General features: G+C 39.0%; 3 protein-coding genes across 7 annotated transcripts in view; 1 reads left to right on the plus strand and 2 right to left on the minus strand.

Annotated features, from left to right (window-relative positions):
• The window catches only part of NDUFAF4 (NADH:ubiquinone oxidoreductase complex assembly factor 4), a 5511-nt gene extending 4822 nt beyond the window's left edge, over positions 1 to 689 (minus strand). Inside the window, exon 1 of the mRNA XM_081140154.1 lies at positions 208 to 689. Within this exon, the coding sequence (XP_080996280.1) occupies positions 208 to 343 (136 nt within the window). The 5' untranslated portion in view covers positions 344 to 689. The remainder of the gene's footprint in view (positions 1 to 207) is intronic.
• Positions 690 to 21956: 21267 nt separating this feature from the next.
• Positions 21957 to 184478, plus strand: KLHL32 (kelch like family member 32). Of its 3 annotated transcripts, none has more exons than XM_081140543.1 (11): positions 21957 to 22403; positions 59517 to 59604; positions 67326 to 67506; positions 87701 to 87808; positions 107459 to 107557; positions 129894 to 130109; positions 154257 to 154983; positions 171114 to 171172; positions 174169 to 174361; positions 175984 to 176078; positions 182168 to 184478. In XM_081140543.1, exons 2-11 carry the CDS (start codon positions 59582 to 59584, stop codon positions 182327 to 182329), a joined length of 1863 nt encoding a protein of 620 aa, XP_080996669.1. In that variant the 5' UTR covers positions 21957 to 22403; positions 59517 to 59581; the 3' UTR covers positions 182330 to 184478. The 3 variants fall into 3 exon arrangements, with proteins under 3 accessions (XP_080996669.1, XP_080996671.1, XP_080996670.1); XM_081140545.1 differs by having other exon boundaries at positions 22081 to 22403; positions 129929 to 130109; positions 182168 to 183577; XM_081140544.1 differs by lacking the exon at positions 129894 to 130109 and having other exon boundaries at positions 22257 to 22403; positions 182168 to 183577.
• Positions 184479 to 189040: 4562 nt separating this feature from the next.
• Positions 189041 to 288332, minus strand: MMS22L (MMS22 like, DNA repair protein). Of its 3 annotated transcripts, none has more exons than XM_081140542.1 (25): positions 288241 to 288332; positions 287480 to 287664; positions 286274 to 286399; positions 284789 to 284838; positions 279055 to 279142; positions 278782 to 278959; positions 275833 to 275923; positions 273649 to 273779; positions 272072 to 272185; positions 264383 to 264559; positions 259126 to 259188; positions 257195 to 257314; positions 254745 to 254956; positions 252399 to 252902; positions 218947 to 219140; positions 214417 to 214567; positions 213625 to 213776; positions 212594 to 212736; positions 210016 to 210175; positions 205773 to 205870; positions 202944 to 203155; positions 199816 to 199979; positions 191365 to 191461; positions 189920 to 190087; positions 189041 to 189291 (listed from the first exon to the last, which is right to left on the minus strand). In XM_081140542.1, exons 2-25 carry the CDS (start codon positions 287647 to 287649, stop codon positions 189213 to 189215), a joined length of 3642 nt encoding a protein of 1213 aa, XP_080996668.1. In that variant the 5' UTR covers positions 287650 to 287664; positions 288241 to 288332; the 3' UTR covers positions 189041 to 189212. The 3 variants fall into 3 exon arrangements, 2 of the variants coding, with proteins under 2 accessions (XP_080996668.1, XP_080996667.1); XM_081140541.1 differs by having other exon boundaries at positions 205773 to 205942; XR_013999035.1 differs by lacking the exons at positions 189041 to 189291; positions 189920 to 190087 and having other exon boundaries at positions 191375 to 191461; positions 199816 to 199906; positions 205773 to 205942.
• Between the last annotated feature and the right edge of the window lie 26 nt (positions 288333 to 288358).

Raw genomic sequence — 288358 nt, forward strand, 5'->3', positions numbered from 1 at the left:
CACCTCGGGGACCGCGAAGCAAGCGCAGCCGCCGCCTCCACAGCGGCTCGGGGCCCGGCTCAATGTCACCCGCCCCGCGGCTCCGCCGCCCGCGCCCGGCCGACCGCAGCCCCCGCGCCGACTCCCGCCGCCCCGCCCCGGGACCGGCGTCCACCCGCGGCCGCCCCGGGAGCCCACGAGCCGCCGCCCGCGCCCCGCGCCACTCACTGCCTATCTGCTCCCGCAGCAGGCTCCGGGTGGAGGGGTGCCTGGGCGCGGGCGACGGCTTCCTCTTGCTGATCTCCCGGGCCGCCCGGTTCTCCAGGTTGAAGTTCCGGATCGCGCGAGCCACCGCGGCCCCCATCCCCTCACATGCCGGGGCCCTCGGCTTCACGCCGCACGTGGGGAAACGCCGGCGAGGGCGACCTCGGGGACGCACCGGGCATGCGCGAGGGCGGGGTCGACCCGGGCGGGCGCCGGAAAGCGGGCGCGGAAGGCCAGAGGTTTGCCCCCTAGCGTCCGGGAGGGCGCACGCCGCGCCGCCGCCCGGAGCCAGGCAACGGGCGGGGCGACCTCGGGGCTGGGCGGGAGGAGGGGCGGAGCCCACGGCCCGGCGCCCGCCGCCTGCGGGTCTCCCGGCGCCGGGGGACGCGCGGGAGCTTCCACGCGCTCCCCGGCCGCGCGGGCTTCAAGATTCGGTTCCTCGGAGTGAGGCCCCGCATTGGCTCGCGCTTCCCACGTGACCCCAGAGTCGCGGGCCGAGTCGCGAAAGTCGTGGGGAAGTTGACCTTGAAGTCCTTTCGCAGGTCGATGCCCCGAAAGAGGAGCCAATGGAAATGGAAGTAGCTGCACCCGGATAAAGTGGGGTTCGAAAAACGCCCTTTCCCGCTTTGGGGGCAGGAACGGAGTGAACGTGTGTTCATATGCGATGGCTGTTTGCTCTCTGTCACTCTTATTTAAATGCCCCTTTTTTCCTGTCTCCTTACCTGATGCTTTTCTGAGCCACAGTGCTCTCTTTTTCTTGATTTTTTACATCCCGCTGCTGTAACTCATTTGACTTAATTTTATCGATTTCACTTACGCAGCCTTTTCTCTTCTCTTTATTTTTGATACTAATTGGTCCATACTATTAAGGGCTGAGTCACCGCGCCATTCCCATTTCCCTTGCCTTACTCATTTCTTTGGAGCCAGGGAAACCTCCTTATAACTTAAAAGGAACAGTCAATAAGACATTAGAAAAAACCACAGTGTTGTTCACGTCTTTTCTCTCCCTCCCCTCACTCTGAATGAATTACTGTCGCTGATTTTATTTGGGTTTTTCAGAAATATTGTCATTAATCGTAATTAAAGAGCCTACCAGGAAGTATCAGGATTTTCAGAGCTACGGTATTTTTCAGACTGTGGCTGCAAAGATCTGTTTTTGGTGTTCCCAGATCTGCTCAGCAAAATGAAGGGGTTTTTTGCTTTTTTGATCAGTTAAAAGCAGGAAAAGAGGTCATGTAAAGATAATCAAATTGAAGTAATAATTTTTTAAAGGAATCAAAGTAAATAAAGGGCAGTTTTATTTAAAGAAAACTAATGCAATTATTAAATATATTTAATCATAGCAAAAGTACTACAAGGACCCTAGCTTCCACCATTGATTACCATGAAGAGTTTTTACCAGGATTGGTGTAAGAGTTAGTTGGCAAGTTGTCCTGAAGGTGGCAGGCTACTCCAAGATTTCCATCTTGGAGACTTGCATGCTTCTCAGTGCTTTTTAGCTCAGATATTCATATATCCACAGCTGCCAAGAAATTTTCATCTGCCCCATTAAGTCCATGAGCTTCAAAAATTATAGTAGCAATTCTACTCATTGCCTGCTAAAATATATTAAAAGTAAGAAACTATTTTCATGGGAATTTCACATTTCTGGCAGCATGAAAAGTAACGTTATATATAAGTTACAGGAAGTGTAGATTGCTGTGGGGATTGCCGCATGAAAGAATTCAAGGAATTCCTGCATTTAGGTAGAGTTTGGATTCAACATATATGGAACATCCAATCCGTGCCAGCTGCTTTGCCTGGACTTGGCCTGGTGCTGCTCAAGCCTACAAAGAACAGAAGAGAAGGCAGAAGTATTCCACCAGAAATGCACAATTGCCTGACACCCCTTAGGAATCATCATGGAATTAAAACTTGAACCACAAAAGCATAATTCCAGTTCTTCTTGTTAAAATATATAAATTAACAGGAAGTCTGAATTCAGAACTCCCCCTGGGCTTATGTTAAGCGTCAAAGTTAGGTCCCCAACTAGCATGCTGCTCAGAATTAAGCATCTCTCCGAGTGGAGTGTTATGATGGCTATGTATTGCTGAATACCTTAGGATACAAAGAAACCCAGAGTCTTGCTAACATGCTAGAATATAAATTCTATGAGAAAAGGAATTTTTGTTCTTTTTGTTTACTGCTGTATCTGTCACATTGAACAGTACTTGGTATACAATAGGAACTAAATAAATGTCAAGTAAACCTCATACGAACCCAAAGACAAAAAAGGCCCCTGAGCTGGAATCCAGATCCTAGACAGGTTCTCTGTGCAGGAACACCAGACCCTTGTCAAAAGTGAGTCCTTGTGAAAGTCATGAACTCTGGTTGAACCTACATTCCTCACCTTAAAATTGTGATGATGGTAATTCCTGGTGGGCTTTACACAGTTTAAAATTTTAAAGTGTCTAGTACGGTGCCCAGCTCAGGATATGATGTTCAATATTTGCAGTGCTCTTATTTTCCAGAGAAGCAGGTAGAAGTTTGACAAAGAACATATTCTGAAGCCCTGGTATATAGGTGAAGAAAAGGGGTAATATAACTAAATAGCTGAAAGTAAAGTAAGACCCATGTTCTTCAAGAATTTAATTTTTAAAATTGGCACACTAAATTTGATTTTTATTTACTGATTTGTGTGCTCGGCACATATGGTGGCATTGCATCGCTGGGCTCACTAAGGTTGGAATTTGGGTGGCAATCATTAGCTCAGGAGCACAAAATGCCACCTCTCTTTGCCGGCATTGGCAGCAGAAATAGTCTCTAGCTAGACCCCTCCTTGCTCCCCTCCCCACTCCTCAGTCTTTCTCTCTCTGCCTAGACTGTTACTTTTGTGCACCTCCTCCTTTGACTATAATTCAACAGCATTCTGTATTCTCTAAAGAATTGCAGTCACTAACCCAGGTGACTGGTGACTCAAGGAGTCCAAGACAACCTTCAGAGGTTTCACTGACCGAACTCAAACCGCTAGTGGGCAGCACAGCAGATCTGCAGAAGAATGACTCATCCTGGCAGAGAACCTCCCCAGGGCCTGGACTCTAACTCAGGCACCAGGGAATTAATGAGTCCAACCAAGGTCATTTACAAAGTTCCCAAGCTGCAGTTCCATAGTGATGTATAGGGATGCAGTGTTGTAGGTTATTAAGCCTTGAATATTTGAAGGGGAAAAAACAAAACCCCAAACAAAAACAAACTGGGTTTTGAGCAGATAGAGCACTCACACTGAGAAACACTGGGCATCACAGATTAGAATTACCAACCAGTTACACCCGACGCCTGCTCTGTGGCTACTGCACTCATGACTGTTGTCATTGCATGAGTTTCCTACCATTGCTAACAAACTACCACAAAATAGTACCTTACAACAGTAAAACATCATTATTTTATGTTTCTGAAGGTCAAAAGCCCAAAATGGGTCTTAGGAAGCAAAAATTAAAATGTGAGCAGAGTTGTCGTTCTCCTGGGAGTTCTCCTCAAGGAGAAAATTTCTTGTTTTTTTTGTTTTTGTTTTGTTTTGTTTTTTGGCTTCTGGAGACTTCCAACATTTCTTGACAGCCAGTCATTGCATAATTTTATTGTCATAGCTTCTTCCCTATGACTCTTCTGTCTCCCTCTTTCACTTATAATACTCTTGTGATTACATGGACCTAACAAGGATAAATCCAGAATAATCGCCCCATCTCAAGAGCCAGGAAGAAACAGGTATCTCAGTCTTAACAACCACAAGAGACTGAATTTTGCTAAGAACCACATGAGCCTGGAAGAGGCCCCTGAGCTCCAGAAATTAACACAACGCAGTCAAAACTGTACAATCATTTCCATTTATTCACTAAATATATTTGCTTAAATTCAGCACCCATTACTAATAATAAGTTTAACCAGCTAAGAATAGAATGAAACTTTATTTACTTAATAAAGAATACACATAAAAAATTCCAGAAAGTATCCCATTAAACGGTGATCTGTTAGAAGCAGCCCCAGGCAAGTTGATGTTCTCTACTGTTGGCCCTAGTCACGCTAACAAAGAACAAAGAAAGGGAATAAGAATGATGTGCTCTTTTGCAAAGTCATTATGTCTGTCTTCCTAGAAAACTCAAGAGAATCATTGAAAGATCTATTAAAGCTTATAAAAGAATTCAATGAGCTAGCTGTCCTACACATGAGTTAGAAAACATATGGCCAAAAATTCCCATTGATGATGACCACACAAATGATTATGCCTCTTGGAATAAACTTCCAAAGCTGTGCAAAACACAAATTAAGTAAACCACAAAACTTAGGAAAATACGAAAAAGAGTACATGGCTAGATACACCAGGTTTCTTTTCTTTTTAATATATATCTTTATTGGTTTCAGAGAGAGGAAGAGAGAGAGAGAAACATCAATGATGAGAGAATCACTGATCGGCTGCCTCTTGCACGCCCCCCACTGGGGATCGAGCCCGCAACCCAGGCATGTGCCCTGACCGGGAATCGAACCCGGATCTCCTGGATCCCAGGTCGATGCTCATCTGAGCCACATCCAGCAGGGCAGATATACCAGGTTTCTTGATGAAGGTCCAAAAAGTTTTAAAATGTCAGTTCTTCCACGAATTTGATATGCTTAAGATTGAAATTGTGAAGCGAAACATGAAAACTGGTACTAAATTTCATCTGGGAGAGAAAAATGTGAAAAAATAAGCAATTTTTTAAAAACAGCAATAATCGAGGACATAAGATCAGAACACAATATAAAATCTTACTGTGTAATATTGACAAAAGAACAGGTAAATAAGCCAGTAAATATAATAGTGACGAGACAGATTTAATTATGTATAAAGTGACATTTAAAATCAGTCTGTGCTATAGGGAGCTAACTGGACCCCGCCTAAACAGAGAGCCAGATTTCCAGCGACATTTACTTCTCTGTCTGCCACATCCCTTGCTTGCCAACCCCTCTGCCACTTGGTTCCTTGTCTCCTTTCTTCTCCCCACTTTCCCTGCATCACACAGCTTTCACAATGCATCTGCCCTTCCACACCCCACAGTCTTGCTTTATGTGGAAGTGAGGAACATTTTGTCACAGCTTTGATTTGATTCCAGTGAGGTCATTTTGTTCTGTCCATCGTAATTTAATCAGGACAATAATTCTTTATCTTGGCCCTAGCTGTGGAAGGCATTCCTGACAATTTTGCAAGAAAAACAATGTGAAAAGTCATAAAGAACGAGCAAATACTCAAGAACTAATTTTAATTTGAAAAATTATGAAAACAGGGAATAGGAAACAGAATTCCAGAAGGACTCCAGAAAAGCTGTGAAAAGCAAATTGTAACTAGAGCAGTAGACTTCAGCCGGTGAGCCCAGTTCATAACTCTGGGGATAATGTCCATGACTGTTCATTCCCTCTGTCTGTCCATCTCCAGGTCTGGCCCTTTCTCCCTGATTGTGAATTGTGTCCCTCTCATTCTTTCCTTAACAGCCATGATATCGCACAGTGACTACAAACCGGCTGGGCACCAGACAGACCTGCACTGAATCTAGTTCTAGCTTTCTGACTGCATGATTACGGGGCAAGCCCCTTAGATTTTCTGGTACTTCGTTTCCTAATCTGTAAAAGGGAAATAACAATCTATCTACCTGGTGGGGTTGCTGTGAGACATAATCCATGTAAAGGCATAGGACTTGGCATATAGTGAAATACAAAACTGTTAGCCATTTTCTTATACATAACAACATATTAATATAATGTGAAATATTTTAATAGTAACAACTAGGTTTGGTTAACACTATATAGTTTAGAAATTAGTATTTTCCCGATGTGTTATTCATTAATACATCGTTACAGTACTCTTTAGTATTTTATTTATAGTATAGATATTTCAGAAGATTCATTTAGCAGCCTGGTATTGTTTTTAAAGTGGTGGATACTCTAGGAAGTATGTGAAATACCCTTGCCCATGGACTTTTGGGAGCAGTTTATTATTGTCAGTCTCTGCCCCTGCAGTCACAACTCTACCCTTTTATCCCAATAGTCTCTCCTTTTGCTAGCTCCTCCCTTTAGCTCTAGGAATTGCACTCCTCCCTCTATACTTTAGTGCACATAGCCCCTGCTGAGTGTCATTTCTGTTGGATGTGACAGCTCTTAGCCAAGTCAGGGAGGCAGGTGTGGTAGGCAGAATTCTGTGGCCCCTGTGGCCCTAAGCAGAGGACCCAGACACGCCTGCCTGGATTTCTGACATACAGAAATATGAAATAATAAATGAATATTTTTTGAAGCCTCTAAGTTTTCGGTGACTAGTTATGCAGCAGTAGAAAATGAATAGAGCAGGTAGTCTGAGAGTGAGGTTGGGGATGAAGTGGGTGGCAGGGGATCCAGGCAATCATAAAGCCCGAGGAAGGTGTGCCCCTGATCCCGTACCCACAAACCAAGGAGAGCCCAAGGGCTGCTCCTCCCTTTGCATCTCACCAAAAATATCAAGTGCATGACCACATGCCAAAGCACTGTATGAAGCACTAGGAACAAAGGCAAGGTCAAATCCTGGGGACCAGGAGGGACAATACTGTAATGCAGTGTTATCACATGGCACTATTAACAGAAAGAACATCCCAGGGACAAAAAACACAAGATGGTAGGGGCCAGCATAAATGAAGTTACACAAAGATTTTGCCACTAAAAGGAGAAAATCATGACTCGTAAATATAAAAACATGCCAGTGATTTTATTTAACTGAAAATGAATAAATGAGGGAACCAGTAGGATTTACAACCAGTTAAAAGGATAAAAAAAACGTGCTATCAGAAATTCTTGAGGAGGGAGGGAGAAGAGAAGGGGGAGAGGAGGGAACAGGAGGGGAGGGAGAGAGATGGTTAGGAAGGAAAAGGCAGGGAGAATGAGGTGAAGCTTTGTTGAAGTCATTGTAGGTCAGCTGGAGGAGGTCTTCAAATGATGAAATGTAGAGACAGAATTTGGTCTTTATTCTCTAGGTGTGAAGGTGTCTTCAATGAAAGTTAGAGAATCATAGGCTTGTTTTAGAAAATGATTGACATCCACATAAAGGATGGTTTGGAAGAGAAAGGGAGGCCAGGTAAGAGGCTGTTACTATTGTCCATATGGGAGGTAAGTTTTTCTGTCCAATTTTCTTAGGGATATCTATTGAGTAAGAGATCTCTGGAGGGACACTATTTACATATAGCTTCCACTTAAGCAGGATGAATAAATAACAACCCAGACAGTGGGATTTGGGATTCAGAGGCTGAAGCATGACGTGTAGTCGTCTATTTTAATATTCTCATGTGACTCAGTGTAGTTCATCTATTTTGGAGCTCTTTCAGTGTGATTATTTCACAGCTGTCTCAGTGTGATCCTGTGGCCTTGCCCGTTCCTAACCCATGGCCGCAGGCTCGGTAGCAATCATACTTCCAGAGAAAGCTAAAAATATCAATTTTGTCGGCAGATCTCAACAGTGTGAATTAGTAAACCTGTATATGAGGTTTCTATTTTTGTTAAAAAATAAATAATTCATGTACCTAGCTAGCTTTATTTTGATAAGGAGTTTGACTATGTTTTCTGTAACAAATTGTAAATGTTTATGCAAGTAAAAGAGAATGTGGTTTTGCGGTTTTGTGGTGTGTGCGTGTGTGTTTTAGTATTGCAGCTTTACTAGAAAACTAGTGATGGCCTTTTTAAAATAACTTTTGATTATGAAAATTTCAAACACATTTAAATGTTCAGAGTTTAGTATAATGAATCACCTAGTTCCCTTCACCTGGTATCAGGAATTATCAATTCATGGCCAATCTAATTACCTTCCCATTTTCCCACCTCCCAGTAAATCCCATACATCTTACTGTTCTAAGGGATCTTAGTAAAGACAAGACTGCTTTTTAAAATATAACCATAAAATAATGGTAGTCTTTTTTAAATAGCCATGAATGAGAAAAGTCACAGATTTTGGCTAGGTTTATATTTGGTAATTTGTTGTTATTTGTTTTCAGTGAACTTCAGCGATGAAGTCATAATATGGCAGTTAAACACTTCATGCACAAGGAGCTCTTGAAGTGGTGTCTCGTCCTCTCTGCACACTTCATTGCCCACAGGCTCCCCTTTCACCGGCTTTCCCTCTGAAAGGCTGGAGAGTTTTCTGTTCATCAGAAGAGTGACCCTGTAATCTCCAGATGCCAAAACTGAGCTCACCCAGCTCATTTCTGTATCAATTCCTGCTATAAGTTCATTTTTGTTTTTAACTGGTTGTTTGAGCCAGATGACAAGTGAAATATGATTCATGTGAATGATAACATCCCATTCCTGCTCCTTTGACAGCCCCCACCTCTACCCCCAAATCAGGGGTTTTGGTTAGTGCCCAAGATGTACAACTAATAGCTCTACTTTGCATGCAAGTGACTAAGTTTTCATCTTCCAACTCAGAATTGATAGAACAGAAAGATGATTTGTGTACTCATGAATAGTAGATCATGCAGCAAAATCCCTAAATTTAACACATAAGACAACTTAGATCTAGAGAAGTAGTAGGCTGAGTAATGGCTCCAAACACATCCAGGTCTGTGGAAGTATCTTATATGGCAAAAGAGACTTTGCAAGTGTGAATAAGTTAAGGCTCTTGAGACGAGAAGATTATCCTAGTGGCCCCTGATTGCAGCCACAAGTTTCCTTATGAGGGAGGCAGAGGAAGGTTTGACACAGAAAAAGGTGATGTGATCACTAAAGCAAGATTCTACCTTACTGGCTTTAAAGATGAGGAAGAGGCCATCAGTGAAGGAATGCGGGAAAAGTAAAAAAAAAACAGATTCTCCTCTAGAGACTCCAGATGGAACATGGCCCTGAAGACACCTTAATTTTGGCCCAGTTAACCTGATTTCAGACTTCTGGCCTCCAGATCTGTAAGAAAATAGATCTGTGTAGTTTTAAGCCACCAAGTTTGTTGTAATTTGGTACAACAACCATAGGAAACTAGTCCAGGAGGTAGTCACTGTCCTGCCCAAGACAGTGACCAAGTTGAGGTACAGCTGCACTAGATCCTATGTCTTTTGACTCCTACTTTAAAGAAAAAAGTTGTCACCCCACTATTCTAATGCTTTCTAGGCAGCCTCAAGCTTTGCTTGTGAAAAGCAAGGATGAGAGATATATAGTTTTCACAAAAGACACACAAATAAGGAAAGATAATAATTACACATTAATAAACAGGGCATCCACAACAGCCTAGTGTCTATGACCCAGAGTTTATGTTCAAACTTCTTCCCACTTCTCCCAGCTTCTAGGAACAGCTTGAGACTGGACAGTGTCTTTAATATCCTGGCTGTCAAGTTCCCAAGCATTTTTACTCATTAACCTTGTGAAGTTTCTTGATGCTCACAAATTGACCTTATAGATTCTTTTGCTAAACAGTAGCCTTTATAGAGCTAGGATGAAAGAAAATCATGAGGATCAGGCTAATCTCCCAAAGCTTCACTTTCCCTCTCAGACTGTCCTGGCCACTCCTTCCCCTGCCTCAGCCTGTACAACCTTCAAGTTTGAGCGCCCTGTGTGGTCTGTCACTGACACCTTGGCCAGGCATGCCACCTAGAAGTGTTACATGCTCTCCAGGTGCTAAAATCTTCCCAGGGCCTTGGTCCTCAGAGGCAGTCCTGGAGGTAATCATGTGATTATTCACCCTTAGCTGCTAGTGGTGAAAACTCTATCCCCAATGAACAGGAGACTTTGAATCAAGGGATACATTTCTCATAATGGAATTTCAGTGTGTAAGACAAACTAATGGGATATATCCTGGGCAAGGGGGCCTGATGTATATTCTCAAATGTCTGGGTGGAATGAATTCTGCCTACTTAAGGTTGAGCCTTGTCATGTGCCTTTAGAATTCACAGCTTCAAAGAGGGAAGGAGAGCCCTGCCTTATGTATTTGAACTCATTAATTCATTTAATAAATATGTATTGAGGGTCTTCTATGTGCCAGGCATTATATTAGCCAATGGAGATCCAGTACTGATAAATAAAAAAAAGATAAACATCCCTGCCCTCATGGAGCTTACATTCTGGTTGGTAAAGGTAATAATCAAATACACAAATATGTATAAAAATTGATAGATGGTAATAGTGCTTTATAGAAATATTAAACACCCTTGTGTTGATTTTGGTTCTGGCCTATGCTTTGCAAACCAGCTTATCTCTCAGTTTAAAAAGAACAAACCTATTGTTACACTGCTTACCCTGTTCTGGGCCACTCTTTAGCTAAGGCAGTCCCATCTCTTAGCTCCATAATGAACAAGCTGAGAAGAAACCAAATCAGGAGAGATGGTGACTTATTTGAGATCCTACTGACAGTTAGCGGCATGTTCAGGACTAGAATCCAAGTATCTGATTCCCCATCCAGTGTTCTTTCTTACTGCATGGAATCACTTTCAGTCTAGCTTTTGAGAGTTAACCAGAAAAGGAAAATAGAGATATTGCCAGGACATCTGCACATTCAGAAGACATTGAAAGTTCGGTGTCTTTTCTATGCAGGACTGTGATTATGCTTTGGACACATTAAAAGTTAGAAATAGAATGGCAACAGTGTTGTCCTGCTGGGATCTTATAATGAAGAAAATGGATGAGAATAGAAAGATTTAGAGGGCTTTGCCCTTTTCACTTTTCCATGCATGCGACAGGTGAAGGACAATCTGCAGGAGCAGGACTGGAGGTATGTACTGGGGAGAGGGAGGAGGTCAGAGACAAGGCGCCTGTAGCCAGTTTTGGAGGGGACCCAGGTTACCATTTACTGCATCTCTACTATGAGATGGCACTTCCCCTAGGCCCAGCGACAGCAGCCCTTCACTTTATGAGTGAGGAGCTTTACCAGGTTCCTGTATCCACAGCCCACCTCTCCACTATCCACAACACATCCCTTCTATAGAGTCTCCCTCCTTCGGAACCAGGGAGTGGCATCTGAGGAGTCCCAAACCTGGGACCTCCCTGTTTATAATAACTGGGGTCCCAGGGGGAAAGAAAAAGAAACATTCCAATAGAAATAATGCAAAAAGTAAACAAAACTGTCCTCTTTCCATGTCTAAGTCGGAAAAGTTACTCAAAGGATAATATACAAGACTGCATTTATACAGTAGCATGGAGACTGGCTCCCTGGTTTATGAGAGGAAATGTGAACGGCACTGTATTTAAGCAGCAGCACCTACAGCATTCGGTGTGACTGTGCTGACTCGTGTTGTTCAGTGTTTTGACTTTTGTCCTGGCTTCCCCAACTCTGTGGTAAGACCCCTGGGGCAGTCCTGCAGTCACTTGCCTCCATATACCTACAGTATTTCATATGGTGATTTGCAAACAGTTCATGCTTAAATGTTGTTGTTGACGATAGAATGCAAGTTTGTAATTTTTGTTTATTTAAAAAATCAATTTAATGGAAGTTACTGATTTATTCCTCAATCTTTGCTGCATTTCCACATGTAATCCCTTAAGCCTTTTAGGTAAATCCTTAATATTAATGGGCATATGATTTTAATCTGGATTACCACGCAGCAGTTAGATTTGGCACACAGTTTTTGATAAAATTGGAGACACAGAGCTAGAAGAGACTCAAACTTTGATTCTCAAGCAGGCGCTGTCCTGTATAAATAATTGCTTATTTTACTTAAAATACTATTTACTAAAATTACAGTTATTTATATGTTATATTTGATTAATTCTATGTGAGTATGTATTGTAAAGTGAATATAGTTAATTCTATAAATAGAAAATAAAACACAACTATATTTTAAATATATTCTTTAAACTGTATAGATAGTGCTTTGACACTCTGGATTAGTTTGCTAGGGCTGCTATAATGAAGTGCCACAAACTGGCTTAAAGAACAGAAATTTACTGTCTCACAGTTCTGGAGGCTGGAAGTCTGAGGTCAAAGTGCTGGCAGGGTTGTTTCCTTCTGAGGTTGGGAGAGAGCTGCTGTTCTAGGCCTCTCGCATAGTTTCTGGTGGTTTGCTGGCAATTTCCGGTATCCTTGGCTCTTAGAAGCACCCCATCTCTGCCTTCATCTTCACATGCCTTTCTCCCATGTGCAGGTCTATGTCCAAATTCCCCCTTCTGATAAGAATAGCAGTCATGTTGGATTAATTAATTACATCTGCAATAGCCTTATTTCCAAATAAGGTCACATTCTGAGGTACTGGGAGCTAGGAATTCAACATATGAATTTTTTTTGTGGGGGGCACAATTCAACCCATCATACATTATTATAGTTAAGAAGTTTTTGTGCATGTCTAACTAAATGATTTATTTGTTCAAATCAGGTCCTATTTCCTTTCTTATGGCAAAAGTGGGCCTGATTCTGCCCCTTATCTATGGTAGAAAAAAAAATGAACCTCTTTTCCCACCCCATTTTTAGCTCTCTCCCAAAGCAGGAACCAGTCACCCTGCATTGTAATTACCTATTCATTTGTCTGTTTTTTCTTTTCTCCACCACCTGCACACACACACACACACACACACACACACACGTGCGCCCGTGTGTGTGCACACATGCACACGCACGCACACACACACCTCCCACCAAGGTAGCTTGTGAGCCCTGTGGGAGCAGAAACCACACTGTCATTTCTACTGTGGTATCCTGTATTCTTAGCAAAAACTCAAAATTGTCTGTTGACCGAAAGAATATGGCTGTAACATGATGTCAGTGTGTTATTGCTACCTGCTTCTGCCAATTCTCCACTTCCCGGACCAGCTCTGAAGAGCTTGAGCCCTCATCAAGTGTGAATTTGTGGCTATCTATTATCTTGCTAAGATTAGGAAGTATTGTTAATGAAGTGTGGTCTTTCTGACATGCCTGCCCCATTCAGATACATCATAATTCCTATTAGCCTTGGCAATACCCCAGCAACTAATAAACTGAATCCTGAATATCCTAACTGTACAGCAGAGGCTAATTAGACTAAATTGGGATCCATTTGGTCTTGGCATTTGTCTTGACTAAGCTACTGCAGTCAGTCTGGGAGACTCAGACTAATTGCAGTAGCTTAGTCACTGTCTTTGAAATGTAATGTGGGTCCCAGTCTGACTGTTGCTAACGCTCACTTTTAAATTTACACAAACTCAGTGGTATAGCAAAGGTATAACACCTAGATCTCCCCGGTGTGGGGGGAGCCGGTAAGAGGGGGGAGACTCTAATTTTTAGCGTTTGCTCACTCCCATGGTGTAAATAGTTCTACAATGGCTGATGTAAACCTGATGTTGCAAACTTCCTGAAAATGTAGCAGTAACTTTTTGTAGGTGGTACAAGCTGGTTCCAGTACAGCACATTCTGGATGGGTGTGTACGGGCACTTATGTGAACTTTATATTCATGAATAATTGTTCGCCTTAAGGACATAAGAGTTAACTGTTCATGACTGGAAAAACGTTCTGAGAGAAAGCGGTGATTTTGTGAGTGGCCTGGCTGGATGATCTCTAGGCTTTCCCTTGGCGCCTGTGCACTTCAGCATCAGGGCTGTTACGCAGGCCCAACCCTGCCCCCTGGGGGAGGGTGTGGGAGGCCGCATAATGGCCCCTAAAGGTATCCATGTCCTAATCCCTGCAATATCGGTTACCTTAAGTGGCAAAGAGGAGTTAAGGGTGCAGATGGAATTAAGGGTGCCAATCAGCTGACTTAAAATAAGGAGAATATTCTGCATTATCAGGGCTTCTGGGGTGGGGGTTGGGGGGCTGGGAGGGCACTCAATGTAATCACAAGGGTTTTTAAAAGTAGAAGAGAGAGACAGAGAGCATGAGCCAGAGAGATGAAAAAGATGTGAACTAATGTTCCTAAACTTGAAGATAGTGGAAGGGCCTGTGAGCAAAAAATGCGGGCTGCGTTTAGAAGCCGGCAGAGAGGCAAGGAGACAGATTCTCTTCTAGTGCCTCTGGAAGGGAACTCAGCTCTGCTGGCATCTTTAGATTCAGCCAGTGAGACCCATGCTGGACTTCCAACCTACAGGGCTATAATATAATAAATGTGTGCTGCTTTAAGCTTCTATATTTGTGATAATTTTTTATGCAGCAATAAGAAACTAATACAAAGGGGTGTCACTATTAAGCACTACCAAGGTCCCTCTGTACTTGCTAAGGACCTGCTCCCCTTTGGCTCCCTATCCAGTGGGCTCCAAATCCTTGGCTCTGAAACCTTAACTGTGATTCTACCTCCGGCCCTTTGGTTTTGTACTTGGCTGTACTTGGTTTTGCTGGCATTTAAAATGTGGCTTTCCCACACAGACTGCTTTCACTAACTCCCTGCACCACTGCCTACTTAGCAGGGCCCCAGCCCGGTCACCCTGCATCACACCCCTGCTGAGGGAAAAGGAGATTGAACTGGTCATAGTCCCAGCACTGTCCCTCTCCTTTCCACTGCCTCAGCCCCCACCGTCTGCCATGTTCCTAGCACCTAAATCCTAGACAATTACAATAACTCTTCCTCCAAACCATTATGAATGAAGGTCACCTATGCCTCCTGAATAAGTACAGACACCTTGGGCTGGCATTCACAATTTTGCCAACTAAAGGTAATTCTGAAGGTAAATCTCAATATTACTCGACTGAAGTGTACGATTCCATCACAGTGGTGCCTAAAGCTGTTTTGCATTTCACTGCCTCTTAACTCATATCCATCCATTCATCTATCCATCCATCTATCCATCCATCAGCTAACAAATTTACAAAGTACTTTTCTAATACCAGTGCTCGGCCCGGTAAAAAGTACAAAAAAGTAAGACCAAAGGAGTGAAACAATGGCTGTTCTATTGAAGACCTCACAAACTAATGGAGGACATTATACACAAAAGTTCAGTAAAATATGACAATGGATGACAAGGATACATGCCAGGTACCCTGGGAGCTCAGTGGAAAGAGTAGCCTAGCCTATCTTCTTTGTGATTCTTTCCTCCACCTAGAAGAGGGAAAGGCACTGAGCCTGGGAGCTGGAGACCTGGGTTCCACACCCTAATTCTGCAATTAATTTTGTGGTGAATTAGGTGAATTTCTGATTCATTCATGAAGAAATAAAATGGGAAGGATAATACTCATAGAATTGTGAGTAGTAAAAACTAAGCATTAATAATGCTCTGTAATCTTAAAAGTACTGTGTATATATGATTCCAAGTTTACTTATAAAAGAGACCAAAACATGCCACCCAAAACATGCCACTATTGACATTTGGGACCAGATATTCCTTGTTGTGTGGCGGGCTGTCCTGTATATTACAAAATGTTCTGTTTGCATCCCTGGCTCTACCCTCTAGATGCCAGTAGCATCATCATCTCAGTCATGAAATACAATAAGATCTCTAGACATTGTGTCCCCTGGGGGGCAAGACTGCTTTGCCTTAGAACCATCAGTCTGGAAGAAAGGAGCTTTTTTTTTTTTTTTTTTTTTTTAAGGTAAGTAACAAGGAAAAGAGCTGATGTCCAAGGCACCAATGGAAGCAGTAATTACTGTGTCTTCAACCCAAGGACCATCTCCTGTATTCCAAGGATGTGCTGGGTGAGTCAACAAAGCTCCTTAGTAAAACACCTTTGAGACAACTTGAAGTAGGTAAAGGTGAAGAAATATTTTTGTTGTTTTTGACAGTTATTATGACCTATTTAACCTTTAGACTGATGTGACTTGGGTAACATTAGTTAAGTTTGAATGAAAAAATGATTTTAATGAATGAAGTGAACATTTTCTTTTCTTAATGGCATAGTTAAATTCATACATTACTGCTGTGGAATTAGAATTTTAGAAGCGTTAGGTATATTAATCTACATTATGCTGTTGTAAAATAGTGATGAACTTTCTATGAAAATTGATCCCACACAGAGTTCTAAGATTAGTAACTAAGATTCTGATGTATCATCAAGTGTTCCATTTGAATTCTGTGATAGGTGGCCTAAGCGTAAAAGAGAGAATTTTCTAAATGAGGTCCCTGAGATGTCATCTTTGTATTTAAGTGGGTAACTCATTGCTTTTTAAGAGAATTTTTATCGTTGCAAAGAACTTTCATTATTTGTTATAAAATAATTTTGATGCCACCAGAAATATGTTTTGAAGCAGTAAATAGGGCAGGAGGGGAGATAATAAATGGAAATAGTAATAAAATTCTTCAGTTAAATCTCCCTTCAAAAGATGGAGGTAATGAACAGCTATTGTTTTGGCCTATACCACATCTCTTGCCCCTTAATGAGGTAAGAGAATGTCACTGCTCCTTTTGGGAAATACTCCTTTCTCACTCCATCTCATTTGGTCCTGTTGTTCCCCCTCCTCTCCCCAACATAGTCATAAGCTCAGGACCTACACTGGGCCAGTTAGACACTCCAGGAAATTTGAATCTTGGATGGAGTGTTATTATTTGGGTTCCCAGTCCTTCTCAAAGCTTGGCTATTCAGGTTTTCCCTCGCAGTCTTTTGAGTCTCTGAACCACCAGTATCCTTCCAATAAGTTAAATTTTTGCTGAAGTGACCCAGAATCCACTTCTGCTGCTTAAGACCGAAGCCAAAGAACTGTGACTGATAAAGAAGACTCTGACCACAATATTGTAACTAGTCAGTCACTATGGCTAAAGAGACAGGGAGAGGATCAGGAAAGAGTATGGAATCAGAGCTGAAAGGTAGAAATCTCAGATCTATGTTGACCAAGTGTTGGAAGCATGGGACCCATTTACTTGTGTTTTCTTTTGTTTGATTTTTTCCCACCCACACCACGCTTACATGCAGGTACAGTTACAGTTGTATAGTTGCCAATGTGACCTGATTAATTTCAGGACTCCCAAAATGTTCAAATTTTTTCAGACTATGGGTCCTACTATTTTTCAGTAATGCAGTTAAAAGTATTATAATACCCATTTTATAGGTCAGTTCTAAAAAGTGATACTTTTTATTTACAAGTGCATTTTAATACTATAAATTTTATTCATATTCCTCATAAAAAAATTAGCAACAGTAAAGGTATAAAATGAATGATGAAAGATCCATATCACTCCCTTTCCCAAAGAGAATAAACATTTTTTATCTAGGATATGTTCAGATAGAATTGATACACTTTTACTTTCTGGTGTTTCTTAGTAGTTGGGTCTATTCACCACCATTCGACCAGGTAGGCATTTTATAAAGCTTACCTTAGAGGAGGGATAATGTTGGAGACGACTGCTTGGGAGACAAACAAACCAGATTTGCTTCTTAAGTTTATGAGTTTCAATGGGCTAGGCCTCAGAGGAAAAGCAGGGTCTTGTGTACCCAGCAAGTTTAGGGGAAGAACATGAGGAGTGAAGCTTCCTAGCTGGGGCGATTGGCTAGGCTTCCCTGAGTTGGGACGATGAGAACACAGTGAAGACTTGACAAGGGGACTGGTCAAGAAGAATCCTTAGGAGCAGAGCTGGCATCCAGAGGCACCATCCTTCACCACTGTGAGCACTGCCTGTCACCCAGACGTCATTCAACTGAGCCCACTGCAACTGTCACCTGTGCTAGAGTGTGCTAGTTTTCCTTTCCATTCGTGTCACACCACCGTCCAGAAAAGAGAGGATCTCATCTGTGTCCTAAGAGTGGCCTATCCTGACCCTATTGATGGCCTAGGACATGTGCCAACCCGCTGGATCAGAGGGGTCCATGGTCATGGTGTGACAGGGAAGGTACCAGCATCTGTGTGTATGTGGGACTGAATGAAGCCAGCTTGAGATTCACCCCTTTCCTTCTGAGCCAATAAAATGGAAAAACACACTGTTACACATACACCTCCCTCTTTCCCACCCTCTTTTCCTCTACTTTTATTCAAACTATATCATAGTACATATATTGATCTTCAACTTGCCTTTTTTCACTTAGTGGCATATCTTTGCCATTATTGTGTAAAGATCTATTTAATTTTTTAATGTCCACTTAGTATCCTAATAATTTGACTGGTCCGCAAATGATGCCCTCTAGCTCTCTACTTGTCTCCCCCTCCCCATCCTTCCTCCCATTACTCTTTCCCTCTCTTTCTTTTGGATATCACTCTTTTGCATGTTTGTTTGAGGTAACCCTAGGATACATTCTTAGACAGAGAATTGCTGTACCAAAACGCATGTGCATTTAAACAAAAACAAAAGTAAATTTTGACAAGTTGTCATCTAAAATGTTTGTATCCACTTGAATCTCATAAGTTATTTACTCATATTCTCTCTAACACTGGGTGTTATCATCCTTTTATATCTTTGCTTATCTGATAAGCAAAAAATAGAATTTATATGAAATATAAATAGAACTTACATGAAAAAATAGAATTTATTTTAAAATTTGTCTTATCCTCATGACTAAGAATCCCTTCTGTATTTTGTTTGTACCTTTTTAGTAGTGCAAGTAAAATATTCAGTCTTGAGGGTGGGGACTATTTTCTATTCAGTACAGTAAATATTTACTAAGTATCTATTATGTGTTTAGTTGATTAGACTGAAAAAGACTGAAAACAACACAAATAACAACAGAGTTCTATGCCATAGAGTGTGACAGAAAATATAAACATCAAAAATGTAAACAGGAAAAGATTTTCTCATGGCAGAGCTAGTTTTGAGTGGCAGTGGCTCCTGATGAATAGATTGAATTAGCTACAAGATGTACCTTGAGTAACTGAATAAATTGAGGTGTTAGCTAGAGTTATTTTGTATCTTGCACTTGAAAATTGGAGATTATCAGCCAAAAGTAATTTTAGTTTTGGCACAATTAATGATGATCTGTTCTCTCTAATTAATAATTAGAAATCTGCTCAGTGACTCCTTAATGTCACTAGTGGTTTGTGATAGAAAACCATGACTCTGGCATTAAGAATGGCACCGCCTCAACTGCTATGGGACAAGACAGCTATGACAAGTGTTTATTCTGGGGTCGAAGAAGGAGCTGATACAGCTCTCTTTTATGATGTAGTTTTAGGTAAAAATCCAATGTATCTAGAAACAATTTCAACTCTCTTTGTCACAAAGCTGTTAAAAATGCAAATTTTATTAAAGCTTTGATAACATTGGATTTACGCTATGCTTTCACATCTTGGTCCATGAAAGAGCTGATGACAAATGGGGAAACAAAATGCTACAAGTACTAGCATGTTCCAAAATGCTTCTCATATTGTTTTAGGAGGTAAGCTGAAAAAAAGTGTTTCATATTCAGCCAAACTCCAGGATAGTTGTTTCAGAAAGTGAAAAAAGTTTCTTAACTGCAAGATCTCAGGGTCTTTCATACAACAAGGTGACTGGGAGCCAGTTTTCAGTGTTTCCCAACCCCTTTGGTGAAAACACATTGTTTTCCTATGGTCAAAGTATGTTGCTTTCCAGCCATCCAGGATACACTTTTCTTTCTTAAATCTGGTGGGGTTCTGATCAGGCACCAGCTAAGAGGCCAGGTAGTGCTCCAAGTTAAGACAACTGAAATCTGGAATCTGAATTGGGAGTATTAAAGAGCAATAGTTGGGGTCCCCCCATTCCAGCATGGGAGACTTCCAATCATGGCATTTCTGCCCCTGCTGTCACTGCTGGAGTTGCTCTCACGCCTGCCAGCTTCCTAGCCTGCTTATCTCGGCAGGCTGCCCATCGATTCTCAGAGTTCCTGTTATTCTTCTATCAAGTTCCCTTTTGCTTAAATTGGATGGAGTTTTCTATTGCTTTGCAACCAAAGGACACACACATTTTCTTCCTTAGCTTACCTGTCAATAGCACTAGATCAAGACAGGGACAATGTCTATTTATTGACAACCGGAAGCCCTATACTTATAACACTGCCTAACACATCCTAAGAGCTCAGAAAAATTTTTGTTGAACAAATGACTAGTATTTCAAAGTGGAGCTTTTGGGGAGCATTGTCTTAGGCTGTGTCCTTAATAAGAAAAGACTATATATAACGATACTCAAAAGAGAAATAGTGCCTAAAATTTATTCGCTCCTTTAGTAACAGAGTATACCAGAAAACACACCTGTGTTGAGTTTTGATGGCTAGTTAACAAACTATGGAGTCAAGTACTACAGAGAAGTAAAAGTTTTTTCAATTAAAAAAACAACACCTGTACTTTAAATCAATCTTATGAAGTCATTTAGGACATAATTGCCCTCTCTGGACTAGGCATTTTTCTAGACATTTATCATACATTTTCTTCCTTAATCCTCAACATCTATGTGCCAGTCAGCAATATTTCTTGAGCCCCTAATGTGACAGGCATAGTGCTAACACGCAGAAAAACAATAATGAACCAACAGACTCAGCTTGGGCAGTAAGAGACCGTTCTACAGTCACACAGATGGTGAGTTGGTGGAATAAAGATTATTTTTCTGTGTAAATACAGTTACATCTTTGCTCTTTCTATTTAATTGTATGTAATAATGAATAGCTTCTATTTATTCTAAACAAATAGATAATCCAGTCAATAAAGATGGGTTTTAGATTTTAAGAACAGTCACCTTGGTGGCAAATACTTTATGAATCTTGAAGGAGTGTTTTATTGACACCAGTCATTGTGAATATTTTGGGTGCAAATATACTTTAACATTTGGTCTTCTGGTATAACACAGCAACCAATGAAAAGTATCTAGCTGCTTATGAAAAATTCTAGAGAATGGCCCTGTACCTAACGTTTGCTGTCAGTTTGTTATTCTTCCCTCTGCTCCTGTCTTGGTGCCCAGGACTGCCAGACAAAGTAGGTCCCCAGAATCCTAAAGTCCAAATATCGAGACCCTGTGAATGAAGCCCTGGAAGCCAGACAGGCCCAAGGGGTGAGCGTGGGGTGCAAACAGCCCCAGAAAGCCTGTAGATCTAAAAGTGGGAAAATTGCTGATCTGAAACTAATGAAAATGTTAAGGGCATCGCAAAATCGATCTGGGTTCCGTTCCTGGCCCAAATGTGGAGGGACATCAACCTCCAAGACAGAGGACTTAACATTCTGTGAAATTCCACCTTTGCAGTAATTTCAACACTGAACTTCTAGAAAATACTGTCTACTCTAGAGTTTTATCTATTGGCGGTTTAACTCCACGTAGGACCAAGGTTTTCATTTCAAAAGTGGAAGATGGTATATTTTTACCTATTAAAACGAAAACGATCCACTTTGCTTAAGGGTCAATTCTAAGCATATTTTACCCAGGAATGATCTACAAGACCCAAGAGCGGCCAAGAGTGGGCCAGGCCCCGGAACTTAATGGTGGTGTTTTGGGGTTCGTGCTTGTTTGCCGTTTTAACGCCGAATTAGCTGTAACCGCACCCCCCCATTCCTCAGGTTCAAGGCTTCCACCCCCTCTGGCGAGCCCGTCATTTCTTCGAGTTGCTGTGACGGGTTCTCCACGGTCCGTGAAGTCGACTACCCCAAGGAGGGCCGCTCTGCAGCTCCCGCAAGGCGGCCGGGGCATTCTGAACTTCACAAGCCAGCTGGGTGGGCAGCGGGACACGGGCGGGCGCTCCCAGGCACACCAAGGTGCGCCCACCCGTCCGTTCCCGCGGGCTGCCGGCCGCCCTGGGCAAGGGGTCTGCGAGCCGGCGGCGGGCTTCTCCGCGTCGGAGACGGCCCGAAGCTGCGGCGGCGCGCGAGGCCGAGTCCGCGGCAGGTGCGGGAGAGCCCGGCGCGCAGGGGCGGGGGACTTCCGGAGAGGGCGGCGCGCCCCGGCTCGCCGTCGCCGCCCGCTGGGGGTGCGCGGCGTGCGCGCCTCCCCGGATGCCGGCGCGGGCGCGGGGAGCGTGCGCGCGGGCTCGGCGGCTGGAGGCGCGGGGGTGCGTGCGTTCAAGCGGCCCGAGGCGAGGCGGGACGGGGCGGAGCCCGCCCGGGGTCGGCCTAGCAGCGTCTCTGAGCTGCGCTGCCTCCTACGGCGGAGCGAGCCGGCCGGGCCACCTGCGGCGCTGGCTGCGCCGCTGCTTCCCTAGGAAACCCAGTTTCCCCGCGGCAGGGGCGGGAGCGCGCGGGGAGGCGCGCACACTCGCCCATTGACACACACGCTTGCGCGCGCGCACACACAGCCGCGCAGCGCGCTCCGTCCTCACTACCGCATCCCCAAGCAGGCAGAGCGAAGCCGCGGCGACTCCCCTGAACCTCAGCCTCGGGGGCGAAGCGGAGCCTCTGCGCCTCGGGGAAGCCCGGAGCCTGCGCCGCCGCCTCGGGGGCAGAGCCCTGCGGAGCGCGCCCGGCCCCGTCGGGTAAGTCAGCCTCTCTCCTCGCAGCCCGCCCGGGTCGGCGCCTGCAGACCCGAGGGAGAGGGTGGGGGCCGCCGGTGCGGCAGCGGGGTGGCCGGTGGGGGAAACGGCGTGGATCGACATGTCGGGGGCAGGCTGTCTCTTCCAGCGTCGTTTAGCCGGAGCCGGTTCCACTCCCGGGGACTTATTCCGCCACCCCTGGAGTTGCTGCCCCCTTCTCCCCTGCCCCCAGCCCGAGGTGCACTCTGCTCCGTGGTTGCCAAGGAGACTTCCTTAAACATCAGCCTTGGGACGTCTGTTGAAATAACTGGTTTCTTCAATGGTGCTGTTATTTATTTTGATTTTTTTTTATGAAAAGTATGCACTGAGCACCATGTGGTAATTTGGCATTCGTTAATCTGTATTCAGGCGACGATTTCATTCAACTTTAAGAAAAGCGGTAATTGCACTATATGATATGCTTTAAAAATGATTCGTCAGATGAATTTTTCAACGGATGTGTCTTGAATCGTAAATTACTCCCATTTTGGTGATAAAGAAAGCTGATTCCAATTAAAATCCCTTCTTCCTCTCTGTTTCCACGTTGTATTTTGCAGTTCATTCAGACGTGATTATGTTAACATTGAAAAAGGAAGATGAGTTCATTGTGGTTCCTCACACAGAGATGATCTGTTGTAAACTGACCAGAACAGGAATACATACGTGAAATTCCTAATGTAAGGAGATAGCATTCATAACATACATCTTTGCTAACATTTCTGTATCCACTGCATTCTTATTGTAGTGCAGTTTTTGGCACCTCTTCCCATTTCTGAGATTGTTTTCTTTCCAGTCTCTTATTAATTGACATATATCTATATATGGATAGATATAGATATAAAATGTATGCCATGGCTTAATACTCCAGATTCTAAGTTTTTGGAGCTCACGTTAAAACATAGAGAGGAAGGATGCTCAGAGAAAGCTTTATAGATCCTGTTGGGTTTTATCTGATGGATTGGGTCCTTTACCAGAGCACTGAGAGAGGCCCAAGGAGGAATATCCCCTAATCGCTGGACTGTCAGTTTACCTTTAGGCCTCAGGTGCCTCAGCTGAACTTATGACACAGCATTTGAAAGGGTCAGCAATCTGGTAATTATACTTTGCACTAATTTCATACCTTCCTCACAAACAGAAATGACCTAGAAAAGATCCAGTGGCATTCAGCAATTCATTTTGTTTTCCTTTGAGATTTGTTTATCTTTTCTATCTTTTCTTAAATGATATAAGGAAATATATAAAATTCTTTTTATTTAGACTTTAAACTGTGCCATACGGAGTGTAATAATGTGAGGATCAAGGAAGCCAGTTATAACTGAGGTACGTAGAGGGTATTTATGCAGCTGAAAGGGGGCTGGGAAATGAAGAACTATGATCAACATTTGATATTACAGTTTACACAGTACTTTTTGTATACTTCCTTTTTAATCCCCATAACAACCTTGTGAGGTCAAGGAATTATCTTCATTTTAAAGCTGAAGGGCCTGGAACTCAGAGCCTGCCGAAGGGCCTGACACTCAGAGTCTGCTGAAGGACACAGAGCTAGTGAATGGGGGAGCCCTTTTTGGATCCAGGCTCTATGCCTTTAAAATTGTCCTGTATCTGCATTTCCATTGTGTGCAAGGGTCTAACAGGTGAGATGAAGGAGTGGAGCATCTTGGTGGCAGACACATGGGAGGGAGGGGGATGTGGAGTGTGGCTTCTGGAAATCGGAAACCACTATGAAGGGGGCAGCTTCTACTGTAGCTGATTGTTGCCACAATTCTAAAAATTCTTTTTCAAGGAAAACTGAAGTTTCCAGATTTCTTTTATGTGACATATCCTTAATTTTAAAAGCTGTAAGGACCACACATGTCCAGTGGCCTCCTAGTTTGCAATCCATAACTACTGAGGTCTCATTCATTTCTGAGCTGTTTTTCTCTAATAAAATATTGATGCGGCCCGGTCGGGCGTGGCTCAGTGGTTGAGCATCAGCCTAGGATCCAGGAGATCCCAGTTCGATTCCCGGTCAAGGCACATGCCCAGGTTGTGGGCTTGATCCCAGGTTGGGGGTGTGCAGGAGGCAGCCGATCAATGACAACTCTCTCATCATCGATGTTTCTATCTCTCTTTCTCTCTCTCTCTCTCTCTCTCCTCCTCTCTCTCTCTCTGAAATCAATAAAGATATACTTAAAAATATATATTGATGTAAATAAATATATCCATCATTATAAGAGTGATTAGGAGTTTTCTGATTTTGTTATTAAAATCTCTAAAAAATGTTCCAGGTCTTTTCTTCAGTAAACAGGTCCAAGTTTGTTTTTGAGGGGTTCCTAGGTCCTCTGTCTTATATTTCAGAGAAAATAAAAGAGCATGAGGTGATCCAAAATAGGAATTTTTGAATCTAGTGAAACAAAATCATTTATAGTTTAAAACTTCTTATGTCCCTGGCTTAATTTTTGTTCTGGGCATAGGACTAAAAAGAATAGAAAATGTTAGTTGAAGGAAGAAGTGGAATAAAAAGTTGGTCAGAAAAAGGAGCATCCTGAACCTCTGAATGAACGAAAAGTTCCTATTAAGGTTTTAGGTAGTTAAAAGACACCAAGAATACTACATCATTCCAAAGGAGCAAAAACATAAATGGGAACTCAAAGGGACATTCATTACATACCCTGGCAGAGAAAATTCTGTTTACTTCTTAAATAATCTTGCAACAAAGTGAATACCTTTTGAGAAGCTACCCCTTTCTCATATCTTTATTAAAGCTGTAGAGATATCAGTAGATTTCTCTGAAGCAAACCTAGTGATCTGAAAGGAGGGAGGGGACAGGAAGAGATTAACCAAAGAACATGTATGCATATATGCATAGTCCACGGACACAGACAATAGTGTGGGGAAGGCCTGGGGTGGGCTGGGGGGGAGGGGGGGAAAGGAGGGATAAATAGGGGACATCTGTAATACTGTCAACAATTAATTTTTAAAAAATTTTAAATAAGAAAGGAGTGTATTTTATTTATGTTGTTTCTCTTGTGGATCCAAAGAGGTGTCATTAAAAAAAAAGGAGGGGGGGGGAGTCAAGATTTGGACAGGGACTTCTAATAGTTCTCTTACTCTAAAATCACCCTCTAAAGGATGATTTAATAATAAATAAATGCATTTCAGTTTCCAGTTCATGAAATGTGTTGCACCACTAGTAAAGAGCTCTGCAGATGTTGGTCAATAATAATATAACAAAGTCCTGGCTGAGTGCTTAGAGGTAAAATCTCTGCCCTCAAGGATCAAGAGTTTACACACATATTGCTCCTGGCAGCTTCCACTTTTTTAGCCCCTTCGCCATGCAAGCTACTTTCCATATCACTTTCACAACATCTCTATCACTGGGCATCTTATTTCTATTTTACAGATGAAGAACCCAAGACTATGTGAAGTTAAACTAGATCAATGAGAGAACACTTTAAACCTTAGCAGCTCCCCTCACTTCACATCCATCCTTCTTGCCCATTACCTAGAGGAGGTTATAGGTGTGTAGAATTATGATTTCGAGGCAGGTGTCTGTTAAATGATACAATACAGATCCAATACTCCATAAAGCACAGTACAGGAAAAAAATTTTAAAAATATCCTGATTGTGGAGATCAGGTAAGTCCTGTGTGGGAGGAAGATTAGTGTTGGAATTGGATGGCTGAGTCTGATGATATTAAATGATCCCTTTGACTATGGGAGGAGGGGAAGCACTGCAGGACAATCAGCTGGAAATGTGAGTTGCGACGATACGATACGATGTCTGATATTGATGAGCTCATCATTGTAGCTGAAGGGATGACCAGGCTGGGAGAAGATAGGGTGCAGCAAGAGATGGAACTGGGGATGTGTGGAAGGGGTAGGAGAGAAGTTGGTGAAGGAGACTAGGAGGGGAGCTGTAGACACAGAGGAAAATCAGGAGAGTATAGTACCGATTCTTGTAAAAGACTGAAAATAAATGGCAAGGGACAAACCAAGCATTATGTTCTTTATACAGAGTCTGATATACAGTGAATACCCATGAACTATTATGGTGTGTCTGTATTTTTAACATCTAACATTTGGCATGTAATTTCCTCTTTTGATATCACTTTTCTGTGGAAAGGAAGCCTACATATATATTTTACATGAATTCAATTGGAGTGGACAAATATCTGGATTTTCAAAAATGGGGAAAGAGATTCTGCAAATTAGATGAAAAAGGAATGGCATATCAATGTAAACATTTTCTTTTGTAGGGCCCTAGACTTGGAGGTTAGGGAGGTTCTTTCACATAGAGATTTTAACGTTGGATACACTGTTGATGATGTCTCATATCTGTGGGACAAGTGAGGAGAAATGTAAGCTGTGTGTTAGCTATTTGAAAATCTATACTTACACCCAGAGGCAAGTCGTTGGTAACAGGTAAATGACTCTGTTCTTGATCCTGATTGGGCCAACATTTTTGTTACCTGAATGGAAATATGAAAAAGTGTGACAAGCAAATGGAAGTTAGACTTGTACTCAAGTACTAGATCTGCAAGGACTGGCTGGGAGAGCCACCTGTTAGGATGATGGGCACAAGTCACAGGATGAAATAAAGGAGACAACATGTCACAGCTAGCTAGAGTCTAGTGCTGAGGACATTTGGTATGACAGGAATTTGGTTTAAAGTTGGAGGGATCTTAATTCCCATTAGTACAATGCAGTAGTTCCCCCATTATCCATTGTTTCATTTTCCATGGTTTCAGTTACCCCCAGTCAACCACAGTTTGAAAATATTAAATTGATAATTCCATAAATAAATAATTCATAACTTTTACATTATGGGCCATTCTGAGTAGTGTGATAAAATTTTGCACTTAGCCACTCCATTCCGCCTGGGACGTGGAGCATCCTTTGTTCGGTGAATCCAGACTACATACACTACATACACTACTTGTCTATTAGTCACTTAGCAGCCGTTTCTGCTGTCGATTGGCTGTCAAGGTATCCTAGTGCTTGTGTTCAGGTAACCCTTATTTTACTTAATAATGATCCCAAAACATAAGAGTAGCGATGCTGGCGGGGACGTGCCAAAGAGGAGCTCTAAAGTGCTTCCTTTAAGTGAAAAGGTGAGTACGGTACAAGAAGGTATTTTGAGAGAGAGACCACATTCACATAATTTTTACTACAATATATTGTTGTAACTGTTCTATTTGATTATTAGTTGTTAATCTCTTACTGTTCCTAATTTAGAAATTAAACTTTATCATAGGTATGCTTGTATAGGAGAAAACATGGTACAGCGTATATATAGGGTTGGGTCCTACCCGGGGTTTCAGGCATCCCCTGGGGTCTTGGACATATCCTCTGTGGATAAAGGGGTACTACTGCGTAAGCCAGTGTGATGATTTGCTCTTCACAGGTATACTGGGCAGCTAATGGAAAACATTAGGAAAATCGCTGTAAGGAGCCCACCTTATTAAACAGGGCTATGTGGTGACAGTGGAGATGGACCTGGCGATGTCTCACGTCAGGCCGTGCCTTATTTCCCCTTTCTTGTCCTTATATCACTGGTTCATATTATTTCAGAATTTCTGCCAGCTTGGAGAGTAGAATTTGAGAATTTATCCTAGAACATCTTACTTTCCCTCTTACTGGGAATTAATAGATGGAATTCATTTTGTTTTCCCCGGCCCTGTAATTTTTAATGGAGTCCTTCATCCCTTACCTTTCTGGCCCAGATCTTTACTCTTAGAAGCAGAGGAGGCCCTCAGCTTTCTTCCTATCTCTTGTTCTTGCATTGTTTCATAGGCACATTGCAGTGCATTACTGCATTTAATTTAACTTGATTTAGACATATGACACTATACATTTTGGTGAGATTTTTAAAAGAACTATGTATAAAAAAAATAACAGTTTTGCAAACTTGACTTGGATTCAGATTAGTTCTGCATATGGCAGAAGCACTGCAAGCTGTAAATTTGTCTAAAATAGTTTTGCAGGATTGAAATTGCCAACCTGATAAGATGGTTTTTAAATGAAGAAGGAAAATCTTTGGCAGTTTTCATAGACTCTTGACTTTCTCCTACATGTTTATTTGAGGCATAATATATTCTACGTTTCATGCCAGATGAGCCAGTTCCAGTTTGAAGCAGGGCTTCCCTCCACCCTCCCACAGTACAACCGGTTTGGCATACAGGATATTGGTGGAATAAGTACTTTGATCCTGGCTGATGGTTTCAGTGGCAACACAGTCAATGCTAATGGAACACACACCAAGCCAGTGGAGGAGACATTTTGCAATTTATTATGACACATGTTCTGGGCCCTCATCTTAAATCATTACTTAGAAGCCTTGTTATTTGTGAATCTTAGTTCTCTGCTTGTATGTGCAAGGTAGTTTGGCACAGCCAAAGAACATGAGCCTTGGGACCCGGATTTGAATAGTAAATCTGACACTTTTTGGCTCTGTTATTTACAATCTAGTTACATATCCCCTCTAGGTCTCATTTTCCTCATCTGTAATATGGGAATTCTATTACCTAGATTATAGGGCTATTCTGAGATTTAATAAGATATACATAGAAAACATCTAGGACAATTGTCTGGTGCACAGTAAAATCTCAATATTGACTCCTTTTTGCCTCTCCTACATTCACCTTTCTCAAAATGAGTGTAGAAGTTACTTAAATTTTGCGTACCATATAAAATGTCTTAATCTGGCCTGTGAGCTTTAGAGAGGAGCTATCCTGTTCCTCTAATAGAGCTTGAGTGGGCAGTGGGCTGCTTGAGGGGGCTCTCCTGGGGAGAGGGATGCATAGATTGGGGCTATTGGTGTCACCGCTCTGGCAAGCCTTTCCTCCCTCTTATTTGCAGCTCCTGGAGCCCCAGCCTGGCCACAAGGAAAAGGGGGGAGGGTCAATTTCCTCCTGCCTAGGCAGCTCACTGGGGCTCTATTACAGGATCTCTTCGGGGGTCCCCATCTGTATGAAGCCCAGAGCTGCCCCTGTGTCCCTTGTGGATTAATAGAAGCAGCACCAAGTACATGGCAGCTACAGACATCCTAGCATTTCTATGAGGTCAGGTTCGAGTTGTCTACATCTTTCTTGATAATTAGGGGTCTCCCTTCACGCTGAATTATGTAGATTTTATGAAAAGGTCAAGAACTCATGATGCTCAAAGGAAAAACTCCTCAAATTCACTTTTAAGTCAGATAGGATTAAAGTCTTCCCGAAGAGAATACTTTTTTAGTGAAATCTAGTTTTTCGTCTTTCTCTGTACCACGGTCTTCCTCCACCCCTGCCAAGCAACCCCTTGCCCTCACAAGCAGCAGAGTGATTTGGGGGCTTTTTAAATACCATGTGGTTCTCTGATGATAAGGAGTACAGATAAAGTTAGTGTGTTTTGACTTTTTTCAAAGTCAGCCTCCCTTTTCTCAGGCTTGGGTTAATCCAGACAGCAGCGGGAACTGCTAGCAGCCCACCATACTAGTGACTTTGGTAGTGGTGATGACAAAGGATGTTTATAGGAAGGTAGCCTGAGCCATGAATTTTAGGAACCTGTGTACCAAACTAAGTTCTGTTTTTATGTAATTCATCATAAAAATTACAAAGCACACCCTTACAGGAAATACTACTACTTGTGTGCTAAATGTGCCGTGGTATGTATGTATTTATGTATATATAATATGTATGCATTTATGTATATGTATTTATTTCAATGTTTCTTTAAATGCATTGCAATTTAATAATTCAGATGCACTCGTTTTAGTAGTTAATGAGTGACATTAGTTTAGATATCTAAAATAAGAAAGGCTTAGGGAATTGATAATGCTAAATTTGTAATTCTGTGTCAGAGTCAGAATATCCTTTACCCTCTATGAATCCAGAAGAGAATATAGGAAAATGAGGAAAAAAAGATTCAGTATGCAGTGGATATTAATTCTAGTGAGGTGTGAGATGAAAAATATGATAGCTAGGGGGACATCAGTGCCATGTCTTGTGTTTGTATCCAGTTTACAGACCAGCAAAGTTACAAAATCATATGACTAAGGGAAAAAAGCCCACTTTAAATATGAGCATATTTTCAACCACTTAAGTGACAGCAGTGGTTATTATTTTAGAAATTTAGGTTCATAATTGAGGTAGGTATCTGAATAGATTTATTTTGGTAGAGTTTCTTTTTGACTTGCTTCCTCGTACATTCTGTTTGACATTTCCTGAAAGGAGATGATTTAAAAATGCTGTTTTTGTGATAGGCAGTAGTGTAGATAAAATCCAATAACCTTTGCTGCGAAGATTCACTAGTCTCTCCCAGACTGATGACCTTGAGTTGATATGGCTGACTTGTGTTTTGAGAACTCAAAGCCTAAAGAAATATGGAATGAAGTTTTGGATTTTTCTTCTGTGAAAACATTAATTACCTACAATCAGATTTAATTTGGGCACAGCTTATCTTCTTTAGCTTCGGGTCACAAGGCTATTTATCATTTTTAAAGGTCTTGAATATCACCTACAGGTAGGCCTTCCTAATTGGTCAAATGTCATTTGAGAAACTCATGCACAGCCTCAAAGCCTTTCTACACAGCACTTAACTTGCCTTTTTACTGAAATTCTAATTTGTGAATCTTAGTGTCTTCTGTCGGGTTTTATGATGAGCTTCCTTCTATGACCTTGTAATCTTTCACAAAGTTAACAGTTCTTTATTTCTGTATTTCATGTTGTTCTATCAATATTTATCACCAGAAGCCTGCAGTTAGTTTATTGCCATTACATTTTATTAATGTATGTAACATATTAATGTATATAACATTTTATTCATTGCTTTAAAACAGAGTACAAATATATTAGATGTCAACAGGTTTGAAGATGTGGCTGAAATTCTTTGACTAGCGTATTCTTTCCTTGTGGCTGAGTGTTTGGTGAGCATGGACTTGGGACAGCAGGGGTTAGTAACATGGCTTAACTATGTAGTAGCGTCAGCCCTACACATTGCCGTTTAAAATGAGGACATACTTTATCCCTGGACCCAGTCGGGCATGAAATTCTCAGATCCTCTAAGTATGTGCCTTAATTACTGTATTTTTCTTTATGGTCACATTATTCGTGGGATTCTTCTGCATCCTGCATATTGACCTCTTTTTGGAAAACGATATCCTGTGATTACTTCTGAATTTTGTTGCCGTCATTCTTTGCTCATGTGCAGACTTGCAATGCTTTAGTCAGCAGCTGTTGGTGCTCTGTTCTTTTCTTTGATGAGGAGACAGAGGCAAGGATGTAAGAGGATCTCTTGCATGTCAGCATTAAAAGGGCCCACTTAAGGGGTTGGACCAACTGTTGACCAAGATATTTAGGAAACCCAGGTCTCACTGACTCAAGAGCTTTTTTAGGATCAGGTGCCTCTCTTCTTGTTATCTGGAGTCTCATAGTTAACCTCATGGGTGGGAACATACTGAGAATTTCAGGACAGGACCTTTCTATGTGGTAGCACAGCACCCAACAGTATCTAATCCAGGAAAGGATCATCTCACAGGAGCCAGCTACTTTTCCTCCCTGGCCAACCTCCAGCTTCCTAAGAGCAGTGCCAGAGTTGATAAGGCCTTTTCTTAAGGCTGCTCCCACCTGTGGTTGCTTGGGTCACAGAGCAATGAGCGTCCTTGGTAGTATTTCTCTGGGGTAAGTTGAGACTGGGGACAGGCACAGCGAGGCCGTTTGGGAGAGCAGGAGCACTTGGAGTCAGATTTCTTGAGTTTTCAGCTCTGCCCTGCGGGTGGGGTGATGGTGCCTTGATTTCAGAACTCTGTGCTTAAGCCTCCTTCTCTATAAATTGGGATTACATTAAGAATCATGAGAACAGAATAAGACATATTTTTAAAATGCTCTTTATATTCAAAGTGTTCTGTTACTGCTTTTGTGTGGCCATTCTGCAACCTTGCTTTAGAAAATTGTGTATTCTGGGACCTTGCTTTAGAAAATCATGTATTATCACTCTTCTGCAAAGAAGCCCAGCCCCGAGGTTTGCAGCCAGGCTAACCCTCAGAATGCTCTGGAGTGGTTTTTAAAAATACAGATTCTCGAAGCCTCTATAATTACCGTGTTGGAATCTGCACCGATGCCGAGCCACTGTGCATTAAAAAACCTTCCCAAAGGGATTCTGATGATACTTCTAATTTGGGAGCCGCGGGTCCAGGGCACAGTGACCTGCTCACGCTCTGCTCCTTATTCCTGCTTCCCAAGGACAAGCTCTGCCACCTGAATCTGGGCCTCAGCTTTCTTGTCATGTACACTTAACAAAAAATAGCAATTCAATTCAGTTCTGAGGTCACACAGCTCTCTAGACACAAAGCGGACATTTAAACATTGCAGTTAGTTCTGTACTAACCAGGTGCCCTGTGTGGATAGAAGCTGTGATGTGTGATTAACACCTTCACTGTCGAGACAGAAGTTAGGATTTTCCACTCAAATTTTTGTACAACTGTCAGGTGGGTTGTTATAGAGAGCATCTTTATAAGTGTCCTCTCTTCATTGCGTTGTCCAACACTGAAGTATGTTGATTAAAAAATGTGCATTTCTGCCCAAGATAAAATCAGATGCTTTTTATTTTATACCTTTTTAGATTTAGGGCATTGTTGGTGATTGTATGGTGTTATATAAGCCAACTGGAGAATGCTGTTTCTACTGTGGGTGAAATGTTATGAGTCATTGGTTAACAGGTCGGTAGTGAACTGCCACAGAATAGTATAGATCTTTGTGGCAAGATTTGGGGAGCAGAGAAGGTACAGTTTTGAATTGTTGTTTTCTCTTTATTTTTGGGAGGGTTCACAATGGGCTTTGCAGGTTTTTAATAGACTTTTAAATTTCAAATTCTGTCCTTAGAGATGGGCCAAAACAGAGTGTGATGTGTCTGTGTGTGTGCGTGTGCGCGCACATCTCCTATATCTGAGGGGAATTTTATGAGCTTCTTAACTGTCATGATCTTAAAGCATCAAAACATTTGAATATCAGGCATTTTGAGGAGATATAAAAATGTTAAGCACCAATATATAGGTAAGGAGAAAAAGAAACCTTGCTTGTGAAATTATAAATTAATTTTAGACACGTATGAAGTCATCAGAGTTATGCATGGAAAGGATGTTGCCTAATGAAACTTTAAGAGAAGTCGTTTTGAGGTGTGTGTGAGAGAAGGGCAGACTTCATACTTACATTTATTTGTCCTTGGTAATTTAATCATTATTATGACTATTGTGATGGTTTCTCTGATAATGTGTCAGGTACAAACCAGCTTGATCTCTTGCAGGAAAGATCTGGCTGCTCGAGGACCTTTTGTTATTTTAATACTTAGGAATATTTTTGAGTTGAAAAAATCTTTTGACCTAAAGAATGACTGTTTCAGAACTGGAATTGTTTTATTGAGTTACCTTTTCCTCCTTAAAAATCAGGTGAAATGCTGTGGTTAGAACTTCGCTAAATCAGAGTTAGGGTGTACTCTCCTGCCTTTTATGTCAGGGACAGGAGAGAGAGAAATAGAGATGTAGAGAGAAAGATAGGAGGAGGGTGAAGATATTTATAAAACTGGATCAGTTGGTTTTGAGGCTGCAGCCTCAGTTAGATGGTGAGCACTTGGCCAGTCTGCCAAAATCATCTTTTTGGCCTTCTGTGCCAAATTTTAGGAAGTAATGGCCTTGGGTACAGCTGCTGAGTTTAATCTGTATTTCTAACGTGTCTATTAACGGTAATGATCACATAGAGAAGTCAGGTGGCCAAGTGTGCAGAACAGAGAACCAAACACACATGTATAAATTTAGAATTGTAAGAAAGAAAATCTGTATTTTTACATTGTGAAATGAGAGTAGGTATTATTTAAATCTCCAGATAGAAATTTAACCTTTTCTACCTTCATGTCCTTATAGTAGCTTTCTCCTAAGGAGTAATAATACACAAGAGAGATTGACCTTGAATTTTGGCACTGCTCTGTAATAATGCTTCATGCATTGACATTTCACATTGATATTGATATTTTTATAGGAGGTGGAGTTCATTAATGTATCCCAACATCCATTAATTGGACTGGATCTTTTCCCAGTTCAGTTGGTCCCTTTAAGGAGAACCACTCAGGGATGAATGACTGCCATTTGGTGTCACTGTACTTTTCATTGGACCACCAGCAGGAACTTTCCAGGCCGGTTAAGTCTAAAGTTGTAGAAGAATCATTAAGAAGTTACAAGAATATGAGGTATTGAATAGCCTCAATGATATAAAGGCCAAGAATTAGGATTTTTAAATAAACATTCTTACACTTTGCATGGTCAGTTCATTTCTAATGACTGTATTGGAAGGAAACGTACCTTTTAGTGAAGTTGACCTTTAAAAGAAAGTTACCAGCATTTTGAGAAGTGATTTTGGCATATGGAATACGGCTTAGTAGCAAGTCCCTGATACATCCCTTTCAATTTTTCCTTCTTCAAACCTACCTCATCCAGAGCTTCCCGATCTTAGTTGCTCAGGCCCCAAACCTTGGAGTCATCCAGGTTTCTTTTCTCTCACAGTTCACATCCAAGCAGCCAGGAGATTATGTACCTTCCAAGTATACTCAGAATGCGACCCTTCTCCCCACCTCTTGCTGCCACCACGGTCCCTGTCAGCATCCCCTCTTGTTTAAATTCATGCAGCAGGTCCCCACCTGGTCTCCTTTGCCTCCCATAGACCCTTCTCAATACAGCAGCCAGAACGATCCTTTTAAAACCTGAGTTAGAATGGCCGGGCATGGCTAAGTGGTCGAGCATTGACCTGGGATCCAAGGGATCATGGTTCGATTCCCGGCCAGGGCACGTGGCTGGGTTGCGGGCTCGATCCCCAGTTGGCGTGCAGGAGGCAGCCGATCAGTGACCCTCTCATCATTGATGTTTCTATCTCTCTCCCTCCTTCTCCCTTCTTCTCTCTGAAATCAATAAAGATATATTTTTAAAACAACAACAAAAAAACAAACAAACAAACCCCAGTTAGGTCATCTTATGCTTTTCTTCAAAACTGCAGTAGCTTCCATGCCAAGATCAACACTCCCGACACCATCTGTCCTCCCTCACACCTGTCCTCACCTTCTTCTGCTCGTTCCTTGTCCACACCTGTCTGGTCTCACTGGCCTCCTTTTCTGCTTGAGAACCTGTGCCCATAGTTCCTGGTTCCCTCGGCCTGGAATGCTCCTCCTCCTGGCTGTCCCCAGGCTCACTCCCTCACCTCCATCAGGTTTTTGCTTCAATGTCTCCTTCTCAGTGAGGCCCACTGTGATTAACCTAATTCAAAATTGCAGCCTACTCTCTCACTTCATCTCACCTCAGCCCTTCCCTCTCACTTCATCTTACCCTGTATTACTGTTTTACACACTTTTTCCTGGGGGGTATTGATATACCATAAACTTAACCCACTATATTGAAGTACAGTTTTAGTAATTTTGGTAAATGTATATAGAGTCGCATAGCCATCTCCACAATCCACTTTTAGAACACTTCTGTCACCCCTAAAAGTTCCCTTGTGCCCATTTTCAGTTATCCCCCACTCCCACTCCATCCTAGGTAGCCTCTGATCTGCCTCTGTATCAGTAAATTTGCCTTTTCTAGACAGTTGAATATTGGTCTTCTCTGACTTTGTACCACCAGTGTTTAACAGTGCTCGGCAAATGTGGGTTAAAGGAGCTGTATATTTGTATAAAGTTAAAATATTACCATATTTCATGTGCTTCTGACCTTATTTGCAGATAACTAGGATGTATCTCAGTATTCAGTCATCAGGGCCTCTCAGTTTCTCCTTCCCAATATCTTCCATGTCCTTGTCTCCCTTTCCCATCTCGTGGCGGCTCTTCTGACTTAGGTGCTCGGCACTGCAGACTCTCTACTGATCTCTGGGCCACTTTCTACTGTCATAGTAATATTGTTAGAAAGTTGGCCTCAATAATTTCACTCTCCTGTGTAAAAACTACCAGTGATTCCTGTAAGACCTGTGGCTTAATTAGTTTCAAAAAGCATTTCCCCACTTGCCTTCCTACTCTTCCCAGTGTGAGCCATCTCCCTGTCCCGGGCTCTGTAAATATGCCTTTAGGAGATACCAATTTACATATGATCTCTAGTGCTCTGTATGTCTGATTCGTATGTTTCTTTGTCAAGCAAAGAAACCATTTATTAAAAAACAAAAACAAAAGTCTTAAAGCCTCTAGGAGCTGGCTATTGAAAGGAATCCAGTAATGTATCTCTATTATATTTTCCCAAGTTGGATATTCTCAAAACAACATACTTCCAAATTTGCTTTATACCAAGGGCTTTTGTTTGTTTGTTATCAAGGGTTTCTCTGGCCACCAGGGTAGTGAAGGAAAGTTATGCGACTAATTCCATAGTGGAAATAAAACAACACATGTCTGGCTAAGGCCCTCCAGCATCAAGACCAGACCTCAGCTCTGTTCAGTTCACTGTTGTTCCCTGCCCAAGGTCCTGGGGTAGGGCTGGGTTCCCCAACAGAGATGTTGTCTTCCAGGATCCAGTCTCTCCTGTGCTTTGCATGTGCTACACATACCACATCCAACTTTCTCCCTGCTGCTGTTGCTGCTTCTGGCTGCTCTGGCCTCCCTGATGACCAGTGATGTTAAAGCTGTCTTTGGACTCCACCTTTCACCTGCCACTCACCTCCATAGCCAGGAGGCTTTGGCTGCTTATAGCTGCCTATCTTTCTTTGTGCAGCAGCAACAGTGGGGTCTATCAGTGGAATGGCTTGGAAGGCAGAACCCTGGTTCTTTCATTTACTAGTTCTTTGGTCTCAGGAAACTTATTCGTGTCTTTGAACCTAAGTATCCTCACTTGTACTCTGGGGACAGTTATAATCACTTTGCAGTAGAACCATGTGGATCAAGTAGAATAATGTACGTAAGTTTCCTCGTCCGTTGCAAAGTAGGCAGTCAGTAAATTTGTACTGTCCGCTGTTGTGAATATTAAGTGGAGGCAGGAGGGCCCTGGGAGCTACTCGTCGCTCCCCTATCACAGGGGAGAGCAAGTCTTTCTTCTCATTATCATCTCACCCTGGGTGTGGTGGTAATGAAAATGTAGACAGTGTCATTCTGACTACCACCTGTGTTTTCCAGCACTCAGTCCCTAGTGCTAATGAACAGCTGTGACTCACACGCCACACCTGGTCTGCTTGTGTGACCTCCCCTCAGGCTCTCATTTCAGAATGAAAGCCATGAGGTATTCTGTGCTGCTGTTGCTTCTTAAATATGCTGTGATGGGTGCTTTTGCTCAAAAAGCATTGCTGGTTTTCTCATTAATATTATTTTCTGTAAAGAATGCTTATTTGGCACAGTTACTGGGCGTCCGTTAATGTCAGGCACTGGGCCAGGTGCTGGTGGTCTGATGGTGAAGGAAACAGATCAGATCCTTGTCTTCTTGGAGCTGACGCTCTAGTAGAAGTGACAGGTATTCATCAAATGATCCCACAAGTAAGGGTAAAATGACAGTAGAAATAAATGCTGAGACAAAGAGGCTTGTGAGGTTACCAAAGTGTTAAAAAAATGGGTTTTGACCTGTCTGGGAGGGAGGGTGGAGTGGCATGTAGCCTTCCCTGAGAAAGTGGGGCTGGGAGACTGAAAGAGGTGACAACTTAATGAGGTGAAAACCAGAGGATGGAGAATGCTTCAAGGAAAGGAGAAAACCATGTGCAGAGGTCCAGTGCACTGTTATGAGGTGACAACAAGGTATATTTGGGTTCAGAGAGCCAGTAAGCGTGTGGGGGAGAGGATGCTGAAGGGTGGGTGGGACAGGATCACACCAGGGCCTACACAGATACTGGTCTTTTTCCTAAGAACAGTGAGAAGCCACTGGGGATAGATTTTAATCAAGAATATCAGGACCTGGAAGGCTAACAGTGGCTTCTGATTGGAAGAGAGCACTCATCAGTATAGGAGGGCACTGAGTCCATTGCTCTAGGTCAGGTCAGAGATGATGCTAGTAGCTTGGCCTAGGGCAGTGGGGATAGAGAAAGAGAGAAGACTATTTAAGGGAGGGTTAAGGGGTAAATTTTTCAGATCTTGTTGATGGATTGGGTACTGAGAGTGAGGGAAAGAAACCTAGCGACTCCTACATTTGTGTGGGTGGAAGTGCCATTTGCACTAATCCATACAACTGCTTGGTGGAGACATTCTTTGCAACTGTGTGTATGTTGGTACTTTTCTTGGAGAAAGGAATTCTGGAAGAGGAACAATTTGGGGGAGGGATGGGATGAGTGAAAGCAATTACCAGTGTGGTGATGGCAATATTAAATTTGAACTGTCTTTAAGATGTTCAAATGAAGATGTTAATAGGAGGTTATTGTATGTTTGGACATCATAGAAGACTCTGGGCCTGTGATACAATTTTTAAACATTTTTTATTTTATCTTTATTGTTGAAAGCATTACAGATGTCCCTCCCCCCGCCCCCTTGATACCCTCCAGCCCACATTTGCCCCACCCCCAGGCATGATGCAGTTTTGGGTTGGGGTTGGAGTTGCCTAGGGATAGATCATTAAATTGAATCTCATGGAGCACTTGATGATTAGATAGAGAGGGAAAAGCACAAAGGAGTAAAAAAAATGTGTAACCGGAGAGGAAAGAGGAAAACCAGAGTAAATGGAGTAACAGAAGCCAAGGAAATAACATGATTCAGGAAGGAGAGACCATGTATCGATGTTGAATGCAGCCAATATCTAATAAGTCATCACTGAAATGACAACTGGATTTAATGAGAGTCAATCTAAGGAATGCATGGATGACTTGGAGACCAGAGGCACTTAGCAACCCAGCCCTCATCACTTTGCCACGTTAATTCCAGAACCATGCCATAACCCTGCAAGAAGGCAGAACTTCCAACTGGTAGAATAGAGCTAGAGAAAACAGGGAGAGAAGCTTTTAATTTTCTTGCACACCAGAGTTGCAGTAAGGTTTTACCTACTTTCATTTATTCAGCATATTTTATTGTATAATTAATATGGAAGCTAGGTGAGAGGTGCTCCATGTCCTGAATACACTCATGGAGCAGCAGAGGTAAGATATAACTATAATACATTTATCACTGTCATCTGGGCCTAATGTAAGCATCCCGAACACAGGCATATATTGTTGGAATTTAAAGAAGTGAAGGCATAATAGATGCTGTGGAATGCACAATCACAAAGAGAAACATGAAATGCAGTCAGAAGTTGAGCATACCTGGGGTAGGAAGCCTTGTGGAAATCTGAGATAATTAACACCTTAGGATTTAGAGTGCCACTAATAGCTCATTAGTCTCTCTTAGGTGTCATTTCTTCCTTTGTACTTTTGCAAACAAAATTTTCAAGTCTTTTTCAAAGGTTTGCTTACCAGGTTGAAATTTCAAAAAATAAATTTCTTTGAAGATGCTGTTCAAGGTACAGCTTTTATAATTCACATGTTCCAATAACAAACTAAGTTTAACTGAAGTAGTTAAAAAGTCAGTACTTTGGGGGGAGGGGGAAGCCTGTTGGTATCCACATTAAGAATTAGCCATACTTGCCATGGTTGCTGTGGCTTGGTTGGGCATCATCCTGTGCACCAACAGGTCACAGGCTCGATTCCAGGTCAGGGCACTTACTCAGGTTGCTTGTGGGTTTGATTCCCATAAGGGTGCATACAGGAGGCAGCAAGGCAACCAGTCGATGTTGCTCTTCCATCAATGTTTCCCTCTCTCTCTCTCTCTCTCTTCCCCTCTCCCCCCTTCCTCTCTCTCTAAAAGTCAATAAAAACATATTTAAAATAAATAAAAGAATTAACCATACTTAATTTGCTTTAATTCCTTAAGTTAGTTTCTTGAATGACTTAGATACATTGTCATCGAATGAAACAAAAGCTCTGAGAAACACTGATTTTATTAAGCAGGAAAGGGTTGATATCAGGTGAGAATCGCAAAACAATTAGGTGAAGAAAATTAGGTGGTGTTGTAGCCAACTTTTTATAATCAATGAAGTCTCCTTTTACAAACACCTCCAGAGAAAGTGAACCCAGGAAAGTACCTTCTCAGTCTTCCCCTCTCGGCCTCTGCGGGGTTCACTGCTAGACAAGGATCACTTAGCTGCTCTTTCTCTTTTTACCTTTTATCAGTTTGCCCCACCTGCACAATGAGAAGACCCCAAGGAAAGTTTGCAACACTTTTTTCTACCAATTTCAGGTTTCCTGTGTTGGGGGGGTGTAAGGGTGGGGTGAGGCAAATGGTTGTCACACACTTCTTTGCAAATTTAATAAATGGTGTGCATCTTCTTTCCTGTGCAAAATGCATGTATGCTTATAGATGCAGAAAAAGTGTGGCATATTATGGCAGGGGCTTTGGGCACACTTGTAGCCTGTTCATGGGTCCCAGGTTAGAACCTTCTGCTGTAACCTTTCCTAGGCACCATGACCTGAAGGAGCATCCTGAGCCACATGTTATATTCCAGCATTCTCCTACTTTACAGCTGGTGGTGGCTGCATGGTTAAAAATTAAATTAAGTACCCAGTTCCAGAGACTTAGAGGAGGGACGCTAGGCTAAAAGGGAAAAGAGAGACATGAGATGGATTATCCATGCCCCCCTACACACACACACACACACACACACACACACACACACACACACACACACACACACACACACACAGCTACACATGCCCACTCACACACATTCTCATTCCCTCATTCTGGGGTAGGGACTATGATGGGCCCATTAACCTTTTTCTCAGAATAGATTCAGTTTATGGTAAATGCATAGTCCATATTCCTCCAGTTCTTAAAGGGCTGGGTCTCTTGCTCACACAGGATCCATGCAGTAGTGTGATTTTCACTTCTGTTTCAAAGGAGGAGAAAACCTTCATACTCTGCCAAGGAGATTTCCCACCTGCACACGGGCCGACACCTGCTTTACCTGTTTGTGCTGCTCTCCGCAAGGCTGTAAAGAACTGTACAAAAACTAGTGATTTAGCTGGATCTCTCTACTTCCCACATGAGAAAGCGGATGCCTAGAGAAGGAAAATGTTACCTAAGGGTGACTGGCAGAGCTGGACTGTCATGCAGGTCTCCCAAGGCCTCACCTTTGTTGGCTGGGCCTCTTTGGGTCCACAGCCCCTGTGCTGTCTTATACTGTCCACGTTTCATAAGCCTTTGCTTCTTTTTACAGTCAAGTTCTTTGAGCTTCCTGCTGTTTTTCCCTTGCCATATGTACAGACACTTACTCACCCCAGCCATCTGGGGAAGGGAAAAGGCGTATCTGTCAGAGAAATGAGTATGCAGATGCATTCTTTTTATAATTACTCAAAAAGAAGGTTGTGGAAGGTATGATTTATTTAGCCAGTTCTTCAGATCTAGATTCAAAAGCCATTCTCATGTTCGGAAAATATTTCATTTTGTATACAACTCTCAGGACGTCCGTTCTTCCTCAGCCTGTGGTCTCACTTTTCAGCATGTGTCTCTACTCCTGCGGCTTGCTGAACGCTTGTGTAGCACCAGCATTAATTTGACTCCCGGCTGTATTCTTTCCCTGTCAGTTCCTGTCCTCCAGGCTGTTGCTCACGGTTATATCAAAGGTGGGAGCAGCTGGAATCAGATGCCTGTGATTATTAAGACAGTAATTACGGTCATGCCAACACCAACAATATTAACTGGAACTTAAATAATTGAAAATGTTACCTAAGAGGCAAGCATAGATCAAGGTGGCGGAATAAAAGGCATATTCAGTGCATTCATTCTTATTTTATTCCACTGTTTTGGCTAAAAATGCTCTGTAGAAATAATCAACTTCCTCGATTTTAATCAGTTGTCTTTTTTTTTAGCTTCTTTATGAAATAGAATTGTGTAGTAGGATTTGGAGGAATGCTCTTTTGGTGGAACAAGTCAGTTTTCTTAGATTTCTCAGGTTATTAGGAGAGAAATACCCCATCTGCCACAGTAGTAGAACGAATTTGATGAAGCTGTGTACTTACGTTGCACCTCATGCTTTAGAAAGTACTTTCAGCCCGGCCGGGCGTGGCTCAGCGGTTAAGCATCGACCTAGGATCCAGGTGATCAGGGTTCGATTCCCGGTCAGGGCACATGCCCGGGTTGCGGGCTGCAGCGGATCAATGACTCTCTCATCATTGATGTTTCTAACTCTCTCTCTCCCTCTCCTTTCCTCTCTCTGAAATCAATAAAGATATATTAAAAAAAAAAAAAGTACTTTCAAACTTATCATTTCATTTAGCCTCAGCAGAAGTTTCACAGAAGAGGTAGCTTTTACCCCCATCTGATGTAGAAGTAAATGTTGGCTGAGAAAGGCTAAGTGATTTGCCCAAGTTACATGAATTATAAGTCATGAGGTTGGGTTATAACATAAGATTTGTTCATGATTTCGTAACCCTTTCCAAATCCGAGAGGTAGTAGAAAACTCTATATTGTACTCTTGCTATGCTTCCTATATTTTCCCCCAAATGTAAGACATTTTCTTTGGTGGGATCTTCTGGATCTACTCTTCATCAGAACAGTAAATAGTCACAGGAAAGAAAAAGTGCTTTTAATAGAGAATTTTCTTCATTGGAAGAATGAGCATCTTTGCTCTTAAAATTTTAATTCTAAGAAGATAACACCCCTTTGATAACATTTTCACATATAGGATATGACTTCTGCCCTATATTAGATAGTTCCAATATTTCTGTACTGGATTTGTAGATCTCTTGTTATGAACCACCCTAAATATTTTTATTTTTATTTGAAAAGCAGGCATTTCCTTGAGGAATTTGATATAGCTTCTCGACTTCATTTTAATTTGTTGCTGTTTTCAGTCGTCATCCCTTCATCCCAGCACATTTCTGGGCCAGCTCTTTGTGCTAGTTGTGGGCAGTGCATAGCCGGGCTAACTCCGACACTTTCCAGCATTCACCATGATACCATGCAACCCATAACTATGCTTTCCTTCCAAAGAGCTGGAAGCGCACATCCAACTCCTTTAGATCAGAAATCCCAGAATATTTCCTAAGATTGGGGCATGTCTGGAGGACTTGTGGGGCATGCCCTTCTGGAGATCACAGATCTTGTGGAGAGAATAAAAGTCTACTAGCTTAGTTTTAGCTCAAGGGGCCAGTGTCAGAGCTAAAGCTTGATTCCAAGTATAGCACAGTGATTATTAAGACAGATTCCACCCAGATTGTCCCATCTCCCAAGTCCACCTGGACTCAAGCCCAAGTTCTAGAAAGAGGGGGATTCTTTACAAAGAGCAAGGAAGATAAAAAAGCATTGTTTGACTGACACCCCTATGGCATCCTGAGTGTATGGTGGCATTGGTGAATGGGACAGCGCTGGCACTTAGAATTTTTGGTCACTGTGGGAAAGGGTACTTTTGAGCAGTGACTCCTTCCAATAATTGGCTTTGTGGCATCTGGGAATGTCCCAGGCTTTCCTGCCATTGTCAGTGATTTTGTCATGAACCTGTGCCCCTTTGGTACATATTTCAGTAGATTCAGCAGTGAGCATTGCTGCACAAAGTGGACAAGTATGAATATAGGGGCTAAAGGATGATTATGCTTTTGAGAGCCCAAGAGACAAACCCTGAAACTGATGAGCTTGTCTTCCCCGTGTAGTTAGAGTTTCCACAGTTATGGGTGTGGGTTCAAGGGCAGAAAAGGAATATTTTAGAACAGTTTCTCAGATCCCAGTTTTTATTGAAGTGGCTGGAAAAGATAGGGTGTAACATATTTTGATTTATGAAAAAAATATTCACTTTACCAAAGAAATATCAACAGAATTAGTAAACTTTCAGACATTTAAAAATGTAAGTTTATTTAAGACAAAAAATATTTTTAAAACTCTGTTGGTTACCATTCTAACCAATCTAATCATTCATAGTTATATATAATATTTATTTTCAGTTCCTGGTTAAAAAAATTATTATCTCTTACATGAATTCTTCACCCAGATCTCGTTTACCTTGCTCGACTTTTTCATAGCACTTATTTCCTCCTGGTGCACTATAAAATTTACTTGTTTGCCGTGTTAATTGTTATCTGTCTTCTCATGTAGACGGTAAACTCAAAGGCACAGACATTTTGTCTGTTCTGCTCACCAATGTATCCCAAGTCCTAGAAGAACTTCTGTAACGTGGTGGGCAGGCAGCAAATAGTTACTGGTTATTAAGTCAAGAATCTTTCATTTCACTGCCTATGAACTTGGAATTGTTATACCTGTTCTGTTCTGTCCTTTCCTGTCCTGTCCTGTCCTGTTTTGTGAAGAATAGACAGGGAACAATAGGGTCCTGGAGAATTCTTTTATGATATTGATCTTTGGGTGGATTTAAGTATGGGGGAGGGCATGGTAGTGGCAGCTACTTCCGAATTTGTGATTTTCATGTTATCTTTTTTGTCTTTCCTAGGCTTTTAGCTCAAAAGCAGATTCCACCCCTGCTCCCTCAGACCTGGAAGTAGGTCCTAATGAGGTTAGGTTTAACTTCAATGAGAAGTGGCTGACAAAGGAAAAAGAAAGGGAATGGCCGTAAAATGAGCCATGAACAATAATAGGAAAAGTGCATACTCTTAGGTTCTAGATATTCTCTGAGTAGGAACAGGCTTCATCCGAATTGTTCTCGGCAGTCGTGGTAAAATGTGAAGCTTGATTAGTCACTTGATATAAGGCATTTGTGAATGAAACAAAACCGATCGCTCAGGATCATCAATACAGTTCATCTCTTTCTATGAGGACCAGAAAGAAATCCCTCTTAAGATTCTCATTGAGAAGGACGTCAGGCAGTGAATGTAAGGAGCAGTGTCTCGCGGTGTGGTTACGGAGTGTCGCACCACCTTCTCTGCGGCTTTCGCTCAGCTAGTGCCTCGGGTATGAGGGTGCGGTGATTCAGGAGTGCAGGCGGGGAGGCGAGGAAGGGTTGAAGTCGGCCGGCTTTTTAGTCTAGCATAATAGTGCTGACAGCTAACACTGTGCGGATTTTATGTTCCTGACACCATTCTTTGCCCTCTACTTGTACTGACTCATTAAGCCCTTATGACTACGTTGTCCCGTGGGTAGTGTTATCAGCACCATTTATAGAATAAGGAAGCTGAGGCACAGAGGGGTTCAGTACTTGCCCAAGGTCATGCTGCTAGTGGGCTGGGAGTGTTACCAGGCAGTTTGACTACCATGCTTGCTCTCTTGTCCGCGTGTTTAATGCCTTTCTGGAACCTAAGGCTAGACTTTTGTGGGTCCACAAGAGAAATAGTTATCCTCTTTTCCAGAGAATTAACTGTTATAGCTGACATCTTGGAAATTACTGAGCAGTTATGAAAGAGATTTTACTTTCTGGAAAATCTCTGGTGTCCAACTATTGTTTGTTGCTAATGCTGGAGGCAACATAGTCTGTGGTGAGAGTGTGACCTAGTCAGACCTGCCTGGGTTCTAATCCCGGGTATTATCTCCGTGACCTTGGGAAAGTTACTTCACCTTGTTCCTCAGACTTAAGGTTGGGTTCATATCTTCTGCTTGGTAGATTACTGTAACTTTCATTCGTGGAAATTTCTCCAGAGGAACCAAAAGTATTTTTTAATGGTATGTGGATAAAAAATATTCAGCTAAGACATTAGATAGTTCCTCAAATATAAAGAAAAATTTTGTGACATAGGTGGGCAAGTCTATTTTTCTGTGATACACAATTATTGAAAGCATGGGATACAATTCTGGCATGCTTTCTTCATGAAATAAAGTAATTGTGCTCACTAATAGTGTATACCACTATATATTATATATCCTATCTAGATAAGATATCACCAAAGGGCAATAATATCTTCATTAGAAAATACAGTAAAAAAGAAACACCAACATTTGTGATTCTAGATTTTGTGCATTGGGAAAACTAGGATTGATAAAGGCAGGATTCTACGTCAGTCATTGTGAAACATGGAATATGATGGGTTTGACAGCCACTTTCCCCCTCAAGCTCCCCCACACTATTCTCTGAGATGCATCCTCCCACTCACTGAGCTCACCCAAGCCTGTTGACGGAGCCCAGAAAACAGACTCCATTCTCCTCCTCCTCTTCTTCTGACTCATGCCAAAAAGTCATGTAGCAATTCAAAACATGTCTCAAATCACAAAATACAATGCGGAAAACTTTCTTGTCTCTGACTTTGGAATATCCTTTAGTATTTTGATGTTCGTGTAAGCAAGTGATATATTTAGATTAACCTAATTCCCTGAGAGGCTTTACCGGACCACTCAAACTAAATGCCCACTGACTACATCATATCCCGTTATTCAGCGGAGCACTGTTTACTCTCCAGTGTTTTCCTGTTTGCCTATATTTTGTTTCTTTCCCCTTGAATAGTAAATTCTATGAGAATAGGGGCATCATCTGTCTTGTTTTAAACTGTGTGTCCTAGAGGATGGAGTGGCATGCTGAGTTAATGAATATTTTTGAATGGATGAGTATTCCTAAGGTCCTCACGCATTTCACTTCCTGTGAATTGGGTCTGCATGACTCCAGCTCTGATAATCTGGTTAATCAGTCTTCTCTTTCTGCCGTCCTTCACATCTGCCCACACTTGTAATCACTACTCAACCCAGATCCAGAGTCTCCAAGTCCATTTCTGTTGTTGCCACCATCATTTTGTAAAATGTTGACTCATTTCAAATTTGTTGACATTTGGTAATTTCATTTTTATTTTTTTTAAGTTATTAATATTTTCTACTTGACCGAATCATATGTAACAAGGTTGTACAACTGACTGACCTTTCTTATTTAATTTCATACGAAAATGTCTTACGAGTTCCCTAGTCAGGTTAATGATTTTACATAGTTTATAAATACAACTTTACAATGTAATTGGTACTGTGATTCAGAAAGTACATTTCTATCTTTATCTCCCCCTCAATTTGAATATTAGTTAAAATTAAGGAAAAGAAACTCAGTATGTGAATGGTTTGCCACCACTGACTCTTGGACTTTAAAAATTGCTGCTCAAATCAGTATTCTGTGTTTTCTTTGATAATTGTAAAATTATGACTTTCGTATATTGAGTGCTCATTGTATTTTCAGAGTGCCTCATCTTTATGCTTTGTTATTCTGTCTGTAGAGGAGGGGAAAAATATTTTTTCTCAACCATTCTAAGTTCTCAGCTCGGGTCCCTGTAACAAAAGACAGAATAACAAGAGAAACACATACAGGTTTATTTAATGTAAGTTTTATGTGACATGGGAGCCTTCATACAGAAGTGAAGACCCAAAGAAGTGGTCCCTGCCTCTGTAATTCACAGTTAAGATGTCAGAGAATGTGGAGCTCATCCCAGCTGAAGAAACTTAACCTCATGCCCATGCCCTTTCTTCTACCTTACATCTCTTGTTTTTTGTTGTTGTTTATTAAAGGAAATTATACTTTATGAAGTGATCCCTTTCATCACCTGTCATTGTTAAAAACACAGAAATTTTGCTTTACATAGTCATTTTAATCTTACTCCTTTATAGTCATTCCTGGGGTAGGGTAAATGCTATTTAAACGTTGAATGAGTGAGTGAGAAGATGGTTAGCGAATGGTTAGAGTAAATTCTTTGTTATGCCGCAAGGTCAGATCTCTGTTTTCATGGAAAACGAAATTTTTTTTTCTGAGAGAATTAGCATGTTTGTCCCTGGCTTTCCAAATGAGAAGTACAGCACCCTCAAAGAAATGGAGGGTTGCTATTAAAAAGGGTGGGTTATGGGTAGATTGCATAGGTTTTCACCCTGGCTCCTATACTGGTTGTGTGTCCTTCATGAAGCTACTTAAGTTTTCTAAACCTCAAGCTCCTAATCAGTAAAATAGGTATGAAAAAGGAACTCACCCAAAGGGCTTCCTGTTCAAAGATAGCTGATTGAACACTTATCTATATTGTATCTCCAGCTGGTACAGTTCTTTATTTTACAAAAGTGTAACTTGGAAGCTTCTGTATCTTTCAATGTGGAGAGCCTTTTCTTTCTCTCTGCATTCTTCAGTGCTTCTCCATGTAACTTCCCTCCACCATTCTCACTCACCTCCATCTCGCCTTTGGAAGTCAGGGTGGTGCAGGAGAATAACAGAGCTGGATCCCAGCATCAGCTTCACCAATGGCCAGTTTGTTTTCTTAGTACCGCAAGCATTTCAGCTTGTTGAGTCTGTTTTTTCTTCTGAAAAATGTTTATTTAGTTCTTATAATGCTAGGCTGTTGTAAGAATCAAATGTAATAGTACCTGTACTCCTAGCTTCCTTAAGTAGGTACTTTAATTATAGTGCTTCCCTAGTTCTAATGCTTCTTGCAGATGTAAGACACACAACAGCTTTTTGAGGGGGAAAAAGCACATTAGTGAATATATTAAATTAATGTACAACCTCAATTTTAGACATTTTAAAATGAGGAAAATATTGTGCATCTCTCAATAGAAGAAAATGCAGAATGTCTCGTATTATTAGTATAACTCAAATGTGGATGGTATGCCTTGCTTTGCAGATTATAAGCTGTTTGAAGGGCAGAGTTTGGATTATGTCTAGATCATAGGTCAGGGAACTGTAAACCATATTTTCTGTTTGTTAGAAGGCAACCATTTATCAGAGGGGAGTGTTCACTTGCTGTCTGATAAAGAACTTTTTAAATTAGAGTTTTCTAATTACCTAATTACATAAGTGAAGCTTATTGATGTTTTTGCCATATAATAATGTTATTTATCATATAAATAATTTGTATATTAGCAGAAGGGTCAAGATCTACATTGTGCCATCTATAAGGACACAGATGGAAGATTTAGTTTTCAGTGGTATGAGCTCTATAGGAAACTCTTTAAGAAAAAGGTTTTCGTGGCAGCATTTTTCAAAAGCACCTTATGATGTTATAATTGCAGGTTAGGTTATTTTGACAAGACTGTGTAACTGATCCAAGCATTTTATGCTTCTATTCATAGAGGAGTGATGGAGCTAAAAATTAAATTAAAGGAAGAGCTGAAAAGGGGTGTGCTAATGTGACTGGAAGAACTGACTTAAACATTATGTTTTAGTTTGGCTCCCAAGGTCTTCAGTCGTATTCATCCTTGTTCTTACTAGAGAAATTTTTGATATTCAGTGCAGCATGCAGCACTTTATTCTTTCAGGGCATGAATTTTGTAATATAAGCTAACACATTGTGATTCAATATATGCAAATAATCTAGCATTAAGATGTCACTCACTTCATTCTAAAATAGAGATATATTTTACTTTTACTTTTTCCGCTTTTGGAGATATGGTGAGCATAATTGTACTTCCAGCAGATTGAAGACAGTGAACAAAAAAATGTGGATCCTGCCTATATAGACAGGATGACCAAAAAATGTATCATACACACTGGGAAACAAAAGAGAACAAATGGGGATGCAATTAGTCATTACACCAGGATGCCAGGCAACACTGTGACTATCCTAAGATGCATATCACCCCACTTAAAGAGCTCACTGCCTGGGGGTGCAGTTATGGGTGGAAATGAGGTGGGTGCAATAGATTTTGGCCTCCCCTTTCCCCAAACAAGTAATCATACGGAGTGCTGATTATGCTGTTAGTGTGGATGTTTAGGTGTTACTGGAGCATGTAGAAGAAAGGGAAGAGTAATTAACTTAGACCTGGGGGTGGGGGGTGGGGGGCGCATTAAAGGAGGCTTCCCAGAGGAGGTGACATCTGAGACTTGCAGTATGACTAGGAGCTAACCAGGCAAAGAGAGGTACCAGTACCCTGAAGGGAGAGAACAGTTCAGCGTGAATGAGGAGGTTTGCATGACTGTAACCAGAAAACAAGTCAAGTGTCAGGATACAATGCTACAGATGTTAGCAGGGGTGCAATTTTAAGGAATTTGACTCTATCACAACATTTTTAAGAGCTGTGAGATAATCAGAGGCTAAGGGCTTTTGTCTATATTCATTTGACTGCCATGTACCTGGGTATCTTGGCTGGAGCTGGGTCTCCAGAGCATGTGGAGGTGGGCAGTGTCCCCCCTGTCCTTTGGGGGTGGATCCAGCAGCAGGACTGAACTGGAAAGGGTATACACATTTGTAGTCATGTGTGACAGAGTGGTGGGGTCACCGTGAAAGGCAGACTGGTAGAAGGCCCCTTAAGGAAAGTAAGCACCAGCGTTACAGAGAAGGCTTACAGGCACACAGAGCTTGGCCTCAGAGACAGTCCTGGGAGATGACAGGTGCCTCAGTTACGCGGCCATCTTCCACTCTCTGGACCCTCTTCCCTCTCTGCGGGAACCCACAGTACTTACGCAGCCTCGGAAGGAAATGGCTCCAGCAAAACAAACACACTGTGTGCCTAGGAGTCCAGGCAACTTCCCAGAGGGAACTTCCTTGAAGAGTGGTGGGTGTAGCACCCGGAGAAAGGTGAGCACTGACTGGAAATCGAAAGTGGAAGGCAGATGTTCCTAGGGATCGGTAGTCAAGAGGCAGCTATCAGGCCGGGGGTCCTCCGAGGCCGCCGGTTTCTCAGTCACCTGTGGCCCAGCTCTGAGCAGAGCACCGGCTGTCCGATCCCTAGAGGTATGGTGGTCAGGGGGCCTGGCACAGCCTTTCAGCTGAAGAAGGAAGAGACTGGCAGGCCAAGTCTGCAGTGGCTGGAGAAGGCTGATGTCACCTATAGAGCAGAGTGATGGCAAGAGGACAGCCAGGGGTAGGACCGCTAATAGTGGGCTGTGACGCCCCTTGGGGGCTGTATGAGTTTGCTAGGGCTGCCTTAATGAAGCTCCGCAGACTGGGTGGCTTAAACAGCAAAAATTGCTTTCTGTTGGTTCTGGAGGCTGCATGTCCAAGATAAAGGTTTCCACAGGGTTGGTTTCTCCTCAGGCCCATCTCCTTGGCTTATAGATGGCTGCCTTCTGCTGTGTCCTTACATGATGTTTCCTCTGTACTCATGTGTGTCTTAATCTCTTCTTATAGGGACACCAGTCACATTGGATTAGAGCTCACCCATATAACTCATTTTACTTTACTTCTTTTAAAGGCTCTATCTCCAAACACAGTCATATTCTAAGGGATTGGGGGTTAGCATTTGAACATGTGAATTTAGGGGGGACACAATTGAGTCCATAACAGGAAACTCCTTGGGAGACACCAGCCAGTGGTGGTTGTAGGTCCTAATCTCCTGCTCTTGGCTTCTATGGGTCAGGCAGACCTAGGGCCATCTGAGTTCCCTTCAGAACAACCTCGAATGTGTTATAGTCCCAATTGTACTTTCAGTGATGGAGATATTACCTTACATAGTAACTTACTCAGTCAGTGGTCATTTTATTATTGGAAACTTTTTCCGTTTTGAGTGAAAGTTGATGTTGTCTTAGCTCTCTGGCCGTGGTACTAGGTGCTCATGGCTACTGGTCCTGCCTCTTCAGTACTACATCCTGGAATACATTCCCTTTATTCGTGTTAGGTGTGTTGAAGAGTGTGGACTCTGGAGCAAGTCTGCTGGGTTGGAAGCCTAGTTTCACCACTTACCGGTTGTGTGGCTTTCAACAAATTACTTGATCTCTTTACACCTTAATATCCTGATTCATAAAGAGGGGATAATAAAATGCCTGGTGGATTAAATAAGGTAAGGAAACCAGTTCCTGTGCTGGACACTTACTAAGTGCTTAATAAAGGTTGGCACCTTCATCATCACCATCATTACCACTCCTTCCCTTTAATGGGACACTGAGAAACAACCACACTGCCACACGTGAGGACCTGTGCAGGTGGGGGAGGACTAGCATTTCCCCGCACTTCTCTTAATATCACCTGAGAGTCTATCAGTTTGTCTTTCTTTGCCCAGCCTCTTTATGGGGTTGTGTTTTATTGGACCTTCTGTCAGCTGGTAACAACAACCAATGTTCATCAAGTACTTTACAGTTGCAGTGTGCTTTTTGCCTTTAGTTTTATTCTCATACTGGCCCTGAGAGATATCATTTACTATTATACCAATTTTATATATGAAGAAAATGAGTCTTGGAATTAACTGACTTACCTAAAGTTATATGTCTAGTAACTACTGGGTTTGGGATACAAAACCTCCTTTTCTTGTTTACCCTTGTTTTTAATTATACACATGCCAAGCATATGTTTACTATAGAAACAGTAGAAAATACAGGTAGCCAAAATTTTAAAAAGCTTTCATATGGTGCTAATCATCATTGACATCTAAAATATATGTTCTTACAAAAGTGGTTTTACATAATACACTATGTATCGATTTATTACTTATTTTTCTCTTAAAGCATGTAAGTATTTTTTCATGTTAATAACTATATGTATGTACATCACCAATTTAAATTACTGTTTGGTTCTTCATTGAAGGAGATACAATATTTAACTCATCCCCTCACCTACAGATTCCTTGTATTTTTTGCTTGTATGAAAAACACTGCAGTGAATCTCCTTATACATTACCTTTGCACACTTATCTGACTAGTTCCATAGGGTGGATCTTTAGATGTGGCCTTTCTAGATCAAAAGGTTTGCCATTCTAAGGCCTTTGATAGATATTTACAAATTGCCCTCTGGAATGCCTGTGCCAATTTCGACCCCTGGCTGCGTGTATAAGAACATCATGTTCCTGACTCCCATTGGCATCGTCATTCTTCTCCAGTGTGATTGGAAGGAAGTGGTATCTTGTTGATTCATTTACATTTTTATTATTAACCAGAGGGAACATTTTAATATGTTTCCTGTTCCTTTATATGTCTATTTTGGTGATTTGCTTGTTTATGCTCTTTGTCCATTGTTTCCTATGGAGTGACTCATTTTCTTATTGATGTTTACATACTTTACATTGGCAATATTAATGAATTGTCTTCTATCTCATGCTCTTTTGATAACTATTTATAGTTGTACAAATTACTAGGTTTTTTAAAATTTCATGTGGCTGACAGCTACACCTCCTCTCTTTTGATAATTAATTTTTAAATGAAATACAGAAACATTTCTTGAGCCCTGTTAACCTCATCTCGTCAGGTTCTACCTGAGGTTGACTGTGACAGACAACATGTTCAGTTTCTCTCCCAGCTATGCTCTTATCTACACTTTCGCAGAGTATGCCCTCTATATTTTCATACAGGAGACAGGGAAGGAGAGTCAAACCAATGTTTATGGAGCACCACTGTGTACCAAGCATCTTACTTGGTGCTTTTGAATATGTAAAATGTTAAATAAAATAGTGTAGAAGACCTCGAAGCTTTGCTGCATGAGCTTTCATAGATGTCATGTGTATTGGCTCTCCTTTCCTAACTGTAAGAAATGTGGTTACGTATCACTTTTTCCAAAACAATTGATGATTTAGTGTGCTCCATACTTTAAAAAGTTTGCTCTCTCCCTATTACAAATATTTGTTTATCTGAGATTATTGTGCCAGGCCAGTTTACACTGCTTGTCTGTGTATCCTGGCAACCTTTAGTGAGATCCATATGCATAAAGATATTCCACCTTTTGATTTTTTTTCCCTCTTTCTCATAGCATTATAAGAAATATTCAGTATATCATTATATACATATTTGTGTCTTATACTATTAAGAACTCATTGGCAATGTTCTTCTATAATTTTCATATAATTTATATGTTTTGATTTTTAGATACAGTGGTCCCTTCTTATCTGCAGTTTCACTTTCTGTGGTCAACTGTGGTTGAAAATATCAAATGGAAAATTCCAGAATGAAACAATTCATAAGTTTTACAGTGTAAAACTGTTCTGAGTAGTGGGATAATATTTTTTACCATCCTCTCTGTCCTGCCAAGATGTGAATCATCCCTTTGTCCAGGTTATCCATACTGTATATGCAAACCACCCATTAGTCCCTTTGTAGCCAACTAGGTTATCAGATCCACTGTGTTGGTATAGCAATGCTTGTAGTCAAATTACCCATTTTTTACTTAATAAGGGCCCCAAAGCACAAGAGTAGTGATGCTGGCAATTTGGATATGCCAAAGAGAAGCCATAAAATGCTTCCTTTATGTGAAAAGGTATGTATGTGTAGGGAAAAAACAACAACACATTGTATATATAGGGTTCAGTACTATCCTGAAACTATTCAGTATCAGACTTCACTCAGGGTTGCCAGATCTTCAATTAGAATGAATTTTCTTGAAGTGAATATTGAAAATAGCATTTTCAGAGAGGGAAAAAAAATCTTAGTAAACCATAACAGTGTGAAAAAAAAAGAAAAAAGTGTAAATGTCTTATAAGTCTGACTTGATTAAGTGCAAAGAAAGACCAGATAGACTAATGTAGGGTAATATGATCAACAAACATAAAATAAAAAAAGCTATCTTTTTAAAAAATGAAATGAATCCCTTTCAGATAATTTAATACTGTATGTCTTTAAAAGTAGTAGTTTTATGATCTTTTAGTAAAATTTTGGATTAGATCAGGATAATTAAGAATAAAAACTTTGGAGTCAAACAGTAGGTTTCGATTCCCAGCACTACCAATTCCTAGTCCTGTGATTTTTTGTGAATTATTTAACCCTAAGCTCCTTACCAATAAAATGAGAATAATAATATCAGATAATTATGAGGATTAAATGAGATTATGCATGTAAAGTACTTCTTAGTATAAGAGCAGTTACAGAAAGCTTTTGACTCATGGTAGTGGGTGAAGTGGTAATTATTTCAATTTTTAATTAAAACTTATAATAGCCATTGTTTAATAGAAAGACTTTAAAGGTATGATCTCAGGAATATATTCCAAATGATTATCCTTTATTTTACATATTAAAAGGGTGTAGGGTTTTGTAAGAATGGGGCAATTTTGTTCTTTTGGTCTACATTCCTATTCGGGAGTAAACTGTGCTGTGGTCATACATTGGACTGTTCCTGTTAGAGCTAAGTCCTCTCATTTCTTTTTCATTTGGAAGGAGAGCTGAGGTGTGTTGTTCAGTGTCTGAAAGGGCAAGCAGCCTTGTTAATCTCCAGGAACGAATAGTCCATACTAGAAAGTATGCCAGTGGGGTACCCTTGACTGTTGGCCTTTCAGATTAAAGGGATATCTAATATTCCTTATTAGATGCCACATGATGATGACTGTTTTTAAAAATACACTGATTTACTGGTGTTAAAAAATATACCAGTTTTTTAAACAATTAGAATTAAAGGTAAATTAACACCATATGTAATACATAAATAAAATAATGACTGGGGCCATTGCTTGTGTCCTCATTCTTTTATGCTTAGAAGTAACATTTCTTTTCAAGACATATTAATTTGATGTAATTTGTTGATTGGGTCCAACAAGCCCTTGAGTACATTGAAGAATCATCTAATGTAACTAGTTTTTCATGGTCAAGACTTATACCTACAGTCCATATTTCTGTTATGTCCAGGCTTTGTTTCGATAAACCACCTCTTTCTCTCTTGCATTTTACTTCTACCTGCTTGAAATCTGGTGATACTTCCCTTTAATTTCTATAAATTGCTGAGATCAAGAATAACTAATATTTTTAAAAATCATCAAGTACTTTTAAAAAGGAGTGTAATACTAAAAATAAAACATTATTAAATAAATATATGATAATAGCAAGAATAAACCAGTTTCTTATATGTTGGTAGGATTGATGTGCATCCAATAATTAGGATTGCCCAAGGCCTGGAGAGTGGGGAGTGGATGCGGGGTGGAAGGGATCAATGGAGGGGAAAAAGGGGACATCTGTAATACTTTCAACAATAAAGATACATTTTTTGAAAAGATAGCTTTTTAGTATTTTATGTTTGTTGCTCATATTAACACACATTAATCTATCTGATCTTTCTTTGCACTTAATCAAGTCAGACTTATAAGACATTTGCATTTTTTCTTTTTTTTCCACACTGTTATGGTTTACTAAGATTTTTTTCCTCTCTGAAAATGCTATTTTCAATGTTCACTTCAAAAAAATTCATTCTCAGTGAAGCTCTAGCAACCCTGAAACATTTTAATGAAAATAAAAACTATAAAGATTAAATAAACCTCATCAATCCTATGTACTAAACAGATATTTGAAAAAAAGCTCACCAGTAAAAGAGGGGCTACACTAATGAACATTTCTTATGGGTGAGGCCAGTGATTGTCAGCTATGTGTAAGAATTGCTGTAGTTTTGAGAAATGCTTGCTGTATTTCCCAAGATGCACCCAAGCTTCCGCTGCAGAGCGTGCAGTAGGGGCCTGAAGCATCTCAAGCTGCAGAGAGGTCATGGGAACAGTCTTGGGAGGATTGCTGCATACATACTTTTGGCTTAAAAAAAAATTAGTACTTAGCACATGAACTGCATTGGCAAAAAGTAAAACAAAAGTAAAAATTCACCTACATACCTGTCACCCAAGTAAATGACTATATGATTCAATTTTGTGTGTATAATAAAGGAGACATATTGATGTGGGAGGCCCAGAGTGGGCCAGTTATCATCACCACAAGTTATAAGTGAACATGGCTCCGTTTTATAAATATCTATTTTACTTTGTGTTTGCAAGCTAAGTTTATTTGGTTGTGTTTTTAACCACAAAGACTGAAATTTGTGGTACAGTCTTTTGGTGGACGGTACATGTTATGTCAGTTCTACTGTTTGTGAGCCAAACTCTACACTGATAAATAAAAGCACTGCTCTTGCCTTGTTCGTTTATAGCAGTTACGCTGCAGAGGGAAATCCCCTTCTCCTCTCCCAAGTGCATTAAGCTAAGCTTGAAAGCCGATTAAAAGATACTTAAAATTTTCAAAACATACGTTTTCCTAACTATCTTTATAAATATATTTCTTGCCTTTAAATTATATTTAATGAAGTCAGTAAATTCTCCAAAATAATATTTGTACACCAAAATAATATTTTTATATATTCAGTGGTTGACCACTAAGGCATAGGCATAAACAGCGTTTGCCTTCTCATAGAATGAATTTGTGTGAAAAAGCAGTTAAAATGGTGTCTTCAGGAGCTTGGTCATTTAAAGAATGCAGAGGAAATGGCATTAAGTTTCACCAAAATATGTACATTACTTGTTTAAACCTATATATTCTGGGAAGTTCTTGGAATGCATTTTTCCCATAGGAGCAATATTTAAAACTTAAATGGTGGTTAATTTTTTTAGATAAACTCAAAAGAATGTATGTGTCTTGGTATTTTTAAAGCAACAGAGCCCCCCATTTTCCCCAAACAAAATCTTATGTAGCGCTCTACTTGATTTTCTTGGGGATCTTTTAATCCCATGTTGCGTTAGCCTAAATAAAACCTGGACTTTGTTATGAAGGTCTAGGTTATTTGTGTGCCCCAGAGGCAGGAATGCATGGAAAATCCAGCATGTCCTTTCCTTCCATCTCTTGCCTCTAAGTTTTTCTCTGTACGCCTGCTTCTTTTTTTCTGTTTCTTTCCCTGCAGAATTACTTTCTTGGTTTACTAATCTAAGTGACAGAAAACAGAGCTGAGACTAGACGGAGGTGAATGAGGTGCGAAAAACTCAGTGATGGAGAGAAGGAATATTTTCATGTAATATTTTAAAGTCGAGCACAATATCAAAGTTTTAAATAAAGTTAGGATTAGTATAAAAATAGTTCATTTAGTGAGTTGGTTTACAAACAATAAGGCAATTTAATTTATTATATGATTTTTAGTTATCATTTTTGGAATGTCTGAAAAATATCAAGTTCAGTGTGTCCTTTAATTTTGGATGGTTTTAACTTTTAGGGTACTTGTTCTCCATTTGCCTAGTTGTTGGGAGAGTTTAAAACTAGTTGGCTTTCAGAAAGGTTAAGGTTTTTTCGCCTCTCTGTAATAATAAATATTCTTTTGCCACTTTAAAGTTCAAGTGGCCCCCTCCGTCAGTGTCTGTGTTAGGCTACGGTAGCCTGGAGATGATAACCTAGATTCTAAAGGGAAATGGTAGCAGTGATAGGTTACTGAGAAAGTCTCTTAACTACTAAAATAATGTGCCTTGAATTATACCCAGCCTCTGTCCTGCTCAGTCATAATGGAGTCGTTGAAAGTGATGCTCATTTTTAGGTTTGTCAAAGCAAATTAGAAATCAATGAAAGTATAAATATCCTATTTTTAATAATTGAAGAAAGAAAACAAGAAATAAAAATATATAATTGTGTGAATATTCAAAACAACGTGATGTCCAATAGCAGTGGAATACTTAAGCAAGTTATGATATATCTCCATGAATTACTGTAGAATCATATCCAACTGAGGGTTTGTATACACTATAACAAATACTATGTTTTAGTTAGATTGGACGCCATAGCTCTCTCTTTTGTACAAATCAGCAGAAATAAGCACAGCTTAACACATTCCTTTCATAACTGTTTTTATCCTGTTATTGCTTTTCAAAACATAATTGAGGCAGAAGGGAGCCTGCTTAAGAATTTCCAGGTTGGGATTAATTTTGCCACTTGAGTGTATCAGAAAGTAGGCGTTAGACCCTCTAATGAGAGTCGTAAAGCCTAGTCATGGACCACATGCCAGACTATTCAAATAACTTAATTTTCTCTTTAGAGTTACACCAGTAGTTGAAAACAAAAGCTGTGAGCGGGACTAGAGGGTTGGGGGTGGGATTAAATGAATATATAGGCAAGGAGCAATTTCAAGCTTGCCAACTTCATTCTACTTATATTTCCAACTATGCTGCTAATCCTAAAGCTCTTCTGAGAGCCTGTTTTCCATTTTCTACTAATTTTCACTCTCTCTGTATGTTATTTTTTACCTAGTTTTCAGAAATCTGCTCCTTGAGTGGAAAATCATTTCTGTGGATGCTTAGCCAAGACATACTGGGTTTTATCTTAATTTCACTAATATTCCTGTTTGGAAGGAAAGTAAAATTGCTATAAAGGATAACTGAACTACTATTTGTAGTTTAGAACTTTGTAGCTTTATTTTATCAAATGTGAATTGTTCCCTTTGGCCATCCGATGTTTGAATTTTTAACTCTAACCCTTAATTTGGCTATTGTTGGTTCTCAAACACATTTTACTTCTTAGTCCCTGAAGTTCCAATAAAGTAAAAAACGTAAACAGTTAACAACTTTTTGAACTATTGTTTATTAAAAGAGCACACCATTGAAATGTTACATCTCAACTCTAAAGCAGCTTGGAAACCTAAAGGCCCAAAGTGTGCATTTTTGCATGTAGCTCACTGTGCTTTTCTGTCTTCTCTTTCCATTCAGCTGGAATGCTTGCCAGTTCTGCCGCAGGCTTCTGAGGCTGAGACCCTGAGGAACCCAGCTGGAGAATGCCGTCTGAACGCTGCCTCAGGTCAGCCCTGCAGGGTGTCCTGAGTGGTGTAGTCAGCCCCCCAGTTTTCACACTGCACTTTCCAGGACCGGTGCGGAGCAGGGCTCAACACATATTTGAAGGAATTAAGCAGCCAGTCAGAGCGTGTGTGAGTTTAGTGTGGTAGCTCTAGGGCTAACTGCTGTGATCTAGGTACTTGTCAGACCTAAATGTTTCATCATTCTTTGACTGATACTAGTTTTTATCTTTTTCTTACTTAGGATGTTCACCTCCGTCAAAAAAGGTATACTGCTATAAAGGTATATGATTTTAAAAAGAATCAGGCATTGGCTGGGTGGCTAAGTTGGTTAGAGCATTGTCCCAATACGCCAAGGTTGTGGGTTTGATCCCTGGTCAGGGCACATACAAGAATCAACCAATGAATGCATAAGTAAGTGGAACAACAAATCATTGTTTCTCTCTCTCTCTCTCTCAAATCAATGAATTTTAAAAAAACAGAAAGCTATACATATATATGAGTCATCCCTTTAAAGCAGTCGCTGGGGAGTGTGATACTTATTCTCAAAATATGCATAACATTTTCTTTTAATAATCTATTTATTTAACAGATAGTTATTGAGCCAAGCACTCTACTTGGTGCAGAGGATCGAACAGTGAATAAAATAGATAGGTTACTGCCCTTATAAAATGTGTATTCTATGAGCAAATCACACCAGTAATGATGTAAATGTCATTGTGAGAGGTGCTTTGAAGGAAGAGTACAGGAAATGCTCTGTGATCTGAGATCTGCAGGACAGGATGATTTGGGGAAATGCCTCAGGCAGGAAGGAGCTTGGCACAGTCCTCGAATACAGGGCATTCCTTTGAATATTCTCAGTGGAGTCAAGTCTTCATCACCATCTGAGAAAACAGTCAAAAGGATCTCCAGAGCAAAGAATAAGAGAGGTGGTAAACCTGGGACATACCTTCTTTATAAAAATATTAGGAACTGAGTATGTCTATGAAATAATGAGACTAGCTTTCTTCCACAACTCTGAAGCTATTAGAGGTGACTAGTTCCCAAAATGTGTTCAGAAACAGAGGCATTGCTGCAGCGGGCCTGGTGCCTCTGCACTCCCCAAGGCAGTCTGCTGCTCTAGATCAGTGATTGTCTGAGGGAGATGAATTTGCCTTCAGGATACATTGTGCAATATCTTGGCAACATTTTTGGTTGTCACTGGGGGTGGGGATGCTAAATATCTTAAAATGCATAAGACAACCTACCCCCCACTTCCTCCCCCATAGCTAAAAATCCCTATCTAACCCAGAATGTCGATTTCACTGACGTGGAGAAATCCTGCTCTAGAACTGACCTCCAGCCAAGAGAGCACATAAAGACCATGGTGTCCGTCTGCCACCACCTCAGCCAAGTGCTTTATTCTTACTTTTGGCTATCAGGATCCATGTGCATTCTTCTGAAAATGGTTTTTTACTTTAAATCTGCCATCTCTGTTTTTACTGATCAACTCCCACTGCCCCCTGTCCTCCGCAGCACTGTCATCTCTACAGTGGCCTTTCCTTCTTCTCTGTGATGCTGAACCCTCCCTCCCCTACCTTTGAAGCTTCCCCTGTGTCCTGTGGGACTGTTATCATCTTCCTCACCCTGAAGAGCTCTGCTCACCTCCTGACTTCATTGAGACCTGCCCTCCCAAGTCATCACTTCTGTTGTAGCCGTCTCCAGTGGTGGCATTATTATTTCCTCACATCTCATGTATTTTAGAGATGAGTAGAGAGATTGTTGTCACGCTGGGGCATTGTTTTGCTTTGAGATCATTATTCCTCAAAGTCGTTGTTTGAGAAAGCAACAACAAAAACAACAAAGACTTGTTTCTGAAGGTGGCGCTCTTCAACTCTCTCGCCCTCGCCTCCTCTCCACCGTTGTCTGGGTCATTTTCCCTCATTCACTGAGCATTTGGCACCTGGCTTTCAGTCGTCTTCCTCATCACAAATCCTTTACAACTTCCTACTGCCCTCAGTGTTGGCATGGAGGTCCATCCAACTTCGTGGCCTTGGATCTTCAACCTGCCTGTCTCCAAAGACAGTCTCCCTCCACAGAGCGACCTGCTCCCATGGTCACACCTTAGACCTTGCATCCCCAATAGTTGCTCTATTTCTGAAACTACTGCATCAGCCACGTTATTCTTACCAGGACCGCTTCTCCTTAGCTTGCCTTTAGCTACCTCCATCGTGGTTGTACTTTGACCTCATTGCAGGGTCTCATCTACTGGCCCTGCTACTTTCCTACCAATCATCGCCCCTGTCCCCCCTCATTTCCCTTCTTACCAGTTGAGATTCTACCACTCTTTTAAATCCTTAATTTCTCTTGCTCCCTGCATTTTCGATGGATTTGCCTGACAAAAATCCCAATTCAAATGAACCCAACTATCCACGTTTCCATGCCAACATGGTCTGGTGGAGATTGGTTCCACTAAATCTTTAGATTCAACAAGCCCAAAATGCCCAGAGTTTTAATATATTTCTGGTCCATTTATTCCCTCTCTCCTGCTATTCAGAGAGCAGTTCTTTCCCACAAATGAGCCCAGCCCTGCCTCTGTGTTTTGAATTTTGTCTTTCTTGTCTTCTCAGCAGCCTTTCACTATTGGTTGTCTCTCAACTGTGTTCTGGAGACACAGCTGTGCTTCTGTTACCCTCTCTTTGGAGATGAGCCATAGATTTACACCTCTAGCCAAGACCTCTTGCTGAGCTCCAGGTCCTATACCATGTCCTCCCTTGTCCACAGGATTCCAGCCATTAAATTCTGTGTGACAGCCATGCTCCCTCCTGCCACAGGATTATAGGACTTGCTGTTCCCCTACCTGGAAAACTCTTTTCTTCCCTGTTTGCTACAGCCCACAGCTCCAGCTGTACTTCTTCAGGGAGGCCAAGTTATTTGATTAATGTGTAACTGCCTTGCTAAACTGAATGTTCCACAGGGGGTGTTACCAGTTTAGTTTGTTCACCATTTTATCTCCAGAACCTAGCACAATACCTCTCCCAGAGGAATAAATGTTTCTTGAATGAATGAATGAATGAATAAAGGAATGAATGAATGAAACAAAACTATTAATTTATAATTAAGGTCTTTTCTTCATAATCTTATTTCTTAATCATTCTATAAGCATATTATGTTATGTCTTCTTTGCTTATTATTTCAACCATTGCTATAAATTGTTAGCATTTATTTTAAAGTATTTACAAATTATAAAGTGGTCTATAAAAAAATAAAATGAAGCTCCATTATGGGGTCTTTTAACAGCCTAACTACTTAAGTAAATAGGGTTATTTTAATATTAATGTATTTAATTAGTATATAAATATTTTGACTGTGGAATTGAAGTCATCAGGGTATTCACTTCATAGTTCATCAACAGACTGAACTGAGACAATCGTGAATAATTCTAGTACCAGCGGGTGTTTTGTCTAGTCTTTTCTTTCCTGTGCAGTCTACTTAAAAAATGAGGCTCCTTGTGCTACTTTACTGCTTTGATATATATGGATGTAATACCTTATTGGTGTCCTTACTTAAAGACTACTTGTACATTTTTATATATCTAAATGCTAGGTAAACATTCATATAGAAATTGACATGAATTTTAAAATTCAAAATGCAGGATGCTTAAAAACCAAACAGTTGCTTTGGAATTTAAATCTTAAAAACTGACTGAACTCAGATTTATTCTATGAAAATGGGACCCTGTGAGATTTCTGTGATCAAAAATGTTAACTCTACAAACTTGAAGCAGTGATTTGCACTAAGGTGGTGCTTCACTGCGGGGGGCGGGAGGTGTACCCTGTCACACATATCATGCTCTGCATTTGATTTTTTAGTTTTTTGCCATCAGTTTCACAATGAAAGTTAAAGACTTGAAGTCATGAATGGCCCTGTTCCCTAAGACATCATTTATTTATCTCCCTGTGACTGGATGCTGACATATGGCCAATCAAATGGTTGCTCCCTGGCATCACTAAAAAGCAATCTGCTGCTCAGGGAGTCTGGGGCTTGCCCTGCTGTCACCCAGAGTCTGGGCCGGGTGAGGCGCAGGAACAGCCTGCTCATCAGCAGCCCAATAGGGCTCCTGATGCTCCTGTAGTGTTCAGGTGGAATAAATGAGGCACACACCTTCCTGGGAGCCTGTACACTGTCCAATAGAACCATAGTGCAAAGCATATTTATAATTTAAAATTTTCAAGGAGTCACATTGTTTTAAAAGGCAAAAAGAAACAGATAAAATGAATTTTAACTCTATAGTTTATTTAACCTAGTATATCCCAAATATTATCATTCCAACATGTGATCAGTATAAACATATTAATGAGCTGTTTGGCAGTCTTTTTTTCATGCTACGTCTGGCATCTGATGTGCATTTTACACGTACAGCACATCTCAACCAAGTCTGCCTTCGCTGCAGCGGCTGTTGTATTGGACAGCGCTGTTCTCGGGGCTCCCCCCCAGGAAAGGCTGTTGGGGTTGCCTTCGGGGGGAAGCCAGTCACCCTCTGCACTCAGCTGTGAATTTTGAAGTGGCAGCATTGCTTACATGGAGGACTGTTCCCAGTTTTAGGATGACACTCAGATCTGTACACTCTTGGGAAATATGCCTCATGTTTTGTCCTTTCTCCGAAATTTAGGAAGTTTCGGGAACATGGTTTTCTGTCCTTTTTTGTTCCTCAAATAATAGAGGGACATTGCTGCAAGTTGGGAGGGTTAGTGTGCTAGTTCGGTGTAAGTTATAGGTGCCCAGGGAGCCATTTGCAAGCGTCTGCCTGCTCCGCACCCTAATGTAGACCTGGTGCGTTATAGGCTTGGGTCACCTCCTCCTGGTGTATATCGCTGACTTCAGATGGGCCTGCCGGCTCCCGGCTGTGTTCTGTGGCCACATAGGCCTTAACATTTAGACGGCTGAGGTCTTTCGCAGATTTACATCTGAGAGTGTGTGGGAAGTTACTTTCAGACTACAATAATGACTTGTTGATTAATAGACATTTGTTTCTTGCCAAATGTTGGAGTATTTGTTTCTGCTTTTAAGAATTCTTAGCATATTGGTTCCAAAATATTTGGAATCTTGAGCCAAGTTTTGCCTTAAATATTTAGCATGTTGTTTTCTTTTAGCTTGAATATTTCGAGCCCAGCTGAACGAGTCTGTGGAATTGTGCAGCCTCGCAATTGTTTCAGAGCTAAGCCCTTTATTCTTTGTCAGATTTCAGTTTACAGCTGTTCTTTCCCTGGCAAGATTTATTCACTGTCAATTGATATCTGAAATTCAAATACTGATTCAGTCTTAATAAAGGGACACAAATTGTGGCACTATATTTGGAAAATGAGTAAGGAAACATTTTAAGGCAATTATTTTAATATATTCTGTTCCACTACAAATGAAACTTCAAAATACATTTATTAAGCATTTAAGATGATATTAAAAGGGAGAAAAGTTATGAGAGTTTCAAGTAATTTTTAAGGTTATAAAAAAAATCTATTCTCTAGTTCAAATCTTAGTTAAAGTGCAAAGATAGATGTTTTGAATCATAAATTCAAACATTTCTCATCACTATCTCATAGAAATGTGTTCATGTATATTATTTTTAAAAGGCAACTTTGATTTTGAGATTAACTATGCATAATATAAATATAAAATTGTTATGGACTATGATTTTTTTCTTTGCAATCATAGATTCTTGATATATTTTTTATAGATTATCACATTTTTTTGTTTTTTTAAGCAGGGGGATGAATTTGCATTATTGTGTTCTTGGTGATAGGTTCTCAAAATGCCTGATCTTGGGCTTTCGGTTTTATCTGTAAAACAGAACTAATGATAGTACCTGTCTCATAGGGTTGTTGTGAATGTTAAGTGAATTAATAATCATAAGTCACTAAGACTAATTACTGGAACATAGTAAGAGCTTTATGTTTCTAAAATACATAAAAATGTTCTCTTATTTAGGAGAGATTTTAAAAAAAAATATTTTAAAGCTTTACTGAGCTGATACAATATTTCTGTTACTATTGTATTCCTTCATTTCTTCAATTGAGCCATGCTAATTAATCTCTATTTCAGGCTTTGCATAAAAATTTATGCTTCTGAATGCAGTTTTCAATTGCTGATAGCTAGAGCCGCTAGATGAATATTTGATGACAGTAACCATTTCATAACCTCCTGCTGCATAACACACAACTGAAAATAATCCTCCCACCTTCCCACCAGAACTTCCTATATCATCACCTTCTGTCAAGTTTTTTCTTTTTCTTTCAATAGGTCTGACATTTCTGAGGCTCCCCAGTCAGAAATGTCCAATACAGCTTACTGGCCACATTCTGGCATTTCACAGGAAGCACTGACTTCACTTTCAGGTGGGGTGATTTGTGCTGAATCGTAATCTGTCAGCCAGCTGATACCACAGGCTGGGCAGAGCCCTGTCAAATAAATTAACCATGCAGCCTAGGCCAGTGGTTACTCCCTAAATCTCCTGAGTGGCTCCTTCACACTCAGAGGGAGGGACTGGATGCTGGAGGTGTCAGGATAGGAGAGACGATGCTCAGTCAATTTACTCAGCTTGATGAAGAGTCCACAGGCCTGAAAACAGGGTTGACAGCCCTTGTTTCTGCTCTGGGCGTAATTTATGACAGGTGCAGCTCCCCCATCTTAGTCCAGTGCCAGTTCTGAGAGTTTAGAGCACTGGAGATGTTCATACATCTAAGCTGGAAATGTTCATAGCTGCCTACAAATGCAGTTTGCATTTTGTGTTTATGGCATTACTTTTACATTATTTTAGGAAGATCTGGGGCTTCATCTAGGAGTTTTGAAAGGACATGGGAAGAGTATTTTAGAATGGGTAGGGAATGAAGGGGTGAAGTTTCACAGTGGGTAAATTTGCTACTTTGAAAAACAGAACAGAAAATAAAATTGTATAGTCATTCATAAATCCAGTACAATGATCACATATAGACATCAATGGCTGAAATTATAGACATATTTTACTTTCAGCCTTAAGTTTTTTTCATGGCATTCCTTTTGATGTTCATAATTTACCAAGTTTAATAATCAGCAGCTGTGGTTTAATTAATTGCTTTTTATATGGAATGGTCACTGTTAGCCCTTTTTTCTCTAACTTACACGTGCTCGGTTTTGTTTTACTTATTGATGGAGTATTGTGTGCTGTGGGGACTTGGTGACTTCCCGGGCCTCTGGTGACTCAGGCAGGTCCCGTGGATTTCATGCTGGATCAGTGCATGGCCGTGATCTTGCTCTGAGCTTGCACCATCCCCACACAGGAGTCACAGAGCTGAGAAGGAAGCGGAGAGTTTGGGAGGGGGCACAGAGTGGACAGGGTCACAAGCAGACGTACACAGTTGAGATCCGCTTTCACTCAGAGGTGTACACAGCCTGAGGACAGAGGCTTAGGAGCAGCGGCTCACAGATGTACAGACACGGGTCAGTGCCCAGGCACAGACGGACTTGCACGCAAACACAAACTCAGAAAGAGAAGCACTGGTAGGAAAGAAAAAGAGCCCTCTGGGGCTGAGGAAAGAGAATTCTAGAAAAGAGCAAGAGCATGGTGGAGAGAAAGAAAATGGGGGAATACAAATCCCACTCCCACAGTGCCCTGGAACCCCCAGCCCCTAAGTGGGTGTAGAGGGAGTGAGGGACATGGGGGCAGCCAGGGCTGGCCAAGGAGGAATGCTGACTTGATTGCTTTTGTTCATAGTATTCAAGAAATGCTGACAGGCCAGAGGCTCTGCCACTCGGACTCTCACAATGACAGTGTCCTGGCAGCGCTGAATCAACAGAGAAGCGACGGCATCCTCTGCGATGTCACCCTGATTGCCGAGGAACAGAAATTCCACGCTCACAAGGCGGTCCTGGCAGCATGCAGCGACTACTTTCGGGTAAGTCAAGGTGGTTTGTTTCTCTTAAGAGGTCAATTAAACAGAGGACGGTAAAGTTCCCTGAGTGTCACACCACCAGCAGCCAATTAGATGATGGTTCCCAGAGTTGAGAACGTTGGGGGCCTTTCCTGGGCAGAATGAGATTGGGGCCCTATTGGGATCCTCCCTCGGCTGGATATCCGGATGCCCCTCCGGTGGGACCTCCAGACCTCTCCTTTGCGTCTGAGTTGAGGGGCATTTGACATGTGACCTTCGTAAGAAAGTGTGGCATTGTTGTGCTTCATAATGGGGGGTGGGCTCTGGGTAGAGTGTTTCTAGAATCGGGATCACAAGGAGACTCTGGAAACAATTTGTTGAAAGAAACAAAGTTCCTAAAGATAGGTGATGTTTCCGATCTTTTAATTTTCTATGCATGTTCTCGTCTTAGTGCTTTCCAACTATTTGCTCCAGGGAGAGAGATGCAATTGGCCTCATGGACCTTTCTGGTTGACTTGTGTGCATGTGGCTGCAGAAGACATGTTGTCTTGTTTAGCAGGACTTTGGAGTTTGATTTTTAGTGGCGAATGAAATGTGGTGGCATGTTTGTTGATTTTTTGAAGATGAATGTGTATTGTTATAACTAAATGCCATCAATTTAGTACTTCCTGTGATTCAGAGGGTGGAAAAAGGATTTTATATGCATATCTCATATAATCCTCATAATCACATACATGTACTATAAAAATTAACATTTTACATACATGAAAACTGAATCTTAGAAGTAATTTGTTATGAGTTAAGTAATTTGAGATAACTCATAGGTTAAGTAATAAGTCACACAGTTCCTTTTAAAATCCACTCTTAACATGCTGATTCTACCTCTTATATGGATATAAGAAAAAATCTTGATAATCATTAACCAGAATATTATGAAATATTAATTTCTGAGTATACATTATCTAATTCTTATTTAATTTTCTTTTCAATGGTATTTTGGTTAATAATCTAAAAACATAACAGCATACCATCTCTATATAAGTGAGAATATATATGTAAATTTTTATTTTTATTTTTTTAAATATATCTTTATTGATTTCAGAGAGAGGAGAGGAGAGAGGGAGAGAGGGATAGAAACATCAATGATGAGAGAGTCATTGATCGGCTGCCTCCTGCATGCCCTCGACGGGATCGAGCCCGTAGCCCAGGCATGTGCCCTGACCAGGAATCGAACCCTGATCGCCTGGATCCCAGGTCGACGCTCAACCACTGAGCCACACCCGGCCAGGCTATATGTAAATTTTTAAAACTCCCGTTCAGAAAGTCTCAGAAATGATACAGGAACCAATTTTGGCCCATGGGCAATTTGTTAATTTTATTTGTATATTTTCAAAAATCTTGTTTTTGATGATTAAGAGACAATATCAGCTGTACTCAATTGTGAACCTGCAGTTAAAGAGAATTTTCAAAGATGCTAAATCATAAAAGAAAGACTTTTAGAAAAATTGTTTTAAATGTGGTGAAACCTACTAATGTAGAAGATAAAGAGGTAATTACTTAAAATGTCTACCTAAAAATAAAAAGTAGGGATTTAATTCTAAACTGCAGAAATGAAGCAGATATCTGAAAGGAGTTCTTTAGTTGCATTAGCATAATGATACATTTTTTACATTTTCAAATTGTTGGGGATTAATCTTCCAGAAAGGTTACAGTAATTAGAGGGCCTTTCAAACAACATGCTTTACTTTAGGTTGTTATATATATCAGGTGCACATTATATAATATGAGTTTTGTCTTCCTGTATACCATAATATAACCCTCTTGTTGCTTTTCTTCTCTCCTCTGAAGTATCTCCTGATTGGGTTTTTTATTTAATTTTGGGAAATGGTTTGATTTTGTGCATGTGTGTATGTGAGCAGGTACATGCATATGAGTACAAGAGATCGTTTTCCTTGTTGGCATTTAATAGTATTTGCGGCTACTCCCAGTTCTTCTTCTCTTCTACCACAGTGCCCCTGTTGCTCTGGTAGGTTAGACACAGAGTGCCTCCTTTATAATACCTATGTTATAACGCCTGTGAAGAAAGCTTTATTATTCCCATTCTGCAGATAGGGGAGCTAACGTGCAATGTACATAAATAACCTGCCCTAGGATGGCCAGATATAGAGAAGAGCTGATTTTCACACACCAGAGCATCTGTCTCCTTGAGTTCCAAGTGTGCTTTCTTCACATGTCCTGCTGGGCCCATAGCACAGTTCCTTCAATTTCATCACCTGTTTGTGAGATGAAAATTAACTGACTTGTGTATTGATTGTTCTGATCAATAAACCAAGACAAAGTTGGAACAATTGGCACTTCTCTTTTCTAGGCACTGTGCTAAGTGCTGGAGTTAAATACTTAACCATAGACCGAGTCTTGTACCATGTATCTTTTGTTAGCTTTTGTTGCATAACAAACCACCCCAAAACTTAGAAGCTGGATAATTGCTCTGGGTTGCCAGCTCTGCTGATCTATGCCGGCTTCCTTCTCACCATCAGCAGTTAACTGGAGAGCTAGCTGGAGCCTGGATGATCTGCATTGGCCTTGTTCACGTGTCCGGTGGTTGGTAGGCTCTTGGCTAGGGTAGTGGGGGACACCGGGCACATATTTCTCATGAACAGATTAGCCTGGGCTTTTTCACATGACAAGAGCTCATGTAAAGAGGACACAGGCAGTGCACAGGTGCTTTTCAAGCTTCTGCTTGTATCCTGTTTACTAATGTCCCATTCGGCAAGGAGGTCACGTGGCCAAGTCCGGAGTCAGTGTAAGAGAGCTTCCCAAAGGGTACAGATGCCAAAGGAGGAAGAATTATGGCCATATTTGCAACCTACCACGGTCAAGAACTGTCAAGGATCTGTGGTTTACCCTCCACGCATGCCAGGGAGTCGGCCGGGCTCCTGGACTGTGCCTTCATGCTGTGTGGTTATCCTTAGCTTCCTCTTGGTGTCCCGTCCCGTCCCGTCCCCCCCCCCCCCCCGTTGGTTAGATGTTGCAGCCAGACCATTGTCTAAGCGCACCCTATTCCACCTGAGGGCCTTTCCACTCTTCAGCTTGCTAATGACTCTTTCTGCTACCTGTAACTGCCTACTCCTTTCTTTTTCTTTTTTACTTTTTTCTTTTTAAATTTATCTTTATTGTTGAAAGTATTACAGATATCCTCCTTTTTAGTCTACCCTGTGTATCTACCAACATGTATCACAACCAACAACAGGTGTGAAGTCCCTCACAAAGGCTTCACCCTCTGCCATCTCCCTAAATTCATATTCAAGGCCCTCCCTTCTCGGAAACATTAAAACTGTGGCTTGTCTCCCTCAAGGAATTAAAGATCAACAAAATAAATGCAACCTATGGGACGGGAGAAAATATTTGCCGATGCTATATTTGATAAGGTGTTAATATCCAAAACATATGAGCAATCCATACAACTCAATAGCAAAATCATCCAATTAAAAAATGAGCAAAGGAACAGAACAGACTTTTTTTTTCCAAAAAAGATGTACAGATGGCCACCGGGTACATGAAAAGGTTCTCAGCATCACTAATCATCAGGGAAATGCAAATCAAAACCACAATGACATATCACATCACATCTGTTAGAATGATTGTTATCAAAAAGACAGGTGCTAACAAGTGCTGATGAGAATACAAAGAAAGGGGGCCCTTTCACATGCTGGTGGGAATGCAGCTTGGGGCAACCACTGTGGAAGTAAAAGAGTATGGAGGCTCCTCAAAAATTAACATAGAGCTACCATATGTGATCCAGCAATCCCACTTGGAGCATGCATCTGAAAGAAATGATATCAGGAACTCAATGAGATTATCTGCACGCCCATGTTCACTGTAGCATTATTCATGGTAGCCAAGTCATGGGACAACCAAAGTGTCTATCCATGGGTGAATGGATAACGAAGACGTGGTTGTGTGTGCATGTGCTTTTATATATAATGGAATATTATTTATCCACAAGAAAGAAGGAAACCCTATTTGCAACACCATGGGTGAACCATGAGAGTATTATGCTAAGAGAAATATGCCAGAGAAAGACACATATTGTATGACCTCACTTACGGAGAACCAGAGAGTAGAACGGTGATTGCCAGGGGCTGGGAGTGGGTGAAGTGGAAAGATGTAGACACAGGGTACAAACTTCCAGTTATAAAATGAGTAGGTCCTGAAGAACGAATCTATCGTAGGGTGACTATAATTAACAAAACACTGTGACTTGAAAGTTCACACATGCACACAAGCAAAGTGAGGTGATGATGTGTTAACTAACCTTATTGTGGCAATCATTTTGCAACATATACGTGTATCAGATCGTCTCATTGCACACCTTAGACTTACACAATGTTATATGTTATTTATATCCCAGTAAAACTAGAAAAAATTTAAAAAGGAATGAAATATTATGTATCGTGTGTCAGAGCTCCTCTCACTAGTAACTTCTCTGAAAGGGACTGTGACTAGTTGATCAACGTACTGTTGAACAAAATTGAATGAGGACAGTTGAACCGGAGGCAGCAGGAGAAGTTAGGGGCCTTATGATCTAGAATGTGTGTGGGAGGCGGGGGCTAGTCAGCCTCTTACTGTCCTCCCCGTGGCAGCCCCTCTGACTGTGAGGACACCGGAGTTGTCCACCCCCAGCAGGCAGTTCCGGGCTGTGGGCCACCCTGGAGCCTGGAGGCTTTTGTTTAACATGTGCCGTCTCCGTCTTACATCTCCACGAACGCCTACACTTTCTGGCCGAGGAAGCAGATGTCTTCACTGTCTAACGTAGCTTCGCATATGTGATGGTAAAGTGATTCAAATATGACATTTTGGAAAGTTAAATATTTGAGCATCATGTTCCATTAGAGCCGGAGTGTGCTCTGCCTATGGAATTTTTAGTTTTGAGAGAAGACAATAAATAAAGCCTGCAATAAAAAAATGTTTTGTATATTTTTATAATCAAACTCTTCAGTCACTATTTGATTAAAACTGATTAAAAGGCTATTAAATGAGTATATAATGTATAATTAGAAGTACATTTTTGATAAGCATTGGTTACATACCTACTGTTTGCTAGACACAGAATGAATTCATAGCCTGGTAGAAGATACAGACAAGTGAACAAATCCCTACAGCATAGTGTCATTGGTATTAGGAGTTTGGGGTTGTGTTTTGGGGGCTTGAACGATGCTTTTATCCTGTGCCTTTCTCTGGCATTCTCAATCAATAATAACAATAATCATAACTACCATTACTTGAGTAGTTACTGTGCTACAGCCACTTATTCTAAGTGCTTTATGTGTATCAATTCATGTTGTTCTCTAAAGATACCTATAAGGTAGGTATTATTATTATCATATCCATTTTAAAAATAACGAAAAGGAAGCCCAAATTTAAATAATTCATATGAGGGGCATGAAGAACACTTAAGTGAGAGCTGATGAAGGCCTGACCTAAGCCAGGAGCAGACGGCTGGTGAGAATAGCGTGTTTGTGAGGCCTGGTTTGGGCAGGAGAATGGGTGGGACAGTCGGTAGAATCCACCAGACCTTGTGATGATGATGAGGGAGAGGAAGGCCTTAAGAATGAGTGAGGCTCCTAGCTTGAGGATCAGGGATAGGGGAGCAAGGGGCTGCTCACACTCACCATAGACCTGAGGACTGGAGGGCGTTGGGAAAAGAGCAGCTGTACCATTGCTGGAGCCAGCAGGGAAGGCTTGAGGACTTCGAGTTCCCCTTGAGGGGTAGAGCCAAAGACTTTTTTTCTGTTCTGATCATTGCATCCCCAGCACTACTACAGTGCTTGGCCTCACCAATCCCCTCCTCAGAATTTCCCCCCTAGGAACACCCATTGTATGTACTATCTGTTTAACACATTAGTTTGTCTCATTTCCTAAGAAAGTTTCCTGTAAAGACTTGTAGGTAATATCACTGCTGACATTAAAACGTAAATGAGGTTATTTTGAGTCCCTGCTGTCTCTTATTTAGTGGTTTTATAGATTCTTCATTAACATTTCTGATTCTCTGAAATCGTATGTGTGTAAGACATATTGTGTTTATCACATGAAAGATAAACAGCAATGTAACATTGACAGTTATTTTGCTTCTAGTAGCCAAGCCTGCAGCCTCCTGCCTTTCTTTCTGGCCTGCTGCTCTGCCTCCATCAATTCTGTGAGCCCCCAATATGCTTCCAGTAAAGCTGGAAAAAATAAAATTAAGAATGAAAATGAATATCTTTCTAAACCGTCAAATGCTATCTGAATATTAAAGGATGTTGAATAGTTTTTGTGTCTCATTCAGTCACCCTTGTCAAAGCTTTCTCCTGGGCACATTCTGAGCACTCACTGGGCTCGATGCTGTAATTAGGAGTCCCTCATTTGATCTCCAGGAATGTTGTCACAATCTGATTAGTACAGTCCTCAAAAAATTAAATTTTGCCTGGCTGGCATGGCTCAGTGGTTGAGTGTCGACCTATGAAGTAGGAGGTTACAGTTTGATTCCCGGTCAGGGCACATGCCCAGGTTGCAGGCTCAATCCCCAATAGGGGGCGTGCAGGAGGCAGCTGATCAAAGACTCTCATCATTGATGTTTCTCTCTCTCCCTCTCCCTTCCTCTCTGAAATAAACAAATTAATTAATTAATTAATTAAATTTTAGCTGGGAGTAACTTACAACTAACCTCCTTTTCAGAAAAAAAATATGAATAAAAACAATAGCAAAATCACCCCCAAGTTCTTAACACATATAGTAATTATTTTTAATTTATCTTTTTGGTGTTACTGTAAGTATGTAAATATCTACTACTCTCCTACATAGCAAGGCATTATTCAGCAGTCATTGGTGCATGAATATCACTAAAATTAAATCCCATAATGTTCAATATTTTTCATAGTTGAGCTTACACTGGCCTGTCCCGTGAATAATTACTTTGCTTGAGGCCAGGCAAGCACTACTGAGTTCTGTGGCTGTTGGGTGTTTGTGCTGAAACAGCAGCATTGCTAATCCTTGCCTACTTGCACACTGCTGTGTCCTTTCCTTTCCCTAACATCTGTGTGTCATGTGTCAGTCACAGAAGCATCACAGTATCATTCTTACAGTGCATTTGAGTTACGCATTATATGATAAATTGATCTCCATCAAATGAATACTTACTTTAACATTCAGTTTCATAAAATCGGTTTAAAGAAATAATTAAAAAGTAGAGCGATGTCTGTAGGAATTAAAGAGTATGTGTAGAGAATGAGTTTCTATCGGCTCTGAAGGTATTGTGAAGACCCCAGGGAGGGAGGCGAATAGAAGCTTACAGAAGTTTAAGGAGACTAACGGGCAGATAAAGAAGAATATTGGTAAGTGATTCAGATGTACTATGCTTTTGAAAGGTATATTTTCTTTTTTGTTTGAGTTTTGGTAGGGAAACCATCAAGGAAATAATTTATTTGCTGGTTGTAGTTATATGTTTTCACTGTATATGATTAAACTTTGAAACAGAACTGGGACAATAGGAAAAGTTAAAAATCTGATATTAAAGCCATTTATCCCTGCTAATTCTATTTCTCATGATAAATTAATTTTACTCTATGCAACTATAAAATAATTTACCTCTAACATTTTTATTTTAAATATTTTTAAATATTTCCATTTAAATTTTCTTAGATTTTATTAGTATTTAATATTTACTTTTATTTGCTATTTTCAATACATAGCTATTGCTATTTCATAAATCGGTGTGCCTCTTCATTACTTCTAATGTGGTAAGAACAAGTTAACTCTGTGGCTGATAATAGTGTCAAATGGTGTACATAGTTCACTACAGACATTTACTGAACATCCACCATGTGCAAAAAAGTTTGTGCTGGATGTTGCAAAGGGCACAAAAAAACATCATCCCCGCAGCTTGCCCCCTAGAGGAGACGGTTGAGACCTCGGGCATATACGAGATTGCACATCAGGAGGGCAAAGAGAGAGCAGGGGAAAAAAGGGTCTGTGGTTAGAGCCTAAGGATGCCTTTGCCCAGGTGGCAGAAAGGGAATGAAAAGATGGCCAAGGTGACAAAAAGGAGGAGGCAAAGATGTGTAATGATAACTAGGCATGTATGTTTTAATCGAAGCCAGAAAAGAAAAGGGTTTCAAGAGATTGACATGTTCTGTAGAAGATCCAGGAGAGTGCAGCAAAATTCACTGTTCTGTAGGAACCTGGCTTCAGTGGAGTGTGGGGAAGGAAGTCCAAGTCTAAGGGATGATAGATAGAGATCCCGATCCATGCTATGTGTGTCCCCTGGACCAGTGCCCACCTGCAAAATGCTTGTTAACTGTCCACACAGATGAGCTACCGATTGTAAATCAGCCATTTCATGAAGCATTGTTGGTTCAACTGGCATTTTTTTCACAGGAATTCTCCCTCAAGGGAGCAAGTAGTGAGTTCTTTTGTGTTCTGGCAGCGATTTCTTACCTTGTCTCGGATGCATAAGGAGCAGTTTGAAGACAGTCTACTCTGAGGAGAACTGATACAGAAAATAATTTATTTTATTTTATTTTATTTTATTATTTTATTTTATTTTATTTATTTTATTTTATTTTATTTTATTTTTTATCCAGCTTGAGATATAATTGTCATATAACATCGATGTGGAAATTAAATGAGATAAATGTCAGGTTTGTTAAAGCAAGGTTCTGAAACATACTAAGTACTAAATTGAAGGTCTGTAATACTGGTGGTGGTTTTTATTGTTCAAGAAGAGGAGAGCAGAGTTTTGGTTGTTTCAGTGAGGAAGCAACATTATTTTAGGCTACTCAGCAAGGACAGTTTTTGCTAATTTTGCCTGTATTCTAGATTTCAGTGTTTATTGTATGTTGAAACTATTTTTCCCAAGGCTGTACTTTAGAGAGATAAACCTTTAATCTTTTGGACATGCTACAAGGTCTCCAGGCACCCCAAATTCTCTTCACTGTTACTTTTTTAGAGTTTACTAGCCACACTACTGCTTCCCCTATAATTTACAATTCAGGATTATTGTCAACGTAACAACAGGCTGGAGACCCAGGAAGAGCCAATGTTTCAGTTTGTGTCCAGAGGCAAGAAAAAGCCAGTGTCCCAGTTTGAACACAGTCAGAGACTCTCTCACTCAGCCTTTTGTTCTATTCAGACCTTCAACTGATTACATGAGGCCCACCCACATTAGGGAAGTGCAGTCTCCTTTATCCAGTCTCTTGATTCAGATGCTACTCTCATACAGGAACACCTTCAACAGGTATGCACAGAATAATGTTTGACCCAGGACCCAGTCAAGTTGACAAAACTGACCATCACAGGTGATAACTTCCAAATTTATATCTTCAGACTGGACCCTCCCCTGAAATCCTGAGTTTGTATATCCAAAGTCCTGCTTATTATCTCTACTTGGATGTTTAAGAGGCATCACAACTCTTAATATATCCAAATGAAACTCACAGTGTCCTCCCATACACCTGCTCGTTGCACAGTGTTCTCCATTTCAGTGAACAGCAACTCTGTCGTCAGTGTAGGCCCCAAACCACTGAGTAACTTTGACATCAAAACTGCCAGCAACTCCCATGGCTCTACTTTCAAAATACATTCAGACTCCAGCCACTTTTACTACTACCGCCCTGGTGCAAGCTACTCCCATCTTTTGCCTGGAGTTTTAACATATTCTCCCTCTTCCTTTATCGTTCTACTTCAGTCCTTGATCTCTTCGAGCCTGTTTCAATACTGCAGCTCCAGTGATCTTATGGAAAGCAAAAGTCAGATTCTGTCACTCTGGCTCAACACCCTCTGATGACTTCCACTTTCACTCAGAGCCAAAGGCAGTGTCTTAGTCTACACGATTCTAACTCATCAGGCCCCCTCCCTGCACTCCAGTCATGCTGGCCTCCTTGCTGTTCCTCAGACAAGCTTGCATGCTCTTTCCTCAGGACCTTTGCACAGCTGTTTCCTCTACCTGCATTACTCTTCTCCTGCACAGCTACAAGACTTGATCCCTTGCCCCTTTCAGGTCTTTTCTTAAATCCTACTTCCTCACAAAGTAAGACTTTAATTTTTGTGTGACAATAACCTATTTTTTAAAGAAGACTATATTTATATGTTTTATAACTAAAAAAATAGTAAAGACAAAAAGCTACCATTTAGCTTTTGTATTTTGTAAATACAAAATTGGTCAGATTTACCCATTTCACAAGTAAAAGTGACTTCCTTTAAAACTAAATATTGTTTCTTTATCCATACAGATCTCTCTATGTAATAGATGGTGTGGGGGGTGGGAGCAAAGGATGGGAGAGTGAGTTAGACACCAGGAGAGTGATGATTGTACCAACTCCCCAACATAGAACTTCTTAGAGCCTTAATGCATGTGTACTGTTGGAAAGGAAATCCGAGTGCTCAATCCAAAAGACTTGTGACCCAGCAGACATCTGGCTGTTTTCTTGGATCCCGATGGCCTAGTCTTACATGGACAGTGTCACCTGAAGCCACTAGGGAATTCGGAGCCAGGGAAAACTGGACACCTGGCTACTCACAGATTTTGGAGTCCTTGACTCATTAGTTGGGGACCTAATGTGGTAGAGTATGGCCTCTTCCCCTCAGCTTGTAACTCGGAAAATACCAGAATCTGATGTAGGAGAGGAACCTAAAATGCTGCAATAGACGTTTCTTTTCTTAAGGCAGTTTCTGACTTAAAAAACAAACCAACCTACAAAGTAGAGTTCCAAGAAACTGTGGAAACTGATAAAAATGACCCACAGCTGAAAATGGGCTCAATTTCTCACCTAAGTCATAATCAACGGTTGTCTGTGAGTAGATGCTGGCATTCCACAACTTGTATCTGATGATTAGTTATTTAGTTAATATCTACCAAGAAGAGGCCTCATGAAATAGCTTTTAAATTTAGCCGGGAAAAAATAACACCATTAATGATGGCCTTGACATTCAGCAAAACCAAATTAAGCAGTCAATCTGACATGGTGTAGACAGTCTGTTACAGAGCCTCACACCGGTGGATGTTTGATAAGCATTACTTGCCTGGCTGACAATGACCCGCTATACATCTGCCTGTTATAGAAATTGCAGTGGTGGAATAAATAGGAGAAGGTTGATTTGAATGGTCTGTGGAATAGGACCTTGTGAGCACCAAAAGGGATGTGGGCTTTGTTTTTTAAAAAATTAATCAGGGCTCATAATTCCCTTTTAACTGGACACATTCATTAAAAATAGAATTCCCTTTGTCAATTCAAGGTGAAGTAGCAGTTAATAGTGGTAGTGGTCAAATGTTATTTCCTTTTAAGATGGAAAGCTGAGAGCCTCTAAAGAATCAATGTCACATTCCCTTTTTAAATTATTTGCATCAATGCCAGGGAAATCATTAACATTTCAGGTCAGATGACTGTTATTTTCATTAGTGTGCTGATAATGCACTGCATTCATTGTAGTGAATGGAGAATGGTGAACTCTGGTCTGCATTTTATTCTTTCATTTAAACTGATTCACTTTTACTGAATATAAGTACTATGAAGCTAGGAAAATATTTATAATGTAATAATAATAGCTGACTTTTTATCATTTACTCTGTGCAGTCATTGTGCTAAGCTCTTTATATATATTTGTTTCGAGTGTGTGCTGAAAGATTATTTCACATTTTCTGCCACATCTTTTTTATGCCTTTGAAACTTTTACACTGTTTTATTTAAAGTCACAATTTTACTCATGCTTATATAATTGCAGTGATACAGTCAACCTTAGCTTCCTCTGAAAGAGCAAGAACACATGTTTGAAGGATAATAAAACTGATGAAAATGTTAAACCGTTAGAAATGGAGCATTGAGCAAAAACAGATGTTTTAGAAAAGGGGCAAGATAGCTGGTCATGTGAATCTGATGAATTGGTGTAAAGAAGTATTGGGACCTATAGATATGCCTTATTTCTGTTTGTCATTTTTATAAAGACTGATCTGAAATGAATTGTCCACACTGCGGTATGATCCAGCTGCTTTTGAATCAGTTGCTTTTAATTAGCCCATCTGATGCTGATTGGATTTGGGGCTTGCTTGCCTGGATTCCCAAAAGATTGAATTACCAGTATTCTCATTTAGAGACATATGATTCTAAAGTGATGAGAGATTTTCATATCATTGTTCTTATCACAATAAAAATTATGTATGTATAAACACATTTTCATGGGATTAAAAGAAGCTCTTCATCTAGTTACTTTTGAAAGGTGTTTGAACTCTCATGGATTATTCTTAAACTCTTTATTTCCCCCATTTTGCACGATATGGAGACGTTTCATGTAGTCTGCATGGACAAATGCGTTTGCAAAAGGAGTAACATATGGGACAAACCGAACACTTCGTATTAAACTGGCCTGTTGTGCCCTGGATCAGGAAGGTTCCAGTGAAGTGGTTGCTTAGTAACTAATGGAGTTAGAAGAAACAGCGTTAGCCAGGGCTCTCGCCCTCATCTGTGTGTGTGCCTAATAATGGGAGAGTGGCTCCAGCGTGTGTTGCCCGGCTCGCAGCTGTTAAACCACAGTGATGTATAAAATGAAAGATTGAAGAGAAAGTTCACAGCTGGAGTGGGAGCCTGTATTTGTAGTCTTACACAACCTTATTTCATGTTACTATGTTGAAGAAAAAGATATTAAGAGAAGACATTAAAAATAAAGAGGAACTATTGAAATTTGGGGTTAAAATTTTAAGAGTGATTGTTAACTTACATTGGCCTGGCCAGTGTTGCTCAGTAGTTAGAGCATCAACCTGTGCACCCAACGGTCGTGGGTTTGATTCCCAGTCAAGGGCACATACCTGGGTTGCAGGTTCCATCCCTGGCCCCCGTTGGGGCACGTGCAGGAGGCAAGCAATCGATGTGTCTCTCTCACTTCAATGTTCTCTTTCTCTCTCCCTCCCTCTCTTCCATTCTCTCTGAAAAACAATGGAAAAAAATATCCTCACGTGAGGATTAACAACAACAACAAAAAGGTAGAACAATAAGTGGTAATTGAGATGACTTCACACTATTATCTTTATCATTCTTCTAAAAAGTCCTCTGCAGAAAAGGGATAACAGATTTTGTGTGATGACGCCATGGATTCCAGGACAGACACGGGGTGTCTTGTGCTTGTACGTATGCATACTGTCTGATGCGGGCTGGCACATCTGTCATTACACCCATGACTGACGCAATAACCAGATTCTGACCACTCTCGCTTGAGCCTGAATGTGGCCTCACACTCTCAACAGGGCTCCAGGAGACACTGCCAACATCAGATTGGGCAGGCAAGAAACTACCTTGTCATTCTTTGTGGCAAATTGGAAATCTTAAAAGCTTCTACTTTCTGAATTCCATAGGAATGGGTCTGAGGTAACCACACAAAATTCCTCTTCGGGAAAATATAAGGAGGTGGGCCAGGGAAGGTCAACCAAAATAATTGGGGAAAGGAAGGTGGTGTGATGGATTTGCCTGAAGGCTGCCACCACTGCCACCATCCAAGAGCATAGGATGATTTATTCCTTCCAAGGCCTTATTCTTGAATCCATGGGAGGCAGCCAATCAATGTTTCTCTCTCACATCGCTGTTTCTCTATCTCTCCCTTTCTCTCTCAAGTCAATAATGTTAAAAAAAAGGCTTATCAAATATAGTCAGTAAGGAAGAGTAGAAGTACCATCCCTAAACAAATGAACAATATTTAAAGATAAAAGAATGGGCTTCTTTACATGGTGGGTAATAAAGTATTGAAATCCCGTACCTGAGGGATACAACCATAGACCAGAAGGTAAGAGGAGCACCCGCGGAATGAGCAGAAGCCAAGGGATCAGAGAGGGGCCCAAGGCCAAGGCCAGGTGTGTGGATGCTATTTCCCAGAATATGTGTCAAGTAACAAGGATCAGTATCATCCGCGGATAACCTGAGCTCATGATGGGCAACAGATTCTGGCCTTCACGCTCCATCTTTAACTAAGAAAAACACCAACAGCTTGATTTGTGTTGGTTTCCATTCAGTTCTCCTTCAGAAGACTCCGGTAATTGAACTCTGGCCACATTCGGGAGGAGGAGAATTCTACAGGGAAATAGGAAAACCATAATCGTGCTGGCTTTGAAGGGCTCGTTATCACTGGGTAGTTAATTTAAGAAGCAACCATGCCAAGAGCAAAGCTGTGAAATATAACTAGATTTTTTTGAATAAACAAGTTGCATGTTTGAAGATGTTGGGAAAGCCAATATGTTTACAGTTTGTAGTATATAAGATGGTTTTTTTCTTTATGTGGTTAAGGTGAGGGGAAACTGGTACTTTAGCAGTATTAATTTTTGCTGCCTAATTATAATTATAGTAATATAATTTTACTGCTTTTGTTTGTTCTGATATTTGATTCTCTGAGAGGATTACTATACTCTTTGAGGCAGAATTAAAACGGCTATAAAATATATAAGGGAGAAAAAAAACCCTCCAACCAAACAGCCCCACTCTTTCAAGCCATTAAGCTCTCCAGATGGATTGGATTGCTTTTACATTTGGGAGATAAAGTAGACAAATAGTCCAGTTCAACTGTGGTCAGGACCCTTCTCAACTAAATGCCAGGGAAATGGGCTATTGTGGTTGATTGAACAGTTTCATTAACTGGGATTTACTACCAATTCTATATGTGATGTATAACCAAAATGCAATAAAGGATAATCATCATTATCACTAAATTGAGCAAAATGTGATCTTTGTTGATCCAGAAATTAGCTCAGATCTCTGCAGTGCCTCATGGCCACTGTAAACGTGGCTCATTGTGTAACGCTGGGCATATAAAGGAGGGCGCCAGGCTGGATCTGCTGCAGTCATTGCAAGTCGCTTTTTAAAATAACTTTCTTAAACATGCTTGTTTACTTTTATTTAACTCTCTCATAAAAGTTAAAGGTTGAACATGCCCCAAACGATCCATATATTTCACCTATAAAATCAATTGGATTCCTTGTAACCTGGGAATTCACAGTACAGCTTGCCCATGTCTAGTGTTAACTACAGGTAGTTTACCAAAAAGTTCATATTTCACCTACTTTAAGCGCTTAAAAAAGTCTTATCAGCTGCCATTCTACTTATCTTTGAAGATGTAGACTTTTCATCGGTCAGCTTTGTGGTATAAGGTACCAACCTAAAATTGGCCGTAGCTCATCTTGTGACTGCGTTGGCAACGAACGTGACCCAAGGGAACTTGATTCATGGGCTGTGATGTTAGGATTCAATTTGTGTCATTTCTGTGCGAAATACAGGAGGAATGACACACTATAAATCCATAAGTCTCTCTGACGTAGGCACTTAAAGTGGATTGTAGTCTCACAAACTGGGTTTTCAATTAGAAAGATTTGTGGAGGTGGCAGTCCCATTATCAGTCATGAGTGAGCTGTGACGAACCTGTGAATCTCAGCCCGGCCCAGGCGCTCCCAGAGACAATGCAGCGTGAACCAGCGTGTCAATGCTTTCATATTTGTAGGCACAATCTTATCCCATGCTTTGGCAGAATGTGGCTTAATAGAAGGCATTACTATGTGAATTTTTTCCAAATGTCTAGCTTTGAACTTATTTGTATTTAGCTTATGGTAGATACCCTTTCTCTTTAGCTTTAGCTGTTTTATCTCAGGGTCTAAAACATCTTACATCGTGAAAATTCTTTAATATGTCAAATTAATTACTCTTGTTTACAGCAGTGTAAAACAGCCGGACACCATCCGCAGCTGAGTTTTTGAAAAGCTTGTTCATTCGTTCATCTGTTCATTCACCGGTATTGCATGCACAGTTTATAAGGAAACGTGGCACCCGCTTTTGGGAAGCTTAGTTTACCTTTTCAAGGAGATCGATGCTAAGAGATAGCACTCTTGGTCTCATCACCTCTTTTGCTACCAAAAAGGCTTTTTGTCCTTTCCTGTGGGCTCAGGCAGGTCTCCAGACTGTGCACAAGCTCTCAGGCAGCCTAGGCCGCTGGTGTTTCACTCTGTCAGGCAGCCAGGTTCTTTCTTAGTTTGGTGGTACCCTGTGAGCCTTTTCCTAATTCGGGTGCCTTGTAAGTTTGTTAAACTCAAGACATTGACCTTGATTTAATATTTACCTTTTTTTTTAATGAACCAATTTTCTAATATTTAAAAGTTACGACACATTAAATTTGTAACATTAAACTTCTAAAACTAGATGATGTAATATATTTTGTGTTTATAGAAACAGCGGTGATGGTTTTTATGATGGGGTCTGTCCTTAAAGTAGGGTGTAGGAGTATGTCGTGAAAGTGAAGTCCTGGAGCCAATCATAGGAATTTTGAGTAGGATTGTCATTAGGAAAGTATTTGAAAGGAATGGATTCAGGCAGAGGGGAAGGGAAGGAGGGAGGTGTTTTTTAACTCTCAGTACAATTGGGATCAAAAGGAGGCATGGGAGGCCAGCCGGTGTGGCTCAGTGGTTGAGCATCGACCTAGGATCCAAGAGATCACCATTTGATTCCCGGTCGGGGCTCTTGCTCAGGTTACGGGCTCGACCCCCAGTCGGGGGCGCGCAGGAGGCAGCAGATCAATGATTCATCACTGATGTTTTTCTCTCCCTCTCCTTTCCTCTCTCTGAAATCAATAAGATACATTTAAATAAAAATAAAAAAAAGAGGTATGGGAGAGTAGAGTAGGACAATCGGTGTGGGCTAGAATAACAGTTTCTATTTATTAAGCATCTATGTGTGCCAAGTATTATGCTTGACCTTAAGCATAATTCTACCTAAACCTCAAGACAACCCTGTGAGGCTGGTATTATCCTCATTTTACAGATAAGGGGCCTGAGGTTTAGAGAAGTTAACGAGTTAGCCAAGGTCACATGTTCAAGGTATATTGCCCACATGTCCAGTAGGTTATAGAACTAGGATTTGAATCAGATGTGTCTTCCCGCACAGTCCTGAACATTAAAAATAACATTTTCAAAAGGTAGTTGTTAGAAATACACATATGTCCATTGTAATAATCCAAATAATACTACGTAAATGGAGTAAAATTAACAGTGTCTTCCTTCCCTCTACAGCCGTATCCTATAATATGTTCAAATATATTGTACCTTATTAAGGGGTTGTGTTCTCGCCCCACCTCTGCCAAGCCAGGCTTCAAGTTCAGTAGCTCACAGCCCTCTGGTTGAGGGTGCCTGTTCTATGCCAACTGCCCTGGTTGCTTTTGAAAGACACCTACGAAAGCAGATTCAAAAAACTCCCTTGGCAGCTTGTTCTGTTATTTAACTTTTGCTCTCAGGAACTTTTTTCCATTTCATTAACCCAGATAATTCTTCTGTAGTCTGAGTCATTTCTGTCTTGCTCTGCATATGGGGTTAATGGAGAACAGCTGGTCACCCTATCAGGTGCAATTTCAACTTGGAGGATCTGAAAAAACAAATTAGTGTGGGGAATATTAAAACCTGAAACACCTCCAGTATGATAAAAAACAGACATTTAAAACAAGTGAAATTTCTTTCATGTTTTTTAAAAGCAGCAATAAGAAGTCTGGCAGCAAATTCAGAATTACACAAATTGAAAGATTTTTTTTTTTATTGTGACCTGTGCTTTTTAATTTTAAAATTTCAGATCTTCTACAAATGCATAAGTAGAATCCATTTAACATTAAAGTCAATTTCCTGTTAGCATTTTTTATGTATAACCACACTTGATTTCCAAAAAGCCCCCAGAAATTGGTGCTTCTAATGTATCAGTTCTTTTACCTGGAGAATATATAAAAGAAATTTTATTCTATTTTATTATCACAAAATATAAATTTCACCAAGAGCTTGCCTGTTATCAGGCCATGTACTGAATACTTTACATATGTTCTGTCATATAAATCTTCAAACAAGTTCATTAGTTTCATTTTTCAGATAAAAAAACTGATTCACAGGTTACGTGATTATCCTAGCCACTTGCCGGTGACCAAACCAAACTTGTTTGTTTGCAGGTTTGCCTTAACCAGTGTGTTTCACCAGATCAAGGATTATGTTACTTCAAATAAAATGTTCTTAACCTCCCACATGGTACCTTAACTGCTGGTGACACCAGTGGGAAGCCAGATCAATTCACTAACTAACCAGGTTCCCAAATTTACTACATTGACCATTTGCCTTTAACAGATTCTAAGGATAGATTTAGAAGATCAGATTTTAAAGGTTAGATTTTATTTGTGATCAAGTAAATTTCTGAAAGTTAAATACATTCTTAACTTAAAATATATAGAATTATAAGGATCAAAAATAAATTTATCAAAATAAAAAATTGCTAAAAGGTGCATATTAATACATTAGCAAAACAAATATGACTTTTATTGTTGTTAACTCTCACCCAAGGATATTTTTTCTGTTGATTTTTAGAGAGAGTGGAAGGGAGGGAGGGAGAGGGAGAGAGAGAGAAAGAGAGAGAGAAAGATCTATGTGAGAGGGACACATCAATTGTTTGCCTGCCAGGTACTTGGCCTTGACTGGGAATTGAACCTGCAACCCGTCAGTGCACAGGCAGATACTCCAACCACTGAGCCACACCAGCCAGGGCCAAAATATGACATTTTTAAAATTAAAAAGATTTTGGGTGAGCTGAACTATTACCACACAGAACAATGAGGTAAATGTGTTGTGTTGTTTTTCCTATTTTTTATTTTTATTTTTTTACTTTGGTGAGGTAGCCAAACTGCAGAATCTAAAGGGACTTCTTTCATTCTGACACCAACTGCAAGTTTGAGGGGATTCCTAAAACTACTCTCATGTTCAATAATTTGCTAGACAGAGTCACAGAACTCACTGAAAGTTTTTATACTCATGGATTTGGCTTATTACAGGGAAAGGATGCAAATCAGAACCAGCCAAGGCAAGATACACATACGGCAGAGGGCAGAAGGGGGCCGACCACGGAGCTTCCGGCCACCTGCCGGCTGTGGAGTCAGCGTTGCCTCCTCTGGCCATGCTGTGTGACAGTGTGCACGGGGGACTGCGACCAGGGAAGCTCACCCAAGCTTGTGGTGTCAGAGTATTTGCTGGGGCTCAGTCACAAACTGCCTGTGTGTCTGACCTTTCGTCTCCATCCTCTCCTGGAGTTCAAGTTAATACGTTTAGTCTCCAGTTCTTCTGGAGATCAGAACTGATACAGTGTGGCCCAAAACCCCATCATAAATCATGTTCCCTAGACTGTCAGAGGTCAAAGCCACCAGACGGACAAAGACAGCCCTATTGGGCAGGATGTTCCAGGCGCCCAGAGATCACGTTCTGGAAGCCCAGGGCAAAGGCAGACCTCTCTTTGGGTGAGGTTAATCCTTCACTGCACAGACATATATAGTCTAAAGTGTATTCCATCATCAGTAAAACAAAGTTGAATATTCTCTTTATACCTGTTAAGTCAAACTTGTCAAAGGTTTTTGGGTGGCGGGCACAAACCCACACATTTGTTTAATTTGGCAAGTTTTAATTTTTTCAATTTTTAAGTTTTCACTTGACATATTGATCATTTAGTGGAAGAACAGATTTTGCAATAAGTTGGCCATTTGGAGAATTAGTTTGGGAGCAAACTGATTTTCCCTAAGTAATTTAGACAGTGGTTTTCAAAACCAAGTGAGCATCGTAGTCACCTAGATGGCCCATTACAACTCAGATCACTGGGCCCCACTCTGAGTTTCTGATTCAATCAGTCCTGGGACCCCAGCCCCAAGAATCAATAACGATTTCTTGGACTGTACTGATGTTGCCAGTCCAGGAGCCACATTTTGAGAACCACTGGAATAGAGTGTGTGATTATGTAGCAGAAGAGAGGAATGAGACAAGTCATCGAGGTGGGGCAGAGTAAAGGAAGAACAGTTGCAGACAAGATACTTTCCATGTCTTGTTGGCAAGAATGTTGGGAGTGCTACACGGTTCACAGTAGCGGTGAGACCCCAGGATCAAGAGAATGAGTTCAGTGGATCTAAACACAGTCGCCCAGAGAACGGCCGTGGGAGTAAAGGAGAGTGCGTGTGGGGTGTGCCTGTGTGTTCCTGTACCTGGTGAGGCAGCACAGAGATTTGCAGTGGCTTGTGTGAGTGAAGCTTTGACAGAGCATTTCAGAAACCCAAATCAGTCTTTAACTTGTAAACTTTTTTCTTTCCTAGACTCTCTAGGACTTTGTCTGTGCCCTTGCTTTTTAAGTCCCGTAACACTCTGCCTCTCCCTTTTTCCCCACCTCAGGCAATGTTCAGCCTCTGTATGGTGGAAAGTGGAGCTGACGAGGTCAATTTGCACGGTGTGACCAGCCTTGGCTTAAAGCAGGCCCTGGAGTTCGCGTACACAGGACAGGTACAGTACTAAGTGTCATTGAGGAGGCTGAACATTTAACAGAGGAGCGTCTCCTCGAGGCATGAGATTTCATTATTTTTCCTTGTTATACATTTTGATTGTTTAAGATAATTTCACATCTTCAATTTTATAACTAAAAGATAGAAAGGTAAGTAAAGCAATATGATTTTAAATAGGACCCAGGGAACATGGTATTTTAATCTTAGCTCAGTGGTTTGTTGGTGTAGTTTTAAAATATCCTAAAGAACTATTTTACAGGAGTTTGCAAGATAACTTGAGTTTTCATCGTTATCACCAAAGCTCAGTGACTCAGTCATGGCTTTATTGGCTTAAAAACAAGACCGAAAAAATGTAAAGCCCCCAACGGCCATGTCTATCATCTCGGCACCCTGTCCTCCACACATGCCTCAGAGTTGGGGTGTCAAGTAATAGATTAGAATTGATGGTTTGAAAGACAAGCTTGTTCATTACTAAAACTGTTGTGGTCTAACAGGCATCTCCAGAGAACATCAACCTCTCTCTCTCTCTCTCCGGAAAGAGTAATCAGAGCAAATGAAAACAAAGCTGCGTAAGACAATATGAATTCAGGTCTGAAGCTTCGTGGTTCGTAACTAGTTTTATGTTAGTGAAACACTTATTAGGACACACAAAACCTTTCCTTTATAAACTATTTTGAACTGAGATATAATCAACATATAACATCGTATTAGATTTAGGTGTACAACATGACTTAATATATGTATATATTGCAAAATGATTACTAGAATAAGTTTAGTTAACATCATCACCACACATAGTTACAATTCTTATTTTTTTGTGACGAGAACTTTTCATTCTACTCTCTTAGCATCCGTCAAATACACAATACAGTATCGTTAACTACAATCTCCATGCTGTGCATTACATCCCCAGACGTATTTATCTAATAACTGCAAGTTTGTGCCTTTGGCCCACTTCACCCATGTTGCTCCCCTCCCCTCATTTTTATTTCAGAATTACTCAACTCAGTCCACGCAGACACAGACTGGATGCTTATCGTCTTTTACAAAGTTCTGTTCCTTAATTCCACGTCACTCAACTTACGTTCAGTGTCTTCTATGCTAAAATCAGGGCCGCTTCTCCTGACAGGCTCACGTCCTGGCGGGAGAAAGAGGCATATACAGAATCGTATGTCCTTACCGTGATGGGAGGTAAAATAGAAGCAGAATACAAGGCACGGTGGGAACAAAACTGAGGGTGTGGCCGACTGGGGCGTCAGTGAAAACCTTCACCCAGAAGGTGGTATTGGGTGAAGAAAGACAGGCGTTCACTCTTCTACTAAATTTCCTTCTTTGGAGGCTTATTAAAGTGTATGATATTGTCCACTCTCTTTCCTAGAGCTAGTCAAGTTTGAGAAATGTTTCATAAAATAATTGAGGCAACTTTGGCAGCTGAAATCAAAATAGTAGGTAGAAAGGGAAAAATAAAAACCTTCAGTCAAGTAACAAGTGCAAAGGGGAGTAGAAAGAAGGCGATAAGTTTAGTGTCAGCCCAACCAGATTTCATGCCTCGGGAAATAAGGTGGCTGGCTATTGCTCACGGAGTTGCCAACCATATTATTAGTGAAGTGAGTAAATAATGTGTTTTATGCTTTTTGGTTTAGAGATGTAAAGAAAGATACCTGCTCTAAATTGTGTATATTTCCCTCCTCGCACCTGAATTGCAGTCACACCTAAATTCGCCCCTCTCTAAAGTATAATTGATAACCCATAGCTCACACGTCATGGGTCTGTAATGGGGATGAAATAGTGAATATTGGTTGTTTTATAAAGGTACCCAAGAAAATAGTTACTGTACTTAGCTTCATTAACCATGTGTTAAGCTCAGAGGCTATAGGCTACAAAGCACATTTAAAGCATTCATAAACCAAAGGGCACAAAAATTGCTGGGAAGGCTGAGGTCAAACACACCGGCAAATATTTAAGTGGCTGCCTCACTGTTTGCCTTGATTGCCTTGTGGCTTCTTTTACAACACGCGTAATCTTAGCCTGTGGCACAAAGGTCTATGAAACATGAACTGAAAATAGCGTAAGGGGAGCTGACATCCTGAGAGTAAACACCTGCTTAGTAAGAGGGACGAAGTTTGCAGAAGGGCAGCCATGTCCCATGGCCGAGGAGCCGTGTGCTCATAGTCCACTTTTATGCGGAGAAAAAGGCCAAGTGAAAAAAATATATAGTTAGGTGTCTGGTATTAGTGCTTAAAAAAATAAAAACAAGTCCTAGGGCCAGACCTGGAGTTGTATTTATTCTACCCAGTACCTCATTCTTGACGTGAGCATTGGCAGAAGGGTGACACGCCTACGGCACATATAATAACTCAGCTGTTCAGGTGGTGAACGGAGGGGACAGGCAGTGGGCTGGCATTTCATCGAGCACCTTCTGCAAGGGCCGGGCACCGCCCTGAGCACTCTTTGCGTGCTGTTTAAAGCCTCCTTCTCGACAGCTCCGAGGAATGCAGCGATCCCATCGTAAGGACGACAAGCCCAGGAAGGCACAGCGAGGGACTGAGCGCGGCCTCCCAGTGCGCATTGACCCATGAGTCAAACCCAGTCCTCTTCATTTCAAAGCCGTTGCTCTTTCTTAATGTGCTGTGTCATTAAGAAAATGTTGAGTCGTGTGTGTTATACTTTGGTGAAGGAGATAGGTGAAGTGTTTAGACTTTTTAGAGAGTGAGCTCTTTGGATGGTTCTCTCAAGCCGGGCACCTTTCCAGCACTCAGTTCCCAGGGGCTCTGCGCTGCTGCTCTTGTAGTCTGAATGCGATGATTCTTTGCTGCAGAGTGGAAGTTAATATAGTGTTTCTTGGACAATATCTATTGTAGTTTGGTTTCTTAAACACCAAAATGACTTTATACATAGTAGATCTGTGTTCCCTTTAAGACATGGACATAGATGGTGAAATTGTAGTATACTTAGGAAGTGCAAAAAGCTGCGTTCTCTTACTATGGAATTGAAATTAACGTTAATCAAAGAGTTTGGAATACTGAAGTGTGAATAAATTCATAGCTTTTCAGTTTCTTAACTGTTCTATACTATTGTGAATGTTATGCATTAGACTTGTAAAAATCTGGAATAACACTGAATGTATCTACCTATAGCTACTTGTGCTGACAGTTGATTATACCTTTAGTCAGTTGTAGTAAGCATAGTATAAAATGTAAGCCTTTTAAGTGGAAATTATTGCTGTCTTGGGAGAGAAATTGGCAGTAGAGAGTGGGTGTGATGAATGAATGTCGCTAAGTGTAACAAGATGTGTGCATGCTCCTCCCACACTCTGCTCTAAAGCCCAGCCTTCTTAAAATTGGTCACAGACCTCATCCAGGAAATTTTAAAGAAAAAGCAAACTTTTCCCCTGATGCTAATTCATCCCCTGAAAATGCATGCACTCTTCTTATCAAGGAGCTTACCCGGGGCTAAGCAAGCACGCGCTCTGCCTTCGCACTAACGAGAGACCTGCCCTTCCTGTGGGCACACTCTGCCTGGGACACAACTTGCGCAGAGCCCACGATGCATTGCAGCCCCCGCGAGGACCTTGCATAGCCGTACACAGCAGAACCAGCCATGGAAGGCTGAGGAGCAGGCTGCTCGGCAGGCCCTGTTCCAGGCTGGCACTGGGAACTTGGTCGAAAGCAAATGGTGTGATGTTAACTGTCACTGGGTAGATCTGCCTGAGGGAGAAAAGTGAACCTAAAACACCCACAGGCTCTCACTTGCTCTGGTGGGCAAGAGGACCCTATTATCCTGGCCTCCCTCAGCCTCCGTGCTTTCCAACCCTGGCCAAGAAGTAATTCATGTTTGACACCAATCCTGAGTAGAAGAGGCACAGGAAGAAGGGGGCAAAAGGGATCCTGGTGGAGATGTTGCCTGGGATGAGAAATCCCAGTCCAAACCGGACAAGAGGTCAGCCGCCCAGGAGCAAGCAGGTGTTGCTAAGAAAGCCCAAGCAGACCGAGAGGAGCAGGTAAACTGAGACCCTTTTATAAAGAAGAGCTCTGCTCTGAAAATGGGAGGACTTCCAGCCCCAGAGGTCTTGGAATAAGCCTCTAAGAATCTGAGTTACTGGACGAAAAATGGAAGCCAGTAGGACTGAGAACTGCTATGAAGTTCACTGCTTAGTTCTGTGGCCATGATGATGTCGAGGAGATAGAGTGTATGCCACGAACTGTGCTAAAGACCTTCCATGTAGCTCCTCTTACTTTCCAGATAACTGTCCTCCTATTCTGTCCCTTGTAGCCTGATAGAGAGATTCCATAAACCCAGTAAAGAGAGAAATTATGTACCAACTGATAGTGACACTTGTAGCCTTCTCTAAAATTTCCCACCTCCAGGGGCTGCTAACTTTGTCAGCCATGACCAGCTGTGTCATCTCTGGGCATCTGAAGGAAAATAATTCTTTGGTATCTCTGTTCCCTTGCTTTTCTCTTCATTATCTAATTACTACAGCCCTTGGCATCTCCACATCATGGAAGAACCAATCTCTGTGGGGACACCCATCCTAATTATCTTTCCCTGATCCAGAGAATGCTTTAGCACCATCTCCACAGGGATATTTTGTGGAATTATTAATATTACGGTTTTGAAGTCTTTGGAAATCTAGACAAGTTTGATACTCTGTTAAGTGAAAACAAATTATTTTAGCTATGCTTGTGATCATGTGAAAACACTCATGAAATCCAAAACTAAAGGAAACTGTCCCTTAATTTTCATGGTCTTACATAGTAATTTTTCTTCCGGATTCTCATTTGATTTCCTAATATGTTCACATGATTTTTTTAAATCTAGCCCTGAGAAGGCATATACTGTAGCATTACATTTCGATGATCATTGAAACTGTATTTATACTCCAGAGCAGAATACTTTTCTCTGGAGACCTGAGCATCAGGCCTGGCTGCAGAGTGACAGGGATCTTAATTAGAACTGTCACCATGTGGACCAGCCCTTCAGGGATCGATCTGTCACTTTGCACAGAAAAGGTCCCCATCAGATTTACTTAATAAACATAACCTGGTTGAAATAAATTGTTGACATGGAACAAATCTGGGAGAAATTTTTCTTAAATGCTTTTTTTTGGGAGCAGTGTTAAGACTGTTAAGAGGTTTGAATATTTTAGCTGCAGAAGCCTGGCAAAAAGCCCCCCGAGGCACTGCACTGTGCCCCAGGCTCTAGAGGGAACAGTCTAAAATCTACATTCTAAGGAAGAATATTTAGAATTGTGCAGAAAGTGATCATTTTTCTCTTCCCCTTATTCTTGTCAGAGATGCGCCAGAGTACGTAGCTGGATTGTTGACACAAAGTTTGGGAGGAGTGACATGAAGGGAGGAAGTTTGAATTCCACCAGTGACTTTTTGCTTTCTTGGACCTTTGAAACTCTACATTATTTGCCTTTGGAGAGATTTGCTGTCTTAGCAGTGGATTTTTGAAACAGACAAGCATGCAGTTGTGTGTGTCTGCTTACTGTTTTGGGGTGAAGATGTTATACATTCCCATGCATGGTTTCATAGAAAGTGTTGACCCATAACAAGAACCATATGCCAAATGGAATTTTTATGGCTCCCAAGATGTCTAGTATAATAAGCCTTTGGCATAGTTTGGTGGTCAAAAGTGGTAAGGACTGATTGGGGACCTAGCCATTTATTGTGAAAAAATGAGAAGTGAGATTTTAGAAGTCCAGGTCTAGACTGACCCCTCAGAAGCTTGCTTTTCTCAGAGGAGGACCCAAGAACAACTTCACTGGGCCCAAAGCCTGTCTGTCGCTCATGGAGGACAGTTGATTCAGACAAAGGGAGGTCATGTGGGAAGGGCTCCTACCTGGGGAGCAGGATTGGTTCTAACAGTCTCTACTTCATGCCAGCTTGTTCTTTCTTATTAAACCTGCATGTGCTGTCTGGTCAAAATATACTCAAGGTGTAGTTTATGCTGCAGGAATTATAAAGCTATTTGCTTAGCACTTCGATGTCTGAAATATCTCTGTGGGAGGAAGTGGAACTGTGGCCACACTTCTAACATCAGCTTTCCAATCTGTTAATAAATCTGATGTTTTCATTTAGAAAATGTTTTCCTGGATTTTTCCAAATAATCTGCAAGGCTCCCAAGCAGGTCCAGAATGGCTTAAGAGGGAACCTAGGAGTGACTGTCTTGGGCATTTATTATAGTTGAGGGTGGAGCTGAGGGTTCTCCACAAAGGCAGGGACTGCGTGGTTTGAACTTCCCACCAGCACTGAGGGAGAGTGCTCAGACTTACCTGTACTTTTCCCCAAGTATGGGGCAGTCGGGGAAGTGGGAGAAGCTGGGCTTGAAAGCGGTCAGCAGTCAAGCATCAAAAATGGAGTCAGACTCTATTCCATTAGTCTAGTATTCTACTTGAATAATAGTCACACTTTAGGTAATATTTTCCTCTGAGACATTGTGAAACTCAGTCACTTAATGAAAACAAAATGTATTTGAAACAGTATTACAGCATTTACAGTCTTTCTTGGCATTAATTTTTGGCCCAGGTGCTTGAGATCATGTGTATAGAACATGCACATGGATAACACTATGAGGGTCTCTGAATATCTGAGAAAATATTAGATGACAAGGATGAGTGTGGCCCCTATGTCTTTTAACCTTATCTTTATTATATAAAACTCCATTCAAATGGGATGGATTTGTCACCCTTCTTTCCTCCACTCTCCTTGCAACTCTGTCTACCTCCCAACCCTACCCTACTGCCAGTATAAGGAGTAGAAAGAGAAGCATTTCCTATATGCTCTTGATAATGGTTTTATTGTTATAAGTGGGACAATAAATAATCAGTCCTTTCCTAGCTGTCATCCTCCAAAGTAGAAACAGCCAATAACCAGCAACTCAAAGCAGACAGTCAACCCACTTTGGTAACTCAAGGTAGACTGTGCACTTGTTTCTCTTGAATGTCTCAGCAGAAAGTTCTGTTGCCAAGCATTTTATATTTCATGGTCTCCATATGGGATTTTTCCTTTGCTGTTAAATGAGCCATTTGCTCAGTAACTCCTGTTTTGGAATATTTCTGAGCAGAAATCATTACAATTGTGTTTTTCCTTGATCAATGGAATTTCTGAGTGTTGGCTGCACTCAGAATTATCCCCTAAGGAAGTTCTGACTCTTCCTTCAGGTGCTCCGTCAAATCCCCTCTGAGTGGAGGAAGATTAACAGTTTATTTAGTGGAGAATCTTGATTAGCTCCTTATTTTTGATAAGAAGATGTCAGCCTCTTGATGTCTATTTAAAGTACATGAACTTTTCCCTACTCAGGGAAACTTTTCCCATACACAAAAGGCAATGATTGCACTCCAGCCTCCACCTGTTTGCTGCAGAGCTCTCACTAAAAGTTAATTTGAGAGAAATTACATACATAATGGATTCCCAGGAGATAGGCAGTCTGTCCATCGGCTTGGTGGTTCTCAAGCTCATCTATTAGATCTTAATATAAAAAGGCCACCTTTACTATCCTGAAATGAAACTTTTAGATAATATAACCTACTCACACGAATTACTCTAACCATCAGTAAGAATGCTTAACCATATATAAAGAATAAACAGAAAGAAGTTACAATAAAAATAACTCATAGATTAGTAAGTATATGGTTGGGCAGAAACCTTTCAGAAGACAAGGGAAAATAGTCACCTGTCTACACCTCCAGATGAACTGTGATGCCTTGGACAGCTGCATACAGATGCAGACTGACACATGGATGCATTGCTGGAAACCGGGATACCACAAAAGCATGCCCTAGGTGACGTGGTTTTCTAAAATAGTGAACAATTCTTAGTAAAGTTACACACAAAACAAAACAATAGTCTTGGTTTTTATTGTGGTAGCAGTCCTGGAAATTTTAGTGTATCTTGACACAAAACAAAAAATTGTGTTTATGTATAAAACAGTTAGATTCTGGGCTTAGATTTCTATAAACAAGTTTTTTTACTTATGTGCATATCCAGCAGGTCATTCACATGTGCAGGATATAAGGCAATTGTTTGTGGTTGGTGGCTGTCCTACACATTGCATAACATCTAGCATCCCTGGCTGCTGCCCAGTAAATGCCAGTAGTGTCCCCCATCCTGAGACAACCAAAATAAAATACCTGCAAGTTTCCAAATTGCTCCCTAGAAGGTTGTGTTGCTGTCATTAAGAGCCACTGCTTAGCTATTCTAAATTCTACACCTAGATGAAGGTAGAAAATCAGAAAACAGAATGTCCGGGTTTTAAAGATCTCTTTATTAACTTTTACTTTTTTATGTAGTTCTCTATAAAATACACTTTTGATGGTATTGAAAGTGTAGTCACTCAGTGATACTCTTATTTTTTCTATTTTATTGAATTTATTGGGGTGACATTGTTTAATAAAATTATATAGGTTTCAGGTATATGATTCTACAGTACATCAACTGTATATTGTAATGATAGTCTTAATGTCAGCAGGAAAATTTCCATCAGATCTCAGGGCCTGGAAAAACTAGCTAGGGTTATTTTAGTATTTTTATTTTTTAAATCTTGTATTAGATTACATTCCCTTTTTAGTTTTGATGCTAGGGAGCTTAGAGCCACATTTATGGCCCACTTTCAATAGTTATGAGGATATATATATATATATGTATGTTCTGTTCTAACCTCATATAACTTTTTGTTTCCTGTTTTCTTTAGCTCAAGATAGTTATGTTCCTAATTTTTAAAGGCTTGTATTAATGCCTTAGATCCTTCTCAAAATTAGAGTATAAGTAAATCAATAAAGCGAAAATAAGATTTGGGATCCCTGACTGGAAGTTTTTGGTATCCCGGGGTACTTAAATGTTATTTGTAGGCATGAATAAAATGCTACACCCCATTAGTTCTGCCTACAAAAATAAAATGTCTCCAAATTCCTAAGTTGTTCCATAAATAAGCCATTCCACTTGCTTCCTAAAATTTTTCCATCCTTATTTTTAGCACTAAAAATAAAGGGCATGCAAATTCTATAAAAATAAATTACATTTTTCATCTTTGAAAATGAAAAAATCACTCATGTTCACACAAATATAAACAAGAATAAAAGTGAAAAACAATATTCACCCAAATTCTCACTTATTTACACATTCTATATTATCTGTCCCTTGTTGTTTTTTCTGACCTTTTCCCATGTGCCTAAGTAATTATATACAGATTTTTGTGATTATAATTTATTTCAATTACTTTTCTGGAATTAGGTAAATGTACATTTATTCATAAGTGCATAGTATATAAATAATACTGTTATTATAATCCAGTTTTTTCTTTTATTTGGATTATTTTAAATAAATTCATAGATCTGGAATTACTTGATCAAGAGAAGGAACTTTTTTTGTGTGAGAATTGCCTTCTGAGAGTTTTATAATAGCTGCTGTTTCTTATACTTCTTTCCCTAAAATAGAATTCTTGAGCCCCCTGCTGGAAGCATTTAGTGTTTGTCTGAAGTGGTAGTGCATGGGAGTTCTACAATTCTAAATAGAAGCTTTTTAAACCAATCGGTAGCAAAAATATATGGTCTTTGTGGTTAATTTCAAGATAAAAACATGACTAGTCAAACAGAGTTTTTGAGATTTATATTTTAAGTAGATATCCATTTGAGTAAAATCATGATGTAAACATTCAAATGAAGGGCCAATTCCAATGTATTGAATGTCGTAAATTAAGTTGTGAATATTTTCTTTGTGTACTTCAAAAAAACCATCCATTTATAGTTTACTCTCAGATTGAGATCCATTAATTCATCAAGTACCTAATGAGCACCTACTCTGTGTTAGGACTTACCAGAAGTTAAGGATGGATTGATGAAAAAACGGACAGGGAATGTTTTCTCAGAGTGAGTGGAATCGCCAGACCAACACACATGGCATTTATTGTGAATGGACTACCAAGGGCCTGAATTACTGGTGTATGGAGCATAGTGAAGGACCTGAGAATGGTCACTGCTCCAAAGTTACACGAGTTCAGATAAGAGAATGAGTAGAGTCTTGGTACTTCGTAGCGCACTACCCAAAAGATAGCAGGTTAATTTGCATTTTACTTTGCAGGGAGCAAAAACAGCCATTTGCTATATGGTAATGGACTAGGTATGGCTTCTGAAAAACTGGTCAGAGCCTTGCGTCCTTATACTAGCATGTGTATGTCAGGGTGGAAACAGTTTGGCATAGCCCAGAGAATACAGCCACTGATTTTAGGGGGAAACAAGCTTGCTTCTGGCCTGTGGCAACTTTGGAAAATTTATGGTTGAATCCCAGACTAAGTATCCGCTCTGCTGACTATTGCAGGAAAAGGTTACTATCTTCACTTCAAGTTCATTGTCCTTAGTCCTCGGATACTCATTCTTGCCCGGCAATGCTCATTTGTTTCCTTAGCAAATTTACTTTCCTCCTCTCCATGGTAAACGTCTCATGTCTCCTCCCTTCTCAAAACCTGCTCTCCCCTGTTATCCCACCTCCACCGCACACACCACAAAGAAAACTCACCTTTCACTGAGGAAACAGATGCAGACAGGATGATGAACTTTCACCATCAGAGCCCCAGCCCCCCCTTTTCTCTTCACTTTGTACCCCCACCTTTTATGGTGGGGAGGTTAAGCCCTGGGTGCCGCTCCCTCCTACCCTGTGAGCCGTCACTCCTGCCATCCTTGTTTCTGTCCCTTCCCTTGTCCGCTTCTCCCTCTCTCCTGGGCATCCCTGCCAGCGTGTCAACGTCCCTGTTGCTTACCTGTCACAGTCCTTTTCTCGCTCTTCTGTTCCTCGTCAGCTACCATTTATCTCTCTGCTTCCCTCCCCAGCAGAACTCACGAAAAGAGCTGCATAAGTGTTCTCGGTTTTCTTCGTTTTCCCACACACTTTTCCGCTCATCAAGCCTGGAGACTTCCATCTTTAGCGTTGCCCTGAAACTAGTTCTTGACTGTCCCAGATGTTGCTGAACCAGCTAAATAAGGCCATCGGGACCCCTCGGCGGCAGCCAGCCCCGCCGCCCTGCCTCTCCGCGGGGGTGGGCTCCGGTTCCGTGCCCCCCAGCTCCCTGCCCATCGCTCCCTCCCAGGTGCCTTGTCTTGCCCCCTCCACAGGCCCCGAATTCCCCTGGTGCCCGCACCCTCCTGTTCAGCCTGACGAGCTGCTGTGGCAGTGCCATCCAGACCCATGTCACTTGGCTCAGTCTTACGCTACTGACTCCCACCCCCTGCAGACCAGGGGCAGCAGCCTGTGTGTGCGGGGCCAGGTAATAGGTGATTTAGACCATATAAAGCTCCGCCACACCTACTCGGCCCTGCTGTTGCAACAGGAAACATCCAGACACAAAATGTGAGTGAGTGAGCATGGCTGTGTTCCAGGGAAACTTTATTCCTGGAAACTAAACTTTGAATTTCATTTTTTTCACATATCACAACGTATTTATTTATCTTTTGGGTTTTCCCCTAATACTTGAAAAAGTAAAATTCACACTTAGACATTGACGCCTAAAAAATGAATTACTTAGGAATAAGACCTAAGTGAGGAAAATCATTAAACTCCGGAGGAAGAAATCAAAGAAAAACTAAATAAATGGAGAAATATTTCGCATTCATGGGTGGGAAGACTCAATATTGTTAAGTTCTTTCCAATTTGGTTACTGTGGCCTCAGTCATAACCCCAGTAAGTTATTTTGTGGACATCAAGAAATTGATCCTAAAGTTTAAATGGAGAGGCAAGACCTAGAGTAGCCAACACAGTATTGAAGGAGAACAGCAAAGTCAAAGGACGGACATTTCTTGACTTCGAGACTTACTACAGAGCAGCAGTAATCAAGACAGCGAGGTATTGTTGAACGAGTAGACAGTACATCAGTGGAGCAGCACAGAGAGCTCAGAAATAGACCCACATAAATTTTGTCATCTGATCTTTGACAAAGGAATAAAGTCTACACAATGGAGCAAAGATAGTCGTTTCAACAAATGGTGCTGGAACAGCATCCTCATGCAAAAAAATAAATGAATGAATCTAGGCACAGACCTATGAGAGGCCCCATCCTTCACAAAAAAAATGTACTCACAGTGGCTCACAGGCCCGTTGTGAAATGCAATAACAGTAATCATAATAGCAGCTACATTTTTTTTTTTTTTTTTTTTACCCTATAAAACATGCCAGACTTACTCTAAGAATTCACCTGGGCTATCTCATTTTATTCTCATGTAGACTGTGGAAGAAGGTAGTAGACATCCATTTTACACCATGATGCTAAAAACAAGCATGTCAGTGACTTGCCCAAGTTCCCATAGTGGACTTTTACCTCCATTCCTTATAAAGCAAGTGCAAGGAATTCCCCAAATGAACATGGACTTGGATATTAATGGTATATTTCTCATATGAAGAATTATTTCACAGCTTCCTTCCATGAAATGAAGCATCCCCAGCTCCTACAGAATCCTGTGTGCACTGCTCTCAGCATGGCTTGTCCGGCGCTGGAATCATTCCGTTTGGCTCTTTGCTTCTGTCTCTGCTGTAACACTCATTAGTAGCACAGTAGTGGCCAACTATAAATGAACAGTGGCCTCAGCCCTCTTCATTCTTTCAGAGACCTTCCATCTTTGGCTGTTGGTATCTTAAAGTAATGTGTCCTTCTCCTTTGGTCATGCGAGCACTGTAAGCAGCTAGCTCTGGGTGGAGAAGCCCAGGCCTCATTAGTAAAGCTCTATGGGATGAAACTGCTCATGTTCCTCACACTTGAAAGAGCACTAGTTATAAAAGTAAGTCTTAATAATTAATTTGGCTTTTTTAAAAAAACCTGTAATGACCATCATGTTTCATTATATTTAATTGCTGGAACTGCTTCTTTTTCTTAAGAGTTAAATATCAAAAATTTGTTCTGTTTTCTCAAATGAGGCCATTTTTTAAGGTGATATAAGTATATATAATTTATCTTTACATTTTGCTAAATAATATATCTTGTTAATTTAAACATAATGAAGAAAACTATGTTGGAAATGACTAGCTGACAGAACTATTAACCTCAGAGCTTCAAAATGCCAAAATCATGTTAATGGGGAAGGAACCAAAAAAAGTAGGGCTTACTCGTACAGTGTGAAGGAACCCAGTTTTTTCATATGAAGAATTATTTTGTAACTTCAGTGAAATGAGGCATACCCAGACAAGTGCTCTGACAGCACCCCGTCGCGACTGCTATCTTAGCATTAATCATACCCCAGCTAATAATTTCATTTCACTTCTTTCTTCTCTCTCTACTCAAGCACTGAGCTAGAGTATTTCATCCATCATCCTTCCCCATGTCCTAAAATAGGAAAGGAAGGACTGGTTTCAACGGCAGTGTCTAGACTGGAAAATCCTCTAAATTGCATTAATGATAATAAACAAAATTTTTACAAGACAACTTGTAGTTTTCTTGGTAATGTAATGTTAGAGTCTCATCTATTCCAAGCCTTCTTCCTGGCATCTTAGAGAAGGCCGTGCTTCTGCAACCTGCCTGTAACCTTAGGAATCTCAGCTGAACCCAACGACCCTGTGTGTGAAAGAAAATAATAGAGTTGCAAAGTGATTCCTACACCTTCCTTTTTTTTTTTTTTTTACTAGGATATTTTAATTTTGTTTCACCTTTGTGGTTTTTAACATTCTTTAAGATATTCTGAAAATCAAATCTAGTTTTCTCTTTTTTTCATATTCTAATAAATGGAAAAGTTGATTGCTTTTTCATGAATTGAAAATAAATTAGTAATTTTAAATGTTTGCTATTGAGATCTTTTAGAAATTTGTACACGTACTTACTGTGTTTGGGAAGAAACCCACCTGACAAAATTTGTAACTTAAGGAATCAATTGAAATCACAAATTTATTATATACAACAGTGAGCCCAACGGTTGCCTTTATGTGGATATGTTATTACCACTGTTAGTTGAAATATCCGTTGTGTTCCTTTATTTAACACCTTCAGTTAGACAGTCCTTGATGAGGGTTACCATGTGACCAGGCTCCCCTATGAAGGCTTTTGACATCTTGCAACATTTCCCTCAGGGACTGTATTTTTCAAGCCTGTGAATTTTAGTAAATAATTCTAGAGATGCTCTTCCAGGGTGTTCAACAGCCATGAACATGAAATAGGATGGACCCTGCCATCAAGGTCTCATAGGTAAAACATGAGAAAGATACATGCATATAACTCATTCACTTTGCTGCATAAAAAAGAAACATAATACGTAACATTTATTGAAGATTTACCATAAACAGGAACTGTGCTAAGAGCCATGGTCTACGCTCTGATTGCCTACACAATATCCGTTTCTTCTTTTTTCTTAATACAGAACTCCAATTTGATTTGGGACAATAGCACATGGAGCCATAAAAACTCAATTTCCTAGGTTCTTCCATAGCTATGGTTAACCACATGACCTAGACCTGGCAAATGAAATGGAAATGGAAGTTTTTGTGGCCATGTTTGTAGGAAATCTATTGTTTTCTGACAAATAATGACAGAATTGGCTGCCCATGGTTTTTGTTTTATTGCCCTCTCTTTTCTTTCTGCTTTGAATGCAGATGCAATGTCTAGAGATGCGGCAGATATTTTGTTACCATGAAACCATAGGCTAAGATTAGCCAAGTAGGAAAATACGAGGAGACTGGTTTGTTTGCACTCCAAGCTGCCTAATCCAAGTTTTGTGGGGAAAATAAAACCCATGCTTGTTTAAGCCGTTTTGTTGACACACAGGCATATGCAGCTGTAGTGATGCATAGCATTTTCTCAGTGCTTAAAACAATCTTTTGAGAGAGGTATTATTTTTATTGTACAGATGAAGACACTGAGGCACATAGGATTTGATCATTTTCACAGTCTCATTTGGCCAGCAAGTAGAGGAGCCAGGATTTGAAGTCAGGCAGGGTGACCTAGAGCCCATGGGTCTAGTTCAGTGTTTGTGGTGGTTGGTAACCCCAGGAGATTGATTCCAGCTGGAGGTTGCAGAGAGGGAAGATCTTACAAAGTTTTGTGAAGGAAGTGGACTTAGAGTTGAATTTTGAAGAATGGGTAGGGTTTTGATGTATGGATATTGAAGAAGCGAGGTGAGGGCATTCAAGGTAGAGAAAAAGATATTGCCTGAGTGTTAAGAGCAGTGAGCTCTTGGCTTTAGCAAAGGGACCATAGGTGACAGGATTGGAATTAAGTTTTAAAAAGTAGGTTGGGGGGTCACATCGTGAGAGTTTCTGAATATGAGAGCAAAAAGTTTGAGCTACATTCAAATATTGGGACCTGATTTATGGAGAATTACTGAATTCTAATCAGTATTGCTCAAATCAAGCATTTCAACAGATATATTTATGAACATTTCTCAAGTGATAGAGAAATTTAGAAAGTAGATTTTATATGTTTTATTATCCTTACTTGATTTATTTTTCTTTCCTAAAAATAAAATAAAGGGGTCTGTTGTAGAGGTGCAGTCCATGAATAATACAGAAAATCCTTTTGCTTAACCTAGGCGCCACCTTGTGGATAAAAAAATCCTTAGTGTAATGGCTTTGAAACAAAAACTACATTGATGGCAGCTTCTCATAGCTAGATTTTATGGTTCACATTCTGTCTGTAGAAGTCTCCTGAAGAACTTTATGCAAAGGGTTTTATGTGTCTTGAATATGTGTTGATTTAACAGTTATTTAAACTGTTGTATTTAATTTACTTGGTGGTTTATAAATTCAAAACTTTGATAATTTGCTGTAAATTGTGAGGATGGTGAGCTTTTGTATTCCTTCCCAAACACACATTCTCTGGAGAAGATCAACAAAGCTGAATTGAAAAGACTCCAGCGCATATGGGGCTTGCGAATGCTGGTTCTGTTTCCATAAGTGAGACCTGGCTTTCCTGGTTTTTTTTTTTTGGGGGGGGGGGGTTCAAAGTGCACCCTTTGAAAGCACTTAGGGATTTTCTGTGCTAAAGCATCTTTTAGAAAAACTTGTGTTATAATGAGAAGAAAACACAAACTCCAGCACAGTGAAACAAGAAACAAAGACAGAAACCATCCAGGCATGGGATTTTCATGGCAGGGTTTCTCCAAGGGAGCCTGCTGGACGTGTTACATGTGCTGCGGAATATTCATCTTGTCTCCCTGTGATATCTGTCTTTGTGTTTGGCATTACGGAGCCTGGGAGGTTATCCTGAAAGCCAGTTGTGTGAGATAAGCGCAGCTGACAGGATTTAAAGGCTGAGACCAACCTTTCTAATCTCTCTATTCCCCATTCTGTGCCTTAGGCCATGCCTCTTCTGCAAGAATACACCACATTCTTGCACCTGTGATGGGAGCAGCACTCATTTCCTGAATGTCAGTCACAGCCTCTCTCCTTGAGGAGTTGGGGAAATGCAGGTTTTCCTTCTGACTAGAAGGAAAAGGAGCTATAGAGACTTTTCAGAATAAGAGGAGTGTGGGTATTTTTGCCACATGTGCTTAACTTTTTCACTTCTTTAAGTACTTCAGAAATATAATTTATAGTCCTTCTTTTCTCTTCTGTTAGATTAATCTAACCAGAAGATTAATTAAAAGTTAAATTAGCCGGGCTGGGCGTGGCTCAGCGGTTGAGCGTCGACCTAAGATCCAGGTGATTGGGGTTTGATTCTGGGTCAGGGCACATGCCCGGGTTGCAGGCTCGATCCCCAGTTGGGGGCTTGCAGGAGGCAGCCGATCAGTGACTCTCATCATTGATGTTTCCATCTCTCTCTCTCCCTCTCCCTTCCTCTCTCTGAAATCAATAAAGATATACATTTTTTAAATTTAAATTAAAAATTAATTCTGAATTTTAAAATATACTTAGAAATAAATTGATTTATCGATGATCTATTATAAAATAAATTCACCAAGACTAAGTGAAAGTTGAGTGTTAGGCATTGCTCTGAGCACTGGGGATACAAAATAGATTAACTCCGTGTTCTGGATCTTATATCCTTCGAGTGGAGAAAGATAAAATAATCAATAGACAAATATGTGCCATGTCGAGAGGTGGTAAGTGCTATGAGTAAGGACATAGGGAATGAGGAGTGCTGGCGCATGGGGCACTGTTTTACATAGGGTGGTCAGAGAGGGCCCCCAGGTAAGACGATATTTGAGCAGAGGACTGAAGGACAGGAGGGGGTGAGCCATGCTGGTGTCTTGAGAAAGAGTGATCCATGCAGAGAAAGCAGCTAGTTGGAAACACTAGGGTCCTCAGTGTATTCAAAGAACCTTTTATGTTACAGTGAAGAATTGGGGTTTTCTTCAATGAGATAAAAAGTCATTTGAGAGTTTTGAGTAAAGGAGTGACATGATTTTATTTGTGTTTTAAAGGACGAGTTTGACTGATGTTAAAAACAGTGTGCGGGGGCAAAAGAGAAACAGTTCAATAGTTAGGGGGCTATTATATTACGTCTAGGAAGACAGTGGATTGGACTAGAGTGATACGGATGGAAGTGGTACTGAGTGGCGGTTGGACTCTGGAACTGCTTTGAAGATAGAGTCAACAGGAGTGGCTGGTGGATCGGATATGAGATGTGAGGAAAACAAGAGGGGCTGAGAATCACTCTGGGGTTTTAGCCTAAATAACTGAGAGTTGCTCTTTGCTGAGATGGTAGGGTTGGGAGAGGAGCAGGTTTGATGGTCGGTGGAGAGGATCAGGGTTCAGAATGGGGCGCATTCAGTTTGAGCTGCCTGTTAGACTTTCTGGTGGCGATATGGCATAGGCAATGGACAGAATGGTGTGGAGTTCAAGGGTGAGGTGGGCCTGAAGAAACAAACTTGAGTATAATCAGCATATAGATAGTTTTAAAGCCGTGGGGTTACATGACTCATCCACAGTGAATGGAGAGAGGAAAGAAGAGATTTGGGAACTGAGCTCTGGGCATCTCCAAAGCTTATGGGTTGGGAAGGAGGAGAGGGAGCGGTTAGTGAAGTACAAGAAACCAGCAGACGGAGCGCTGTGCCAGAAGCAAGGGAAGAAATCATTCTAGGAGAGCGATCAACTTTGCTAACTGCTGCTGGCTCGAGTAAGACTAATTATTGAGCAGTGTCCATTGGATTTGCCCGTTGGATTTGGAGGTCACTGGTGACCTCGACCAAGAGCATTTTTAGAGGAACAGGTGAGCAAAACTCAGCAGGGGTGTGTTCGAGAGAGAACACAGTAGAACAAATAGCGGCAAATATAGGTGTTTTATACAGACACCCTTCCTGAGGGACTTGGTCATGAAGGGGAGCATGGAGGGAGCTATGGAATCAAGGGAAGGGGTTTTCATTTCTTAAGATAAAAGCTGTCACTGCCTATTTGTATGCTGATGGGGAATTACCACCAGTAGAAAGAACAGATGATGATGCAGGACCGAGAGGGGATAATTGCCAGCAGAAGGGTTTGGGATCTCGCGCACTAGCAGAGTGTTGAGGAAAGCAAGACGTGCTGATGCGGAGATGGGTAGGTGGCCGGTGGATTTGGCAGAGAGCCTTTGGAAGATCGCTAGGTTAGAGCAAGGAGAAGACGATGGGGGGGAGAAGTAGCAGCGTGGGAGTGAATGGACCACATCAGTGTTTCAGAACCACTGGGGGCTTGGTAAAACACCAGTTGCTGGGCCTCCCCCTAAAAGTTTCTGAGCAGTTCTCCCAAGCTCCCAGGTGATGCTGATGCTGCTGGTCCAGAGACTCCACTTTGGGAACGATCGGGCTGGGGAAATGGGAAATGAGTTAAGATTCCAGGAGCGGCACTAAGGCCTCCTTGGGTCTGTCAGTCATTCATGTAAAATGAATTTAGTGAACGTGACTGTGGGTTTTTCCTCCAGCCCTGTTCAGCAGCACAAAGTTGGAGTTAACCAGAAAAAAATGAAGAATTGATATCACCAGTATATTTGGGAAGTTTTACTTGTCTGTGATGCCTTCGTGTTGTGAAGATGCTATTTCTGCATCTTGCATTTGAAACAGAAAGGATTAGAGAATCTCAGATTGAGAAAGAGAAAAAAGAAAGTGTGTGGTTGAAATTTTCTATTGTTGGACTTAGAAGTAAAATGGAATAATATCCACCTCTAGTCTCATATTGCAAGGAGAAACATAAGCCCCTTTCCCTGAAATACCTATTAACTGTACTGATATAAAATTCTGAAATATACTTTGAAAAACTAAAATTTGTTTTTGAATGTTATGAGATTACATACATCACAAGTGAATTTTAAAACTATTATATTACTCTTTGCAAATGTTTATATCCTTCTACAAAAATATGTTGTTAGCCCGGCTGGTGTGGCTCAGTATTTGAGTGTTGACCTATGAACCAGGAGGTCATGGTTTGATTCCCTGTCAGGGTACATGCCCAGGTTTCGGGTTCAATCCCCAGTAGGCCGATTGATGATTCTCTCTCATTATTGATGTTTCTCTCTCTCTTCTCCTCTCCCTTCCTCTCTCTGAAATCAATAAAAACATACCTATATATAAATAAAAATAAGTTGTTAAATGCAGAGCCTTATACACAGGAAATGAGTATTAAAATGAGAACTCAGCTGTTAGTGAGGGCCACAGCTCATTAATCAGATATAGCATGTTAAGCGGCAATTTAAATATAGCAATATATTTTCATGTTAAGCAAGTATTAATTTTTAAGTAACTGATAGTTTCCTTTTTATTAAAAAACAGATTTTGTTGGAGCCAGGCGTGATCCAGGACGTGTTAGCAGCTGGCAGTCACCTGCAGCTGTTGGAGCTTCTCAATTTATGTTCGCACTATCTCATCCAGGTATGTGAGCTTGCATCCTGCTGATGAGCCCTTCACACTCCTGCAGTTACAAGCTGTACCCACCAACTGGAGCCCAGCGACAGGTAAAATGGAAGCCGGGTAGATGTGTCCTGTCCTTCTCCCAGACACGAGCTGAGAGGCTCCTAGAGGCCAGCTGCAGCTCTCATGTCCTAGCTCATGGCCCCTACCCTCCGTGTCCATTGCAGGACCCCACAACCCTTGGGCAATAGAGTAACTCAGCCACACACATTGCTGGGGCCTGAGAAAAGATGCTGGGATGAATCTTGATTTGAAGCAGTGTTGTCTGGTTTCCACAACAAAATAACCACAAAGCACAGAAAGTTGGGTAGTCCCTTTAAGATATCAGTAATAGGAGCTAATACATCACAAAGTCACATATAATTAATTAGCACATGAACTTCGCAGCCAGTAAATGCTGGGAAAATAATGAGTGATCTGTGCATTATTCCCCTGATTTGCTGGGGTGATCAGGATGGCTCTGTGAGGAGGAGGGAGAAAAAACTAGTGTGAGTTCACAGATGTTTCACCGTCTGTCCTCAACAACTTTGCACATTTTTATAGGCTAAAGATCAGAGACTTGAAATGTACCCAGGTTGCCCAGGGTGACATGGCTGGTGAGTGGTAGGCCTTTCTCATTCCAAAGACCATTTTTTCTTCTTGGATGAAAACCCTTTGGCTGAGGAGGAAGATAGGGGCCTTCTTAGGCAGATAGTATGGCCATGAGACTCTTTATTTTACAGAGAGTTAAGTACTAATTCCCTATACTGGGATCCTCCCATTTCTTCGACTTGTATGACTTTGGCTTCCACTTATTACAGAATTGTAACAACAGTGAAGATAAATTTTAAAATGATAAATCTACCCAATTTAATTCTACTGTCCTTGTGCATATGACATGAGATTAGTAAATAGAAAAAAATCTATTTGTTTCCTGCTCAATTATTTTATTTCCTTCCTAATTGTTTTCTTTAATTCTAAATATGGCCTTTATTGTTGACTTCTGTTACTCGCTAGGTAGTTTCCAAGTCTGTTTCTGCACATTCTCAGCAACCTTGGGAAATGGGAACCAGTGCTTCCCAGGGTCACAATGTGAGGAATGTCAGCCATGATCAACTAAGGAGCAGTTCAGATACAGTGTAGGACAGTTTCATCACCTTAGCACATTTAATCTAACAATAAATGTGTAGCTATTTTTATCTTATTTTCCTTTCTTTTCCCCTCCTTATCATTGGGTAGTATGGGAGAGCTGTTTGTAATCCCTTTCTGCAAGTAGCAAACGGGAACAGAAAGGTTACATGACTTCAGAAGCGTGTTTGACTTGTGAAATTGATATTACTTTTATTTGACATTTCTACATCAAATACTGTAACTCGAGCTTTCAGCATCATTACCTGACTCACTTTTTCCATGATAGGCATAATCAATGATACGTGTTGACAAAAATTTGGTTATTGCTACTTATCATGACGCATGTCTAAATAGTGGGCATATACAGGTGTGTGTGTTTACCTCTATAATTTTCTATAAATGAGAATTCCAGGTGAACATTAGAAGTTTATGAATATTTTCCCTACCCCATCAGATGAATTTGTTGAAATAAGTGACTTAGAATTTAAGTCTTGCAATTCATTATTTTGCTGAGGGAAACATGTAGCTTGCATACAGATATATTTTGTGGACACTGCATTTGTTATCACTCTGCTTGAGCAGTGGTTGAAATTTTCATGTTCTTTTCACCGGTATGTTTTCGTCTTGTTCTCGTGTGTAACTTAATTTTTCCATTTTATCTGTGATTATTGCAACGTGTCCAATGTGTGGAAAGAACTTTGTGAGAGAACTAAAACTATATGTATGTAGAAACCTTCATTATGCTAGTCTTTAAAAATATATATCTTGTCTTTTCTTGGGGATTATAAAATTACCAGACTGGGTCAGTCTGCTTTTATATTTTGACACAGGCTTATAACAATACTTATTTACATTTTTTGGTATTATTATTCAACTGATTTTTTATTTCATATAGAACCATTTTATTGAGTATAAAAATATTTTTGTTAAAATGAAAAATCTTCGGTGCTTAAAATGTACTTAGAAATTGTGTCTATCAATCAAGACATATATTCTCCATTCTTGCTTAGTATTTTATCCAACTAGGAGTTTGTGAAGCCATTCTCCTCACTAAAGTGTCTGGTGCTGTTTTGTTGTTACCCAATTGCCATCATTTCTTTGGTTTTCTTCCAGAGGTGTGAAGGGTAGACCCCTGCTCTGATACCTCCTGTTGTCCTCCAGGGTTCACTTAAAAAGCACGTCCAGCCCGGCCGGCGTGGCTCAGCAGCTGAGCGCTGACCTGCGATCCAAGAGATCGGGGTTCCATTCCGGGTCGAGGCACATGCCCGGGTTGTGGGCTCAATCCCCAGCCGGGGGCGTGCAGGAGGCAGCGGATCAGTGACTCTCTCATCATTGATGTTTCTATCTCTCTCTCTCTCCCTCTCCCTTCCTCTCTCTGAAATCAATAAAGATAGATTTAAAAAATAAAAATAAATAAAAAGCATGTGCAGGGACAACCCCTTGTTTGATACTTAGTGAACCATCCCTCGCCCCTGAGTCTCCCTGAGCCTCCCAGCTTCAGCAGTTGCCTTGGCCTGAAGCTGTTCTGCACATGCATGGATGCTGCTCCCCCCAGCAAAGGGAGGGGACACCTTGATGCCACTGTGGGCTCCTTTTTCAACCTCTGGAAGGTTACTGAGGGCAGGGACTCTGAGCTACAGAAGGAGATCCCCGCTGTGTCAGTGAAGACAGCCATTGAATTAGCCTCCCAGCTTGTAAGGCCTTCACCTTACTCATTTTTAGTCCCCAGGCCCTCTCCCAGGGTCTGTCATTGAGGACACACAGGTCCTCAGCGCATGCTTGTGGAATAAACGGGGAGACCAGCAGTGAAAATGATGCTGACTGATGAGGGTGGGAGTGAGGGTGAGCAGTGGCTACAATAGCCCATCACCCCAAGGTAAGGGATTTGTAAGCAACTCCTCAGGTTTGTGTCCTCTCCCACCCACTTTGCAGGGAAATTTCATAGGACAGTGCTATGGAGACTGTCCTGTTAGTACGTTAATAAGCATGACCTGTCCGACTTTTACCTGCTGTCTGAGATCCAGTCCCAGATGAAATGTGGGTGCTCCTTTCTCTGTTCCTCCTGCTGCTCCCCTTCCTTGTCCACTGTGCTCTTTCAAAAATTTCATCAGAAGGATGCACCAATTCATTAAACAGCAACTATTGTCTTTAAAATGGGCCCCGCAAAATGCATGGATTTCCTTGCTTTGCAGAGTACGGTTTCCACATATGCCACTCACTGTTTCAAATCTAATAATGGGACCTCTGCAGACATCTCAGGAGTGATGGCTATAGGTGTAGAGGTGTCAGTGTGTCCACTGGTCTACTGAATCCCTCAGGTGAACATTATGAACTTCTTGAGTCTGGATTGTTTCCCAAACTCTGTTTTTTCCTAGCCTTTTTTATTAGCTGCTGAACATCTCCACCTAAACATCATACAGGCGATTCAAAATTACTGTGAGAAAAGATGCCCTTTTCTCTGTTGATGGTCCCATCTATCCACTAGTTGTCTAGGAATTTGGACATAGTGTTAGGCTCCTCACTACTGTATCCGATAAGTTACTAAGTTGGGTTGATTCCACGTCCCAAATATCTCAGACCTGATCCTTCCCTCCATCGGTAATGTTCTTCCCTTTCTTTAGACTCTCACTGTCGTTGGTTCTAGGGTATGATAGTTCATGATCTCCTCCTAGGAGCCTGCTTGTTTCTAGCCTCTGTCCATGCCAAACACATTCCCCAGAGCCATTGTTATCTTTCCCAGGGAAGGGAACCAGCGTTCATGGAGGACCCTTTCATACTGCATGTTTTGCAGAAGGATCCCTGTTTGCCCTCTGCCAAGTAGTCCCTTAAGACAGTCAGTGTTGTTTTCCTTTTGCAGATGGAGAAACTGAAATTCAGAACTAGGATGTTGATCCAGTCTGGAAATCTCCACTAGCTCCCCTGATCACCATTTAAACTCATCATTTCACCTACAAAAACCTTTAGCCTAGTCTCCAAGTCCAGGCCTGTTTCTCTCCAGCCTAGTGCCTTTCCTACCCGGCTGTGTTCTGGACCCTGAGACCTTCCTTTCATGGTGATACCTGCCATCAGGGGAGAAGACTAGGTAGTGAGGATCCTCAGTGACAGGCAGAGGCTTTCAGTCACCTCCTCTAGATAGTTCAAGGGGCAGGAGTAGGGAAAACGTCACACACACACCTTCCTCTGCTGATGCACAGTGCAGTATGTCCAGGGGTACTGACCACTGGACTTGGTGACATATCCCCTAAAAGTGACGCAATAGAAGACACAGGATTTGCTCACACATTTGTAGTTAGCTTTTAAAAAAAGTTTGTACATTTTGTACCACCTCCCCCAAATAGCAAATAGTATATTCTATTGTTTGATTACCAAGTGGTTTTTTGTTCACCAAATATCAGCCTTTATTATGATATGCAACTTAAATATATTGATAAGAGGGGACCCATTGAGTCGACTTTCCAAACAAGATCACCAAAGTGATGAACAAACTGTTTGATAAAAATGTATTTTTAGTATCTACTCCTAGGCAGCAGGTGGCAGTGTGAATCCACCAAATTTCAGTAGTTAATTTAAAGCAAAAATCAGAAAAAATGAAATGAAAAATTATTTATTTTGCTACATATTAGTCTTCTGACCTAATCAGTAAAAAAGCCATTATTCACACCACACTGGGCAATATGCATTGTAATTTTTAACAAATAATAGGAAACTGTTAATGTGTTCACAGGAAATACAGTTTTGTCTCGGGCTGCTGTGGTCATTTATCACTGCACTTTGTGAAATCACTCATTTGTTCTAATTTGAATGTAAATGACTCTAAGGTTTTACAAATAAGGTGACAGACTCACATAAATGTAATTGCAGGGTTCATCTCCCTCTCTTTATATATCACTCATTAGGTTATGAATTAAATACATCGTATTAAACCAGGGGCATGTCCAATGATGATATTGTAATGGCAAATTACTCTATGCTATTAGAGGTGTATTTTTTATTCATGGACATTAATTTGTCATTAAGCAGCATTAGTTTAGCACTTTTATGTGAAAGACGTGACCTGAAAGAGGAGGCATGCTGCTGGGATGTGAGAGGAAGGGACCCAAGTGCTCTAGGTAGAGCATGTTATCACCAAAAGGAAAACAGAGAAGGGCTTCTTTCATTTTTCCCCCCATTTATTTTGTTCTCTGCTTTTACAAGCATTTAAGATCCTTCCCCCAGATTGAAGGCGTTGTTCTGTGTGCAGTGTGCACATTTGGCTCATCAAGTAAAGCAAAGCCAAAATTCTTACTATTAATCATCCAGGAGCTGAGAATGCGGAGGGAGCAGGAGGGAGGAAGCCCTTCCTGCCGTGAATCTCCCTCCTCTGTGACTGACGCTTATTAGTCATCCCTTGTTTTCATTTAGTTTTACACGAAATGGGCAACTGTGAGAATTAGTCATTTTCTCTCTTCAGCAGAGGTACAAAGATTTTTGTTGTTTTTAAAAAAATTAATGATTTGAGAGAGAGAGGAAGGAAGAGAGAGAGAGAAAAAAAGACATCAATTTGTTCCACTTATTGGTGTATTCATTGTTGATTTTTATATGTGCCCTGACCATGGATCGAACCCATAACCTTGACATACTGGGATGATGCTCTAACTGAGCTACCTGGCCAGGGCTGATATAAGGGCTTTAAGAATGTTATTCTCTCATGTGGGTAATAGGAAAAATTTTGGATATTTTAGTTTTGCTTTGTTTTTCCATAAATGGTGATTTTACTGATCTTTTACTAAGAAAATATTTTTTCCTCTTTGAACTCTGAGACGCACTGGATCCCTGAAGTAGCTTCACAGATGCTTAAAGTGTCTGAGTGCTATTTTTGCATTAATTTCCTCATGGGTTTAACGTGGTTGGAAAATGTCTTATGGAACCCAGTTTTATTGCTGGGACCTTGAAGGTGGGACCTCTTTATCTCTTACCCCCTCCCTCCTTTCCTTCACATTATTTGAGCTCAGCATTTGTTGGTCAGGTCAGGCTGCCACAGCCAAATACCACAGACAGGGTGATTTAAACCACAGACATTTATTTATTAAACACTTAGACAGTTCTGGAGGCTGGAAGTCCAAAATCAGGATGCCAGCCTAGTTGGGTTCTGGTGAGAGCTCTCTTCCTGGCTTGCAGACAGCCACCTTCTTGCTATGTTCTCACGTGGCAGAGAGTCAGTAAGCTCTCTGGTGTATCTCATAAGAACGCTAATCACCTCCTCAGGGCCCCACCCTCATGACCTCATCAAACCTGTCTACCAAAGATCACATCTTCAAATACTGTCACATTGTGGGTTAGGACTTTAACATATGCATTTTGGGAAACACAGTGCAGTTCATAGCAGTATGTAAAGAGAATTAATGGTATGTCCATTCAGTCAGATATTGAAATTTTGTATTATGAGAGGACAATTTACAAGGTGAGACAAAAGTAAGCTTACAGTTGTTCATATGGAAAATTATAAAATAATAAATAATAATACAAGAATAAATTCTGTGTTTCACATACTCACATTTGTAAACCTACTTTTGCCCCACCCTGTGTTAATAAGTGAGTCTTCCATTAGCTTTACCCATTGAATTCATTTTTTTATGATCAATTTAACAAATATTTATTGACTATTATGTATGTGACTGGCACTGTACTAACTTTTTGGAATACTAAGATGGATGAGACATTTTCTGCCCTTGAGCATTTTAAATTTTAGGGCAGAGGGAGAAAAATATGTAGGCAGATAATTTTAGTAAAGTGTACTAATGACAAAGAGATATAATGTGAGAGACAAAGATATCCCCACTCAGTCTGAGTGTCTGCACATTTGGGGAGGTCCAACTTGAGAAAGATTTCCTGGGGTAAGCACCTGAGCTGAACTTTGAACTTCATATTGGCCACTGATTCAGAGCATGAACACATCCAGGAGGTCACTATCCCAGTCCTGCAAGGTGTTCCCACATACCTGGTGCCATTCTGAGTTGTGAAAAGGCCATTCTACCATTATATTAGGCCATCTGCTTCAGGGTAATGGAGAACATGGTCATATCAGTGAATTTCACAGACAGGAGCCAAATGCCACACATTATTTTCTATAAGATTTGTTTCTTGGTCAGAAGCAATGTTATGAGGCCTCTCTGCTGATGAAGAAAGGTATTTTATAATTCAATGGATGCTGAGTTTAGCAAAATCATTGTGGTCAAGAATAGCAAACCTCTAACCTGTCTTTTCCACAGAGAAGTTTCCATCTTCCCCCAAATGGAAATATGATGAGCCTGCTATCATAGGGCAGCTGGTTCCCCTGGTTCTGGTGCTGTGCTAAGGACTCAGTGTTGATCTCTGCTGTTGGCAGTTTGGGCACCTGGTAGTGGCAGGAGCCACATCAGCCTTAGGAGTGGAAGTCCTTGTTGCTGAGCCTACGCCTGACCTCATTCTTGTCATAGCCACTCTGTTCAAGAGTCCATTTGGCAAGGCCATGGTGGCTGGAGGAAGAGGCTGCTTGACATTCACAAGGCTGATCTAGTTCCTATCTGATGAACCTGCCCTTTGGAAAGCATTTCCATGTAACACAAATATATTCACACTCTGTCTCCATTGGAGAGGTCTAGCCACACGTTTCCTCCCAAGACTTTCTTGTTATCAATTTTCCAATCGACTCCTTCCAGATCTTTGACCATCTAGCTAAACTGATAGCCAGGACTCATGCTTTGCTTGAAATTCTTCCTGCTGGGAGGATTTCCCTTGACTACCACCCTTCAGAACCATCCTGTGTGGGGCTGTACTGCTCCAGATGCCTGTTTTGGGGAGGTACCAGCATATTGTACACACCCATCTGTACACCAGGCACCAGCTTCTTCTTAAGTCAGCTGGTCGTAGGAGGCTCTTCCTGAGGCCATCGGGGTGGGTTGAGAGAGGCTGCCGTGTAGCAGAGTAGGAGCTACGAGAATCTGAGCCACTTACTGGTGTAACCTGTGCTCTCAGAATCTACTTCGGTCTAGCCTAACATTAGTCACTTCAGCTCAATGGTGGAGAGCTGCTCTGCAGGCCCAATTTTATGACTCCATGGGTCAAACAACATTCAATTCATGATGAAGAGTAAGAAGAGGAAAGAGGGGGGATGGGGCAAAGGTAGAATTAAAAAGCCCGAAGTGTTTTTTTAATGTATTTTAATCAGATATTTGAAGATTCTGTTGATAAATTAAAACCAACAAATGCTCATAAAATAAGCAATAAACCATGTTTCTTGCTTTTGAATCCTATAGATTTCACCTCAAAAAACTTTAAACCGTATCTCTTCCTTGCATTCCAGTATTTTTTTTACCTTTACCACAAATACTATAATCCAAAAAAATTTCTCTCTGTATCCATCTTTCAATCCTATAGACAAACTTCAGTTGGAAAATCTAAAATACAGATTTGGCCATGAAGCTTCCCCACATGAAATACTTCATTGGCTCCCAATGGATTCATTCATCAAATATTCACACTGAGCGCATGCCATGTGCCGCATGCTGTGCTAGGGCATGGGATGCAGTGATAAACAAGACAACCGAGGTCCCTGCTCTGGTGGAACTTATAATTTAGTGTCAGGTGGGCTGGGGCTCACCCCAAGAAATAAGTGGACAGATCACAATTCCCAGGGCCCATTTCAAACCAGGGAAGTAGCTCTGGGTACTCATGTCTAACCTCGGTGCACATTACAGTCACCTGGGGAGCTTTAAAGGTGCCCTAACCAAGCAAATCAAAGACTTTGGGGAGAGGGGCCCTCACACCTGCATCCCAATAATCCCTTTGTATTTTTTATATTATTTTTTACCCAATTTATTTAAAACAAAAATAGTTCACTCATTTCTCCTGTCCCCCACCCACTTCTGTGAGAGAAATATATATAGATATCTGTCTACATATATATACAGATATATATATATAGATTCCAAAAAATGTATACACACTTTAACAGCTGATAGCTCAATTTTGAAAATGAAATATATTTAATTAACATTGCCTTTATAATTATTCAAAGTGTGTGTATACATTTTTGGGGGACACCCTATATATATCACAATTTCTTTACCCATTTATCTATGAATGAATACTTAGGTTATTTCCATACTTTGGCTATTGTAAACAATGCTATAATAAACATGGAAGTGCACATATCTTTTTGAGTTAGTGTTTTCATTTTCTTCAGATTAATACCCAGAAGTGGAATTGTTGGAACATATGATAATTCTATTTTTAATTTTTGAGGAGCCTTCATATTGTTTTCCGTAGTAGTTACACCAATGTACATTCCCACCAACAGTGCACAGTTCTTTTTTTAAATTTAAAATATTTTCCATGGAGATTGCATTTGGCACTGAGGATCTTGCATATTTCACAGAATTATACTAGATTATCATCTTCTTAATTTTTATTTTTTTTGTTAATCCTCACCTGAGGATATTTTTTTTCATTGATTCTTTAGAGACAATGGAAGGAAGGGAAAAGGTGGGGGGAGAGAGAAACATTGATGTGAGAGAGACACATTAACTGATTGTTTCCTCCTTGAACCCCTACTGGAGATCGAACCTGCAACCCAGGTATGTGCCCTTGGCCGGGAATTAAATCCACAACCCTTCAGTGTCTGGGCCGATGCTCTAACCACTGAGCCAAACCAGCCAGGGCTAAATGGTCATTTTTAACTGAGTAATACTACAGTGACTTATAGGAGGTTATCTCTTCCAAACAATGTATTATTATAATTTTAATTTTTAAATTAACAGTATTTCCTAAATACATAATACATAGTGGGTGTTTCAAATGGAATAATTTATCATCAAGATTGAGAAGTTATAACTCATGCTCATTTTTCTCCAACACTGAGCTATTTTTTTCACTTTAGATAAGACAAATGATTGTACCAACATATATCTTTCATATAATTCTAATCAAATACACTAACCATGTGCTCTTCCATAGTTCACTATAGCTGATACTCACATTTAGAGAAAGTTACAGTACCAAATTTGGAAAATATATTGCAAATTGTTTAATCTTTTGGAAGATTTATTTAATCAGTGAAAATGATCAGAAATGTTTGGAATGTATCAGCCTTTCTAAATTATAGCCAACTGCTAATTATTTGTTCTAATCAAGAGTGTTTGCTATCTGGCACATGTAATCCAGAATATCTTATTTGCCAAATATCATTAATATTAATATTTGCCTGTGAAATGTATCATAAAATCTTTTAGTAGCCATTTTAGAATCCCAATTAATTTTCTCATATTACATTATGTTGGCTTTTATACCTTAAGCCCACACCAAAGGGGGTCAGTGAGTGGCAGCTCAGAGGCATGTTGCTGGCCAGGGCAATCATTTGGGCATTTTAATTTCTTACGTGGGTAATGTAGGGTAGACTATGTTTTCGTTTTAAAGAAAAGGAAGATTATCTTGAAGGAATTTTTAAATATTAGTCATTTCTATTCTAAGCTACCTGTTGTTAGCTGGGCAATTTTAAAATTACTCTCAGAATATTTTTCTCAAAAATAAAATGTTTCCAATTAATGTTTCTTTATTAATGCTAGAATTCAGTAAACAAAGCAAGCAAATATCACTCTCACCTAATTCCATTATTACTACTTGGAAATGAAGGGCATTATAAGACAACTTGTGTTTCATTTGAGATATTTACCCCCCACCCACCCTCTACCCACAAATATTTCTACCCACAGTGAAATGTCTGCCCTCTTCTCAAGGCTAAAACGCCTTTCTGCTCCTTACTCCATCCTGTACCTTCTTTATTTCCTGTGGTTTCCATGTCCCCTCCACTGGCACCTTTTCTTCAGTTTATAAGTAGGATCAGTAAGATGAAACTTTCCTTACTCTCATTACTGCAGCCCTCTCCTTCCATTCACTGCCAGACCGTGATCGGTGTGTGCACTTCATTGCCCTCTGTTCATTCTTCACTTCTGTTGAGCTCAGTTCCCTTCTCCTGAAAAGTCCTTCCAGCAGAGGTCACCATGCCTCCTAAGTGTCAAACACAGCAGGCCTCTTACGGCATCTGAATGTGACCACTCTACTGCATGGGGACACTGGGAGCTCCACTCTTTCCTGCACCTCTCTTTTCTCAAGACTCTCCCCTGATTCCCCTCCTCCCCCCTTTTAGTGCCTTTACAGACTCTTCCATCAACTCCTTGAACATCCCTGTGGGTATGGTGGCTTCCTGTGGCTCTCTTCCCACAGTCACTCTCTTTCCTTCATACGTGGAGGGTTACTTACCCCTGGCCCCTCTCCTGAGCTGCAGACCTCTACAGCCAGCCACGTTTCCACTTGACATTCTACACGCACCTCAAATTTGAATATCTGTGCCCCATCTCATGCACCCGATCGCCTTATTTTTGTTAAGGAACCATCATCTTTATAGAGACCCAACCAGTAACCTTGGCGTCTTTTACACTGCACCGTGATCTGATGAATTCCACTACGTTTTATTGGTCAAGGCTCTGAAATAGCTCTCAAATACACCTTCCTCTCTTCCTCTTCATCATCACTGGCATCATTTGGGAATAGGCCATCCCTCCTGGGCGTTCCTGCAGCAGCCCGGCCGTGCTCCCTACCTGTTGTCTAATTGTAATCAGACAAAAGAAACTTCCTGCTAACCCATGAACCTGCGTTCACCCTCGCCCACTCCAGGACCCTCTCAAAAAGTTTTGTTTGATTGATTTTTAAAAGTTTTTTCTAAATCAATGAAAAATTCTGTTTATTGATTTAAAAAAAAATAAAAAACTGATCACATCATGTTCTTGCTTTAGTCAGCCGTCAGTGGTTCACGATCGCCGTCAGGATCATTACTCTCCTTAATTGGGCACACAGGTCCCATCTTTATTATGAAACTTCTTTAGCCTTGTGTGTGTTTTTTAACAGTGTACCACGCACATGCTGTGCCACAGTGATTGTGAGCCTCCTGCATTTCCCTGGACCGAACTCTTTCTATGGGGCCTCCTGCTTCGTGGGCTGCTCTTCCCTCGCTTTGTCATCTGATGAATTCCTATTTAACCCTCAAGTCCTTTGCTCATCTCCCTTCCCAGAGCTGCCTGATCAGTCCGCCTAGTTGGAGTTAGATTTCCCTCCTTTCCATTAATTATAGGCAGTCTTCTGGGATGGTGATCACACCATATTGTTTGTGTTGATCTACTTAATCTGTCTCCTCCTGATATAAGTTCATGTCCCAGAGTTATGTGACTTAACCTTTTTGTCCCCACTCCTCATCTATAAAATTCAGATATGTTATCCTATATACAATCTTCCTCTTAGGGGCATTGGAGGATTCAGTGAGATAGTAATGTATATACGCAAAGTATCTTTCAGAATGGCATCCTCCCCGGGGTAGCTGCCCTGGAAACCCGAGCCCAGAGAACGGGATGCTGCTTTCGTGAATTCCTCTGTTGTTATCCGCAGTTATCTTCCTACCCGTTCTCCTCCCCCTGTTTTCTCTCATTCCTGTAAACCTCAGCAACCTTACTACCTACTTTCAATCAACAATATAATGGATAAGTCTGTTCCTGAAAATTTTGGAAATAATCACCCTTCTGTAAATGGTATTTTTTCTCTCTCAGCGCTTCTCTTTGATTTTTGTAGAAGTGCATATAAATTATTTCAAAACAAGTCACAAACAAATGAACCATCACTTTCTCTCTGCCTCTGAAATGTGAAAACATCATAATAAAATTATACTTTAATAAATAGTAAAATCAATGCTTTTTAAAGCAACACACTACATGGTATTGATGCTTTATAAATAGGAAGTTTTCCTTTATTATTCCCCCTGTCCTTCCTGCCAATAAAAACATTTTGCCCCATCCTCATATACAAAATCCAAGAAACAATTGGAAAAATCTTTCATTTCTAGCTCTAGTGCATAGTAGTTGCTTAGAAGCGCATGTTTGTTTGGGTTCCTTGTTCATGTGCTATGCGAGCTTCCTGTGATAGGAACGTTTTATAATATAGTTGCATGGTGTCCTAAGCTCCTTGACTAGGAGAAATAAAAGCGGTGCATTTGTTTAATTAAAGAAAAATATCAGTATTCCTCACTAGGAGACTGCTATCACGTGCACACCTCCCGCCAGCTGTCTTTCTTTCCCAGACTTCTCTTCCACCTGCTTTCTCACTCTCTAGATATCTACAGATATCCTTTAGAGCTGGCTGCAGACCTTTTCCCTGCTGCACAATGAGGGGGGCATGTGCTCAGGCCGTGGAAATGACTGCTTGTCTCTGTGTCATTAATTCAGCTCCAGGTACCCTGGTCTCTGCCCCATGCATTCAGTATCATGTTTGCCACTGCAGAGGTCAAGATGAGGGGCTGGGATCAAACATCACCTGAGTGGCTGGTTAAAACAGACTGGGGGGCCCTACCCCCAGAGTTTCTGATTCAGGAGGTCTGGGAAGAGGCCTGAGAATCTGCATTCTGACCAGTTCCCGATGATGCAGACAGTTTCCACACTGCTTCACATCAATTTAACCTGCCTGTTAAATCACTGATACTTAGATTTTGAAAGGGTCCTTCTGTTTAGATAGATTTGAACCTATCTTAGTTTATTCCTATAAAAGTGTTGATGCCATATCTATCCTTCATAGTATCAAAAATATAGAAAGCGCAAACTATATGGATTTGAAACAAATGAACAAAAAAACCCCTTCTGGTCCTCATTCTTGTGTGTAATTCTGATTAAGACAAATTGTCTGTATGGATAACTGAGAGATGTTGACAGTCTGTAGAATTGGTCTAATTTTCAGCACTCTGACTTTGTGTACCAGCACTAAGGAAATATATCATAATTACTTCTATACTCTACTATTATTTTTTAAAAATTTACCTATTTTGCCTCTCATAGTTCAAAAAAAGCTTGTAGTTATTGAAATTTTGGCTTTAAAGCCCTAGTTGCACAGATAGACTATTTTCAATTAAAGAAAGAAACGTGCACATTAATTTCCTCTACCTCATCCATAATTTAGTAGTAATTACCTGATGTGCTGAGGCAGCTTTCGTAAACTTTGCAATAGCATTTTGCAGCACATGGTGACTGGGGCCAGAATTATTAGTTGTTCACGATGGTTGTGTCTCTGTGCTTCCTTCCTCCTGGATTTTCAGCTTACTACAGACTTTCCCAAGGAACAATATAAAATTATTCATGAGCCTTGGATATTATGCATACAATTGATTATGAAAATGTACTAGTAACCTAATTGTAGAATTCCTCTGTTATACAGCACAAATATATTTAAATAGGCCTTCAAAGACCCAAGAATTAGAGCATACTGAGGTTTTTTTTTTCTTGTGTATTTTGAATTGCTGCTAATATTTTGTTTTAATTTAACCAAATTGTATCATGCATATTTATATCAAAATATGAATATACAGTTGCATATAGTTGTCCTGATATGTTTATATACAAATACACCTATATATCTCTAAATAAAATATCTGGTTTTACATTGTTTCATCACATCGCAAGTAGTCTGGCCTGCATTGTCAGTGATTGCTCATTTTTTTCTTCTATAAAAATTGGGCTTTATCTTATCACTCTAAGACAAGACATTATGGACAGAACTCACAGATCCCTTTATGTACATGGTATACGTGGTGATTTTTTTCCCTACATGATTTATTCCAAGTCTGTTCAAAGGTTTGGCTTTTGTTTATTTGTTTCAACATGTTCCAAAGTGGCAGCCCTTCCCCACACAGCTGCAGCAAAACCCTCTATTCCTGGAGTGCAGTCCTTTCCTGTTGCACCAGGTTGTGTAGTCACGTAATACCTTGATTTATAACTAGGTTGTAATCCAAATAGGAAACAGGTGGGATCACAACTGGGTATGGTGCCTTGGATATTAATAGCTTGGCTCAGCAGTGGAATTTCTAAAGCTGTATACACTTTTTTTAACTTAATTATGCATTCATTAAAAGCTTTTATACCCAACAGAATAAAGTAAATATTTTTTGATCTCCATAGCATGCTCCCAGACTGTAGATTTGCACAGCAGGGCCTTGATAATCTGAATAAATTGTATTTCTCCAAGGAGTTTATCTTTCAAATAAGGTCATAAAGAAATGCAGCTCCTCCATCCATAGATTTCTCCCTGTGCCTTTTCTGCTGTGTGTAATATAGAGCCTGGGAACCAGAGTGTATTACAGATTGGTGATGGTCCATATAATGTCTCCCCTGTTCTCCTTGTTTATCTCTGGTGACATGTTTTTTAAGTACAAAAGAATGAATGACTTTACATGACAACTATGATTTTTGCTAATATTTGTAGTAAAACAAAATCTGTATTAGGCATGCAATGTGTATTCCTCTTTACCAATCAGTGAATAACATTAATAGAAATGCAAAGCTGTAGTTTAAGCTCTGTTGATAGTGGTTTTAAAAGGGAATAATCATAATGAGAGCTACTGTATGTTGAGCATCTCCTACCTGAAAGGCACTTCACATATATTTTGGGGAATCCTTGCCACAAATCACTTTTTTCATTTTTTTTAAGACAAGAACATTAGACTTTGAGGTTAACCGTTTGCTGAGGCCATGCAGAAGGGTCAACTTCAAATTGTGTGCTTTTCCTCAACTCCAAACTAAAGATTCAGCCAGTTTCTTGTCCCCAAACTCATGACCTAGTGAAAGAGACAGAGAAAATGTAAAATTACAAACCCAAATAAAGATGCACAACCAGTTGCACTTATAACTTTTCTGAGCCATAAAGAAAAAGATGGCTATACACCCGATAGGGATGGCAGCCTGAAAGTAGCACACGATTGAGAAAAGTCCAGGCAGTGCTCCTCCCTTCCCACCCTGTGCACTGCCACAGTCATCTCCAGTGTGGCAGACACTCTAGGCATGTGCATGTAAATATTTTAATTACTTAAGTATTAAAACACTTAATAAAGTTATTTACTATTTAACAAATTATTTCAATATTAAGACATTTAAAAATATTTCAAAATATTCAAATATGTTTAGAGGAGCAGGAGAATCTATGTTTAATTGTAAACTAAGAAATAAAAGCAATAAAAATTGAACCTTTAAATGTCTGTTATTTTTCCTTACCTACCCACTATCAATCAAAACTGATTAAGTAGCCAATTTGGGAAGACAGGAAGATCTGAAGAAGTACCGATACAGTCTGTACTTTTCTACACAGCTGGGGAGAAAGGTCTGAAACCACTTGCCAGGGGTTAAAGAAAAAGGGTGAAATAAAAGATACAAGGAGCTCCTGCAAATAGACGTCAGAAGAGGGCGTGATTCTTCAGCTGGAGTGGCCTGGCTTTCTTAGGAAGTGGAATCTGATCTTCTCCTGATCCCCCACCAGGAGAAGAGCATTTATAATTTATAATATACTACTTCCCTTTTCTTAAAGCTCTTTAAAATCTGTTGAAGGAAACAGTCTTTAAATGCTTCACAAACCATAACCATCTGTGTCAGGGAGTCTTAGGGTTCTCCTCATGGTCTAAAGGTGCATTCAGTTAATTTCACTTGGCAAACAGCATGGACGATTATATACTTCTGGTTACCCTTGAGTACCAAGAGAGGTAAGGTTCTTTTTCAACATTCTAGGGAGGGAAAAAAAAAACCAACATGAAAAGTCAGAAGGCCCGGAGTCACTGTGGAAGCTCCTGGGCCTGAGGCTTCTGCCTCCGTGCGTGGCCCCGCCACCACACTCACCAGTCAGTCATATGGAAACCTGGTGAAGGAGCATCAAGAGAGAATTTCTTAAGCCCAGATCAGAGAACACCTTTCTCAGTTAAATGAAGGGATCTGTTCATTTTGCCCAATTGTAAAACCATACCTATAACCAAGGGTCATTTCCACTTTCCATTTGAAGTCATGGATGTGCTTTATTTAAAGCATTTTAAAAAGTGTTGCTTTTTAAAATTTATTATCCAACAAATAGTTTTCAATTACAGTCTCTGATAAAGGAGTTATGGTTGCCATTGTAAAAAAGAATGCAAAAAGTATAAGATAAAAACTTGATTTCACTAGTTTATTAGGAATATTTTTACTCAGAAGATGTATGCATGAATAGGTTAGTGACAGTTACTGGGTATGTGACAGGAGACTTGAAGTGGGAAGTGTTAGGATTCAGTCTGTGACAGAAGGCTTCATATTTACTATGTCCAACTTGGTACTTGGTTCCTAAAAGCAGTTAACAAAATGTTTTTATTTAGCTTTTAGTTAACATTGCTTAAAATAATAAAATCATACTGGTTTTATATGCAGAGGGGCTGTGTAAAGTTATTTGGAATAGATTCGGGAATAGTTTTTAAAAAAAGACTTCTTTACTTTCCTAACAAGGGTGACTTTTCATTTAGAGGAGTCCTCAGAATGTGATGTAGTGTCAACATTTTATAATAGAACTTCAAGTTTCGTGGGTGCTGTTCCTGCTGGGCATAGTACCCACTGTCTCCTGACCGTCTTTATCTGTAGGAAACTATTCACATGTGGTACTTATGGTGACATTTTGAAGGGCAGTATAAGTGAAAGACATCAATAATTGGAAATGAAAGATCATAATTATAATGGTGAAACACTGAGTATTATTAGCCAGAAAAATCTGAAATCCTGATTAATTTGGTCATCTTATGGGGGAAAATTCAGGAAATGAAAATGACATTACTTTTATTTTGACCTTGAGAGATCTTAAACACAAGTCACACTGATAGTACAGGTTGATGATGCTTATTTTTGTTTCACAAGTTAGTCATGTGCTCAGAATTAGGTGAGGCAACAAGAAAAATAGGTGTTCTTAAGGCCCTGTTTTGCAAGGGCATCCTTAGTATTAAATCAAAGCATCTTATCAAGGACTCCTAGATTTGAAGAAGAGTGTTTGTGGGGCAGATATTGGGGTAGTCTACAGTAGATGCAATCCCAAGACAGCAAATACTACCCGGCCGGTGTGGCTCAGTGGTTGTGTCGACCTATGAACCTTGGTCAGGGCATATGCCTGGGTTTGGGGCTCAATCTCCAGCAGGGGACATGCAGGAGGCAACCTATCAAACTTTCTCATCACTGATGTTTCTGTCTTTCTCTCCCTCTCCCTTCCTCTGAAATCAATAAAAACATATATATTTTTTAAAGTTTTGTAAAAAAAGGCAGCAAATACTTTCTGTGTTCTGTATAATTCCTGGGTCAGGGCTATGATTGGACTGCAGTGCTGGATGGACAAGGGGCACTAGCAGTCAGCCTAGGGGACGCATGGGTGTGCCTGAAGCAACGACAGACAACGTGTCTACCTTTGGCCTTGGCATACTCAGGCTAGGCTGTGGGCTATGAGCAGGCAGACCTCAGCCATAAGGCTACACAGTCTTGTTCTATTCAGCAAAGTGTTAGAATGAAAGTGAGTCTGGGTGATATTAGTTCAGGGATAGGCTTAAATCTGCTCTAAATTACAAAATAAAGTCTTATATGAACTTTGATCACTAAGTATTAGTACTTGCTTCATTGAGGTGTTGAGAGACACCTGCTAATACAGTGGTCAGTCACTGCTACAGAGGAGAACCCTACCAGGGGACGTACAGACCACACTGGTCATTGTCTTGCCGCCTCCCTGGTATGGGAGGAGTGGTGGAAGGGCCGCAGGGTTTACCCACAGCCCCTGACTGCCCTATTTCCTTGCACTCAAGTTCTTACCACCTGATAATTTGCCTCACAAATGTAATTACATTTGGATATAACCCAAAAGAAGACAGTATTTGCATTCCTTTCCCTACAGCACTCAGTAGTTAATCTGGGGAATAACTACTTTAATGATTTAATTAGGGGACTAGGTCACACAGAAGGACTGAATTTGGGGAATATATAAGATTTAAGAATTAATGCACTTGGAAAACTGGTGTTTATTCCATAGATAGTATAGTATTTGGGGACACATTTTATGTCTCTTCTTCTGTTATTTAACTTGTCATTCACACTATAAGAAACAAATAGAAGGGAGGAGAGAAGCCAAATAGCCTTAAACCAAAGGAAAATAGGTACTGTTTAAAAAGATTCCCCAAAGAACAACAATGCACGCACCATAATTCTGAACAGGAAGTCAATTTCGAGTGAGAATCATTGTGACAGAAATGAAGACTTTTAGGGAAAAAAAATTCTTTTTACTCAAGAGAGTTTCTTTTTGCTGAACTATAATTTTCATTCAAAACTATTGCCTCTACCCTTTTCTTGGCCTTTTAAGTCACAGAATGCGAGAGAACAGAGACAGTCTCATAATTAGGACAAAGTATCATTTGAAAAGGCACTTTGATCTGAATAACCAATTGATAGAGAAAATAATTCTCTCTTGGACTTAAAAAAAACTTGGATGGATTGAATTTTTTTTCACAGTAGAGCTGTTACATTGCAGTTGCCTGTTAACACTTTCAACCCTAGTCGCTATTACTGATTTTCCCACTTGGAAAACTGAATGGCCACTGGCTTTGCCTTTTTGTGTGTATGTCTGAAGGTCAGAAAGAGAAAGGGAAGCTAGGGAGGCCAATGAGGTGTGAATGGCCTGATTTGGCTGATGTTCAGAATGGGAGAGGCATGCTGGAAAGACAGGGCCTGTTCTGGTTTTGCTGAGTTGTAAGTAACAGAGAAAGCTCATGGTCATTCTTTCGTGAAACCCATAGGCTGTGCCTCCCCACCTCTTACTTTGCGGAGCTTGGCTGTTTCTGCCTCCACACATGCTCTTCTCTCAGTACGGTGCTGCCTCAGGGCTCTGAGCCATGTCTGGGGCATGTGCCTGGGTACCTGGAAGGCACTGACATAGAACCCACCCCCCACCCATCACATTCCAGGGGGACCTCAGAGTAATTTACTTGGATGCTGAAACCATATCCAGGGCCCTGAAGCAGTTAAACTTGCTTCATAGATGTACTGACGAGAAATAACTTCATCCAGAGGAGACGGTCCTAGAGTTTGCTATGGAAGCTCTGTATGCAAGGGTTACACCTACTTTCCTTCCAGAGTAGAATTTACCAATCCCAAAAAGTAAGATTTGCCCGACCAGGCGTGGCTCAGCGGTTGAGCATCGGCCTAGGGTCCAGGAGATCACGGTTCAATTTCCGGTCAGGGCACAGGCCCGGGTTGTGGGCTTGATCCCCAGTAGGGGGGCAGGAGGCTGCTGTTCAGTGATGACTCTCTCATCATTGATGTTTCTACCTTTCTCTCCCTCTCCCTTCTCTCTGAAATCAATAAAGACATATTAAAAAAAAAAAATAAGGAAGATTTGGAGAACAAGTTTAAACATCACTTGAAAAAGATGGTGCTGGAGTAAAAATCTTCAGTATTCCTTTGATAAAATCTGCAGAATGAAAAGCCATGATATTTTTATTAACAGTGAGCAGACCGTTAGATATTTGAGTTGCAGTGGATTTGGTGGTCACCTGTTAACCTTTATTTTAAAAAAGCATTTATTCCTTTTCAATTGTGTTGGCAAACAGAGCTATTAAGCACCAGTCTCTTATGGCTGATTCCTGACATCCAGCTTGACTCCTATTAGGAATATAATTAAAGTGTCATCTCCCACCAAAAGACACAGACTCTAAAGTAAAAAAAAAAATTAATGAGGTAGCTGTGGTGATGATGCAGCTGTACTTGGAGAGCTGTTTTTACAATGTCTCTATCATACATTTTATTTAAAACAGCATTGTCTACTAGAAGCATGATGGGAGCCACACACGTAATTTTAAATTTTCTAGTAGCTGCATTAAAAAAGTAAAAAGAAACAGGTAGAATTAATTATGATAACATATTTAACTCACTACATCCAGAATAATATTATTTCAAGCTATAATCAGTATAAAGATTATTAATGAGATATTTCGCATTCTATTTTTCTTCTTGCATTCGTTTGCTTTATGTTTAACAGGGCATATCTCAAATCAGATTAGCTACGTTTCAAGCACTCAGTAGCCACATGTCACTCATGGCTACCATGTTGGGCAGCACAGATTTAGAACATATTCCTTTAACCTTTCAAATATTGTAAAAACAAATACATTAGAATAAAATATTTTAGAGTTCATAATACTTTTAGACAACTAGAAAAAGGGGAAAGTTGTTGAAAATTACTAAAATAGGTGAGTGGAGTAAAATAGCTATCTGATGCATTGTACTATATTGTATTGTGTTGTGTTGTATTGTGTGGTGATGGTGTTCTGTTGTGTTGCATTGTAGTCCACATTTCTTACGTTATTGGAAAATATTGCTCACATATTAATAATTACAAGCTAAAATTTAGGGCAAACTAGGACACAGCCCTCTCTCACTCTACTTGTAATTGGTAAGTTTTCTATCAACAAACCTGTGTGCCCACCCTGGTTCCTGCAGTTACAAGTCAAAGCTTCGCAAAGAGTCATGGCTCTCTGGAGCATGATTTTAGAGCCCTGGTTATGATTTTGAGAACTTGTAGGGACAAGTAAAATCCCTCAAAATGAAGCATTGCTACAGAGACTCTTTGAAAAGGAGAGAAAGATTACCACTGGTTGTTAGAGGCTAATAAAAAAAAAAGAACAATCATAAATCATCCATTCCATCAATATAGAATTATTCAAAATGGGAATCTTTTCTGTGAGAGGTCTTCATTTCCTGAGACCTTACGTGTAAATATCTGGTGGTTTAATTTCATTAAGTCAGGATGGGTTTTTACTCAAAGATGTACTTAATTTGAAGTTATGGAAAAAGAGGAGAGTTGGTCTGTTTTCATATAGTTTGTATCATCTATTCATGACTCCCATTTTACCTGCCCCCACATTAACTTTAGTGGAAAAACTTATCACCTGAGAGCTATGAAGTATTTGGTAAAGCAGGAAAATTGTCCTCATTTGTAAATGTTTCTAAAAAGTTGCAAAGGATCATTTCAGTCAGTGAAACCAGAACCCCCTTTCAATCCCTTTGTTAAGATGTAATTAAATACTGTATATAGATTTGAAGAGGGGCAGAATGAGGGGAAATGGTGACTTCTAGAATAGCAGTTCTCTGCCCAGAGCCTTGCAATGGGGGGTTTGGGGTTGTACTTTTTTACATTCTCACCGGAGTGCGGCCCCGTTTGTCCCACTCCTGTCATGCACACCTTGGTGGGTCAATCTGAATTTCTTGCCTGCTCTTTCTTGGATTGATTTCTAAGAGATCTTTTTTCCCCCCGTTTTTATTCTTTTGGCACCCAGGAATTAAATATCTTTAATTACTTGGATCTGTACAGACTTGCTGACCTCTTTAACCTCACTGTGCTGGAGAAGGCAGTGGTGGATTTCTTAGTGAAACACCTCTCGGAGCTCCTGAAGAGCCGCCCGGAGGACGTGCTCACGCTGCCCTACTGCCTGCTGCAGGAGGTCCTCAAGAGCGACCGCCTCACCTCCCTGAGCGAGGAGCAGATCTGGCAGGTAGGGGCGCTCGCAGGGCTCAGGGCTCGGGCGGGGAGGGGCGGGAGATGGTCGAAAGGTAAAGGATGGAGGAACGAGGAGAACTGCTGGGGCCGGGTTGGTCCTCACTGGACGCGGCGTCCCTGATGTCATGCTCTCCCGATGGACAAGTCAACTGGAGAGCACCGGCCTGGCAGCCTGGAGGCCTCGGCCAGCTCAGCCCGCCTCCGGGGATCCTCGGGCCCTCCGTGACTTCCCAAAACCCTAAGCCAAAGGGTTTTTTTCTCCTGAGGAAAGTATTTCCTTAAACTGAATATGGGAAGAGTGGATTGTAAAGTGCTACTTATGCAGTTTTAAGACCAATGGAATCAGAATAAGTTCTGGGCTTTCCTATAAGCAATTCAGAAACATGCCTTTGCTGCAGCAGAGAGCAACTGAGACCTGAAATGAAACGAAGCTCTTCTTGCACTGCAGTGAAAGAGTCTCCCTCTTTAGTTATTTCTGCATTCATTGAATTTTCCTAAGCCCTGCCTTTTCGCCTGATGTGGCATTCCTTTTGAATATCCTTTGTCTAGGGGACAGGAGGATGTTTTGTGTTTTCTAGTTGATTATTCAATTTAAATCCTTCTTTGCTCTTCCCCAGTGACTATCCTTGAACAATCCACATGGTGTCTTTGGGAAATAGTCAGAGCCCATCTTCCCCCTTCGTCTTAGACTGTCTCCCTCTCTGAAACACTGGATGGCTGTATTATTACTTCTAGTCCAGCATACCTTCAAAATTTCATGATCATTTGAAAAATATTTACATACAGACTATATGGGAAAATATGAAGCCTTCTATTAGATAACAAGGCAGTGAATTTCTGGTATCTTACCAAATAGCATTCAGAGAGTACCATAATTTTGGCCCAAACAGTCAGAGGTAGCTGTTAATTATCCAGTATCTGACAGACTAATACTTTTTCTGATGTCTTTCCCCCTTATTTCTTTGCATTACTTTAATCAACAACTTCTTTCGACATTGTTGCTTCCACCGGTGAGGGTAATAAGAGCTGTGGTGCACTGAGGGCTTTCCAGACCCAGGCTCTTTTCAAACTCACTGACTTTTCATCACAACAGGCCTGAAGGATGGCTGTTGTCACCCCACCTAACAGATGAGCAATATGAGGCTTCAGTGCCTTGCTCAGGGTTACAGAGCAGAGCCAGCCTTCATGTCCAAGTCTGCTGACCTGTCCTCATTTCTGCAGTATTCCACAATGTCAGGAACCAAAAACAAGCTGTAGACTTTTATTTCTGTATCTTAGGTATTTCTCATAATGTTTGTTCAGGCAAAGGTCACAAGTGGTGAGGATGAGTTTTTGTTATGAATTTCAATGATCTGTTCTCCCTGTAAACACAAATCATCAGAATTTTCCGGTCAATTCAAAGTGGGAAATTGCCAAAAAAGATTTTCATTTCCCAAAGGGGAAAAGAAAGACTTGGAATGAATTCTGCATTTAATTATTTCTAAATGAATTGAGATCTGAGCCAGCCATCCTTGTGGCTTCTGTCTCTTTTTGTGGCATAGCTGAAGGCACTGCCAGAGATGGGCATGGTAATACGCACAAGTCAGAGTGTCCAAATAATTCCATACTGTCCACTTAAGAGTTATCACAATGGCCTCTCTAAAGGTTACTAGTATTATAATGTCGAATTTTAAAAACTGCTTTCAGCTGCAGGCAACATTTTTTTTATAACTGGTCCTCAAGAAAGAATTAAAAGACTCACATAAATATGGTCAACTTAGGCATTCAGCAGGCAATAAGAAACTGTTTTGTTTTATCTTAGTAAATAAGTAATTCCCTCATACTCAGCCCAATAGAGTAAAATCAAATCAGACCAGCTATATTGCCTCAAGTATAGTTAAGTTCATCATTTTTGCTGAGGTTATACTAGTAATGCAATATACCATGGAAGAATCTAATATTCAGCCCAGGGTGAAGATTGGGTATGCCAGAGGATTAGTGTCAGGGTGCTTTATAGAAGTGAAACTTGATGGACAGGCTGGAGACAGATCTACAGAATCTCATTAAATTGCAGAATTGTTCATTACGGAGTGTTCTCACTGTAATAAAGTGCTCATTGACTTTGACAAATCCCCATCCCTTGTCTTAAAGAACAGTGAGGCAAAGGGTGTTGGGGAAGAGAAAGGAAATTGGCACGAAGTCCGACAGGTAATAGAAAAGTGGATGGAGGGCGGTGCTCTTTGATTAATACGTGCAACTGGTACCTTATGGGAGAGCCCAATAAACACTCACACACACAGGTTTCTACATGTGGCTCTGCCACAGTCTACTGACAGTATAATCTGGGACACCCCCTTCATTTTGGTGAAAAGTCTAAATTTCATTCACGAGACCTCCTGCAGCCTCTCTCTGCAGATGTGTCATAAGAACCTTCCATCTGTCCTCACGGAGCAAACTCTTTTCTGTCTTTCCCTGCGACCCCTTACTCAGTCCCTTTCCTGATAAAATGTGCTGCAGGCCGTAATAGCCATCCCGTGGATCTGGAAACCTGTGAAACCCCCCAAGATTATGCCGTATATCTGCTCTTTTTTTTCCATCTGACCTTTTCAAACTTTATCTTAAGTCTCTTTTCTCACAGAGGGCTTTTTCAGCCCCCTGTGGACATTTTTTTTTTCTCCCTTCCATTGCCTGAAACTACTTGACCTGTTAACTTTCCTTTCTAGTCACGGGTAACGTAGAGACTGCACCATGTACACACTCCCACGTATAAGGACATAGCAGTCGTGTCAAAAAAATTCTGTACAAAAATTCAGTTCAGTTCAGCTCAACAATTTGGCCTTAGACTTTCAAGGCCAGCAATTTCCCAGGTTCCAGATGGAAAACACAATTGGTTATGGGGCTCAGGAAGGGGAGGCTGGAAATGAGCAAATCGGCCAGAGGGGAAGCATTGGGGCATGAGGTCGCTCGCATTCGTGATCTGGTGAATATCCACCAGTTTTACATTGCTTTTGGGGTTTAGACCTAACTAGGGACTTTATTTCAGTAGGACTCTGTTACATTTCTCCTGTTAGATTCAATGTATAGCTTCAGACTGTTGAGCTGGGGTCTTGCTCTAAAACTCAGAGTGGAACAGTGCAGCAGTCCCGTACCACTCCCGCATAGCGGGCCTGTTTCCGTTTTCATAGGAGCCCTGGCTAACCTGTTTTCTTCTGAGGAAAGGGGGATCTCTGCCTCTTCTACCTCAGATCCCCTTTCTCCAGAATGAGGGGGAGATTACTTTCCATGGGAGTACAGTTTATAGAAAAAGGCTCAATACAATGTAAATTCTTATATTTGCTAGCTTAGGGGAAAGGTGTGGCTCTCCATTCATCAGTACTTTTCAAGCACCTACTAAATGCCTGAAACCACTCTGGAGTGTGAGGAACGGTACAGGTTTGCTGACTCCATTTCCCTCTCTCAGGCCTCATCCCAACTGGGAGGGATCCTTATGATTTTAAATCATTAATTCAGCTGAGTCATTAATTAATTCTCTGGATTATGACTTCCTCTCTTAGGTGCCAGAAGCAATAACCCTATTTTTAAATGGATAAAGATAGTTTGTGGTAATAAAAATGAGTATTTTTGAGTGCCTGTATGTGCTATGCACAGCGTTAGAAGCCAGAGCCTGGGATTAAAAACTTTATAAACGTGTTTAATTATTGGGTTAGAGAGCTTTAGTTTCATTTCATCTCTAAATGTGCAGAAGTTATATTTTTCCTTTAACTATTTATTAACTGTTTCCTACTTTTAGTGAAAAGGGCTTATTATTAATTAGAACAGTCGAAATATCAATGTTTTCCTTCCTTTTTAACCTTGGATTGAAGGCACTTTCTCCTTATGTTTTGAGCCTAACTTTACCAGGACCAAACGTTTCAGTGGTCACATCACTGACATCAAACATGATCAGACCCTAGTCGGGAGGGTCTGCTTTATCCTGGTCATATCCCATTTAGTACGGCAAGAGGACCAAGCCACCTGGTTTGGGGTTGGGGCTGATCCTGTTTACAATGGTCTTTGATTCTGCATCCCAGAGGCAGGGGCTGTGCCTGTCGTGTTTGGGTTGAATGCTGCCATGTTTTACTCTTGCACTCTATAAATAATTAATAAAGACAATAATGTAGAGTTTTCATATTAAAATGTGTTGAATGGATAACAAGGCTTCCTATTATTCCTGCATGAGGATAGACTTATTCTAAGGACATTGGTATACAAAATGGATTTGGCCTTTTAAAACTGCTCTTTTTCTTGTATTTTTGTTAGAAATGTGCACCCATAAGTCATACTGTTAATATCACATTTATTGTATATCTCTAGAGATGTAAGTCACATATCATTTAGAGTAGTCAGCAACCTCAAAAGTAGTAGTTTTTTTATGAGTTCTTCCTGGGCTTTTATTTACACCGAAAGGTGGCCCGTATCACAGTTTGATTTAATCATGGTCCTCAAAAGAAGTTCCAGAAGGTGAACCCAAACAAAAAGCTACTGTTTCTTACTAGTTGGAAAATAGAGGACACTAGTATTGTACTCAGCTTTTATCTTTTATCTTGTAGATGGTAAGTTAACCCAAATACTCCTCTGGCAGGGGAGAAGTAGGAACTTCCAACAGTACTATATGTTCAACAATACTATCCTAATACTTTATATTTGAATATCACACCACAGTTTTGAGACTGTTTCTGCATTTATCATTGCTTTGCTTTCCTGTGGTACAAATGGGGAAACTGAGGTAACAGAAATCAAATTCATGTCTTCTAATTTTGGGGCCGTTTCCACTTTGGTCCACAGCTTCTACATTCATAATAGAAACTCAGAAATACTTGAGCGTGATGGACACAGAGGTGAACCAAATTAATCCTGTGACTTGAAAAGAAATTAGGAAGAGCTTGGCCATTCCTATTCTCAGGTGCAGTGCCCACAGATTAAAAGGGTAGTGAATGGCCTACTCTGCCTGTCTCCATGTCTTTGTCATGTTGCTAATTCTAACTGAGCTTTGTGACATGAGCTTCATTCATTCTTTCATTCATGTGAAATAGTTACTAAGTGCCCACTCTGCCCAGTCCCTGCTACGGTGGGTTCTGGGCAGGGCTGATGTGGCCCTGCTTTCGTGGATTTTGGAGTCCATTGTGGGGCTTTCCACTGCCAGATTCCTTCCCATTGAGGACTCACCTGTGCCAACTGGTTTCATGATTTCTGTGCTGACTTTGGGCGTGTTGAGACAATACTGGCACATTGGAAAATGAAATGCTTTTGTTTGGACGTTTCAGCACCAGCCAGTGCCCCTTTGCCTTTTCAGTGCTTCATTCATTGTCAGCTCTTGTTCATTGTACGTACCCTCGAAACAGCTTTGCAAACCGTTGTTGATCCACGTGGTGCAGCCCAAGCCTCAAGGAAATCAGACTGTGGGCGATCATTTAGTAAGAAACTTCCCTGAGTAGTGTTCTCATTTTTAACACTTAGACCTCGCTGACTAGATGTGGAATAAAATACTGTGGCCAGGGAACACTTATCCCCAAATAAAATGTAATCTTTCATCATATTCCTGCTCTTCCTCAATTCAGTTTCATACAGGGTGTCCCCAAAAAACTGTATACACACAATGTCTGTAGATTCTATTACATTTTGAAAATCAAATGTATTTTAATAAACATTGCCTTTATAATTATTCAAAGCGTGTATACATTTTGGGGGGACACCCTATACAGGCGTGTGTCATTCCTATTTTTTTCAGATAGGCACTTTCTGGGCATCTTCATGATGCCTCATTTTATTTTTTTACTTGCTGTTCCTTAAACTTATTAAATGTGTGCCATTTCTCGATTTTCTTCCTGAAAGTCCTGGTAGCTCCTCCCAGCTGCATACGGTGCTTTCTACGCCTGTGAGGAGGGGGTCTCCACTTCCTTCTTACTAGATGTTAAGGGAGAAGATAAACAGAGGCTCCTCACCCCCGGAGAGCGCTGTGCGGGAGCACGGCTCACCCCTGAGGCCCCCGGACTCCGAGCAGCGCTGCGGGCTCAGGGCTTGGCCCCTGAATGTGCTGAGTCATTCGCCTCGGCCCCGAGGAGCTCGACTGGCGGGCGGCCTTGCAGCTGTTTGTCTGGGCTGTGTGGCTGTGTGACACGCACGACACATTCATTTCAGAGGGACTTCGCTCCGGCTAATCCTCAGCTCTCCTCAGTGCCAGAGCCGCGCGTTGTCAAGTAGCCGTGAAGGGCCGCGCTGATCAGAAATTACAGGAGACCTAGCTTGTACTCACGGGCTGCCATCCCCATGAGTTAATAGTATCTTTTTCTTCTTTTTTTTTTTTTTTTTTTAAATGAGCACGACAGACGAACGAGGTGATTTATGAGATATGACATATTTATGTTCTCTGCTTCTAATTTTTATTGTGATTCATGTTGTTTCCAGACTGATATTCTGTGGTTGCCACTGTGAGAAAGACAAAGATGAGGAGACTATGACCTATGCATTGGCGGTGGCCTGCAGGACTACTGCTGCTCCCTGGGTTATCAGGGACTGAAAAAGAAAACCCAGCTATAAGCTGTGCGTGAGGCAGCCACCCCAAGCCAGGCACGGAAGTTCATCAGTGATCAGAACAGCAGCGCCCTGGCTGGGTGGCTCAGTTGGGCAGAGCATCCGCCCACACACCAGAAGGTAGAGGGTTTGATTCCCGGTCAGGGCACATACTTAGGTGCGGGTTTGATTCCCCTGTCGGAACGTATGCGGGAGGCAACTGATTGATCCGATTGATGTTTCTCTCTTACATTGATGTTTCTGTCTCTCTGTCTCTCTCTCTTTCTCTCTCTCGCCATTCCCCTCTCTCTAAAATCAATAAAAACATATCCTCAGGTGAGGATCAAAAAGGGAAAATCCTCCCCATTTAAAATAATAATAATAATATTAACAATAATAATTCTTCACAGTCTTAGTGAGCTTCGTATTTTTTACGCACATAATTTCATTCGAGTCTCTCACCAGCCTTTAAGGTTGATAAGGAAGTATTATCCAAATTTCAACAAGCGAGGAAACTGAAGCTCACGGAGGTTAAGTGATTAACTCACTTCACAGTACAGGTTTCAATGCAGGTCGCACTGTATTCCCTTGTAATTCACCAAGTCTCTAAGAAAACAGAACCTCAAAGTACCTGATACATCTTGTCATAAGTCAGAAAAGTCACACTAATCTATAATGAGTGAGCCAGCAGTATACCTTTCTTCATAAATTACCTATTTCTGTTTTCACCTGTTGTGCAGCTTTGTGGGAAATTGCAGAAATTACTCCAATAAAAGTAGTACAAGAAAGTGCTGCTGAGGGTTTTTCTTTATCAGGGCCCAGAAAATTGGCATTTTAGCTGTTTTGATGAGGAAGAATGGATAGAGAATTCTGACAGAGGCAGAGACCAGCTCCTCATTCCTTTAAGGTGCAAGATGATGAAATATAAAGCAGGCAGAGAAGGCCCATAAGGGAGGGTTGCTTTAAAATCTGATCAAGAGGTTTACATCAGTGTGAGAGAGAGCCAGGAGTGCCATTATGTTTTGCTGCATTGTGTGGACTGTGTGGTGGAAAGTCTGCAGGTGTTGTTAGAGATTAGATGGGACGAATGGAAATGATTAATCATTATATATTCATTTTATACCTAGTATACTAAAAATTTAGAAATTTACGCAGCAGAAATTGAAAGTTGCGTGATGGCCTAGTAAGGGGTTTATGAGAAAGGGAGTGTTGACATAAGAAATGTCCAAACCTGTAGAGAATTTTTGTAAGTTTATTTGCACCAAACTGATGACAATGCCAAGAAGCAGGCTCTGAAATGCTCTGGAGAATGATAGTTTTGCAGTTTCTCTTATATATTTAGAAATAAGAAGGGAACATACAGAAGATTACATGACAGTGGAAGAAAGCAAGGTACAGGATAGTTAACAAGCTTATGTGCTCCCTTGAGGGTGGTTACACCTCTGAGGGGCCTGAAAAAGAGGCAATCCAAAGGAGCGTTAACCTAGATGCACAGAAACAATGACCAGGGCTTGCTTAAGGCAAAGATAAACCTTTTATAGGCCTGGGGTGTGACTGCGCACCATGACCTGCCCAGTTAGGGATTTATGATTGGCTCACCCAGGGAAGTTTCTTTTGGTTACTGAACTTGTACATTCCCCCTTTTTCATCCTCAGGAGAAAAAAATATTAATTTATTGAAGTTGATCAATGTTAGTCTCTTTGCAATAGAAATGAGCCTGTGGCCCATATCCTGCATCACCAGATTATTTCCATGGGAATCCTGATGAGGCCAGTAAAGCGCCCAGTAACCATGTGTTGATACGAGTTGGTCATGTCAGACCACAGTAATTTCTTGTTCTGGGCATTCTAAGGGAGAGGATCTAAACTTAGCTGTGGAGTGGCCTAGAGGCTCTGGAATTATTTATATTCAAAAGAAGTATCTGGAGAAGCCTTGACATTTATTGTTGAATGCTGACATCCTTGCACCCTGCTTCTCCCACCCTTGTCTGCAGAGCCTTTGCTGCAAGCAAAAATAAAGAGCACCTCACTGACACACCTGGGAGAGAAAGGTGGTCATTCTAAGATGGTAAACATGGGCAGCATTCATAAGTTAAATAATTCTTAGACTTCTTTCATGCCCACAATACAGAGCAATGCGTTCTCTGTGGTGAGGTTCTACTCTTTGGCCTGACACCTCCTCATTATTTGGGGTGGCACATTGGAAGAATGAAAACAGATTTCAGTTGGTAGGCAGCATAACCAGGGAGAAAAATCTCTTAGGAAAAAAAAAAATCCTCGATGGGTTGTGGACATAGATATGCCAGATATTTTACATTGTTCCCCTTTGTCTATAGGAAGTGTTATAAGTCAGTTTCCATAAGGGGCACAGATCTTATGCTACAAGAACAGAAGCTAAAAAGAGCCCTGCAGCTGGAGGCTAAATGCACACATTTCTTTTCTTCTTCTAACACCATTTATCCCCCCTCTACCCCCTCCCACCTCCACCCATCTGCGCATATCTTTTTTGTGTGTGTTCTTGTTGAAGAAAAATGCCCACATGCCACCTCCTCCGGCCACACAAGGAAATCAGGTAATTGAAGGAGTGACGGATGGTGTGCTGAAGTTTAAATGTTTTAGGAGGACCTATCTTCTTTACACTTTAAAACAAGTGAGCAAAATATAATTAATTTTGATTCGTTTGCTCTTAATATAGCTTTTAATTTGTCATTCTATGTGAATTACAATGTAATTTGGCATTAATTATACTAAATTGACTATAAGTCAGCCAATCACAATAAGAAATTACTCACAGCTGAAAGTAAGACTGAAGCTCTCCATCCAGAAAAGACGAGGCTTAGTTAAGAGGCAGATACTGAGGCATCTCTCTCGCTGGCAGTGAGAACAGCATCAAACCTCCTGAGGACTAGAAACCATGGCTTATTCTGCCCACTGCTGGGAACAAACATATATAATGTACTCACTCTTTGGAGTGAAGTTCAATATAAAGGGTATAAGTACACTAAGGGGTGACTTACCAGGTTTGCCAGGTCCTCTGGAGAATCTTCCTTTCTCTTCTCATCTCATCTCATCTAAGATTTACGCCACGTAGAGGGGCCCTGTAGTGCTTAGAGTGGTGAATTTCACACCTCTTGTATTCTAGGGTTTAGAGCAGGCACTTAACCTAGGTTGGCCTGTTTTTCCTCCCATGCTCTGTGAACCAGCTAGGAAACCCTGTTTTAAATCCCACATGCTGTCACTATCCCGAAGCCAGTCTCGTTTGCCCTTCTGGGCAGAAGGAAGCTGTGCCTTGAAAAGCAAGCGATACCCCCCTGGGAGAACTCGCCCCTCAGGAGACGGTGGTGCACGTGTCGTGGGCAGAGCTTGCCAGAGGTGCTTGTGCACATGTGAGAAGGGAAGTGCCCACTGAAGAGTGCGGGCTCCTGAGAGAGTGGCAGGAGACAGGGATGGATTTGGAAAACACTGTGCTTGATGCATTTGCCAGGCATCTTCCTTTGAGAGTTGTCTACTAAAAAACAATCAAAATGAAACTTTGAGATGCTGCAGAATGTCATGTGACAGAATTAGCAGTATCCTGCTTGAAGGGTACTTACGGGTAGTTCAAACCAGGGGAATCGTACATTCTGGGTACATTCGTGGTGAGCAATTAGCCCATAAAATGAGGTCCAGTGATGAAGGAATAAATTTTGCTAAACTGTGAAGGGAAAATTCTGGGCCGTTTTTAATAACTCTTTTTTTTTTTTTACTTTGTTAATTATATACCCCTACCCCATCATTCCAACACACAATCCAGCAAATAAAATGGCCAAAGTTTTATGTAACCATTTTGAGTAGAGAGGTTAAAAACTACCCCGAATCCTGAGCCAACAGCTTATCTCTTGCACACATGCAGGTGGAGTTTACACCATGCACGGGCTTGCAGATAGACACACACACGTGCTTATTAATCTTTGCAGCTGAAAGAAGGGCCTTTGTTTCGCGGTAGTAACTGAATCATAATACTCTCACGACTGGCTGGCTGATCTCAGGATTAAAGGAGGAAAGAGAAGTTTGACGTTTATTTTTGCCTCTCCAAGGGTATATACCATTCATCGCTGAATTTCTTAAGGATGTTAGTGTTTGTCGTTTGTGGACAGTAGCTGCAGTACAAATGCAGCTTTATATTGTTTCCACTTTCTCCAAATCTCTTTAGGACAAACTTAGCGTGGCCTATTACAGAATTTTTTTATTTCTTTTCCCAAAGATTCTTTCTGATACATCAGCGTTAGAGTCGGTGGGTTCCAGCCCCTTTCTTACCTTTGTAGTTCCCCGTACGGATTCACGGTTCACCCACAACCACCCTTGTTTGACCCATGCCCTCTGATGGGCAGGTTCTTCGGAGCTCCTCATTGGTGTTCTTCGAGACCCGTGAGCGTCTGGGGCAGAGGAACTAGCACTGAAATAAACGGTGCAGTGGGCTTGAGAGAAAACAGTTACAGGGTATTTCTGCCCTGCGTTTTATCTTCTCATCATTTCACGTCCCGGCGGAATAAATGGGTCTGTTAATCAAACAGCACTGAGAGGTTAGGTCATTGGAAGCCTTTTAGTCATTTTGTGCTTTTCAAGAGTGAATTTGTTAGAATTATGCTGAATACCCACTTAAAGCCTCAGCTGATAACCCTACCTGTGTTTTATAACTCTGCACTGTCAGAACTCATAATAAGTCAAACATTCTTTCGGTGGTGCTCATACGGGAGGGGGGGGGGAAAGCCCGACAAATTTAAGAGTAATTTCAGATTGTAAATGAAAAGGAGAGGCACGACTGTTCATTTGCACCAATCATGCCTTCCTTTCATCTGCTCTGATTAGGCCTGGTGCGGTTTCATCAGACCCCTCCATCACCGAGCTGTCACTCCAGCCGTCTGTTGATTGAAAACAATCAAGGCTCTGAAGGCACAATTATTCTGACCCTTTAACTAGAGGCTGCTGTGATAATGAAAGGTTGATTATGATAGTTTGTGCCTCTTTCAGTTTGCCAAGAAGGTTAATTTGGGCATCAGACGGATGTTTAATGGGCGCTTGCTGGCTACACTGAGGTAAATGAGAACGTGCAGTCTTGGATATTGCACGGATATAGTTTGGCTGTCAATCATTGTCATTTGGAGTTTGTGCCTCACACTCCGGAAATCACATTTTATTTTTTCCTTGGGACTTAATTTATTCTGTGCCCTGAGGAAGTTCTTTCACTCGGTGACCTTCACAGCAGCTTTCTCTGCCTTTTTTTTTTCTTCATTTTTTTTTCAAATGGAGCTCAAAGGCACAACAGATCTAGAAGAGCATTTTTCTTTCATTTTCACTTAAAAATGGAAACTTTAAAAATGCATCCTTATCACTGCCTTCCAATAGAGCCAGTGTTTCCATTCCGGCTGTGCGGTGGGGAGGCGTGAAGAGAGGGATGCCTTAGCCAGTTTGCAGCTGCGAGCCAGCAAGCGCGGGACATTCCCAGTGGCACCCCCCGCACAGAGCGGCGGCTCCGCTGGCCGCACGGCCCCTCGCCGCCGGGTCCCAGGCAGCTCTGGGGTTCCCGCCCCGAGCGGCGTCCTACCCCTTCCCCTCCTTCTTGGGCAGCGTGGGCCGGGGTAGAGGCAGGGACACAGGTACAGAGGTTATTAAACGTTGCAGATTTCAATTTGTATCAATCCAGCACCTAATCTTGTTGCTATTGGAAGCACAGAGTAAAAAAGAGGAAGGCACCTAAGAATGCTGGTGTTTACAGTGTGTTTACAATGTGTTTACAGTGCAAGGCTCACTACAATCCTCTTTTAGGCACACCCTTTTAAAAAAGAAACGCGGAGGGAAAGAAAGAATAAAGGAGAACCTTCATTTCCATCTCCGGCTGCGCAGAGCGGCCTCGCAGATGAGGCCCGGTAAGCTGGCTCATGGCTCTGCTCCTTCACTCGCGTTGTCTTCATTTCCTTCCCCCCAGTGAACAGTCCGCAGCATATTTCCACCGACCTTGGACATTTTGTCTCCCAGTCAATTGTAAAACAATTAAGTCTCTAGGTGTTAAAGGGACAGCATCATAATGATTATAATTTTACATCAAGCGGTCTCTTTTCACATTATTTATTTGTTGCTTTTAAAAAAGCTACTTGTCTTGGAATGGTAAAGAGGTGTTCAGTCTCTCTTCACCATTCAGTGACTGATAATTCAGTCTCACCTGAAGAGGCTCCAAAAATGAATTAAGTCATTGAATCCAGTTACTGTTTTAACGCAGCCTTCTATAAGCCACAGTGCTGTTTAAAATGTGTGTTTAAAAATAAATGGGGATGGAAGGAGACTTGACTTTGGGTGGTAAACACATGCAGGATACAGATGAGGCACTGTAGGACTGTATACATGAAACCTATGTAATTTTATTAAATAATATCACCCCAATAAATTCAATAAGAATAAAAATAATAAAAATTTAAAAAAGAAATGAGAACAGGATTGTGCACATATATATGGTCTCACCAGATCCTTTACCACACCAGACCACGAATGTTTATTTTTGTTTAGCTGCATGAACGGCGTGGATGAAAATAGCCCTCGGGGATGCTTAGTAAAGTTATTGATTAGTTATGTCTTGTTTTGTTTAAGTACTGGGAATATAAAGGTGATTAGGAGAGATGTGTCAGTCAACTCGATCAATAGTTTTTTGGTATTTAGAAAGTAGTACGAATTTTCATTTTAATATTAACGTGTATTTTATGCGACCATGAGTGATTTTATTTTATAGATTCAGTGTGTTTGCAAGTTAATGGGACCCAAGCAAGGACTGTTTCTTCCTGAAGGAAGCATAACATTATTTCACATTGTTTTTAGTATAAGCCTGGGTTCCTACCTTCCCCTAGCCTGGCTTACCCTTTATATTAACTGGAAAACTGATGTCCAGAATGAAGGATGTTTTTTCCTCCAACCAAGCCCTCCACCTCACGCCCACCGCTGCGCTCTCACATCACTCCGTTCACCGGGGCTGTGTCCCTCAGCAGCGATGTCCCCCTCAGAAGGTCCCGCAGAGTAGCTCACACTTCACCTCGTGGCCTGTGCGGACATTTCTTCTGCTCCCAGGGCTGGAGCCGGGCGTTGGACCCAGTTTCTCTTTCCTTTTCAATCCTCCCATATACCCTTTCAAAGTTCCCCTTGCTCTTCAAACGCATTGTTCATCCTAACCTTATAAAGATGTCTCAGATCTGTGATTTCTCCAGACGGCAGTCTCATAATTCCCATTTTTCTGACATTCAGCAAAGATTTATTATGGATTTCCTCCTGGGTGCCAGACACGGGGGCTGAAACGTGATCCTTCTCTCAGTTTAGCCCTTGGAGTGGCTACTGCCTTTTACTCCTCCTGTATCCATCGCAGCCTCCTCTAACCTAACAGATTTTTTGAGATTGTCAAACCACTGGCTGTCCTGCACTGGGGCCTGTCTGTCCACATGTCCATCTCTTCTTTACATCGCTGTTATAGATCGGCTATCTAAGCCACTTCCCCCACCCCCTAAACAATGTATAATTGTGCTGAATACAGTGTGTCTTCTTTGATAAAAATATTACTTGTATATTATAAGGAAAAGTGTTGCAAGGTGCAGATAGAGGATTCGTTGTTTCCCGGTTATTTATACAATGAGGAAATGAAGTTAGAGAGTGCAGAGTGGAATATTCTATTTAGACATCAGTAGCCAGGCTGAAATTCAAATAGTAATGATGTGAATCGACATCATGTTTATGTGTATTCTCTGCAGCTTACTGAGAGCGCACGCCCTGGTTCCCAGCCCCAGCCCACCAGCTCCAACTGTTGATAGTAGACTCTGGCCCCTGTCGATGGTTAGTCATGTGCTTCAGTTTGCAGGTTCCCCACTCCAATCAGTGTATTCCACAGCTATAAATTAATGTTTAAAATGATCCTTCAGGGTTCTTTTCTTTTTATTTGGAGACTGCCAACATCAAATTCTTCAATGCGGCTTAGAAACTTCCTGGACATCCAAATTAATTATCATACCCCTTGTGTGAAGAGTTTGACTTTCTCTGTATCTGTGGCCTTGGGCAGCTGCTTGAGCCTGTGAGATCCTTTTGGTCACTAAAAGTTTAATTTCAGGTGGGGAGTTGTGTGCAGTGAATCTACTATTGGTTCATTATTATTGAATCAGTTCATAAAGAAATAGTCAAGAGCTTGATGCTCTCAGGATGCTCCAGGGCATGTTTACAAATTAAACAGCCTTTAAAAAAACCCCGTAACATTTATTAATGTACCAGCAATATTTAAAACACCTATGAGGGAATTGGTAACATAGAGAGATGGGTTTTGAGTGTGTCTGATAATCTGCCTACAAAAGGCTAAAACTTCCAAATTTGCAGGATTTTTCTTTCCCTAATTCCATAGTCCATTAAGGTATTTTATAGGGATACATTAAGACCATCGAGGTCAAGAGTAAGACTTGAGGGTTGTTGTTTTTTTAATATATATATTTTATTTATTTCAGGCAGAGGAAGGGAGAAGGGGAGAAAAATAGAAACATCGATGAGAGAGAAACATCAGTCTGTTGCCTCCTGCACGCCCCTGACTGGGGATTGAGCCCACAACCCTGGCATGTGCCCTGACCGGGAATCGAACCGGCAACCTCTTAGTGTGCAACCACTGAGCCACACCGGCCGGGCAAGCCTTGAGTTTTATGGTAGTAATAGAACTTGGAATTGAATGGCAAGTAAGAATATGTAAACTGATTAGAATCTTCTTTCTCATCAAGTAAGTTCTTGGCACATAATAGACACTCATTAAAAAACTGAGAAATAGATGAATGAAATAACTAAAATAAAAGATTCATGGTTATATCATTTTCCCCAGAGCAACAGAGCAAAAAGAAAAGTAATAAATTCAGACAATCAATCATTATTTTAGTTTTCTTAAGGCAGGAAGTTTAGTTTATATACACATTTTCCTTATCACTAAGTTAACTGGGTTAAGATTTGAGGTGCCTCATGGACATAAATTCAAGTATTTTTAATAGGAAACTCAAGCCAAGTAAAGAAAGTGAATATACACTGAGTGTTATGTAGAGACAAGTAGGTTTATGCCTATATCTCCTCATTCATTCATTCATTCATTCATTCATTCCTTTATTCATGTTCCTCTGACTTGGGCTTTAATAAAGCTACAGACCTTAAATTACTGGGTTAAAATTACTGAATTCATTTGTGTGAAAATAGGCTCATCATAAGGGCTAGTTTATAATCTGCAACAGATGATCTGCCATGCTTTTATTATTACTTTATTATCACTTTATAGCATGTGAAGTATTTAATACTATGTAGCAAGTTTCTATTAACTACGGTAATCTCTCAAAATCTGCATCAATATTATACAATATTATTGTGTTATATAAGAAGAGTCTTAATGTGCTGGCTTTATCGTGAATTGAAAGGGTAATTGAATTGAGGATTAGCTCCATCTCTTGGTAGTACATTGTCATTATATTAATTCTGTATATTGTCTAAATGTCATAGTTTACCAAGCACTAATATCATCCTTACTTTACAGATAATGTTGGCGTTTTTCATATATTTTTCATAACTGCTCAAATACATAAAGTTGTAGAAACAGATCTTTTGACTTCAAGCCCTGCCTTATTTTCATTGTGTCACATTCACCTCCATGGGCATGTGCCACTTAGTGGTAGAAAAAGGCATCAGGATGTCCCTGGCCATTTCAGCTGACTTCACCCTGATATTACATCTTCACTGCATGAAGTAGCTGGGAATTAATGCAAAATTATGTGACCCATGTGGGGTCAATTTAGTCCCTGTTGCCAATGGGATACAACAGGGTTTTCTTCTATTGACCAAGCTGGTTTTCTCTAATTTTCCAGTGTTGTTCTAATATAAGCTTAATATCTCACTGACCACATGTTAAGTCCCTTTTGCATCCAGAAGAACATCATATATAAATAGGATGTTTATATTTATGTAACTAACATTTTACTTAGAAGTCTCATGTCTCTAGTCCAGCATCAAGTCCTACTCTGATGCCATCAATGATTAGATGGATAAGTGTTATCTTTGGCTCAGAAACTATTATCAGACCATTGGAGGACATGTATAGGAAGTTATTTCTTTTTTTAGAAGATTTTTTATTGATTTTTAGAGAAAGGGGAGAGGGAGAGAAACATGGATGTGAGAGCGAGACATCGATCGGCTGCCTCCTGCATGCCCCCCATTAGAGATCCATCCCACAACCTGGGCATGTGCCCTGACCAGGAATTGAACCAGCAACCATCTGGTGCACAGGGTGATGCCCAACTGAGCCATATTGGCCAGGGTGGAAGTTATTTCTAATTGTTCTGTATTCTGCTTGAGTATGGGGAGAGCAGCAATGGGTTTCATTTTCTCTGCGTCGTCGCTGGCATAGGTGGTTAGTTGCCTTTATTGTCTTTTGGGGTAGGCTTCCCATCTAAAAAGCTTTGTGTGTACTAATATGGGGACCATCTATTTAAATAAAGGCAATTCTGAGGCAAAAATGTATATGAATAGTTTAAAAAATATTTGCATTTATATGTAAAATTTCATTCTGGGATTCTAAATAAGTAGTACCTTGAAGCAGTTGCCATACACATTTAAAATATGTTCTTTGACTGGGGTTATTTTACTTTTATAAGAAATGGTATCTACTAAGTGGGGTGATATGATCTGAACAGAGTTGTCCCTGGGGAGGAAAAGACTGGGATGTAGCCCAGTTCTATGCACTTTCATGTGCACACACACGTGCCTGCATTTCCGGTGAGTACAGAATTATAGACCAAAAGCATCACTTTGTTTTCTGATAAGAGATTTATAAAAACTGTGCTATGGAACCTGCAGCTTGGATACTAGACACATTGATTAATTTAGGTTGCTTCTCTCATTTATAGGAATTTTGGAGGATTCTACTTTAAAATATTACTTTTTGGTGGATCCATAGGTGACATATAGCCTATAGGTAGAAGGGTCTCTCTCATCAACTCACCCATTTTACAGACGAGGAACTAAAGCGACTGGCCCAGTGTCAGCCGTGTACTCACCTTGCCGCCTGTACTGACTTTTCAGAGGTCAGCTTAAATTGGTGGCCAGTTCTCACAGGTAGACAGGACATTACAGTACACTAACTTCATCTCTTTTCCTACCTTTATTTTTTTCTTCATCTTGATATACAACGTACCTTTTTAAAATCCTCTTTTATTATAAGACTAAGCCCAAGGACAACCCAGGTCACTTTTTATTTGTCCTCGTAAATGCCGGATCTGAGACGTGGCAGGCCTCGGGGCGGTTCTCACGGTGATTCCTCCAGTCCTATACTTTGTCTCCATCTGTGGGAAAGAGACACCCTGGGTCACAAGGGCTCTTGCTTTCCCTGCTCTACAGTATTTAAAAATATGTGTAAAGGTGATTATCAGACACAGTTTTTTGGTTCTTTCAATTTCTTAATTAAACATAATTTCAAACCAAAAATTTGCAATAATAAAAATAGTACAGAGAACACCCATGTGATTTGCTGATTTTTTAAACAAATCACCTCACTTGCTTTGTCATATGTCCTCTCTCTAGATATTTATTTACTTATCTATAGAGAGATATAATATAGATATACACAGTAGAAGAATAGAGAAAGAGAGAGAGAGAGAAGGCGAGGGGACTTTTTCTGAGCCATTTGAGAGTAAGTTGCACACATAGTGCTTTTTTTGTTTGTTTGCTTGTTTGTTCTGATCTCTGAAGAAACCACATAACTGTTCCTCTTCATGGAAGTCTGTAGGAAAACACGAAAGATTTATACAATCTGAGGAGAAACCAGAGTGTTATAAGGCACACGTTTTTATTCTAAAGATAAAAATAAGAGCATTTGTCAGTCTCCCAAATTTATAAAGTTTTAAATGAACAATGAAAGAAGATGTGTTATTATCATATTTGCTAAGCTGAACATTCTTTTAAAAATCTGTCAGGTCGTTTTTTCTGACAGAATATGAATCTGGAGCCTCATCAAATCTGACTCTATTGAAATGTGTGTCTTCAAGGAAAAAAGAGCCCCGGTGTCTTCTATAAGTCTGCAGTCAGCTATAATGGTTCATGTGCAACCTCCCGTGAAAAATCTGTTTTACAAGCAAAATGTTGACACAGTTTTAATTATGGCACTCAAGTGAGCACCGTTATAATTTTTAATATTCCTCCATGGTAACATTTTCATTGCTCTGGTAGAGGAAAAGTGCTTTGATCCCGAGTCCCTAGTTTCTGGTGCTTTTGGATTTTATAGGAATGCCCTCTTTTTTGAGAATGTTGTCTTTTTGAACAGAAAATTTTCACTTGGTCACAAAGAGAATATGACTATACATTTTGGTGCATTTATTTATTCAGATGCATTTTCCTCTCAGTGGCCGTCGTTATTACGGTTTAACATGCCACTGATTGGACCGTGCATGACTCACCTTAATGAGATGAGCTTCTGTGGAGGTGAACTCGGCATCTCTTGGGGCACCAGGGGAACGTCTCACGCTCATCATCTGAAGAAGCCGTGCGATAGTAAAATGGTATATTGCTAAAGTTTTATGTTTCTGTTTATTAGAATTTAAGGCATTATAAAAAAATAATATATAAAATAGTCCATGCACCTTCCCTTGGAGGGCATATATTAGAAGGTAGGGAGTGTGCTTGCTACTGTTTAGAAACAAAAAATTCAGCCTAAGCATTGTCGCCTGTTCTGGGGCCGCCGCTCCCCGTGGCCCGGGCTCTGGACCGTGCCCTGCTCTTTGGTGGAGGTTCCGCAATGTCGGCTCTTTGTTGGTTTCTCCTGGGCCCCTCCTTTACTCCTTTCTCAGCCTGTGGGAGTGGGGAACCTAAGCTGCCTTGGGGCACTGAGGGGAGACTGGTGCCCTGGTTGATCAGTGGCACAACAGGATTTCAGGGATATGGACCCTTGTGCCGTCATAGCGGGGCTCCTGCGCAGGGAGGCCCAGTGCACCCCCAGCAAAGCCGGCTGCTGCCCAGTTCACAGTGAATAGTCACAGCGCCCCTGGCCTCAGCTCTGGCTGAGGAGTCCTATGCAATGGTTGCTGCTTTCAGACAGTGTTGTGAGGGCTTCATCTGTCGTAGTGTTGGTTCAAAAGACCTGATCACTGCCCTGATGAGAACTGCTTTGCTAAAGAGCATTCCTATATACACAGTTGACCCGTGAACATTGCGGGGCTTAGAGGCGCCGGTCTCCCATGCAGTGGAAAAACCCACATGTAACTTTTCACTCCCCAAAACTTACCTACAGTCTTCCTGCAGTATCCATGGGGATTGGTTCCAGGGACCCCCGAGAATACCAAAATCCACAGATGCTCAAGTCTCTTCCATAAATGGGCCTAGAACAATGCATACAGTCGGCCCTCCACACCCATGGATTCCCAACCGTGGATCAAAAACACTGTGTTGAGAAGCTTGAACCAGATGTACTCTAAAGTTTCTTCTTGCCCGAGTGGTTTATTAATCTGAGGGCTTAAAAGACTGCAATGGTCATTGCATTGCCAAGAATCTCAAATAGAGGTGGCAGCACCAATTATCCGAGGGAGTGAAAGTAGGGCCTACGTAAGTAAGTCCCGCACACTGCAGGCTGCTTGTGGAGCTCGGAGAGCTTCTAGGGCTTTACATAGGGAAGCTACAAAGATGAGCTGATAAAGTAGGAAACTGAAGCCTGTGATAGATAAATAGAAACATATAAGAATTGATATTGTTTGTTCAAGAGAAATAGCCTAAGAATAGTTGTAAAGAATTTTCAATGTATGCAACAAATATTTATAGCCTACTATGTGCCAGCCACTGTTCTTATCAAGGACCTGAGGGTGAGATGAGGTGACGCTGGAGTAAGCTGTAGCAAATGCTTCTTTTAGGAAGTAACAGCGCTCTACTAGGGTAGGCGAACTAGATTGGGTCAGGTGGGGTGCTTGGGAGATGGCCTTGGAGATGACAGCCCCTGTGTTTCAGATGGTGGAGGAAACATCTTGCCTAATAGCCATGTTTCCTAAGGACTCTGTTGTGTCCCCCAGACTGAATCCTTGATTTCTTTTCCGCTCTTGCTGGCTTTGTCACCAAAAAGTAGGAGATAAGACTTTCACTGAATGATTCATTTCCCTCCCAATCAGCACATGCTCGAGTTCAGGCTGCTGGGGATGTCAGCATGCCCTGAGCTACGGTTTCTCAGTGTAGTGTCATTAAAAGCCACCAGTTCCCAATATAACCACTTTCAAACATAAGCATCAAAATACACTGCAAGCTAACTGTGGTCTTTGGGCTCTGTGACGCCCCAGTGATGCGTCAGCTGTTTTCAGTGGTCTCTAAATCCCGTAAGTGGGTTCCAGGACTCCCTCCACCGCCTGCCTGTGGCAGGGCATGGTAAGTGCTAAGGTGGGGTGCACAGTGGAGCAGTGATTTTCAGGTAGCCCATTGTTTTAATTTTCTTGTCAGTTCTTTCATTATTTGGATAAGTAAGAGTTATCCATAGTTCCAGGTTTTTTTCTCTTTTACACTTTCACGGAAGTAAAAACAGCACAATAACACTACTGCATTTATTTACATATTATTGCAAAAGCAAAACTGCGCAGTGTTTATGACTTACGTGTGCTGTCACATCCGCTGTTGATTTATGGACCCTATGGAACCAAGCTGTCAAAGTGTGCCGTCTTACCCCTCGTAAGATCTTACCGTGTCTTACTGCATAGGAAATAGGCTGTCTTATCCATACTGTTAAGCTACAGGTATCCTATATCTTTAATAAAGCATACTACGTAGACTTCATTTGACTTAAACCTTAAATTTGAAACAACATAATTTACTCTAATAAAGCAGCCATGTACTGTCTCACGAATGGGAGGGAAACTGTTGAAAACCTTCCTATTCAAAGTGTGGCCCGTGGCCAGCAGCGTACACATCACCTGGAGACGGTTAGAAATGCAGACTCCCAGTCCCCTCACCCAACGTATTGAACCAGAATCTGCATTTCCCCCATAGTCCCCAGGGAATTTGAGCACATTTGAGGTGTGAGAAGCACTGGGTTTAAGTTCTAAGTAACACTTCATCTAGGCGAGATGGGTTGGAAGTTGGTAGCAGAGTAGTTCATTGTAAATCATATTTACCTTTGATCTGGAGAAAAGATAAATCTAAGTATGAATGACTTGTGTAGTCTGAAACTATTTATAAATGATAAAGTGTGAAAATTACAGAAAATAGGTGAAAAGTTAGAAATATTGGCAAGAAGTAAGATAAAGATTGTTCCAGAAAATGCAAACTAAACGTATGTGCACAAAGTATTGTGTGATACGTAGTAGTTGGGGAGTTTGAGCGTGGAAAGCATAGTGACACACGTGCACATGTGACGTGGGGGCGGCAATAGGCAGAAAGCCAGAATGGAACCGGTGACGGATCACGGCGGTCACTTCGATTCCTGAGAGATTTTCCTAAAGGTAGAGAGCCTAGTTATGGCTGGTGTACTTCTCACACAGTAAGCGACAGTGTTTGCTACAAAGAGAAAGAGAAAGCGGGGAGTGTTAAGAGATGGGCTAGAAGACTGATTATGGTGTGGGGAGAACTGATCTATGAGGAAAGAGAAAAACAATTAGAGGGGCGGCACCATGCTGTAAAAAGGGACTATGGAGACACGGGTATTTGTCTAATATTTCTCCAGTGCTGTTTCCTGTAGTATCCATATGAGAGATGCAGAAACATTAGGCTGTAAGAAATTTGTTACAGAGCGAAGCAACATCAGCTGGAATTTGTCTATTAAATTAGGAGCAGTAGTAAAGGTTAAGTTTTAGAAAATTTTACCTGGTGCACGAGAAATTACCTTGAATGGGATGACTTTACCACTGACAGCTTTTCAAAGCTCTGTGGGCAAAGAATGAAAAGTCATTTATGAAGTTGCTGAATTATCTTCCCAGGGAAATAATTGGAGCCCCATCCCTTGAAACTTCTAAACTGATGGTGGAGAAAAACCAGGATGTTGCCTGTGGGAACCCTCCACTCTGGCAGAGACCTGGCGATTGATAAGTGACGGTTTTCTTCTGCAGTCCCTTTGATTATTGCTGATGTTACCACACACAGGTCTTTTTTTGTGAGGTTTCTATCTTATTTAAATTAAAAATACCAGTATCTAGACACACAGCTAGAGAGTGTCACTCACCTGCTCTCCATGATGTCTGCATCCTTGGCATTGGCAGGCTACCTGCACCCAATACATTTTGTCACTTCTCCAAATGACGTAATTCAGTAAAAGGTGCAATTTGATGCCAATTGGAAGTGACTTCGCTTCCTACATTCCCTTCATTCAGAAAGCTACAAAGATAAACCCTAAATATGCATTGCCTTTTGGAGCCATTTGTCAAATGGATACAGAGTCTGAAAGTCTGAAATCATCTAATGCTTCAGAGAGTTTAGGGGTCCCTGTCACCAGGACAGAAAGCAAGTAAAACAAAATAGAAATCTTCAGTCTTCTAATTCATTACTTTACTTTTTCATGCTGTTCCTTCAGATCCACATTTATATTGCTTGGGAGGTTGAGTCTAATATTGGTGCTACTGAGAAGAGTTCATATCAAACATGTTGACTGGAGATATGCTTCTTTATGCTGCTGTGTGGGCAAGTTTGCCAAACTTAAATATTAAGTCACATTAAGTAAATTATTTCAGGTGCTCCATAACATGCATTGTTTTTTTGTTGATGATACTTTCTAAACTGTTAACTTTTGTTATTTACGATTTAATGCACCTGTTTTAGTTTAAGAAATTTGGTTTATCTGTAGCCAAAATTTCTTACAACTTTTCTCCCTGAAAAAGATCTAGACCTAAGTGAAAAGATTAGGGTTACATTCTGCTACTTTGTTCATAGAAGATAACCTCCTCTATATCCTGTTTCTGGGGAAAAGGCTCTAACAAATTGCCAGTCTCTTACACGGGCACATAACAACTGTCTTAAAGATGAAAACTAATTGAGAAAAAAATTAAATTGATAGATTGCAATCTTCCTTCTTCTCTTGCTTCCTGACTGATGTACCAACCAAAGAGATGGGGGGGGGAGTCCTTTTCCTTTCTAAATCATTCTACTTGTGTCCTATTGATTTTCTCTCAAGTACACCCTGTGGTCTCGGATGATCACATATTTTCTTACAGTGCTTGTATTGATACAGTGGTTGTCGGGTTGACAAATATTGTTGAGCTGTGATGACAGCACTCACAGTTGCCATTTCCTGGGGGTGGGGTGTACCGGGCCTCTTATGCACGAAACGTAAGGGGCCAGGCTGTCTCACAACAGTATTTTTATTCTTTGAAAAGAGATTATTGTTTACTCCAAGGGAAAACTTAAGGTCCCCACCACTGCTGCTTAACATTATTTCTAATGCCTGCAATAATATCTCAGGTTCTTTTAAGTTCTGTATTTTTGCTGATGAAGGGGGTTGGGGCAGAATCCTCAACAGGTCTCAAAATACGATTTGTAAGAAAAGTGTGTTAGTAAGAGTGGGGAAGAATAGCCAGTGGCGCGCCCTTACTGCCTTGCCGAGGCTGTCCTTACCTCTGTGCTGTGCCTCCCTCCCCTCCCTGTTTCAGCTAGCCGTGAGGTGGTTGGAGCACAGCTGCCATTACCAGCACATGGATGAGCTCCTGCAGTATATCCGCTTCGGCCTGATGGATGCGGACACTCTCCATACAGTTGCCCTGTCCCACCCCCTCGTCCAGGCCAGCGAGACCGCCACAGCGCTGGTCAACGAGGCCCTGGAGTACCACCAGAGCATCTACGCGCAGCCGGTGTGGCAGACTCGCAGGACCAAGCCGCGCTTCCAGTCCGACACGCTGTATATCATCGGGGGGAAGAAGCGTGAGGTCTGCAAAGTCAAGGAGCTTCGCTACTTCAACCCTGTGGACCAGGAGAACGCGCTCATAGCTGCCATTGCCAACTGGAGCGAGCTGGCCCCCATGCCGGTGGGAAGGAGCCACCACTGCGTGGCGGTCATGGGGGACTTCCTGTTTGTGGCAGGAGGGGAGGTGGAGCACGCCAGTGGCCGGACGTGTGCCGTGAGGACCGCCTGTCGCTACGACCCCCGCAGTAACTCCTGGGCAGAGATAGCACCCATGAAGAACTGCCGAGAGCATTTTGTGCTGGGTGCCATGGATGAATACCTCTATGCGGTTGGGGGCAGAAATGAACTGCGCCAGGTGCTGCCTACAGTTGAGCGATATTGTCCCAAGAAGAACAAATGGACTTTCGTGCAGTCCTTTGACCGGTCCCTTTCATGTCATGCTGGTTATGTGGCGGATGGTCTTCTTTGGATATCAGGTAGAAAACGCCTCATATGTTGCATTTATCAAAAAACGCTTTCATTGTGGGAGAAATTGAAAAGTCAAGCTTTGGTAGCGTGGTCATATGTAATTGAATGAATGAGCCAAGGCTGCCATTTTAGCTCATTAACATTCATCGATTGAGAGCCTACTCTATAGAGCAATGTAATGGGAAGTAATTGACCCTTCTATGACTTTCTGAGTGATTAGTGGAGTAAAAAATTCAAGATGGAAATTAATGGCCCATCACACCTCTTTTTTAACCAAACCTTCTGTTGTTTAGATTGTCAGCTTTTGATATTCATGGATTGTATTGCACAGCAGTCATTTATCCAGGTCCTTTGCTTTTACCATGACCCTGGGCTAGGAGTCTTTCATCAAAGCCAGGGCAGGTGAAATAAAAGTCCGATAAGCCCTTTTTGATGGGTATAGCAGTGGGTATATATCCAGGTAAGAGGATGGCTGTGCATTAAGGGGAGAGATTGAAATTATAGGCTAAATTAATGTTTTATATTATCTGTGTAGTGACTCATGCCATCCCAATCCTTCATTCCTGTTTAGCCGTCCATTCTTTCTGATCATTTGGAGGGCATTGTTATTTAAGTTTCTTTTTTTCGTCATTTTTAAAAAAGCCTTTTGATTATGGAGAAAGTAGAGACTAGTATAACGAACTCCATGTACCCATAAGCCCAGTTCAGCAGTTAGTCACTCGCTGCCAGTCTTGTTCCATCCATACCCACATACTTCTTCAAACTCTCCATAGCTGCCTCTTCACTTGTACAGAAGGAGTCTGTGGAGCAAATATATTAACATCACATTATCAGCCTGTGTTTCCAGTTCTATTATCAAAAAGACCTAAAAGGTTCTCCTTTGGAAGGTTTGCCTGTTGGGGAAGAGCATTGTATCTTCTCTTAGTTGGAGGATACTCATTTTGTAACTCAAATAGAACCTGTGGAATTTCTTTTTTTTTCTTCTTTTTAATTTATCTTTATTGTTGAAAGTATTATGGATATCCCCCTGTTTTCCCCCCAATGATCCCCTCCACCCCTCATCCACACTCCACCCCCAGGCCTTCACCACACTTTTGTCTGTGTCCAAGGCTTATGCATATAAGCATGTAAGTTCTTTGATTAATCTCTCCCCACCACTCCCCCACCCCCCCTTCCCACTGAGATCCCTCAGTCTTTTCCATGCTTCTGTGTCCCTGGATCTGTTTTGTTCCTCAGTCTATTTTGTTTATTAGATTCCACATATGAGTGAGATCATGTAAAACTGAATCAGGAGGAATCAGAAAACCTGAATAGGCTACTAACAACGGATGAAATTGAAGCAGAAATGAAAAAACTGCCAGCAAACAAAAGCCCTGGTCCAGATGGCTTCCCAGGGGAGCTTTCTAATTCTTTAAGTTGTAGGGTTAGATGGTTCACTAAACATGTTTCTTGCTTTTTGAGGTAGGCCTGCAGTGTTATGAACTTCCCTCTTAGGACTGCTTTCACTGTGTCCCATAGATTTGGGGTTGTTGTGTGTTCATTTTCATTTGTTTCCAGGAAGTTTTTGATTTCTTTCTTGATCTTATTGGTAACCCATTCATTGTTTAATAATATGTTATTTAGCTTCCATGTAGTTGAATGTTTTTGAGTGTTTTTACTCTAGTTGATTTCAAATCTCATGCCATTGTGATCTGAGATGCTCGATATTATTTCAGTCTTCTTGAACTTGTAGAGACTTGTTTTTTGTCCTAACATGTGGTCTATCTTTGAGAATGACCCATGTGCAATTGAGAGGAATATATATTCTGCAGCTTTGGGGTGAAATGTTCTGTGAATGTCAATCAAATCCATTTGATCTAGTGTGCCATTTAGAGTCACTGTTTCTGTGTTGATTATTTTTGTCTGGAGGATCTATCCAGTGAAGTCAGTGGGGTGTTAAAGTCCTCAACGATGACTGTATTGCTGTTGATCTCTCCCTTGAAGTCCTTAAGGTTATTATTGATAGGTCCTTATTTATTGCCATTTTAATTCTTTATGCCTATGTTTCTCTATTTCTTCTTATTACAGCAGTCCCTTTAACATTTCTTGCAATGCTGGTTTGGTGGTGATAAATTCTTTTAGCCTTTTTTTTGCCTGGGAAGCTCTTTATTTCACCATCTGTTTTGAATGATAGCCTTGCTGGATAGAGTAGTCTTGGTTTCAGATCCTTGTTTTGCATTACCTTGAATACTTCACGCCATTCCCTTCTGGCCTGTAGAGTTTCTGATGAGAAGTCAGCTGACAGCCTTATGGGAGCTCCTTTGTAGGTAACAGATTGCTTTTCTCTTGCTGCCTTGAAGATTCTCTCTTTGTCTTAGATTCTTGGCATTTTAATTATGTTGTGTCTGGGCATGGGCTTCTTTGGATTCTTCTTGCTTGGGACTCTCTGTGCCTCCTGAACTTGTGTGGCTTTTTCCTTGACCAGGTTAAGGAAGTTTTCTGCCATTATTTCTTCCAACAAATTCTCTATCCCTTGCTTATTTTCTTCCCCTCCTGGCTTTCCTATAATACAAATATTGTTAGGTTTCATGTTGTCCCACTGCTCCCTTAAACTCTCCTCCTGTTTTTAGTTTTTTCTTTTTGGATCTCTGATTGAGTGATTTTTTTCTACCCTGTCTTCTAATTCACTGATCTGATCCTCAGCTTCCTCTAGTCTGCTGTTTATTTTTTCCAATGTGTTCTTTATTTCTGCTATGTCATTCTTCATTTCTGACTGGTCATTTTTCATAGTTTCCATATCTTTTTTCATGCTGTTGAGCATCCTTACAATCAGTATTCTAAACTCTATATCTGATAGATTGCTTATCTCCATTTCATTTAGCTCTTTTTCTGGAGACTTGTCTTGTTCTTTCATTTGGGGCTTTTTTTGGTCTCCCCATTTTGGCTGCCTATTTGGGTTTATTTCTATATATTAGGTGGATCTGCTAGGATTCTGTCTTTTTGGAGGGTCTATGATGCAGGCCAATGTCAAATGTTCTTTGTAACTGGCCTTGAGTACCCTGTTTAGAGCTATCAACAACCCACGGCTTGTGGTTCCCTCTGATGAGGCTAGGTGCATTTGGACAGGACCAAGATGCACACCAAATTCTGCTTTTCTAGAAGGAGATCAGGCAAAGACTCAAAGCTCTTAATGAGCCTCAGGCTATAGACCACAGCAAGGTATAAACTCCACAGGGTAGGGTGAGAGGTTTTCCAGTGCATTGCTTCCCCCCCAGGCAAAAGTTGCCTGGCTGGCAAAGGTCTGCCTGAGAAAGATGTCCTCTGCAGTATGGGGGCATGACTCAGCACGGGAGTCTAAATGGCTGCCCTCTGAACTCCATCTCCAGAGCCCGAAACCCTGGGTTTTTCTCACACCGCTCCAGTTCACTCTGCCCTCCCTTTCCTGGAGCCCAAGGTGAGTGGCTGCACACGAAACTTTGTGTGTTGGCCCTTTAAGAGGGTTCCTGCATTTCCAGCCATCTCTCCCTGGCAGACAGAAACCCTGCTGCTTTTCCAAGCCAGATGTTATGTGGGCACCTTTCTCAGTTCTGGTGCTCTGGGCTGGGGAACCCAGTTTGGGGTTTGGGCCCCAGAGTCCTCAGTGGGAACCCCCTCCCCCCCAGAGCTGAGGTATCCCTCTGGATCTTCAGCTGCTGCCTGTGGGAGCCAGCTAGCCCTCTCATATCTGCACTTCCTACCAGTCTCTATGGGGTCTCCACTTTAGGTCCTTAGTTATGAGGGTGCTTTCCAGCTAGTCTTCAGCTCGTTATTCAGGATGATTTTTCTCTATTTTAGTTGTAATTCCAGTTTTGGCCTGGGAGAGTGTCAGTGTAGCTTTCACTCAGTCCACTGACGTCTTGGATCTCAGTTTGGTTAATTGGAACTTGTTAAATTTCTATGTCAAGGACAAAGAGGAAAATCATATAAACACCATAAGTCTCGCTTTTCCTGGGTAGTGCCTCAGTTATTGGCTATTTATTGATTTTTGTTGAACAACCTGGCTCACGTCAGGGCTTACGTGCTTGGTAATTAATGGATGTAGCTCAGATTAGGACTAAAGAAGAGGATAGTGAGGTGGGACTAACAATTACTGGTCCTACATACCAAACAAACATTAAATCTAAGTGTATGTGTTAGTATATAGAGATATATTTAAATAAAAACCTCATCTGGTCATTTATTCCCTTCTCTTTAAGTCTATATTTCAGTAGTTAAGAAAATAACCACCAGTTCTATATCCCTTTAGTTTTCTGAAGAACTTTCAAACTTGGCTATAAATAAGTCTTTGCTAATAGAAGGAACAGATTTCTACCTGACTTGGATAACAGAACAATGATGGATTTATGAACTCATTGTCATTTATATTTTCTTCCAATTTACATTCTTTCCATGGACTTATTTAGTTTTCATATGTTGTTAATATACGGCCTTTCTACATTAACAGCATCTCCTGAATTTTGTATCAATTTATGACAAATATTTTTGTAAGTATTTCTTATGTCTTGGCTATAAAACTAGCTTTTTAAAAACTGCTGGAGTTTTCCTTACATAGTCTTAAGGATATGACTACTTAATACCTTCTTTAGTGAGGTCTTAAGCAAGCACAGAAGCTTACCTTAGACTGGCTAGAACTATCACCTGGTATCAAGCTGACTTCTCTTTCAATATGGGTACCTATATTCCCTTTTCCATTTTATTAAATGTATAGACTTGTTACAGATCTTATTGCTGTATCACTTTGTTTTCCCCCTACTGTGAAAGGAAATACATTTTCTTTGTTCTTTTTTTGCACTAATGTATGCCGCCTGTGTTAACCATACTTAATGAAAACAATCACAGTTTTCTCAGGCTTGTTTCTCCCTACTGTGTACTTGAGATGAAAAAGTCACTTCCCTGTGTACAGTACAGCATCTGTAATTGGAAAGGGGAGGAAATCACCGATGACATTTCTAATACCTTGAGCCCTCTGCCTCTTTCCTCATGCCCAGCTTATAGTAAATCAATTGTGAATCTAACCATGGGTAAGGAGGGGTGACTAGATTTGCTAATGGGCCCCTTAAAAAAAAACCACAGGTATATTTCACCCTGCCTATCACTGGTTTTGAAGTGTTACCCTGATTTATGGGAGCAGATGAAGCTATTTGAGGTTATCCCTTACCCTTTACCAAATAATCAATTATTCCCAGTTTAATTGATGGGGGATTGGGTCATTGGCATTCTTCTGGTATTTCACAAGCTTTACCTGAGGTGGAGGTAGTAAGGATCATAGAATGTGGATTTTAGGTCTTATTTTTGTGCCATAGAACATAAAATGAATGCTTCCTTAGAGACTCACAGTTTCCAGTGTGCCCCATCTCTCCTCAAACTCCCTTTCCGTCCTCTGTCCATTTTGGGGTCAGGACACCTTGAAAACCTTTCCATGGTTTTTAAAGTGAGACAAGCAGAGATGAATTCAGAAAATCAGGCTGTATGGATATGCCCGTTAGCATTTGATTTAGGATATTAGAGAGAGTCTTATTTTACAGGCTCCTGTAGTATTTGACATTGTGACCAGATTCACAAATGCTGCACATCATTTCTGCTCAAAATGCACAATACTGAAATAAAATGAGCATTAAATAGCTTCCCGTTGTGCTAATTTAAAAGGCCTGCTCTCCATTGTAAGGTGTTGTTTGTGAACTACTAAAAAGATCCTTTTTTGTGAGTGAAAGTTAATCCTGAGCTCCTCTTGCAGAACAACTTACCTTTTCATTTTTGTCAAAAATCAGCAGGATAATGAGAAGATAACGACAAAAGCAGTGCTTTAAAACTATAAAAATAAGCTTGGCCGGGAGTGGCTCTGTGGTTGAGCATCAACCTAGGATCCGGGAGATCGAGGTTCGATTCCTGGTCAGAGCTCATGCCCCAGTTGTGGGCTCGATCCCCAGTGGAGGGCGTGCAAGAGGCAGCCGATCAATGACGACTCTCTCATCATTGATGTTTCTCTCTCTCCCTGTCCCTTCCTCTCTCTGAAATCAGTAAAGATATATTTTTTTAAAACCCACAAAACTATAAAAATAAGACAAATGCTACTGCATTTCCCCAAAAGCAGTGCTTCGTGCTTTCTTGAGCCTTTGGTGAGTGCTGCATTCTTACGAAGTCTAGTGCTGGTTCGTAGGTAAATGAGATCAATTCAGCAAACACCCCTCCAGCCCTCTAGGATCTGACAGTCAAGGATTTTTGCAGATATTTCATTAATGAAAGAACAGTTGTTAAAGCTTCTTTAACTCCCTAGAAGGTATGTTTAGTTTTATTTTTATTAAATTTAGATGAAGCTACTAGCATTGCCCCATTTTAAATAACTTTAATTTATTCAAACCTACTAAAGGGATTTCACTTTTCTAGTATTCATTAAGATTAGAACAGTGTACATTTTCATTAACATTTTTTTAATGCCATCGCTTTAGCTTTACTCTATCTGTGCAAATGCTGTGCTTGCATCTAAAAAATTATATGCAAAATATTGGGAACTAACAGGGGGCACGGCAGAGGCCGGATGGTGGTGCACTGAGTTCACAGACTACGGTCACACTCACATAAAACTTGCTGCACTTACCAACCAGGAGATGCTGAGCAGGGTTCCTGAGCTCATTCAGTCTTATTCTGGGTTAGTGTTAGAGGGACAAAGTAGAGGAAGACAAAGGTCTCATGCTGGGGCTCTTGGTATAACAGAGGGAACAGACTTAAACAGATAATTATAGAATATCATGTGCTCTGTGTGATGATAGAAGTCGTTGGTAGGTACAGAAATAGTGCAAAACAGGGAGAAATAAGAGATTTTTTAAAAGTTTGCAGCCCCTTTAGCCTAACTTGGCTTCCTGTCCATTGGCTACTTCTTTCTTACCCATTAACCCTCCTGTCCTCATGCTTGGGCTTCATGGTCCAATCATTTCAATAATTCTCTTGCCCCCTGGCAAGCACACAGTGTTGGACAAACCCAGTGATCAACTCCGCCTGTGTCTGGGCTGGGCAGCTGCTCCCCGAGCCAGTGATCCACTCCGTCTGTGTCTGGGCCTGGGCAGCTACTCCCCGACCCAGTGATCCACTCCGCCTGTATCTGGGCCTGGGCAGCTGCTCCCCGACCCAGTGATCCACTCCGCCTGTGTCTGGGCTGGGCAGCTGCTCCCCGACCCAGTGATCCACTCCGCCTGTGTCTGGGCTGGGCAGCTGCTCCCTGACCCAGTGATCCACTCCGCCTGTGTCTGGGCTGGGCAGCTGCTCCCCGACCCAGTGATCCACTCCGCCTGTGTCTGGGCTGGGCAGCTGCTCCCCGACCCAGTGATCTACTCCGTCTGTATCTGGGCCTGGGCAGCTGCTCCCCGACCCAGTGATCCACTCCGTCTGTGTCTGGGCTGGGCAGCTGCTCCCCGACCCAGTGATCCACTCCGCCTGTGTCTGGGCTGGGCAGCTGCTCCCCGACCCAGTGATCCACTCCGCCTGTGTCTGGGCTGGGCAGCTGCTCCCCGACCCAGTGATCTACTCCGTCTGTATCTGGGCCTGGGCAGCTGCTCCCCGACCCAGTGATCCACTCCGTCTGTGTCTGGGCTGGGCAGCTGCTCCCCGACCCAGTGATCCACTCCGTCTGTGTCTGGGCTGGGCAGCTGCTCCCCGACCCAGTGATCCACTCCGCCTGTGTCTGGGCTGGGCAGCTGCTCCCCGACCCAGTGATCCACTCCGCCTGTGTCTGGGCTGGGCAGCTGCTCCCCGACCCAGTGATCTACTCCGTCTGTATCTGGGCCTGGGCAGCTGCTCCCCGACCCAGTGATCCACTCCATCTGTGTCTGGGCTGGGCAGCTGCTCCCCGACCCAGTGATCCACTCCGCCTGTGTCTGGGCTGGGCAGCTGCTCCCCGACCCAGTGATCCACTCCGCCTGTGTCTGGGCTGGGCAGCTGCTCCCCGACCCAGTGATCCACTCCGTCTGTGTCTGGGCTGGGCAGCTGCTCCCCGACCCAGTGATCCACTCCGCCTGTGTCTGGGCTGGGCAGCTGCTCCCCGACCCAGTGATCCACTCCGCCTGTGTCTGGGCTGGGCAGCTGCTCCCCGACCCAGTGATCTACTCCGTCTGTATCTGGGCCTGGGCAGCTGCTCCCCGACCCAGTGATCCACTCCATCTGTGTCTGGGCTGGGCAGCTGCTCCCCGACCCAGTGATCCACTCCGCCTGTGTCTGGGCTGGGCAGCTGCTCCCCGACCCAGTGATCCACTCCGTCTGTGTCTGGGCTGGGCAGCTGCTCCCCGACCCAGTGATCCACTCCGCCTGTGTCTGGGCTGGGCAGCTGCTCCCTGTGGGAGGAGGCCAGTGGACAGGAGGGCTGGGCTGGTACACACTCAGCTCCCCAAGACCTCTCTAACCCCCCACGAGTGGCCTCACTTCCCTCAACACTCCCTCCCCTCAGACTCAGGGAGAGGACCTTGCTCTGTTTCTCAGAGCAGATGTAAGCGAGGAGGTTGTCTCAGCAAAGCCAGGGAGATACAGTGAGGTGGCGGAGAGTGTGAGGGGACCGACGGGCAAGGGAGGGTCTGGAAAGGGACCAGGGCGGAAGGCGGGGAAACACGAGTGGAGAAGATGCAGAGGGGGAGCCAGGGAAGGTGGGGCCGGGGTGTGGGACGGGCCGGGTCCCAGGAGGAGTGCTGGAGAAGGCGGGCTGAGTGGGGTCCCACGCACAGGGACGCGCATTTCCTCCGCATTCTTCAATGAGGAACCACTTGGAGGTTCAGTGACAGCCATGTCGGGGTGGGGAAGGCGGCGGCTAGAATGCGGTGAGTGGCGGTGGCGGCGGAAAGTGGTAGCGAACCGCAGGTTAGGCTGCGTTTGCAAGAGGCCGGCCATCGGCTAAGCCTCTCCCGAGCCCGAGCTTACCGGGCGGCCTTCTGGCCCACGGGGAGAATGTGCTGGGTGTGGACAGTCCCACAGGTGAGGGGCAGGGTCCTGGGGACGTGCCTTCTCCACGGAGCCACGTGAGCGACAGGGCTGCCTGCCCGGGCTGTGCAGTGTCAGGACTGGGTAGAGCATCCGAAGTGGCCTTGGAAGAAGCCCCTGAGAGACAACAGAGGGAACCGACGTGTGAAAGAGAAGCGAAGGGTCAGAGCCCGTGCTACTGGTTGGGAACCACAAAAACGTGGGCTCAGTTTGCAAATATCGGTCCTATATTTTGGTCGTGCTCAGCAGAGAACTGGAGAAGGCAGGTCCTTGGCTTCAGTCACGATGGAAGGTTTCAGGCGGGCATGACCTCGAAGGATGCTCTCGGAAGGGGTTCAGCGTGCTGGGCTCCCACCGAGGGGCCTGCCGAGGGCGGAAGGTTTGGGGAGGCAGTGAGCGCAGAGGACAGGCTCTGTCTGCTGCCCTGGAGGCAGCTCCAGGAGGGGAAGCCTCCTGCTGGTGGAGGTTTGGAGCTTGAACACTTAGCACGTCCATTTAAAAGTTCCTAGCGAACTGGAATGGCCACTAAGGTTAAACTCTTCTTTGTTGCTTTATTGTAGCAACCAGCTGCCCTCGCAGTCAGTTTTTCTCCTGTTTTTTCACTTCTGCCCCAACCCTCACGACTCCCCATCTGAAAGAGATTAAAACAAAACCACCACCACAATATACAAATAATGTATCATAGAACTGTACGCTTGAAAGCAACATCATTTTATTAACCAATGTCACCCCAATACATTTAATTTAAAATAAATAAACAAACATTTAAAAAGTAAAACAAAACCACCACAGTATTGAATGATATGGAAGCCAGTCAGATCACCTACCTTCTCCAACATGATTAACGAAGCCTTCATCCTAACCAGCTTCCCTTTATGCTGGAGAAATAGCACTTTGTTTACCCTCAAATTGCTGCTCAGGGAATGAGGCTTAAAGAGGTTAAATGATTTCCCAGATCACACAGCTAGTATTTGACAAAGTCGGAATTTGATCTCTGTGTCTCTGGCTTCTGAGCACCATGCTTTTCCCGTGACACCACACAAACCAGCTGTTTATCACGACAACAGAGATCTCAAAAGACATGCCCACAGTGTAAGAACTTCCAAATACATAGGAGAATAGTTAAACCTGCAGATTTGTTTAGAATCAACAATCATTTCATTACCTTTTACTGTTTAACTGACTCTCTTTCTCAGGACACAGAGCTGAGCCACATAACGTCTTCCTTTTTGTGGTTCTGTAGTTCAGTTTCTAAAACCTAAATGGTAATATAAAGTTAAAAAGAAATTTAGTGATAATAAGGAGCTTCTCTAAAATGCGTTGGTTTGGATTAGGACATTGTTTTCTGCAAGGATTACATGTTATAAGGTAGAAAGTCCAGTGGCCTTTAAAATTGTTCGTTTATGTAGTTAATAAAGTAAGTCCACCCCGTTGACTCCAGGATTCTTCTCATGGAGAGAAAAGCCTTTGTTTAGATGATCCATTTGTGTCTGTCAGGGTGAACCTAGAAAAAGAAGGTAGGATAACGGGTGAGCTAAATCTCTACCTAAGAATGTAGGAAATGTGTCACTTTCTTCTTAAGAGGAGAGGAGGTTAAAACTACATCATGGAAACGGGGAATGGCCAAAGAATTCAGTTAAAGATCCAACAACAGCGTAGCCAAGCCAGGACAACAGAGACAAGCCGAGGTGACCTTGAGAGCTTAACCCTCCTAGGAACACGCAGAAATCTTTGGAGATGGGGTTTCAGCTTTCTACGGAATGAGAAATGGGAAAGGGAATTTTATTGAGATTTCGAAGGGCAGCTGACATCTGCATTGTGGTAGATTTTACCCTTGTTTATAATTTCACTTATTTAAAATAGCATATTGGACATACTTTACATACTTTGGGTCACAAGTTTACATCTGTTCACTGTAGGTGATGTAAAGACACTTTATGTTCAAGTGCATCAAGCCTGCCATTATAGATGTTTTGTAAATTTGATACTTTCTTTGCATATTTTGAGTATATTAATGAGCCATCCATTTGTGTGGTTTGCTCAAGTGTGACAGAAATAATATGGACACTAGTTTTAATTCAATGCATGGACTAAGTATACTTCTATTCAAGATGCTAATTCTTGAAGAGTGATTCAAGAGTGATTCTTGACTTTAATTGTTGATGTAGCATTATAAACACTCCAAAAATATGGACAGTCTAATGTGTAAAATAGATAACAAAAAAGCTTATTGTTGCATTTATTGCAAATATTCCCATGCTGTCCCTTTTATCAAGGACTAATAATGAGTTTGTATAAAAAAAAAATGACTGATATTAACTCACATCCAATGCCAGGTCATTCTTTTGGTAATTAGATTGTAAGTGTGAAGTTTTAGTCTTTTGAGAACTGGAGCAAGTTTACAGAGATGCTTAAACTCTTAAAGAAGGAAAAAGCCTTTGATATCCTTACAAGCCAATCAGTAATTCTGGTTATTAGAAGGAGTTATAAGAACTCTATTTCAGACTACAGAATTCCTTCATTATTAATTCAGTATTCCATACTTTGTTGTTTTTTCAATATCCCATACATACTCATTTGTGCCTTTTATGGAAATAGTAAGAAATTTGCATAAACAAACTAGTACAGTGTTGTAGTAAACTTCCCTTTGTGGATTGCCTCTATAGCATGCCTTATACTTCATCTAAAACCAATGAGAGAGATTCCATCATCTCCGTGTTGATCATAAGGAACCTAAGTTTGGCTGCGTTAAATGGTTCCCCCACAGATAGAGTCATAAAGGAGCTTATTGATGCCACAGCCCATCCAGAAACTCCCCCTCAACTAGCGTGAGCTGGGCACTGCAGGCCTCCAAGAGACTTGCAAAAATCTTGGGATGGTTTTCCACAATCCTGAACTGGCCAGAAGAATTCCAGCCTGGGGCATGTTCCCTAAGGACATGGGCACATTTGGTTCTTTGCACCTTGCTCGTCCTAGTAAGGGTACTAGTGCTGTACTAATGCAGGACTGTGTCAACAGAGGTATTTTCTGTCCTTGAAAAAAAATTAGCAGAGCTCCCAGACTTGACCTACCCTGATCAACATATACTGAAGGTTGCTTTTTCTAAACACACTATTTTATAGACACCATCAGCATTGACCAGTTGTTGCTCTTGAACAGAGTGAGTTTTTGGGAGTCTGAATTCTCAGTAGTGCAGACAAGGATTGCTTGTTTGGCAGTCACCTGTCATCCTCTCGCTGGTATGCATTCATCCATTTGTCACAACACTTTGTGGGGAGGTGAACAGGGAAGCTTAAGAAAAATGCTTTAGTCTTGTCTCAATGATAGAAAGCATTGCTCACTGCTGGTAGCATGGTGGTAACTTTTCATTCCTTCTGGCAGTTTTTAAAGACTTATTTGACTTTGGGGGAACCTGCCGTATATCTTTAAGTCACAGTGCAAGAGTATAAGACAGGGTTGTTCATTTTCAATTTTGGCTGAAAGTCTTAACTTTGACTGTGGCACTTCAAAGTTAGGGAAAACTTGGCTTTAAAAATGGATGCTGATACGAAATGGCATATTTAATGACAGATGTATCTATAGAAAGCTGTTAAGATGCAGATTATTCCCCCCTGGGGTGGGGGAGAGAGATCAAAACTGCCAATCTATAAAATATACTCGATGGCATGGAATCTATCTTTGCAAGGCTTTGATTGCAGGGGACAGTAGAGCAGCATGTGGCGTCGTAACCCAGAGCAGACAAATCAGCTTGATGACTTTCAAAGCCAGGAATACTGCTGCAGGCAAGGGTACTCCAGTCTGGGAGAAATTAAAACATATAGCGACTGTTATTAATTCCATATCTATTTTTGTATAGTCAAATCTGTATGCAAATCCTTAGCATCTCATTTCAGCAGATGAATCTCAAAGCGAGGAGTGTTATGTGAAGGGAATGTAATGACAGAGCTCTGCCAATGAGTAACACTTCCAGAGACATGTGGATGGAAAACTTGGATGCCTTTTTAAAAATTTATTTTTTTGTACTGAGAAGAAATTGTTTTTATTTATATGTTCATTTATAAATTATTTCAAAGGGGAAATGCAATAAAACCAATTTCTAAGGTTTTTCCCTTGCAATCCTGACTTGGCAAAGTTACAGCACTCATTTTTAGGCACCTCCTGTGGCTTAGCATTCTAGAAGTAATCAACCAAATAACTAACTAGGACTTCTGTTTTTACTCCCAACTTAGTAACCCAATATCCCCATTCTAAACATTGTCATGTGAGTGAAAATGTGTATGTGACGGTAAGGAATCTAATTACTGAGTGCAGATTCAGGAAAAAACCCACTGCATTTCAATGCAGCTGATGCAGCTGTGGGAGACAGTAAATAATAATTCTGAAGAGTGTAAAGATAAACTGTGTGCCCTGCTTGGGAGAGAGGGTGTAATAGCTACATTCTAATCCATTGGTGGTGCATTTAATCTATAATGGGCAGAGTCGGGTACATATAGTAGTGTAAATATTTTCAAATAGTGTCATAAACAGATAGTTTACTGCAGTCGATATTAATTCTGTCCCATATTTCTAAAACAAGTAGATAAACCATCAGAGTTTGGAAATAGTGGGTGGGAGCTTCACCTCTGTTCCCCCTCATTTGGAGAAATGATTATAGGTGAGCTGGACATTAATCTGGCGGTGATGGCCTGGATCAAAACTTGGCAATCATTTTAACACTGAAGACTTGTGAGATCTCCATAGGTTTGATTTTCTTGTGTAGAAAGAATTATTGGACATTCCATTTTTAATCAGGTAAGAAAAGGAAGGTTGGGAGGAAAAGGCAAACGTACCTCTGTATTTATTTTGAGATACATTTTGGCTCCGTGTAGGCATTTCAGCCTCAGCTTTCTCAGGTGTGTTTTCTTTTTCATTTTTAAAATGAGACATTCAGTGAGAAACACAGAGAAGATTTATTTTTGAGGGCAGGAAGCTCATTTCTTTCTGTTATTTGGATTTCCAACTTGGACAAATTTTTTGAGCTTAAAAAGTGGTTGCAAGCTTCAGAGAGAATTACAAAAATAAAAAGCCCCCCAGTTAATAATCACCAAGGTCAATTATAGGAAAGATATCTCTTTACTAGAGTTGAATGAGAGTGATGATTGCCATGGACAGGTTCTCTCTCCTCATGTATCCATTAGTATTGATTGGCGATTCTAGTTCAGTTGAGGATTATGCATGAATCCTGTAGATTCTGGTTGACTTGACTCCTGTCCATGGAGTTGATGGTGGCAACCTATTCAAAGTATCTGAACTGTCAAAGCAAAAATTACAGTGGACAAAGTAAAATAGACAAGGAAGCCTTCATTCAAGACTCTTGCACTGTTGGAGAGAGACCATAGTGCAGCCTGAAATCAACCCCTCTGAAAAACAAGAGAGGCAAGAGGGTTTTTAAGTACTGGGGTGAGCTAGTGGAAAAGTACTGAAGGACTTTTGGAGGGAGGTTGATCAGTGTGATGTGTTGAGCACATTCTTTGTCCCTGAGTTTGTAAATGTTTTTCCCTGTGATTAGGCCATGCGTGTTTGCTGAATGGCAGCCACCAAAGTTGGGCTCCTACTCTGCATACATGGGGCATTACCTTCCCTGATTATGACGTTTCAGTGGGATAGCTCCCAGAACTTTGAGGAAGATATTCCTAGTTCTAAAACTTGCAAGAAGCTTCTTAAATGATTCACATCTTAAAGAGGCAGGGAACGAATTTATAATTAGAAGTTTTCTAAGGTAAATGCTCTAAGAAAAGGGAAGCCAGGGGCCTAGCGGCAGGAGGAAGCCTGCCTAAGCTTAGTCAAGGTGAGAGGGATGTTAAGGCTGTCTTGGACAGTATTGTAACGGTACTAATTTTTTAAATTAAAAAATTTCAGTAGAAAACTTTTTAGTCTGGCTCAATTTTAGATATCTATGGCAAAAGTAGCTGCTGCTTTGTGATACTTATTAAAATAAGAATGTTATTCATTTTACACAAGTATCTAGTACTAGGTATGAGGCGATATTTCTAAAGATAGAATTTGAGGAGGGTCTTATGTTTCTGTTATTACCTAACATTTGATACCGTATTATTTTCTCTCTCTGCTGTTTTATGTATTGTTTTTTTTACTTTTTCCATTTAATGGTAAAAATTAAAGTAGAATACATTATTTCTGGGTTTTATAGGGCTCAGTGTATACCACAAACATGAAAAGTATGAGAAACTTAGCTAAATGTGTAATGATTTTTTAGTGGCTCTTGATTAAGCAGAAGGTCTCAAGTCTTTGGGATCTAAGTGGTTGTCAAGCGGGAGAGCTTCAAAGACGTTGAGGTCAGCAGCTCCTGGACTCTAGAACTATGCTGTCCAGTATGGTAGTCATTAGCTGCATGTAGCTCACTGACTGCTTGAAACATGGCTAACCTGGGCTGAGATACGCTGTGTCAGATACACACTGGATTTTGAAGACTTAGTATGAAAAAATATATATAAAATATCTCAATATTTTTTACATTAATTTCATATTGAAAAGATAATATTTTGGCTATTTTTGAGTGAAATGAAATTTATATTTGGTTTCATTTCACTGTTTGTTTTTACTTTTAATGTGACTACTAGAAAAATTAAAACTGCATATGTGACTCGCATTTGTGGTTCTTGTGTTCTATTGGATAGCACTGGCTCTAGATTTCTTTCAATAAGTAACATATTTTCTTAGATATGTTTTTTCGAAAGAGATCTCACACTGTGTTAGTATATGGAAAGTTAGAACTGTAAAATTGTTAATTTAGCGAAAGGCAAGAATTTTCCCTATAACCATGTTCCTGGCATAAATTGCAGAGGTCTGTCTGTGCTGAGTTCACTCCCACGCCCTCCCATCCATCTCCCCGCATTCTGGCCACGCAGAGCAGCCTTCCAGGATTGGGGGCCTCTTGCTGATCTCAGCATACTTGTTGCTTGCTCTCAACTGGATTGCTTCTGAAATGTTTCTTGAAAATGAAACTGCTTCAACAATAAGCTTCTTAATTATGTCATGGGTTCACCACAAGGGTATACAAACAGATACACAGCAGCAGCTAATTTTTCTTAAGTGTATCTCATTCTTAGGTTGGAATAGCCTGTTCTCACTCATGGAAGCTCTAACACATGTTAATCCATTACAGGTGGAGTAACTAACACGGCACAGTATCAGAACAGACTAATGGTATATGAACCTAACCAGGTAAGACTCCTATAAGAAGAGCTCATTACCTTAATTAAAATGAATTTCAGAAGATTTCCACAGTAATTAGTAGTTGCAATGCCAGGTCTATACGCACACACGTGCATCTTAAACCTGTACAGAAAAAAGGAAGCATCTGGATAAGCTGCATTTTGCTCGCTTTTTTTTCTCTCTCATAAAATTTCAGCTCTTTGAGTTTTATGCTATACAAAATGCTTAACTCTTTCAGAGTTTTGCACAATATAGAAAAAAAGAAGATATGCTGATAAGTTAAATACCTTCTACTTCCATCATATCAAGTAGCTGTTCATATTCAGAGGCATCCAAAGAAAGGATTTGAAGTGTCCTGTGGCTATGTCCTTTTAGAAGGCATGTCATTCGGGGGTGGGGCCATGCGTATGGTTTCATTATTCCAAAATAAAATAATAACTTTTATTTAACTCAGTATAGCCCAAATGTCCTAGAACAGTGTCTAGGACAAGTCCCAAGTAGAAGTATCTGAAGAGGTGGTTTCTCATCTAACAGCTGGGCCCTGAACTGGAAGCATTTCGATGGTGCCTGTCCCTCCCTCTGTCCACTTCTCATGCACACATAACGTCTTTTCTCCCCAAAAGAACTGTTTTTATTCTTTTTTCTTCTACCAAAATATCTGTGACTTTAGCAAATAGTTTGCTGAAATTTGCTATTTCTATGATTTAGGCAATGTAAGTGTTTTTCATGATTATGACAATATTCCAAATGATTTAATCTGGGGATTTAATGTCCATCAGCTGACGATAATGGAACATGAAACAACAGGTTGGCATTAGCTGTCTGGTTTGGGATTAGCCTTCGAATGCGTGTCCAAAGTGACCTCAGTCTATGTGGAATCTTTTTATTTTAACAATTACTTAATTCTGAATTTAATGAAGGGATTTCTGTCTCTGCAAGTGTGTTTCCTGATGTCATTAGAAGCTGTAGATTTCAGAGACCACATGTCCATGGGCCAGACGTCTCAGGAGGGATCATTAATTGCAGTGGCTTGAGTTCAGTGCACACATGGTTAAAGAGGAAGAAGGTGTTAACATTTCTCAAATGACTTCTGTTTCCTGTTTGTACACACATGCTCTTTTTAAAAATTCCGCTGGCATATTGTTTACGGTGGGTACTGGCAAACATCACATCTGCTTGCATCTTGCTCGGAATCTCAATAACTCTATCATTCAGCCCCGGTGCTTATTTCTCTTCTAGGCCTTTGTGGAGCGTCGATAATGCCTGCCATCTGCCACAGAGCACATTGCTACCTGCCAGCAGGCAGGCTGGGGTGACCTCTGCTTCCCCACCACTGATTAGTATTCACATGCTAGCTTATTAGGAATGACCCCACCAGGCCTCTCTGCTTCTTTGCCTTTGCTGCGGTTGTCGGCTCACCTGGCAGGCACGGCAGTGAAGGAAGCTGAGGCTATAATCAGGGGATGCAGGCAGGCTTTGCAAAGCAGATGGAGTCCATAGTCCTATGGCAGGGGAATGGGCTGCTCATGCAAACACTGATTCCTAATGCTGTCACGGGTTGCCTCAAAGGAGGCATCCTAAGGAAAGTATCATCAGAGTTTTGAGTTAAATCCACTCATGTGTAATGTATTAAAGATATTTCTTAGCGGAATACCTGAAAGAAAGGTTTGACTATTTTATTAAAGAAGACATTTAATTGGAAAGAGATTCTTATTATGACATGTTTAAAAAAGAGAAACAGATAAATGCAAGCCTTTTAAGTTGTACAAACCACTTTCTTTTTCTTTTTTTGCGTATCTTTAAAAGAGAAATTAGAAATGAGTTAATAGATATGCTTTCGTCAACGGATCAATATTTATACAAAACGTTTTTTCTTCTTCTTCCTTTACAGCTTTGTGAGCTGGTGAAATTCTATGTATTCAAAACATCGTATGATTTCTTTCTGGTCGAAATCCAAATTTTTCTTGGCAAAAAGGAATCTGGGTTGTTCCTGGATATTTTGTGTTTATTTAGAAAGAAAACTGTTAGGTTTACTTACCTGTTCCTTACTCAGTTGAGATTTAAAATTAACAACATATTTTATTTGTATCTAATTTTACATTAATTTTAAATAGGAGCCTTACTGTACGAGGGGCTGAGCATACCTTTCTCATTATTGAGAGTAACCCAGAACCAAATACTCCCTAAAGTTAGCATGTAAAACTTGGCCTCCTACCAAAGCAAATGTATGCCTCGAAAGAACTTTCCTCAGTTTGACAGAAAATGTGATTGTAAATATATTAAAGGAGGCTGATACAATGAAGGAGTTTGTTGCTGAACCTAATCTTAGCTCTTTCATTGATCTCAAGAGGCCAATCTTAGAAAGAACAGCCAGGCCATCCTCACCCCAGCTTATGTAGGGGCCTGGGGTAGCCAGTGATTATCACGATACTTTTTTAAAGTGTCTATTTATTGGACATTTATTATGTGTGAGACATTGTTCTAGATTATTTATGTGTATTAGCTCCTTTAACCTTCACAGCAGGCTTGTCAGGTGGGTATTATTATCCCCATTTTGCAGATGAGAAACAGGCACAGGGAGGTTACGTCGATTGCTCAAGGTTACACGCAGGTGAGAAACTCAGGCATTCTAGACCCAGAGCTGTTTCTCAGTCATCACACCACCGTCGACAGTATACCTCGCCCTGCACTTTTCAGGAATTTGCATGAGGAAGTTCTCTCAATTTCGATATTTTCATATGCTCCCCTTACAAATGCAAAATGCCGTATAAAATGTAACCCACACAGGAGGACATGCCTTATGTAAGTTGAAAAACAGAGTTGGAATATGTGGGTGATTCTGCCCTTGTTCTCAGGTAGGAAGCCCATACCTTTCAAAGTATATAAACAACGTTCAGACAGAAGGGGACGGACAAACATTAGGGTCCCCGCTGCGAACGAGGCACAGCTGCCTGCTGCCACGAAGGCCTCCTGTTGACAGACTTCACCTGGATTTCTTTCCCCAGAATAAGTGGATAAGCCGCAGCCCCATGCTGCAGAGGAGGGTCTACCACTCCATGGCTGCCGTCCGCAGGAAGCTCTACGTGCTGGGCGGCAACGACCTGGACTACAACAACGACCGCGTCCTGGTGCGGCACATAGACGCCTACAGCATGGACGCCGACCAGTGGACGCGCTGCAGCTTCACCCTGCTGACTGGCAAGTACCTTTCGTTAAGCAGATCGAAGCAGCAGAGATTCAGGCTGCCGCCTCTCTAAAGATAAGTGCACGGTGACAGAGCAACCGGTTTCTGTTAACTCGAAAGGTGCACATCATTTCTCATAAAACTTCGCTTGCTCGGGTGGCTGAGCACCTAGTGTCTCGGGGCCTGTCTGACCTTTGTGCGTGTCCTCGTGTGGCTGAGGCATGTCCAGTCCATCAGTCAGCGTGGGGGCTCTGATCCAAAGGGGGGGCCGGGTGCTGAAAGGGTTAATGACTCTTCGCAGAAGTGATTCCTTTTGTACTTCTCATTACTTTTAGTCATTTCTTGTGAACTCCGAATGGTCTTCGCTGTCATTGCTGCGTGTTGTTTCTGGCTGTTTTCTCCCAACAGTTCTGTGCCTAGGGGTTGGTGGCATTTCTGCCACAGGCACCCGTCCGGCCTTCCCCCAGGGCAGCACTGGGTATGGACCATCCTTAACCCAAAAGGAAGGAAAGGAAAGCAGTGGGCAGCTCACGCCTGTGTTTCTTGGTGGAGTTGGAAACGATTTCTCCCTTGTCAGCGTGCTAAGTTATTAATATCCACAGGTGACTAGGTCCCTTCCAGGCTGCTCGGCTAATAGGAAAATCACAGGCGCAAAATGGTGGGTGGGCTAGAGCCTGGCGACGGTTTAACGTCGAGGGGGCGCTCAGTCACCGCTGCAGCTGCTGGGAGGCGCCACCGAGGCCGTGACCAGTGGGGGAGGTTCAGGTGTTTTGTGTTGAGCTGTTTTTGCTGTTTTCTGCAAAAACGACTTTGGAGTCCTGCCTACACGTACTTAACTCTAAGTTGCTTTAGTGGTGCCTGAGCCCCTCGGTCCCTGGGTCTGTGCTTCTGTCTGCTCTAGGACCCAGCTTATTTATTACCCGAGTCAATCCTATGTCAGCCCATCAATAAAAAGAGACGATCTCACTCTTTGATGGCCTCCAGGGAAGAATATGTGGTAGTGAGTTATTCTGTCTTCTTTTTTAAATGGGGAAGGGACCTTTCATCATTTTGGCGTGTCAGTATCTAGGGACTTTCCAGGCTGGTCTCGGCTCAGGAACTTTAATATAGTCTTAAAACTGTTGTGTATGTAAAGAAAGGGAGGGTAGTAACTTTATCTTTTTTGTCATTTGTCTTCATTTGGGGCACGCTAGGGGCATGGCTCTGTTTTATTGGTTTCTTGGGGTTGCAGCTGTTACTTTATAAATGTAAGCACGTGCCTCAAAAGCATTTGTAGGACAAGAGGTGTTTTGCATTTCTAAAATATACCTTATTTCCACCGCTGTAAATTTATGGCATATAACAGTTATAAAACTTAGTTCTAAATGGCTTATTATTGTATTTCACGCTGTATTTACTAACTCCGTTAGCCAATAAGTGTTACGGCCTGGTTCTGATCCGACACAGATTCATTCTCTGAGAAGTGGTGCTTAATTCCTCCGGGTACTGGGAGGCGGAGATTAGTTGCTGCAGAAATCCTGTGGAGTATACAAGTCTGCCGCAGGGGAAACTGTATCCCTCAGTGGCAGAAGGGTTAATTAAAACATGCAAGGAAATGGATTTATCTTTTCTTTTCATTCAATTCTCTTTACTTTAGGCCAAAATGAATCTGGAGTTGCTGTCCATAATGACAGAATATATTTAGTCGGTGGATATTCGATTTGGACAAATGAGCCTCTGGCTTGTATCCAGGTGAGTGGTTGAAGCTCCCTTTGAAGTTTGCTCAAGCGGTTCAGTGAGGTTGCTTTTTGCAGGGCTGCTACTGAAGGAAGAGATATTTACACGTAGAAAGAGGCTGAGCTCCCGTTGTGCAGCTAGTTCAGCCACTAAACCTAATCCCGCATCCCAAAAATGATACTTAAGAAACAGCCCTATTAAAAATGGAGATAAACTTTGAAAATCTAGAAATCTTTAGAAATAGTACTGTAACACTACCCCCCCCAAACTTTACAAATTTCTTTCTATTCTATTTCCTTATTTTCTATATTGTAATTTGTTCATTTCTATAAATGTGACCTACAAAGGTTTGCTTCCTTCTTGGCAGAAGTGAGCAGTAGGGGTTATGACTGGCCTGATGGGGACAACCTCTGCCCCAAAGAATAGTGCTGACACATCAGCATGTGAGCAGCCCAGGCTGGGCAGGTTGCCAGCTGGGCCATTCTGAATAGCAATAGCTTTTGTTGATATACACATTCAAGGTATTATTATTATTTATTTTTTACAATTTGTATTATAATTGTTTTCCTATTTTACACAAGGCCCCATGAAGGACTTCACATGTTGGTTGTGATAAACCTTGGAAGATGGGCAGGGTACATAGATAGATTGTTTGGGGGTTTTGCAATTGAGTCGTAGGAATTCTTTATATGTTTTGGAAATTAACCCTTATCAGATATATGATTTGCAAATATTTTCTCCCATTTGGTAGGCTGCGTTTTCTTTTTTCTTTTTTTTGATGCTTTCCTTTGCTGTGCATAAGGTTTTTAGTTTGATAAACTAAACTAAGAAGTTTATTTCTGCTTTTGCTGTCTTTGCTTTTGGTGTCAGATGCAAAATAAATCACTGCCAAGACCAATGGCAAGGAGTTTACCTCTATGTTTTCTTCTGGTTTTATGGTTTCAGGTCATATGTTCAAGTCTTTAATCCATTTTGAGTTGATTGTTGTGTATGGTGTAAAATTGGGGTCCAGTTTTCCCAACACCGCTTATTGAAGAGACTAGCCTTTCCCCCTTTGTATGTTCTTGGCTCCTTTGTCAAAAATTGTTGACTATACGTGCAACGGTGTTTTTCTGGGCTCTCTATTCTGTTCCATTGATGTGTCTGTTTTAATGCCAAAACCATACTGCTTTGCTTATTATAGCTTTGTAATATAGTTTGAAATCAGAATGTGTCATGCCTCCAGCTGTTTTGCTTTCTCAAGATTGCTTTGGCTATTTGGGGGGGGGGGTGTTGTTCCAAATGAATTTTAGGATTTTTTTTCTGTGAAAAATGCCATTGGAATAGTTAGTGATTGCATTGCTTTTATTCCCCCCACCCCCACACCTTATGAAATTTCCAAAAGATTGTTCTTTTTTTTTCATTTTTATTGAATGTATTGGGGTGACACTGGTTAACAAAATTAACTAGGTTTCAGGTGCACAATTCTACAACACATCATCTGTTCACTGTTGTGTGTTCCCTACCCCAAGTCAAGTCTCCTTCCATCACCATTTATCTCCCCTATACCCTCCACCTCACCCTACCCACGCCCCCATCACAATGTTGTCCATGTCCATGATTTTTTTTTTCTCAGTCCCCTCACCACCCAGCCCCCCAACCCACCCCTGACAGCTGTCAGCCTGCTTTCTATTTATGAGTCTGTCTCTATTTTGCTTGTTCATTAGATTTCACTGCTTTTAGTAGCATTAATTCTTCTAATACATGAGCACAGAATATTCCATTTATTTGTAACTTTGTTTTCTTTCAATATCTTACAGTTTTCAGTATATAGTTCTTTCATTTCCTTGGTTAAATTCCTAGGTACATTATTGTTTTTAATGAACTTGTAAATGGGATTTTTCTCTTAATTTCTCTGATAGTTTGGTGTTAGTGTCCAGGAATGCAACAGATTTTTGTATATTGATTTTGTATCTTGCAGCTTTACTGAATTAACTCTAACAGTTTTTTGGTGGAGTCTTAGGATTTTCTATATATATTATGTCATCTGTAGATAGTTTTTACTTCTTTCTTTCTGATCTAATGCATTTTCTTTTTCTTGCCTAATTGCTCTGGCTATTTACAGTACTATCTTGAATTAAAGTGACAAGAGTGGTTATACTGGTCTTGTTCCTCATCTTAGAGGTATGATGTTAGCTGTGGACTTGTCACATATAGGTTTTATTATGTTGAGGTACGTACCCAGTTTGTTGAGAGTTTTTATCATGAATGGATGTTGAATTTGTCAAATACTTTTTCTGCATCAGTGATGATCATATGATTTTTAACCTTCATTTTGTTAATATGGTGTATCACATTGGTTGATTTACGTATGTTGAACCATCCCTTCATCCCTGGAATAAATCCCACTTGATCATGATGTATGATCTTTTAAATGTATTGTTGAATTTGGTATACTAATATTTTGTCAAATTTTTGCATCTATAGTCATCAGGGACATTGGTCTGTCACTTTCTTACTTTGTAGTGCCCTTGCCTGGTTTTGATATGAGTAATAGTGGCCTTGTAAAATGCATTTGGAAGTTTGTCCTACTCTTCAGTTCTTTGGAAGAGTTTGAGAAGGATTGGTATTAATTCTTTAAATATTTGATAGAATTCACCAGCACAGCCATCTGGTCCTGGACTCTTCTTTCTGGGAGAAGATTACTAATTCAGTCTCTTTACTAGTAATTTACTAGGTCTTTTCATATTTTCTGTTTCATAATGATTCAGTCTAGTTAGGTTGTATGTTTCTAGGAATTTATGGATTTCTTCTAGGTTCTCAAATTTGTTAGTGTGTAAATTGTAATGTCTCCTCTAATTTTTTTTTTAGTACTCTTGTCTTTTTCCTTGGTAAATCTAGTTACAGGTTTGTCTATTTGGTCTATCTTGTCAAAAAATCAGCCCTTAGTTTCATTAACATTTGCTATTATCTCTTTAGTCTCTAATTCATTTATTTCCACTCTGTTATTTTCTACCTTTCTCTAACTTTGATCTTAGTTTGTTCTTCTAGTTCCTTGAGTTGTAAAGATAGGACTTTGTTTTTGAGCTCTTTCTTTTTCTTTAGGCATTTATTACCATGATCTTCCCTCTGAGAATTTCTTTTGCTGCGTCCTGTAAGTTTTGATATGTTGTATTTCCATCTTCATTTGTCTCAAGATATTTTTTTATTTCTTCTTTGACCCGTTGGTTTTCTAAGTAGCATGTTGCTTGATCGCTACATATTTGTGAATTTTCCCATTTTCTTCTTGTAGCTGATTTTTAGCTTTATACCAATGTGGTTTGAAAAGATGCTTAATATGATTGCAACCTTCTAAAATTTAAGACTTATTTTGTGGCCTAACATATAATCTACCCTGGAGAAGTTCCAGGATATATTTTTCTTAAGCATACATGAAATATCCACAAAAACCTATCAAGGACTAGCATTAGGAAAACTTTAATATATTAATAAAAAGTATTATGTAAACTGTGATCTCTGTGGTACAGTGACATTAGAACTTAAAAAGTTAAATATACCCCTGTATATTTGGAAATAATAAAACACGGTGCTAAATAACTTATGGGTTAAAGAACTCATAGTGGAGGTTTAAAAAATACCACAAACTTAGTGATAATGGAAACAATACATAGCAAAGCTTGTGGGATAGCTTAAGTTAGAAAGTAAACCAAAAAATAAACTCAAAATAGGAGAGAGCGAATAAAAATAAGAAGCTAATAAACTATAAATCAGTAATAGAATAGAAAAAATCTCAAAGTCACAAGTTCTTTGAAAACATTAAAGTCTTTAGTTAGTTGAAGGCTGCTTTGTACCAGAGCTTGGTTATATAAAAACAAACAAGCAAACTGTTTTCCCATAGGGAGTACTTCTAGTCTCTCATCCAAACATCTATTTGTCAGTGTTCACTGTGTTTTGGATTTCTTCATTTTTACTTTTCAGAATATAAAACTCTGAACCAGAAACAGGTAGTGCTCTACAATGACTTTTGGCTGTTCCTAAACAAATCCTTTGTCCTCAGAAGATGGAGTACGTGTGTATACTTTAAACCACTAAGGATATTCTAGAGTAGCCTCAGAATTAAGCTGATTGTAAAAGAGGTGATTCACAAGTGTCTTAATATCTGTATTAATAGAATAAATTTCACCTCTTGTGATCAGATATTTGCTTTTATAAAAAGTCAGCGTTCTGACGAGATGTGTGTTCCATTAGCCATTTTGATATACAAAGTCATTCGTTTTACAAATGCAATGTTTATTCTCTTGGCTGGTACACCAGTCCTACAAAGCACAGGTAAATTTGATAATAGCTTTTGTGAGTCTTTACTGTTTATATATAATAAATGTTCATATAAGTATTCAGATTGTCACTTAGAGAGAGATGTTTGGAATGGAAGTCTTCATGGATAATAGACTCATCATATATCATTTTAGTCATTGACAACTGGTTACAGGGTATATAATCATTCATTCTGAACTATGGTTACACAATCTCAAATACTTATTCTATGGGTGACTATGGAACTGCTTATTTCTGTTCACTAACAGTAATGGATTGATGGTTGGAGAGACTAGCCACATGTTCAAAAGGAAGCCATTTCTTTACTACTTGCTGGAAGAATATCCAACAGAGAAGAAAGATAATGGAAAACTGGAATAGTGTTTCTGAGAAAATGGTGACTAGACATTAGAAATTCCTAGGTACAAGGTCAGCAGGTTGAAAAGTACAGGAAAGTGGTAGAGAAAATCTACATCTAAAAAACATCATCGTTCAAATTTTTCATAAATCACAAATCTACGTAACCCTTGGATTCTAAGAGCATGATGGCTAAGATTAATGAAGGTCACACTTAAATAGTTAGATCAGTCTGTAACATCTAGACCTGAAGTCGTGTGTGTGTGTTTTGCAATTGAAAATACCAGTCAATAAACTGTCTCATTAGATTGACCATTCTGTAATTAAAGCTTAAAATGTCATCTGTAGGATTCAGCCACACAGGGATGAAGCATGTCAGATGGTGAGAAAGCTACTATTTTATTTCCTTCTACTCCTTGACTTAGCATAGGGCAGCCCAAACAACAGAAAAGCTTGCTTTTAAATTAGTACTTTTTTCAAGATTGAGATTTGGACTTGTTAGTAATAAAGACTCATGGCAAATATTAAAAGGATTCCTGTGGGAAAGGAGGAGCCCTTGTGAATGCAGTGGGTGTGTGGGCAAACGCCTGGCACCCAGGTTGACTAACCTGGTGCGCCAGAGCTGAGCAGCACGCTGGGAGCAGCTGCCTGAGTGCACGCGTGATTAGTCTGTTTCCAGATCACCTCCACTGCTCTTCATTTACCATTACTTTTTTTTGGCTGGAGGATATGTTGTCAAGCTGGCACCTCCTCCCCAACGCTCTCTCTCTGCCAGTTTACAGGAGAGTGTTTTGGAGAAAACCCGCCAATGCTTCCTTTTCCCTTCTCACAGATTAAATACATTACATCTGCTTAACATATGCAGTCTCTGTTGTCCCGTGGAACCAGAAAAAATGCTGTCTGGAAGATGACCTCGACTGTTATTTTATCTTGAAGGGGAAATAATTGGAGGAAATTTCCAGAACCAGTGGAACTGATTATGAATTTGTTACTAAGCTGTCCTATATAATATTCTGTGTGGTAGACACTGAGCCAGATGTCACCAATTTTCAGGACAATGCTGGAAGTCCTGTGTTGTCTTCATTTTTCAACCCAACATTTGTAAGCCAACATATGACACCACCTACTAACTAGTTTGGACAAGTTATTTCATCAGTCTAAGGTAGTTTTATTACAGAAGGGTAATGCTACCTACCTCATGACTGTTCTGAAGACTGAATTATTGTAAATATATACCTGTGTATATATGTATACACACGTGTATAAACATACAGAGTAACGCTTAGCAGGGACTTAATACATGTATTTGGTATTATAATGTGAGAAAAATAACAAGGGCTAAGGTAGGGTCATGGTGGCATAACTGAATTTAACTGCAGGCTCCCTTTTATGTGTAGACAGCTCTATTTTAAGTAATCATCTCTGACATGCAGGCTTCTTCTCCTCCTTTGTAGGTACTGGATGTAAGTAGAGAAGGCAAGGAAGAAGTATTCTATGGGCCTACACTCCCCTTTGCTTCCAATGGAATAGCAGCATGCTTCCTTCCAGCTCCGTATTTCACATGCCCTAACCTTCAAACTCTGCAAGTGCCTCATCACAGGATCGGCACCGTCTGAACAGCCAGTGCTCTGTTAATAACCATCATGAACAGGAGGGAAAAAAAGCCTGACTTTTGGATAATGGGTATGAAAAGACTCAGTGCTCAACGCTTCTTTGTCCTGTTTTATAGGTCTTATATTCAGATAAACATTAAAAAACAAAAAACAATTTTCTAAAATACATAACTGAAAATTCCTGTTACCTTTTCAGTGTGTGTAACGTACAATACAGTAGCATATGTATGACTTTTACTGTGGTGTAGCTTAGAGCCAATGGTCCATTACTGTTCTGGGTCTTTAGAGCACTTTTTCTACACTTTTTCTAATCAGTGCTGTCTAGGACAACATGACAGCATTAGTAAGTCAATTTATTTCCAAGTACTGTCATCATTGATCTTTAAAAATCTTTAGTACTCAATCCCTTTGCTACTTAAACCTGGGTTTGTAATTTTTCTTTAAAAATTCAACATTATACAGCCCTATTCAGTAGAAACTCAGCATTATGACATCATAAAATTTTAAATGCCATATTTTATTTAAGTTAATATGAATAATAGAAGTCCACTGGAACAGCAATTGGAATATCCAGAGTTTTCACCTTGGTTATTACTCCGTGACCTTGGGCCAGGGGCTTATCTTTAGAGCTTCAGTTTTCCCACTTTAAGGAGGGTAACGACTGATTTCCATATCACTTCAGAAGAATGGTGTGAGGAGTAGGCAAATGCTCTGAAGTACTTCACCTAAGAAAAAAATGTTACTCAAATTCCAAAGTATTTTACTATCTTAAGAATCTTGTAACTAAACAGGGAGATTATTTTTGAATTTTAAAAATTACTAGGTAGAACTTCGAATACATGCTATGGAATAAATGATTCTAAGAAGCACGTGAAAGAGATAACCCTAATTAGGAAAAAGGGACTTTGCCAAACCCAAAGATTTCCTAAACTTGTACAAATCCTTGCCTCAAATAATAACTCTCAAACATTTAGTGAAAAATGACATTTTGTACTCAAAAAAATTAGTTGTACTAATTTTGGTACCATAAAGTGCTTTGACATAAGTTTGAACCTAGACTCAGTAGTTCTAACAGAAGTTTCTCCACTTTGTTAAAGGTTATGTCAATCTTGAGGGCTTGTGGGACTCCTCCCCACCACAAACATGTATTTTATTACTACCACTTTTAATAATGCATGTGGATTTTTTTAGGCTAGGTTTTTGGATGTGCATTGTCCATAACCAAAAATAAAACAACTCAATAATCAATTTGAAGATAAAGTCAACAACTATAATGTGAGTCTTTCCCTTTTCCTAATCTAAGTCACCTTTATTGAAAGACTTGACTTTTACCCTTGGCATAGTTTAATCAGTCAGCAATCCTTGATTTATAGGAAATTCTCATTTTATTCATGCCAACACTTTATGTAATCAAGTGAATAAAAAATATTTTTATTCTAAATACAGAATTCACCAATTTTATACATTATATGAGAACTAAAATGTTAATTTTTACATATATATAACCTCTGGTTATCCAGACTAAAGGGTGGGAGGAAAGAGAGTAGGAGTAAGGAAAAGCAGTGAAGTTTTAAAAGAACAAAGATTTAGTTTAGACAGACAAAAAAACCTGGAGAGTATTTGTACAGTTCTGAAAGTGACATTGCTCACTGATATTTAGAAGCATGACAGAGAATCTCTTCAAAAGGTGTAAACCATCTAAACTAAATTTAAAAAATGCCTTACCAAGTCAGGAAAATGGATTCCAGCTTTTCAGGAATCTTTTCAACAAGGACCTATGCAGGAAATATTTCAGATTCACTGGTTCTTCTCCTTGACATACAGATTTTCCCTGGAGCAGTTTTACCTTATGAAATCATTAAAATCTATTTGCAACCCCAGACCCTATATACAATGAATGAAGGAGAAATGGTCTAAAAATAAGTTTGCTTAATGGGAGTTGAAGGCAGCCTGAGAGTACTCTTGATCTTTTCGGTGTAGATTTCTAACTATTTATTTAAAACAAATCAGTGTATATTATCAAATGCTTCCGTGGTGAACACAGTATTCACAGAATTGAACTCAAAATTTTTTAAAGCTTTACATAATTTTCAGAAACATTATTTATATTTGTAGCCAAAAAACAGCCCAGAAACTACTACATCTTTCCCCTAAAAAGAAGAAAACTTGGAGAGCACTTATGATTAAATCCTTTCCTCAAATCATCAAGAGCTAATAATAAAAAATGATGTTGTCATATAAACCCGATTCCATTGAAACGATTTAAATATATATTTTCCATTTAAGTGTATATGCTATAGCAATTCATCTTCTATTTTCATTCGTTGAAATTAACAACCATATTGTACTTGTATTTAAATTATTAATTTGAATTTCCAAAGGAAGAGCATGAAACTTCCAACCACTTACAAGTCACTTCAGGATTTTACTTTTAAAAGGACAAAGCCGTACCACACAGATATCAGCAGAGTGTTCTTAGTGTGAGAGGAAAGCCAGCAAAGACACGAATCTCTAAAACATCATGCATGTAAAATGCAATAAAATCCCTTGGATCCTGAATATTGAACCCCAGGTAGGTTATCATTAGGGTATTTTACTTTTCCTCTTCATACTTTCCTCACAGTTTAACTATATATATATAGTATCCCCTTCAGACACGGCAATAGCTGGAAAACTAGTGTTTTACTAAAGAGTATAAAAGCAATAGTAACAAGACAGAAATTATTTGGGTTTTCAAATAGTCAACGTGTCATAAAAAGGGAAGTTGAATAATGATGGGTACAGACTAAGTTAAATAAATAATTTTTATTGTATATCCTTAATATATGCACAAAATAACTTATCAACATGTACAAAATAAGAATGCCCAGGATTTTCCTAAAAGTATACAATTCACAAATGTAAAAGTATACACCAAAAACTTTAATATTAGCAGAAATTGGTCAATTCCAATCATATGGTACTGATTTTGGTAACAATACCAATATAGTTATTACAGAATCAAAATACAAGTCTCATATGTTATTAAATATGTGAAAGAATGTGCTACTTTGCTAGCTGCCCAAGTCAATCAACTGTCTTAACCTAACAGCATGTTATTTACATTGGTATACTATCCACTTGACTGATACGGCAATATTTTTAACCCTAGGAGAAGCAGACAGATCAGTTTTTGGAAAATGTAGGGTTTATGTAAAGTCTATCATTCAAAAACAGTGGTAGTACTGATACTACAGCTTTTAGTGAAGTTTCTATGATCTCTATCTTTTATCTCTGAAACACAAGAGCTGTGTTAACATGTAGTATTTAGGGAAGGTATGTTTCATACAGGCTTTTCCCAGCTGCAGAGGCCTGTCAACTTCTTTTAAGTAACATAATCTTAACAAAGGGGTTGTAAAATTTGAAACTGTCAAAGCCTGTAAAAGTACATGAAAACAGATCCATGTAATTCTTTAAGAACAAAGTAGCTTTAAAGTGTTGTCATAAAGCATGAGAGGACAACAATGATAGGTAAAGAACACATATACATAGTCTGGTAACTCACAACTAATTATTTTTTTACATAGATGCCCAGGTAGAAAAAGTTACATTTAAGAAGAAAATATACTAGGAATAGGTAAAGATATAAAAGTTTTAAACTATGAAACTCTTCTAAGGCAAATGAACTCAATACTAAATGTTTTTTTGTATAGAGACAATACTCCATGTTTTTTTCCCCTTCGCCATGGAAATCTAATTAAATGTTCAATTAAGATTTAAATCATAACCAAATCCAAATGTCTAATAAAGTCACTTCATCACACTTGTGCTTCAATCATCTCTTTGCGATCCACCTGACAGTTCACAGAAACGGTGGCGGCCTATCAGCACAGAACGACCACGGCCTCCCGAGGGCCAGGGCAGTCCAGCCGCCTGCCCGAGGTAAGTGTGGACAGGAAAGGTGGAGCCAGAGGCAGAAAGCTGACTGCAGGGCTGACGGTCAGCTTGTTAACAAGAGGAAGTAATGCGAAGGCGCTGAGCAGGAAAGTAACTAGAGGAAAGTAGTATTTTAGGAACACTCATGTCAACTGTGAGAAGGACTGACTGCAGAAAAGGAGACTGAGAGGAGATAAGAGATTCTAGTGCCCAACAGAAAAACAGGGTGCACGGAGTGGCACAAAGTGGCAAAAAGCAAGAGCCTGTGCTGCTCATCAACTGAAAGTGGGGAACAAGGAACAACCCACGAGGCCTCTGAAGTTTCACAGAGAAGCAACATGAGAAAACTGCTGGGTCGAGAGTAAAGACAGGTGGCCTGGAACAGAGGGCGACAAGGGCAGCCTGACCTGTTGCCTCGAGATTTCAGAAGGAGCGAATTAGAGTGGTTCAGAGAGAAATTAGCCCAAGAAATAGATCTGAGAAAACTATGAGCTAGTGTTAACTGACTCCTAGGACCACCGAGAACAGGGGAAGGGCCCGATCTCACCGCTGGGGACAAGAAAGGACGTGCAGGTGCTCTCGGAGCAGCGTGTGGGGAGGAGCAGCCTCGCTGAGGAAAGGAGAAGACAAACGGAGGGCGCATGTCACAGAGGCCAGAGGATGTGAGAAATGAGGGCACACGCTCAGATTTCACCAAAAGAGGGTGACTTACAAAAGGTAGAGCCCGGCCGGGCGTGGCTCAGCAGTTGGGCATCGACCCAGGAGATCAGGATTCGATTCCCGGTCAGGGCACATGCCCGGGTTGCGGGCTCAGCCCCGTCACGGGTGAGCAGGAGGCAGCCGATCAATGACGACTTTCTCATCATTGATGTTTCTCTCTCTCTCTCTCTCAAATCAATAAAGATATATTAAAAAAACAAAACAAAAAAAAGGTAGAGCAGCAGCCTCAGAGACAATGCTATTTAGAGAAAAGTGGGTATTAAGGAAGCAGATAGAAGGTACTCTAAGTCTGGGAATGAACAAAGACCAGACTATAGTAAAGACTGAAGGGACAGTGAAGATTTTCAAGGAAAAAAACTAAGTCACAAATTTTTTCTTTAATTAAAAAACAAAATAAAAAATCAGCTTTAAAATTTTCCTAATAAAAAACATACATATACCTGTATTGTTAGACTTTTTGTTGCAACTGATTTTTAGGTATAAACTTTAGTTATTCTTAACAGCTCCAGTTATACACCCTAATGCACGATTCAGCAGCTTTTCTTATCCCTTAAAAGTTTCAGCCCCTAAGGAGCAAGATTCTCAAAGATACCTTTATCAGTCTCCCTTGGAAAATAAAAAATATATAAACTACACAATAACTCGTTTAAGAGCATCACCTTAAATAGATAAAATAGTGTAACAAATCACTATCATAATGATCATAATAATGAAAAGAAATTCATTGCTATGAAGTCTATTAAGTAAAGGTAAAGAGACTTTCATTCATTTCACTGAAGTGAGGACAGCTGATCTGGGGGGGCTAGACCACCTGTATACCATGAAAACAACAGACACTCCTTTAGACTTCAGGTTACAATTAGGAGTGGTCTATTAACTATACTTTGCTGATTGCAATACATTTCATTTTTAAAATACTTTTTGAGCCAGAAAAGGGCTGAAATGTATTCTTGAAGGAACAGAACCATGAAGACCAGAGTCCCAAGAAGCAAGAACTTCTCTGAAAGACAGTAAACGTGATGCATAAGAAAACACCACAAAAAGAGAAATAGGATCATTCATCCAGGACATTAAAGGAAGAGGGACAGAGTGGAGAGGCGTTTTTTTACCTTTGTGCATGAATAATTCAAAGTGTACATATTTGTACACATCCGAACAGAATACAGGTCACCAAATATTTCACATACATTTTCCTACTGAATCTTACCAGAAAGCTATAAAAGAGAAAACAGATTATTCTTTTTTTCTCCATGAAGAAACTGAGGCTCAGAAAGGTTAAGTAACTTGCTCAAGGTCACAAAGCAGAGCTAGGTTTGAGAAGCAGGTGGGTTCCAAACACTAGGACTAGAGCTCTTTTTACCACATAATGCTTACCACAAAAAGGAGTCAAGAGCCCAACAACTGGTAAAATAAACCTAGATGAGACTGTTAAAGAGATAAGAGGCAATACCTGCTTAAAGAAACTAAACTGGTTCCCTGTAAACACATAAGATGCTAAGTAATAAGAGGCTCTAACTGAAGAGCAAGGAGGTAAATCAGCTGACTTCTCAGGCCTCTTCTGCTAATTTGTAATACAAAGATTTTCCAGAATATTATTAATCCCCTTCTTACAGACTGTTGCTTACGCTCCTTGTCTATTAATGAGAACTCCGAAAGAAAGAATCAATAAGAAAAACATCCGGCAATTGTTGGAACCTAAACGAACACTGTTGGCTTAATTCTTAAAAAAAATTTATATATTATCTATATAATCATTTAGGCAGATTCAGTCTCATTCCTCACAGAGTTAAGCAGGTTTGATAAGGGTTTCATTTATTAACTTGCCTCTCACTTAATATATATGTAAAAGATTAACAAACAGTCCTAGTCCTAACCTCTTCCTACCATTCAAAAAAAACTAACTAGAACATAACTTGTAAAAAACACAACACAAACAAATTACGAGATACTAAGTCACATTATGGTAAAAAATCCAGGGGAATCAACCAGTACAAACCTGCTTAGCTGTACACAGATAACACTCCCGGTTACAAAAAGTTTCTTTAGTTTAACTAAAATAGAATGCAGTTTTGCCAAGTTCCAGAGATCCCGTAACTTAAACTTTATTTACTTATTTAGTATACTTACAGGTAAGTAAGGAAAAAAGTCCTAGAAAATAATTTTAACAGAACAGCAAACAATTAGGAGTCAGAATGATGCTAAGTGGCGTTAGATAGTTATAATAAATAGAAAAGATGAACCACAAAACACATTAGTTGTCATTTTCCAGTTTCTGTATCTCATCTTGTCCCACTTGTCCTAGGAGAGAGAGAAGTTTGCTGTAGGCTTCCCTGTGTAGGAGAAAAGAAGGCAGATATATTTATTCCCTTCCCCCTACTTTTTATTTAAGTATTTGCAAACTGAGCCTGCCTGGCTGTACACACACACACAATGTGATCAAAGTACTTTGATTCCTTAACAAACTTCAGGACACATGGTTTCTAGGACAAGTGCTACCCCTCAAGAACCACCTCTTCAGGAGCCACAGGCGCACCCACGGTGCTGCACTGTCCTCGGTTGGCTGTAAACCTTTAAGAAAAAAAGCCTTATCTATTTTTTACCAAAAACCTTACTATCTAATTGGGTTGCTCAACCTATTCACTGGGTACACGTGATGTAGTTGATTCAAAGGGCTGATTTGCCACCATGGATTTTATACAAAAACAAGACACGAGGCTCTAAGCCCACTTCCCAGTGAGGAACACTGTTTTGAGCAACAGCAGCACTGGTGAAACATACAGCTTTGTAGGGTGGTCACCCTGAGAAGGACAATGTGTGGACAGTGTGTCACTCACAGCACTAAAACACATTTCAACTCAATACGCCCCAAATTGTTGGCAATGGAAAAATAACCCATTTCTAGAAAACAAACCTAGATTTTTCATGCCCAAAAGAACTTAATCAAATTATCAAGCATACCTTTGTGCCATATTTCTGCCAATGCCATATTTCTGCTCTGAATCCTTCAGAGACTGAGTGAGGGCAGGAATCAAGTGAATGACAACCTGCTGGTCCAATGCTGCTACTGTTTCTAAAATGCTGTAAATCTGATTACTGTATCTCATTCCATAGTCCTGGATAAAATGCCTGAAAGTAAATCAAGTTACTCAGGATTACTTCTGGGGCAATTCCTTGGGCTGGTATCTATATGGTAATCAGTTATAACCATACATAAGATAATTTCATGTAAGATTACCTACAGAATTTAGAATTAAGAGTAAAAAGAATGTAACAGTAAAAAAATGAAGGTCAGAAATGGCTTATTTCCGTGTAAGCTAAGCCCGGGGATTTTTCTGCTATAGTCTAGTCTGTATGATGAAATCTGGGTGGTAAGGATGTGGAAGAGACTAAGAAGAAAACAAGTCTGGCTTCCTAGATTTTTTTTAGTTCTTTATATCTCTAGATAAATGAAACAATATGTCTATGGGGAAAGCTAGTTATTCATAATATATTTTTATATTCTGGAATCAAATGAGACTTTAGACCCACAGGAGGCCTTTATAAATAAGAATTATGGATTTTAACCCTAAAACTTCCACTCTCTCCCCCAAGAAAATAAAGATCATCTTAATAAATTGCACATAACAAACACGCATCCTTTATTCATATAAATCCTTTCTCCCCATTAGGGTTTTATAGTTTTACAAATCCATAATTTATTTCAAGTGCTCACAATGTAAATAAACCATAAACACCTGACAGGGGCCAAGTATGTGATGAGTAGAAAAAGTGAGGAACCAAAGACCCAGCAGAGATAGAGAAAATGCCTCCAAACTGCTTGTTACGGTCACGCTGGCACAGAGGGTGCACAGTAATGGAACTGGTGGCACATGGTGGAAACACTTAAAACCCGGCCTCACAGGAAACGCTGCCTGACAGAAAGCAGGGGACAGGGAAGAGTTCCTCCAGCTCGACAGTTCTTGTGAACGACAGATCTACTCCTACACAGTCGATGCTTCACAAATGAGGTGTCATGAGCCTTCTGGTCAGCAGAACCTAAAGCAAGTAAGGAACCCGTGACGTGCATGTCTACACTGGATCCTCAGTAAGTGTTTAGGAGCTCTGAAGGCCTGTGTGTCATCAGGACCCACATTTCCCACTTTTCCCTCTCAATACATGCAAGGATCTTCCCTACTAAATACACAAGTAATCTGAGGTCAGCTCACTTATCTTTCTCCCTGGCACCTTTATTTTTTAAATAAAACAACACAATGTAACAAAACCACTGCCAAAAATACAATGATTGAAATACTATGAACAAGTAGTAACACATTATGTTTTGGATAATTAGTTATTTAAAAAACATGTTGGCTGTCAAATGGCTGGCAACAGTCTCCTTGCCAGTTGGCACAATTTCCAGTTACCTAAACACTGAAGTCAGCTGGGCGGCAGGTTCTCCTTCTGACCCTGCTTGGCAGGCTTTTACCATGCACTGCAAGTTCTCAGTGGCCAGCCTTTTCACTAGGAGGAAAAATTACAGCATTATATATACACTGTGTCTGAATTGACCATCTGGACCCTCATTTTTATAAACACTCTTGACTTAGAAAAATATGTTGTTTTCTTAAAGTATGTATATGCTTTCCTGTTATTTCTCAAAATGAAATCGTTACGAGGTTTTGTTTTCTTCAAAAGTGTATCTCCCAATCTATCCTCCCTTTTGTTTCAAGAAAATGTAAAAAGCTCATCTATATTTTACAACCTTATACCGAAAAAATACATGTGAAGGTATGTCTTTCTCTTAGAAAAGAGCCCATATTCAAAAACACTGTAACATCCTAACCCTGCAAGCACTGTCACATGCTGACAAAAGACAACCTTTAATAATTCAGCTGATTTACAGACAAGCAGATTAATTATTTAAAATTCACAAGCGTATTCCTCCCACTCACTAACAAATATATACATAGCAAATTAGAATCCAACAACTTGCCTTCACTTAAAATTAGTCAAATACAAATACACACAGACACATACACACGTATCAACTATTTTTGATGCTATCTTCCTTTCAAACAACAAAGTCACAAAAAGGACATCTGTATTTTTAAAATATGTAACCAAATCTTTTTAAATTGTGCACCTGCACATAAAATCTTAAAAATCAAGAAACAATGTAGAAAATTCAACATGTTCCAGATGCTACTAAATTTTTGTTGTTTTTGGCACATTAAATATAAGTAGTTGGGGCAAAAGTGCTTTCTCTAAAACTAAAAAATAAATTTTAGAAAGTGTAACCCATTACAGCAGGAGCAGAAAACACAGGATGCACATGAACTTAAATTAATACTTAGTAGTAACATTTTCCATGGCCTCAGATAGTGGATACAGAAGATACAGCATACTTGTATTTATTGAGAAAATAACTTCTCATGTTAGATACAATACTAAGAACCAATATCACTGGTTCTTCTCAAAATTTGTTTTTTTGAAAAACAAACTCCAAAAATTCTGTGGAAAAAGTACCAGAACATGAAGAAGTGGCCTTCACAGCATATTAATAGTAAGCACTGTTTTTTTAAAATAACAATTTTATTTAGGTATAATTCACATATCAGAAACACCAACCTTTTAAAGTATATAATTAACTGGCTTTTAGTATATTCACAGAGTTACGAAGCCATCACTATTTAACTCACAACAATTTCATCACCTCCCTAAAAACCTTATACCCATTAGCAGGATTCTCTTCTCTTTCTCCCCTGGTGCAGGGCAATCCCTAATCTACTTTCTGCCCCTATGGATTTGACTCTTCTGAAAATTTTATATAAATAGAATTGTATGACATGTCATCTTCTGTGGCTGATTACGCTATAGAATGTATCAGTACTTCCTTTCTTTTGGCAGCCAAACAATATTCTAAAGTATGGGTATACCCTATATTGTTGATGGGCATTGGATTGTTTCCATTTTATCTAGTTTTATATAAAAAAATTGCCATCTTTGTTTATTTAATTGAACTGAGTTGGTTTTTTTTTTCTTTTTAAATAAAACTGGGTAATCTTTTTCATTTTTTAGATTTTTTTACAATTTTATTGCCATATAATTCACATACTGTACATTTCACTCATTTAACATGTCCAAGGGGTTTTAGGATATTCACAGAGTTATATAACCACCACCACAGTCAATTTCAGAATATTTTCTTTACCTTGAAAAGAAGCCCCACCCCCTTTAGCTATCACTCGCTATTCTCTGATACCAACAGTAATCTATTTTCTCTCTATAGATTTAACTATTCTGGGTATTTCATATAAGTGAAATCATATACTATGTGGTCTTTTGTAACTGGCTTCTTTCATTTAGAATGTTTTCAAGGTTCATCCATGTTGTGGCACGTACCAGTACTTCACTCCTTTTTATGGCCAAATAATACTCCATTGTATGAATATGTTACATTTTAAAAATCCATCAGGTGATGAGCAGTCTACCTTTTGGCATAATGAACAACACTGCTATAGACATTAATGTACAAGTTTCTGTGTGGACTATACTTTCATTAATCTTGGGTATATACCTAGAAGTGGCATTGCTAGGTCAAATGGTAACACCATTTGGGAAACTATCAGACTGTTTTCCCAAGTGGCTATACCATTTTACATTCCCAACAGCAGTAAATACAGGTTCTAATTTCTCCACTTTCAAGCCTTGCTCTTATCTGACTTCTTCATCATACCCAACCTAGTATGAAATTGTATCTCACTGTGGTTTTGATTTGCATTTCCCTGATGAATAATGATGTTGAACCATTTGTCTATATTCTTTGGAGAAATGTCTATTTAAATCCTTTGCCTATTTTTTAATTGTTATTTGTCTCTTTATTATTGAGTTATAACAGTTCTTTACATATTGTAGAAAAAAGTTCCTTATATAAATGATTTGCAAATATTTTCTCCCATTCTGTTGGATGTCTTTGCACTTTCTTGATAGCGTCCTTTGAAGCACAAATGGTTTCATTGTAATTAAGTCTAATTTATCTCTCTTGTGGTTCATGCTTTTAGTATCACAAATCCAAGGTCATGAAGATTTACTCCAATGCTTGCTTCTAAGAGTTTTATGGTTTGAGCTCTGATATTTAGGTCTAAATCCATTTTGAGTTAATTTTGGTATATAGTATGAATTGAAGGCACAAGTTTCCCCTTACTAAGTCACTCTGGCACCTTTGTTAAACAGAACCCACAGATACGTGGGTTTATTTCTGGACTCTCTATCCACTGATCTGTCTTTGTGGTACTCTCTTTATGCCAGTACCACGCTGTCATGATTACTGTTGATTTATACTAAGTTTAGAAACTGGAAAGTGTGAGTCTTCCAACTTTCTTCTTTTTCAAGATGGTTTTGGCTATTCTGGGACCTCTGCAATTATATATGAATCACAGAATCAGCTTGTCAATTTCTACAAAGAAGTCTGATGGGATTCTGGTAGGAGATGCACTGAATTTGCAGATCAATTTGGGGAAATAATCTGAACAAACAGAAAAACAACTCTCCCTAGATGCATCACAGAAATAAGGTCATAGAGCAAACTGCTTCCCCCCAAACTGAGCATAGAACAATATGTCAAATTCAGTTTAAACATTTCTACCAATATCAGTTCCAGCAGCAGGTTTCTGATCCTGGTAAGCTGTGATTCTCTTTATTTACCTCTCTCTTCAGTTTTAATTGATCTACTAGCTTTTTGTTCAAAATAATAACAAGTATTTGGTGATCATACCTTACGGATAAGTGAAATGAAGGACAGCAATGTTATAAAGGACAGGAAAATAGGATTGGGAATACTATGTTAAAGGGTACTTGCACTATCATGAAGGAATATAGTGTCATTTGAAAGTGGACTTAGGTTAGTTTAAATATACTACAAATTCTGGGGAAACCACTAAATATCAAAATTTTAAAGGGAGTATAATGTGTTAAGAGAGAAGAGAAAATGGAATCACATAAAGTGCACAATTAAAACCAACAGAGAAGGCAGAAAAAAAAAAAGAATATTAGAACAAGAGCAATGAATAGAAAAGTTACAGATATGGTAGATATTAATCCAACTATATCGATAATCACATTAAATGTCAATGGTCTAAATAAGGTAACTAAATGACTGACAATGGATGAAAAAATAAGGGCCAACTACATGCTGTCTGCAACTGTGTCTACTTTAAACATAAAAGACACAGATAGATTAAAGGGAAGGAGAAATATATACAATGCTAACACAATTAAAAACAAAACTGTAGTAGCTATATTAATTTCAGACAAAGCAGACTTCAGAACAAGTAGGATTATCAGGGATAAAGAAGTGGGTTACATAATAACAAACTGGGAAGGGGAGAACTGCTTCAGTCTGATGAAGGACACCTATGAATATCCTACAGTGGACCTCACTCTTAATGTGAAAGATTAGATTGTAATCATTCCATTACAATAGCATTAAAAACAAACAAATAAATTTAACAAAAGACAAACACAAACTTCTAATCTGAAAAGTACTAAACATTATTGAAAGAAATTAGAGAATATCTAAATAAATAAAAAAACATGCCACCCAGCCAGGCGTGGCTCGGTGGTTGAGCATTGACCTAGGATCCAGGAGATTGAGGTTCGATTCCCGGTCAGGGCACATGCCCAGGCTGTGGGCTTGATAACCCATCGGGGACGTGCAGGAGGCAGCCGATCAAGGACTCTCCTATCATTGATGCTTCTACCTCTCTCTCCCTCTCCCTTCCTCTCTCTGAAATCAGTAAAGATATATTTAAAAACAAACAAATAAAATGCCATTTTCTTGAATTGTAAGAGTTAATATTGCTAAGGTGGTAAAATTCCCCAAATTGATCTGCAAATTCAGTGCAACTCCCACCAGAACCCCAACAGATTTCTTTGTAGAAACTGAGAAGCTGAACTTACAATTCATATGTAATTGATAAGGACCCAGAATAGCCAAAACAATCTTGGGGGTGAAAAAAAAAGTTGGAAGACTCAAATTTCCAATTTCAAAACTTAGTACAAAGCAACAGTAATCATGACAGTGTAGTACTGGCATAAAGATAGATCAATAGAATAGAACTGAGAGTCCAGAAATAAACCCACGTGTACATGGGTTTTGTGGGGTTTTTTGTTTTGTTTTTGACAAAGGTAGCAAGATGATTCAATAAGGTGAGAGTGATGGCTTTCTAGCTCCTTACATGAAGTGAAAACCAAAAATATCCTTCAACTATGACTGTTGAACTATTTCTTCCTTCATGTCTCTCAATTTTTGCTTCCTGTATTTTGGTTCTCTGTTTGTTGCATATATACTTTGTTAAATTTTCCTCATGGACTGACCCTTTTATCATTATAAACAATGTCTTTATCTCTAGGAAGATTATTTGACTTAATGTTTATTTTGTCTGATATTAGTATAGCCACTCCTGCTTTATGTGGCTACAGTTTGCATGAAGTGTCCTTTCCACCTTTTACTTTCAATGTTTTAATCAAAAGTGTTTCCTACAGACAGAATTTAGTTAGATCTTTAAAAAAACTACCCATTCTTATAATCTCTGTCTTTTCATTGGATTGTTCAATCTTTTCACTTTTTGCTACTATCAATAATAGTTGGGTTTACATTAGTCATTTTACACTTTCTTTTCTAAATGTCTTGTTTTTTGTTCCTCTACTATTTTGAAGTCTTTGTCCATTAAATCCAGTGTTTTACTGCTGTCAATGGCAGCTTCCATTGCCCACTTTTTCCTGTTAATGGATCATATTTCTCTGATTCTTTGTAGGTCCTGTAATTTTTTTGTTGAAAACTGAACATTTTTTATTGAAATCTACTTCCTTCTCCCTGCTCCCCAGTGTGAAGCCTCCAAAACTGCTCCTCAGACACTGTAACCTTAGATATGCCCAGTCTCCCTGGAGGACAATGGTTTTGACAGTGCTCTCTCTGACTGTCCCTTCCCATGTTGACACCAGCTGTTAAGCTCCACTAATTGCTGACTGATTATGCTATTATTTTTTATAATGCCCTGGGGCATTAATGGCTTTATAGACTGATCTAATCAAGTTCAGGCACTTTTAAAAGGATGAAACGCTGAAATCAGCCTCTGAGATTTGTTCTGACCCAAGGGCTCTAACCAGCTGTCTCTTTCACCAATTCTCTCACCAAACTAGCTGGCCTACAGATGATCTGATAGCTCCAGTGATTCTATATTCTCCCTCTAGGGCCTGTTTTTGACAGTACCCTTAGGCTTGAACTTTTTCACACTGTGTGCAAATGAAATCAGCTCTTTTGGGAGGGATTCAAGAGTTGCAGGCAAAATCTCAGAAGCGTGGTTCTGGCTCTGGCTCTGGTGAAAGGGACAATGGGGCCCACCACTTTCTGAGCAACACTCCACTTTAGGAGCTCAGTGCTTGTGGAAGGAGGGCCACCTGCCCCAGATCCCCTCAGCTTGCTTCTGTTGGCATGGAACACCCCCATCTCTAAGCTGCGGCAGGAATGGCTGGCACCCCCGTATTCTCAAGAGTGTCACACTAAATGTACTGCAACAATCCCAAGAGTGGGAGTTAAGCAGAATGGAGTCCCCACTTATTAGCCACACTTGCCTGAAATGTAACATTAGCATCAGGTAGCTTGGGGCCACCATGAGAAATGTTGGTAGCCTGCCTACTACAGGATCCTACCAAAAGCTCGGGAGAGAGAGAGCCCTATATTGGATTTGCCAGACTGGAGTAGAGTTTCTGTCTTCCTGTGTTGGGAGAAAAGAAGGAAGTGGTCTTGGTATCACAGGTTCTTGCTATTTTTACCAAGTTTTAGTAGATTTTCTTAAATGTTTCTCCACTTGCTGTCTATCCTTATGGCTATTTCTAGAGACTTTAATGCTTTTATTAAAGTAATTTTCACTAGTTCTGCTGGAGAGCAGGTTGGCAGAGCTCCTTACACTGACATGCAAGAAGTGGAACTCGTTCAGCTCTGTAGAGGGTTGAGAGTGTACATGTGATTAAAATACTCGAGCATAGACCAGGGAGTGGACTTGCTGAGTTATTTGGTAATAGTTATTATTGTACAAATTGTCCTTTTAAACATTGAGACAACGAGGAGAGCTGGAATTTTCTTGGAGCCAAGTACTCAAATCTGGGTTTACTGTAGCTCCTTCAAGGTTACAGAGAGTAACGTGGAGCAGGAGAATTCTATACTCCATCTATGCTGAACATGGGAAGCACTCACTAGCCAGTGTAGACCCGAGAAGAAAGATTCATTTGATGTGAACCTCAAGAAGGAACTTAACTGCTCAGATGAACTTCCCAGGGTCAACCAAGGCCCAAATTTTATAGTAAGAGTCTAGCACCTATTTGCTGCCAGGGCTCCTCACATCCTCTGTGTACCAGGAAGAACCTCAGACTGAACCCTTGGCTTCCTGCACTGTGTCCTGCTTGTTTTATGCTGCTTGTGTCAACCACCTCAGAAAAACCTGGTTTCGTCTTTCTACCAATGAACAGAGACCGGTCCTGTCCGATCAGAACTGCGTAACTTGAAAACCTCATTTGCATAAAGTTGGGAGCCTGGGTGGGAACTTTATAAAATATGGCCTACACTTTGTCTTAGTGGAGCACAATTTAGGTTGATACTTGAATCTGTGCCTGCCAGACTATAGTTCCTTTTACTCATATAAATACTTTTTTAAAATTATGTATTACAAGTCTAAAATTAATTTTGGTTTACACTAGATATAAGAGACAAATTCACCTTCCAAACCCTGATCTCCTTCATAATACATATTACTATCATCAAAATAACAGTCTAGCTAAAATTTTATACTATTTACTTTGTCTCAAGAAATTTTGTATTACACAATACAAGCTTTCACTGAGATTACGGTATGCTTAAGTTTTCAATGAGGGCAAAATTTCTCAAGAAAAGTCTGAGGTCCACCTGAGTATTCTTCAGTGAAGGGATGTTACTATGAAGTAAGGGTACTCTAAATTAACAGAACAGAACATTTTCCCAAAACCAAGCTTGGGAGCAGAAAGAACATTTTAAGTTATTAAAATGAGGATTAAACCAACTTATGCATAAAATTTTTGAGATAAAACAGAGCATTTCAAAGGGGTGTCTTTTTAGCTACCACTTTGGGCACTGCCCAGATTCCTGAGGACACATACTATCCTCACTCAGCACAGCAGTTACAGAACTCAGGTAGAAGCACTGGAGAAGCCCTGCCCTGAACAATCGCATTATAATGATAAATACACACACACAGAGCATCCTATTTACATTTTTTAAATTCCTTGATGATAGAGCTCTGGCTACTTTTCTGCATATTCCTAATAAGCTTATTAAAGCATGCTACTCACAGTGGGAATCAAATAAATGATGTTTTAAATAAGAGATCACCTGGCAGTAGGGCTAAGGAGACTGAAAACAGAAGGAACAGGATCACAAGATCCTTACAGGTTTACCCAAGAAATCAGCTTAGATGTTCTAGCAGGAACCCGAGTAGAGGGAACTATGCTGACTTCTAACAACTTATTATTTAACAAGGTGCATTTAATACTGGAGTGGGATTGAACAAATAGTCTTTAAGAGCTTAAGAAGTCTAATCAGAGAAAGTAGCACTTAATTATTTGCCTTGGAAAAAACTAAACTAAACTAGACTGAAACATGTCAGTTTTTAACGATTTTATCATGTTCAACCTCAGCTATTGGCTAGAGTTTGTTCTTTAGCCATGATATATACAAACCAACATAAAATCAACAAATACTTTTGTAACTATCAATTTAACTGATAGAAAAGAGTACTTCTTAATCTGTGAACAGAAAAGTATAACAGACACAAACTGAAACTCACCTTGGGCTTCACTGACCAATACCAAACATTTTAAGACTCCAGGGAGGAGGAGTTCAACCTCAGAAGCATCTATGCTAGTTTCTTTGGTGAGCTGGATAATGAAAGCCAGAATGGGTGCTAAGCGTGGAGGGAAGAAGGACTGTTTACTCTCAAGGTAGGATTTCCTGAAAAGAAGCACAATTTTGTTTTTTCTTCTGTTCAAAGTTTCAAGTGAGCAGAATCAAATGATACACACTTTATAGATAATGGCAAATTTTAGTCCCCCCTCCCTCCTAAAATAATAAAGCACAATTTCTAAAACGTATGTATATTTTACCACGCTGTTTTCAAACAGAACATGAGAGACAACGAGTGCACATTTTTCTGGTGTTGGGAAAGGGCCAAAGCTGAATATAGACACGAGCTAAATTTAAAGCAACCTGGTCTTAAAATACACTAAATCAAAATCCAAATAAAAATTTAACTGTTAATATGTCTTTTCCTTTTTAATATAATAAGCCTGATCCATCAGCTCCTCAATGATGCAGCATTTTCTGTAATGTCAAATTTACATAAAGAAATCTCTCCTCACATTTATTTATTTAGGGATTTGGGAGGAGTACCCCGCCCAAATTCAATAAGAAGACTGTCCTAGGAATTAGCGTTACTCTAGCTTTACCTCTTTCGGTCCCTTTGGAAGTAAAAGAATTGGAGGGGTTATTTAAGATTTAATATATTCTCTCAAAGCAGGGCAAATTTTAGCATCAGAACTCATCCAAGATCATCAAGGTAATTTATCTGACTCATTTTTGTATCTCTCCTCTTAGAACAGGTTTTGGCTTATGACAGATGTCCAGTGAACATCTGTTAGGTGAATAAATGAAGGTGGGATCATTCAATTTCTAAAGAGTCTAGACAATATGGAAAATTGTCAAATGCCGCTAAATCTAAGCTAGTCATCCATATATATTTGCAAAGCAATAATAATTTGCCAAAGTGAGGCATAGAAATCGCCAAGAATTGTAAACTTAGTAAGGGCAAGAACTATGTCTTCATCATCATTTCTATTCCATACAGTGGCTTCCAACAACTATTACATATTAGAAGGTTCATTCATTCTCTGAGGACAAAGGCTTTGTCTTTTTTGTTCACTGCTAAATTCCTAGTGCCTAGAACAGACATTTATTGGGTACCTACCGTGTGCCAGGTACAAATCTGAGACAAAAATGTAAAGTTAAGTAAAATATGATATCTGAAAGCAAGGGGCTCAGTGTCCAGTGAAAAAGCTGGACAAGAAAAAAGACTATCATGATACAGTGTGATAGGTGCTTTGAATAATAAGCTCAGAGTTCTCAGGAATTCAGAGGAAGGAAACCTTAACTAAGACTGGGAACTGCAGGAGTAGAGAAGCATGAAATGGAGGAAAGCATAGGAGCCAATCTCTATTGCTTTCCTGAGTATTTTAAAAAGAAAAAGGAATTGTTACATTTTGGAGTCAACTAGAAATCATGAGAAAGCAGCCAGGATTTTCAACACTGGGCTTTAAAAACATTTTATGACCTTAAGGATTTAATTTCAGCATTTGTCACTGGGTTTGTACTAAAACTACTTATACAGTGTCTTACACACAGTGGTAAAGTACTACCATCTTGATAAGAATTCAGATACAAGTAAGGCACAGATATGACAATTTGGAGAACTGAAACATACAGAGCATATGACTTCAGAAGGAGAGCAGCATCATGCCACACTGACACGTTAGGTGCAGGTCTTACAATGTCTGGGTGGGATTTAGTCCAGATGAATCGCATTTTAATGGAGACAATGCTGTAATGTAGGGAATTATAAAGCACTTTGGAGGGGCGATAATAAACCAATCTCATAAGGTTTGAATAAGGTGCCATGGGAAAGTTAAGTGACAGATCATGGAGTTTATTCCAAAGGTAAAAAAAAAAAAAAAAAGAGCAAATGAAGGTCTGGGGGCAGGAAAGTGTCGTAATGGAACAGTAGTTCAGGAAAAGTAACCTAGAGGAATTATTTAGGCTGCACTGGAAGAAAAGACAAGATAGTGAAAGTAGTTAGGCGACTCTGGCAATCACCAAGGTATAAGGAAAAAATCATTTGCCAGAGGATGGCAAAAGGGAGGGAACAAACTATAAAGCTTCTAAACCTGAGTAACAGAACACTAGGAACACACACATACACATGCACACACACACAATGGTTGGAAGGCAGAACAGATTTTAGACATGGAATCTGTAAAAAGGTGATGGATAATATCAGGTCATTAGAACTATCAGGTCATTAAAAAGAGAAAAAAATACTGGACAAGCCTATAGCAGCACAGCATCTTAAAGTTTAAAAACTGATTTCATCTGAAGCTAAATACTCTATGGAGACAAAGAAAAGATAATTTCTATTATTGAATCTTCTAATGTTGCAGTTAGTTAAAAGGTATGGAGTTCAGCACAAAACCTCAGACATTTCATTTATTTGTCTGCCTAATAATAAAACTGAGTTGTTGCCCTGGCTGGTCTGACTCAGTGGTTAGAGCAACAGCCTGCAGATCGAAGGGTAACGGGTTAGATTCTCGGTCCAGGACACATACCCTGGTTGTAGGCTCTCCCCACCCCAGTCAGGGTGCGTGTGGGAGGCAACCAATCGATGTGTCTCTCTCACATCCATGTTTCTCTCTCTCTCTCCAGCCTCCTCCCTTCCTTCCACTTTCTCTAAAAAGCAATGAAGCCTGGCCTGTGTGGCTCAGTGGTTGATCAAACCAGGAGGTCACGGTTTGATTTCCAGTCAGGGCACATGCCTGGGTTGTGGGCTCCATCCCCAGTAGGGGGCGTGCAGGGGGCAGTCAATGAATGATTTTCTCTCATCATTGACGTTTCTCTCTCTCCCTCCCTCTGACATCCTCTCTCTGAAATCAATAAAAACATAATACATATATTTTTTAGAAATGTAAAAATAAGTAAATAAATAAAAAGCAATGAAAAAAATATTCTCTGCTGAGGATTAAAAATAAATAAAATTTTTTCTAAACTACCAGTATTTTAAGGGAAGCCAGTAGTTCTGAAATGCTTTGCTACTTTTTAAAAAAAATTAATAAATTGTAAATACCACTTATTTTTAATATTTAGAGATACCTTATGACTTGTACAATGCATTTCTTTAGAGATGACATCTGTGCAAGAGTGGCCGAGTTTCTCAATGCCAACAAAATAGGATGTTGTTCAAGATCTAAAACATGTGGTGAAGCTGGAAGAAACCGCCCAATATACTGCTCAATAACACTCCTCAGCAACTGATTCAAATAGGCATTTGGATTTTGAGACTGACAACACACGATACACATTCCCTACGGGAGGGAAAAAACAAAACAGATATATTAAAAGGCAAAGTTAAAAAAAATTTTGGGGAACTTACTAATTTAGTCACCAGCATTAATACTCATGTCACAATTTGTAACTTATCACAATTAAGAAGAACATTGGCCACTATCAACAGATAATGTTTATATGAAGTTCAGGGAGTTGCTAAGCTTGGTAACCCCCATGCTGTGGTATCTAACCACGTACTTGTCTTTGGGGCACAAAGGAAGCAGGAGAGAAGTGTAGGAAGACCAAGGAAGCTTCCTTCTTCCTCTCATCCTCAGAAAACTTGACCACCACCCTCATCAACTGCATATATATGTATTTACCAAGTTATAAGATGTATTTTAGGTCAGTTTTTTGCATGTAGGGCACTGATCATTTACAGTTATCTGAGTGAGACAAAACTTATGCTAAAAATCTTCCATTTCAAAGAAGGTGATAATTTTTTTAATTAACAAAAGGAGAGAAATGCAGAAGATTATGACTCAGAATAATGACAATTTATTTCGAAGGTTTGCATTTGTCAGTCACTGTATCACGTGGTTTACATTCATTATTTCATTTAAATTAATCAAAAACCATTGAGTTAGTATTACCGTAGCTCCAATTTTATAGCTGAGGAAGCTGAAGTTTAGGCGTTAAGAGCTTGATCAAGGTTACACAGCTCAATGTCATATTGCATGCCTGCTGATTTAATCCCTTCCCTTTTCATAGAAGTTAACAAAATACTTTCATATGGATTACAGTATTTGACACTTACAAACACAATTAAACCAATACCCTCATAAACAGAAATATTTTCTGCCAATATTATTAAATATTCTCTATTACTAAATATAATCACCAACACAACAACAAATTATGATACAAAAGTTCATTTATAATTTGGTACTTTGTGATTCACAATGTGTTTTCCCCAAGAAATAATTAAAATTATTTATGTTTACATTTTAGCTATAAATATTTACCCAATAAGAAATTTCGAAAGGTTAGTTGTAATGAAAAATAGCATAGAGCTGTTAAAAAAAACAGCAATTAAAAAAACATTTTTTAAACAATAATGGCCACCTCTCTACCCCATTTCTTCAATGCTTTGTTTAAGGAAAAGCAGATTAAGTCAGAAGATGAAGTGATAAATGGATATGTTTCGAAAAGTCTGAAGAGAGCTGGGCGCCTTTAAGAATTTAAAGATATAGCTCCAACAAGTCAATTCACCAAATGAATAATTCACCAAATTTTTCAACGTATAACTCTGGAAGTTTATAAGGATTATATTCAATGTACACGTTTGGTTGAAGGGGGCCACATGGCAACAGCACACTAGACTCTCCTGCAGCCCCTCCCGTCCCCTCTGGATTGGCAGTGCTTTATCTTGCCAGCAGACACGCCAAACTTTGCTTTAAATGCTATTATGAATACAAAATTAAAGAGTCAACTTAAAATGTCTTAGAAATCATAAAAATCTGTTTAAAAAATCCATCTGTGGAAGAGACTGCTTATTACCTAATCAAAATCCATTCTTCCCTCCCTGCTCAGCTTCCCTTGCTAGAGCCCAAATTAAGAAGCACTTACCTCTATTATCAGGCACTAATGAATAACAAAGTATACCTCCAGCCCAGTCCTTTCTTCCTAAGACAGATCAATACTTCCAAGTGCCTGCTGAACACCATTACCTAGATATTCCCAGCACCTCAAGCTGAAGCTGTTCAGAATTTCTTGCCTTCACTCTTTTATCTCCACAATATCCCATTTCAGTTAGTAGCACTGCTACCTACATAAGCAGCCACCCTGGAACCTAGAAAGTATTCTATTTTTTCTGTTGCTCCACAACAGTCACTCTAGCAAGTCTTGCTGACTGAAGCTCCTAAATGTTTTGAAATTTACTGTGAGCTCTATACCCACTGCCTTAGTTCAAAACCTTCAGATAATGAACTACTTACTGCCTTCTAAGTCTCCAATCTAAGCTCTACACCAACTATCTTGGATAGTCACCAGAATCACCTTTCTAAAATGTAAATATATCACTCCCACTTTTCCACTCAAAATCCATCAACAGTCCCCAAGTAAAAGAACAAATCCAAACTTTTTAGGATAGCATATAAAACCCCATTATGTGGCTCCTCCCATATGAGTCTCCAGCCACTACAGAATTATTTGCTTTTCCCCAGTGCGTCCTATTCTTACAAAAAGCATGCCCTTCCCATGCTGTTCCCTCTCACAGGAGTAGAACTTCAACTCCTACCCACGCTGCTCTTTGACAAACAAAATCCTGTACAGTGTCTTCTCTCACATCTCCCCATCCCAGTCAGGGTGACAGACAGATGAGGCCCCTCAGAAAACTGTGGAGCACATTACTGTAAGTGTCTAGGCTAGTCAGCCTCCTCCCGAACTTTAAGCTTCCCGAGGGTGGAGATTTTGTCTTTTCCATCTTTGTTTTCAGAGCCAAACAAGAAAGGAATGAGAAAAGTGCTAAATGGAAGTGCCACATGTACACACATACATTGAGATGACAATGCAGGGTTTTTAAATCTGCAGTTAGTAAGCTGTTTTAAGGTAAAGTTTCAAATGTTTTTAAGTTTTAAGCAGCCACATTTACTGTACCTGGAGATAGAAAGGCAGGCTCTTCTGAATTGCAGTCAACATAGGCGCAGGCAGCTCCTTCTCTTGCTGTAGCACCGAATGTGGCAGCAGTAAACAATCTATGATCCGGAACAGCAAGTTTTGGGCTTTAGAGGTGGCAAAGATCTGTGCCCATGATTTAACAAGAATTCCTAACAGAGAAGAGCATCACAGCAGTAATGGTTATCTTCTAACTAGAAATTTTGTCATTCCACTAAAAAAATTATATTTAAAGCACGTAGGAGCAAGTTAAAATAGGGACTAGGAAGAAACATTTATTATGAGTCAAAAAACCTTGTAAAGCTATGTATTTTACTATAGACAAATTTCTGTCAGAGTTCTGGGCCAAAAAAACATATATTTCCTGAGCAACTGATATTTAATACATAAATACATACACACACAATGTGATCTGGTTATACATTATGTGTATATATAAACTGAACGTTGCAATTAATAAGATTTCTCTTTGCTTTGGCTGCTAGGAAACTCAGAGGCAAATATAACTCAACTATGAGAACACTGTGAGATCACACACTATACTTTTATGTGTATACTTACTTTCCCCTGGGCTTCATCATGCACTCCACAGTTATTTTTTTGATACATATAATTTTATATGCTGTCTCAACTCAGTTTGCAACAAGAAGACATATAACTACATTAAATTGTTAAAATAGGAAAAAAGGATTAGCTATAACACCTTGAAGCAACCATTTAACCTCCTTGAACTTCAGTTTTTATAACTTTCAGTTGTTTAACATAAACAAATAGTGAGTTTAAATTTTAATTCTGAAAGGAGAAACAGACTTCTTTACTTCATGAAATATAGTATGGGTTCCTTAATGCTGGGAGTCTGTCAGTTGCTACATTTGAAAGTAGTAAAGCATAACAAATGAGTAGCCTTTGTTTAATAAAGTAATTAAAAGCAGATTTATAATTCCCATTAGAGTATATTACTGCTATTGAGGTTTCCCTTTACTAAAAAAAAAAAGAAAAAAAAGAATTTAAAAGGAGATCATTAAGTGCTTGTCCAGATAGCAGAGTGGTTTATGCACTAAATAAACTTTTATATTTTATCTTAGAAAGCAAAAATGGTGATATAATTCATAAAACAAAAGTTTGAAATTCAAGCTCTGAAGGAACACAAAAATATGCTTATAGCAGAGTATAATGTCGTTAAAAAAAAAAACTCCAACCAATAATCACTTCTAAGAACAACAAACAGCAACATTAATCTTCTGTTGTAAAAGGAAATACAATAATCAATCATAAAGAAACACAATGCTCACTGAGCAATATTTTAAATAATGCTGGCTTGCTCCTCATTTTTCCAGTAGGTGGAAAACTTGAGAATGACAAGCAATGTAAGAAGAATTCACATTCTAACGAACATTAATATACCCGTAAGAGGAACTGCCATCATCAACGACATTTCAAATGATTCATATCACTCTTAGGTGTCACCCAGGTATTAACTTATAAAGAGCAAGAACCTTCCAACCAAAAATGCATCATCAGCCCTTCTATTTCATCTTCTGCAATGGTTAAAATGCTTTCTGAAGACCTTAAGTTTTATGAGTTCACTGAAGGCAGAGGTGATACATTTGTTTTACTGCTGCAACAGACCCCTACATTTTTTAAGTTTCAGCGAAGAACATTTCAATGTGTGTGATAGTAAAACTGTAAAAGAACACATTTTTTAAGTAAAACACTTTTGGGAAAGTTTAAATACATAGCGTAGCTTTGTAAAAAAAACCTCGTCATTTTCTTGGCTTATAAAAATATTACTTATTTCCTGATGAAGCTGAAAATACAGAAAAGTTGTAGGGAACATACTCCCACAACTGAAAGAGAGCTGCACTGCAGGAGTCCTTATGTATTTACTTATTTTCTACTCTGTGAATGTATTATGTCTTAAAAAAAGTAAAATGGGATCATTAAAATACATTTTTAAAATGTATAGTTAGAAAGTAACTTTGCTAATTTAGGAACATTAAAAAATACATTATGTACTATTAGCTAGGTTTATAAAATTAAATTCCAGAAATAGTACATATGCCATCCCCAGTTCCCAATCCAGTGCCTGATACACACAAAGCAAATTGCTCTTATTTGTGCAAAATACAATATGACAATGGGAATAAAAAGTTCAAAAATATACCCAATACCATGAGTAAGTTTAAAATTTAGTAGGGGCATGCTAAATACATAAATAATTATAATAAATGGCAAGCTACAAAAAATGTCATGAGGAGGACAGATGAAGAACAAGCAGGGAGACCAGGTCTACTTGGGAGTGCAGGAAAGGTGGAACACTTGGGCTGGGTACTGAAGGGACACGGGTAGAATTTCAATTACAAAGACAAAAGGGGAAGAATGACCAACGAGAGGATGATCAGAAGGAAAGGCATGGAAACAAAAAATTAAAATATATAGCCCGGCCGGGCGTGACTCAGCGGTTGAGCGTCGGCCTAGGATCCAGGCGATCAGGCTTCGATTCCCTGTCAGGGCACATGCCCGGTTGCGGGCTTGATCAATGACTCTCTCCTCATTGATGTTTCTGTCTCTCTCTCTCCCTCTCCTTTCCTCTCTCTGAAATCAATAAAGATATATCTAAAAAAATAAAAAATAAAAAAATATATATATAAAGAATGTGAAAAACAAAACACAAAAACAAGATATATAAAGAAGAAAGTTGAAGATATTACTGTTGGATCAATTCTCCTTTCTCAGAAATCACTGAGTTACAATTAAGACCCCAGAGGCTTTAATCTGAAGTGTGATTTCATCAAAAGTTTGCACCTTGCCGGTAAACGGCAGTGGTATTCCCAGTTAGGAACTGCCAAGGTAAAGCACAAAATTTCAGTGATTCATTCTCTTCCCTGTGGATATGACATGCTAGCCCTGCATACTTAAAACAGGTTTGAACTCTCAAAAGTTTATACTGGCTCTTTCTCCATTTTGTTCTAAACATTTTAAGTACCCAAGACAGTAAATTATCTGTTCCTAACATCTAATAAATTAAAAGGGAGACACTGTAGCAGTATACTCTATTCCCAGTCTCTGAGATCTGGACAAAAGGAAAGAATACAGATCTACCTGCCAATAAATAAAAAACGATCACATAACAAAACACACAAGACCCTAGTTCTTCATAAGGAGACTTCTGCCATGGGTCTACAGATCAACAATCCAAAAATGATTTTGCAGTTCCTGATAAGGCTATCTATAGTCTGTAAAATATATACCCTGAAATCATACATTTAACTTGGCAGACTAATAAATCATAAGCCTAAGTGATGAAATACTTATCAATCTACATTTTACTATGTTAAATTTATGATGAATTTTCACTTATATTTTTCTCTGAAATTAAGATGCCTGAATTGCTACGATAGCTTTCACTACATTCTGAATCATCCATATTTACACATTTTCAAACTCTCCTTTATCTTTTACAACAAACATAAAAGGTTTGAGACAGCCCAAATCAGGTTTATTCATATGTTTACAAGATCAAAGGGAACAGATATAAGGTTTTGGCCATAGAGAAATAATAAAGAAAAAAACCCCTTAAATTCTGTATAAAAACTTCTAAGGCAATCCTTCTTATTTCCCTTTATCCAGTTCCTATTTTTGGTTAGCAACATGACTTTAGCGAACAAAGGTATTCAAATCAGTGACTTCCTAAAGAAGGACGAGCTCTGTTGTTACAGAACAGGCATAGAAAATGATTTCTTTCTGAAAGAAGAAAACGTTGTGTTGGGAGAAACAGGATTTGAAGCATAAATATTTTCAATGCTGCAATAAATTCTTTCCTGACCTCCTTCATACAGAGCAAACCATAAAAATAAAAGGGAGTGATGGTTTTCTGATACTTCAAATCCTAATGAAGCATAGATAAGCACTAAAAGGAACGTCCACTTTAATTTCCAGGTATTCACAATGGGATTCACAACAGACTACTGATTGGTGGTGGCATATTTTTTGTATTGATCATCATTAATTTTAATATTAACACAAGCATAACAAGCAAGGTTCTAAAGAGAGGCGGGGCAAGACAGAGAAACACTTGAAAGCCAACATGAATTATTTTGTCTTTCAGATTATTCTTATGATTGCATGGTGAATAGTGACTTAGCTACTACATTAGTATATTCCTATCCATCATGACACTGTAGACTCAACCTCACAAAGTTTTAATAATGTTAGAAATACATACCCATCATCCTATATGTCAGTTGCAGCCCTGCACTGGAAATTTTTTTTCCCAAATAAGGTTTTATATATTTTAATATTTCACCAAGGTATTCTAAGGATTTTGTAGCCATGGCAGATTTATCAGAAAAATTCTGCAGATTCCTGTAAGTTATACCAATAGCCTATAAATAAGGGAAAATATGATTTAGCTTTCCAAGTTTTATACAATACAGACTTTGAAAAATAAAGATAATTTCTTTCTCTACGCATACACCTTACATTTAAGTTTTCATCCTTAACTTTTCAATAAATGTTCACAGCAATTAAAATGCAACTGAAAAGAATTGTCTTTCTTTTTATAATTAAAATAAAGGTTAAAATAAGAATAAAAAAATTCATCGATAATTATTCACACAAGGTGTGACTTGGCAAGATATGAGTAACAAGAAGTAAAAGAAGCTTATAATCAAATCACATAGAGACTTCCAAACATCCTAGTATAAAACTGGGAATTCAAAATCCCCAAATTCATACAATGAAGACCTAAAGTGAGGTTACCAAATTCTTACAAGTAAGACCTCTATAAAGTTCAGCTTTGAGATATGAATTGATTTGTTCTCCCAGGATTTTCTTTATCAGCATTAGATGCCAGCTTAGATTTCTTGGAGGAAAAATGGATGAGGCACAAAGAGTAGAGATGGAAAAATAAGAGGTGGTGGAGAGAAATTTAAGATGAGGTGTTAAGGAGAACAGTGAAGTGGGAAAAGGAAAGAAAATAAATGAAAGAATAAGTTGAGGAAGGGTGAAAATAAGCAAGAGGTGAAAAGTCACAAAAAGAATCGAGAGAAGACTAGCTAGGGATGGGTTAGAAGGTCTGAGAAGAGCACTGAAGTTTTCAAACCATTATTGGGAACTTATGGTGGATTTCAGTGACCTGAACTGGACACAATGGCACCAATATATACAGTTAGGTGATTTTTCCACTGCAGCTCTCAGCAGATAAGACAAAGGAGATAAAGTAATTGGTTGCACCAAGCCAAGTTTGAGGATTTGCAGGTGTCACCGAAAGACAAAGGACGAAAGATTGTGAGGGTGTTGGTAAGGGTAGTTGAAGTGAGGACCCCAGGGGTATAATTCAGGTGGAGAGGGAATGAAGTGAGACCTTGAGAGGATGTTGCACTTAGAGAGGTAGTGGAAGGTCATGATGACGTCACTCAGAGAGCTGGAGGGACAGGTGGTAAAAGTCAAAGAGTTTTCAGATGCTCCCTTTATCTATTGTTATTAATTTTCCTGAAAACTCATTTAATCGAATCAGATTTAAAAATTTATAAAGCCTTCATACTGTTCAAAGGATAAAATTCAAACTTCTTATACCAAGATGCTCTGAATTCTTAATCTACTGACTGATCTATCAACTAATTGGGACTTAGCCTATACTGTCTTATATTATTATTTTAACCTTTGAGTATATTCTGTATTCTCAGACAAGTAAAAGTTCTGTAAGATCAAGGACTACTTATTTTGGTTCTTCAAATCCCTAAGAAACCCTAACATAATACGTACTATCTAGCATTTACCACACAACTATTATTTACTGGTTGCCGAAAGGATAATTAATGTGGACTGGATTAAATTAAAAGAGCTTTTCAAAACGATCGTGAAATGCATGACTTCTACCTCCCTTTCTGGTCCAGAACTGTTCCTAGCACAGGTATTTAATTAATCACAGGTTGAGATCCAATCAACAACTAAATAAAAGACTGAACAGACAGGTGTATTTTATATTTGCATGTACTAGTACTAAGTATTTTTAGGACTTATTTATGGAATCTCGAATTGTTCTATAACTACTTTAACTTAATGAAAACCAATGGAAGATTTCACATTTATAAGAACAGCTTATGGGTTATAATTATTTGCATTGCAGTAAATACCAACCACTTCGTGGGAAAATAAACCAACTTTTACTGTGAATAGCTCAGAAAAACACAAATCCAAACATTAATAACCTCAACTAGGCTATAAAGCAAAAACTATCACATAAAATAGATTCCTACAAAATCAATAACTGAAAATAAAATATTGAATGGGACTATTTATTATGGAGACAAAACAAATGGATTGAATTTTAAAGCCTCAATCACACTACCATATGAAGTAGTTGATACTTATGCTGAAGAGATTAAATTTTTACTGTAAAATTTACACTGTTTATTACAGGATGGTAAACATTCAGTTGGAAGTATTATGGACCATATACAAGGAAATCTAGTTCCCAAGTACCTGAAGAATATTGTTATCCAGCAATTTCTACAATAAGATATTCCTACAATTTAGATTATCTTTAGTGTAAGGCTTATATATGTAGCATTCTTTACTCTTATTTTTCATTAAATGTAATTCTTCTGTCTTTAAGAGTAAATTGTACTATACCTTAGATTCATATTTTTATTCCTCCAGAATTTCATAACATCAGGTACCCAATAATAAAATTCAATGGAAAAGATTTCCTTTTACAGAAAAATGTTACGAACACTTCAAGGTTTTTGGAAATATGCTTGTCTCTGATCTGGACAATTAGACTAGTAAGTGAAAAATACCTCAAGGAATTGGGCAAGTGCTTTTTTAGGGTCTTCTGGGATGGGCAGATATTCAGCTTGAGCCTCTGAGAAAATATTCTTTACTTCTGGGAGCTTAAACAGCAACCTTGTCAGTTCGGCCAACTGTTCCATGTACTCTTTTTCTGTTAAAATAAAGTAACAATGTTTATATAATGTTTATTATATAAATTTATATTTTTTATATATATGAATAAGAAACCAGGGAATGTAGCATTCTTCATTTATGACATACTTCCCTGTAAAATTCAAATTTCCACATAATTAAAAACTTCAAATTAAGTTTTTCTCACTAAGGAAAGATTTTATTTGAAAACAAACACATATACTTGATTGAACAACACAGCCCTAGAAGTTATTTATATAAAGGCAACTGATGTAATAATATCAAAACAAATCTGGAGCATTTTTCAGCCCAGCCTTTGTGCAATTTATAAACAGCCATAAAAAATAGTTTTAGGATAATGGGGAAAAAAGGGACATCTGTAATATTTTCAACAATAAAGATAAATTAAAAAAGAGAAAGAATAGTGTTAGGAAAAGGCATGCCCTACAGGCAACCAGAACTGTATGGGCATATTAAAAAAAAAAAGTACAAGTATCACTCAGTGACTAAGTGTAAAGCAAAAGAAAAGCAAAGTAATAAAATGGGAGAGAATTATTCATAATTGGATATGTTTCTTTTTAGGGTTCTCACAGTGTGATATCTGGTTATTTACTTCATATTTCCACTTTTTTGTGTGATCAGTTTCTTCAAGGTAAAAAAATGGTTGTCACCTGAGAGCATTTTTTTTCCTGGCTTCTAAGGAAACAAGTTCTTTTATCTTTATAGAAATTTTTTTTATCATATATAGTAACAAGAAAATATCAAGAAGAAGAAATAGGCTTCAAAAGGAAATAAATTTGTTTATATTCATAGCTAATTACAAATATTTTTTATCTTTTAATTTATGAAACGTTAAATTTTAAACATACTTAGCTTACCTAGAAAGCAAAACGCCTGCAATACTTACCAACTGCTTTTTCCGGATTTATATCAACTAATAAATCATCAGGTAAACTGAGGCTTTTTATATACATTTGCAAAATGCAACGGATCCATGATCTTATAGTTAAGGTTTGAAAAGATACACAGCCTGAATTAGAAAGTGCTTCACATAACATGCTGCAAAGATAAATTGATAGATATTAAAAACAAAAATAAAACCTGGCAATAAGTTCCAAGTATAAGAGATTAAGGAATGAAGAAAAACATTCTAACATACCCCACTTGTTGGCCTCACAGACAAACACAACTAATGCAGACATGCACTGCTGGAAATGAACACTACAGATACACACAATAGGATATTTTATTTTTTTTAATTGTTTTTGAATGTGTTTTTTTGTTGTTGTTTTTTTTAAATTGATTTCAGAGAGAGGAAAGGAGAGGGGGAGAGGGAAACATCAATGATGAGAGTCATTGATCAGCTAACTCCTGCAGGCCCCCTACTGGGGACTGAATCAACAACCCAGGCATGTGCCCTGACTGGGAATAGAACCTTGGTGCATGGGAAGATGCTCCAACCGACTGAGCCACACTGGCCAGGACAGTAACATTTTTTTTTTTAAGCAGGCCATGAAACATAAGTTAGCTTTCCTACTACTACTACTGTCAAAATGCTGATAAATCTAAAAGCAAGGAACTGCCAAAATGAAAGTACTTGTAGTAAAGATCAGGTTTTAACTGAAAATTTTTACTTTCCTGATGTACTAATCTAGCATGAGTTTACATTGATGTGCATATCTGAAAGAAAATCACTTACCTATTTTGGAGGAAATGACTTAAATATCGTGCTACAACTTTAGGGCAGACGATATCATCCCAACCAAAAAGTTGTATCATTGCTTTAACTGGTTGAGGCTGCAGATCTGATGGAGCTGTGCTGGGCATGTCCATTGCTAGCAAAGTAAAATCTAGATTTAAAATGAGAGAAACTTATGGTGAAAAATTGTTAAAATCCTTTTGCTGTCCCAAAATTACATCAATAGTGATTAAAAATTAGGCCTAAATAATAAAATGTCCTATTTAGAAACATAGAACAAAAAGCTAAAACTGAAATAAATTCATGTTGTCAAAGAAATTTCTGTTGGAATCATCTAGATCTCTAAGAAAGGGCCCAGAATAATTTATCTCAGCATTATTGTTATGCATCTATAATGGCTCACTCAGATTGCAAATTCTAAACGTGATGTTTCTAATGTGCCTTCCTCATTCAAAAACCCTTTTTTGAAAACTATTTCTGGCACCTGCTCTTCTTCAATCAGGCTAATTTACTTGCCACCTGCCACAGATGAAGAGTTCCCTCTTACCTTAGACACTGCACATTCTCTTCGATTCAACTGTGGTCTACAAAAAAAAATCTATGACACTCTGCTTTCTTCAAAACCTAAGCCTAGGAACTAGAATTCCTTGGTTGACCATGTTAAACAGATATACTTTATTTTGTGATTTCCAGGGAACCCCCCAACTTAATTTGTACTATATTAATTTATGTTTGTCAATAAATTCCTTATCAAGCACTGCCTCCAGGCAGCTCTCTCAAATGATGGCCATTTAATCTTCCAAACCTCTCATAAAATTTGCCCTACAGATAAGGTGAGTTTACTCCTTGATCTACATTGCTGCTTCTAGAACATTCTCCCTTCCTCCTCCTAAAAACCTCTAGCTTTGGTTCTCATATCATCTGACTATATCATCCACCAATTCCCCTTGTTGCATTCACCTGTGGCTTCCTAGTTCACCTACCCTCATTCCTTAAAGACTGTAGCTCACTGTCATGCTAACAGTACTCGTCATAATCCTTGATGAGTTTTCTTCATCTCCTGGACTTTCAGTTTCTTGAAATTCTCTCCCCCAATAAGTCTACCCCCCACGGTGATACCAAGAGACCTTGGCATTAACAATAAATACAATCTCTCCACAATTTCAACTTTGAGGACCCCACTTTCTGGTACCAAACTAGCTTTCCAACTTTCCTCCTGTAGGTCCTCCAACAATTCTTTGATTCCACGGGGACCTACAATTCATGGACCCTACAACCTTTTCTTCTGTCCCTCACTGCCTCCGTGCCTTCCTCTCCCTTTGTAGGCAGCTTGACTGCATGGTCCATTATTACACTGTGTACCATCAACTCCCTTGCTTCATACTTGATTTGTTGTATTTGCCTGGGAAAAACAACTCTTGGTTTTCTCCCTACATGTATCCACTCCAGGGCAAATGGCTGGTGAACAACCATGCTGACTGGTTCCACTTTAAATTTATGACTACAAACTTTAAGTAGGCCCTTAGAGCTGGTCCGCATTCCTACCTTTCTCTAGTCTGTTCAGTGTTTCGTTCTCCTAGCAGACACTGCAGACCCTCTCTCCTCTCTCCATCATCAACCAGCACCTCCTCCCCATTCTCACTTCCAGCTAATGTCATTAGTTAAAACTTCACAGAAAAATGAGAAACATCAGAAGAGAACTACCACAAGCTCTCACCATGTCTACCCAGCCACTTCCACTGGGGCCTATTTAATCTGCCTTCTCTTCTGTTATTACAGATGATCTGAGGCCAGCTCCTCTATGGGACCCCATTTTTCCTGGGTACTGAAACACAAGTGACACTCAGGCATCATCATCAATTCTCCCTCGCTCCAGAACATTCCTGTCAGCATTACAAATATGCTGACATTTCTCCCATGTTATCAAAATCTCTCTGATCCCACAGCCCCCTCCAGCTAACATCCCCATTTTTTTGCTTCTCATAAACAGTGATACTCGCAGTCTGCAATTCCATTTTTCACATCTTCTCTTGAATCATCTCCAGTCAGGCCTTTGCCTCTACCACTACACCAAAACTACTCTTCAAGGTCACCAGTGGCCTCCCTCTTGCTAAATCCAACAACTGATTCCCAGGCCTATCTTACTTGACCCATTAACAGCACCCGGGCTGTTGATCATGTCTTCTTCCTTAAAATGCTGTTGCTTGATTTCCAGGGCACCACACTTCCTTAGTTTTCGCTTACCTCACCGGCATTCCTTTTGTAGTCTCCTTTCTTGGTTACTCAAGAGGCCTTGTCCTCAAGCTTCTCTTCTCACCAAAACTTACTCTATAAGCGACCTCATCCAATGCTTAGCTTTACAGACTATATATCAATCATTTCCAAATTGAAATCCCCAGCTTGGACCTCTTCCCTGAACCCTAGGCTCATTATCAACGTGACTACTTAACATCTCTACTGGGATTATAAGAGAGATCTAAAAAATGTACAATATCAAAATCCTAGTCTTCCCTCATAAAACCTGCTCCTGCCACAATCTTCCTCATCTCAACAAAACAGTGATCTAATTTTGATTACCATATCATACCCACTTCGAAAATTCTGTCAGCTCTACCTTTAAAATACTTTCTCTGACTTCAGACTAGAAATCTGACCACTTCTCACCACCTCTACTGCTACCACCTCAGCCCAAGCTGCTCGTTTCTGTGTTGTTGCAACAGTTCCCTAAGCGGCCTCCCTGTTTCTCCCCTGGCCTTCCTATAGTCTACTGTCAGTCTAGCGGCCAGAGGGATCATATCACTCACCTGCTCAAAACTTTCCAACAGCTTCCAATCTCAGAGTAAAAACAAAAGTCTTTATAACTGCGTACAAGGCAGAATAGAAACTAGCTCAAGCGACACCAGCCAGGGCAAGCTCTCATTACCCCCTGATCACATCTCTGACTGCTCTCTCCCTTTCTATACCACGCAAGCAAGCTTTTATGGCTTCCCTGTAGTTCCTCTGTCACACCAGACATACTCTTGCCTCTGGACTTCTGCATAGCATGGGTCTCTCTCCTCCATTAGGCTTGCTGAAACGGTACTTACTCAGGCCTTCCTGACTACCCCTATTTAAAATTACAACCTGCCTCTGGCCTTCCCTATCCCTAGTCTCTCCTATGTTTTTCTTTTATTCCACAGCATTTATGACCATATTACATGTTATACATTACTTATTTATTGTTCTCTCCCCCTACTAGACTATAAGCTCCATGAGAACATGTAGCTTATACATGAGAAAAAGAGTCAGTCCTTTTTTCCTACTGGTATTTCCCCAATGGCAATAAAAGTGTATTCATCGACTGGGTTTTTTGTTGTTGTTTTTTGCGGGGGGGGAGGGGGGTGTTAAATGCAGGAAAATTTTTTCTCCTAACCTACCTATATTTAAAAACAAGCCCCAAACCCACACATATTTTGGGTTTATATACCACTTACTTTCAGCACCTAGGACAGCACTGACTAAACTTGTGTGCTATCATTTTTGTTCACTGGAATGATGAATGGAAGAAAGATAAGTAATATCGGTTACTAATGACTGCTTTGATTATACTGATTGAATATCAATATTTGTTTTCATAGACATTACAGCAGTTGGAAAACCGATGCCCTGTCACAGTTTTTCGATCGATCGTCCTTTATGTTGTAATTATAGACATGCTACCAGAATTCAAGATCTTTTAAAATTTGTATCATTCAGTCTTTTATACGGCGCTTTTAGATCAGACTTCCTCAACCACACAAGGGTACCTTAGGTTTTTCAAAGCATTACAGTTAAATACACTACAAACCTTCATATAAATTGCATTTAAAGACATGCAGTCACTGTAGTGATCTCTGTCAATTCTAGTCCTTGTTGACATATTTTGGGCAAAATATCCCTTGAATCCTGCTCTGAGAAAGCTACATACATGCACATGTTCAGATTCTCGCCTACAATGTCATGTGATTCAGAGCCCCTTAAAGCCTAAGGATATGTCGTCAGGCTAATAATCAAATCAAATAAAAATTACAACCTGAAATAGAATCTAGTATAATTCCAAACAATAACGTTCCATATACTCGATGTCATTCTGATTTCATCTACTTGGTGTTGAAGTAGAATTTCCGCTCTACTCATGCTCTGTACATATGAAACTTCACCTGACTGAGATTATAGACACATATGATCTGAAAATAAACAACCTGGACTAAAATACATCAAATGCTACTTTACTTTCTATATATTACACGCATAAGAGAATTTCATGTACTTTCAATAATTTTAAGATTAAATCTTTTTAGCAAATAAAAATTTAATTTTTACCTTTATTAAAAGGAAAATAATAAACAAGCCAAAGGATCCTAATTAAAAAAATATGTAATTATTTTCATCTTTCTGGTTGTCAAAATATTTAGTACACTGTTACAAAATAAGAGTTTGTTAACAAACAAACAAGAAAAAGCTGACAGAGTTTGCAGAATGATAAACTAATTAGCAGATTACAAAGCTGACCTGCAGCGGTATCCGCAACTTGTGAGAAAGGCACTGTTTGTAACATTCTCTGACTCTTCAAAAATGAAAAGAAATGTCTCCATAGTGCACTGGCAGCTGCAGCAAGGTGGCGCTCTTTAGCCAACAATGAAGACTGCACAGCCAGGTCCACATTTTCTTTCTGAAGTTCCTGACACAATTGTTGATGCATATCCCTAAAAAGAAATAAAAATAAAGCTAGCACCCAACAAATGCTTACAAAAATCATCTTTAAATACATTTTGGACTTTTAACATTTATACCACATGAAAACTGAAGGGCCATTTTATATAATTAAAACCTTTATGCTAAGACATTATGCATTTCTGCTTATTTGATGGATGAATGATGGCATATTAAGCACCATAAAGTTAATGTTAATTACTGTCAACCATTAATTATATGCTTTTTAATATGTCAGATCTAAATGAGAAACAGGCAGCTTCAGAATGAAGGTCTGCATTTTGCAACTCACTATGACAAGTGATTTTACGTACAATCTAGACATGAAAACAATTTTTTAAACCATTTTCTCCTAAAAGCTTTAGGACACTGATGTACCAAGAGGAAAGTAAGTATATCTGGCTTCTGTGTAGCATTCTAAGTTAAAATATTTTCCTTGTTTAGAAAAGACATAGGCCTTGTACTATTATACAAAACTGTGATGGAAACTATCTTAGCACGTTGGTCCATTTTCACATAGCACACAACAATAAACAAAAAGTTATTCTCCATAAAAGAGCAAAACATGAATTCACTACTGTCTCAAATTTTGATTCATCATCTGTTTTGGGTTTTTTGCTTATTTCAATAGAAAATTTAGACACAGAAATAAAAGAGGGGGAAATATTAAATAAGATATTTTATAGTGATCTGAAATAAAGCATTTATGCAATATTCCCAGCAATTAATAATATGGTTATTTAAAACTAAATGTACAACCATGATATTACTCCTGTTTCTGTTTATATTATGGCTATATCAATTGAGAATATCACAAATGCCTGAATACCAGCCTTAGATTTTCTTTCTTCAACTAAAGGAAAATCAGTGAAAATAACTGATGGAACTAAGGAAGAACGCTTCCTTTGACAGTAGTAGCATTTCATTAAAAAATAATTAGTACTTTGAAAACAGAAAGAAATACGACATTAATTCCAACATTCTTTACGATTTAAATCTAGGGCAAATGGACACATGAAATAACTATACAAAATGCAGAATTAATTAGTACATGTACCTAAAGTAATTCCATAAAAAGATCGAACTGGTTCCAAGGCCACATCTTAGTACTTTTCATATAACTACACATAAGTAAATATTATTATAAGTATCAATTATAGAACATTTAGACTCTGTGATGCTTTACACTGGAATTCTTGGATAATATTTAATACTTCAAGTACCGACCGAAAAAAAAGTGTAAAAATGCCTGGGGAAAGATTATCATAGCAAGCAATTCTCATAAAAGCTAACCAAATATCTGCTATGTTCTGTCTGTGTAAAAACCTGCCTGAGATGCTTTCAACTTGAACTAGTGGCTAGAGAACCATTTCAGGTCCTTTAGCTTTGAGTAAGATGAATATCAAATCACAAAAATCCATTTGGCAACTAACTCGACATAGCAAAGTTCATGAGTACATTTCAACACACCAGAGTCTAAGTAAAATAATACCACCATTTGCACAACCCATTTATAGCTTTTTCAAAGTTCTGGTTTCAAAGGATAATAAATAACTTATTATGCTTGGATAGAATAGATTTTGCCCACAATTTCTAAATAAGTAAACTTTTCTTCAGTAACTAAAACCTATCCCCTAGGAAGGGGTATCATTTCTGATCATCCTCTATGTGCTAGAAATTATTTTAAGTAAAAATCAGAACAATTCTATGAGATAGGTATCATTAATCCTCTTTATAGATGATAAAGCTGATAGCAAGAAAGTAAAATAATGTACCTAAAGGTCACATGGATAAGAAGGACTGGCCCTGAAATCTGAACATAAATCTCACTCTGAAGCCTGTACTTTTCCCTTACACACTAAGACATACACTCTTATGCACTAAGACACACACACACACATTTTAAACACTGATAAATTCTCTTCTCTCCCTACTTGGGTTGCTCACATCTGCTTTACTACCAAGAAAGACTATATCATAACCAAAGTTATCACATTACTACAAAAAATACACAAAGATTTAAAGCTGGAAGTTACTCTAAAAATCATCAAATTCAATTCTGTCTTCAAAAAACGAGGGGGGAAAATACAGCTTCCGGGTATAGAAGTCCAGAGGCTTCTACAAGGCTTCACTATGAGATAATGGTAGCTTGAGTCCTGACCCCCAATTCCGTACATACCCAAGTTATCAGGAAGAGGTGAAAAGCAGAAACCAGACTGGCAAGGAGCAGCCCAGGCCTACCTTGCAATGCCGCCCTGTAACAGATGCCCAACGCACCTGTGCGTATGTGGAGGAGGGGGTGATGGGTGATGGATTACTGAGAGGATATGTGAGATCAAGGCAAGGAGTTTGTTACTGTTTTGACAATCAAGGACTACCACAAATAAAATGCACCATTAAGGAATATAAGGGCTCCACAAGGTGTAGAGAAAATTACCCAAATGAACACTTGTTTAAGAGACAAATGGGTAGCTTGTGACCCTAAAAAACTTTGAAAACTTAGTTTTTCATGTGTCAAATGAGAATAATGCCCTACTATCCTCCATGGAGCTGCTAAAGTATCAATCACACCACTTAGGTAAAAAATTTAGACCATAAGGCAAGATAATATTTTAGTTGCATCGATACTGCTTCTAAATCCTGATACCCATGTTCATAGATGCATTATCTAGAAAGACATGGGCTTTAGAAACAGGAACACCAGAGTATAAATCCTACTCTGTCACTGCATCTGTTGTAAGAGCTGTAAATGGAGCAATTATTATTCTTGGTCAAAGAATCAAAGATTGTTTATTGAGAACAGATGTGCCAGCCCTATTCTACGGCTCTGAACTTTATTAATTAGTTTAATCCTATAGGTACTATTACTATCCCCATTTTATAGACAAGGAATCTATGTACAGAGAAGATAAATAATTTGATTGGCTCATACTGTTAGTGAGCAGCACAGCCAGAATTTGAACCCAAGCAGTCAAATGTAACTACCATGCAATTATGCTACAGCTACCTCAAATACCACATTACTACCCAAATAAATAATACACGTTTTAAATGTCACATTGCTGTATTAATTCATTCCTATGCTAAGTTCTATATAAAGGTGGTTACAAAGTAGTATAACATCCAATCTCAGGTGGCAGACCAGGTATGCACACATTAAAAGTTGAACACTTGTGGGGAGAGTAGACTATTCTAAGGGATCCCAAAAGTCAATGCCATGATAATTTAAAACTTTCCTGTGGCCCACAATTAAGTGAATTTGCAAGACTAAAGAGAATAAATCAGAGATCCAGTGTCAAGTATAGCAAAACAAGCATGCTTGTGGCAAAGCTGCCTTATGGTTTTACAGAATACTACCAGTGAAGTGCTTAAAATAAGGTTGCTTGCCCCATCCCCAAAATATGGTATAGTAAGAAAATAGGTCAATAAAACAGGATTACTTTTAGGAATTACCCTTGTAATTCTCTTAGTCTTACATTTAAGAAGACTATGGGTCTCAAATCACTAGTTTTTCAGTAACATTGCACAGTATTTTATGGTACACCAGTAACAAGGATCTACCTCAGTAGTCCTCAACCTTGACTACTATCACAAACATCTTGCAGAGCTTTTTAACAACACTACTGTCTTGGCCATCCTAAAGCTCTTACTGCACCTCTAAGTTTGAGGCCAAAGCATATTACTTGTTTTTAAATTCTGATTCAATAGGCCTGGGGAGGGGCCTGGGAGTCTACATTTATATTAGGCAGATGCTGTTAGCCCATGGGCCACACTTTAAGCTGTCATCTTCCTGCTTTTCTTGTCTATGAAATGAGCACAATAATAGTTCCTACAGAGTAAATTAGTTAATTAAAGTCAAACACTTAGAATAGGGCTGACACATATATTCCCAATAAACAATCTCTGATTTTCCAGTCAATAATAAGTACTTCATTTATTAAATATGACCTATTCAACTCATGAAACTGGTAGCCCACAGTTCCTACTGAGTACCAAGACCATATGTAATTCTGTATTAGACCCATTAGAGGGTTGAGACCCATTCCTCTACTCTGTAGGCATAAATGTAAAACAAAGTACAAGTTTTATACTAACTCAGAGAAGAAGGATCATCCAGGGCAGCAGAGAAAATGGGCATGGAAATAATTCTCACAGGACATGTTAAGGACTGAAGAGGTGAAAAGGAGAAAAGTAAAAGCACAAAGGCATATAAAATCTACAAAGGCACAGAAAATCTATTCACCCTCTAATTCAACGCGTACTGCAAATGTTCTAGACAGTAGGGATACAAAGTTACAAAACAAAGTCTCTGCCCTTCTGGAGCTTATATTTCTAACAAGAGACATAATTAAACATAGATATTTAACATCTTAGATTGTGGTAAGCTTTAAGGATAAACAAGAATCAACGTAAGGGGATAACAAGTGATGGGAGCCAATATTTCAACTAGGATGACCAGGAAATACCTTTGGGAAGGCAACATTTAAGCAAAGACTAAATTAGTAAGGGAGGGAACCACAAAGATATATGGGGGAGAGCATTCCAAGAAGAAACAGCAAATGCAAAGGTGCCAAGGCTGGTGTTTTCACCGGCTCAGGAACTATCAGGAGGCCAGCTGGCTGAAGCACCGTGGGTCACAGAAGGAACAGCAAATTGATTTAGAGGTAGCTGGGTTCCAGATCACATAGGGTCTTGTAAGCTAAGGTAAGGACTCTAGATAAAATCTAAATGGGTAACAAGCCACAAAAGGAGAAGAGTAACATGATTTACATCTCAAAAGGAACATATAAAAGAGCAAGGTGTTTGGGGGAGAAGGAAAACGTAACCATTGTGACTATAATCGAAAATTTTTACAGTAACATTATGAGGCAGTACGTTAAAGAATAGAAAATTGGCCCCTATTTGTTGTCATGTTTTCTTTATTTCACTTCACAAGAAGTTACTCAGTACCAGTCACTGTATCAGATGCAAGAGACACAGGAATGATTAAGGCAAATCCTGCTGTGAAGAAAAAAAAAGAATTCAAGACTTCATTCTGAAGGTAGGAAGGAGCCACTGAAGGATCTTGAACTGAGGAATGAATGGTATAGCTGAATAGCGTTTGGGGAAACATTAATCCAGTAATGGCAAAAAAAATGGGTTAGAGCAGAGATTTTCAACCTTTTTTATCTCATAGCACACATAAGCTAATTACTAAAATTCTGAGGCACACCAAAAATATAGTTTGCCAACCTGACAAAAATAATAGGTATAATTCTGATTCATTCACACCTGACAGCTATTGTTGTGTTGGCTGCTGTAATTTTTTTTATTTGACAATCTAAGGGAGAAGAGGTCAATGGCCCTGACTAAATAGCCAGGTATTGCATGTTTCATAAATTCTTGCGGCACACCAGGGTGCCTCAACACACCAGTTGAAAATCGTTGAGTTAGAGTAAAAACTGACTAGAAACAGGAGAAACCTATGTTGAAGCTTCTGTACAAGCTAATGTTTAATTCAAGTTACTTTATGAAGAAAAAAGAAAGCTAACAGTAATTATTTGCCATTTTGTGAAAGAAAAAGAAGCAGTCTATGTTAACTGCTACTGCTAAGTTTTGGGGGGAGGAAACAAAGTCAGGAGTAACAGTTAATTACTACAGAAGGACAGTATAACTTGATTTGAAAATAGAAAATTTAAGTAACAAAATCCAAAAAGGGTTGGAAAGCTGGGCCTAGAGTCCAAGAGTACATTCTGACTCAGGAATCACTCTGCATGGTAGTTTAAATGTCTCTTACATGTGGTACTGTATTAGATGCTATTAAATATGGTCCTTGCTCTCAAAGAATGAAAAATTCAGTGCTGAGACAAAGGTAAGCACAGAGTATTAAAATGGACAAAAAAGATCATTTGGATCAACTGGGGGGTTTGATGAAGGCTTCTTGGAATAAACAAGCCATTACCAGGTTATGGAAGTTGTGTTAGCAAACTGAAAAATAAGTAAAAGGAAGTTTCAGAAAGTTGAAATTACATGAGTGAACCACAGAGACATGAAATTGCATGGTGTACGAGGAGACTCATCAGTATTACCAGAAGACGAAAGGTCAAGGGCACAATGATGGAAAATGAAACTAAGATACTGATGGGGACCAGGTCATGGAGGGTCATGTCACCTAGAAAGTTAGAGCTACAAGTAAACAGTTCTTTCAGGTGAAGAGAATCAATAGAGAGAAAACCAACTTATAGACCCCACATGTATCTTCCCAATACAGTAGTTTGTTCCCGCTATAACCCAGAGCTAACAAGGACTACCTTATACACTCATACATTTAAACACTTTGTGTAACTGCACAGGGCTAATGTTACCATGCTATCTGTCTTTGAAATATTTCATTAAAAAACCCAGCCTGGTAAGCATGTGCACGTGTGACATGGTACACAGACAGATACACATACTACTCATTACAACGTACTAGTGATACACTTTGCCAAGGCTTGAGTGCTATTTTACGTTCTCATCTAATAAAAGCAAGCATGACACACCAATCTAACATTACTGGCACAAAATAGTGCAAATGCTCTCAGCAAATGGGTGCTCTACTGCACTTTTCTGAGTTGAGTAAGTTTATTTTGTTATGGTCTCTGTTTTTGTCATTTAGTCTGTGTCTAGGGGAACAGTTTAACTTATGATCAACAAGTAATAGTCCTGAACTTAACACAGATTCAAAGAAAAATTATCATGCTAGAATTAATATTTAAGTTTTACAGCACCTCAAGATGCCTTCAAGGAAGTGACTAAGGGTAAAGATAGCATTTAGGCTTGGTTCAAGCCCTTTGACATTACAACTATAAGATACTGTAGGCAGATAAATGTTATGACTTAGGAATTTCTAAAGGAATAAGAGAGCAATCACCACCTGACCATGACAACTCCTTTCCAAAGGAGTAATGCTACATAATCCTGTACTGCTTATATTCAGTTAGGGTGCTCATTTCCAGGAACTCATCTCCAAATTTAATAGCAAGTATGTGGGTGTAAGAAATGGTCTCAGTATAAAACTAGTCAGTTTCCAGGTTTGCCTACTAGCAGAACATCACGTGCGTGGGTGAGATCATGAGTTATGATCCAGGATCTTTGTCCCTGACATTAGAGGCACTTCAGAGGTAAGGCTGCCTCTGTAAGAAGTCTCACAATAAAATAGGCACATATTAGATAAAATACTAATGTTGGCATACTGATCTTTGGGATTTCAAATATGATTCTCTTCCTCGTTAACTATAATTGAGCAAACATGCATATACTGTATCTTATCTAAAATTATAAGCTATGTATAGAATTTGCATACAAAAGGAGATGGAAAAAACCTTAGGAACTGGTGGCTAAAAAAGGAAATCAGAATATATATTTATCTGCAATACAGGCAATACTGTGAACAGAATATTTATAAAAATTGCCTTTATTTTGAAACAGAGATCACAGATCTATCAAACTTAGCAACACTGGAGCCAATAATTACTAGTGATAATAAACAAATCTCACAATCTTTAACTTTCCCCTCCCTCTAGCCCACATGCTCCTCCTACTTCTCTCTCTGTCTATTCCATCATACATGGCCACAAATTCTTTGCCTCTCCTTGGATCTAGATCTGTGATTGCTTTGACCAACAGACATGACACTATGTGACTCCAAGGCTTGGTGATTAAAGACCAGGGAGCTTCTGCCTTGTTTGCTGGGAAAACTCAGTCTTAGAGACCTGAAATGCCACCTATAAAGTATAACTACCCTGAGAACACACTTTGGAAAGGCCCTAGGTAGCAGTTGAGTCAACTGTGCCTGCTAAGCCTGTCCTCCAGCCATTCTAGCTCAAACGCTAGACATGTTAATGAAGAAGGCACTCAGGAACTGGATCCTCTACCTTCAGTTGGTATAGTTCGCAGCCCTGTGAATTACCCCCAGACAGAATCATCTTAGTTAAAGGCCCCAGACATGGTAGAACAGAGAAGAGCTGTCCTTGGCTTTCCAAATTCTTGACCTAAAGAATCTGTGAGAATAAAAGAGTTGCTGCTGTGGTGTTTTATGCCACTATGTTTTGTCAGGGTTACCCACTATATACTAACTACTATGTAGCAATTAACAATTAAAAGATATATATACCTGACCTTAGGGAATTCACATATGGGGAAGGGAAAGCAAATATTTTTCTTCATTATAAGTATAACCAACAGGTAGTATCTGCAACACTGCAAAGGCAGACTTAAGAAAAAACAGCCTGCTAGGAACCATCTATAACAATCTCAGAAATTCTAGACTTGTTTTAGGACAAATGAATTGCAAAGATAAGAGTCATTTGAAGAAAAGCTATTGTATTTTTCTACCTGTCCTCCAAAACAGCTATATCAAGCATGTACTGAGACAGTTTATGTTTCGTATCATATTTACTCTCCATAAATTTTATTCGGTTCTGTTGCTTTCACATTTCAACAGTTTTTTTAAAGCAAGTTTTATTTAAATTTTCCCTAGAAATAGAGTAATTAATATGTTTGTGAACCTGAGACCATCTTTTAAAGCTAATTAAGAAAAACGTCTCCCAAAAACTAACTTAATTCTCACCATCTCACCAGCAGGCCTTTCTGTATATCAAATACAGCAACTTAAAAGAAAAGCTTAATCTGAATTTTATTTTTAAAAAGCTGTTACTAGTCAATGTATAAGATCAATCATCAAAAAGAAATAAAAGTATAAACTTGTTCAGAACACACCTGTATTTAACAGTCAATAAATTTCTCAATTTTAACTTAGTTATTCCAGGTACTCAGTTACACACAGTCAGCTCTATCCTCAACAGCTGCAATTATTAGAGTATATTTTACTACTTGTGTTCAGTAAACAAGTAGGGGAATGTGCTTTTGGCTTAAAAGAATTCAGGATCATTTTATTAAAGGTAAAGACTCAAACATTTTTTGAGGTCAAATATTCCACCACAAGTTTGCTAGGGCTAAATTCCATTTTTGAGTACTTTTTCCTAATTGGTGGTAATAAATTCCCCAAAAGAAAGAGTCTAATGGTAATGTTGACTGATTCTTTAACTACGTGCACCCAAATGCTCCTGTCACAGTGAAATTTGCTCTGTAATTTACCTTAATGGACTAGGTGTTTCAATAAATACTGAAAATGTCCAGTCTCTTTTCCCTCCATTTAAATCAAATCCACTTCTAAGTCAAAAGACTGTACCAATGTATAATTACAATAGTTAATGCATTGAGAAAAGTGGCATTCTTTGATAAATAATTTTTCTAAAACCTCTTAAGCATTCTGCATCCTCAATATTTCTCTTACACTCAAGAAATGCAGTAAATTAAACAATAAGACACTATTAACCACTGCCAATTGTGATAATGGATCTAAAAACCTTATCTTCAGCTCCAATAGTGACTAGGTTTTCAGTTCAAAACAGTCAGTCAAAAAGGACCCAGAAATGTTTCAGAAAGAATTTTCTTTCTCAAAAATATAATCAAATTTTAACAGCTTAGTCACCACCGTAATATAATGCTAAACCTGGGATATAGGTTTTGGGTTATGGGTTAGAAGTTTATAAACCCCTTGAAATTATGTGTAAAGTTTGTATGTGTAAGTTTGTTTATTTTTATGACGAGAGGCTATAGTTTTATGAGAGTCTTAAAAAGGTCTATCTCAAATGAACTGAAACCTACCAATTAGATCTGTCATTCTTCTTATACCACTTTATAAACATCTAAGTACAAGCTAAATGTTTCCTCTAGATTTCTTACCCTGAATCCTCCTTTTATTTTCCTACTCATTGCCTCTCCTGTCTCCAACAACCCAGCTGTAACATCTGTGTATCAAATACACTAACCTAAAAGAAAAGCTTAATCTGAATTTTATAAAGAAAAAGCTGTTACTAGTCAATGTATAAAAGCAATCATCAAAGTCATCAAAAAGAAATTAAAGTATAAACTTGTTTAGAAGAAATCTATATTTAACAGTCGTCAATACATTTCTTAATTTTAATTTAGTTATTCCACGTACTTAGTTATATACACATTTCTCTCTAGAGATGCTATTTGCCATGTTTACTGTAATTCTTTAAAAAGGAAGAAAAGATAGAAGGGGAAAAAGTTTTCCTAAAAGATTACCCACTGAGTCAGTGATCTGTGAGGGTTAGTATGAAGCTCCATTATAGGGGCTGAGAGCCTCAAAGGATTTTGTTATGTCACTAGTTTCTTTTTGAAAGGTTTCAGCAAATGAGCCATTTTTTCTAGTTCTGCATGCTTGGGGGCTTGATACATGTTATTTGTACATGACAGGTTTCATCTGCATAGCACCACTGGTAACATTTATCTGCACATCAAAAAAGCACGCCTCACGTAAAAAAATTATGCATATACTGGGATAAGAAGTGGTGAGTAAAAGATCTATGATATCTCATAAAATGAAACCAAAATACAGGAAGATCAGCAACTGGGTATAAATGTGCAAGAAAACTATAGGAGCATATATACCACAAAAAAAAGGGGGGAAAAACAGAAAGGTCTTTGTTTACAGTGATAAAAAAGTAAGACTTTGTTTTAGCATACTGTGAATTTTAACTAGAAATGGGGAAAACTAATTTACTTCAAACAAGATGAAACTTTAGGATCAACGCTTCATACAGCTTTATGACCAAAAAAGAAATATTTCAAAATAAATTTTAATATAGTTTCCATTGTTTATTAACCAACAAAAGAAAACTAACCCCTGAAATTTATCTTGTGGGGAAAAAATGTTCAGATTGACCGTTGCTGCGGTTCACAATTAAAAACCTTTGCTAAAACTTAAATTCCTTATAGGAATGCAACTTTAGAGAACACAGAAACAAAGAAAAAGGTAACCAAATTTAAAACTACTTTCCTTTCAGAAATGATAATCAGCTTAAAAGCATCCCTGTAAAAGATTCTGAAAGGAGGGCACAACCTACATATTTGAATAAAAAGGTAATAACAAGGTTATTTCCAAATTTCCAACAGATGATATATAACACATTCTTTTGAGAAAAATCAGTATTTTTTCTTTGTGAAGAAGTGTACATCAAGTTAAAGAGTTTGCTTCTATAATTCATCATCTTTCAGAACATAAGGCTATATTAGGCTCCAATAACCCCCTACTAGATACTCTTCTCAGCATTTGGTAATATAGACAGTAGAACTAATTTTCTGTCATTCAGGAAGAACTGTTGGATCACTACACTTGTATCATCATCACCTCTGAAACACAGCAAAAATCACTGTTAGAACCAATGGTTTATTAGATCGAACCCACCATCAACAATGTCAACTCTGCCTAGCCGTGTTAACAGGAAAATGTTTTACGAGTTCCACCAGTGGGCATCAATTTAACTTCCAGCACCAGCTCTGCTGTAAAACCGTGAACGTAATTTATAGGGTGACCTGCGTGTGTGGGAAGCAATATCTAGGTGAAACTTCTCACAGTCTGACAAAATGCTTTGATTTGCACCATTCAGATGAATGAGCAAAAAGAGTTTAAGCAATCACCACCAATAGCCTTTATCTCCAAATGCAGTAAAAATTTATTACTCTATGAGTGCAACCTATTGCTTTAGAGCCAGGCTTGATAGAATAGAAATGATTGGATAAATATTACATTTTCAACTGGTACACATCTTGTCCATTAGGTTTAAATATTGGACAAACTGAGTGTTTAAGATAAACATCAGTCTTAGCTGATTCCATCACATAGTACATTTAGAAAGCCTCCAAATGTTTCCATAGTAACATGTTTGTGCTTACATATAGCTGAGGGTACATGTTCATTGCCAATTAGGAGAAAGTAAACTGAGAGAGCACTGAACTCTTCCTAAATAATTTACCTTTATCTTTTACTTAGTACTTAACACAGTTGACAGTATTTACTCATCAATATTGCTTGAATGAAGCAACTGAGTAATCCATCACTCAAGCAGAAAGGGACGTGAGTAAATGACGCATCTGCCTATCCTAAATAACAGTTTACTATTCAAGCCCTCTGAGAAATTTTAAACTAGCCTAGATTTCATACTCATGGCTACTGCTATGAGCTCAGGGAAAGATATTTACCTGAAAACCTCTATTTGCCTCCAAAATCATACACCTTTAAAGATGGCAATGGGCATTTCTGACTTATATATACAGAGGACAGCTCTCGCAATTACTGTTATATGACTTTTAAATATCCCTCTAGCATATATCTTCAATGCCTTTGGGCTCCTGAGCAACTACAGTAGTCTTGACTAACCTGATTAACTCAGTGTTCCTTTCTACTCTTTTCTAATTTGGTTTGACTAGATACTGCAAAGTAAATTATATCATCTCCAGTTTGGTGATGGAAAAAAATGAACTCAACTGTTAAATAACTTGATCAACAAGTAACGAAAATAGAATTGTAATCCACGTCTCGTTCTGGATCATTTTCCACCATAAGCCACACTGAGGATCTTTGTTAAAGATGAGACTGTAGTAATTAAAATCTTACACCTGAAGGTTTAAAAAAAGTACCAAATAAAATAGTTAAATTAAACTTAAACACACACAGAATTATTTATAACAGGCATATCTTTATAATACTCCTATTCACCAGTCTTTATTCATGAAAGAAATAAACTACTAATCAAGGGATCTTACTGATCATTAACCCTGGCAGTTCAGCCCTTTTCCTTAATCAAGGTGCCCAGCTTTGTCCTCATGCATTTTGTTTGCCACATTAAAACAAATGATGATTGCAGCATGCAGAATGGGTATAAAGCAAAAACCTACCATTTAGAAACAAATCATCCTATATTCTATACACAAAGCCATTTGTTATAGTGCTACTAGGAGAGACTGAAGCATTTAACTTGGGACACCTAGCAAGACCTTTTAAGCTGTTTTTCTTATCTTGTTCTTCAAAATTCGAAACTAGAAAATCCCACTTGACTAGAAAGTGAAAAAAAGGGAAGGAGGTTGTCCTTTCTAGGGTTAACAGATGCTTTTTGTAAGATTTTAGATGAGATTAACCTTTTGTTCACAATAGGACTGGTTATTGGTTTTATTTTTTTTACTGTCTTTAACTCAGGTAAAAATCAATATAGAGCGAGACAAAGGGCTCTGGAGGGCCTGGCTACACCAGCTTTTGGTTTGGCTCCTGCACAATTCTACAACATGCTGAGGCTGGGAAGGATTAGCCTGCTTGTGTTGAGTAAACCGATGCTACTCAATAAACAGTTTCTGTTGTAAACCCCTTAGGACGTGCAAAGCCACACTAGTTGGCAATAGACCAGATAAGCTGCAGAACCAGCTGTAATCTCATTTAGACCTGAGCTGATCCTCCTGTCCTTTCATTCCACAGGATCAAAGCAAACCACTGAGGAGGCAGCTGTATCATAGCGGCTCTGCTTGCTGGATGCAGCAAACATTTCATAAATTCCACTCCTTGAAGCAAGTCTCTACCTAATCTACCCAGAGCTGGGACAATCAATGAATTTCTGAATTCATTAGGCTGATTATTACAGGGTAACCATTTTCTCTCTGGAGAAATGTGAGGACTGCAGGCCAACTTTACAAAGCGGCTCCTATTTCTTACCAACCTTTTTTTTTTCTTGAAGGGCCCAATTTTCCCCCCACAATATCAAATAAAAATGGTTTAAAATTACTTAGCTCAGTCTCTTTAATGCATACTAACCAGAGAACAATATATGGTGTTGAATTCCTCCAGATGTAGCAGCTGACCACCACTCAAATGCACCCAAGCTTTAACAGGGGCCCACATTTCCATGCTCAACAACCAAGGGAGAATGCCAAGCCATACTGTGAACAACACCATATGCTGGCCCACAGTGATATTCAGAAAAAATATGTAGAAAAGATTTCTGCAGTTCATTAGAGAATACTACTTAACATTTATTTTTAACTTTTCCATAAAACAGAACACAACTTTTAAAGTGCTCAAAAATGAGAAAATTATTTCAAAATAAGCATTTCTTTTCCCTCCTTTCAACAGAACTAACACCTTATTATCTCATTTTACTGGAAACTTCCTTTAACAGAAAGCTAAATTTCAAGTTATAAATTTTAGAAAGTAGCCACCACTCCCAAGTTTATAAGAATACTAACTGGATGTATAACGGACACTGAAGATGCAGGTATTGGGTATCACATGACAGATCACTATACAAACTAAACATGAAAGAAATGAAACCAAAACAGATGTGCAGGGCTATATATAAAACATCAGCATTGAAAAAAAATCAACTAATAATTTAAAGCTGAATCCCAGTAATTCTATGGAACATCTAGTCAGAGTTGGAAAAATTTTTTTGTATTTAGGCTTTGCGACCATATATGGTACCACATATTCTTGCCAGTTTACAAACCTTTAAAACTGTAAAAACCATTGATAGCTCAATGACTGAACAAAAACAGACCATGGGCCAGAACTGGTTAGTTGCACCTTAGTTTGCCAACCCCTTCTAGTCAAAACTACTCACTGTACAGCCAAGGACACAAACCCTGGAACATGGGTGTCGGCAGCGAAATTCAGATCCACTGAGTCCCACCTGGTGTTTTTCTACTGCCTCCCAACATTTACCCCAAAATTATTTCTGGAAGAAAATGTGTCAAGAATCTACTGTATTTTAGAAACATTTGAAAAAGATAATCAAGTATGCCTGGGACTTGTCAATCCAGATAACATACTAAAGTGATCGAACATTAACTGATCCAATTCTTTGCAAGGGAAAAAATGCTGCATTTAATGAGTCACCTCTCTCCAATCCATTCTTCAGATATAAAAAGGTCCCTTTTAACATAATCACATAATAACAGCAAAAGTGATAAATATCGAAATCTTAACTCTTCTAATATTTGCAAAATCCAGATCTTTGTAATAACACAATAGGAAACTGCAAAACTATGTAATTATATTTTAATTGTATCGTGAGGCATGCATTAATCACAAAGTTTAAGTACCAAGGATAGAATTATAATAATTCTGTAAAACAAATTTAAGCTAGCTAAGTAGGTCAGAACCACCAACATGCAACAGGAGACCTCTGGGAATTTATCAGTTAATGGCTATTTATGTGCAAATGAGTGCCCTCCAACCCTTCAAAATCCTGTGTAGCTGAAGGGTATTTCTGTTAACCAGGAACACTGCTTAACTGCAGAGGCATAAATTAAACTATTTTATTGGAATGAGTTTTAATTTCTCTACTTTTCTCTTACCACACTCCCCCTACCTTTCTAGAAGCACAATTTACAGAACACATTTAACAGAAGGTAAAAAAGAAAAAGGTGGCTAGAGTTTTCAAAATTGGTCTCCTAACCCCGACATGTCCATGCAAACACCTGCAGTAAAATGAAAACATTTCTTACACTTCACATCTTCCAAAGGGGGTATACATTGTTAACAAAACCAAAAACTTCAATAGAAGTGCTATATTAACACACTGTTTACAATGAACTATAATAAAATAAAATTCTATTTTATATCCTTATATTCTTGTCTTACAGGAAACAAAGAAATTCAATGGAGTTTGCATATATCATCATTTTTGTTATGAGTCAAACTACATGCCTATCAAAGTATACTCTGGGAGAGGGGAGCTTTTACTCTTTGTTAAAACAAAACAAAACAAAACCCCTAAACACCTCATTTCTAACTTGCCTCAAAAGAAAATGAAGCATTTGGATGTCTTCTGAAGGGGTTGGGGGATAGGCAGAATAAAATTTTCAATGTGACATAATAATGATTAAAAGAAACCACTAAACATCTATTGTCAGGACCACGTCAAACTTACTCAAGAGGTATAATAAGGCTGGATACTGTCTAACTTTTAGATTTTAGATGAAATAACAGTTATCGAAAATTACTTTTTAAAGATGTAATACCTCAGAAATTTAAAAGTTTTAAGTTGTGCTAACAATTCCTAGGAGTTCTCATAATTAAATGAAAAATAAAATATAACCTAATACAAGTTAAAGACAAGTAAAAGCCAAGATAAGACATCCAGTATCTTTAAAATTACAGTATTTTATAGCACAGGTGAAACCATGGCACTTTAAGCTAGAGTAAAAAATGTAACCTTTGTGGGAACTCTATTTTAAACACACAGGTAATAAAAGTTTGTGGTAAAGTCCTTCAAAAGATAAGAAAAATGTTCCACTCATGGTGCCATAATTGAATTTTCTAGTGTAAGTTAATTATAGCAGAGCAGATGATTACATCAGGTTTGCTTCTGATTAACATGCTTTGGAAACATATTACTTCTGGATTCAGAGAGAGATCATCAAAGGTATCAAATGCAACACTGGACAATTATGTGTGTATATAAATAGGGAACAGAAGTCTCCAGCCTAATGCCATGTGTTACACTTAAATGTAATACATGTAAGTCATAGGAATTAAGATGCATTTATAGCCTGAAAACATAATTTCATTACAACAGTGTGCTTTTTGGAAGAAAAATATTAACTACAAAAGATAAATTTTCACACAAATGTAGCCATCTGTTAAAGGTCATCAACCCATTTCAAAAGGGAACTTTCAGAAGCTATAGAGTAAGGCTTACTTGAGCTCCCCACACCCCCTTTTGGTTAGGGGCAATACAGTGGTCATGCCAGAGTCTTCCAGTCACAGGCAGATTCTCAGTCAGATCTCTGTAACAAGCACCGCCCGAAGGCTTAATTAACCCTGCCCAGAGATCACAAGACCTTCTGTTATTGAAGAGACAACAGATACATAATTGGCTTGCTAAAGGAATGCCAAAATTAAGAGGTAGGCCTCATATTAGGGCTATCCCCTCCAAAATGATAGGACAACAGTACACAAAGAAGAGAACTGTGCAGGTATGTGAAACGGAAGTCATTAAAAGTTACCAACTTTGGCATTTATATGGCTGAAATAGAATGAGGGTGATGTAGTCAAAAGCACCAATGAGAGAAATCCTAGACTACAGGATTAATGAAAAATTTTAGCAGTCTGGAAAAATTAGCCACATATAAAATTTCCCTAATTGCTCAAAATGTTGCTTAAAGATTATCACCTGACTATAAAGCACTATCCTGAATCATCAGATCATCACTTTCTTTTATTCCCTTTTATCAATCAGTCCCAACTTCAAAACTCTTTCCTACCCTACTGTATTTTTTAATTACTTTTAGTTCCTTTAATATAACTCTTCCTACCATATTGTAGCTTTAAAATTACTTTTAGTTTTTCAAAATATATTTTTGTATTACTAATCTTTTTTTTAACCACAACGGCTTCCTACCTAGTATCCTTGCCTCAAGTTCCCTTTCAATCCATCATGTGTATTATTGCCAGAACTATCTATATAATTATCATTCATTCATTCATCCATTCATTCAAAAACTTTATTAAACAACCCTGTATGTCAGGCACTTTAGCTGGATACCTAGTACTGAAGATAAAAATATGAAGGCAGATTCCCTGACCTCAAAAAGTATCATTCTAGTGAAGGAGACGGATCGACAGATGACATTTCAACCAATAAATGCTCTGGGTGATACAAATATGTACAGGGTGCACCAGGGGGGAAGCCACTTGCTGCCTGGGGAGCCTGGAAACTCTTTAGAGAAGTTGCATGTTTCCTTAATTTCCTGCTCATCCAGGTCTATACTCTTGCCCTAATTTCAAAGCCCTTCAAAATCTGGTGTTGCCTTTCTACTAAAGTACATATCCTCGTCTTTCATCAAACTAATTCTTCATCAGCCCCCCAAAATATTTAACTCCTTACAACTTCTGATTCTTATTAGATCACTCTCCTATCCTAGCATTTTCCTCCCTTCCTTATACAACTTATATAATTGCCATTCTTATATCCCACCTTTTTCAAGAAGCCTTTCCTATCCTTTCTCCTGGCAGTCTCCTTCCTCATCACAATTGTAAATTCTATTTCTCCTTCAACACCCAGTTCAAATGCCACCTATTTCATATATGTGTGTGTGTGCGTGTGTGTGTATATCTTTCCTAAACCTCTCATCCCATCTTTTCCCTCTTTCTCCTACTGATAAATGACATACCTTGTAGTATTCATTACTTATTTTCACTTTGAAATACACTAGATTTATATGTCTTGTTTACTAAAAAATAATTTCCCGCCCGACCAGGCGTGGCTCAGCGGTTGAGCGTCGACCTGGGATCCAGGCGATCAGGGTTCGATTCCCGGTCAGGGCACATGCCCGGGCTGTGGGCTCAATCAATGACTCTCTCATCATTGATGTTTCTTCCTCTCCTTTCCTCTCTCTGAAATCAATAAAGATATATATTTAAAAAAATAAATAAATAAAAATAAAAATAAATAAATAAAAAATAATTTCCCTAAGAACAGTCTGTATCTTTTTCCATACAAAGAAGTATTTTGCATTAGTAGAGCTCAGTAAGTGTTACTGTATAATCCCATTTACTAAATTACTACAATTTCCCATTAATGTTTCTTATATTGTTTGTGATATCATTTATTTTTAGCTAGAGAATATCTGGTGCCTCTCTCAAGTCCTACCTAGCATCAGATAAGAAAAGTCCTCATAAAGCATCCAAAAAATATATGCCTAGGTATTCAGCTACCCTTCCCCCACTCAACCTACTTACTTATCATTTATAATGCTTCAAATCTTTCTTCCCTGCTAAAGCACAGGAAAATGAGAACTCAAACTACCTAAAGGCCCTGGCAAATAAGAATCCCTCATTAAATATGTTGTTTTATAATAAATGAATACTTGGTTTATTATGCCTCTATATAAAAAATATCATGCACAAGGTAGCCACCTCAATATTTAATGACTAAGTTATTTTTTAAATGTATAACTAAAAATCACTAGCTATTGGCCAAAGTAAAAATATTTTATAGTATTTGTAGCACTGCAAGTTGGCGTTTAAAAAGAATCTTTCCTTCATGTCATTCTTGTTTTTGTATTTTTATTTTGTGCATGCTACATAAAACATGTGGGGGGAAAACCAGCTCTACATAAGTAAAAGACAAAATAAAGTTAAGTAAAACTTAGTTTAATCATGCTGGCAGTATAAATTATAATTCCATTTCATTTATCAACTTTAATGAGAAGTAAATTTACCTAAAAATATTGAAGTATTCAATATATAATTGACAGAGTTAAAAACACTGATCTAATCTAATCCATTCCTTTACCCTTTAGATGAGAAAACTGAAATATGGGGGTCAGCCTAAGACATGACTATAACAGTCCCTATGGAAATAATGGAAAGACTGGACCATGTTTAATATCTTTAAGTTAGGAAAAAGGCACTTGTCTTCTGGGAAATTAGGGATATATGACTGCATCTTATCACAAAATTTCCACTATAATGTAATTCTATAAAGGCTGGACTATTATTTGACCCAATATGGAATTTCTTATATTCTCAAGAACACCTACTATTTTACATGAGTGGTCTTCAGAAAACAGTATAAGAAATTCCATATATATGATCAAACTAATGGTCAACGCATTTCAGAATTCAGAAAAGAGTGACTGGGATATAAAAACTTGGAGGTACTAAATAGCTGGTTTCCACTATGCTACAAGCTCTACAACTACAGGATACATTTTCAACTACACCAGAACACTTATTAATTAGTACAGTCTTGAGGCACAGAAAGTACTCCAGAAACATTTGTTAAATTACACTGGAATTCCTCCTAGGGAACCAAAAGACAAAAACTGTTAATTGTGTGTATTATAACATTTTTAAATAGATTGTGACATTTATATACATAAAATGCTTAAAACGTCTATACATCCAAAAAGAAATGTTTAAAATGCAAATTTCTATATATTACAAACATACATGCTGTTCATAATATTGATGAATTTAACATATAATTTTCTATGGAAAATTAATAGTAAAAGACAAATAAGGTTACTTAGTGAGAAGTCATTATAATAATTCCCATTCAGGGTTATAGACTCTTTAAAAAAAAAGTCATTTTATAGCAAAATTGCTTACTCTCCTCTGAACCTAGAAAAATAATTTTTCTTTCCCCAATCTTTTCCTGGAGGCCTTCTACCCAGAGAACATCATCATTCTATTTCAATCTGAAACGGTGGCTGCCTGGGCCAGGTGTATCCCTTCACTATTCAATGCTGGATTCTGCATTTTCTGAACCAAATATTTCTTGTTCTTTGCTAAAACCTTCATTTCCCTAAAGCACAGATTCTTTGTCAGTATATCTCAAAAGCATAAAACAAAAAGAAGAAAGCAATATTCAGTATCTCTGGTCTGACAGCATTTACGTAAACTTTTAAAAGTGCACAATGCAATGCTACGTACTAAGTTTGTATTCTATTTTGTCACATTAAATTATCTAAGTACACTGTATCATAAGATTAAGAGTTTTTAGGACATTTAAAAGGGGGGAGGAGTACAGCAAAGGAACGTTACAGTTTCAGAGAATGAAAATAGAAAAAAAATAAACTGATGTCAAGTGAAAGAAATATAGAAAAAGAAAGAAATGAAGAAAAACATTACCAATGACATAGTGCTGTAATTAACAATTTCCCTTACATATGTTTACAAGTAACTAGGTTATGAGAATGTGTTAAAGATGTCAAAAACAACTGCTGAGCTGCTATCTAACCTTCTAATACACCTGCTACAAATCACTATGTGACACAGTGTGGCTGATTTACTGCCATATAATCACAAACTTTATTTTGTATAGGGAAATCTCAGATAAAATTCCGTGACAAAAGAAGTTTTAAGAAGAGTCTCTTCAACATCTGTCTATTGATCATAGTGCATTTTATTTGTTTATATGTCTGACTCACTACACTGTGGGGCCCTTGTGAGCAGTAATCTGATTTTATGTGTCTCTATTTTCTCCAACACCAGCACAAAGTCTGCCACAACAGGTACTTACCGCACACTCGGTAAGGGTGTATTGGCTTAAAAATACAGTTATTTGTTTCATACACAGGCACAAAAATCAATACAGCCAGAATTCTCTCAGCCAAGAGAAAAAAAGGGGGAAGGAAGGATATGACTAAGAAAGTAGAGCAACTTATGCTTTTAGTTCAAGGAAAAGTAGTATTCTTTTTTGTGGAATACCACTCACTGAACTGATTCAGAATGAAGCTCTAAAAAAATTTTAATTTAGGAATAAGCTCTGGATGTTAAATTTACTTATAATATACATTCTTTTACTTCACTTCTCTGAAACCAATGGACAAGCAGTAAGGAAAGCACTCAAAATTAGGAACTCTGCTAGACTCTTGACATATATATCTCTTTTATTCTTCAAACCAGCTCTTTAACATGTATTATTATACACATTTTACAGATTAGAAAAATTGAGGTTCAAAGAAATTACATGAGTTGCTGAAGATTAAAGTGAAAGAGAGTGGTAGGCAGGATTAAAATTCACATTTGCAACCTTTTGAAAAACACAGTAATATTTTTTACTATCAGCACAAGAAATTAATTATTCCATATATAATTCACACATAATAAATGACTGAAATAGAAATTTGCTCTGCTGGTTTTGATGCCAGATATATTAATAGCTCACAAAATTGAACTACCACTAATATTCCAGTTAAGTAAATTAAACAACCCAAATTTTCAACCAGGATCTTGGAAAATCAGATACGTATAAGAACCAAGCCAATTTAAAATTATGTACAGCTCCTCAATGTTCAATGAAGTGAAATAAATTAAGGCTTATTATAAAGATACTATGCAGCCTTAGGTAGACAGAGATGTCTTTGATATTGCAGAGAAAATCTGAAGTTGCAGAAATTTACAAGGTATAATCTCACATTTCCCACTTAAAATAAGAGAGGTGGTAAAAGTAGTGTGGATAAAAGAAGCAACAGCAGTTTGGAAGAATATTCTCGACAGGGTTAAAAGTGGTGCCCTCTGTAGGACGGAGATTTAGGAGCAGAATGACTTATTTTCTGCAGCATAGGTTTCTGTATTATTTACATTCTTAACAGAATACGTGAATTTTGATAATATAAAAATAAAAAAGAAATGCATTAAAAAATCTCCAGAGCGTTCAAGTGCTTTAGAGTTATATTTAAAACTCTATTTTGTATTTGATATTAATAGCAAGAAAAAAAGGGCTTAAAGCAAATAGTAAGGAACCTATACAGACAAATGTAGGAAATTTTTTTAATTCTGGAAGATGAAAGTTAACTAATCCTTTTACCTATCATTTCACCCCAAATTCTAGAAGCTTTCTATCACTGTTTTCAACATACAGAACTACAGTTTTGTTCTAAAGGGAAATTTTTTTTATTTTTCCAGTCTAAGGTTTTCTACTAGTTAAGAATTTGCTTCTGTAGGATGTAATGTAATTATGTGTATATGTGTGTGTGTGTGTGTGTGTATAAACCTTGAATATAATTAAACCATGGCTGTCAATTTTTAAAAAATAATTATATGTAAGATTCTGTATTTTAAACCAAACATGTCCATGAAGATTCTAAGCCTCATTTGTAATGTTGTAAATGGTACCTCTGGAATTGTGCAGTGCAGTTTATATAACAGTACCCATGAACCCTGCCAAGATATAAAGACAGTCATCACAGCTTTGTATCTAATGGTAGAAATTTCAAAACAGGGTTAGTTTTCAAAGAAATGGTGAAGTAAACTATGGTATATACACATAGTGGAATATTATGAAGCCACGAAATATAATGTTGCAGATGTCACTGATAAGAAAAGCCATTGATGATATATGAAGTGAGAAAATCAAGACACTAACAGTATTTAACCCCAATTTTGGATTTAAAAAATGTATATAAATAGGAAAAATCTAGAAAGCTATAAGAAAATATCAATAGTAGTTCTCTCAGCATGGGTAGATAACTTTTAAAAATAAACTTACCTACATTTTAAAACTTTGTATCACAAACATATAATAGCCAAATATTGATTTTTTAAAAATTACAACTGCAGGAGTAAAATGAAACTAAAGAGGTCTCATATCATAGGGTTTTTCTTTTTTAAAAATCATCTGACTTTTGTGAGAAACCTTTTCCTTCCATCCCACCCCTCCCTAAAAGGGAAATTATGCAGCATAAACTGCATAATCCGGGGCGTTTTTCACTTTGTATTTGTATCAGGTATCTTTCAAACTGTGCTAACACTGTGGCTGGCAGTCTGTTGTTAGATTTTGAAGATTAGTTGTTAGCAAAATGCTGTTATTGATAAAAATACATAATTGAGAGATAAACCAACCCAACTGAGGCCTCCTGAAAGAACACTGTTCCAGGAAGAGTAGACTGGGATTTCTTGCCCTGGGTAGTTTCACTTCATAAACAGATCAACTCTTGGTTAACTAGAACATTCTGGAACAATCAATTTCTCAATAATGATTTTTTTTAAGCCACTCACTACTGCGTATGCTCTAAAATACCCTTTTCTTTGCATCCTACCACTGGCAGCTTTTCACGACCAGAGCCAAAATTCCTGGATGTATACAGAGGAGGGTCTTTTCTTCATTATCTTTTACTGGTTTCCAGGAAAACTGCCAGTAGGAGGCAGCAAGGACTGGCTGTGGCAACAGCAGCGGCTCTCCTCGGCACAGTAGTTAGCTGCTGGCTTCATTCTTCTGTCATTATATAAGCAAGATGACACTGTTCTCTAATCCAGCCAAAGCTGATAAGTACCATCAACCTGTCACTTCCTACATTTCAAATTCTAACATCACAGCATCAAAGAGTTTTTACATTTCGATTTCTTTTGCTGGCAGTAGCCGGTAGCCTCTCATTCTCCCACGGTGTTCTAATGCTGCATTTGCACACCGGGGTTACTCCCAGACTGAATAGCAGGTCATCCCCTGCTCACTGAGCTCATCTGTGGCCCATGTGCTAGGCAATTTAGATCCAATCAGCCCTTATTTAGCTCAAGAGTAATGAGCAGCATAGTGACACAGACTTAAGCCTGACCCTCAGGACACTGCTCATCAAGCAGTAAAACTGTGACAAAATCATTCATCTTCCACCCGCTGGCAAGAAATAATACTCGCACTCACTGTATTACTTTTCATGATAAAAAAAAAAAAAAAAGTCCTGAATTTTCATGATGTGAGACATTAATTTGCAGAAAGCTGAATTCCCTTAAACCCCCCTGTTGCTATGAGCTCACCAGGGGGAAATAGGCCTTAGGAGACTGAAATGGAATAAAGAAAATTGCTCCAGCTTTCTTTTCATTTTAAATAAGCCTTAAATCTGACAAGAGATATCCTAAAGAGAGAAAAATATATATCTTGTAAGGTAAAGACGAAACAATTGAAATTAAGAATCCCAAATGCTAGTTTCACTCTATATTTGTTCTCAATTTTGTTAAAATATAAATAAAATTTGAAACAGAGCAATTACTCACCCTTCTCCACAAGGTGCATGGAGAAAAAGGTAAGGAATTGTTCCTTATAGGCCATATGGGGGCAAAAGTAAATTCATATCATAAAACAAAAACGTACTCTGATGTTTTCTAAGAGACACATCTTAAAGAAAATAACTTTAGGGTAATTACCAGAGGATGGTGAGGGTAGCTAGAAATATTTTTAAACTATAATGAATCTACTTTTTCCACAATTTATAGTGCCTTCTGAGATCTTATTAATCCAAAAATAATTAATGGGATAATTAAGAGATCAGTTTCCTTCCATCACTGACATATCACATCATTAAAAAACACATCCAGTAGTTTATTGTACTACACTTATTGGACATAAAAACTTAAATTATCACTTGCTTCCTCTGTTTCCCTTTTATAATCAAAACCCACAATAGCATTTCACTGAGTTTCTTTAGATTGGGTCTCCACTTACTGAAATCACAATTTCAGCTGTTTTTACCCATTCCACAGTTGGAAAAGAGTTAACTTTAGCAATCCTGTCACGAATAGAATTTACCAGCCTTCAATATATTTATTATGACAACATGTGTTTGGTTGAAGCAGCAGAGCACTGTGTGGTGCCATGAAAGAGCACAGTAGCAATGCCTTCTCACAAACTCATTGCTGAATTTCATCCAAAGCTCCAAAGATCTGGGTGGTCTAAATACCTATTGTGAACCATGGGGTTCAGACGAGGAACCGTGGTGACATAAATAAGATTGGGGAAAGTAGCTTTCGCCTCACCTCAACATCTTTTGATTTATCACCATTTGCTAAAGAGAAATATTCCAGTGCTTGGTACAGAAAATAATCATGGCACTTCTATTCCCCAAACAACTGAACTGATCCACTTTCAAGAGAACAAAATGTTTCCTTTACAGAGTATACTTCTTTACCCCTTGTCCTTTCATCCCAACATTCTTCATCTCAATTTCTACGTCAGTGTTCTTTCCCCACCCTTACCTCCCCTCTTTTTCCTCTCTAATTACAACAGGGGGATTTACTGTTTCGTCTCAGAAAACAGATTTTCAGTAACTTCAAACTTTCAGAACAACTATGAATCTGAATCATAAAGCTCCATTCATCTACTTCTTAAAAACAGGAGTGATCGTCAAAAGAAAATGTAATATAAAGCTCTAGTCTTCGTTCTTTAATTTTATAGTTACTGGGAACTGGGGTTTTACATATTAGATCTGACCTTTATAACTGGAGATAACAAGACTAGAGGCATAGCAAATACAAAAAAAATAGACAACTAAGAAAGGTGGAGAAGACTAAGAAGTCCATGGAAACTCTGGTACCTTTCTTTGTACCCAGCACTCTAAATTTCGCACAGATCTGCCTCGCTGCGAGTCTCTTTTCTTACATTGCACTGGAGTCACTCAATAGACCCTTTTAATAAGGAATCTCCCATTCTGGGGAACTGACTTAAATTATTTTATTATTTCCTCTACTCCATTACTTCAGTTTTCTCTTCCAAATACCTTGCTTCAACACAATCCAAAGACAGATAATCTCTACTTTTAGATTGAAAGTATGCCTGTAGAACTAGACAGGTTCTCAAAACTCCTAAAAGCAAGGTGAAAAGCTCAGAGGCCCACTTACTTCATAAGTTTCCTATTTCAATGGGAGAATAGTCTGGTGATAACTTTTGAATTGGCTAAATAAAGTAATAAAAATGGTCCCAAAATTTTTAGTAAGGGTAGACATGAGTCTTATCTTCCAATAACATGAAAAATCTTTCACTAGAGAAGGGACTCCTGCCATCTCTCTGGAGATCCCTTCTGCCCAGTGGTCCTTAGGAGGCAATAAACATGGGGGTAGAATTCAGACTATAGCATTAAGTCTATAGCCTGGCTGCACATATACTGCTGTGTACTTTCATGTGGATATAGGCTAGAATTGTTGGATAAGCAGGAAAAATTTAGGAACAAGTATAAATCATTATCAAATAATACTGAGTAACAAAAAAAAGTAAAATATTTTTGAAATGGTGAAGAGGTAATGGTTTGAATAAACACTTACCTAAGTACCTTTCTCTATTTTCTCAGTATATCTTTCAAGTAATAAATGAGTGCATACCAGATATGCTGCATTTAACCAGTTCACTGATATACCTACCCCAAGTGCCTATAATGGCTGCTATAGTAGGCACTCACAAATACTAGCTGGATTTGTTAAACAATAATTTGTTTAATAAATATGTATCTTCAGTAAAAAACAATTACAACACAACATAGAAAGCAATAAAGGGCATTAGAGAAAACTACTAAGGAAATTCAAAGGGAAGAGAGAATATTCAAGATTGGGGACACACAGACAAACATACATTTCAAGATAAGTTTGGAATAAAGAACAATATTGTTCACATAAAAATAATATAAAAAAGCAGTAAATGAAAAAAACGTGCATTTGAAAGGTTACGATCCAGGTTCTGGATAGGTGCAGCCTCAAAGTCAGTGCTGTTCAAGAGATCTGCTACTTACTACAGTAGTCACTAACTATGTACAGCTACTGAGGAATTCATATGTAGCTAGAATGAAGGAGGAGGGGAAGTTTTCATTTTATATTCATATATATAGATGAAGATGAAACTGCAGACCAGCAGATACTTTGGGCAATCTGGAATATACTAAAAAACCTATATGCAAATAACTGATGATTCAATTACTTTAAAAGTCCTATCCAGTTTCAAATTTTATAGTAAACTATTCTTCAATAATTAAAAGCTGTAACTCATTCAAACTAATAGCGCATCCAATAACAAAAGGAGGAAAAGGCATGCATGCAGTCAAGAATATCCTTTCCATTTTTCATGAAAAATCATGTAAGTTATTTGGCATACAGTAGACTCTCACGAGACTATTCCTTTTGTACTGCCTCCTTCCCTACTTAAACAATCCCCAGTTGTCACACTGAAGATGTAAAAAATTTCATTTAGAATAAATGATACCATACAATAAAGGTTAAAATAACTAGAACTACTGAGCATGGAAAATATTTGAGAGAAACAATAAACAGTTTTTGTGAGTGCATACTCACACACACACCCATCCCAAATGTCAAAACAAATATATAACAAATAGATGACCTTCTAGGCTCAAGGGAAAAGAGGAAAAGGGATTTAAAAATATATGTATTGTGGAGCCAGGAAAAAGAGTTTTAATCTTTTAAGAAATTATATTTGAGCACATAGAGTATCAAAAAAAAGTAATCCTTTTGAACTATTTCTTAGCCTCAATATTTAACATTTTAGATGAGTTTTCAAATGCCTTTAGACTTCTTTGAAACTACACTCTTGTTTAATACAAAATAGGATGTCAGCTGATCAATATCCATTTGGCTTAAATTCATAAGTCCACAACCTCCCTTAAGTGGTAGAACAAACAGATACAAAGCCTGAAAATTTATTGTTTCTTTTTAAACTCCAAATGATATTTGCAGATGCCAAAAGGCATTTTGAAATCACTCACCCTTACTTCAGTAAAAATGAAAAAGGGGGATGGGGAGGAGGGAGAATCTCATGAGACCTCGTATGTCAAGTTTTTGCCCAAAGCTAATTTTCATAGCTGTGTTATAAAACCCTGAAAATGGAGGTTTATAATGGAAATGCTGACAGACCCTTAACTATAGCAGCATGAATGGATATAATTAAAGAAAAGCTTTTGGCTACACCTAACTCTACAAATGAAAGACTGGCATTTTTACATTAACCTCCAATAATAGCAAGTGAGAACTAGAAATGTGATTCCCGAAAGGTGACGTGAAATGTTAAAGATGACTGCTAAAACTATTTGACATTCGAAGTTTTACACACGGAGGCATTTAGTTAACATAACCAAGTCAGTATTTTCATAATGCTACTTAATCAGCAATAAAGAATGCTCTGGTGAGCCATCAGCTCCAGTTAGCAGAAAGTGGCATATGAAGTTATTATTTCTTAACAGCCTAGAGGGAGCCGCTTCTCCCTTAATCAGTGATCTTAGTTCCTGCCTACCTATAATTTCTCTGTCATACAGTTATAAAACTATTACCCAGTCCAACACACACACTCACACATCTTGCACACATATTTATGCAAGGACTGGTACCTATTCCCACCTGAATTTGAAAACAGAAGAGATTGCTAAGGTAAAGTATTTCATTCTTCCCCTTGTCGGGGATGCAGTCCAGAATAAATATCATCAATCTATGTAACCCATCTTCCCTATCTAAACCAAAATTCAAAGAATTTAGCTGTGTTCTTAACTTAAAAAGAAAAAAAAAAAAGCCTATGCTCTACAACTATCCAAAATGTTTCGCACTTTCTGATAATATAAAAGTAACAATTTTATAGCATATCCAAAAGACTCCTATGGAAAGATCTTCAATGAAGCTCCAGGTTTTAGGTGAAGAAACTAGGAACACATCTCTATGATCAAAATACTTAACGGACTTTTTCTCATGTTTCCCCTCTCTGCTTCCCTTCTTTCCTTTAAGGTAAATAATCCTGAATGACCTCTGGGTCCCTTCTCCAAAGGCGGCAAACTGAAAGGAAGTTTGCCTTGACAGTATCTACCTTGGTAGTGCTAAAGACTGATGAAATAAAATTAAACTACATAAGTCACAGCCCCCCTTATTATATAGTTAATCTCACTGAAGAACTGTGTCCAAATTGCTACACAAGCTTCAGAAATTTAAAAGATGACAGTGCCTAAACTGTGACGGCATTAATTAAGAGCTGCACATCACTACACCACTCTTACACACTGACCTCATACTTCCATCAGTTAAACACGATCTGTACTTTATGCAATGAAAGTTATACATGATTTGATATTCACTTATAGCAATTGTTTTCAATCACAGTTGAACAGTATAAAAACCAAAAATAAACATTTGTACAAGGAATTAAACGTTAACAACATAAACATCTGTCCTTTTTTCATAGGCTGGTTTTAAAGATCAACATTATACTCCTTGCCCCCTGCTCCAGGTGACAACAAACTATAAACTCAAGGTGGTTCTAGGTAAAAGATACTAGTAACATGAATGTAAACTTACTTTCACCTTATACAATGGACAGTCTTCATTATGCGCTCTTGATTCCTACCTCAGTACTTCTGAATAGTGATCCCCATGGACTAACAGAGATGCTTTATAGCTTCCAAGGTACTTGCAAGCAATATTTTCCAAACACTCCTGAAATAGCTTTGACTTTAATGCCAAAGGACTTCTACTAAATTGAATGTAAAGAGTAAATATTTGTTTTTATTACAAGAAGTGAAAGTTAGATGGATGCAATGGTGCTAATAAACCAAAGATAAATTATTATTATAAATAAAATGTGATTTACTTGTCTCCATACCCGTGATTTTTCCCAACTAATGACTCATTAAAAAAATATCTAACTTGCAAAATTATGAAAACGAAGTAATGAAAGTTCCCCAACAAATCACCACCCTTTTTTTAGTAGCAAAAATAAAGGCAAAAACACTCAGAAGTATACAGGGTGGGACAAAAATAGGTTTACAGTAGTTCTTATGGGAAATAATACAATAATTAAAAATAATAATACAAAAATAAACTGTGTTTCATGTACTCAACTGTAAATTTACTTTTATACTTTCAGGTTTGCAAACAGTTTACAGGTTTCACTCACTCACTCACTTATTTATTTATTTATTTATTATTTATTTATAAGGTTTCACTCATTTAATTACCTCCTCATCTATAAAAAATGTAGTGGTATGGTTAGTTTCTGTTCGGTTATTTGTGAACTATTAAAAAGATGGTATAAGGTGGCTGTGGTATAGGTGGTTAGGTCGGGGTGCCAATTCTGAAACTTAACTTGCCTTATTTTAGGAAAGTAATAAAAAGTCTCCATGATCCCATTTCTTCATCTATAAACAGGGATGACATGGTTGGTGAAGAAATAAATGAGATAGTATTTGTAAACTGAACATCTTTTAAGAATATAAGACTTATTCTGGTGTTTCTAGTTACTACTTTTGAAGAATGACCAAAAAAGTTCCAGTTAGGAGGAGGTTAAAGACAAAAAGAAGTTAGTAAACGAATATTTTTAAAAATAATAATTTCCCATTTTACTACTTTCTTTGTATTTCCATTTTGAAAGCCTCTCCAACCTTTGTCTCATTCTCCAATTACCAAGTTTCCATCAACATTTTTAACAGACTCCTGTATTTAGTCTCTTAGAGCACATGTTTTCTAAATATACTCCACACACTAATCTAAAAATGAGAAAGGGGGCTTTCTTATACACCATTAGGGAGAGTGAAAACTGGCACAACATTTTTTTGGTAGGAAATCTGGTAATATCCATGCACATTTAAAATTCACATATACCAATGCATTCTTAGGAATTAATCTGCAAATACACTTCCCCAAGTACACAGAGAATGCATGTATAAAGATGTTGAGTAAAACTGTGTTTATATTAACATAAAATGTTAAACAATATAAACATCCATTATTTGGGGATTGGTTAAATAAAGTTTAGTACATTCATAGAATAAGACACTAAAGCAGCCATTAAAAAGACTTAGGCGTTCATATACTAACATGGAAAGCTATTGAGGAAATACTAAATGAAAAGAGGTTGCAGAACAAAGATTATCCATTTTGTTTTAAGCCTAGGAATGGGGAAAAATCAGGAAGGTTCTGTAAGAAACCATTTTACTTGTGTGAATTAGAACTAGATCCATGTTTTCAACCTCAGCACCACTGGCGCTGATTGTGTGGGCTGTCCTATGCATCGTAGGATGGTTAGCAGTGTCCCTGACCTCTACCCACTAGATACTAGTAGCAACACCCCAGCCTCAGGGAGTGACAATCAAAACCTTCAGACACTGCCAAATGTCTCCTACAGGACAAACTCACCTCTAGTTGAGAATAAAGGAGTAAAGGTGGGACAAGGAAATTGTCACCTTATACTTCACACTTTTTCTTTTACCAATAACACTATATTTGCAATTTAAAGATAATTTTAACAAAAAGATTTCCCCAAATTACTAAGAAAACTAAACTAACAGTATTTGTGGGATATGAATCTTTGTTTCTAAAAAAAAATCTATGTAAGATCAATACAATTAAGATGATTAAAAGGAAATTATCCATCTTCAATGGAAAAAGCAGAAAAATATACAGATTCTGACACTTGGTTTCCATGACTGCCTCTTCCCAAGATGTCCATACTATCAGCTTCATTTTCTATTCCTTTGCCCCTATATATTTTGGGGGGCTATAGCTCCTCATCACCAGGACGGTTTAGACCAGTAAGCTCATCTTCCTGTTTTGTATATTTGGACAAATATAAAAAACCACTGATGCCAGAAATATGGAAATTTCTAATTTAGTCCAGGAAGCACAGGGAAATACTACTTATGACTTATTTAAAAATTGTACAAACAAAATGAATTTGACATTTGGGAAAGTATATCTAATAAACTAGACTAAAAACAAACAGTTCATGGAGAAGATGCAGAATTAGTAAAAGCTTTTTCTAAAAAAAGCTTTTGGTTATTCATTTACTTTGCAGCCATCCAGCCATCTAAAAATTGACACTGGGGGACAAGGAGATTATTATCTGATCAAGAACTCTGGCTAAACCTTTAGAACTTAAAACTGATGAGAGGAGACAAACAATAAACCTGCACAAAACGTAATGAATGAAAACCTGACGATTAATTATTACGAACACACAGGCCAACATTAAGTAAATTAGTAATTTTAAGTAAACATTAAGTAAACAGAATTGGTAATAAATAAATTCCCCAAATTTAGAAATCTTGTCAAGCTTAGTCTTTTTGAAAAACTTATGCTACTTTTTTTTTTTTTTTTAATATATCTTTATTGATTTCAGAGAGAGGAAAGCAGAAGGAGAGAGAAAGAGATAGAAATATCAATGATGAGAGAGTCACTGATCAAGCCTGCAACCCGGGCATGTGCCCTGACCGGGAATCAAAACCTGATCACCTGGATCCTAGGTCGATGCTCAACCCGAGCCACGCCCGGCCGGGCTTATGCTACTTTTGTAATGTGATATTAGGAAGAGCAAAGCAGTCTGTTCATTAACTTCAGACACAATTTAAAATAAAATCATATTTTTATACATAACTTTTACCTAACTTTTCAGAGACAGTGACTAACTACACGGAGTGGTAGCATCTAACTTAAGTACATGTACTTCAAAGGTAAAAGTGTTATGCAAAAAGGGCCTTAAAGAAAATGTCATTACTACTGTTCTTATCCATTATTGTTCAGATCTGAGTGCATCTGCACATTTGTATAATTTAACTGGATCTGAAAACAGTAAGTTTTGTATAGGTGATTGGTATTATAAATAGAACAATCCCATCTTAATCTCAGAATAAATTGTTTTAGCTGGAAGCATTTCAGGCAGTTGAGGCTACAACTCTGCAGCAAAATATTTGAAGAAACTTACTTTTTTTTAATGGTACATTGTGGCCAAAATCTTATGGGCAATAAATTATATGTTTCCATAAAAGCCACTTCAGATTTGAGCTCAAGGTCTTGCTTAGAATATGTGAAACATACCTCTAGGTAATACTCTTTTAGGGGAGAGAGAGAGAGAAAGGAAAGGAGGGGTGAAAAGGCATAGCTCTGGGACTGCCCCAGAGCTGCTGAGTTTAATGTGTTAGCATATAAGCTTTCTTTTGACGAACTACTGCTTTAAAGAACAGTTTTGAAATTAGTGATTTATGCCAATGTAGCAATAAAACCAACTCCTGTCTCTACAATGGATTTCATGAGTATGTCAAAAGATAAACTTTAATATAGAATTGACACAGGTGATGATATAAAACAAATTAATAAATTAGAACATTACTGGAAAACATACCTGATTCTGGCCAGAACAGCCTGTAGAAAGTGCAATACTGTCCTAAGTTCAGGTTCTTGGCAAGCTGGCAGAAGCATACTAAACCCATCATTAAGCAGTTTTTCATGGGAAGGATGCAAGCAATGGCTTGTCTCAAACACTTCTTGAACACCATCGATGTAGATGGAAATAAGTGTCCAGAGAGTCTGTCTTTGTCCCATTTCATCATTCTTAGATACCAAGAACTCCCTTGCTTTTGCCTGGAAAGCACCTGAAAATTTCTCAGCCAAAACACCAATGTCCAGACTTTTCTGGGTATACATCAACAAGAAGGCTGCCTGACCCTTCCAAATGAGAGGTGATGTTTTCAAGGCAGGCTTGAGGAAATTCAGGAGGTCTAGAACATGACTTGCTACATCTTCTACCTCTGCAACAGCTGCCAACAGTAGAAAAAGGTTGAAAAAGTTCTGCAGACCAACTACAGTTAGTTCTTCCATTCTTTTTTGATGGAATTTAGAATATATTCTGTAAAACATAAAATTGCTTAAATAAAACCATTTCATTCACATAAATCCATCTTTTAAAATAGCATTTAGCTCAATATTCACGAGTCTCATTACTGTAAATTTTTAGTCACTACTTCTGCAATGTTGCCATGTCACTTTGTCTACCTAGAAACAAATGAACAGAACACCCTACCTTTGAATTTCTCAATGATGTAGCAGATCATCTATAAGTGAGTCAAAGGGTTCAGGGGCTTTCCCAAAGGACGGTAGGAATGTTCTTTGCATATAGCACATGACTTCTCCTGTTTGGTCCCCTATCACCTTTCTTTTTAAATTTTTGTTGACAAGAAAGAATATATAATCTTTTAAGTACAATTTGATGTGCTATACACAATTCTTAACAGGGGAATTTTATCTAACAATTTCCTTAAACCACTTCTCTTTCTACCCCTCACAAAGATTTGTTCTTGCTGCATTAATATGCTAAGACAATTCAAAGTGATAGAAAAGTTATTTTTACTTACAAAGAAAAATTGGTAGTGTTAAAATTTCTAAGACTAGCCATTTAAAAATCTCTTGTCAATACTACTTAACAGAATTTTAGTAGTTGATGTACTTTTCTTTCATCAATTAAGGGATTAGAATTGAAAATCATTTATCTTGAATCCTACTTACAAATGTTAAATTTTGTAGCTTCTATAATTAGTTTATTCAAAATAGAAATGATTAATGTTCATGAGTGGTTAATTGTTTATTTGTAAATAATAGAGCTGATAAAGATCTGTTTAATTAACTTTATAGCCTCCATCACACCCACTATAGTGCTTAGTATATAGTATTTCCTAATAAACAGACTTGTTATTGAATGAATTCTAATGATTCTGTTTAGCAACAGAGTTCTAAGAATTATGTCTTCCATAAAATGAATTAAGGTTAAAAAAACAAACTAGAAAATATATCAAAAGAAAAAACTACTGTTCAAGCAAACAGAAGCTACCACTAAAAAAGTATATTCTAAATAAAAAATCCAAACTATTTCACTATAACCTTGGAAGAATCATTGTGGGAATCAAATAGGAATTTCATTTAGTGATTTTTTTGAGAAGTCCCTACCTACAATAAGAAGCATTCTGCTGTGAGAACTCCTACCCCATAAGCTGAGCAAGTGATAGATGGCAGTGTATGCACAAAGAGGGCTAGAGAAAGGGCTAGTGGGCCAAGGAAGTAGGACAAGGGAAGGCAAAAAACCATACCCCTATAACAAGCAAAACTCTAAACAAAAAGAATACATGAAATGTGACCAAAAGTTTTATTTTACCCCACCAGAAATTAAAACTGGGTATACTCCTCAAATGAAAATAATAGTTATTTGGTTCTACTATACTCTGGTTAGTTTTCATTCAAGAATGCAGACTTGTAATACTGCTGGGCTGAAAGAACACAAAACTTATAGGTAGAATCATTACTTGCCAATGTACGATTTGGAGATGGTTTTTATTTCTGTAATTTTAATAAAATGTATGCAATGAGTTACATAATAACATTATAATTAATTCTGGTAAGAAAAACAACAGTTCTCTAATATCCTTGCATTTAGTATATGAACTTTCAATCTTTAGGACTGATGAGATAAATAATTAAAATCCTCCACGAGTTATGGTTATTATATTACTTTTGTTCCTTACTATAGAAAACTGGCAGGCTCAAATCGCTCTGTACTTTGCTGTCCTACATTAAGAAATACATTTTAAATGTGTGAACCATAAGGACTTCCAAGCACAAGTTAACTTAAAAAATACAAACAGTAACACTTCTCCAAAGATATGTGAACACTCATGACAAAGAAAAATATGGCACACACCTTCCTTTGACTTGTTTCCAATGATGAGGACCACTGTTCTTCATTGCTTTCTTAACAACTTTTGCCAAAATGCAAAGGAAAATGGTGTAACTACTGGATTTATACAGGTCGTAATCTTGTTTATCACAACAGCAGGTCTTCACCATTTCTAGCATAGACAAGGGTGACTTAATATTTGTAAGGCCTTTCAAAGAAATACTGAAAGAACTATTCTAAAAGCAAAAACAAACAAAAACAAGTATTAAGTCTCAAAGTCAAAATAGAAAGCTGCAAATCCCAATTAGCTCATTAAAATTCTGATTCATCTTAATCAGAAAAATTACACAGCCATAACCACACATTCCCCCAAAATATATATTCCATAAAAGCACAGAACATCGACAGGTACTCAAATTCCTGGGTTATCCCCCAAAATGTCTTTATAACACCTGGTTTGTCCAAATTAGGATACAAACAGGGTCCATATATTGCATTTGGTTGATATGCCTCTCAAAGCTCTTTTACTCTGTAAGTTTCCCAAACTTTTGTCATAGCATTTATTTTTATATCTAGTCATTTACTGTGTAGAATTTGCTATATTCTGGATTTAGCCACTTGTATCTCCCTGGTGTCACTTACTGTAGTCTTTTATCCCGTTTTTTCTGTAAATTGGTAGCTGTATCTAGAGGACTGATGAGATTCAAGTTGAGTTTTTTGTTAATCTTTCATTGGCAGTACTGGGTACTTCCTAGTGCAATTAGTAAAAATGCACATAAGTTCTGACTGTTCTTTTTGATGCTAAGATTGATCACATTGTCAGCCTGATCTATCCACTTTAGTGATCCCCATTAGCCTCTTACTTAAATATTAGCAGCCACTGATGATGACTGCCTGGATGCACTGTTTCATCAGATGTACAAAACAGTGATTTTCTAATACCATCATTCCTTCTGAATTAGCTGATCAGAAATTTGGTTACTCTAACATATAGTTGATATTTTCCTTTATTTGCAGTTTTCAGAATGAGGGTGTGTTTGTTTTTCCCAGAATGTTTCTAAAGCATCATAAACCCAAGGATTTAAAGATATTCAGTATGTTTTACTCCACAGCAGTCATTATTCTTTCTTATGCTCAAATTTACCTAGCGTTGGGCAATGGGAGCTCCTTCAAGTTGGCTTCTGATTCCTTCTGAAAAAACTCCAGTTTACTCGGATACCTTCCGCTGCTTTCAGTTATGATGAGACACTTACCTAGACTCATCCTATACACATTCTGCCTCAAAAGTAGACTCAGCCATTTCCCCAATCGGCCTGACATTATGCTTCAGAGAAAGGTATTTTTTTCCTCATTTTTAGTAAGCTCCATTATGTAAAAACCCAAACCTGTAATTCACTTGTAAATTTTCCATTTCCATTTTCTACCTTGAGTGAGGGGTTCACTATTTATTTACACAGAAACCAAACATTCCAAATCTTCTCCTCTCCACACACTACAGGGAACTAAATCCTTTAAGTCTACCCTTGAATGTTTTATTTTCCAAATTTACCCTCTCCTTTCTAAATCAATTATCTGTTTTCAGATCTCTCACACCGCACTGTTTGCTTACACTACTACATTAGACTACTAACTTACCTGTGCCCAGTTCATTTATAGCACCTTTCAGAAAAAAATTCTCAAGCACATACCTAATATGTCACATGCTTGCTCTCTAATGTCTCCTAAATCAATCACAGTTCAACTGGACATTATCTTCAACGCTTCACACTCTAGACCCAGACTCCTCCTATTTTCCTTATTTCCTGTCTCTCTCCACAGCCACCTCAGACCTATCACTCAGAACTCTTTAATGTGGTACAAATAGATCATGTTTTTTCATGTCTCCATGCATGTGTCCATACTTTTTTTTTTGCCTGTATGCTCTTTTACTTCTGTATTTGGAAAATTTCACTCATTCCCTAGGTCAAGTTTAAAATTATGACTTCATAAAGTCTTCTAGAAGTCCACAAACTGGGTCAGATACTCCCTTTTCTGACATTCCACAGCATTTTAACTTTTGTCCAAAAATATATCTGTCCAAATAGGGTATAAGTAACTCAAATGGCAAGACTATGTCTTATTCAGGACAGCATTAACTGTCCAATGTGTTGCAAGCAATCCATAATTATTAGAAAATACTTATAAATAAGGATTTAAAATATGTATCTTTCTGGTATAGTATCTTTCAGCTGCTTTGCTTGCTTTCACTCTTAAGAGAAAAGGAACACCAAATGCTCCATTCCCTCAGGACAATGCTCTATAGACAATGTTTGTGAATCATAAAATTATTCTTGAGCTAGTCTAATCTACTTTGAAAAATTAACTTTTTTAAGAAAAATCCACAGCTATTCATAATTAAACCATAAAAACATTCTTCAAATATCATGTAAAAATTCTTCAAATTCCTGGAACAAATTCATATTCTATTTACTCACCAGGTTCTTACTATAATATTCCCAGAGAATGGTGACAATTGTAATGTTTGGCTCCCAAAAATCACATAGTCTCAAACAACAGTGAAGATACATTCGCAATTGCTCTTCTAGTATACCATCCTAAAACATAAACTGAAATTGTGAGGAAGTAAATGGGCTCTGGCAATATGAGTATTATCACATGATACTGCACCGAATACCTGCTTCTAAAAAGAATGTGAATGTATATCACCAAGTCATACCCACTATCATCCTCAGACCAGAAAGCCTAAATCAGCACAAGGTACACATCTAAAAATTTCCTTTAGAAACTGTTAATATATTCAGTTTAATGAAAATATATAACTCAATTTGACTTTTAAGTCAATTATTTAAAAATTACAATAGGTGTTTCATAACTGAACAGTGCAGGAAACCCAGAGATTGGAAAAGAAACCCAAACCAGAAAGAAGTAGCAAAAGTGATCAAACAATTAACATGCACACAAGTCCTAAGTACTAGGTCAAATTCTTTATAAGAATATAATTGCTCTTTTAAAAACCGGAAGATTGGCAGAGTACATACATTTTAAACTTTTAGGAAATGCAGCAGGAAAAAAAACTTTTCTATGGAAAAGAGAAGATGATCATTCTCCTGCTGTCCCTGACCTATGGGCAGATGGACATTTATCCATATGAACCTTAACAGCCTTTTTAAGAAATGCTGTTAGAGCTGAAAGTAAGTTTAAGAGGTTTCTAAGCTATGTTAAGGCATTATGATTGGAGTAATAGTTGTTGTAAACAGCGAACATTTTTAGTGATTCCTTATATTCTTGAAGTAAAAAAATACATGGAAGAAACTTGAATTACTAAATCAATGTGTTCTCAAAAACAACAGAGAGTAAAGCCAATTAAAATGATACAGAAAAAATTAAAAATAAACCAAAACTTTTACAATAGGAATAATAGCTCTTTTGTTTCTGATACAACTTAAATATGCAGAGGTCTTTGGAATTCTAACCTAGAAATCTTACCTCATACTTAGAACTTGTATGTTTCACCTAAAAATATTAAGAGTTAAATATATAACAAGGAGAAGAAATTTTCAAGCTATTAAAATGATTTTCAAAGGTATGATTATGAAATAAATGTGCATGTGTGTGTGCACTATATATACAGCAATTTTTTACTACCATATTTTCTTTTCATTCCTCTTCCAGTTTTAAAAATATTTCTTAACAGAAAAGTAATCTATTGTCCAAATTTAAAAAATTCTTAACTAAAATTTTCCCTTAAACTCTTACAAATAACTTATATTACAAAACTTTAAGAACTACAATACAATATGTTTAAGGATGTGATGAACAGCGCATTTAAAACTATTTTAAAAGGAGGTCAGATCTGACCTGTGGGCCATGAGGCACTACATTAACAGCTCTGCAGAAAGAAAAATGATAAGGTATGAAATGAGGGCTCAGAACCTGGGACCTTATCAGCTAGAGTAAGATTCAAGCCTGTAAGACAAATTGCTCAGCAAGGCAAGTCCCCTTCCTGCTGTGATGAGGCGGAGCTGAATTTCCAGTGCCACTGACTGTCTCCCTCATTGTGTCTCTTAGCCGTGACATTACACAGTCGAGGAATGGCTTATGGTTCTGAAGCACCTACTCCTTATTTTGAATACATTTTGTCAAAGTTACCAACTAGGATAATTATCTTTGTCCTTTAACTGGCAACTCAATGTTAAAAATAAAAACCTTCAAAGGACAGTCACTAATAGGAACTATTGTACACTGACACTTCATAAACAAAGAATGATGATTTCTATCACAGGTTATTAATAAGTAAACTAAGTTTGTTATTTAAATCATTTTAAGTATGCTTGGTTCTTACAAATAAAATCTGTAACAGAAAAATTTAGCCAAGCCCACAAATTGTCTCACTTTAACTGCATACCTGAACATTGATGGACCTTTTCAGCAGTTTTTCCACAAAGTTCCAATTTGACTCCATTTGTCTCTAGGAAGGGAGAAAATGTTACTGTATCAAAATTATTGCTCTTAATTATAAATCAAAATTTATGGTATAGCAAGCAAAGTGTGAAGTGCAAACATTTTGTCCAACATCAGACCTCACTACAACTTCTTGAATATCTAAAATGACTGGCAGAGCTGGTTGAGACTCGGTAGAAAAAATTTACAACTATTCCAATCCAATATAAACCTTGTAAGGAGTTGTTTCATTAAGCAGTGGTACTTCTATAAAATTATTTAATTTTTGCTGTCAGATGTAATCTAACGGGGGGAAAAGCTTTTATTTTTGGGGGGCTATTATGCCCCGAGTGTTCTTTCTTATTCTGTATTTTACTCATGAGACTTTTTCCTTCATATTACGCATAACAGTCTCAAGACAGTCTACTCCAGTAAACAAGTAACTAAAACCTTTACACAGAAAATAAGGAAAAAATTTACACAGTGCTATGGAAATGGTCACTTATCTGGCAACCTCAACTATCTAAAAGATTCCCCACAGTAAGCAAGACAGTCACAAAGGACTTTCTCAGAGCCAAAATATTTCACAAAGGCTAGAAACTGAAAATAACTCCACGTTTCCAACAGGAAAGCCTACAAGACCTTCTCTCCTAGGATACCAAGTCCACTTGACACTCAGTCTGCAGTCATACATTAATGCGGGGGGGAACAGAAACTACACATTTGGTACATTTCTTCAACTCTGCATTATGTACCCTTGGCTAATTTTAATTTAAATCCTTTCCCTGTAATAAACTATAACCGTGAGTATAATAGGGTTCAGTGAGTTCTGTAAGTCCAAGTAAATTATATAGTTTTGGGAATCCCTGAGCCTGTAGTTGGTGTCAGAAATGAGAGTAGTCCCCTAAAACTTAGTAGTTTTTCCTAAAAGGTTCACAAAATGGAGACAGTTTTGTTCTATCAATAATATATGTACATTGTGTTAGGGTATTTACATTATTACTTCCTCAAAAAAAATGCCATTTCAAAGATAACACAATTAAGTCTCAGAAAGATCATATATATATGAGCCATAGTACGTATTCAAATCCCAGTTGGTCTGGCTCCAAAGTCAGAGTTCCTTCCATTATACCAAGTTATCAGTTAACTGATTTTCTTTTTCTAACAAGCCTTCCCTCAGTTATGAGCAATTTACCTTTATATCATTCTGCACTAAGAAAAAGTTACCACTAGTCCCAAATAAACAGGAACATGACAGGGTAGACGTTTGTAGCTTTACAACTTGATAGTGCTTATGAGTACACTTCAATTACTCAGTTCTATCAAGGCATTTCAATTACTCAGTTCTATCAAGGCATTTGAATCGTATGGATTATAAAGGAGAAGTGTAATTCCTGTCCATAGAATTTCAACTCCATGGATCAGTATTGTGGCTATCACCAAAAACAAAAATAAGCCATAACTCAGAGGAAAGAATGGCCACTGTATCCTGCCAAAATCAAATGTGAGGAAGAGGATAGGTATCAAGAGAATATAGACATTTCTTTCACAGGAAAAACTAACTTTGAGCAGTTACAGCAATTTTTCTATATACTGTTATATGTAACTTAACTCCACTGAAGAAAAAAGGTAGGAGTCACTGATTTGGGGCTGTGCTGTACATTTCTTATCCCATAGTCAAAACTAAGCATGAATTGGGCTTCAGCAGAGGTGGTATCTCCACCAGAAATGTAAAATAGAGCCCCCATCCTCCACTTCCAGTGAACTAGGCAACCTGGTACAACTCTAATTTTAAGGTTTCATTTCACATTTTTTATCTACCCACCATTTCAGATGTTTCAAAGGTGAGCATCAGCTGGCCTGACTGACTGCACTATGTTATGGACAGAGATACAACTGTTAAATTGATGCTTGCAATGCTCAAAGGTAATTTTTCTCTTTAAACTATATTTGCTTTTAAAGTAGGTGATTATGAGAAGTGAGATACCACATTTCCTTATAGGCCTATACTAAGCAACTGGCAAGTGTTGTGGTTTAAATACACATATAGCAAAAGTCCATTTACAAAAACTTTTAAAATAAAAATTAACTATATCTGAAACCTACTTAAAATGCAAAGTTTTCAGATTCATCTCCAGGGCAAAGCAGTTCACATTTAAAAACTGCAACATCTCTATGGTTAACAGAAGACCAGAGGTATTTCTTTGTTGCAGAACATATGACTAACCATTATTACTTTATATCATCCTCTCACACCAGATAACTCTTTAGTGGAATAAAGTGTGCTTAATGCATTATGGTAGCTGGCTGTGCTAATACATCTTAAGGAGAAAAGAATAATTCAGGTAATTTTCACAATTCTAATCTAAACACATCCTAGGCCCAAATTAACATCCTTTACAAGCTCTGATGAGTCAATAAGTTTTTATGTTCATTGATTAGAAAAGATTACATGATTTATAAACCAAACGAGGCACTTTTGAGTAAAAGGAAAACTAACTAGATGGAACGAAGGGATAATAGGCATAAACTAGGGCTGTTAATGGCAAACTGGTATACATGGTTACCTTCCCAAAGACCTATTCTTAAAAGGCGCTCCTCAGGAGAATCCTAATATCAAGTTTAACTGATAAAAATAAGGTGGTATTTAAGCACTGTGTACCTCTGTTTCTATACCTGTAAAATGGAGATATTACCCTCTCACCTATTTTATAACATTTCACTGAGATAAAAGTTGAATAGTCACTGTGAAATATTAAACAGCTTGCAAATGCAATATGCTAAAGATATGACCCCTATTTGTGGAAAGCTTTAGTGTTTTTTTAAAGCCATTAAGAAGTCCAGAAATATTTGACTCTTTGAGGAATCGTGAATAAAAGGAATGTATTTTACATTACACATATACATACATATGCACATCTTTATTATTTTTATCATATGAAAGGTTCTTTTTCAAATATTATGGCTCTCTTTCCTCTTAAAACCTTTTACATAACTTTAAAAGAATTAAGATTTTAAAAACATGTATCTTGGCAAAAGGAAATCACACAAGAACTGCTGAAAAACATAAAAATACAAAGGTTAAGCTATTTTAAATACAGAAAATTCATTTACTATCTTGATTCAGAACTAGTAAAAGCAATAATCTCCTATGGAACTTTCTGTATAATAGAGTGCTTTCAGCAATGCTACTGTGGATGTTTGCGCTAATACAATTCAACACTATAATAGTAATAGTAATGATACATATATTAATGTGGCTATCTGGGGGTCAACAGCAACCACTACTGAAATATACCACTCACTCAAATGAGTGTTAATGCAGTTCCAACAAGCAATAGTAACCTGAAAACACGTTCCTTAAAGAGAGAGGCAGTACAATCTGTTTCATGTGTATCCTATCATTGGCACTTAATACTATAACAGCCACTCAATAGGAACTCAGAAGTGCTTGACTAATTACCATATTTATTTATACTGATTCAATTCAGAAATACAGTATGTACTTAGAGGAATTAAGGTTGGAAGAGAATAAAAATGCTAAGTACAGACCTTAGAATTATAGGTAGGTTTTTCGGGTTCTTTAATGTTGTTCTAGTATTGTAAAAATTAAAAGATGTGAAACATTGTCATGTAACTCCACAAAAATAATAAAAGGGATACTATAGTAATAATGGCAATTGCTAATATTTGTTGAGTATTTACTGTGTATCAGCATGGTAAGGACTCAGGTACAGAAACAAAGAACATACAATTCTTCTCTATGAAAAGCTCATTCTACTACTGACCTTGCTCAATGTATGGAAGAATTCTTAAAATACACTGATACCAAGCTGTGTGTGAACTTCTCAGAGCTCTTTTTGACTCTACATTACTTTATCTTGGGATCCCCTTAGCAGGCCTTTTATTATTAGGGGGATCATCTAGAGGACCTCATGATGGCCTTTCCATTTCTATGACATAATGTCAATACTAATTGCCCCTCAGATTCCATGGAGATTTCTAGCTGACTCTGTTCAATATTCCAAAGAGAGGAAAATTTGTCAAGTCCAACAAGAAACATATTTCGTAAAGCAATAGTTCCCATACCTGTTATAGTATGAGAGCCAAGGAACTTTTTAAAAATAAGGATTCCCAAACTCCAAAACAGATTACTAAATCAGGAACTCCAGAGTTGAGACCTAAAAATCTGAATTTTAAAAAACTCACAGGTAGGTCTGATGATCAGCCTGGTATAGGAACCACTCCCAGAAAATAGACCAATTTTGAAAATACAGAGACACTGGCTTCAAGATTCTAGATGTTGATTTTACGGAAGTGATGGGATGATATAATACTATGCTATTTATTTCTGAACATGGAAGAAATTATATATAAATAGGGCCTCAAATAAATATACCTACCACCTGGTTTCATTCATAGGGCTTTTTAAATAACACTGTAAAAAATGTTTCTAACTAGAAGTTAATGTACTAGGTAAAATCTGTCATTGTATTTGAAGTAAACTTCATAATTGTTTAAGAGATGACAATATATTTGTGTAAAGCTTCTATGAAGAAGTGTTATTTTGCCTGGCCGGGCGTGGCTCAGAAGTTGAGCACTGACCTAGGATCCAGGAGGTCAGGGTTCGATTCCCGGTCAGGGCACATGCCCAGGTTGCGGGATAGGCAGCCAATCAGTGACTCTCTCATCACTGATGTTTCTATCCCTCTCCTCCCCCCTCCTTTCCTCTCTCTGAAATCAATAAAGATATTTTCAAAAAAAAGAAGTGTTATTTTGAGGAAATAATTTTACCAAAATATTCACAAAACCTACTAATTACCTTCTGGGGAAATATGCTTTCCCTTCGGCAATCTTACAGATTTTAGAAATAGAGGAAATCTTCTGAAAATCCAATCCTGTGATAACTGGGTGAGGGGACAAAGGCCCAGGAAGTTTTAAGTAATTCACTAAAGGCCATAAAACTACTTAGTAGCAGAACCAGGACTAGATCCCAACTCTTCTACAAATTGCTTTTCTCAAACAATAAAAACATAAAGATCATGATTTTTCAAGATGTTTACAGAAAGGTCTACAGCTTCTAGATTCAGAAGCTGAATTTATCTCTGTAGGCTTATGACCTAATTTTTGCTGTGGTTTCTGCTCATTTACTTTTTAATTTGTCTACCAAAAATATGTATTAATTGATAATATAATAAAGTTTTAAAAAAATAAAATCTTACCATTTCATCTGGCGCTCCGTGGCGATCAAACTGGTAAAGTGATGCTACATGAGTAATAATCCACCAACTAAAACCTAATGGATCCCTGGACTGGATTACAGGTGCAGAAGGTCTTCTCTGCTCACTTGATTTTTCAAAGAGTGTTTTAAGTAGTTTATTCAACCAGTTCCAAAACGACTATAGAAACAGAGGTAATATGACTCAATTAAAATAGACACTGATCCAATAACCTTTGATTTGGGCTATTCCCTCTGTTTTTATAATGAAATATACATGCAAAAGAAAATTAAAAATATATAAAACTAGAACAATAAAAATACTCAGGTTTAGAATTAGAACATGAATAGTATTTTAGAAAGATCCTACATGTTCCCCACATCATCTTCTCCCAACGTGGGTAATCACTATCCTGACTTGCATAATAAATCATTCCCTTGTTTTTGTAAGTTTTGCCACATAGGTATATAAGCCCAAATCATGTATTTTTGGCTTCACTTGTTGTTTTGAGTTTTTTTTAATAAACAGTTTTTCATTTTTTAATTGAATGCATTGGGGTGACATTGGTTAATAAAATTATATAGGTTTCAGGTGTACAATTCCATAATACATCATCTGTACATTGTATCATGTGTTTATCACCCCAAGTCAAGACTCCTTTCACCGCCATTTGTCCCCCCCTTTACCCTCTCCTACCTCCCTCCACCACCACCCATAATCACCATACTGTAGTATCTGAGTTGTTATTTTTGCTTAATCCCCTCACATTTTTTACCCAGCCCTGGAATCACCATCCCTTTTGACAGTTGTCAGTCTGTTCTCTGTATCCATAAGTCTGTTTCTCTTTTGTTAGTTTATTTTGTTCATTAGATTCCACATGTGAGATCATGTGATACCTGTCTTTCTCTGACTGGCTTATTTTGCTCAGCATAATACTCTCCAGGTCCATCTATGCTGCCTAAAAGAGTAAGGTTTCCCTCTTTTTTAACAGTGGAGTAGTATTCCATTGTGTAAATGTCCCACAGCTTTTGTACCCACTTGTCTACTCATGGGCACTTGGGCTGCTTCCAAATCTTGGCTATTGTAAATAACACTGCGATGAACACAGGGGGGCATATATTCTCTCAAATTAGTTTCAGGTTTCTTTGGATACATTCCCAGAAGTGGAATAGCTGGGTCATAAGGCAGCTATTTTAAAGTTTTGAAGTAACTCCACACTGCTTTCCACCCTGCATTCCCACCACCAGTGGTTCCCTTTCTCACACCCTCCCCAGCACCTGTTTGTTGATTTACTGTTGACAGCCATCCTGACAAGTGCGAGGTAATCTTGTGGTTTAATTTGCATTTCTCTGATTAGTAATGTTGAGCATCTTTTCATACCTATTGGCCACCTGTATGTCCTCTTTGGAGAAGTGTCTATTAACTGGCCTGTTTCTATTCTTTGGTAACTTGCCCCTTTTCTTCACATGGTGCTTCTGAGATACATCCAAATTAAGGAGTATAACCACAGTTCAACAGAATATTCCAATATATGACTACATAATAAAACAATTTACCTAATTGACCGCTGAACATTTGATGAGTTTTAGTAAGGTTTTTTTTAGGTATTTGTCCACTTCATATATTCACATTATTGGGCATAAGGTTGTTGACAATATCTCAACTTTTTTTTTAATAGTTGCAGAATCTGAAATCATGTTCTTTTATTTCCAGCATTGACTCTGTAATCATCTCAAGAAAGATTTGCCAATTTTAGTAATCCTTTTGTAGAACCAATTTTTTAGAGTTCTGGTCTTTTTTATTGATTTGATCATCTTTATTATTTTCAATTTGAAAACTCTGTGCTATTTTTACTCTTGTTACTTTCTTTAGGTTTATTATGCAGGGATTTATTTCCCCTAACTTCTTAGCTTATTAATTTCCAATTTTTTCTCCTCTAACATTGGTATTTAAAGTTATAAATTTCCTTCTTTATATCCTTAGCTGCAGTCCCAAAGCTACGTGTAGTATGTTAGTTATTTCCTTCAAAAAATTTTAAAGCCTGGCCGGTGTGGCCTCAGTGGTTGAGCGTTGACCTAGGAACCAAGAGGTCATGGTTCGATTCCTGGCCAGGGCACATGCCCAGGCTGTGGGCTCGATCCCCAGTGGAGGGCATGCAGGAGGCAGCCGATCAATGATATTTCTCTATTGATGTTTCTACCTCTCCATCCCTCTGTCCCTCTCCCTCTAAAAATCAATAAAAACTTTCATTATTATTATATTTTTAATTTCCATCATATCCTCTTTTTACCTACAGGTTATTTAGAGATATGTTTCAATATCTCTAAGCATATGTGTATTTCTCTCTTTTTTTTGCACTTATAAGTTTTTATTTACAGAAAGTTTTTGTAACATTCTGTATGTAGTGCTTAAAGGTGGCAACACGTATACATATACACATATTTGTGGCAGCTGAAATATAACGTGTACAGGCCCAAAACTCTACTATATTGCACAGGTGTCTCCTATCTCATTCATGGCACTTTTGGAAATGTGAGAGTGCACATAAAATATATTTAGAGCTGCTTCCCCAAAAGAAAATTATTTCATTCATTCCTTCACTTTCTTTTTCTTTCTTAAACATGTACATTCTTACATAATCATGTGGTAGAAAAAAACGGGCTGTGCCATCAAATAAATCTGCATTTGAAATCCAGCTTTATATATTCTGAGTTATTTAAAGAGTTTACTTAACCTCACACCCATTCTGCTTTCTGGTACGTATGAAACATCACTCAAAGAATATTAATTAGCTTTCCTTCTCTTCTGGGAAACTGAAGTCTAACTGAAGTCTACTAGATAATGAATGTTGGGTTTTTTAGGAAAACACTCATACAGATATATCCAGTATTGGCTGCATGCTTAGGGTATATTCTGGGATACTTGATCAAATATGTCCTTAATCAAATTAGTTTATTTTCATTCTTCAAGTTCCCACGTAATTTGGGGTATGTGTGAATTCCCAAACATTCCCGAGCCTCTCCTAGGCTTCTCTAATTGCTTCTTATCCTGTCACCCTGAAAAGCAGCAGCCTGTTGCCTTTACAAAGGTGAGCAGCAGCCCAGACACCATTTGAAAATAACTTAATAACCCTGAACCGCCTCTCCCCTCTGGATAATTTCCTTAGAGCATTAATCCTTTAAACACTGATCTGGCAGCAAAAAAGTCCCTTTCTCAGCAGGAAAACTTAAAATCCCACTGGGGGGAGGGGAGAACTAAGTATTTCTTTCCGCAAGAATGTTAGTGTACACACAAATACATACCCATAATTTCTTTTAAAAAATAAACTGAGCACACTGTATAAGTCAGTATTGTCATGCTGTAAATTTTTTAAATCCTTGTATAAGATTGAAAAAAAAACTGTTTTCAGCAATCTGGAGCACGTCTAAGCATGGGCCCTATGAGCCTCAGCCTGCTGTCAGCATTCAGTGCAACCATTAACTCCCAGGGAGATGGAACGAAGAAGCTTCCCTGTGACTCCTGAAGCTTTCAAATGCTTTTTCTGTTTTTCCTTCTCAGTTAACTCACATCCATCTGGGTCCCCAAAGCCACTGCATGTCAGATGGCCAGTGCAAAGAGTAATTTTTAACTTGTTTCTTTGTTGTTTTAGGGCATTTTTGTTGTGTCCTTTTGGTTTGGTCACTTTTTCTTTTTTTCTTTTAAATATATCTTTATTGATTTCAGAGAAGAAAGGAGAGGGAGAGACAGAAACATCAATGATGAGAGAGTCATTGAACGGCTGCCTCCTGCACGTCCCCAACTGGGGATTGAGCCTGCAACCCGGGCATTTGCCCTGACCGGGAATCAAACCCCGATCACCTGGATCCTAGGTTGATGTTCAACCCCTGAGCCACACCTGGCCAGGTGGGGCCACTTTTTCTTAGTCGAGCTTTTTATTAAGGAAGCATCTCATAGTTACAGTCCACATGATCTCCACAGAGTAAAAGGTAGGACCTAAGCTACTTTTCTTTAAGATGAGGCTTGGTCTGTTGTGTCATATTAATTCATTCAGTTCTAGAGGCTAAAGGTACGGGGTCAGGGTGTCAGCACTGTCCGGTGAGGGCCCTCTTCTGACTGCAGAGTTCTGGGTCTTTTTTCCTGAGCATCTGAACATTTCCTAGAGGGTGTGAAGACATTTTCTGTATGCCTGAAGTTGGTTTCAGCAGGCTATGTCTCAGCCTGGATTATTAGGAGTTAATCTTTCCAGTTCTCTAGTAGGCTCTCTCAATATGAGAATTTAGTTCCTCTTCTATTTCTGAAATGTTTTCTTGGATTCATTCATCGTTTTGAATGTTAGTTATATCCCACTGTTTTTCCTTCTTTGAGACTCCATTTAAACATACCGTTATTCTTTGCCTGTCTTCCATTTCAACCTTCTTCCCTCTAACCTTTTATATTCCTTTATCTCATTTTTATTCCTTTGGTTGCCTTTCTTATATGCCCCTTATTAAATTTTCATTTGCATCTATTCTCCTTAGGGACCTTGTAATTCAGTCAATTCTAAAATAATTTTTATTTCCATTTCTCTCCTGCATTCAATTTACTCCATTCATTCCTGTCTTTTGGCCTATTTATTTCCACAATGGAATATCTTATTCAAGGTGTTTTTCTTACAGACCCAAATCCTTGTCTATTTAATTCTGTCTGCAGTGTTGTCTTACAATTTTCTTCTGCTTTATAGTTGTTTCTGGGAAAGAGAGTATCATTGAGTAAAGTATATCAGTTCTGTTTTCTTGTAGTAACTTCAGAAAGGTCTGTTTAGTTTCCTTCTTTTTCATTTTGTAGATTTGAGCTACTTTAAGATTCCTGGTTCAGTGGAGCCCTCTTTTGTCCGTGTACCAAAGTCCTATTCTTTATTGGGTTTCTTTTTTTTTGGTGGTGGTGGTGGGTGAGTTTTGTTTTTGTTTCTTTGTTTGTTTCTCCTTTGTTTTGCAAGACTCTACATTTTCTGCTTTTACTTCCAGTCACTTTCACCACTCGATCACCAAGGGGGAGCCACTTCCTTTCCACATTTTTATTCCCAGAAGCCCTACCTTCAAAGACTGCCTCCTCATGTAATGCACACTTTTATGTTCCTATGGTATAATCAGTTCTCTGATCTATAAGGAAACATTTTCACTATTTTCACATTCTGGCAATGGTTTTAGACCAACTTTTATGACTTCTCCTAGCTCCCTTCCTCCCTCCTCTGAGCAATTTTTCTGACTACCCTTGCTTGCAGAAAGTTTTGTGGTAGAGCTTTGGTGGTTTTTACTTTTAATTTACAGCTTTGAATAGTCAGTCCTATCTTGTAGTTATGCTAGCAACATGGTTTTTTTTGTGTATTTTCACTTGTTCTTGCTGTTCTGTATTTTGGAGGAGGTTACGTGGGAAGCTGTGAGTTTAAGCGTCCACCCATTGTCCATGGCTATTAGACAATGTCACTGGGTTAGAAGTCACTGGCTTGAAATTTTTAGTACCACCTACGCACCATGAACTTGCCGGCTTGCAATAACAAATACATGATTTTAGCCCGGCCGGCCGTGGCTCAGCGGTTGAGCGTCGACCTAGGATCCAGGCAATCGGTGTTTGATTCCCGGTCAGGGCACATGCCCGGGTTGTGGGCTTGATCAATGACTCTCTCATCATTGATGTTTCTATCTCTCTCTCTCCCTCCTCTCCTTTCCTCTCTCTGAAATCAATAAAGATATATTTAAAAAAAACAAAAACAAAAAAACAAATACATGATTTTAAACCACAATGCACCATAGTTGAAGACAGGCAATGTTCCCTACAGATTTAGCTGAGGTTTGAGTTCATCATTCTGGGAGCCTGTGTTTAGGGATAGTTGGTATAATAGTAGGCTATCGACTTGGGTCAACTCTGAGCTTTATCTCTCTATGCTTATGCCTTACAAGGTATGAAAGCTAATGTTCAAGTCTCTACAATTCAGCAACTGCCTCTAAATTGATAAGGCAGCTTCAAGTGTTCAGCTGACTTGAGTTCCCACCTATATTTAGTATTTGGCCTCAGTGTTTCTTACTTTCTACAAGCTCACTGACACACTTAAAATGCTTCTTACATAATACCCAGCACAATTAGATCAGATTACTTTTTTAAGCAGGAAGGTCAAACTGTCTTACTATCAAGAATATAAACTTCTAATTTGACTTTCAAATAAAGTGGCCTTGAACTCTGAGAATAATATAACTCATTTTAATACTATTTTAAAAACAAAATGGCCTCAGACATTTATTATTTTAAGACAAGTAAGTCTGGTTACTACATAAAATGAAGAGCATACAAATCATTTAGGTTAAACAATATATATTACTATGCAGATTTCTATAATTAATATTTTAAATTATGCCTAGTTTTCTGTTTAAAATCTAGAAAAAGTCTAATGGCAACAAGTATAAATATGCCTACACTAACTATATGTGGTTTACACTTTCAAGTCTAAAATTTATAAAATAAGAACATTTCTAAAAATTATAAAATTCTTAACTAATAAAGATAAGCTTTGCAGAAAAAGAGAAAATTGATTTTTACCATGTCAATGAAATAAAACATCAAAGGGAAAAAAGTTGCTGAAACTTTGTAATATACAAATCTCTTAGAACGCCAAACTGTACTGAAAAACCAAAATGCCAGGAAAAAATTTTCTTACTTAATAATAAGTGAAAATACAAGAAACTCATACTTAGGAAACTTACTTTATTTTAGTTATATTTAATTTAGTAAATTTACTGCTAAAATAACTCAAAATAAATACAGTGCACACTGGCCGGTGTGACTCAGTTGATTGGAGCTTCATCCCAAAAGTTTGTGGGTTCAATCCCCAGTCAGGGCACGTATGGGAGGCAACCAATCGATGTTCTCTCTCACATTGATATTTGTTTTCTTCTCTCTCTCTGTCTCTCTCTTTCCCTTCTCCTCTCTAAAAATCAATAAGCATATCCTCAGGTGAGGATTAAAAAAATAAGTAAATAAATAAATAAAGTACTTGTAAACCTGCAAAAATACAGTCATTATTAAAATGAGATAGCAGCACCCAAACCCCAAATTGTGGAAAGGTGGGAAATTAAAAATCCCATAAGTTATCAAAAGTACTTTTTCATATAACATAAACCATTTTAAGTATCATTTCATAATGAATTATTTATACTTACTTCTGTCTATGGGTATTTCTCTTTTTCTCCTAATCCATAACACTTGAAATTAAATAAAGCCCCATTATGAAGACTTGGCTCAAAATGAGGTCAAAGAAAATTTCCTATCTTCCTCTTTGCGCTTTTCTTCATCCCTCCTTGAAATAATACTGAAAAATTGATTAACAGAAACCTGTTTTATTTCTTTTCAAATCTATATCTGTCACATTTCCTAACTAAAATGTTTCTTGAATTACTAAAGGATATTAAATATTTTAGCCTGATTCTTGACATAACAAAAAAAGAAAAGAAAACTTGAGAAAATAAGTCCAATTTTATAATTCTCTTACATGTTTCATATTACCAATTTAGGATTTAAAATGTTGCAGGTATTTAGTACTCAGTTAACGCTCTGTTTGTTGTTGGTGGTTGTCTTATAAAGGAGGAATGCTGTAAGACTTTTTTTGGCCAAAACCACTGCATAATTAGTAACAATAACTAATATATCCACTTTACAACTTACTTCCGATAGAGTCCGTTTACTTCTGTGGTCTAGAAGATGAATGAGTAGAACCCATAATTCTTTAATGCATGGACACAGGCAATGGTGACTCGTTAATGCTTCAGAAGGCCTAACCTGTAGAAAAGAATGCAAATGAGTTACTTTAGAATTTTACATGCTACACATCATCCCAAATATTTTAGAAGAATGATCTAGATGACTTAAAATTTATACTTAATTACATAAAATTCTTTATAAAAATGTGCCATTTCATTAACTTTTAAAATCCCCCATTGTAAAACCAACAGCACAGAATAAATTTTATTTTCAACTTTTAACAAAAACTCTCTTCTTTAATTATCTAGTCCAATGGTCAGCAAACATTCTGTAAGGAACTAGATAATAAATACTTGAGGCTTTATCCATGATACGGTCTTTGCATATCTACTCAACTCTGGCACTGCTGTGTAACATCAGCCATTGACAATAAGTAAAAAAAGGATGGGGCTGAGTTCCAGTAAAGTTCTATTTACAAAAACGGGGTGTGCTACATTTCGCCACAGCCTCATGGTTTCCTAACTTTGATCTAATCCATCAGCCACACTAAAAAGACATGTAGTAAAAAAATTAGAAAATAATTTTTGATTCACTGTTAAGGAGACTAAAAATGTTTGCAAGTCAGAATAAACACAATTATTAGAGCTATATAAAGGTTAAACAACTTTACCATTTTTATAACAAATGTATCCTCGATGGCCCTAAATAATGCAGAGAATATTGTCTATACTTACAAGTATAGCTAAACTTCTGAAATTCATTATACATTATTTCACATACATTACATATACATATCTAACACAATACATTGTAAAAGGTAACTTTAAGGCATTACTATATCATATCTGATTAATCTGCTCCTATTAATTATAAACATATAGATTAAAAAGATACTGATAATACATAAAACAATCTACATTTTAAAAAATTATAAATCCTGATTTTTCATTAGTAAGGTTTATGCTTGTAATCAGAAATAAGTAATGATAATCTATAAATTTCCATTACTTGAAAATGAATGTGTACTCAAACACCTTTAAATCTGTCTGCATTCAACACTATATATAAATACAATTTAGTTAAAACAAGTAATTTCCACCATGATGCTAGAACTTTTATGAAAACAAGTGAACTACCCTTAAAATTTGTGAACTAAAACTACCTTTTAAGTTTATCGACAAACTTTAGTTAATTACTCATCTCTTTCATTATTTCACTAGATTATTAAAGGGCTGGCCTCTCCTATTTAAACTGAAGTTAAATTTCCAGTCATTATCATAAACATTGTTTTTATTTATTTATTTTTGACAAGATGAAAAAGCTTTAAAAAAATAGCAGGTCTAAAACTAATTCCAGCCTCTTTTAAATGTTTAAACCAACTTCTTTTCCTATTCAACTCCCAGATAATAGTAAATACAAAATGGAAAGAATTAACAAGAATTTAGATTACATTCTTATAAACTTAAACCACAACCACATGGATTAAGTACTAACTATTGCCATTAAATATCAAAAATACAAATAAACTCTTAAAGCATTACCTTGTCATATCTGTTGAGTGACAGCCTTATTAAATCACCAAGGAGATTTTCACAGTGCTCTTCAAATAGGCTGACATTGGTTAAATTGTCACCAGCCAGATTAAAAAACTGCTGACTATATACAACTTGTTCTAAAAATGTAATAAATTTTATTTAAAACTACAGTAAAGAGGAAAGTGACTGTAAACCTTTAAATTAACTTATAACAAAACTGTAAATTATGCACTTAAAAGCAAATTTTTGCAAATAGAAGTTACATTTTACAACTCCTTTCTTATATGAACACTGATAAACATCACCTAAAGAAAGTTTCAATCCTTTCAATTACCATTCAGTAGATTTCTCTTTTTTAAATGTGGCCATCTTTGTAAAGAAACCAAGCAAGATCACTTAAGAGAAAAAAATAAGAGGGTAAACACTAGAAATTCTTCACCCATATTTCTAACCAATAAAGCCTTTAAAACATTATTCTTGCCCTGCTGGGCGTGGCTCAGCGGTTGAGCGTCAACCTAGGATCCAAGTGATTGGGGTTTGATTCCCAGTCAGGGCACATGCCCAGGTTGCAGGCTCGATCCCCAGTTGGGGATGTGCAGGAGCAGCCGTTCAATGACTCTCTCATCATTGATGTTTCTATCTCTCTCTCTCCCTCTCCTGTCCTCTCGCTGAAATCAATAAAGATATATTTTAAAAAATAAAAATAAATAAAACATTCTTTCAACAAACAATGATAAACTAGCCATGTGCAATTGTTTTTTTGCATGAAGTATAGCAAAAAAAGGTAACAGATACCAAAATTTGTGCCTATATCAGAGTAATCCACCTGAGTGAGTGTTGCTCTAAGAAAATATATTTTTTTTTGCCCGGCCGGGCGTGGCTCAGCGGTTGAGCATCAACCTAGGATCCAGGCGATTGGGGTTTGATTCCCGGTCAGGGCACATGCCTGTGTTGCAGGCTAGGCAGCCGATCAATGACTCTCTCATCATTGATGTTTCTATCTCTCTCTCTCCCTCTCCTTTCCTCTCTAAAATCAATAAAGATATATTTTTTAAAAAAAGAAAATATTTTTTTTAAAAAAGAGTCCACAGGGGAGAAAAAATTATGTATTTGTGTACAGCTCTGCATGTCTGCGTGCATGTATGCATGTAAGTATACACACATAGAGACATATATGTATCTTTGTATTTATTAATTAATTTAAAAAGCAGGCACTGAGGTAATAAATGTCCTTATAACTTAAATAATAATTTATTTTACAACTAAATATTTCCAGAATATTGCTCAACTTAAAATAGAACCTAAAGATGTGAAAGAGCAAGACCAAGAAATAATAGGCAACATACAAAATAAAAGATTACTATCTGTAATGAACTTCTACTAATTAAAAAAAAAAAAGAAAAATTTGCAAAAGATTATAAACTAATTAATAAAAAAAATATAAAGAGGCAATAAAGTTATGTGACAATGTCCAACTTTACTGGCAACCAAGAAATTGCAAAAATAGAGATTTATCATCATTTTTCACATATTAGTTGGCAAAAAATAACTGTTAATATCCACTACTGGCAATAGTATGAGGCAAAGGCATGCTCATAGTTAGTGTTTACAAATTGGGGAAATTTACTCTACAGCAACAGAGAGCATATACAATATTAAAACTGCAACATGTTACTCCAATTCTAAGAATCTATTCCACAGCATAACTTGTACAACTATTGAAAGACATATATATACATAAGGATGATCAGGATATTATTATTTCTAACATGAAAAGAGGGAAATAACTGAAATATTAAAAAAAAAAAAAACTTGGCTAAATAAATTATGACAGACCTTTACATACATCCCTTAAATGAATAAAGTAAAACCATAGGCATGAACATGAACAAATCTCTAAAAAAACCACACAGAAAAATATAACAGCAGCATTTGTGGTTAGAAATCAAAGCAAAAATCCCACCTATGAGTTTCTATATATGCATTCTAATATAAAATATGGAAAGATAAACAGATCAAGCTGTTTCCAGTAGTTATCTCTGGAAAAAAGGAGTAAGAGTTTCACATTTTACTTAGATTACTATTTGATTTAAAAAAAACAGAAAACACTTTTATTATTTCTATAATTTTAGAAAAACAATAAAAGTTTAGATTAGAAAAAGGTCATAAATCAGAAATCTATAAACTTACTCAATTTTTCACCAAGTATCTGAAGAATTTCTAGCACCAGCCAATGAATATCCAAGTGGAGATGTAATAAATGCCACGATGGAGGGAAAAGCTGTGAATGATATTATCAACTGTGACTGAGAATTCATAACACTTTACAAGGTATTTGATAATATATCACAACACTCCTCCATAAGCACCATGACAAAGGATCAGTTAACCTACCACTAAGCTCAGGGAAAACCTTTGTCTTGTTCATCAGAAGAGTCTTTCACTAGAGATTTTAAAAGCAGGACAGGATATATTTTCATCTAAAGACTTAGAACAGACCCACCTTAGGTCTAACTGCATGTATAGTAAAGGTCCCTTCAACCAACCTTTGATTCTACTACATCTACAAGGCAGTAAAAGAATTTTTTTAAAAACACTTATCTGCATGACTTTTAGACTTTAGTTAGGAAATGTTTCTAAATGTAATACATATCCAGGAACTCCTATAAAGAATTTTAACAAGAACTTGAAACTATCATGTAAATACTATTGTCATGCCCTTTAAGAAACTTAAAGAAGCAAAGAAATTACCTCTCAATTCATGCATCAGGATTCAAACCTAATTCTGGCTGAAAAGCCAGTGCTCTTAACTATCAATAACCTTCTTCCAGTCAACATTTAGTATCACTATAAAAATAAAAACTATACACGTGTTCTATTAAGACACCCAGAAAGAATGCTGCAGAAGGAACTTGCCATATCAAATATGCAAACAAAATAAAATGCTACACTAATAAATTAGTACTGGCTCAGGAATAGATAATAAAAAACAGCAAAAATAGGGATAAGAGAACTGGATAAACATGATATCCAAATCAGTGGGAAAAGCATGAGTCACTCAATAGGACAGAATTATTAACTTATTTGCAAGAAACTAAAGTTAGATTTCATACCTCAGAGCATTATTTTTAAGAAAGAGATTTAAAGAGGTAAATGTAAAAAACAAATACATTTTTAACATCAACGTAGAGATGACACAAAAGAAAAACACTGACAAATATAACTATTTAAAAGTCCAATCTATCTAGTAAGTCAGCTTAAATGCTGAAAAAGATAAATGAAAATATTTGTAATGCATAATACCCAAATATTTCCAATAAACTAAGTTCCAAAACAAATAAAAGACATGCTCAATTGAAAATACCAATTAAATTAATACTTTTCATATGTAAGATTGGTAAAATATAGGAAATATAAAATCTTGAAAGATGCTTTTATTTTGTAAGATGTTTTCGCTGTTGTTTTAGAAAAGAATTTTAGTGTATGATTTTGTTTATGTATTGAAGACTACATTCCCCTGCTTTAAGAATTCAGTCTTCAAATCTTCAAATAACCTATCTTTTCAAGTCTGCCTAATTAAAAAACCTATGAAGGGCAAAACCTAGTTTGAGGACCCTTGCACACATTCTTTATTTCTGCTCCTAGATAAGTTACTATTTTCTTAACCACTTGATGAATATCCAGAAAAATAATTTGAATTTAGAGGCTAAAATGAAGGAAAAATATCCCTCCTCCACATCTATTAATTTTTATTAAATGACACAATTAAAAGCAATTATCTACTTGCTTTCTATAAACATAAATCTGTGAATTCAGTTGGAACTCTATTTGCTTTTATTATTAGATATATTGATCTCCCATAGTCAATTTTTGTTGTTGTTGTTCAATTTCACAGAAATATACAAACACTTAGTTGAACATTTTGACAAAGACATGTTCCTAAAAACTAAATGTTATTAAAATTGGTAAAGTCAAATAGAATGGAAGAGGTTGAGAGTTCAGGGAATTCATGGGAAAGTATAATTTGTCATCCAGTTAAACTCACATTATCCTATGGAGAATTTGTTAATTATAACCATAAGCTGGGTTACGCTAACAAGACAAATTAAAAAACAAAAGCAAAAAACTTCAGATGGAACAATAAAAGGTAGGGGAGCAAAAGGTCATCAGTCAAAACAATCTTTTTTTAAATCTTCACCCAAGGATATTTTTATTGATTTTAGAAAGAGAGGAAAGGGAGGGGAAAGAGACAGAGAGACAGAAACATGAATCAGTTGCCTCCCAACCAGGGATTGAACCCGCAACTTGGGTATGTAACCTGACCAGGAATTGAACCCACAACCTTTTGGTGTATGAGATGATACTCCAACCAACAGAGCCACCCAGCCAGGGCAGTCAAAACAATCTTAATCATATTCTGAAAAAGTCTCAAAAGTCAGAATAGGCAAAATGAAGTGCTTTTGAAAGTGTAACTTTTATAAGGTAATCTTTTTGAATTTACTATAATAAAAAAGGAGCCCTGGCCGGTATGGCTCAGTTGGTTGCATTAGCCCATGCACCAAAAGGCTGCTGGTTCAATTCAGCTGCAGGTGATTCCTGGTCAGGGCACATGCCTGGAGTTGTGGGCTTGATCCCCAAGTAGGGGGCATGCAGGAGGCAGCTGGTCGATGTTTCACTCTCACATCGATATTCCTCTCTTTTTCTCCTTCTCCCTTCCTCTCTCTCTAAAAATCAATGAAAAAATCTTAAAAAAAAAAAAAAAGTAAGCAAAGATGACACATATTTTTAGAAAATAAAGGTTATTTGATTTTATTTGAAACTTTTAAACATTTGCACTGTTATAAATTAGAATAGAGAAGTTATCAGATTTAGTGTATACTGTTTTAAGTGCTTTATTCATTTTCATTTATTTAATTCTCCTAAGAACTCTGGAAAGCTATACGAATTATATAGATGTGGAGACTGAGGCAAGAGGTATTACTTGCCCAGAGACATAATTAATAAGAGGAGGAGACAGAATTTCAACTCAGGTAGTCTGGTCTAGAGCTGTCCTCCTGACTGATTTCCTTCATTCTTGAATAAATACTATTTGTAGGGAGAAAAACTGGTAATTTAAAAATTAAATGAAACAAGTCAAACCTCAATCTGATTTTGATTCATAAATGCTCCCCGATTAATGCTGGGAAGTTCACATAGGTGTCCAATATATAAGAGTAATCCATGAAGCTCATCAACCAGCAGTGAGGGAAGCTGAGCCTCCAGAACCTCATAGGGATGAACAGGAGCATGATTCTGAGCATTCTGTACTGTCAGGAACCTACAAAACAATTAGATACAATAAACAACCAAAGTCTGGATGAATATGTACTCAGAAATTCATGCAGTAATCAAAATACTTAACTGGCGTCCTACCTGAAGATGAAAACTTTAACATAATGAAGAAATGTTACGCATTGCTGCCTAATATTGCCTGCTTTGGCATGCAGGGTCGATATCCTCCCTGAAACAAAAACATATAATGTTAATCATAGCTTAAATAATTAATCAGTGAGTAGTGAAATAAAAGCAGCACTTTATCTTTTAATTTTTTCCACTGATATCTATATACTTCTTGCACTGCCCCCAAAATCTGTTATTAAGGTCACCAATGAAACTCATGTTGTCCAATCAATGGATACTACCTGTCCTCAAGTAACTTGCCCTCGCAGTAGCACTGGCTACACTTGGCTTCACTGACGCCATATACTACCCTGGTGCATTCTTCCTCATGTGTCCTTTCTCCCACCTCTCTTTTACTGGCTCCTACTCCTCTATCCTACTACTAGTATGGGGTCTCCTCAGGAATAAGACCTGAGTTCTCTTCTCTCTGTACATCTCTTCCTGCAATAATGATCAGTTATCAGTGTCTTTATTTCAAAATGATAGCAACTTGAAAACGATTACCTCTATCCCAGACCTCCCCTTTGCACTCCAGACCTTGCATGTCAAACTGCCTGTCATCTTTTTTTTCTTTTTTTAATATATCTTTATTGATTTCAGAGAGAGGAAAGGAGAGGGAGAGAGAGAGATAGAAACATCAATGATGAGAGAGTCACTGATCAAGCCCGCAACCCGGGCATGTGCCCTGACCGAGAATCGAACCCTGATCGCCTGGATCCTAGATCGATGCTCAACCGCTGAGCCACACCCGGCCGGGCACTGCCTGTCATCTTTACTTGGATTGCTCATACACTGCAAATAATACATCCTCGATTTCTCCCAAAATCTGTTCATGCCTATGTTTTCTCCACTCATTACAACTGGTGCCAACAGTTGCCTATATGTTATTCTTGCTTCTTCCATTTCCTTAAAACTCATATTTAATCCACCAGAGTCCTATTATGACCAAAATTATGTTTAAACTTTTCATTTCCCTATAATCTCTTGAATTACTGAACAGGTCTCCTAATAGGTCTTCCCTTATCCTCTTTGCCCCTCTATAATCTAAGTACAAAATATGCTTTAAATATATATCAATTCCCGTTCCTCCAAAATCAAAACCCATGAAAAGCTATCTACTGTATTTAGAATGAAATGAAATCAAAACTCCTTATAATGATTTATAAGGCCCAGAATGATATATTAATATTGTCTGTCTTTCTCCCAACTTCAAACCATGCCATCTTCCCCTCACTTCAACACTTACATCAGCAAAAATTACCTGGAACGTTACCATGTGCAAAACACTGACAATCACTATAAGAAAAATGAGTAAGAGACAATCGCTAAACAAAAGCATAAAAAACCATGACGAGAATTAAAGACAACAAATTCTGATCCATATTAAACATAAAGCAAAACTTATTTCTAAATTCGAACTTAAATGAGCAAACATGGCCAGTGCTTTGGCAAAACCAACAGGAAAAGATGTTATGCAAATACCTACATATTAAAAAGTATAGTGCACTTTTATAGCTTAATTATATTTCACCTACAAAAGTCCTATCATCCCTCAGTTTCACAATTCTCAGCCCATAAAGGAAGTACTCCCTTAAAAAAACTGCTGTGAACTTCTGCATTCAGTCAAGATGGAGTAAAAGGAATCAGATGTTTTAAACTAGAAAACCAGAAAATCAACATTAAAAAAAAGTTTTCAGGCACCAGAAACAAGGCAATGCAAGACTGCTATCCCAGAGAGAAGGTAAGTCCTAAGACTGCACAAACTTCCCACCAAAAAACAATTACCAGGCTGCAGCACCGGGAGAGAGAGCCCAAACAGAGCCAAAATCACTGAGCCGAGGAGATAAAAGGTCTAAATTTACAGGACAAAAGTACCAAAGAAGAAAAAAAGCTCCATAAAAAAAAAAAAAGCTCTGGAAATATACCGAGGGTCCCCACTAAATCTTTGGCTGAATACTGATCTGTTCAAGCCCGAGAAAAATAACCCAAGACCAGGTGAGAACTTCAGAAAACAATTCCCTACAAAGCTTTCACAGGCTAGGGAACAGTTCCAGTTCCCACCAGAAATTTAAAAAAAAATCATAATACACCAAAAAGAATCCTCAGAAGCCTTATTAGAGCTAAAATAACATTAGACCAAAGGCTACTTTTTTAAAGTCCTAACAAAATTTAAAACAAGATTTAAAAAATCTAATGGATTACAAGTGCTAAAGTAACATTAGACTAAAGGCTACTTTTAAAAAAAAAAAAGTCCTAGCAAAATTTAAAACAAGATTTAAAAAATCCAGTGGATTACAAGTATTCAACAGCAAGCCAGACAAAATTTAACATGTTAGAGAAATATAAGAAAATCCAGAAAGCAGCAATGTAAAATCTACAGTGTCAATCACACAATAAAAACTTACTAGATTTTCAAAGAACCAGAAAACGATAACCCGGAACTAGGAGAAAAATCAATCAATACAAACAGACCAAGAAATGATGATGAAAGAATTTGCAGTCAACAAAGTTGAAAAGAGCAGTTATATGTAGACGCTTTATGTTCAAAATGGATGGGGGGGGGAGTATGTGGACAGAAAAAGAAGATATAAAAAAAATCCACATGAAATGTCCATAGAAAAAAATATAGTATCTGAAAAAGGAATAACACTGACAGCTATATTTAAGAACAGGCTTCAGTAAAACATACATTACTTCGTATGTTATTCCGCCTCATTGGAAAGCCATCCAGGTAGCATAACGAACAGAACAAGAACCAATACACCTCAGGAGGTGTCCCTACTCAAGGGGTTTCCAGGGAGGGCTGAGGACCAAGGCTAGCTACATGGGTCTAACAACAAAGCCCTGATACAGCTGCATGACAGCAATGGCCTCATTTGGAATAATCAATACTGCTAACCTATCCAACAAATCTATCACTAAAAGTTTTTTAAGAAACCAAAAACACCAAAATGTCAGTATAACAAATAACCATTTCAACAAATAGTCCATTGTACTATTTTAGCTCAATAAGTGTTTTTCAAGGAATAATCTTATATAATAAATGCCTTCCTCAAACTAAGTCTCTCTATATAGTCAAGTGTTCTTGCTGTGCCCGCTATAATCTCTTACTGGCTCCGCAGGGTTTCAAAATATAATTCTGATTCTCTGGAATGGTTTACAAAGACAACTGTGATTCCGTCCCTTCCAGATTCATCACTCTTACACACACTCTAATCCAACCATACATAATTACTTCCTGCTTCCTGAACTTTCACATTTCTTCATACTTCAAAGTCTGTGTCAATACAGTTGTTTCGACCTGGAACTTTTCCTGTCCCCTAAACTTTCCCAAAATCTCCTGTCCAGCTAATCTCTCCTCATCCTGGAAGGCTCAGATCTGGCATCACTGGGTGATGAGCATATAAGCAAATGAAGCCCTTGGCTGCCACAGCAGCTTGTACGTGCTTCTACCACCACTTCTCCATTTACCATGCTGACCTATGCGTGCATGTCTACGTCCCACTCAACTGCAAGCTCTTCAGCAGCATACTTTCCACTTTGATGTGTCTGCACCTTACCCAGCACCTTAGCTGAAGCAGGGACTCAGAGGGTAATGAAATACTACTACTCAATGCTTACTGAGCATATGCAAAGAAAACAAAACCAATAAAAGAGCCCTAACAGGTGACAGCAAACGGCTAGGCCAGGTACTCCTCACTGAAATTAACAAGTTTTCATAAAATATTAAAAATAATCTAATCGCATGAGATATCACCTCATACTTGTCAGAATGGCTCTTATCAAAATGTGAAAAATAACAAGTGTTGGCAAGGATGTGGAGAAAAGGGAACCCTGTGCACTGTTGATGGGAATGTAATTTAGTGCAGCCACTGTGGAAAACAGTATGAAGGTTCCTTTAAAAATTAAAATAGAACTACCATACAACACAGCAATTCCACTTCTGGGTATTTATCTAAACAAAATGAAAACACTAATTTGAAAAGATAGATGCACCCTTATATTCACTGCAGCATTATTTACAATAGCCAAGATATGCAAGCAACCTAGGTGGCCATCAATAGATGAGTGAAGAGAGATGTGATTATATACATACACATACACAGATACACACACGCACACAGGAATATCACTCAACCATAAAAAAAGAATAAAATCTTGCCATTTGTGACAACATGGATGGACCTAGAGGATGGTATGCTAAGTGAAATACCAGTTATTTCACTTATTTGTGTAATATAAAAAGCAAAACAGAAACAGACTCACAGATAATGAAACTAAACTGATGGTTGCCAAAGGGAAGGGAGAGGGGGATGGGTAAAAAAGGTGACGGGGGTTAAGAGGTACAAATGTCCAGCTATAAAATACATAAGTCACAAGGATGTAACATACAGCCAAAGGAACAGAGTCAATAATATCGTAATACCTTTGTGTGGTGACAGATGATTACTAGACTTATCGTGGTGATTACTTTGTAAGGTATATAAATATCAAATCATTATATTGTATACCTGAAACAAATGCAATATTGTGTGTCAACTATACTTTAATAAAGTAAAAAAAATAATAATCACACAGGGCCACCCCAGGATTATGGTGAAATAAGACAATAACAAACCCTCCCTGAAATCAGAAACAAGGCATTATATAATCACATATAAACAAAATACAAAAACAGAAACCCTCCTCTTCCAGCTAACATGATTATTGCTTCTTTACTAATGAGAACCCTCCCTAGACTCCCTTTATTTGTCTCACCTTCTATATAAAAATTAACACAATCATTAAACTTCCACTGCTTCTTAACAGCATCCAATCCAGAACAAAGTCCTAGTCCCCTTAACCTCTACCCAAAATCAGCTGGCACAAGCCGAAACCCTATCACAACGCCCTCCCTACTCCTCCTTACTGAGAGGCCTCAACTGTTCCTCATGATGTGGATTTTCCCCTTGTACTAGTAAGCCACTAAACCTTTCTTTGACCATAGGTGTGTTCCAGGTAATCTTTAATTGCTAAGCATCACTAATAAGATATTAGGTTAAGCACTTAACCTGCACTGTCATTTAATTCCCACAAGAAATCAAGGAGGTGAGAACTATTACCTGCTGTCAGACCCACAATTAGCTAGGAGCGGAACCCAGGCTGACCAGAGCCAGGATTCTAAATACATACTGCACCGAAATTGCCAGGAAGAAGTAGCTGGCGTGCACTAAAACACTGCCCTTCAATTAGTTTCGCTACCTTAACTATACCAAACCCCCCATATCAGTCTTCTATTAAATGTCAAAAACAGACAAACAAAAACAAAAAGCAGAAAAGAAGAGCAAGAAGACAGCATAAGGTCTGGTACTATTTCTCTTATGAGTTCTCCATCCCACTCCACACCTGCAAAGCTTGTTACTAATTCACTTCAGAGATACTTAACCTTAAATCAATTTCACTTACAGATTTGAAAAATAGCCCCGACGTTCCCTACGTTCCACGTCCCCCACGTCCCCCGTTCCCCCAATAACAAAAAAAAAATTATAAAAAAAAAAGATTTGAAAAATACTGTAAATCTCAGCTACAACAAAATTGTATTTAGTGTTCAGAAAAAACGTCATACTTTTTCTGACGTAATACTTCCTCCATGGTATTATGATATCCCAACTACGCATCATAAAACCCACATGCAATTCACTATAATTCCCCTTTAAACACAACTTACCAAAATCACAGCTGGCCTGTAATAAGGTTTCCAAGTTATATAGTTGTTGCCTAATTTAAAAATGTAAAGTGAGAATTAATCTCAGAATATGAGTACATAAATAATGTTTCTAATACTACATGTTTATTATAAGGTCAGCTTCAGGTAGTGAAGACTTTGAGAAAAGATAAACAGGCCTTTGTCTGACCTTCCAAAAATAATATATTAAAAGCTGCAAATATCTCAAAAAGTCTATCAAATGTCATAGATGTCACTATCAATGAAATACTGTTTAAATCTTCAAGGAGTTTAAGATACTTATATAAAATACCCTAGGTTAACAGTTATGTAATGAAATGTTAAACTGTATCACACATTTATACAGGAGTTCAAAAAGGAATAATGTAGACTAGAGTTATCAGGAAAAGTTATAACATTCCACCTTAATTCCTGAGAGTAATCTGCTCTTGCCAGTCTTCCTACCTGCCTTTCAACTCCTTAAAGATTGACCCATATTCATGACCCGTGTGCTAGGCAATGACTCAACTCATTCTATAATGTTCAAAATTAGAGACTCGCTCAGCCTGGTCTCCCAATAAAACACACAACATGGCACACATACAGTGATGTCTCTTTACAAGGTCTTATGGGATGAGGGTGGGAGGAGAAATCCCTCCACCTTTTCCTTTTCACTTACATGCACCATATATACATTCTTAATCTATTTTTTGGTAATTATTTGCCCTCAATAACTGACCCAATTTCAAAATCATCTGAAATCTGAATATGGACTAAGTTTTAAATGACACGTTATTACAACTGTGTTCATTGTGATAACGAGATAGTGTTTATGTTTGAAAAAAAGTTTGTATTTTAAGAAATTCATACTGAAATATTTAATGATGACATGATGTCTAGATTTTGCTTAAAAATATTTAAGCCAAAAATAAGAGAAAGGACAGATGAAGGAAATGTGATAAAACCTTGATGTTTATTATAAGTGAAGGAGGGTATGTGGAGGTTCATTATACTGTTCTCTCTACATTTGTGTATGTTTGAAAATTTTCATTAAAAATTTTTAATGTCGAAATTTACCATATTAATCAATCATATTGCTAATAATTACACAGTCTGAAAGATGTATTTGGGAAGCCTGAGTGCATTCTCTAAAAATCACAGGAACACTATAACTATTAAACAATAGAAGTATTTTGGTTTTCTTCCAAAACTATAATATAGTTCAAAGTCTTAAATACTTGTCTTGAATACAACATGTCAAATAAAGATTCTGAAAAAAAATACATTCACTAAAAAACAACTCACTCAAACCATTACTCCATAAAACATTACTGCTTAATTTTACTATTGATAAGATAATCAAGGGAACAACACGTATAACTCTACCGGTGTGTTTGTCAATATCAGTATAAGAAACCACACAGCAAGGTAACTTACAAAAGTGAACAAGCATCTACACTCCAAGGAAATTAAAGACAGCAAACATACCTGAATAAATGAAAGAGCGCTCTAGACGAATTCACTAAGGCCGTTTCAGTAACCCACTGAATGCCAAATAGTTCCACTGTATCCTCTTCAAAATTAGTTGGTAAAGGATCAAGACTCAAAATTAATCTGAAATGAGGACTGTGATTAAATCTCATGAAAAGTACACTAAGTCCCATAGTATAGCATGTCCTTTTTTTGACCTTCTAGGAACCGGTATTCCACATGACGTGCCAGCAATGAAATTGTAAAGTCAGGCTGTGCCTTGATACTGTATACATAAGAATGGCAAAGCTAGAACTGTATTAAAAATTCAGTCCTGTACGCTGATGAAAAAGTATAACTAAAGAGCATGTAACTTATGTGTAAAAGACAAAAAGGAGTCTAAGAAACATACTTTTGCCTGTGTTTAATAGTGGTTTTCAGATGTAGAATTCATCAAGTGAGGGGGCATTTAATTTTTAAAACAGCTAAATGTTATTCTGAGCAGTGTCTGGAGAACAACATAATCAAAGTGAGTAATCTCTTTTAACATCTCAAACAAAGTACAACTATAAAACCAATAAAAATGTTTTTCCTTTCTGACTGAAATTGCCTTGGAAGGTAGTCCCAAAATATTTCAGTAACAGCAGTTTTACAGCAATATGTGTACAACTGCCCAAGGCAAGAACTTTGAATAACATTCCTGTGAACTGACACAATGTGGTGCACTTATTAGAAAGTTTTTAAAAAACATGACTTGTATATGTAATGATACACAGACTTAGAAGGAACTGGGGCAACAAAAACTGTGCATGTCTTGCTTAAGAATTACTAAGAAGCTCCAAAATATTATTTCATATTTTAGGAGGAAACAACATTTCAAAAAGACCAGGTAGTTCAGGATTCAGTTTACTTAAAAGCTAAATTAGAACTCAGCTCCCTATGACAAAGCTGAGGCAGCAGGAGTGAGGTAAGAGAACATCAGGCAGCAAGACAGTTCTCCTTCATATACAAAAACCTTTTAATTATGCTCTTAACCAGGAAACCAACAACAGAACTACTAGTTTGCATCTGTCTGATGTACTAAAGTGATTTACAAAAACATGCCTTGAATATCAAGTTTAGTTGCCTGAAATCTTAATTAAATAACATTCCGAACAAACTAATGAAAAAAATCTGATGAGGGTAAAACAAAGTCTCCGTTCTTTTGTTTGTTTGTTCACCTACCGCTTAAGGGCTCCGCTGGAAAGGTAGGAGTCCCCAGAAAAATGTTTCGCTCCTCCAACTCCTCTGTTTTCAAAAGCGCAAGAGAAGCAGGGGGGTCTGCACCACTCGGTCCCCAGCTCCAGCTCCAGGCTGTCGGTCAGGAAGGCCGACGCAGCGGAACCGCCGTCCATTGTTCACTTCATGTCCTGAAAAGTTTGGGGTCCATTACAACCACGGATCAGGGCTCCAAAGAAGTTGTGATGAGATTCCGGGAGGTGGGGCGGGTGACGTCAGAAAGTTCCCCAAACGCTCCCCTCTCTCCCGCACAAACGGAACCACCGAGAAGACATTCCCAACAACTCTGCCCTACGGGCTCCCCCCAAGATCAAGGCCGACAGAACTTGGGCAGAGCGTACCCGCGACCGGCTGCAGCAAGGCCTTCAAGTCCCTCTCGGTCGGTGCCCGCGGCCGCCCGGGGCAGGGCGAAGAGGGCAGAAATGCTGGCGGGGCAAAGACGGCGGCACCTCCCGAGCCCGCCAGTCCCGCGCCCCCGGCTACCTTCTCAAGCCGCACCGCGCCCCTTTCCCCGCAGGGCCGCGGGAACGCCCCTTCGCAGACCCCGGGCGGGGACCGGGGCCCCGCGCCAACCCCACAGCCCCGGCCGCGGAGCGTGTCTCGAGTCTCTCCCCGCGCTCACGCGGAGGAGGCCGGCGCGGCGGGCCCAGGGCGGGGGAGGCAGCGTCCCGCGCCCCCGGGCGCCGCGTCTCGGCGGCTCGTCCTACCTGCTCACACGTTCAGTCCCGAGGTGGGCCCGCGGCCGCCGGGGCTGCAGCCCGAGTCCCAGGGGCGCAAATCCCAACAGTAAAATTCCCGCCACGCCGCGCCCGCGCTCAGGAAGGG

This window comes from Miniopterus schreibersii, assembly GCF_964146895.1.
Source record: "Miniopterus schreibersii genome assembly, chromosome: 6".
Taxonomy (NCBI): Eukaryota; Metazoa; Chordata; class Mammalia; order Chiroptera; family Miniopteridae; genus Miniopterus; species Miniopterus schreibersii.

Bases quoted from the DNA above. Each gene is read 5' to 3' on its own strand.
- KLHL32 (XM_081140543.1), top strand. From the start codon at position 59,582: ATGCCGTCTGAACGCTGCCTCAG. The intron at 59,605-67,325 runs GTCAGCCCTGCA...TTTTGTTCATAG, and splicing joins CCGTCTGAACGCTGCCTCAG to TATTCAAGAAATGCTGACAG. The intron at 87,809-107,458 runs GTACAGTACTAA...ATTAAAAAACAG, and splicing joins AGTTCGCGTACACAGGACAG to ATTTTGTTGGAGCCAGGCGT.
- MMS22L (XM_081140541.1), bottom strand. From the start codon at position 287,649: ATGGACGGCGGTTCCGCTGCGTCGGCCTTCCTGACCGACAGCCTGGAG. The intron at 279,143-284,788 runs GTAAGTTGTGTT...TTTTTGTTTCAG, and splicing joins ACAGGCCAGCTGTGATTTTG to GGAGGATATCGACCCTGCAT. The intron at 254,957-257,194 runs GTGAGTAAATAG...TTTTGCTTTTAG, and splicing joins AATATTATAGTAAGAACCTG to AATAGTTCTTTCAGTATTTC.